Source organism: Ursus arctos, unplaced genomic scaffold (genome assembly GCF_023065955.2).
Source record: "Ursus arctos isolate Adak ecotype North America unplaced genomic scaffold, UrsArc2.0 scaffold_24, whole genome shotgun sequence".
NCBI classification, from domain to species: domain Eukaryota; kingdom Metazoa; phylum Chordata; class Mammalia; order Carnivora; family Ursidae; genus Ursus; species Ursus arctos.
This window is the reverse complement of record NW_026622919.1, coordinates 35929419-36214817: the sequence shown is the minus strand read 5'-3', so window position 1 is coordinate 36214817 and position 285399 is coordinate 35929419. Positions and strand designations below refer to the sequence as shown.

The 285399-nt window shown below is 43.7% G+C and overlaps 9 protein-coding genes and 1 non-coding gene across 18 annotated transcripts in view; 5 read left to right on the top strand and 5 right to left on the bottom strand.

The window, feature by feature from the left end:
- LOC113268965 (schlafen family member 5-like) overlaps window positions 1-3489 on the top strand; it is a 19010-nt gene extending 15521 nt beyond the window's left edge. For both annotated transcript variants that reach the window (XM_026517602.4, XM_057318130.1), the window contains exons 4-5: window positions 1195-1915; window positions 2269-3489. In XM_026517602.4, coding sequence (XP_026373387.1) covers window positions 1195-1915; window positions 2269-3079 — 1532 coding nt within the window. In that variant the 3' untranslated portion in view covers window positions 3080-3489. The remainder of the gene's footprint in view (window positions 1-1194; window positions 1916-2268) is intronic.
- An 18922-nt stretch (window positions 3490-22411) lies between these two features.
- On the bottom strand, window positions 22412-45888 carry SLFN12 (schlafen family member 12). The gene is made up of 4 exons (XM_057317961.1): window positions 45838-45888; window positions 32689-33752; window positions 29695-29805; window positions 22412-25406 (listed from the first exon to the last, which is right to left on the bottom strand). The coding sequence occupies exons 2-4, from the start codon at window positions 33725-33727 to the stop codon at window positions 24916-24918; spliced, it is 1641 nt and encodes a 546-aa protein (XP_057173944.1). The 5' UTR covers window positions 33728-33752; window positions 45838-45888; the 3' UTR covers window positions 22412-24915.
- A 25633-nt stretch (window positions 45889-71521) lies between these two features.
- On the bottom strand, window positions 71522-79389 carry SLFN14 (schlafen family member 14). Its single transcript, XM_026517600.3, has 4 exons — window positions 78330-79389; window positions 76518-76646; window positions 73840-74554; window positions 71522-72356 (listed from the first exon to the last, which is right to left on the bottom strand). Exons 1-4 carry the CDS (start codon window positions 79387-79389, stop codon window positions 71522-71524), a joined length of 2739 nt encoding a protein of 912 aa, XP_026373385.2.
- Window positions 79390-89368: 9979 nt separating this feature from the next.
- On the top strand, window positions 89369-89465 carry LOC113269220 (Z30 small nucleolar RNA). The gene has a single exon (XR_003321378.1). It is a non-coding gene; the product is annotated as a Z30 small nucleolar RNA (small nucleolar RNA).
- A 723-nt stretch (window positions 89466-90188) lies between these two features.
- On the bottom strand, window positions 90189-94457 carry PEX12 (peroxisomal biogenesis factor 12). Its single transcript, XM_026517599.4, has 3 exons — window positions 93688-94457; window positions 92836-93389; window positions 90189-92019 (listed from the first exon to the last, which is right to left on the bottom strand). The coding sequence occupies exons 1-3, from the start codon at window positions 93811-93813 to the stop codon at window positions 91620-91622; spliced, it is 1080 nt and encodes a 359-aa protein (XP_026373384.1). The 5' UTR covers window positions 93814-94457; the 3' UTR covers window positions 90189-91619.
- A 24-nt stretch (window positions 94458-94481) lies between these two features.
- Window positions 94482-219793, top strand: AP2B1 (adaptor related protein complex 2 subunit beta 1). Of its 5 annotated transcripts, none has more exons than XM_057318289.1 (22): window positions 94482-94687; window positions 106456-106515; window positions 112007-112112; window positions 117587-117722; window positions 119883-120128; window positions 135008-135198; window positions 137249-137470; window positions 137963-138083; window positions 138213-138308; window positions 144547-144662; window positions 147363-147528; window positions 148676-148774; window positions 156237-156496; window positions 163467-163659; window positions 175482-175523; window positions 176373-176519; window positions 178953-179098; window positions 184322-184451; window positions 205511-205595; window positions 206539-206625; window positions 212621-212775; window positions 219331-219793. In XM_057318289.1, the coding sequence occupies exons 2-22, from the start codon at window positions 106479-106481 to the stop codon at window positions 219403-219405; spliced, it is 2856 nt and encodes a 951-aa protein (XP_057174272.1). In that variant the 5' UTR covers window positions 94482-94687; window positions 106456-106478; the 3' UTR covers window positions 219406-219793. The 5 variants fall into 5 exon arrangements, 4 of the variants coding, with proteins under 4 accessions (XP_057174272.1, XP_057174273.1, XP_026373381.1 ...); XM_026517596.4 differs by lacking the exon at window positions 94482-94687 and adding an exon at window positions 98635-100205; XM_057318290.1 differs by lacking the exon at window positions 175482-175523 and having other exon boundaries at window positions 94490-94687.
- Window positions 219794-227326: 7533 nt separating this feature from the next.
- Window positions 227327-238498, top strand: RASL10B (RAS like family 10 member B). The gene is made up of 5 exons (XM_026517594.4): window positions 227327-227560; window positions 228311-228370; window positions 230432-230794; window positions 234996-235120; window positions 235629-238498. Exons 3-5 carry the CDS (start codon window positions 230579-230581, stop codon window positions 235897-235899), a joined length of 612 nt encoding a protein of 203 aa, XP_026373379.1. The 5' UTR covers window positions 227327-227560; window positions 228311-228370; window positions 230432-230578; the 3' UTR covers window positions 235900-238498.
- A 311-nt stretch (window positions 238499-238809) lies between these two features.
- Window positions 238810-246078, bottom strand: GAS2L2 (growth arrest specific 2 like 2). The gene is made up of 6 exons (XM_026517595.4): window positions 245565-246078; window positions 243741-243982; window positions 242706-242813; window positions 242130-242226; window positions 241212-241464; window positions 238810-240655 (listed from the first exon to the last, which is right to left on the bottom strand). The coding sequence occupies exons 1-6, from the start codon at window positions 245947-245949 to the stop codon at window positions 239104-239106; spliced, it is 2637 nt and encodes an 878-aa protein (XP_026373380.2). The 5' UTR covers window positions 245950-246078; the 3' UTR covers window positions 238810-239103.
- A 6164-nt stretch (window positions 246079-252242) lies between these two features.
- On the top strand, window positions 252243-254570 carry CUNH17orf50 (chromosome unknown C17orf50 homolog). Its single transcript, XM_026517387.2, has 3 exons — window positions 252243-252270; window positions 253931-254267; window positions 254360-254570. Exons 1-3 carry the CDS (start codon window positions 252243-252245, stop codon window positions 254568-254570), a joined length of 576 nt encoding a protein of 191 aa, XP_026373172.2.
- A 1225-nt stretch (window positions 254571-255795) lies between these two features.
- On the bottom strand, window positions 255796-279107 carry MMP28 (matrix metallopeptidase 28). 4 transcript variants are annotated; one of them, XM_044390754.3, is made up of 9 exons: window positions 278722-278808; window positions 274599-274853; window positions 267256-267335; window positions 266847-267034; window positions 261669-261893; window positions 259423-259668; window positions 258099-258248; window positions 257619-257786; window positions 255796-256791 (listed from the first exon to the last, which is right to left on the bottom strand). In XM_044390754.3, the coding sequence occupies exons 4-9, from the start codon at window positions 266995-266997 to the stop codon at window positions 256397-256399; spliced, it is 1335 nt and encodes a 444-aa protein (XP_044246689.1). In that variant the 5' UTR covers window positions 266998-267034; window positions 267256-267335; window positions 274599-274853; window positions 278722-278808; the 3' UTR covers window positions 255796-256396. The 4 variants fall into 4 exon arrangements, with proteins under 4 accessions (XP_044246689.1, XP_026373377.1, XP_026373376.1 ...); XM_026517592.4 differs by having other exon boundaries at window positions 274666-274853; XM_026517591.4 differs by lacking the exon at window positions 274599-274853 and having other exon boundaries at window positions 278722-279106.
- Window positions 279108-285399: the final 6292 nt, after the last annotated feature.

Here is a 285399-nt window from a genome sequence, read left to right as displayed (position 1 = left end):
TGTTTTCCATGCTTATCATTTTGCTTTTCACAGAACGTCACATAGGACATATCCTATAGTTTATAACCCTTACTAGGCTTTTTCCCAGATTTATGGGGATATAACTGACATTTAACATCATGTATAAGGTGTACAGCGTGATTTTTTTTTTCTTTTTAAAGACTTTATTTTTTTAAGTAATCTCTACAACCAATGTGGGTTTCGAACTTGTAACCCCAAAATCAAGACTTGCATGCTCCACCAACGCAGCCAGCCAGGCACCCCAGCATGATTTTTTTCATACATGTATACATTGCAAAATGATGATCACAATAAGGTTAATTAACATATCCATCACTTCACATAATAACCGAGGATGTGTGTGTGTGGTGAGAACATTTACATTCTCTCTTAGCAACCTACAGATATATAACACAGTATTATTAACACTAGTCAGCGTTGCCAGGTGTTAGGATGACACTATAATGACTTTGTCCCCATCCTCATTTCCTCCTTTGTGTTTTTCACTTTATTTTTTATTTTTTTTAAAGATTTTATTTATTTATTCGACAGAGATAGAGACAGCCAGCGAGAGAGGGAACACAAGCAGGGGGAGTGGGAGAGGAAGAAGCAGGCTCATAGCGGAGGAGCCTGATGTGGGGCTCGATCCCGTAACGCCAGGATCACGCCCTGAGCCGAAGGCAGACGCTTAACCGCTGTGCCACCCAGGCGCCCCTGTGTTTTTCACTTTAGATATCACAACACATATCACCCTTGGAGGTGCCTGCATGGACCTTGCTGTTTCTTGTCTCCGTGCTTTACTCATGAGTCCCCTTTTGCTTGTGTCTCTATTCTCCCATCCTTCAGAGGGCTAATTCACAGCCATCCCTTAAGAAGCAGCTTGGGTGTCTCTTTCTTCATAAAGACTTTCGTATTTTCTTTTTCCCAAGGTGTACCTCTCATAGGTGATTGCATAATGCTCTGTGCACTTCTTTCCCATTGCATTTACCACTTTGCATAATTATTGTTTGTTTCTGTTATGCCAGTCAATTATCAGCTCCATCAGACTGGGAATTGCTTGATCTTTTCATTAGTGATGCATCCTAGTTCTGATACATGGTTGGGCCCAAATATGGATTGAATCTATTACATATAATGATGATTACTAGCTTGTCTGGAGATTCTCTAATTTATTCCAATTCTTTTCCTGTTTAGTAATATCAGACAGAGTGGTGTATACTCCAGAAAACCTCTACAAGGAACTGTTCTCAAAACATAAAGGACTCAGAGACTTAATAAATAAGGAAATGCGCCCTTTCTCTCAAGGAATATTGATTTTTTCTCGAAGCTGGGCTGTGGACTTGGGTCTGCCAGAGAAGAAGGGGGTAATCTGTGATGCTCTTCTGCTTTCCCGGAACAACATCCCGCTCCTTTACACCATCCTCAGTGAGTGCGACGCAAGCTGGAAGGACAATTCTGTGATAGTCGCCCGCACCTTAAAGCAGAAGCTGGTGAACACAGGTGGCTACACTGGGAAATTGTGCATCACTCCCTTGGTCTTCCTGCTGAATCCTGATAGAACAGCAGAGATTCTTCATGGTTCAGATTTGCAAATTTACCCCGAGTCCTATAACCTTAAAACCACCCAGGACATGGAAGCTCTGTTACAGTCCCTTGTGATAGTCTTGCTTGGGTTCCGATCTTTCTTAAGTGAAGAGCTGGGCTCTGAGGTTTTGAACATACTCACAGATAAACAGTATGAGTTGCTGTCAAAGAACATTCGCGTAACCAGAGAGCTGTTTGTTCATGGCTTACCTGGATCAGGGAAGACCATCGTGGCTCTTAGGATAATGGAGAAGATCAGGAATGTGTTTCACTGTCAACCAAGTGACATTCTTTACATCTGTGAAAATCAGCCCCTGAGGAAGTTTGTGAGGTATGCAGTCTAACTACATCCATTTTCTTTTTTTGGAGTAACTTTGACTGGTTTGGCTTTAAGTTCACGTGCTAAAATTCATATTGTATTTACTATGTCCTGAAGAGTTTAAGAGTAGAATTGATGGGTGCCTGGGTGGCTCAGTTGGTTAAGCCTCTGACTCTTGATTTCAGCTCAGGTCATGATCTCAGGGTCATGAGATGGGCCCTACATTGGGTTCTGCACCGGATGTGAAGTCTGCTTAAGATTCTTGCTCTCTCTCTGCCCCTTACCCCTCTTTAAAAAAAGAAAAGAGTAGAATTGGCTTCCTTTGTTTGAGTGGGGAAACTTGACTGTGTTTCTTACATTTTCAGCAAGAAAAACATCTGCCAGGCAGTGACCCGGAAAACCTTCATGAAAAATGACTTTCAAAAGATTCAGCACATCATCATTGACGAAGCTCAGAATTTCCGCACTGAAGACGGAGACTGGTATGAGAAGGCAAAAGACATCACTCAGAGAGAAAATGGTTGCCTGGGAATTCTCTGGATCTTTCTGGACTACTTTCAGACCAGCCACTTGAGCCACAATGGCCTCCCTGACCTTGCAGCCCAATACCCAAGAGAAGAGCTCACCAGAGTGGTCCGCAATGCAGATCCAATAGCCAACTACCTACAAGAAGTAATGCATGAGGTCGAAGAAAATCCTCCACCTAACATCCCCCTGGGGTCCCTGGAGATGGTTCATAAAGCTAAATGGGCTCAGGGCATTCCAGGCAACTTCGAGATTATGGAGTACTCGGACTTGGAAGAGATGGTGGTCCAAGTAGCAGAGAAATGTCAGTTTCTCTTTAGGAATGGTTATTCTCCCAAGGACATTGCTGTGCTTTTCAGCAAAGCAAGTGAAGTGGAAAAATACAAAGATAAGCTTCTGAGAGCAATGAGGAAAAGAAAAATATCTCAGCTCAGTGAGGAATCTGATCTGTTAGTACAGATCAAGGATGCATCAGATATCACGGCCAATCACATTGTGTTGGATAGTGTCCGACGATTTTCAGGCCTGGAAAGAAACATCGTGTTTGGGTTCAATCCAACAGCTGCTGAGCCAGCTGTTTTCCACAATCTTCTGCTCTGTCTGGCTTCCAGGGCAAAGAAACATCTCTATATTCTAAAGGTTTCTATTTGACAGGAAGATCCCAGTCTAAGAAACAATTAGGTAGCTCTCATCTGTAGTTAACCATGAAACTATGTGACATACAAGCAGAGAAAGACAATTATCATATGATTTCTCTCATCTATGGAACATAAGAACTAGGATGATTGGTAGGGGAAGAAAGGGATAAAGAAGGGGGGGTAATCAGAAGGGGGAATGAAACATGAGAGACTATGGACTCTGGGGAAACAAACTGAGGGTTTTGGAGGGGAAGGGGTGGGGGAATGGGATAGGCTGGTGATGGGTAGTAAGGAGGGCACGTATTGCATGCTGCACTGGGTGTTATACGCAAGTAATGAATCATCGAGCCTTACATCGGAAACCGGGGATGTACTGTATGGTGACTAACATAATATAATAAAAAATCATTAAAAAAAAAGAAACTATGTGACATAAACATTTAATCATCAAATATTTAATGAGAACTCACTCTGAGCCACATATTCTTCTAGGTGCGGGGGGTGGTGGGTTAGGGATAGGGTAGCAAATAAGATAGACAAGATTCCTTCTTTGGGGCAGAGGCAAGTCACAGACAAGTAAACCAATACAAGTACAAGAATTTCAGAGAGTTAAGGGGCGCCTGGGTGGCACAGCGGTTAAGCGTCTGCCTTCGGCTCAAGGCGTGGTCCCGGCATTATGGGATCGAGCCCCACATCGGGCTCTTCTGCTATGAGCCTGCTTCTTCCTCTCCCACTCCCCCTGCTTGTGTTCCCTCTCTCGCTGGCTGTCTCTATCTCTGTCGAATGAATAAATAAAATCTTTAAAAAAAAAAAAGAATTTCAGAGAGTTAAAAGGGACATCAGAGTAGTAATCAGAGGGGCCTGAGATACAGAGACTGTGTGTGTGTGTGTGTGTGTGTGTGTGTGTGTGTTGGTTATTCACGGTGGTTGGGGAAGTGCTTAGTGAGGGAAGAAGTCATGAGAGGATCTTTGAGCCATATGTGCCAGGCAGACTGATATTTTCACTATTTTTTCAACATTTTCACTCTTTTTAATACAGTACTGCACAGAAATCTTGAGTATGATGTGCTGGGAGAGTATGAAGGGTGGAGAGGGGTCATGTGTCTTTCCTTTTACGAGCCAGGAATGGTTGTACGATATTTCAAAATGTAAGATCACAAGGTACAACTTGTAATTCCTTCCAGAACCATATTTAATTATTCTTTTCCATTTTATGGTGTTAGTAATTCTGATCGCTATCTTTTAAAATACTTTATGCATGTCTTTTGGTTATCTGGAATCTCAGCTCTTTAGGTCTGCTTTAGTATTATTCCTATGGAGAATCTTGGTCATGGCATGAAGGTAAGATTTCCACAATTCCCCAGGGAGACACGTCGTGTTTTATTTATTAAGTTTTTTTTAAAGGGTCCCTAAGAAGAGAAATGTACTGGAATCAAAAGTTACATTTTGCTTTTCATTTAATTTAATAGCCAATGAAATGATAAAGTAAATCAATCATCTTTGTTCCGCTGAGCCTTTAGGATTTTAGCTAGTTTCTCAAAGGCTATTGCTATAGAAGAATTTGGGAAGTCCATAAATTTAATAAAACCAGAGTTGAAAGATAAAACGACAAAGCAGCCAAAAGAGATGAAGTGGGAACTTGCTAAGGAAACAGATTGTGGGGATGCCTGGGTGGCTTAGTTGGTTAAGCATCTGCCTTTGGCTCAGGTCATGATCCCAGGGTCCTGGGATGGAGCCCCACATCAGGCTCCCTGCCAAGTGGGGAGTCTGCTTGTCCCTCTGTCTCTGCCCCTCACCCTGCTTCTTCTCTCCCTCACTCACTATCTCTTTCTTTCAAATAAACAAAATCTTTTTTTAAAAAAAGGAAACAGATTGTGAAACGTTACAGAAGAAAAATAAATTACAAGCAACAAGAAATTGAACACCCAGTTCCTGACATAGAGGAAGACTTGAGATAATCACATAAATGGAGAGAAATAAGACAAATACTAACGGATATGTCTAGAGTACAATGATCTGCTAAGAATGGATATAGAGTAGAGAATCAATAAATGAAACAGTAAAAATGTTTAAGATTTAATATGGGAAATTTTTCCTAAAATAAATCCTCAGATTGAAAGAATTCCTAACAATCAAAGCAGAAAAATTCAATTGTCTGTGTGAATGATCATCCTGGCTTCTGATTTCTCTGTAGCAATATTCAAAGCAACAAGACAATGGGTAAACTGTATTTTTGTTTTCATTCAGTTGCTTTTTAATAAAATCTGACAACCTCTACCTTTTCATTGAGTGTTTAAATTAATTTTTTTAAACTTTTAAAAACTTTTAAAAATGCTTTATTTTCAAATACTTAGAGATTTATAAAAAGTTGCAAAGGAAGTACAGAGTAGTACAGAAGACTCCCCTGTATCCTTCACCTACTTTTTAGACTATTTTAAATGTGATTATTGTTATGTTTGGGTTTAATCTACCCCACTGCTATTTTTTTCCATTTTCTCATCTATTCTTTGTTCCCTTTTCCCTATATTTCTGCATCCTTTTGACTTAATTTTGCATTTTTATTTTTAAAAATTTAATTTTAATTCCAGTGTAGTTAAAAACAGTGTTTCATTAGTTGCAGGTGTACAATATAGTGATTCAACAATTCCATACATCACCTGGTGCTTATCACAACAGGTGAACTCCTTAATCCCCATCACCTATTTCACCCATCCCCCTACCCACCGCCTCTCTGATAACCATCAGTTCTCTATAGTTAAGAGTCTGTTTCTTGCTTTGTCTCTTTCTCTTTTTCCTTTGCTCATTTCTTTTATTTCTTAAATTCTACATATATGAGTGAAATCATATGGTACTTGTCTTTCTCTGACTGACTTATTCTGCTTAGTATTATGCTGTCTAGCTCCATCCATGTTGTTGCAAATGGCAAGATTTCATTCTCCTCCTCCTCTTCCTCCTCTTCCTTCTTCTTTATGGCTGAATGATATTCCATTACATATATCTATCTATCTATCTATCTATCTATCTATCTATCTATCTATATATATAGATATATATATATAGATAGATAGATAGATAGATAGATATATAGATATTTACACACACACATACACACACACACACAACACACACCTCATCTTCTTTATCCATTCATCTGTTGATAGACACTTGGGCTGCTTCCATCATTTAGCTATTGTAAATAATGCTGCTATAAACATAGGGGCATGTATCCTTTTGACTTAGTGTTTTTGTATTCTTTGGGTAAATACCCGGTAGTCTGATTACTGGATTGTAGAGCAGTTATATTTTTAACTTCTTGAGGCACCCCATACTGTTTTCCACAGTGGCTGTACCAGTTTACATTCCCACCAAGAATGCATGAGTGTTCCTCTTCCTCCACATCCTCACCAGCACTTGTTATTCTTTGTCTTCTTGATTTTAGCCATTCTGACAGGTGTGGGTAACATCTCATTGTGGTTTTGATTTGCATTTCCCTGATGATGAGTGACGTTGAGCATCTTTTCATATGTCTATTGGCCAATTGGATGTCTTCTTTAGAGGAATGTCTGTTCACGTTTCCTGCCCATTTTAAAATTGGATTATTTGGGGGTGTCTGGGTGGCTCAGTCGGTTAAGTGTCTGCCTTCGGCTCAGGTCATGATCCTGGGGTCCTGGGATCGAGCCCCCATCCATCAGTAGAGAGTCTGTTTCTCCCCCTCCCTCTAATGCTCCCCCTGCTTGTGTGCTCTCTCTCTCCCTGTCAAGTAAATACATAAAATATTTTTAAAAAATAAAATAGGATTTTTTGTTTTTTTGGGTGTTGAGTTGTATAAGTTCTTTATATATTTTGGATACTAACCCTTTATCAGGTACGTCATTTGCAAATATCTAGTCCTGTTTAGTAAGAAACCTTTAAGTCTTGTTGATTGTTTCCTTTGCTGTGCAGAAGCTTTTTATTTTGATGTAATCCTATTAGTGTATTTTTGCTTTTATTTCTCTTGCCTCAGGAGATCTATCTAGAAAAATGTTGGTATAGCTGATATCAGAGACATTACTGCCTGTGCTCTTTTCTAGGATTTTTATGGTTTCAGGTCTGACATTTAGGTCTTTAATCCCATTTTGAGTTTATTTTTGTGTATGGTGTAAAAAAGTGGTCCAGTTTCATTCTTTTCCACGTAGCTGACAGTTTTCCCAACACCATGTGTCAAAGAGACTCTTTTTCCCATTGGATATTATTTCCTGCTTAATTGTGTATTTTTTTAAAGATTTTATTTATTTATTTGACAGAGATAGAGACAGCCAGCGAGAGAGGGAACACAAGCAGGGGGAGAGGGAGAGGAAGAAGCAGGCTCCCAGCAGAGGAGCCTGATGTGGGGCTCGATCCCATACTGCCGGATCACGCCCTGAGCCAAAGGCAGACGCTTAACCGCTGTGCCACCCAGGCGCCCCTTAATTGTGTATTTTTAAACAATTAACATCTTGTCTCCTTTATTGGCTTATTAGTTATAACTCCTTGTTTTGTTATTTTAGTGGCACGTTTGGGGTTTACAGTATGTATCTTTAACTTATTACAGTCTTCCTTCAAGTGATATTACACCATTTCGTGTATCGTATAAGAAGTTTACAACAGGATACTTCCATTTCTCCTTCCCAGGCTTTGTGCTTTATTGCCATACACTGTAAATACCACAATATGTTGATGTTATTTTTGCTTTAAACAGCCACTTGTGTTTTAAAGAGTGTTAAATAATGGGGAAAAATCCTTTATACTTAACCTATACAGTTACCATTTCTGATGGTTATCATTCCTTTGTGTGAATCCAGATTTCTATCTTGCATCATTTTCATACTCAAAGAAATTTCTTTAACATTTTTATAGAGTAGATCTGCTGCTGATGAATTCGTTCAGATTTCATATGTACGGAAAAAAGCATTTCACCTGTGTTTTTGAAAGATAGCTTTGTTGGGTGGAGGCCTAGGTTGATAGTCTTGTTTTTCAGTTATTTAAATATATTCCTTCATCGTCTTTTATCTTGCATCATTTCCAGCAATAAATCCGCTGTCATCCTCATCTTTGTTGCTCTGTACACAAAGTATCATTTTCTGACTGCTTTTAAGATTTTCTCTTTATTATTGGTTTAGGCAATTTAATTATAATGACCTTTGTTAGTTAAAAAAATTTCTTGTGCTTGATATTTGTTGAGAACTCCTTGGGTTTGTGGGTTGATAGTTTTCACTGACTTTGGAAAATTTTCAGTTATTCTCTCAATTCTTTCTCTCTCTCTCTCTACATGATTTATCTTTTATTGGGGTAAGCTTATTTTATTTAAAAAGATCCGTCATCAATTATCTCTTGCAATATATTTTCTATACCCCTTCTTCTCCTCAGATACTTCAGTTATATGTAAATCAGGCTGCTTGACTATGTTCCACAACTCGATGATGCTCTGTGCTTTAAATTTTTTCTCTTTGTTTTATATCAGCTTATTTCTGTTGCTGTCTTCAAGTTCACTATTTTTTTCTTCTGTGTACAATGTTTAATATGCCACGAATACCATTCAGTGTATTTTTCATCTTAAACATTGTTTCATCTTCTAGTCCTTTTCTAGAAGCTTAATTTGGATCCTTTTAAAAATATTTTTCTTGTTTCTATTTAATATGTTCAATCTTTCTTCCATTTCTTGAGCATATGGAATAGTTATAATGTCTATTTCAACCTTACAGTCTATTAATTATATTGGCTTGTTAATTCTGAGGGAATTTCAAATGATTTTTTCCTCCCTATGATTGGTAGTTTCCAGCTTCTTTGCATACACAGTAATTTTTTATTCAATGTCAGACATTGTGAGTTTTACTGTGTTGGATGCTGAATGGTTTTGTATTCTTACAAGTACTCTTGAGCTTTGTTCTGAGACATGGTTAAGTTATTTGGAATTAGTTTGATCTTTTTGGAGCCTGTTTTTAAGCTTTGTTATATAGGACCAGAGCAGCGTTAATCTAGGGTTAACTTTTTATAACCTACTGAGGCAAAACTCTTCTGAGTACTCTCTACCTAATGTCTTGTGAATTTTGATGTTTTTCACTCTAGTTGGTGGGAACAGGCACTATTTCTGACCCATGTGAGCTCCAAGGATTGTTCCCTCTAATACTTTTGAGTGGGTCTTTCTTCATCCTCAAGCATTTCCTCACAGACACAAGCTGGTAAGTACTCAGCTGAATACTCAAAGGGGATGCTTTGCAGGTTTTAGAACTTTCTCTCTGTGAAGCACTCTCTTCTTTGGTATTCTGCCCCACAAACTCTAGTTTCCTTGGCCTCCCTAAAGTGCCAACTCTGTCTATTCACTGCACAGAGATTGCCAAACTGTACCTAAGTTTTCCCCTTTCTGAACTGCAGCCTAGAAACTTTCTACAGACAGTAAGCAGGGGCAGTGATAGAGATCACCTCATTAATTTTCCATATCTCAGGGATCAGTCCTTCACTGAACCCTGTCGTTTCATATATTTTGTCTGATTTTGCAGTTGTTCCAAAAGTGAGGGTAAATATGATCCCTGTTACTCCATCTTGATGAGAATCGGCTAAGACAATGAAGCAATATGTATAAAGGTCTTGGGGAAAGAAATTTTGACCTAAAAATATTAAATCTAGCCAAAATATCATTCTAGTTCAAAGGAAGTTCATAGATATTTTTGTACATGAAAGAATTCTATAAATACATAACTCATTAATCATTCTTGAAGAAAGATGACTCAGTGAAGAAATCTAGCTGAGGCAGGCAATATGTGAAAATAAAGGATAATGGTAATTGGACTTGAAGTCCATTCACATGTATATAACTAAGATATATGTGATTACAGAAAAGACTGTTATAAACCTTGACAAAGTAAAAACATTTTTATATCAGATAGATTTCTTTTTTTAAAGATTTTTCGTTTATTTATTTGACAGAGATAGAGACAGCCAGCGAGAGAGGGAACACAAGCAGGGGGAGTGGGAGAGGAAGAAGCAGGCTCATAGCGGAGGAGCCTGATGTGGGGCTCGATCCCATAATGCCGGGATCACGCCCTGAGCCAAAGGCAGACGCTCAACCGCTGTGCCACCCAGGCGCCCCTCGGATAGATTTTTTTTGTTTCAATGAACAAAAGCAGGCTCTGGACAATTTAAACAAATAAACAAACAAAAAGAATTTATTGGACTCATGAGGGAGTACCATTCACAGAATCAAAGACAAGCTTACCCAATAGACCTTAGAGAAGATTAGTCCCTGGGAAGCTCCAAGGATCTAGATGGCAGGTAGGAATTGACCCCAGTAATTTTCTTTACTTTGGCTTATGAAGGTCAAATTACAGTGAAAGACTTGTATTTGCTTAGTGTGGATACTGCACTCAACTCTTAGCTACCTTAGCAAAGGCCCCTTGGTTGAAATCTCCAAAAGGCCTGATGTAACATGGAAAGACTATCCGTTACTAATGTAGGATGAGAGGATGTTCTGTAGGTTGAAACAACTGATGTCCATTATGGTAATCAACAAAAGTTAGGGAGTGAGGAAGGGGAGTGAAGAAATCTAAGTGCTAACATCATCTTTCATGGCAAGGAATTGATTAATACTAATACAGATTCTGAAGTACTTTAAAAATGATTCCAAGCATTTTAATTGCTTTTTGCAATTTAATTATTTTAATGCTGGATCTTTCGGTAGCTAAAAGTTCTTGGATTAAAGAAATATATTCTGTAGTTCAGCTCTTCAATTTTATTAGTTGCTTTTTCTTCCATTCAGTTCAAGTATAATAAATATGAAAATGATTTTTAAATAGTATGTATAATATCTTTCCATGTAATATAATTACTTTTTTCTAGCTGTTCTTATATGTTATCTGATATATTAAAAAAACAGCTTTCTGGTATATTGTTAACCTTGAATGTTTCTGATTGCTAGGATTATGGGTGATTTGTGGCTTCTTTTTTTCTTTCAATATTGCTAGAATTAATTTTACTGACTTTGTACCCGTATAAAGACCTCAAAGGTCACATGTTGAAATCTCTCTCTCTCTCAAAACAGAATTCATAGAAATAACAGAAAAGATATCTTAAAACATTACTATATAGTCATGCTCTAAAATAAGAAAAGCACCTCTCTGTGGACCAAAAACTATGAGGCATTTGCAGAAGGAGGGAAGAGTGGGTAAACTATGGTAATAAACAGAGGTTGGCCCTACCACAAGCCCAGAACAGCAACTCTACTGCAAAGTCAGGATTGAATCATCCAGCTAGAAACTATTGCTGTGAGACTGAGCCCAATTCCATTTGCCCCCCATGTGGCCAGACCTAGGCCTCACACTAAAATACCCATACCTCAGGCTTTCTCACTGTTGGCATTATGGGTAGTTTGGGCTGGATAATTCTTTGTTGGGGGTGGGGGGCTTTCTTGGGTATTATAGGATGTTTAGCAGCAACCCCCTACTCCCAGTTACAACAAGCAAAAATGTCTCTAGACATTGCCAAGTGTCCCCCAAGGGGCAAAAGCACCACCACCATACCTCCTTAGACTAAAATAGCTTCCAGAATAGCGGGCAAAATAGATAAGTCCAACATGTAACATACTACCATCAAGAACATTAAAGATCTTTTTAATCCCAAAGAGAAAAAGGTTCAGATAATTTACAAAAAGAAGAATGGTTTTGACAGTAACTATTTCATTAGCAAGACTGGATGCAAGAATATGGGCAGTAGATTCAAACTGCTGTGGAAAAACAACTTTGAACCCAGACTTCTTTCCCCCAACTATCATTCAAGGTTGAAGGCAAAATAAATACATCTTCAGGCTTGCAACAACTTGGGATTCTTTTTTTTTTTATCGGTCATGGCCCATATCTGAAAGCCGCACTGAATAATGTACCCAGCACAAGAAAAATGAACTGAGAAGGAAGTTGTGGTTTTTAAGAAAGAAGGGTGAACAAATAAATCAGTAAAACATAAAGTTAATCTATATGTATTATTTTCTAACTGCCAAATAATTCAATAGCCTTTATATATGCAAACTACACCACTTAGAATTTATAATGAAAGAAAAAAAGTCCTGTAGTAATTTTTTAAAAAGATAAATTAAGGGGCGCCTGGGTGGCACAGCGGTTAAGCGTCTGCCTTCGGCTCAGGGCATGATCCCGGCATTATGGGATCGAGCCCCACATCAGGCTCCTCTGCTAGGAGCCTGCTTCTTCCTCTCCCACTCCCCCTGCTTGTGTTCCCTCTCTCGCTGGCTGTCTCTATCTCTGTCAAATAAATAAATAAAAATCTTAAAAAAAAAGATAAATTAAGAATAACTGTAAGAAGAAATGTACGTCTTTATGTGAATAAAGCTACACAATGAAACTGAAGAACCCAAGAGAGAACTGGAACTGATAAAAAGCAGACTGTTTTTGGATAAGAAGACCTCAAATCATAAATATACCTGCTTTCACTGAGTAACCTATAAATTCAATGTTATTCCAATGAAAATACAAACAGATCTTTCCTTGAGCATCAAAATGGGTTTAGTTATTGAAAGATAAAAAGCAAGAATACCAGGAAAAATCTAAAAAGGAAGAAATCTGAGGGTAATTAGCATTACCAAATATTAAATCATGTTATAAAGCTACAGTGATTAAAACAATGTGGTTCTGCTGTGTGGCAGGTCAATGGAACAGACTAGAATGTCCAAAAATAAATTCAACCATGTGTGTGAATGTAGCATATGTTAATGCTGGTGTTCAGATTAGTTGGGAAAAAAATGGGTTATTCAATAAATGATGCGAAATGACTTGGGGACCTATCTGAAAAAATTTAAGCTTGTGTCATGCATCACACTTGACACCAAATAAATTCCAGGTGGACCCAATACTGATGTGTAAAAATAAGGCAATCACAGAAGTACATGGAGAAAAAGTGGGACATTTATTTTTATGATCTTAGTATAGGCAAGGACTAAACAGGGCTCTCAATCAAAAAGCAAGAAACAGCGACTATTTTTTTAAAAAAATATTGACTATTTTATTTTATTATTAATTTTTAGAGATTCTATTTATCTATTTGAGAGAGTGAGTGGGAGGGAGAGGGAGAGAGAATCTGAAGCAGACTCCGAGCTGAGGGCAGAACCTAATACGGGGCTCAGTCCCACAACTGCAAGATCATGACCTGGGCAGAATCCAAGAGTCAGACGCTTAACTGACTGAGCCACCCAGGCGTCCCCAACTGTGAAAACTTTAAATGCACATATCCCTGATGCACCTGCACGTGCGTGTTGGAGTCTTGCTTTTGGTGCAGGTCATGGTGTTGTGGCCACGGGATCCAGCCCTGCATTGGGCTCCACGCTCGGTGGGGAGTCTGCTTTTCTCCCTCTCCCTCTGTCCCTCCCCCAGCTCATGCTCTCTCACTCTCCCTCTCAAATAAATAAATAGATCTTAAAAAAATAAATGCACATATCCCTTTATCTAGCTATTCCTCACGTAAGAATTTATTCTACATAAATGTTCAAACATGTATGAAATGACTTCTGTACAGTTAATGGAGTTTCGCTTTATTTCCAACAGCAGAACCCTGCAAAATAGTAGATATCCACTGTGAAGGGTCAACTTGATTAACTTAGGGCATATCAACACACTGCAACACTACGAAGCTATACAGAACAAGAGATCTCTATGTGTCGATGGGAGACCATTTCTACACTGTAAATAGAAAAAAGCAATATGTGGGAAAATGCCCATCTTTTGCTTATACAATTGATACAGGTATGTGCTTGTAAATGATTAAATATCTTTTGAAGCATGCCAAAAAATTGGTAATAGTGTTTGGCTCTAGGGAAGGACAAGTGAGCATCAGGAGAACACAGATGAGTAAAAGACAGCTTTTGCTTTTTATGACTTCTGGATTTTATATAATGTAATGATTTTGAGTATTTACTGATATGATTTTTGCCGTGTCTGTGTGTGTGTGTGTGTGTGTGTGTGTGTGTGTGTGTGTGTATTTTTGATGTGACACTTTTATGACTTACTTTCTTAGTTTTGTATGGGGAACAGGGAGGGATAAATTTTGAAAAATATAAAAAGTTAAAAAATAATATTATAAACCTTTGCCAACTAGGATTTGTAAGTATTAACATTTTTTTCATATTTGCTTCTAGCTTTCTTTCTTTTTTTTTTTTTAAGATTTTATTTATCCATTTGACAGAGAGAGAGACAGCCAGCGAGAGAGGGAACACAGGCAAGGGGAATGGGAGAGGAAGAAGCAGGCTCCCAGCAGAGGAGCCTGATGCGGGGCTTGATCCCAGGACTCTGGGATAACAACCTGAGCTGAAGGCAGACACTTAACGACTGAGCCACCCAGGCGCCCCAGCTGCTTCTAGCTTTCTTTTAAAATAAAAGAAATAAAATGCCTTAGCAAAATTTGAATTCCTCTTTACTCTCTTTCCCATCCAACTTCTCTCCCCTCTCCCCAGCAGCAAAAACCATCATGATACGGGTGGGTGCCCTTTCAAGCTATAGGTTAATAGTTTTACATATGCACGTGGCGGCATCATTATCCTCAGGAGTGGCAGAGAATGAAGTGAAGGTGAGAGCAATGCTCTGGGAAATCATGTGACTGTGGCATTTAATTTCTATGGTAACAATAATAATTATAGGGACACCTGGGTGGCTCAGTGGGTTAAGAGTCTGCCTTTGGCTTAGGTCTTGATGCCAGGGGCTTGGGATCGAGTGTCACATTGGGCTCCTTGCTCAGTGGGGAGCCTGCTTCTCCCTCTGCCTGCTCTGTGTGCCGCTCCCCCTGCTTGTGTTCTCTCTCTCTCTCTCTCTCTGACAAATAAATAAATAAATAAAAATCTTTAAAAAATAATAATTATAAAAATTGAAGAGTAAACTGGCTTTTTTCTGATAGCTCCAGGAAGTAGGAACAGTGAAAAAATCGACATTGAGAGCAAAACTATCCAGCTGAGAAGATCCACAGAAAACCCCAAAGCCTTCACAGTTTGGGAAGAGTCCTCATGCCCTGGAGTTGCCGGGCAGCCATGGCTCAGCACCAAGGGCCTGAGTGTTCAATGCCAATTAAATCTGCAACCACACCATGTCTCTTACACTATGGGAAGGGCACTGTGTGGAAGATACTGAGTGAGAATGTTGGGTGCCCAAATATCTTTTGACAGGTTAGCCACACTCTGACTAGGGGAATCCGCCTTCCCACACAAAAAAGCCTTTCTAGAACTGAAGGACTGCACTTAGGCTAGCTGCCTCACAATCTGATGCTGATTTTCCTCAGAAGAAACCCAGCTCATGGTAAGCTAGATCCCAACGTAGTCCAGATGCAGAAGTGAAGGCCTATTGTAGGAGGAGACGGCCTGGACACAAAGTTCCAGCACCTCATCAGTGTATGTTGGCAGAGCCTGGGGAGCAAGTTTGGGAGAGTTTACTAAGGATGTTCAATGAAGGAGGGTGGACTAGAAAGCTTGATCTGGCTGAAATCATTGACACTTAGCTGGGATTGAAGACACTGGCTTGGGAGTGGGGGGTATCTGAAAGGGAAGAAGTGGGAAAATTAGAAAATCCTCAAAGAAGGTGACAATCATCATTATATATAATAATTCAATCAATATTAGAGGGCTTATCCTATACCAGTTCCTGGGCTTGGTGCTGATAACATAAATAGAACACAGTTCCTGGTTTTAAAGAGATCATAATCTACTGGCATAATCAGAGACAAAAAGATAATTATGATTCTATGAAGTGAAATGAGAGAACAAATGCTTGGGCCATATGGAGACACCAAGAAGAGGTATTTTTGAAGTCGATGAGGATTGAATTTATTCCTAAATGAGGTGGCACCTGAATTGAGTCTTATTACTAATTTTTACTTCGAAATAATCTCCAATTTACAGAAAAGTTGCAAGTATAGTACAAATAACTTTTTTTTCTATTTGAGAGTAAGTTGCCAACATTATGCCCATCATCCCATAGTACTTGAGTATGTGTTACCTACCGACAAGGACATTCTCCTAAAAAATCAAAATACGACCATCAAAATCAGAACATTAATATTTATACATGATTACCATCTAACCCTTAGATGCCATTAAAATTATGTTGATTGTCCCAGAATGTCCTTTATAACAAAATATCCAGCTCAGAATCATTATTTAAATTTAAATTTTTACATCTCTAGTCTCCTTAAACACAGAAGAGAGGGAGAAAAACAGCTCAGTAGGGTATTTTTTTGGGGGGTACCTATGGTACATTAAGATGGCTAGCAAGCAATTGTACACAATAAAAATATTTTGAGCTCTGATAAAAATTACAGTTCTTTTCTACTAAAATGTAAGCAAATGAGTGTGTTGGTTATCGCTACTAAAATTAAGAAATTTTTTGAAACATTGCACTAAAGAGGTAAGAGAAAAGGAGGTATAGAGCTTCACTTGCGGCAAGCTAACATTTCCACTGGGAAGAACAGCTAGATGAGGCAGTTATAATATACAAGGCATTAGAAGCTGAGGCAACTAGCTTTGCTTTGCGTTGCTTTAAACAAATCAGAGATTTGCAAAGACAAATTGGATAGCTCAAAGTGTCAAATTTATCCTTGGGTCAGCTAAGTCTCTAATTGGATTAAGATAATCAACTACTATTATATCCGCCTTGCAAAGGAAAGTGTGAATTCTTTTGAGAAGACAGTATCATCTAGATCTGTACCAGTTTTTTCATACAGCAGCTGGCATTTAATTGAAAATAACCTGGCATACCAAAATACAGGGCACAAGACCTAGAGGGAGAAAAATATAATATAAATAGACCAAAGGTAATCCAAATGTTAGAATTATCACCAAGGGCTGGGGAAAAAAGCTATTACTTATATGCTTAAGAAAACAGAGCAAAAGTGGAAGAAAATAAATGAAAAGACGAAGAAAACCGTCAACGAATTAAATCTGTACAAAGATGCCAATGAGAATTATTAAAGTAAGTAATATGATAACTGAAATTAAACACATGGTAGATAAATTTAATAGAAAATTAGATACAACAAGGGAGAGAATTCGTGAACTAGAAGACTGATGAAAATATTTAGATTGAAGCATACAGAGGGAAAAAGAAGAACAAAAATTCACATAAAAGAGTAACCTTCACGTGAGACACGGTGAAAAGGTCAAGTGTAGATTCATCTGGGATCCTCCAGTCAAGTGAGAATTTAAGGGAGATATTTTCTTTAAGAGATGATGCTTGAAAAATTCCAAAACCAACAACACGAAGAAAAAGCCCCAGATTTATGACATTCTGTGAATCCCGAGCAGGATAAATGCAACAACTATACACAGGCACATCATATTAAACTGCTAAACACCAAAGACAAAGAAAAAAAAATCTTAAAATAACTCCAAGGGAAAAAAAGACATATTACCTAAAAAAAATTAGGTATAATTGACATATAACATTATACTGGGGTCAGCTATACAACATAATGGTTTGATATTTGTATCTATTGTAAAATGATCCCCACACTAAGTCCAATTAACATCAATCACCATATGCTGTAATAGAGTTTTTTCTCATGATGAAAACTCCTAAGATTTACTCTCTCAGCACATTTCGAATTTACAACAGGGGCACTGGAGTGGCTCAGTCGGTTCAGCGCCTGCCTTCGCCTTGGGTCATGATCCCAGAGTCCTGGGATCAATCCAGGTGTCGGGCTCTCTGCTCAGTGGGGAGTCTGTTTCTCCCTTTCCCTTTGCCCCTCCCCCCACTTGTGCATGCTCTTTCTCTCTCAAATAAATAAAATCTTAAAAAATATATACAAAAAGTATTATTAACTAGATTTATCATGCTGTGCATTATATCCTGTGACTTATGTATTTTATAGCTAGAGGTTTGTACTTTTTAATCTCCTTCACACATTTCACTGACCACCCCTGACCCCCACCAATCAATTCTCTATATCCACGAGCTTGTTTTTTGTTTGTTTTAGATTCCACTCTAAGTAAGATCATACAGTATTTGTCTTTCTCTGCTTGACTTATTTACAACTTTATGAGCTTCCTGGATATGGCTCCCTGTTTCTCTAGATTAGGATGTTTCAGCCATTATTTCTTTGAATAAGCTTTCTGCCCCTTTCTCTCTTCTCTGGGACTCCTATATGAATATTGCTCTGCTTGACGTTGTCCCATAAATCCCGTAAGCTACCTTCACTCTTTTCCATTCTTTTTTCTTCTAGCTACTCAGCCCTATCTTTGAGTTTGCCGATCATTTTTTCTGCCTGATCAAGTGTGTTGTAAATCTTCTCTTGAAATTTTCAGCTCGGTTACTGTATTTTTCAGTTCTGTGATTTCTGTTTGATACTTTCATATATTTTCTATCTCTTTATTGAAATGTTCCCTTTGTTCATGTATTGTTCTCCTGACCTTGGTGAGTATCTTTATTTTTAATTGTCTATCAGCAAATCACATCTATTTCATTAAGGTCGTTTCTGGAGTTTTGTTCTGTTTGGTACATATTCCTCTGTTTCTCCATTTTCCTTGACTCTCTGTATTGGTTTCTGTGCATTAGATAAGACAACTACTTCTTGGGCGCCTGGGTGGCTCAGTCGGTTAAGTGTCTGCCTTTGGCTGGGGTCATGATCTCAAGGTCCTGGAATAGAGCCCCACATCGAACTCTCTGCTCAGCGGGAAGTCTGCTTCTCCCTCTCCCTCTATGCTCTCATTCTCTCTCTCAAATAAATAAATCTTTAAAAAATTTTTTAAAAACCCAACTATCTCTTCCAGTCTTTGTCTCACGTAAGAAATGAACCTTACTATTCAGGCGTGGCCCAAGCTCTTGATTGTCTCTCAAACGTTATGGTTGTCCACACTACTTTCTTTGTTCTCTGTGGCTCACAGTAGTTGAGGGTGTTCCAAGACCTGTCAGTACTCCAGAAGAGAGGATCTCAGTCAGCTCCTAGATGCAGGCTGATTGGGAGCTGCACCCTCAGGCAGCAGCTTTTAAAGATCTTATAAAGATCTCTTTCTGGAAAAGACAGGGAGATGGCCTTTTCTGTCTGCTCCCTCTGCACTGAACCCTGGGTGGAGAGCTGGCTAAGAATGGTTTCTTTATTTGCTACAGTCCTGTGGGACCTGCAAATTCCAGCCTTGCCGCCACCAGAGTCACGCAATGAAGACACACATCCCCTGGGGAGCAGCCACAAAAACCAGGGCACCAGACACGTGCACAAGCTCCTTTCAGGGAGACACTGGCAAGCTTGAATGAGCCAGAGGAAGAACGTGGGGATGGTGCTCACTGGTCTCACCAGTCTCCAGGAAGATAGGCCAACTCCTAGATTTGTGTTAAATTAGAAGCCTGACTCTCAGGCAGCAGCTTTTAAAGTGTGCAAATAGGACTCTTTCAGGGATAGAGTAGGAGATGGGCATTTCCGTCTGGTCCCCCTGTGTTGAGCCCTGGAGGAAAGAGCCACAGTGAGTCATTGTGAGCCTGTTAAAAACTGTTTATTTATTTGCCACAGTCTTGTGGGTGTTTCGAAGGCAAGCCCGATTGGCATTCAGGGCTAGGTGTTTTGGGGCCCCATCCTTCTGGCAGACATCTTGAAAGTTTGCGCATTAGATGTTGGGCACGAACCCTTCGCTCTTCAGGGACATGCTGGGAGCTGCAAGTTCCCTTCCAATTGTACGCTGCTGTGCTAGATGTGGGGTTTATGGTGAGAGTGTGTCTCAGCGTTTTCTACTCCTATTGATGCATTTTCTCATTTGCCAGATACATAGAAGTTACTCAGCTAGTTTCTAGACTTCTTTCAAAGGAAAGTGTTCCATGTGTAGCTGTAGATTTAGTGTGTCCTGGGAGGAGGTGAGCTCAGGGGCTTCCTATGTTGCCATTAGACTGGAATGCTATTTTTAAAAAAAAATGGGTATTTACTCCCATTCTTTTATTTTTACTGATAAAAGTATCTAACGGCTATGAATTGTTCTCAGATCACTACTTTAAATATATCCATTGCTTCCATTATCCATTAAGTCCTTAAGTTATTGTCTGTACTCTGATCTACCATGATACTTTTTAAAAGTATTTTCAGACTTAGAGTTCACTAAGTCTTTTTGGTGATGGTTTTAGATCAACATTTTGTCTGTCATTGGCTGCCTTCTTCTCTCTTCTCTGCAGTTTTTTCTCAGTCTGCCTTTGCTTTGGAAAGACTTGAATGGGGGCAAGAATGGGGTAGGAGCATAAGGGATCACACTCTGGTTTTTGGTATTTTTGTCTCCTACTTATGGTATTTTGAATGTGTCTACTGAGGTCATAGAGGCCAAGGCTTAAACTGCACCCGATCTGAATCTTGACAGAATGCTTCGTGGTCCTTTGAGAGCACAGGAGGGTGGGAGGTATTGCTAGAAGGCCATGTCCCACTTGCCCCTGTCTCCCCTGGGAGGCTGTCACAGGGACAGTTTCTCTTTAGCTCACAAGTTTTTTGTTTTGTTTTTTAGCATGTCTGCATGTGAGAGAGAGAGAGTGCGGGGCAGGGGGAGGGGACGGGGAGGAAGGGCAGAGGAAGAGGGTGCGGGAGAATCTTACGCAGGCTCTGCTAGGTGCAGAGCCCAACACGGGGCTCTATTCCACAACCCTGAGATCACCACCTGAGCTGAAACCGAGAGTTGGACGCTTAACCAACTGAGCCACCCAGGTGCCCTTAGCTCACAAGTTTTGATGATCTATATGGCTTGCTGCCCTAACCCCTCAGCTGCAGACTATAAAACCACTTAGCTATCCTCTAGAATAGGCTCCTGAGCAACCACATACCCTACAACTCACACTTGAGATCACCAGACTTTTTTGCTTCAGTATTTTTGCTGGTGTTTGGAACAAGGACCATCAATCCCTTACTTCAGAGGTGCTCAAAATATAAATCAAAATCGTCTGTGGCTCTACATATACTAAAGACACAATATGAGATCTTGCCAGAACACTCTTATTCTCTTCTGAGTTATAGACTTCACCGGTAATAAGCAATGCCCACATTTCACTTGGCAAAATTCAGAATGCTGGGCAAAATACAGAACTGTCATGTTTCTAGGAGGTCCAAAGAGCCTGTTTAACTGAGAAACAATGGCCTCCTCAAATATTTCCTTTTAAATTTCCAGTCCAATAAATGGACCTCTAAATGTGTCTTTACCTTGCCCCAGGCCTCAACCTATTTTTATAAATTTTCAATCTTGCCCCATCCCATAGAGGCTGAAGGCCAAATTGACGACGCACATTCTCCTGGAACCAATTAACATTGATTGTCCCATGGACAGGCAGTTGCTCACCTGCACTGGCACTCATTTGAGCCCAAAATTCCACCACAAAATAGGGGCGCCTGGGTGACTCAGTCAGTTAAGCGTCCAACTCTTGGTTTCGGCTCAGGTCATGATCTTGCGTTCAGGGAATCGAGCCCCATGGCCAGCTCTGTGCTCAGTACGGAATGTGTTTCAGATTCTCTCTCCCTCTCCCTCCTGCTCATTCTCTCTCTCAAATAAATAAATAAATAAATAAATAAATAAATAAGATCTTTTAAAAAATTCCACTACAAGATAAACAGGCAAATAAAACAAAAAACCCTATCAAGTGGAGCTGCCTGCCTGCACACCTGATATCTGTTGATCTTATGGCCATGGATTGGGTGCTTTCATTGCTTTACAATCCAGAGGCCCAAACCTGCCAAGCAAGCCATTGTTTCAAGCAAATATAGTAAATGCTGAGACCTACAGCAACCCAAGTATGTATCCACTTAAAAAAAAAAAAAAAAAAAGCCTAATTCCCATTTCCTAGATGACACTGTCCTGGCCAAGAACTCATGGTTGGAGATGACTCTGCCTCAGACAACATCACCCCAGCCCGAGACCTTGCTGTGGGAGATAATTTCACCTCCTGTGCTGGAGAACAACTTCAGCCCTAAACACTAAAACCTCTGCCTTAGCAACATCCATGGACTGTATCATCTAAGGAACAAATTGAACACAAGACATTTTTGCTTTTTCTTCTTTTGATATTAGAGATTCTATTATGTTTCTGAGCACACTGTCTGCCTAGCCCATGATCCTGGTACACTGCTTGCTTTCTGCCAAATTGTATACCCCTATTTCCCCAGGAGACATCTACCTCATATTAGTCAACCCCGTGATCACCTGGGGAAAGGACAACTCACTTGCAATGCCCTCTCCTATTAATCCTTCCAGTTGTCCACCATGACCTCCTGCCTTGCATCGCCGACCATGACTGCTCATTCCCCTTGGTCACATACAAATACTACCAGTGTGTGCATGTGTGTGTGTGTGTGCATTCAAGCCTTCTTTTCATGACAATTTACTTCTTTTCCATTTCGACTTTTTATTAGGTATAACATACATATTTAAACATGCATATCACAAGTGTATGGCTCAATACATTTTATATAAAGTAAACATTACTTGTGTTACTATCAATAAAAACAAGACATTAAAATACATTAACAGCCCTCCCCTTATGCTTTCTAGACAAGGCATTTCCTTGTTACCTCCATAAATTAAAATAAATTAAAATCCTGAGTATATTTTAATAGGTTTCTCCAGATATCTGGAGGCTTTAGCAGTGTTTACAGTTTCCTTGCGGATGTTTCAAATCATCCTATAATATCATGTACCATGAACTTGTCCATTGTTCATCAGAACATTCTTCCCATGGTCATATTTTTTGGCCAGCAGAAGCACTGAAACTGGCTTGCCATTGGTTAACTTTTTTTTTTTTTTGCCCCTGGTTAACTTTGAATCCAAACTGGTTTTTTTTTAATAATTTTTTTTGTTATATTAGTCACCATACGGTACATCCCCAGTTTTTGATGCAATGTTCATGATTCATTATTTGCATATAACACCCAGTGCTCCATGCAGAATCCAAACTGATTTTTTTCCAATTTGCCTCTGTTTCAGATATGGTTGCCTACTGATATCGAAGACAAGCAGTTCATAGATTTCAGGTCATAGATCCACATCTTTCCAATGTGCCAGGTGTACCAAGGTCTGCAGGTTCCAGTGGAGAACGCTGAGTTCCAAGTCCATGCCAACGGTGGCTTGGTAGTGCGAGGAATTTCGGTGCACGTAGTGCTTGACGATGCTGGTCTTACCTATCCCCACATCACTGAATACTAGCAGCTTGTGTAAGTGCTCCTTTGCAAGGTCTATACCCTGCAGTTGGCCTGTTGTGCTGGGCAAGGCTGGGGAAACACAGCTGGCATCTGGCACTTAAGACACTTAGGGAATAAATGTGTGCTTACTTTTTTTTTTTTTTTGGGCATTCTCTATTTTGGTTCATACGTTTATCAGCTGGACTTCACTACAAAGTAGTTTTTCAAGAAGGTATTAGAGAACTATGTTCCCTAGGTTCTTTGATAAGAGTGCTTACTGGGGCACCTGGGTGGCTCAGTCAGTTAAGTGTCTGCCTTCAGCTCACGTCATGATCTCAGGGTCCTGGGATCCAGCCCCATGTCAGGCTCTCTGCTCAGTGGGGAGCCTGCTTCTCCCTCTCCCTCTAATTTTCTTCCTTTTCCCCCCTCCCCCCTTGCTCATGCCCACACTCTCTCTCAAATAAATAAATAAAATCTTTAAAAAGAAGTGTTTGTTTATTTACTTTATAGTCAAATGACATCTTGGTTTCGTAAGATATGCCTATGTAAAACTTAATGTTCCCCAGAATTCTGGAGGCATTGCTTTACTTCTGGCATTGAACACAGTGATAGAGAAGCCTGAAGCCTTGCTGGTGAACCTGGGTTCTGTTCTCTGTTTCAAGATCCTGATAAATTCATCCTGAGTGTCTTAGACATGGATTCACAGCACCCAAAGTTGCACCCAGCTCTGTTGAGCTTGATCTTAGTCTCCCAGCTTATCTTAGATGACTGGAAAATGTCAAACTCTCGTGTTCCTACCCCTTCTTGATGAAAACAGTCATTGTCTGAAAGGGTTTCTACTAATGCTCTGGCTGCTTTCCTCCAAAACAATGTTAAAGAGAATTTTCTGGATTTTTAAATATTCACCTTCTTATTAATAAATGCTTATAGAAAAATAAAGTGACCATTCTGGTGAGTTCTTAGGATGCTAGCTGAACAGTCAGAAAAGCTGGAATTCCTCCAATTGTAAAGTGTAAAAGTAGTTGATGAAGATCAAGAGATTTTGAGGGAAGGGATAATAAATTTTGCCTTCTTCATTTTCATTTTGGAAATTACGAGCATCATCAATGATGATCTTTTCTTTTCCTTTCCTTTCCTTTTCCTTTTCCTTTTAATTTTTTAAAGTAAGCTCTAGGCCCAATGTGGGCTTAAACTCATGACCCTGAGATCAAGAGTTGCATGCTCTACCAACTGAGCCAGCCAGGTATCCCAATCTTTTCTAAGTAATAAAGGTTTTCTGGCTACATCCTGGGAAATTTCCATTGTTGTTCTTGTTGTTAAAAATAGAAGTATTGCCATTTTCCCAATTTAAAAATGGAAGAACATCTATCCATGAACTATGCACAGAGTAAATAACGAACTGTGCACAGAGTGATTAACAAATTAATATTCCTAAATAACCCTTAAGTAACATCTATGAAGATCATTTAGGAAGCAGTAACTTGATTTTCTAACATCTCAACAAGTTTCTTACCTTGCAAAGTTTTTCAAAGGCATATTTTTACAGAATTAAAGATATCATTGATTATACAATGAAAAATATCTTTGTAGCCTGGTCTAGTTGCCATGATTCAGGTGAGACTTGGACAAGATTTAAACATCCTTGTGTCATTCCTCTGAAAATGTTTCATACTGGTTACCTAAGAGGTGTTGACAAATCTCAGAAGTAAACTGGCCACTCAAAAAATGTCATCAGGCCTTATAAAGCACCTCATTCAAGTATCCTACTGTTTGGGTGGTTTCAAGATTGTAGGATTCAGGATAAAATATCTGGGCGCTTATATCATGAAAAGAGCTGGCATTGTCTTCAGTCAATGTGGAAGGGTCTTCACTCAAGTAGAAGGTCTTTGGCACGACACACACTTTCCCAGTGTAACCACCCATTTTTACCAGTTCATGCTTTAAAGTGAAGGCAGCTTGCAAAGAGTAGCCTGTTAACTCCTTATTCAGTACCCTGAAGAATGTATATAGGACTAGTGGATGGCCCTGGGCAATTAGAAGAGCATCACAGATTACATTCTGGTTCTCCTGCAAGCCCAGAAGCAAAGACCAGCTCCTAGAAAAGATCACGGTACCTGGACCAACAGAGCCCATTTCTTTACATATTAACTGTGCGAGTCCTTTGTGTTGTGAGAACAGTTCCTCGCAGAGGGCTTCTGGAACATATCTCTTCCCTTGTGGCACTAGATATGAAAATAATTAGAATAAATTTTAAATCACTGGACAACTTCCAATTCCAACCATGACAACGTAGCTTGTGCCAGACCAATCCTCCCACCAAAACAACTATGAAAGCTCTACAAAATAAGTAAGAGTGATTTGAAGACCAGGGGAACAAGCAATACAAGCATGACTTAAAAGTCTACAATCTTTGATAGACAGGAATGTGGAGAAGTTGCTCCACATTCACCCCAGTTTTTGGCCTAAGGATATTTTCTATATCGTGTTATGGGTGAATAGAGCCCAAGCAGGAATCAGCAGTCTTACTAGGCTGAGGAAAAAGAGGTTGGAATTCACAGCTGCCAGATACTTACTCGAAAGACTTGAATCTTACAGAGTACATTATTTGATCACAATAGAATTAAATTAGAAATCAGTAACCATAAGATGTCTAAGAAAACCCCCAAGTATTTGAAAATTGAACAGGAAAATTCTAAATAACCCATCCATCAAAGAAGAATTCATAAGGAAAATTAGAAAAACTTTCAAACTGAATAAGTAAAATTCAACATACAAAAATTTGTGGAATGCAAATAAAGAAGTGCTTAGAGAGAAACATAAAGCTTGTGTTAAAAAAGGAAAAGCCTTAAAATTAAATTATCTGTTTCCACTTTAACAAATCCAAAGTAAGTAGAAGAAAGAAGTTATAATCGCAGAGAGAAATCAATGAAAACAAACAACAGATAAAAATGCCAAATCCATAAGTTGGTTCTTTGAAAATTAAATTAAATTGATAAAACCTTTACAAGAGTCATCGCAAAAAAGAGAAAAAATATAGATGAACAACAGAAATAAAAATACTGCATCAGTACAGATCTACACACATTAAAAAGACTAAAAGACAATGCTATGGGGTGCTTGGGTGGCTCAGTCGGTTAAGCATCCGAATCTTGATTTTGGCTCAGGTTGGTGTTCTCAGGGTTGTGAGATTGAGCCCCATGTCAGGCTCTGTGTTAAGCATGGAGCCTGCTTAAGATTCTCTCTCCTTCTCCCTCTGTCCCTCCCCACTCCTGCTCTCTCTCACTCTAAAAAAGGAGAGAGAGAGTGCTATAAACAATTTATAAACATTTTTTGCCAATATATTTGACAAATTAGATGAAATGGACAATATCTATGAAAATAAAACACAAAAATTGACATGAAAAAAAACAGAAAATCTGAACAGGTCTTTATCTATTCAAGAAATTTTGTTCATTACCAAAATCTTCCCATTAGGAAAACTTCAGGGAGTTTCAACAGTGATTTTTTATAAAATATATAAGGAAGAAGTATCACCACTCTTACTCAAACTCTTTCAGAAAAAGGAACAATGAACATTTCTCAGCGCAGCCTATAAGACTAGAATAATTTTTTTAAAGATTTTATTTATTTATTTGACAGAGAGAGAGACAGCCAGCGAGAGAGGGAACACAAGCAGGGGGAGTGGGAGAGGAAGAAGCAGGCTCCCAGTGGAGGAGCCTGATGTGGGGCTCAATCCCAGAATGCCAGGATCACTCCCTGAGCCGAAGGCAGACGCTTAACCGCTGTGCCACCCAGGCGCCCCCCCTAGAATAATTTTGATTCCAAATCCTGACAATGCAAGAAAAGAAAGCTACGGACCAATAAACCTCACGAACACAGACAAAAAGAATTTTTCAGCAAAATAGTAGCAAACAGAATCTAGAAATATATATATATAGCATAATAAAACATGACTAAATGGGGTTTCTTTTGGAATGCAGGGTATGTTTAATACCAACCAATATAATTCACCGTATTAACAGAAAAAGGGAAGGGGATATGGTCATCTCAATAGATCCAGAAAAAGTATTTGATAAAATTATTTCCCTAGTACTCTCAGAAAATGAGGAATAAAAGGAACTTTATCAATCTGATAAAGTGCACCTAAGAAAAGAAATACAGAACAGTTTCTCCTTAAGATTGAGAAGGAAATTTTTCTACTTTCAGTTCTTCTATTCAGCATTTTCCTGAGGTCTTAATCCTAGCCAGTGTAATAAGGCAAAGAAATAAGGATTATTAAAATTAGAAAGGAAATACTGAAACTTTTTCTATTTGCAGAAAACAGGGTTGTTCACATAGAAAACCCATTTTATACTGATGAAAGAGTCAAGTCAAAGGAAAATACAACACATTTGTATGTACCTGACAAATGGGTTCAAAATATAGAAGGCAAATTTGAACAAACTAGAAGGAGATACAGACAGTTTTAGCTGACTATTTTAACAGACTTCTCTCACTAACTGACAGATAAAATCTTCAGGTGCGAACAACAAAAATCAGTAAGGACACAGTAGATTTGAACAACACAGTTAATAAACTTAGCGTAAGTGACATATAAAAACAGTACAACCGCCAAACCCAAAGTAAGTGGAAGAAAGGAAATTACAATAGCAGAGCGGAAATACACTGCAAAATACACATGATCTTCAAAAGCACAAGAAACATTTACCAAAATATACAACATGACGGGACATAAAGCAAGTCTCTGCAAATTTCAAAGGCTTGAAATCACATCAACTATGTTCTCTGACCAGAGTGGAATTATGCTAGAAATTGATCATGATAACCAGTCTCCATATTCTTTTTTTTTTTTTAAAGATTTTATTTATTTATTCGACAGAGATAGAGACAGCCAGCGAGAGAGGGAACACAGGCAGGGGGAGTGGGAGAGGAAGAAGCAGGCTCATAGCAGAAGAGCCCGATGTGGGGCTCGATCCCATAACGCCGGGATCACGCCCTGAGCCGAAGGCAGGCGCTTAATCGCGGTGCCACCCAGGCGCCCCCAGTCTCCATATTCTTGATAATCTTCACTTCTTGGTATAAATACCTGTGTCTGTCCCTTTCCACATTTACCAGAATTCGGCCAAAAGTATATAGCAGAAGTGAGAGTGTGTCACTTCTAAGACTAGGTTATGAAAGACTAGAGAACATATTTCTTCACCTCCCCACCCCAATCGCTCACTCTGGGGGAAGCTGCTATTCCATGAGGATACTCAAGCAACTCATGAATAGATTCATGTAGGGAGGAACCAAAGTATCTGACCAACAGCCAAAGAGGAACTGAGGACGGCCAACAACCTTGGTTGCTGGCTTGGGAATAGATTCTCCCCTCTGAGCCTTTAAATGAGACGGGGCCCACAGATTGACTGCAGTGTAGGGAGAGACTTGAAGCCAGAAGCACCCAGCTAAGCCACTCCCAGATTCCTGACGCACTGACACAGTGACATAATAAACGTTTCTTGGTAATTTAAGCTGATACATTTTGGGGTAGTTTATTACACGGCAATAGGTAACACATCAGAAAAGCAGAAAGATCAATACAAATCTCCAATGTTTGAAAACTAAGCAACATATTTTCAAACCACCTGTAAGTTAAAATAGAAAGCACAACGGAAATAAAAAAATAGTTTGAGCTAGATGAAAATGAAAACACAACATATTAAAACCTTTGGGGGTATAGTTAAAGCAATTCTGGGTGGGGAGGAATCAATGGCTCTAAAATAAATTTCTTGGAAAAGAAAAGACTTAAGATCGGTTACCTAGGTTTTCAGCCTCATGGTTGGTTAAGAACAGCAACTACACACACACACAAAAGTAAAAAGGAAAAAAATAAGGGTAAGAGGAGATATCATGGCAATTGAAAGAAAAAATACAATAGAGGAGCACCTGGCTGGATCAGTTGGTGGAATATGTGACTCTTGATCTCAGGGTTGCGAGTTCAAGCCCCATGCTGGGTGTAGAGATTACTTAAAAATAAAATCTTAGGGGCGCCTGGGTGGCTCAGTCGGTTAAGCGTCTGCCTTCAGCTCAGGTCATGATCCGGGAGTCCCAGGATCGAGCCCCACATCAGGGTCCCTGATCAGTAGGGAGTCTGCTTCTCCCTCTGACCTTCCCCCATCTTGTGCTCTCTCTCTCTTACTCTCTCAAATAAATAAAATCTTTAAAAAAAAATCTTTAAAAAATAACAATAGAGAAAATCAGCAGCGTGAAGTTGGTTCCTTTTTTAATTTTTTTTAAAGATTTATTTATTTGAGAGAAAGAAAGCACAAGTAGGGGGAGGGGCAGAGGGAGAAAGAGAAACCTGAAGCAGACTCCCTGCAAAGCACAGAGCCCAACATGGTACTAGACGTGGAGCTTGATCCCAGGACTCTGAGATCATGACCTCTACCTCAGAAACCAATAATACGTTATACGTTAGTTAATTGAATTTAAGTTAAAAAAATGAAAACAAACAAGCCAGAATTAAACTACCTGGAAAGTGATGTCTCAGCTGTTCATTTTCCAAATTCGAAACAGATCTACTATAGGGAATAGGAGATGATATCCGTTGTTGGAAGATCGTCTTTTCTGACCCAGAAAAATCTAAAAACAAAACAAAACACATTCCTAATTTGCCATGAGAGACCCTCTCCCATCTAACTAATGCATAGTATATAAAAAGTCTGCTTAGAATTAACCCCTTTCCCAATAGAAATACTGTTAGATATTGTGGTTAGATTCCTAGGTCAGACACAAATTGCAATTTTATTTATTTATTTTTTAAGATTTTATTTGTTTACTTGACAGACAGACAGCCAGTGAGAGAGGCAACACAAGCAGGGGGAGTGGGAGAGGAGGAAGCAGGCTCCCAGCGGAGCAGGGAGCCCGATGTGGGGCTATATCCCAGGACTCTGGGATCACACCCTGGACCGAAGGCAGACGCTTAACGACTGAGCCACCCAGGCACCCCTGCAATTTTATTTTTTATTTAAGATTTTTTTGGGGGGAGGAAGGGCAGAGGGAGACAGAGAATCCCAAGCAGGCTCCATGCCCAGCACAGGGCCTGATGTGGGGCTTGATCACCTTACCCTGAGACCATGGCCTGAGCTGAAGTCAAGAGCTAATAGCTTAATTGACTGAGCTACCCAAGAGCCCCTAAGATTTTATTTTTAAGTAAATTCTACACCCAGCATGGAGCTTGAACTCACAAACCCATGATCAAGAGTCACAGGCTCTGGGGCACCTGGGTGGTTCCGTCAGTTAAGCATCCAACTCTTGATTTTGGCTCAGGTCATGATCTCAGGTATGTGGGATCCAGTCCCGCATCAGGCTCCAGGCTGCCTGTTTGAGACTCTCTCTCTCCCTCTCCTCTGTCCCTCCCCCCGCTCTCTAAATAAATAAATAAATAAATAAATAAATAAATAATAAAATCTTTAAAAAAAAATTGTCACATGCTCTACCAACTGAGCCAGGCAGGTGCCCCACAAATTGCAATTTTAATACCTTTTTTCAACATCTTTTTTTTTTTTATTTGAGAGAGAGGGAGAGAGAGCACAGGGAAGGGAGTATGGGAAAGGAAGAGAGAGAGAGTGAGATTCTTAAGCAGGCTCCGTGCCCAGCATGGATCCAGAGGTGGGGCTCCATCTCATGACTCCAAGATCATGACCTAAGCTGAAATCAAGAGTTGGATGCTTAATTGACTGAGCCACCCAGGCGCCCCACAAATGGCAATTTTAATCCATTTTAATCCTTGATACTGCTGGAACATACTGTACCTGGAATGAAAATTAATAGGAAAAACGCATTAATAGTCATCAAATACATTGCCATGTAATTGGGTTCATTTTAAAGGCAATTAAAATTTGATGATGAGCTAGCTAGTGAAGGACTGCTGAGTTTTGTGCGGATTCTAAGGAAGAACCTTGCATTTTCAGAGATTTTAAAGTTGCTAGTGCCGTCTAACTTCATTCGAGGCTTTCCTTTTCCAAAATCAGATAAAATACCAGCATCATTCTTTTTCTTAATCACTCCAATTTAGGAGTGATTTGAGCCCCCAAATGGAAAGAAGTGTAAGAGCGAAGGGGGTGCCTGGGTGGCTCAGTCAGTTAAGTGTCTGCCTTCACAAAAATAGACAAGGCAAGAAACAACAATTGCTGGAGAGGAGGTGGAGAAAGGGGATCCCTCCTACATCGTTGGTGGGAATGCAAGTTGGTACAGCCACTCTGGAAAACAGTGTGGAGGTCCCTTAAAAAGTTAAAAATTGAGCTACCCTATGATCCAGCCATTGCATTACTGGGTGTTTACCCCAAAGATACAGACGTAGTGAAGAGAAGGGCCATATGCACCCCAATGTTCCTAGCAGCATTGTCCACAATAGCTAAATCGTGGAAGGAGCCGAGATGCCCTTCAACAGATGACTGGATTAAGAAGCTGTGGTCCATATATACAATGGAATATTACTCAGCTATCAGAAAGAACGAGTTCTCAACATTTGCTGCAACATGGACGGCACTGGAGGAGATAATGCTTAGTGAAATAAGTCAAGCAGAGAAAGACAATTATCATATGATTTCTCTCATCTATGGAACATAAGAACTAGGATGATCGGTAGGGGAAGAAAGGGATAAAGAAAGGGGGGTAATCAGAAGGGGGAATGAAGCATGAGAGACTATGGACTATGAGAAACAAACTGAGGGCCTCAGAGGGGAGGGGGGTGGGGGAATGGGATAGACCGGTGATGGGTAGTAAGGAGGGCACGTATTGCATGGTGCACTGGGTATTATACACAACTAATGAATCATCGAACTTTACATCGGAAACCGGGGATATATTGTATGGTGACTAACATAATATAATAAAAAAACATTAAAAAAAAAAAGTGTCTGCCTTCAGCTCAGGTCATGATCCTGGGAGTCCCAGGATCGAGCCCCACATTGGGCTCCCTGCTCAGCATGGAGTCTGCTTCTCCCTCTACCCCTCACCCCACTCGTGTTCTCTCTCTTTCACTCTCTCTGTCTGTCTCTCAAATAAATAAATAAATGAAATCTTTAAAAAAAAAAAAGAGGAAGAGGGAGGAGGTTTTAAGGGAAATAAATAGAAAGGTGTAAAGACAGATGAAGGAAAGGTAAATAAAAGAGGCAAGTGGTCCTGACAGAAAGAAATGGTCAGTTACTGAAACTGAGCTCAGAAAGAAAAAGGATTCAACAGGCTTTTGCACTGGAAGTGAGTAAAGAGGTAGTAGGGAAGAAAAATAGGATTAATTGGATCTTTGTACCAGCTTGTGCTACTGACAGAAGGTAACGTGGTATGGAATAGCTATCTTCTAAGTGGGTAGCAGAAAATAAGACAGTGAACGATTGATTGTATCCACCAGACGGTACTACATTAGGTGCTGAAATGTGAAGACTGTGATGTCACCCCAAATCCCAAATGAAAACCTACCTGTCGTCCTAGCCCCGTGGAGCCTCCTTCCTAATCTTTCCTCACCTGGGTTAGCAGGCAGCATGTTGGAAATCCATTCGTCCGTGGTAAACTGTTGCACATGCTTGTCTTCCACATGCCAGGATTCCGGCTTTTTAGCAAACACTACACAGCAGAATGGCTCTATTTTGAGGGCACAGACATATCCACAAAGATGTCCTTCATCATATACTTCGAGGAATTTGCATGAGTAGTTTATCTCCTTCTTCTCCTTACAGAAGTGATAGACAGGCAACTTTTTAATGGATTTTTCTATTTCTGAAGCTAACTTGTTCAGATCATTCCCTTTTCTTTTAAAGCCAATTACTTCATCCCCATTTAAACCAATAAACAAATATCCCCCGTCAGTATTTGAAAACGCAGAAACATATTGAGGGAGACTCTCTTTAATGCGTTGCAACAACTTTTCTGTTGAGAAGGCTTTCATTTCGACATGTGTGGATTCAGTAAAGCGGAGTTTTTCTCTGTACCTAAGTTGTGTCCTGTTAAAAAAGTCATCAGCCAAGGCCTCCACGTTACTCTCTTCTTGTACATCCTGCTTTGGAGGTAACTTAAGTCTATACGATCTCCCCTTACTTTTGTTCTTGTCTGCGAGGAACTCCAGTGTAGCAGTGGCATCCATGATATTCGTACATGTTACATCCCTTTTGTACAAATTGGACCTCAAGGTGACAATCCGTAAACCGGAGGTTTCTGAGCTCCACGATTTGACAAAAATTAGAAAATATTTACCTTGCTGCATAAAGTCTAGGTATTTACAAACAGATGGGAGAATATTTCCAATAGAACTTTCCAAATCTAATCCTATTCCATCTTTTGGGTAACTATAGTTTTCATTTTCAACTTCAGCCTTGATCACTCCCCCTCCAGAATTCAGCAAAGCAATCATAGCTTGTAAGATGTTTTCATTCTGCTTTTTTCGCAGTTGACAATCTTTCATTTTTTTCCTATTCTCCTCCCCAAGAGTGACTCTTCCCACATCTAAAACCAACTCAGCATAGTTAGTTTTCTGATCAATACGAATCTTCATTTCCTGAGTAGCCATTCAATTTCCAAGCAGAAATCCTTCCCTGTAGGGGGGAAAAAAAAAAAAAAGACAGAGCCATGAGTATAGAAATAGAACCGGAGCAGGAGACAGCAAATTCCGTATTGTGAGGCAAACCCAGCAAAATCTTTTGCTGTATATAGTCCACTGGATGTTACAGAAAGGATACAGGGTAAAGTCTTTTTGTGTGTTTGGACAGATTTTGAGCGAAGACTATAATAATTTCTACTCCTGTGAAGTTTTCAATTTTTTCCTAAAGATTCCACTTTTTCCCAAAGTAATCTCTATACCCAAGGTGGGGCTCAAACTCACAACCCGGAGATCGAGGGTTGCACACTCCCCCAACCGAGCCAGCCAGGTGCCCCTCAATTTATTTAATTTTTTTAAATTTTTACGTAACCTCTACACCCAACGTGGGGCTTGAACTCACAACCCAAGATCAAAAGTCGCATGCTCTATCAAATGAGCCAGTCAGGTGCCCTGAAGTTTTCAATTTTTTTTTTGAAATTTTCAATTTTTTTCCATAGTTTTATATGATCCTTTTCTAATTGTTTTAATCTCATCTTTATCAGTGTTTATATCCCCTTTCTAATCCCTAATACTGTATAGCTTATTTTCTTTCTCCTTCCCTTAAATAAGCCCCTCTGGGAAGCTTATCTATGTTTTTGATCTTCTCAGTGAACCAAATTTTATATATTACTTATACTGTTATTTCATTTTATTTTTATTTTTTTATTTTTATTTATTTTTTTTAAAGATTTTTTTTTTTTTATTTATTCAACAGAGATAGAGACAGCCAGCGAGAGAGGGAACACAAGCAGGGGGAGTGGGAGAGGAAGAAGCAGGCACATAGCAGAAGAGCCTGATGTGGGGCTCGATCCCAGATCGCCGGGATCACGCCCTGAGCCGAAGGCAGACGCTTAACCGCTGTGCCACCCAGGCGCCCCAATTTCATTTTATTTTTAAAGAGATTTTATTTATTTGAGAAAGAGAGAGAGAACACAAGCAGAGAGGAGCAGAGGGAGAAGCAGGCTCCCCTCTAAGCAGGGAGCTGGACACAGGGCTAGATCCCAGGACCCCGAGATCATGACCTGAGCCAAAGGCATACACTTAACCAACTGAGCCACCCAGGTGCCCCTTATACTTTATTTTTAATAATTCCAACTTTTACCTTAATTTCCTCCTTTTATTGGGGAGTTCTTCAGGAAAATTCTCAGTTGGGGGTCTAAAGACATCCAGCAATATGCCATGTTAATAATTTTTCCCTCTTGCAAGGATGAATTAGATTCACAAATTTTGGTCAACTGATCTTAAGCAAGGTGGGCCAAATTACTGCACCCTCTTCCCATCAAATATCCATATTTTCAGTGAGGTAAAATTCTTATATACGAGCTGTCTGCTTTAGTATAACTATCCCTAATCCATTATTTCTGTCCCTTTTCTGTGTTTGAGGATCACAGCTGAGCTACAGATGGCCTAAAGACAATTGAGAGAAGAGTCCATCACAGGTAGTAATCACTATACTAGACTATGAAAGGTTCAAAGGGGTCAAAATATTCTTGTCTACTGCTGCTGGACCTTCTGATCATTCTTGAACAACTGTTATGAACTGAACGTTTGAGTCCCTCCAAAATTCATCTCATCCTAATTAAGACCCCCCTATTATTGTAGAGCTGTCTATTTCTCATAGAATGCTATCAAATGTTTGGTTTATACAATTAGGAGCTCTGCTGTTTGATGCCCACATGTTTACAGTTACTACAACTTCTTGGTGAACTCATTCTTTTATCATTATATAATGTCTTTGTCCCTTATAACCACTTTTGATTTAAAGTCTGATTTGTCTGGGGCACCTGGGTGGCACAGCGGTTAAGCGTCTGCCTTCGGCTCAGGGTGTGATCGTGGCGTTATGGGATCGAGCCCCACATCAGGCTCCTCTGCTAGGAGCCTGCTTCTTCCTCTCCCACTCCCCCTGCTTGTGTTCCCTCTCTCGCTGGCTGTCTCTATCTCTGTTGAATAAATAAATAAAAATCTTTAAAAAAAATAAAGTCTGATTTGTCTGATATTAGTGTAGCCACCTCTGTTCGTTTGGTTACTATTTGCATAGAATAACTTTTCCATCTTCCACTTTCACCTTATGCATGTCTTTATATCTAAATGTTGGAGAGGATGTGGAGAAAGGGGATCCCTCTTACACTACTGGTGGGACTGCAAGTTGGTACAGCCACTTTGGAAAACAGTGTGGAGGTCCCTCAAAAAGTTAAAAATAGAGCTACCCTATGACCCAGTAATTGCACTACTGGGTATTTACCCCAAAGATACAGATGTAGTGAAGAGAAGGGCCATATGCACCCCAATGTTCATAACAGCATTGTCCACAATAGCTAAATTGTGGAAGAGCCGAGATGCCCTTCAACAGACAAATGGATAAAGAAGATGTGGTCCATATATACAATGGAATATTAGCCATCAGAAAGAATGATCACCCAACATTTGCATTAACATGGACGGGACTGGAGGAGATCATACTAAGTGAAATAAGTCAAGCAGAGAAAGACAATTATCATATGGTTTCACTCATTTGTGGAACATAAGGAATAGCAGGGAGATTGGTAGAAGAAGGAAGGGAAAAATGAAGGGGGGGTAAACAGAGAGGGAAATGAACCACGAGAGACTATGGACTCTGGGAAACAGAGGGGAGGGGGGTGGGCTACCCCGGTGATGGGTATTAAGGAGGGGACATATTACATGGAGTACTTGGTGTTATATGCAAACAATGAATCATGGAACACTACATCAAAAACTAACGATGTACTGTATGGTCACTAACATATCATAATAAATGTTTTTAAAAAGTGAGTCTTTGATACAGATGGCCAATGGTCACACAAAAAACTGCTCAACATCACTCATCATTGGGAAAATGCAAATCAAAACCACGATGAGGTCTCATGACCCTGAGATCATGACCTGAGCTGAAACCAAGAGTTGGACGCTTAACCAACTGAGCCACCCAGGTGGCCCGTCATTCATTTTAAATACATTCATTTTAAATACATTCGTTTTTAATACATTTAAATACTTCATTTTATTTTTTAATAATATTTTTTATTATATTATGTTAGTCACCATACAGTACATCCCTAGTTTTTGATGTAAAGTTCCATAATTGATTACTTGCGTATAACACCCGGTGCACCACGCAATACGTGCCCTCCTTAATACCCATCACCAGCCTATCCCATTCCCCCACCCCCCTCCCCTCTGAAGCCCTGTTTATTTCCCAGAGTCCATAGTCTCTCATGGTTTGTTCCCCCTTCTGTTTACCCCCTTTCTTCTTCCCTTTCTTCTCCTACTGATCTTCCTACTTCTTTTGTTCCATAAATGAGTGAGACCATATGATAATTGTCTTTCTCTGCTTGACTTATTTCACTTAGTATGTGACACTGTGGAAAAGGCAAAACTATGAGGACAGTAAAAAATCAATAGTTGTCAGGGATTGGGGGTTGGGACAAGATGAATAGGCAGGGCACAGATGATATTTACAGCAGTGATAACACTCCGTAGATAATGGTGGGTATGCATTACTATACATTTGTCCAAACCCATAGAAAGTACAACACTAAGAATGAACCCTAAGGTAAACTATGAGGAAAAATTAGTTAAACACGAAGGCAGTAAGGGGGGAAATGAGGAACAAGGAAACTATAACACCTACAGAAAACATACAACAGAATGGCAATATTGTAAGTCCTTTCCTATCAGTGATGACTTTCAATGTAAATGGATTACCCTCTGCAAGCAAAAGACATAGATTAGTAGAACAGATTTTAAAAACCAGGATCCATCTATATGCTGTTTACAAAAGATTCACTTTATTTATATTATATATTTTTAAAAGATTTATTATTTATTTGAGAGAGAGAGTGTGAGCAGGGGGAGGGATGGAGGGAGAGGGAGAGAATCCCCAAGCAGACTCCCCACTGAGTGCAGAGCCCAACACAGGGCTTGATCCCAGGACCCTGAGATCATAACCTGAGCTGAAATCAAGAGTTGGACACAACCAACTGAGACATCTAGGTGCCCCTGTTTTATATTATTTTATTTAAAAATTTTTTATTTGAGGGTAGTTGACATACATGTTATATTAGTTTCAGGTTTCCAAATAGTGATTTGACAAGTTTCTATATTATGCTATGCTCACAAGTGTAGCTACCATCTGTCACTATACGATCTATTAAAATATCATTGACTGTATTCCTTATGCTGTGCTGTTTATCCCCATGACTTACTCATTTCATAACTGGAAGCCTGTATCTCCCACTCCCCTTCACCCGTTTTACCAATTCCCCCCATCACTGTCCCTCTGGCAACCATCAGTTTTCTGTATTACAAGTCTGATTCTGCTTTTTGTTTCTTTCTTTCTTTTAGATTCCACATATGAATGAAATAATATAGTATTTTTCTTTCTCAGTCTGACTTATTTCACTTAGTGTAAAACCCTCTAGGTCCATCCATGTTATCGCAAATGACTTAATCTCATCCTTTTTTTATGGTTGCGTAATATTACAGTGTGTGTGTGTGTGTGTGTGTGTGTGTGTACCACATTTCCTTACCTTTTGTCTATTGATGGACACTTAGGTTGTGTCCATATTTTGGCTATTATAAATAATGCTGCAATAAACATTGGGGTGCATATATCTTTTCATTTGTGTTTTTGTTTTCTTTGGGTAAATGCCCAGTAGTGGAGTTACTGTGTCATATGGTATTTTCATTTTTAACTTTTTGAGAAACTTCTATACTCTTTTCCACAGTGGCTGCACCAATTTACATTCCACCAACAGTGCACCAAGGGTCCCTTTTTCTCCACATCCTTGTCAACACTTGTTATTTCTGGTCTTTTTTATTTTAGCCATTCTGACAGATGTGTGGTACTATCCCAGTCTATGCCTCGTTTTCTCACTCTATTCACATTGCCTTTGCCAGAGCAGAAATTTTTAATTTTAATGGAGTCAAGCTTCTCAATTCTTTATTTAATGGAGTATGCCCTTGGTGTTGTATCTAAAAAGTCATTACCATACCCAAGATCATCTAAGTTTTCTCCTCCATTATTTTCTACGAGTTTCATAGCTTTGAATTTCATTTAGTTCTGTGATCCATTTTGAGTTAATTTTTATGAAGTGTATAAGGACTGTGTCTAGATTCATTTTTTTTTTGCATGTGGATATCCAGTAGTTCTAGCATCATTTGTTGAAAAGATTATCTTTGCTCCATTGTATCGCCAAAGATCAGTTGACCGTATTTATATGCGTCTGTTTCCAGGTTCTCCATTCATTCCACTGATTTATTTCTTTTCTTTTACCACTGCCATGCTGCCTTGACAACTGTAACTTTACTAAAGCTACATTACTTTCTTGAAGTCAGGTAATGTCAGTCCTCCACCTTTGTTCTTCCCTGTCAATATCGTGTTGGCTATTCTGGGTCATCTGCCTCTCCATATGAACTTTAGAATCAGTTTGTTGATATCCACAAAATGCTTTTCTGGGATTTTGATTGGGATTGCACTGAATCTACAGATCAAGTTGGGAAGAATTGAGATTTTGATAATATTGAGTCTTTCTATCCATGAACATGAAATAGCTCTCCTTTTTCTTTTTTTTCCAGCTCTTCTTTGATTCTTTCATCAGAGTTTTGTGATCTCCTTCATATAGATCTTTTATATATTTTGTTAGATTTATACCTAAATATTTCATTTTGGGGAGGTGCTAATGTAAATGGTATTATATTCTGAATTTCAAATTCCACTTGCTCATTGCTGGTATATAGGAAAGTGAATGACTTTTGCATATTAACTTTGTATCCTACAACCTTCCTATAATTGCTTATTAGTTCCAGGAGTTTTGTTTTTTGTTTTATTGTCAATTCATCTGGATTTTCTATATAGGTGATTGTGTTGTCTGTAAACAAAGACAACTTTATTTCTTCCTTTCTAATGTGTATACCTTTTGTCCTCTTTGCTTGTTCTGTTGTATTATCAAGGAATTCCCATACAATATTGAAAAGAACTAGTGAGAGGGGACATCTTTGCCTCATACTTGATCTAAGTGGAAAAGTTTCAAGTTTCTCACCATTAAGTATGATGTTAGTTGTAGGCTTTTTGTAGCTATTTCTTATCAAGCTGAGGAAGGCCCCACTCTTCCTAGTTTACTAACAGTTTTTAATCACGAATAGGTGTTGGATTTTGTCAAAAGTTTTTTCTGGATCTATTGATAATGCTTATGTGATTTTTCTTCTTTAGCCTGTTATGTAATGGATTACATGATCAATTAAATTATTGGATCTTGGTCTGTACATTTCTCTTCTTGTAATGTCATTTTCTGGTTTTGACATTAGGGTAATGCTGGTTTCACAGAAAATTCAGAAAATATTCTCTCTGTTTCTATCCATTGTAATCCAAGAGATGATAGAAAATTCGTACCATTTCTTCCTTAAATGTTTGGTAGAATTCATCAATGAACCCATCCGGGTCTGTCTGTTGATTAAATTTCTTTAATAGATATATAATTAGATTGTCTATTTCTTTTGTGTGAGTTTTGACAGATTGAGTCTTTCAAGGAGTCGGTCTATTTCATTTAGGTTATCAAATTTATTGGTTTAGAGTTGTTCATAGTATTCCTTGATTATCTTTGTAATGTCCATGGAATCTATAGTAATGTCTCCTCTTTCATTTCTGATATTCATAACTTGTGTCCTCTTTTTTTCCCTCAGCCTGGCTAGAGGCTTATCCATTATATTGAGCTTTTCAAAGAACCAGCTTTTGGTTTTGTTGGTTTTGTCTATTGATTTGCTGTTTTCAATTTCATTGATTTCAGCTCTAATTCTTATTATTTCTTTTATTCTGCTTACTTTGGATACAATTTGACCTTTTTCTAGCTTCCTACAGTGAAAACTAAGATGATTGACTTTAGATCTTTATTCTTTTCTTACATTAAATGCTTTAAATTTACCTCTAAGCATTGCTTTCATTGCATCCCACAAATTTTGGTAAGTTGTATTTTCATTTTCATTTACTTCAAAATAATTTTTAATTTATTTTGAGATATCTTCTTTGACCCACGTTAACTTTGAAGTATTCTCATTAATCTCCACATATTTGGGGATTTTCCAATTATACTTCTGTTATTTCTAGTTTAATTCCACTATAGCCTGAAAGCAGACATCGTATGATTTCTCTTCTTTTAGGTTTGTTAAGATGTGCCTTATGGCCCAGAATATGGTCTTTCTTGGTGAACTGATTTTTGTAGTTAGATGCTTCAGTTCCCTTCTCATTTCATTTTCTGTATCTTCTATAGGTGTGTGTGTGTGGTCACCATAGGAATTACATATTAACCTGTCTTAAACTGACACCAATTTCAATTGCACAGAAAAACTACTCCTTGACAACTCATCCCTCACTTTACGTTACTGATGTCACAAACTGTATCTTTATATACTATGTACCACTAACACAGATTTATAATTTCTTATGCATGTCTTTTAAATCCTGTAGAAAATTTAAAAATGGAGCTACAAACCAAAATTACAATAATACTTTGAAAAAATATTTGTCCACGTATTTCCTTTACCAAAGACTTATATTTTCATGGCTTAGAATGATTGCCAAACATCCTTTCATTTCAAACTGAAGACTTCCCTTTAGCATTTCTTGTAGGGCAGATCTAGTGATAATGAACTCCCTCAACTTTTGCTTGGGAATATCTTAATTTCTTTATTTTTGAAAGACGGTTTTGCCAAATATAGAATTCTCAGTTGACAATTTTTTCTTTTAGCACTTTAGATATATCATCCCACTGCCTTCTGGCCTCTGATGTTTCTGCTGAAAAACAGTTAATCTTATTGAAGATCCCTTGCACATGACGAGTTGCTTCTCTCTTGCTGCTTTCAAGATGTAAATTGGCTTTGGCTTTTGACAGTTTGATTGTAATGTCTTGATGTGGGTCTCTTTAGGTTTATTATACTTGGAATTTATTGAGCTCTCTGATCTGTAGATTCACGTATTTCATCAAATTTGGAAAGCCTTCAGCCATTATTTCTTCAAATAATCTCTCTGTTCCTTTCTCACTTCTGGACTCCCATAATGGGTATAGTGGTGCATTTGGTAGTATCCCACAAGTCTCCAAGTCTTTGTTTGCTTTATTCTTTTCTTTCACCTCTTCAACCTTGATAATTTCAGTTGTCCTGTCCTAAAGTTCACTGACTTTTCTCTTATGTCTTCTCAAATCTGCTGTTGAACACTTCTAGTAATTTTTTTCAATTCAGCTATTGTATTTTTCAGCTCCAAAATTTCTTCCTTTTTATAATTTCTATTATTTTTTATATTCTCATTTTGTTCATATACTATTTTCCTGATTGCTTTAGTTCTTTGTCGATTTTTCCCCCTTTAGAGTTTACTTAAGAGTTTTCCTAAAGCCTTGATCTAGTATGTCTAATGTCCAGGTTTCTCAGGGACAGGTTTTGCCATTTTACAGTCTTCTTTTGCATCGGCCACATTTCCTGTTTCTTTTTATGTCTTGTGAGTTTTTGTTGAAAACCAGTCATCTGAAAAAAACAGCCACCTCTTCCAGTCTCTGTAGACTGGTTCTATGCCAGGGAAGTCCTTCACTGATTAGCTGGGCATGCTCTGAGCATAGGGAATCAACCTCACATGGAAGTCTAAGGTCTTCTCAGGTCTTTTCTGAACATGAGTCTTGTTTGTGCCTTATTCAATTCCTCCATATACAATAGCTGCTTTTGAATTTCTTCATTTCCCAAAGAATCTCAACCCAGCTCCTCCTCCAGGCTTTACATCGTTATGGTATGTCTCCAGCTGTAATCTTTTTTTCTAGGTATCTGCAAATCTGTAGTCTCTTTGAAGCCTCCATGAGCAGTGAAGACTTTTCCCCACCTGAGATCTGAGTTAGGCAATACAGAGACCAATGCCTTGGCACCCAGACAGATTAGAACACTAAAAATAAGGTCTGTTCTGCCACCTCCAGTTCAAGGGAGGGAACTGGGAACTGAGCTGCTACCTCTTCCAGACCAAATCCTTGCCACACTGGGGAGGGACTGAAATAAAGGCGAGTAAAAAAGTCATATAGACTTATTTTTGTTAAATAATGATTAGCTATTCTTCAAAAACCTGAACTGCTGCTTAATTTCATATACATCATTAATATACCATTACTTAACTATTCCCCTACAGCTGGGAATTGAAGTTGCTTTCAATCATTCATTTTAACTATACTAGAGTCTTAGACCACTTATAGTGAGGCTTGGATTTACTAATCACATCTTCTAACTTGCACTGAGTGTAAGAGTCCTCTGGCAAAGTACTTCAGCTTTGTATACAGATATGGTTCAAATATATGTAAAGAACTTTCAAGATGGGGAATGGAAGGCCAAAACAAGCCAAGTTGCGACTTGGCTTCTCTTCTGTAGGAAGGGACCCCTATACGGGAAAAATCATATTGGGAAGAGAGTCTGGTTCTGTGGTAATAAAGGCTGAGGCTAAAACATGACGTAATCCTTGATCTTAGATACATAAATAAGCTGAAGTTATATAGGCAGATAAAGCGTATATAAGTACATAAAGCATATACACACACAGAGGTTTCTAAAAAGTTGGATTATTGGATCAAGAGATGAAATATTTAAAGATCTTGATACATATTGTCAAATGGTTTCCTGAAGAATTGCATCTCTAGTAACTTTATCATGGGAAGGATTACAGGGCTCTGCCTTGTATCTTTTGGGGATAGGAGGCTATGGTTCCAAGTATATTAGAAGGCAGCACCATTTCCTCGGAGTTGCCTGAAAACTCAGAGCTAAGCCAGAAGGAGCTGCCTTCTTAAGAGATCTGGTGACCCAGTCATTCGATCAAATAGGCCCCCTGGGCTTGGGCCCTAGAAGAAAACTTTTTTTTTTAAATATATTATGTTAGTCACCATACAGTACATCCCTGGTTTTTGATGTAAAGTTCGATTCATTAGTTGCGTATAACACCCAGTGCACCATGCAATACGTGCCCTCCTTACTACCCATAACCGGGCCTATCCCATTCCCCCACCCCCCTCCCCTCTGAAGCCCTCAGTTTGTTTCTCAGAGTCCATAGTCTCTCATGCTTCATTCCCCCTCCTAGAAGAAAACTTTTGAACATGATCCTGAGGGGTCCTCCAGGATCTAACTAACAGAAGAAGTCTCTACTCCTGGCTGATGAACAACAATGAAGCCAGGTGAGAACAGTTATTTAAATTTAAAACTTAATAATAGTGTTAATGTGGCATAGTTATGAAAAAAAAAACAAAACAGGAGATCTATGTACCTGCCATGCTATGCTTTGTCCACAATATTATAGCAATTAATGTTCTTTAGATTCAATTTCTTAATATTTCTTACACGTTTGAGGGCTGCCCCAAACATCAGTCTGTTTTTCCTGCTGATCTGAGAGAAGGGACTCCCCATCTTCATCCCAAAAGGCTGCAGGGAAATCAGTTCCATTTATGCCCAGCCACACAGCCCCAGATCTACTGTCTTCTGGTAATATAAGCCCTGCCAAGCAGCCCCTGCTCCCCATTTTTTCTTGCAGCCTCTGTAACTACGTTCTTCCCCCCTCTCCTCCCATGCCTAACTTCCAGCACCCTCCACATCAGGCCCCACCATAGGTGAACCTTTCTGGTTCACCCATCACATGCACATCTCACCCCCAAAGTGCTTAAAGAGGATGCCCTCCCAAACTGCTGGGAAACTTGGAACCCAAAGGAGCCCTAGTTGAGCCACCTTATAGAGGACTCAGAACTTGTGGGTTTGCATGGGATTCTGGCCATTTCAGTTCAATACCTACCAAGGTAAAACTTCCTAAACCACTCCCTTCAGACATACATCTGAAACACAATCCTTAAAAAATATTCGGGGAACTGGAGTCTACCAAATCTTTGACCTTACCTTGAATCTTGGATCTAGGTTTACAGGTTAGTTGTTTCCTCCGAAATCTTTTATGCTTTTGACTGTGAGGAAAATTTTACAAACCAGGATTCAGGATTTAGGCTGTGCTGTTAGCTATTTTTAATGAGAAAAGGGATGGTATCCACACCTCTTTAAGAATTAGGCGCGAATGCAGCTTGGTGGGAACTGCCTAGAAAGGTTGGGCAGAAGTGACAAGAACTACCTCCTGGGAAACAAAATCAGGGTGTATTCTCTGCATGTCCTCCTACGCACTTCCTATTTAGTTTAGGAGGCCAGTCTTCCCCTGCCCCCCCCCCCTTCTACGTTTATAAACATCAGCAAAGCAGTACCGGGCACGGTGTCTCCCCTTTCTGGATCTAGAAGAGAGCTCATCAGTGACTGGTCAGCTACATTTTACCTACAGAATCTATTCCCAAACTCCCCTCATTTCAGGACCCCAGGAGTGCAGGCACCCTCAAGGAGCTCTGGAGACCTGCACTTGCCAGACCTGTTGTCCCTACAGCTCTCCGCTCTTCCCGCTTCACTAGTCCCCGCTGCGACAGGAAACCGCAGAACCTTGGCTTCTCTTGCCCAAAGCTCTTCCCCGCCTCCACCCAGCCCCTCTTTAAGGCGTTTCCCAGCCCTTGCAGGGACAGTCTGCCCCGACCACAACAAGCTCCCAAGAGCTCGGTTCCCCCTTTTTTTTCTTTAAGATTTTATGTATTTATTTGACAGAGATAGAGACAGCCAGCGAGAGAGGGAACACAAGCAGGGGGAGTGGGAGAGGAAGAAGCAGGCTCATAGAAGAGGAGCCTGATGTGGGGCTCGATCCCAGAACTCCGGGATCACGCCCTGAGCCGAAGGCAGACGCTTAACCGCTGTGCCACCCAGGCGCCCCACGGTTCCCCAATTCTTAAGGGCCGGCAGTTTTTAGAAGAAGCTCCTGCCAAGATGGGAGCCAAGATTCCCAGGCGGGAGAAAAACCAGCCGGGAAGCTCCTGGGGAGGTGGCGGGGTGGGGGACGGGTTTGTGCTGGTTGCGTCCCACCTTTCCGGTAGCCAGCAGACTAGACCCCAGGGGAATGACAAGTTGAGGTTTGACTACTTGACCGTGGAGGGGAGCGAACTTACCGGCTGCCGCGGCTCAGGTGCTGCCAGTCTCTTCACGAATAGGAGAGCCCGCCAGACTGAAAGAGCGAGAGGCCCGGCGCGCGCTTTAAGGCGGCGCACCCAGCCAATCGCAGCGTCGCTCCGCCTCCGCAAAGTGCGCGCTAGTTGCTAGGACTTCGGAAGATCTTGTGGCTGAACCATGCTGTAGGTAGCTGGCTCGGTCCGAGGAACACGTGACTCTCGATAGCGGGCTCGTACATTCAAGCCCCACTTGGGGTGTAGAGATTACTTAAAAAAAAAAAAAAAAGATGTCCGTAACTATCTCGCAGAAGAGACAGATTTCTCCTTTCCGATTTGCTTATCTGTATTTTCTATATTCTGTATGGTAAGAATAAAGGCCAGTTAAAAACACAGAAAGACGTTAGAGAGGCCCGCGCTGTCGTCCTTGTCTTTGGTCACTTGCTGGCTGGGCCGGGTCAGGGCGCGCATTCGCGTGGAGCGCCGGATTCGTTCCAGTCCTTGGCGCCGCGGCCCGGAAATTTGCAGAGTCTGCAGTCTGTTAGCCAATCAACGTAACAGGTTTGCTCGCGCGCGCGCGCGCGCGCGCGCGAAGTGAGCGAGCCTGAGCCTGAACGCGAGGGTTATTTTTATCCTCTTCCTGGAGGGGTGACTGTACTGGGATTTTTATCCGCCTCCTGGAGGGATGACTGTACTGGGATTTTTATCCGCCTCCTGGAGGCGTGACTTTACTGGGACCTTTGATTTTATCCGCCTCCTGGAGGGGTGACTTTGCTGGGACCTTTCCAGCTCTACTCGCATACCCGGAGCCCCAAATACTGTCCCCTCGCCTAAAAGCGCAGTTGACGCGGACTAGAGCTGGAGTTAATGCGCAGAGGGGACGAAGGGGCGAAGAGCTCGTTGCTCCGCGGGAGACGTGTTCCGGCACACACATTTCTAGAGGTGTGAGGAGCACCGCGGGGCTGTCGGCGATGATTAGTCCAAACCCGGCTCCAAGGGCTTCTCTGAGGAGATACAGCCCTCCCGCCACTTTGCTTTTCTTAGGTCCCCTTTTTATGGTAATTATGGCAATACATGTTTCCCCAGCTCAACACATCCAAGACCTGTCGCCAGAACCCACAGCTTTTGAAATGCACTGGAAGCCAGTTTTTAAAACAAGAGCGGCGAGACAGAAATGGGGAGAGGGATGGGGGGCGGGGAAAGGGTAGACAGCGAGAGAGGCTGGAGGAATCTTCAGCTGCTGCAATCTCCCTACCCTCAACCGCAGACATGGGAGAGAACTCCAGAGGATGCCAATGCCAAACTTCAAGCCTCCCCCAGCTGAAAGTGAATGAAGAAGCATAAATCAGCCTCCCCCACTGTGCCCTACCCGCATTCCGAACCCTCAGGACCCATGAGTATAATGAACATTTGTTAACTCAACTTGAATTTCGGGATAATTGTTACGCATCTATAGGAATTGGGACGATACCTTGCCTGTTCTTCTTGGACCTCTTTTTGGGGCTCACTTTTCCCGTCAACATTATGTTCCTGAGATTCAGACTCCTCAGTAGGAAGGGCTAGCTAAGGTTTTGAACCCAAGTGTCATCTCCCAGATCCAATTATGCCACAGAGCTCTCCTTCTCTAAGTACTTCCCAAATTTGGTATTTTTACACTTTTAGATTTTTTCGATCTTTATAGTTTTTACAGTTTTTTGGTTACCTGTGCTGCAAATATCTATGGATCAGTTTGGAGACAATGGCATCTCTATGAGATTACAATGATTTCCAATCCATGAACATACTATATCTCCATATTTATTTATATTTTCTTCAACAGCTTGTTATATACAATTTTCTGTAAAGATCTTGTAATCGTTTGCTAGATAGTCCTATAGCCTTAATTTTTGAGGCAGTTTTAAATGGTGCCTTTAAAAAAATATTTTTTTCTACCTGTTCGATAATATAAATACAACTGTTTTCCATTCATAGATCTCTGGATCCAACAAACTGACACATTTTCTCATTGTTCTAATGGTTTTTCTGCACTTTTTATTTAACATAACCAACCAGATCGCCTTCCTTTCAAAACCTTATGCACTTAAAAAAAAATTTTTTTTTCACAGATGGATTAGCTAAGACCTCTAGGACATCACTAAATAGAAGTGATGACAGTAGTCACTTTAATTATGTTCTTTACCTTAAGGGGACTTCTCTGGTTTTTAAATTTTTTTAACTATGAAAAATGTTTGCTGTATGTTTTTGTTGTAAATCCTCTTTGTCAATTTCCAAAAGTTTGTTAATATTTCTAATTTGCTAAGAGTTTTTATCATGAATGAATATCAAACTATTTTTTCAGTGAAATCGCCTTTATTTTTATTTTCCACATCAATAACTTCACGTCAGCTACAAAAATCATGAAATGAAGAACTGATTATGAAACTACAAACTCAAAATCACTGGAGTGATAAGCAGTTTTCCCCTGGAGGACTGTTAGAACAAATAACCAGAATACCATGGATTCATATTTAAGTAGTAAAAATGGCACATATTTAAAAATAATAAGAATAGAACAGCAGTAGAGATACTATAGCATAGACTTATGAAATATATGTGTGTATATATATATATATATATATATATATATATTTAAGACACATGAAATTTCTAGGCAGTTTTAGGCATTAACGAGGACCCAGAGGCATAGGTTAGTGTTCACTGCTCTGTACCAAAATTTAATCTGAATAAATTACATTGCTAGCCATACTATTAGACATCGCTTACCAGTCAGTTCATTGCATATTTAATAATACACAGGTAAATGCTAATCCGTATATCATTTATATTTCACATAGGTCTCTCCATATTTGTCTTTAAATATTACATGTTGAACTTAAAAAAGGCTAAATAGTTGCACAAGAAATCCAAATAACTAGCCCTGCTGAGTACTTCATGCTCTATTTGTGTATGTATATATATCTCTCTCTCAGATAAACAGTGGGTTTATAGTTAAAATTTTTGCTTGCAAGAAAACATCAAGCAAACCTAAAGCTGCAAAGACATAACGTTAATGTAGGTGATGATATGATGTGATGAGTGACGATAATCTACGGCCAACTCCAATTCCAGTTGGCTGGAGCAGTAATGGGATAACCTCAATCCCCCCACCTCCAGTTTGGACAGGGGAAGAATGGGAAGGACAGAATAGTCACTGGTCCACAGAAATTCTCAAATCCTTCTGGGCAGACATTGTGAAGACTTCTTACCTGGGGTAGGGAGTGTTCCCTGATCAATTTTACTCAGTAAGTGGTTCCTCCATCCATTATTCCCTATGGTTCTTGATTTTACCCTCATGGAGGTCCTCCTTTCCCATCATCTTCTTCAACCACATTTAAAGAGGGAATTGGTAACTATGCCCTCCTTGGATGCTGAGCAACTTTCTCAACACACCACTTACCCACAGAATGGGTCTAATGGGTTGATTTAAGTCACAAAGAGTCAGAATTTTTTATTATGGCTCTTTGGCTATTTGCCTTTATCAAAAACGTGTTTGTTGTTGTTGTTTGAATCTGTTTGGCTCCAATTTACTACATGTGCCAATACCCATAATTCTTTTTGAGTTACACTCTTTCTGTATATTTAATTACATGTACCTTGAGCTTAACAGCCTTCCATAGGAGACCCATGCATTCAGGCTCTTTTCTCGAGCTATTTTGTCCACTGTAAGGATTTATTGGCTGCAAACTTAATTGATTCAGAGGTTTCCATGAGAGGCTTAAGGGCCACTTCATTAACTGCATCTTTGCCAAGAGGCTGAATTTGAATTGGTCTTTCTTAGATTTCTTTTATTAGTGGGAGATCAAACATATTTGCAACTTTCTACCCTAAAAAGTTCAAAAGTGTCTATACTCTATTATCTTTCCTTCTTACTTGCAAACAAGTAAATGCTTTTCTAAACACATTAGGTTTTTTTTTCCCCTTCTGTATTATCTTATTAAATAGCAACCAAGGTGAATTACTAACACCTGTTTCCTGATCTCTTACTCAAAATCCACAGGCTCCCTTAACACATCATCTTCATTCCAAGGTATTAAAGGTGATTGTTTTGTGAAATCTTTCACTACTACATAACATAGGTTGCCATCTACCGAGCATCCAGTGATACTTTTTCTATTGCACACTGGTTGGCCCTGGAAACAAAGCCACGTATTTTAGTGTTTTGTTGTTGTTTTGCAGTGCTCCCCCTAAGCACCGATTTCTGTATCACTTAGAGCAGGCCAGGTTTTGCTGTAGTTATCCCAAAAGTCTGTTACTTAGAGTAACAAATGTTAATTTGGCTCTATAGTCCCTCTTCTTCTTCCTCTTCTTCTTCTTCTTCTTCTTCTTCTTCTTCTTCTTCTTCTTCTTCTTCTTCTTCTTCTTCTTCTTCTCCTCCTCCCCCTCCTCTTTCTCTTCCCCCTCCTCCCCCTCCTCCCCTTCTCCGGCTCCCTCTCCGTCTCCGTCTCAGTCTTCCTTCTTCCTTCTTTCTTCTTATTCTTATTCTTTTTTCATTTCAGAACCCAGGCTGAATCTGGAATATTGCCCATTTTATGTCAGAAGAAAAAGAACATGACAGAACCACTCAATGACTCTTAAGAATTCTCCTTAGAGCTAATACACATTTTGTCTGCTCATTATTTCATTGCTCAAAACAAATCACGTTGCCAGCCCTGACACCAGTGGGGCAGAGAATATGATCTACTTCTGGATAGGGACACCAACCTTGTTGAAATATTACAATTAACCACGCTGTGCCCTAATACGCCTGCCCAGCTTCTGGTGTCTTGTCCACAGTTCAGCTAGTAGAAAAGAGAGAAGGCAGAGTCACATTTTCTTTTTTAGGGCACGATACAAAAATCGCACACATAATTTCTAATCACATCCCACTGGCTAGATTTTGGGAACAAGCCATATTTAATGGCTCAGCAGCACAGCAATGTAGTTTTTAGCTGGGTGTCCATGTAGTTGTTTTTTATTCGGTCCAATAATGTTTGTCTTTTACTTGGAGAATTTACTCTGAACACTATTCAAGAGATCACACCAATCTTACACAAACTCTTTGGAGAATAGAATAGAGAACACTTTCTAGCTCTTTTTACAAGACCAGTTAACCTTGATTTCAAAACTTGATAGGGATGTTAAAAGAAATGAAAATTACAGACTAACCTCTCTCATAAACATAAACTTTTTAGAATGTTAATCAAATGTAAGGAAAATGAATAGAGCTATATATAAAAAGTATACTACATCAAGACAAATAGAGGTTTACTGTAGGTATCCAAGCGTGATTTATATCTGAAGACCAATCAGCCTATTCACTACATTAATAAAAAAAAGAACACCATACGGTAACCTCAATAGATGCAGAAAAATCATCTTAAACTTCTGTTTAGAAATAATACACATTACATCTCTTATTTCATTGGTCAAAACAAGTCACATTGCCCATCCTAACACCAATGGGTCAGAGAACTATAGTCTACTTCTGGAGAGGGGTACCAATCTTGCTGAACAATATTACACTTCACCCCAGTATCTCAGGCTCCAAAGTGGAACAAAGATTCAACAGATTTTTTTAAAGATTTTATTTTATTTTATTTTATTTTATTTTATTTTATTTTATTTTATTTTATTTGACAGAGATAGAGACAGCCAGCGAGAGAGGGAACACAAGCAGGGGGAGTGGGAGAGGAAGAAGCAGGCTCCTAGCGGAGGAGCCTGATGTGGGGCTCGATCCCATAACGCTGGGATCACGCCCTGAGCCGAAGGCAGACGCTCAACCGCTGTGCCACCCAGGCGCCCCTCAACAGATTTTTTTAAAGAATTGTTAGCAAATTAGGAAGAAAAAGAAATTTCCTTAATCTGATAAAGATGACTTACAAAACAAAAGCGATTAAAAATCACACCCACTGAGGAAATATTGAAAACTCTCCTCTAGAGTTTTGGAATAAGACAAGGGTGATCTCTGTTTTTACTTGATTCAACATTGTACTAGAGACCTCAGGGCGGTAAGTCAAGAACAGCCAAACAATCTTGAAGAACAATAAAGCTCTAATATTAAGACACTGTGACATGCAGAAGACCCACAGATCAAGGAGACAGGAGAATCCAGAAGCCGACAATTCATAGTCACCTGATTTAGGACACGGAAAGAGAGAGAGGTGGAAGAGGGAGAGAACTGATAGAGACCCAGGACTAGGGTGGAGGGAGTGGGGCAGCCATGTGCAATTCCAGGGTTGGATCCTGTATCTAAAGTTTTAATATTATGGGGCCCCTGGCTCAGTCTGTTAAGCATCTGTCTTTGGCTCAGGTCATGATCCCAGGATCCTGGGATTGAGCCCGCATCTCCACCCTGCTCAGTGGGGAGCCTGCTTCTCCCTCTCCCTCTCCCTCTGGCTGCTGTTCCCCTTGCTTGTGCTCTCTCTCTGTCACGTAAATTAAAAAAATCTTTAAAAAAAATAAAGTTTTGATATTTTGTTCACTGGGTTTGTGCATTAATTTTGATTTTTAAAAGTGTTTATCTTTTTAAAAAAAGATTTTATTTATTCATTTGAGAGAGAGAGAAACAGCACAAACAGGGGAAGAGGCAGAGCGAGAAGGAGAAGCAGACTCCCCTGAGTCTGCTCATGACCTGAGCACAAGGCAGACGCTTAACCATCTGAGCCACCCAGGCGCCTTAAAGTAGCGTTTGTCTTGATTACTGAGAGGTTTTCGGGGGAGGGAGGGATCATGGAGAGAAGTGTGTGTCCTTAAATGTTATCCCGGAGAGGACTGCCTCAGTCTCCTTCCGCTAGCCAGCTCTGATATGTTCCTTGTCTTAAATGTTTCAAGGGTTTAAACATATGTCAAAATTCATCAGACTGTATGCTTTAAACATGTGCAGTTTAATGTATGTTAATTATACTTCAAAACAGCTGTTTTTATTTTTTTTAATTCTTTTTCAAGACACCTGTTTTTAAAAAGCAAACATGTTAAGAAATAGACTGTAGGCTCGTTGTGGGCGAACTCTCACTGAAGGTGCGGTCTTCCCGCTCAGATTGGCGCACCCAGAACCCCGAAAGGCAAGTCAACCCCCCATCCCCACCCAACTCACCGTCCTTGGTGCCGGGGGCTTGAAAGTCCCGGCGCGCGCAAGTTCCCTCCCCGCGCCCAGAGTGACTCCACCCGGGGCTGGGCTGCGGGCGCAGGAGCCGCACCCCTGCGGGCTGCCCGCGCCCGCGTGACTCACCGGAGGCACGAGCTTCGTTCCGCAGCCCCGCTGCAGAGTTTGATGCCCGCTCACCTTTTTCGGGGTGATGGGAACTGTCCCGAAACGCGAGTGCATTTCGATTCCCAGCAGAGACACGGAGGCCCGTCCTGGGGCCCCAGCTCTCCGCAGGAGGCATAGGTCGCCCCACCCCCGGAGCGGCCGTCACCGCGGGAAAGGGGGGCAGCGGGGCCAACTGTAGGCCAGTCCAGTTCCCCGAAAGAGACCGAGCGATACCATGTGTGGCCACCCCTGGAGGGGCGGAATGAAGTTAAGAATGATTCGTTACGTTTTTATCAGGAAATATTTCAGCGTACAAAAAGGCACACAACCACCCGCGTATCTACTTCCCACCCTAGTAAATGAAATATTCCTACAACTGAAGAATCCTGTGTATTCCCTCCCCGCCTTATTTCCTCCCTCCCCTCATCTTCTATTTTCCCTCTCCCCTCATCTCCCTCCTTTGTCCATTCACAAACCATCTCTTTTATTTAGCAGGAGAAATACACTCATCTGACCTGGTAACCAAGTGTCGTTATTTTGGAAATTCTGAAGCAATCCAAAAGGCTTGGAAATGACTTCTTTGCTTCTTTAGTTCACACCATGGAAAATCAAGGAGTGGATATATGATCCTTTTGTATACCTTGAATTCAGAAACAATTTTAACAAAGGGGATACCTTAATTAAAAGCATTAAATTTAATTCTCTTGTATTCATTTTACCAAATAATATTAAAGCCCTCGAAGTCTCCACTAAAAGCATTAATAAGACAGAGTTGGAGGGTTCGGATAAAAATGGTTGAATATTTAGCTTCGATATGCGGGACCGAGAAGGACAAATCCGGGCCTGCCGGCACCCGGGGCCGGTGCTCCTGGTTTCGCAACAAACCGACTGCAACTTGTACCGGAATCCACCGAACGCAGCCCAAACCGCACACGGACCGCATTGCACGTGGGCAGCGTGAAGGTGCAGGAACACTACGGTGACTCATTCAAGGTGTTCGGGGAGCTGCAGATAAAGTACGGAGAGCCTGAAGAGATGAATGTGTGCGACAGCCTCGTGGGCAACGTCTCTGTCAAGTTTCAGCGCAGGAGCGTGCAGGGCAAGCCGTGGCTGAAATCAATGAGCGCCGGTTCAACTGGCGGGCTGTGAGTCCTGGTGAGCTGCGAGCTGCGTCCTGTCGTCGACTTCCCGGAGGCGCGCTGTTTGGCAGTATGAGGTGGGCGAACGGGCCCGCGGTGGTTTCTGCAACTTCGTACATCTGGGGCCCATTTTCTGGAACCTCTGACATCAGCCGTATGGCAAGCCCCCAGACGCAGACGAGACCTGAACACTATCCCAAGACCAACGCTTAACTCCAAATCCAAATCAGAACTCCAAATCCCCAAACCCAAGACCAGTCTGGATCTCCAGTGCGGAGATCAGTCTTTGTGCACCTGTCCTGATGCCACTCTAGTCACCCCCGCAGTCCCATATCGGCCCCTGTGCCCGAAAAGGAAACCAACGACTTTCCCCAGACCACCGGCATGGCCGCTTCTGAGACCCTGGTTCCTTTGACCTCCACCCCTGACAGGTCCAACTGTTCCTGGCCACCACCCCTCCTAAAAGCTCCCTTAACTTCCCAGCGCCAACCTCTCCAGGTTCCGGGGCTCCGCGATGTAATCTGTTCAACACAGAGAAATAAAATCTTACTACTAACCCTCCCCTAATAAAGTTCTGTATAGAGGGTTAAAAGAAAAAGTATTAGTAAAGAAGGATTCTTAAATTTTTAAAGTACTACTAATTTCTGGCTTAAAGTTAATTTCAATATATTGTTTCTTTATCAGCAATAAGATCATACTTCAGAAGTCAGATTTTCCTATTTTTCAATTCAAAAGTTTTTAGAGAGAGAAATGGTTTATATTAGAAAGATAGAATATTGTTTATTTATTTCTGCATTAATTTTCATGCTTATTCTCAAGTGTAGTATTTACCTTTAAGTATTTTGTTTCTCAATTTTAACTTTTTTCAAGTGGAAAACATGAAATTCAGGCTTCTGGAAATTAAATTTGTTAATGTGTTTAATGTATTTGTGCAAGTTTCAAAGAATCGTGTTTATAGGGTGACCACTGAGCTTATATTCTTTTTTTTCCTCCATGCATGGAGAGTGTTTCTTAAAGGGTTGATAGATTTAAAGGATTAGGGGTTTTGGCATAATTTCTTATTTTTTTCCCTGGGAATCTGAGCGAGTTCCCTCTATTGGATTCATATGAGCTCTTACTTGTATGTTGAAGCTGATCAATACAACCATAGGATTTGAGAGACATTCATGCCTTTCTGTTCTTTTCTTTAAAAAAAAAAAAGATTTTATTTATTTATTTGAGGGAGAGCGCGAGAGCATTAGCGGGGTGGAGAGAGAGAAGCAGGCTCCCCACTGAGCAGGGAGCCCTACAACAACTAGGGACTCAATCCCAGGACTCTGGGATCATGACCCAAGGGGAAGGCAGACACTCAACTGACTGAGCCATCCAGGTGCTCTCATGCCTTTATTTTCTAATATCTTCTGAAGATGTGTTATTTTTCAAAAGCAACTACTTCCCTTAGTTATCCTTAGCATATCCTCACCATCTCACAAAGGAGCAAACAGCTTTTTGAACTATATTACTTCAGCATCAGAAATATTGGGGTCCCCAAATATCTCTTCTAGACCTCTGTTTTTCTCCACCCCCTTGGGGATGCCAATGATGGTTTCTCTCATCTATGGAACATAAGAACTAGGAAGATCGGTAGGAGAAGAAAGGGATAAAGAAAGGGGGAGGTAATCAGAAGGGCGAATGAAGCATGAGAGACTGTGGACTCTGAGAGACAAACTGAGGGCTTCAGAGGGGAGGGGGAGTGGGGGAATGGGATAGGCTGGTGGTGGGTAGTAAGGAGGGCACGTATTGCATGGTGCACACGGTGTTATATGCAGCTGATGAATCATCGAACTTTACATCAAAAACCAGGGATGTACAGTATGGTGACTAACATAATATAATAAAAAATATTATTACAAAAAAAAAAGAAATATTGGGGTCCCAACTGGGGCATGGACTTCCCCCGGATTCCTCATTGCATTAATCGGTTCCCTAGCAGTATAGGAAAGCTCAGTCCCTCAGGTCTCAATTATCTTAAAGCAAGACACTCCCTCACTTTGATCTGATTAAACGTGGAAACACTTAAAGGGATAGAAATACACTCTGGGAAAGCTACATACTGTGTGATTCCAACTATGTGACATTCTGGAAAAGGCAAAATGATGGAGGCAGTAAAAAGATCAGTGGTTGTCCGCAGTTCGGAAGGAGGGAATGCAGTAGGGAAGACTAGATTGGGCACAGGGATTTTGAAGACAGTGCCACTGTTCTGCGTGATACTGTAATGGTAGATACATATCACTATACATTTGTCAAAAACCCACAGAATGTACCAAAGAATGGACCCTAATGTAAACTACAGACGTTAATGAATAAAAATAAATCGATATTGGCTCATCAATTATGACAAATTCCACACTAAGGCAAGATATTTTGATAAGAGGGGAAATTGGAAGGGGAATAAAGAAGTATACGGGAACTCTTTGTACTTTCTGCCCAATTTTCCTGTAAACCTAGAACTACTTTGAAAAATAAAGTATTAATTTTTGAAAATCCAATTAGAAATGAACAAGACACGCGAAGAGACATTTCATCAAAGAAGATATACATGGCAAGTAAGCACATGAAAAAACATTCAACATCCCTAGCCATTGGGAAATGCAAATTAAGACCATGGTTAGATGTCACTATACACCTATAAGAATGGCTAAAATAAACAGCAACAGGGGCGCCTGGGTGACTCAGTCGTTAAGCGTCTGCCTTCAGCTCAGGGCTCGATCCCAGAGTCCTGGAATCGATCCCCACACCAGGCTCCTCCACTGAGAGCCTGCTTCTTCCTCTCCTGCTCCCCCTTCCTGTGTTCCCTCTCTCACTGTCAAATAAATAAATAAATAAATAAATAAATAAATAAAGTAAACAGCAACAACACCAAATGCTAGTGAAGATGATGACAAACTGGATCTCTCATAGATTGCTCATGAGAATGTGAAATGGTACAGCCACTCTGGGAAAGTTTCTTAAAAAAGGACCTATGACTCAGCAATTGCACTCCCAGGCATTTATTCCAGAGAAACGAAAATCTAGGCCCACCCAAAACCTGTACCTAATTATTTATAGCAGTTTTATTTGTAGTAGCTCCAAACTGGAAACATCCAAAGTGTCCCTCGATGATAATTCAGCAAACAGGTACAGCCATACCAGGAAATACCACTCAGAAATAAAAAGGAACAAACTATTGATAGACACATCAACTGGATAGATCATGAAGGCATTGCACTGAGTGAGGTGAGCCAATTTCAAAAAGTCACATACATTGTGATTCCATTTATATAACGTTCTTGAAATTAGAAAATTATACAGATAGAAAAAAGGATTAGTGGTTGCCAGGGGTTAGGGATGGTGGTGGAGGGAGATACATGTATATAACTGAAAAGGAGTAGCAAAAGGGAGATCTCTGTGATGGAATTGTTCTCGATTAGGGTGACAGGTACATATATCTATGATAAAACTGTACCCTTGTACCAATGTCAATTTCCTGGTTTTGATATTGTACAATAATTACATAAGATATAACTATTGGGTGAAATTAAAAGGACACAGACCTCTCTCCAATATCTTTGAAACGTCCTGTGACTATATAATTATTTCAAAATAAAAAGAAGTTTTTTGTTTTTGTTTTGTTTTGTTTGGAGAGAGAGCTCATGATTGCATATGAGTGGGGGTGGAGTTCAGAGGGAGGTGAGAGAATCTCAAGCGGGCTCCACTCTTGGCAGGAGCCCAACATGCGGCTCAATCCCAGGACCCTGAGGTCATGACCTGAGCCAAAATCAAGAGTCAACTGAGCCACCCAGGCACCCCAAAATAAAAAGTTTTTTTTTAAAAGACAAGTATGGGGCACCTGGGTGGCTTAGTCGTTAAGCATCTGCCTTCAGCTCAGGGTGTGATCCCAAGTCCTGGGATCGAGCCCTGCCTCGGGCCCCCTGCTCCACTGGGAGCCTGCTTCTTCCTCTTCTACTCCCCCTGCTTATGTTCCCTCTCTCGCTGGCTGTCTCTCTCCCTGTCAAATAAATAAATAAAATCTTAAAAAAAAAAAAAAAAGACAAGTATAGGCTGGAAGGATATATATGCAATAAATAAATGACGGTATTAGCATCGGAATATCCAAAGAATGTCTACAAATAATAAAAAAAAAACAATCCAATAGGAACATGGGAAATAATTGAACAGAATTGAAGAAGAAACAAAACTGGCCAGTAAATATAAGAGAAGATGCTCAGCTTCAGAGTAATTGGAGAAACGTAAAGGAAGACTGAGAAGCTACCATTTCATTCCCTTCAGACCAGCAGACATCTGTAAACCTGACAACATGCAGTGTTGGCCAAGATGTAGGGAAAGATGGAACTCTGATTCATTATTGGCAGCAGGATAAAATGGTGCAACATTGTGGAGAAAATTTGGTAGCTTATAGTAAAACTGGAAATCCACATAACCTTGACCCATTAATTCCACATTCTGGTTTGTGCTTTAGTTAAAAAAAAAAAAAAAGAATCAATAATGTGTACAAGGAGACAAGAACAGTCATTTTACCACTTTTTGGAACACCAAATTTTGGAAGTAGCTTAACTGTTCATCAATAATGGAACGGGGAAATAAAATGTCCTAATATTTATTGGAAGGAATATTAGGAATAACTTTAAGAGAAAAAACTAAACATACACATTGACATAGATGTGAGAAAAAAAATTAGTTAAAAAATCAAGTTGCAGAGTATACATATAGAACTACACCATCTTAATCAGCTAAACACACACACAATGTTACAATTGTTCTTGGATAGGTGTGTATAAAACAGTGTGGATGAAAAAGATTGTAAAGACACTCAGTAAACTCAGAATATAGGTTATGTCTGAGAAAGGAGAGAAAAAGAAACTGGAGATAGAAGGTAAAAAGAGCCTCAAATTTATCTACAATATTTTATTTATTGAATTTTGAAAAGGCTTGAAGTAATAATGGCAAAATGCCAACAGCTGTCAATTTGGAGCAAGGTTTAACAAAAATCTGGGGTAATGAAAGAAGTGTTTGTCATATAGCTTCGTACTTATATAAGTTTATTTTCATCGCTATTATTAAACATACACCACACAAACCCAAATGGATCCCAGAATACAAGATTGTACAAGAAAACCATTAATTAATATAACATATCACAGGAACAATTCATAGAAAGTCAAAATGGCCTCTAATATAAAAATCTGTTTGATGATAGTCACAAAGTGTTCTAGGGAAGCATTATTTTAGAATAGTAACAGTAAGGTTTGTTTTTTCTTTTTAATTTGAAAATCACTTGAGACACCATCAGTCTCACACACATACACCCCTGGGCTCTGGTGGCAGTCAAAGAAGTGGGTTGAGGTATGGGAGCCAGACAAAGTGTCTGTGTGTCTGAATGAGTGCGTGCGTTTGGAAATGGTGATGTGAGGAGTGGTCTGTGGTGAGGGGAGGTGGGGTTATGAGGGACTCTGAGAAAATTGCAATCCGCAAAGAAACGAACAACAGATGCTGGATGGAGGAAACCCACATCTTTAGACCTGGAATCTTATATTTCGCAGATGAAGACTCAAGTCAGAAACGTTATGGTGTGCTCAGAATTACAAGCACTATTAGATGACCTCCTCTGATTTCTTTCTTTCCCCCACCTCAATGCTCTAATTATGGTCTCCAGCGTTTGTTGTTCACACACATATTGAAACAGTTCATTTAATTTGGGTCTGAAAATCATCTTACATTCATGGCTGAAGTAAGAAAAGCCTATTTGTGTTGTAAAAATGAGTATGTTGATTCATGTCTAGAGAAAACACCCCAGAACACATGTGGGTGTTGCCTGCCTCTAGCAGAATAAGTATCTGTTCCGGATGATTGTGTTCCTGTCACAGAGGAAATATTTTACTCTCCACCTGCTGAATTATTCGTAATTATATATTCATTTGCAATTATACATTGATCTCCAAAAGAATTTAAAGAAAGAACTTGTTAAAGAGTTGAACAAGTTCACTTTCCAGTGTGTTTAATTAATGTTGGGGAACAAAATAGCCAAATGTATTTTTGACACACTTGCAAAAAAGACCTGGAAAATGCCCCGAGGTCAGAGTCTCCCAGGTCAGTATGACTTAAGTGTCTCCTGAAAGTGAAACAGTGTATACATTAGGAAAAACAAGGAAACCTTTCCTACGGAGATCAGCTAGGTAACTGACAAGAATCTTAACACCCTTCCCTTCCCGCCAGTGCACTAGCTCCGCCCCCCTCCCGGTCCCACCAGAGAGTTTGTACTCCAGATCTTTGATCAGTCTGCTCTCTCACCCTCTACACCACTGTCTGCCTCAGACCTCTGCCAGATTCTCTGGGCTGGAATCCTTGATCCTGCACCCCTGGCCTCAGCTGAAAGGTGAGTCCCAGTTCTCCTCACTGTTTTAGTCATTCAGGAAAAGTGTGGCTGTAACATGCCCGCGGCAGCCTCTCTTGCCTACAGTGGATATATCTGGATCTTTTCTTTTCTTTTCTTTTCTTTTCTTTTCTTTTCTTTTCTTTTCTTTTCTTTTCTTTTCTTTTCTCTCTTCTTTCTTTCTTTCTTTCTTTTCTTTCTCTTTCCTTCCTTCCTTCCTTCCTCCCTCCCTCCCTCCCTCCCTCCCTTCCTTCCTTCCTTCCTTCCTTCCTTCCTTCCTTCTTTTTAAGGAGGGAGTGCGAGCAGTGTCAGGGCGGCAGGGGGTAGGAAGCAGAGGGAGAGTGAGAAAGAAAATCTTAAACGGGCTCCAAGATCAGTATAGGGGCCGAAGAGGGGCTCCATCTCACAACCCTGAGATCACGAACAGAGCCAAAATCAAGAGTTCGTTACTTAACTGACTGAGCCACCCAGGTGCCCCTGGATTTTCATCTTAGAATTTTGTGGTCCTTTTCAGTGACCATTCCAAGCTGTGGAAAAGGCACGGCTCTGGTCTCTCCAGGCAGGTCTCTCCAGGCAGTCTGTACTTACCTCAGTAATAAGATTCCTCGGAGTCGGGGTGTTGAAGAGAAAGCTTCTGGGCCTCTGATCTGTTTGGGTGTCTGCAGCTTGACAACGGAGAAGAGAAGAAATGGGTAGTAAACCTGAGCCCCAAGACAAAAGTAAGTCCAGGAGGAGTGCCCAGTTTTGATTTTCTGGAAAACCAAACTGGAATATTGCCTCCTTTTTAAGTTTCGATTTCTTGGAAAACTAGGCTAGACATGCTCCTGTCTTTTAGGTTTCGATTTCCCAGAAAATTAAATCGAATGTCCTTACCTCTTAATGCCTGCCTTCCCCATCTCAAGAAAAAAAAGAAAATTAAGCTGTTTCCTGTTAGTAGAAATTCACCATTTAATAAGTAAGTGATAGAAAAGGTTAGCCAGTTCTGGTTTGCCTCTAAAGGAACTGTTTATCACAAGGAGACGATGCCACAGAAAAGCCTATTTGGTTTACAAACCAAATTGTTATTAAGGAGGAACCCCTGGGGAGTGGAATTGGAGAGGAAGAAGATAGAGAGGGAGAGAGGAATTATTATTTTGTAAAATAAGCCTGAGTTACTCAAGAAATGTTTCATGCAATCAAGAAAGGAATGCTAGAGCCAGGTAGAGAAGTAAACAGTGCATTTCATCGACTTTCTCACTTGATTTTTGTAGTAGCTTCTATAATTCCAATAGTTGTAGTTAAATCCCGTTTGAAATTTCTGCTGGATTTCCTTTTATTGATTTGGCTGCTAACATTGTTACAGTTGTTTTGATTAAATTTCTTCTACTTACAACTTCGATCTGCAACTTCCTTCCATAATCCATACAACTCACAGTTCCCTTGAGCTCTTGTTTGGTTTGCTTGGTTTCTTTTGGGGGTCCATCCTTAGAGATTGCAAGACTATTACAATATGGATTTAGCAATCATTTTTAACTATGAGAAAAAGTGTAGTGCACTAGAGGGAACTGAGTTTGAGATGTCATGAACCAGATCATGAATTCCCAATCTTGGCTCCTCGTCAGAACCTCTCACAACACTTTTTTAAAAATGCAGGTTTTAGGGCTCCTCCCCAGACATGTAGACTAAATAATGAACCAATAGTATTTTTAAAAGTGATTATATGGTCAGCCAGGTTGAGGAAGTACTAGACTCCCATTTCCTATCTCTTTATAGACTCCCATTTCCTATCTCTTTATTATCCCTGTCTGTTGGCTTACTATTCATGGTGGACAGTCCTAGCAATCACTGGTATTATAGATTGCCACCCAAATCCAATTTGTAACAAATCTGGCCAGGGTCATCACTTCATAACATTGCCTACATGTGGCAAGCAGAGCGGGTAATTATCTGACTGCAGAAAAGTATTCCAATCCACAAATTAGCTGAGAGACACAGCCTTTTAAAAAATCATATTTGAAAAGTGTCCATGGAGAAAAAGCCAGCAGAGTCCAGGGGATGTCTTATTAGCCGCTGTTCACAGAGGATTAGTGTTATACCAAACCCCACACTAATGAGCCTTTCACTACCTCCTTATCCCTGGGAAGGAACTAAGCTTCAGAAGGGTTAAGTAACATTGTTGATAAAACAGCTTCTCCTAATTAGAGTTTGACCATATGCTAAATTCTGAGAATTTAGTAGTGGTTTAATAGCTACTGTTTTCGACACTTGGGTTTGTGCCGAGCACCCCCCCTCAAAAAAAAAAGGAAAGAAAGAAAAGAAAAAAAACACTTAATCTTTAAAACAACCATCTGAGGATGTAATGTTATTTTTTCCATTTTATATTTAAAAAATCCGTTAACCTGCCTAGATTACATTTCGGTGTTTGAGTCCATTTGTGAACCTTGTCACATCCGACCCTGAAACCTATGCGAGTACATGCATGCCTCAAAGTTCAGCCCCACGGAGACTGTGGTCATTCCTGTGGAGCAGTCTTAGTGGCTGGGTGTTTTTCCTGTCATCCAAGCACTGGCCACATGCGGTTCGACATTCGATACAAGGCTTCCCAAACGGTCTCCCAAGTACAGCTGCTCAGGCACTTGCCCTAGAGCTGAGGGGGGCACAGGGGTGGAGCCCAAGGAATCGGGAATTTTCCCAATCACACCAGGTGATTCTTGTCAGGCAGATTTGGAAAGCGCCGTTTCAGCACCTCTGGACAAGCAGAGTTTGGTTTTATAGACCTCCTGAGCGCTGCGCCGGCACCTGCCGCTCTTCGGGGCGCGCACAGCCCCCCATGCCAGCTTCCCACGGGGACCTGTACTCAAGGAAGAAGAACGCTTCCGTCCTCACGGTGTCACTCCGTGGCGGAGTTCCCGCAAACGCCTGCGCTTCACCCCCGCCCCAGTATCTTGTGGAGTTTGCTGAAGAGCTTTAGCATTTTATACTGGTCCGTCGTCATCTTCCTCTCTGTGGACGGAGGTTCAGGTGGACGGGGCCAAGACACCCGCAGGGACACCAGACAGTCTCTGGTGCGCTGACAGTCGCCCCTTCCTCGGCGGCAACGTGGAAAACGGCGCCCTCACTGTGTGGGAGACGCAGAGCGAGGGTGTGCGGAGCAATCAAGCCAAACAGGATGCCAAGTGGGGTGTGCGCGGCGATTACAGCTCTGCTACGATGTGTCTGCCGACCACCGACACTGGAAGTGAATAAGCAGAAACGAGAACAGCTGCGCGACACGGTGGCAGGAATGGGGAGGAGTTTTCTTTTGTCCCTCTCTGCTTTGAATCTATCTGTAATGTCGCTATACAGACCTAGTAATGAAAGGTATAGTTTTGAAGTTTCTTAGTGTGGAAGATGCTTTTCTCTAAACTTGACCGTTATGTAAGTTATTTTAGGTATCATATTGATTTTGTAGAAAAATTTTAGAAGAATCACCCTTGGGGCGCCTGGGTGGCTCAGTGGCTCAGTCGTTAAGCGTCTGCCTTCGGCTCAGGGCGTGATCCCAGCGTTCTGGGATCGAGTCCCACATCAGGCTCCTCGGCTGCCAGCCTGCTTCTTCCCCTCCCACTCCCCCTGCTTGTGTTCCCTCTCTCGCTGGCTGTCTCTCTCTCTGTCAAATAAATAAATAAAATCTAAAAAAAAAAAAAAAAAAGAATCACCCTGTTGCTTAATATCACAAATATTCTAAATATACCCAAGCCTAGTCTCAGTATCAAATCAAATTCCTGTCAGTATGGAGACTCATGCCTTTGGCTTTGGTGTACAGGAAAGCAGAAGGGCATAGAGGCTAAAATAGACTTTGGAGTCAGGCAGACATGGGTTCAGATCTTGGGTTCAGAACCTGCTAGGTCTGTGATCTTGGGCAAGATATTTACCTTTAAGTCACAGCTTCCTCGGCTAAATTAAATCTAATCAGGGCCAATATGTATCAAGAGCTTTCCACCCACTGGTCACATTTATATAAATGTATTATTTATTTCAATCCTCATCTTTATCTAAGGCACAGGTCTGAATTTCATCTTTGTTTTACAGACAGGAAAGTGGAGTCTTAAAGGGGAAAATTAACTTGCCTGAGGTCACCTAGCCAATTTAGATTTGGGACACAAAGCCAGAGTCAGGCTGACTCTTAGGACTCATGTCACGAAAGCCACCTTATCCTACTTTACACGGGGCTGCTATATATAATTCAACAGTGGCTGGGAGGATAAAAGATATAATTTTAAAACATTTTGCACAGTGTCTGACACATAGTACTTATTATAGGTTTGCTATAATCTGATACATTAGAAGATACAGGAATGGAGCTGTAGAGGTATTTTTGATGGACTAGCCATTGACTGATAGTGTGTATTTGTCATATCAAGCTGTTTTGGAAGCAAGATCCTGGATCCCTCACTGCCCTGCCCCGCCCCTGCCCAACACAGGCTTCTCCCAAGCTGTATAATTGGGCCAAGAAAATAGCCTTCCCTGATTAAAGCAGGGGTCAAGGTGGATTTTAAATATTTTATTTATTTATTTTTAGAGAGAGAAGAGAGAACACGAGCGAGCTGGGCTTGGGGGCAGAGGGAGAATCTTTTTTTTTTTTTTTTTTTTTAAAGATTTTATTTATTTATTTGACAGAGATAGAGACAGCCAGCGAGAGAGGGAACACAAGCAGGGGGAGTGGGAGAGGAAGAAGCAGGCTCATAGCAGAGGAGCCTGATGTGGGGCTCGATCCCATAACTCCAGGATCACGCCCTGAGCCGAAGGCAGACGCCTAACCGCTGTGCCACCCAGGCGCCCCAAGAGGGAGAATCTTAAGCAGGCTCCATGCCCACCTCGGAGCCCAATCCTGCGACCCTGAGATCATGACATGAGCCAAAATCAAGAGTCAGACGCTTAACTGGCTGAGCCACCCAGGAGCCCCTGAAGGTGGATTTTATTTTATTTTATTTTTTTAAAGATTTATTTATTTATTTGACAGAGAGAGAGAGAGTGAGAGAGAAAACGTGCACAAGCAGGGGGAGCAGCAGGCAGAGGGAGAGGGAGAGGGAGAAGCAGCCTCCCCGAAGAGCAGGGAGCCCGACGTGGGGCTCAACATGGGGCTCAATCCCGGGACCCTGGGATCATAACCTGAGCCGAAGGCAGACGCTTAACCGACTGAGCCAGCCAGGTGCCCCCAAGTAAAGGTGGTTTTTAAATGCAGATAGCCTGAGATAATTCTGAAGCCGTAAACAAGAAGAGAAAGCACATAGTAGCTATGTCCTAATTCCTCATTCTTCACTTCTATTTTAGGTGGAGATGAAAGAAGGAACAAAATTGAAAACTTATTTCTTTGAAGCTTATTTATTGAAAATTTATTTCAAAATCACGTTGCCTCTGTCAACTGAAGACCTTGATGGGGCAGCTCAAGGCTCCTCTTCCCTTTATGGGGGAGGTAGATTCAGAGGGAAAACATTGTCCCTGGAACTTTTGAAATGCCCATTTCATTTGATCACCAACAAGTTCTACTCTTATAGATAGATAGATAGATAGATAGATAGATAGACAGATAGATAGACAGATAGATAGGGGTATAAATATATTCTAAGGGGTTTTAAAGGAAGAAGGAAGGTGGAGACTTTGCATTCTAAATCACTTCCAATGTCCCAGTAGGAGAAGTCAAGATTCAGCAGCAGTTCCTGTTAGGAGTGCCTGACCTTGGACGCATCAGGAATATGACCTGAATCTAATCCTGAGCTTTATAGAAGAAGAAATTCAGATTTTTCTAGAATGGTCAGGAGTCTCTGGGAGAAGTGACAGATGTTAAATACAGGAAACAGTATAGACTAGTCAGCTATTTCCCTTACGATGGAGGCCAATGCTTTCTGGAGATGAGAGCTTGATAGAGGATCCTGATAACAAACATGAGTCTTTTTTTGCCTCTGGAGAGTATTTTCAGAGTATTTATACGTCCTCACAGTTAAGACCACCATATCAAAGAGTCCACTTATTTACCCAGCTTGGGCACTTACCAGACGTGTACCTTTGAGAAAGTTAAATTTTCCGTGCCTCAGTTTTATCATCTCTAAAATGGAGACAATATGTATCTATCCTGCAGAGATGTGCGAATGTAGGCAAAGCATTAGCAACCAGCATTAGTAGCTGGTTGTAGTAATAGCTCGATAAATAGTAACATACAGTTATCTTAAATTTTGTACTTATTTCAAATTGAAGCTTCTCGAAAACAATTTAATGTTCAGTCTCCCCAAAACTTTGGGGAAACTGGGGCAGCTCGCCTTCTTAGGAAATCTAGTTTACTTCTCCGCTTCCTCCTCTTTCCCTCAATGGGGCTTTTCATGCTACAGATTCTCTTCAGAAAAAAGTCCCATTGATGGTCAGAGACATCTATCTTGCCTTTTCTTTGAGATAGTACCCTACATCGGTTTCAAGTGACCAGAATATTTTTTCCATATAATGTTAAGGTCATACAAGGTTCCCATCTGTAATCTTCCAAGTTAAGATCTTCCTCTTGGGGAGCGCCTGGGTGGCACAGTGGTTAAGCATCTGCCTTCGGCTCAGGGCGTGATCCCGGCGTTATGGGATCGAGCCCCACATCAGGCTCCTCTGCTATGAGCCTGCTTCTTCCTCTCCCACTCCCTCTGCTTGTGTTCCCTCTCTCACTGGCTGTCTCTATCTCTGTCAAATAAATAAATAAAATCTTTAAAAAAAAAAAAAAAGATCTTCCTCTTGGGTCCTGGACTAGGGTGATGAGCCATGGTTTTCTTCTCCATGCACCTGTTTCTGAGACACCAGTGTCTCAGTCATCAAATCTGACATCAGCATCTTGTTTTCTTGTTTAAGGCAATACATCGGCATGGTCAGGTACAGTCCTTGGGCTTTTCCTATCCACTTCCCATCAGAACCCTACATAAATGAGGTGAATCTTTGATCTAGGCCACCTTCTTGACCCGGAAATCTCATCTCTGGGGATTTATAAATATACCAAAGAAAGAAAAGGCTGCATCCCTATGTGCCTGGCTTAATTTTAATAGTGTAAAATTATTACAGTCTGCTGGAATATTACACTGCCAGAACCTTGAAATCTCAGACAGAGATAATAAGCATGTATTTCTCACAAATGCATTTGTAGGTCAGCTGGGTTTCAGTTAACCTAGTCGGGATCAGTCGAACCTGGCTCCAGGCACTGAGCTGAGCGCAAGCCCACTTCACATCTGTCACTCCTCAGTGACCGGTGGGGTGCCTGAGACCTAGTCTTTGCATGACCGGAGCAGAAGCCCAAGAGAACAAGCCTACTACTGAAATGGTAACGCCTCTGTGCACATCACAACGATTGATATTTCTTTGGCCAGATAGTCACGTGGCCATGCCCACATCAAGAGGGCGGGAAATACCCTCTTGCTGTAATGTTAGGAGCTAAAAAGAGTATAGCAGGGAGAGTGATGAAGTATTGGGAACAATAATGCAATCTACAACAATGCTTCACAAAAAGGTTCAATGGAGAAAATGCACACAGGATATAAAATTGATTGTACAACTTGATCGTGATATACTATTTTTGTATATCAATGAAGACTGGAAATAAATAAGCAAAAATGGGAAAAAAAGTATGCTTGGATAACAAGATGATAAGAACCTTTTATTTTGTCTTTGTCCATTTCTCAAACCTACATAATGGAATTATATCACCCTTCTTTTTTAAAGTAAGTTTTAGATGCTTATAACAGGTAAGTTATTTTATCAAATTGTTGTATGCAGTATATTAAGAGTCTGTAGAAAAGTTTAGATTTCTAAGTCAATTACTCTTAGTCCCCATCAGTTCCAAATCTCAAACTCAAATCTAATGAACTTCCAGCAACATGGACCTTTAATTTTTGCCTCTTGCCTAAAAACAGTTTCAGTGTTGATTATTCTCCACACTGCCCTCTTTGAAGGCTCCAGAATTAGATAGCCATTTCAGTGAATAGAGGTATTGTCCCTAGCAGATCTGATTTTCTGAAAGCAGCAAGTCCGTTCAACAAATAATCACTGAGCACCTGCCATGTCTGAGGCAGTGCACTAGTGGCATTTGGGGGATAAAGATGTGTAAGTGACCATCCTTACTCTCAAGGAGCTCACAGTCTGATGGGAAGAGAAAGGTGTGTATACATCTATTTGGGGACAGAAAGAACAGACTTGAGTTCAATAGTTCTCAACCTGGTGGTATATTAGAATCATCTGGATGACTTTTAATAAATGCAGATGCTCAAGCCCAGGCCTGGAGATGCTTATCTAATTGGTTGAGTGTTTGGCCTGATCACTGGTTGTTTTTTTGTTTGTTTGTTTGTTTTAAGTAGGCTACACGTCCAGGGTGGAGCCCAAAGTGGGGCTTGAACTCATGACCCTGAGATCAAGACCGGAGCTGAAATCAAAAGTCAGGTGCTCAAGTGACTGCACCATCTGCACCACCCATATACCCCAGGTCACAGGTATTTTTTAAAGCCCTTGTTCCCCCCCCCCCCCCCCCGCAGATGTTTTAATGAGTAGCCAGGGTTGAGAACCACTGAGTTAGGCTTTCTACTTTAAGCCAGACTGAGCCGTTGGAGTAGACTAAGAACTGATAGACTCTCCAATTTAATATATAAAACAATTATTTTAAAAACAAATGATTTTATCAAAGTATATAATATATACATATTGTTTTAAAAAGTGGGATGGTACTGAGGCTTATGACTAAAATATAGCAGTTCCCTGTTTTTTTCTATTCCCCTAATCCCTCTCCACTTTTGACTCTTTAAATTATTTTTAGAGAATTCACACATCTCCCATTATCCAAATGTTCATGCACTGGTATCTTTTGCTTCATCAGAAGCTAATTAATTGTTGAACTTTATTTCTCCCACCCAAAGTACCCCCAAAACCCCAAGGAAAGGTAAAAAGGAGAAAATGTCAAGTAATGAAGCAGCAAGAGGCAGGGGAGAAGTTCTTCTGTTCAATCCATTCGCCAAGACTTAGCTGACCATTAGGTTCAGACTGACCCATCTGGTGGCCTGAGCAATTTAGAAAGGGCACTGTGAATGCTTTTCCAAGCCCTGTCTGCTTTTCCACCTCTCGGAAAGCTGATGGTTTTTATCTGAAATTATAGCCAGAGGACTATTTCCACACATTCTTTTGCATTCCTGCCTCCCCAGCATCAGTAAGTTTGTCCTAAGCCTTTCCAGAAATTAAAAACAATCTGGAAATAGGAATATCTCCAATGCAACGTAAAAATCCTTAGAACAGCAAGATTGCATCAAAGAGCACAGCATTGGCTTCGCTATTTTGGGAGCTGAGTAAAGAAAGGGAACTTTGATTTTTATTTCTATTTCACATACATTGGAAAGGAGATGTGGTAGGAAGGTATTGCAAAGATCTCACGATGCCCACAGCTACTTCTCTGGCACAGTTTAGGATGAGTTTGGTACTATCATCAAAAGCCTTTTAAGTCACAGAGTGGCTCCAAAAGGAGAGACCAAATCTAAGGTAGGGGGATGGTGAACGTTGACTTGAGGAGTTGGGCATGTGAACAAGGACTTGACTGTCAAGTTAGGATTTCAGCAGGTAGAGGGGCAGGCGAGGGTTTGAAGGCTGAGAAGAGAGCATCGCCAGGAGCCAGGAGTGTGTCCTGGGGTATAAGTGGCAGATTTGCCATCCAGGCTCCATGGAAACTCAGAGTTAGATTAAAATTAACACCAAACCATAACAGAAGAGCTCAGGGATGTGCAAAGGCCTCTTAGAGACACACCACTTCCCAGGCCAGAAGCAGAGTATAAGCAGTTTTGAGCCTAGGTGAATGTATCCACGCGTGGAGAATGAATGGGAGAAAGTGTGTGTGTGTGTGTGTGTGTGTGTGTGTGTGTGTGTGTGTGTTGGGAGGAATGGGGGGGAAGGTTGGTGGTCAACCTGGAAACTTTAGAAACCAGGAGAGAAGCGAAATTTCATCTGAGGCAGAGGATAAGGAATACCTAGCCACCCTTAGCATTCTAAATTTGCTTTATTTTGTAAACCTGACCTGTCTAGTCCTTGTGGTGGAAATAACCCTATTTTAAAGATGATCACAATGGTGTAACATTTGAATGATTGCTGCAAAGCTATGCTTACATATTTTGGCCTCCTGCGTTACTATTGAATATACTGATTAGCAAAAGCATCTGGCCCACTTATTACTACAATCCTCACTGTGAATTGGCAGAATGAGATCTTCTGTGCATTGGTCTTTCGTGAGCTTGATTAGCATAAAGCCATCCCCAAGAGACTAATCCATACTTAGTGCAAAGAGGAAATCAAGTTCTGGGCCCATAAAGCTTGAGACCCATAGCCAGTAGTAGGAGGGGCTAACCGAGGTGCTGCCCTCGAGATACCCAGTCAAAGTTAGTAGCCGGGAGGGCATCCTACCTCCCACTCCCAACATAGGCCAGCGAGGCTGGGATGCCGTAGACATATTGGGAGAGGAGATAGAACAAAGGATGTGTTAGGAGCATGGAAAGCCTTGGAAATTGGTTTGGCTTGAAGACTTCAGGGACTCACTGCAGATACATTGGCCGGGGATGTCACACACTCTGTTCTCTATTTGAGGAGAACCTCTGGTCCCTGAAAGATGGACCGGACTAGGAAAACCAGCGGCAGGGACCAATCATCAGTCTGCTATGACTGTACAGGGAGGAGGTGAAGTGGAAGGGGAAGGGGACGGTGACAGCACATAAAAGGGAAGGGTCACTCCCGAGAAACATTTCTGTGGCTCCGCGCCATACTTACTGTGCCTTGATTTCCTCACTGATAATACGTGAGAAGGAGTTGCTGCCACCTGCCTGGGAGAAGGGACTCTGCTCTTTCCGGCTGCCTGCACTGTTAAAATGATTTTCAGAAAGCTGCCCTCTTTTCATAGAGCAGGTAGAGGTGTTTAATGGCTCGTGAGGCAAAGCAGAGCTTATGAGCTTCTTCTGACAGGGTGCACTCTGGACTAAGCCCAAATACAATATTTCTCTCCAGGCCCGAAAACTGCTGGATACTGTCTAAAATGATGTGACTGCCCCAAACACCGGAGGCCTGGCTGAACACAACCTTTGTTGCTCCATGGGTTTCACATAATTCCATTGCTTTTAGCAGTGCAAGCTCGTAGCGTCCTCTGTCCTCCCCTTTCCTGCACAGAATTGCAATGTCTTTGGGCTGATAGCCACATTGGAACAGGTCGTGACACCTTTCTGCTACCCGTTTCACAACCTGTTCCATAGTCAGGTTAGTCTCCGTCTCACACACCCCAGGCAGAGCCTGGGCACGCACTGCCTCCTCGTAGGCAGCTTCCCTGAACAGTGACAGTGTGTCTGGGGACATGCTGGGGGGCGGGTTGCCTTTGATCCTCTTCATTTCTTCTTTCATGACCATGGCTATTTCTCGAGCACGGTGGATCCCGTTGGTGATTGTTTTTCGAGGAAACTGAGCAGATGGAGGGGGAAGGCCATTAATTTCTGCATGACGGATTTGGAAAGGGTCCAGAAAAATCCAGAGAATCCCACGATGAAGGTTTTCACTTCCAGCTCCCCTCACCTTTGGGTGGGTGATACTCCTGGCCTTCAAGTACCAGTCTCCATATTTGCTGCAGAAATTCTCAGTCTCATCCATCACTATGTGCTTAATCTTTAGGAACTCCCCTTGTAAGAAGGTCTTCCGGGTCACAGCTTGGCAGGTGGTTTGTTGGCTGTGAGGATGCAAAAGAGAATAAGGTTTCAGGCATATAAACAAAGGCAACCCCATGTATTCATTACTCTGTGGATTGGAATCAGAGGCTAGTTCTCATCTAGAGGCTGATTCACAGATTCAGTGGTATCCTGAACACGACAAAACTGCTCTACTCACAAGTGACCTCATAGACAGAATAATACATAATTGCACACCCTACTCTTTGGGGTTATCTAACTAAATCTGCATGCAAAACTTTTTAAAATGAACCCAGGTAGGAGATTTTATTTCTATTACGAGTCTGTTTCTGTTGCTTGGCAATCTCTGAAGACAAGCTCATTGCATGTAAAGGAAATCTTGAAAGTAATTTATGCCTGTTACTACCATGACTTAACTTTCTGTCCTTTTTAGAGCTGGAGAACAGGTCCTTAGAGACATAATTTTATGTGCAAAAGAGGTATGAGCTAGTACAAATTCCTCTAAAGCAAGTCCTATTTCCCTCACTTACTTGTGGTACAAAACCAAAGCCTCTCTAGATTCCGGTAAGGAAAACATCAGGAGATCGCGGAGTTCTGTGACATGTCAGGTAGGGTAACAAATCTATAGGGCTGTGCCTCTCTACTAACACTAAACGTATACATTCCTAGCATATAAGTGGTGACCAAAAAGGATTTATTGAATAAATAAGTAAACCAAACCAAAAATTAAAATGAGTTTGCCCTCAGTTTTTGGATTGCATAACAACCAATTTCTTTTACTAAGTTGAAAGGTGAAGATTTAAATCAGAGGCAGATTTGCATGTTTTCTGAAATTGTTGGTTCAGAAGAAGTCAAACAAATGAAAATATTTTACAAACAAAATCAAACGGTATTTAAATTCAAGTTCCTGTTAGGTATCATGTCTAATGAACTGAAATACTCTGACTTTAGAGCATTGGCTATCAAGCAAAAAGTATATATAAAGCAAGATAAGTTGATTTCTTCTTTTCTTAAAGTTAAGGCCAGAGATTGTAGGGGGGAACATGTTTCTAGCTAGAGAAAGGTAAAGCAAGGTATAGTTGGCTAATTTGTAATGAGATGTTTAAGCCTGAGCATTGCAAAGTATCCATTTGTACTATGGACTCTGAGAAACAGACTGAGGGCCTCAGAGGGGCGGGGGGTGGGGGAATGGGATAGGCTGGTGATGGGTAGTAAGGAGGGCACGCATTGCATGGTGCACTGGGTGTTATACGCAACTGATGAATCATCGAACTTTACATCGGAAACCAGGGATGTACTGTATGGTGACTAACATAATATAATAAAAAAACATTTAAAAAAAAGTATCCATTTGTAGCTCAACTACCTGATCATTTGGAAATGTGTATACAGTTCGGGCTCTCACAGTTATGCAACTAAGGCACTGCAAAGTCTTAAAACTAAAAACACAAAATAAACTTTTGTTGATACTGTGGAAAGCATTGACTAAAAATGTTTATTGCGTTGAGTTAGTAGCACTCTTACGTCACATAATCCTTTAAGGAGTCACTTTCACAAACATAAAGGATCTCTTTGGGTTTGCACTGGAACAAATCCTTAATTTTCTCCATGATCTTTATGGCCAGGGCTGTCTTCCTGGTTCCTGGAAAGCAGTGGATGAACAATTCTCGTGTCTCCTGAAGGCTCTCTGAAAGCAACTCACACTGCTCCTCTATGAGCAAGCTGAAAAATTCACAGCCCAGCTGGTCACTCAGAAGAGATCTAGAATACAGTGACACTACGGTAAGGGCCTGCAACAAGTCTTCCATTTCCTCCTTGGTGGTAAGCCTGTAGCATTGGGGGTAGTGTATGAGGATTTCACCAGGGCTATGCTGTATGCTGGGCAGGGACATCAGCCTCGGAATAACACACACTTTCCCTGTGTAACCACCAACAGTTCCCAGTTTCTGCTTTAGCTGATGAGCAGTATTTCGGGCATACTCAAGCCCTCCATCCCAACTGGGGTTTACTAAGATTGTATAGAGTACCAGGGGACTGTTTCCCGCTATTAGGAGAGCATCACAGAGGACATCCTGCTCTTTCCTTAAGCCAATATCACTAGCCCAGCTTCTAGAAAATATCACAATCCCCTGAGAACAAGGATATATCTGTGTCTTCATTAATTCCTTGAGTCCTTTATGATCTGAGAAGAGCTTCTTACAGAGGGATTCTGGTTTAAACTGTATCTCTTCCTGCGTCACTGAAAATGCAAGAAATAGAAGTTACTAACTAAAATTTACAAAAGCATATTGTAAGTATTCCTGCAACATCATAGGAAGAAATGAATCTAGCCATGGAACTATGAGTTTCCTTGGGTGCAAAGAAAGCACCTCCTCTTTTTTTTTTTTTTTTTGATGTAGTCCTAATAATTTGTTTTTGCTTTTGTTTCCCTTGCCTCAGGAGACCTATCTAGAAAGATCCAGTAATCACAAAACTGGGCATTTACCTGAATACAAAAACGCTAATAGGAAGGAATATAGGCACCCCTATGTTTATTGCAGCATGACTTACAAGAGCCAAACTATGGAAGCACCCCAAGTGTCCATCTATAGATGAATGGATAAAGAAGATGTGGTATATACATACAATGGAATATTATTCAGCCATAAAAAAGAATGAAACCTTGCCATTTGCAATGACATGGATGCATCTAGAGGGTATAATGCTAAGTGAGATAAGTCAATCCGAGAAAGACAAATACCATATGATTTCACTCACATGTGGAGTTTAAGAAACAAAACAAATGAACAAAGTGGGGGGGAGACACAAACCAAAAAGTGGACTCTTAACTATAGAGAACAATCAGATGGTTATCAGAGAGGAGGCGGGGGGGGGGGGGTGGAGGGATAGATAAATCAGGTGAAAGGGTTTAGAGGACACTTATCTTGATGAGCACTGAGTAATATACAGAACCGCTGAAGCACTGTATTGTACACCTGAAACTAATGTAACATTGTATGTTAACTACACTGGAATTAAAATTAAAAACTAATATTTTTTAAAAAGAAAGCACCCCCTCTTCACAGGCCAGGACTCTGAAGTTCCTCCCATTTCTGGCAGCTCTTGTACAGGGGAAGGCAACAGGGAGGAGTCTTCACAGAAGAGCCTACTGGCATCCCCTCCTCAGCCGGAAGTGGCCCACTCCTGCTAGGAAGGTATTCTTTCCTGCTAAGGGTTTTTCTGTGTGTGTGTGTGTGTGTGTGTGTGTGTGTGTGTGTGTGTACGTACACGTACCTGATGCTTTAGGGAAGTAAGAACTCTGCCTTCAGAACATTGATTCTTTTTTTTTTTTTTTAAAGATTTTATTTATTTATTTGACAGAGAGACAGCCAGCGAGAGAGGGAACACAAGCAGGGGGAGTGGGAGAGGAAGAAGCAGGCTCATAGCGGAGGAGCCTGATGTGGGGCTCGATCCCATAACGCTGGGATCACGCCCTGAGCCGAAGGCAGACGCTTAACTGCTGTGCCACCCAGGCGCCCCCAGAACATTGATTCTTAACCTGTGGCAATTTCGCCCCCTGGGGGACATTTGGCAATGGCAATGTCTGGAATATTTTTTTGTCAGAGCTGGAGAGGTGCTATGGGCATCTATAATGGGTAGAGGGCAGGGATACTGCTAAACAACTGACAGTTCACGGGGCAGCCCCTCTCAACGAAGAATTACCCAGCTCGAATGTCAATAGTGCCCAAATTGAGAAGCCCTGCTTTCGGAAGGGTCTGGGTAACCCCATGGCTCCCCTCCTTCTCATTGGAAAGCCAGGGGGGCAGTTCTCTTGTGGTATAGCCTTAAGGAATTTAAATTCTCTCAAATTGGGAGACCAAAAGCCATATGTGATTAGAAACCCCAAAGCACACAAAAATGTAGTGTGGATACAACTGAGAAGCAAGGGTCACCATATTTATTATTTAAGGACCATTGTGTCTGCTAAATCCTACATTTGACCTCCTCTAAGGAGAAATCCTTGGACTGATTGCTACCAAGTCCTCCCAGCTTAGTTTTTTTGTGGTTTTGTTTTTGTTTTTTAGTCAACTCTATGCCCAGCATAGGGCTCAAACTCACAACCCGAAGATCCCGTCACACGCTGTATTGACACAGCCAGTCAGGCGCCCTCCCCAACTTAATTTTAGAAAACAGTCTTTTCAGCTGAAATCAAGAAGGAATACCTGGAAACAGACGTTGTTGTAGAGGCCCCTTCAATTCCAGGACTTTCATGGGAGATGATGGGCTTCCCAGTGCTGATGGAGCCGGTGCACGCAGGGGCAAGCTGGCGTTGGTGGTCAAACTGGGAGTTGCTAAACAAATACATGGCAAGTTGTTTCAGACGAGAAAGAAAATTCGTGTTTTTTTTTTAAGAGGGGGAGAAAGTTGGGGGGCAGAGGGGGAGGAAAGAGAGAATCTTAAGCAGGCTCCACGCCCAGCACCAAAGCCCAACATGGGGCTCAACCTCATGACCCTGAGATCATGACCTGAGCCGAAATCAAGAGTCAGACGCTTAACCGACTCCACCCAGGCACCCCAGAAAACTCCTTCTATTGCTTTTACTACTGCTGACATGTCATGTGCTCCGTGCCTGAGCCACTCTCACACTTTCTATGCCTCAAACAGTTCATATATGTTAGGAGAGGAAGCCTAGGGACTCCAGAGGGGTCACCCATCTTCTAAGTCACTGCGTGACTCATCTTGGGCCAGTCATTCTTCCTCTCTCCCGTGCAAAACTGAGCTAGTGACCCCTACATTCCCTTCTAACTCTGATATTCTGATTCCGGATCATCCCTAAGAGGAAAGACTTAGAGTGGGGGGAATCAGAAAAAGTTAAGCACAGTATTTTTTTATATTGTTTGTTTAAGCCCCCCATTCAAGATTTAGATGGAACAGAAAGTGGCAGGATCTCTCCTTTAGGGTCTGTGTATATGAGAAAAGTAAACTCCAATTTAGGGCAGGAGAAGGATCCAGCAAAATCACTCAAGTTTTGATCCCAGCTTCTTTTATCAAATTTGAAACATACTGATGGTGAGGGCAAACTGATAAGCTCTGTTCAGCCTGGAAGTCCTTTACGGATTGATTAGAAATCACCAGGGCTGATTCAGAGCCAAACTGTAAGGCAAGTGAAACCTCGAGGAGTCAACCTCCCCAACCCTCGCCCCTGCCCAGCACCTTGCATTGTTTTTTTCCCCCACTTGGTGGTGCCCCAAGCCTGCTGTTTAAGGTGTTAGCTCCTAATGTTACAGGAACCATTCAAGTTTGTCAACAAACTTCCCTTGAAAGAATTAGCGGAGTCATCCTTAAACAGTGTTTCTCTCAAATACCATCTTTAGAGTGATATTGTTGGTGCACGCTTTTGACTAGGGATATAGCCTGCAAAATTCTTTCAACGGGCAGTCACCGAGCCTAAAAGAGAACTTTCACTAATTCATGGCTGACGGGATAACTTTCCCAAAATGGACTAACATCCAAGCATTTCTTGATCTCAAAGAGTTCATATTCTGAGTCTTTGGAACTGAAAATATATATTTTTTTAAAGCTTTTATTTTAATGTAATCTTTACACCCAATGTGGGGCTCGAACTCACGACCCTGAGATTAAGTATTGCATGTGCCCCGGAACTGAAAATATTTTTTTAAAAAACCCTATCATGGGAGAATATTTGTAAGCAAAATAGCTTTCTTCGCTTCAACTAAAATACCTGACAGAACAGCCACAGAGGACGCAGAAGGGGCTCCTCCCTGCAAACAGGATTATGACTTCCCTTCTGTGTTTTTTTTTTTTTTTTTTAAGATTTTATTTATTTATTTGACAGAGAGAGAAGACAGCCAGCGAGAGAGGGAACACAAGCAGGGGGAGTGGGAGAGGAAGAAGCAGGCTCCCAGCGCCCAATGCAGGGCTCGATCCCAGGACCCTGGGATCACACCCCCGAGCCGAAGGCAGACGCCTACCAACCAAGCCACCCACGTGCCCTGACTTCCCTTCTGTTTTACCTGACTGAACACCCAGCATCATGGCCACCCAGTGCTCCACCGTCAGCCTTGTGACAGAATTGTCCCTCATGATCCAGGAATCCGGGGTCTCTGAGAATAGGACACAGCAGAAGGGCTCTACTTGAACCGCACAGACGTAGCCGTAAAGGACATCTTTCTGGTACACGTTCAAGATTTTGGTAGTGAAATTCACCTGCGGCTTCTCACAGCAGAAGTGGAACGCTGGCAACTTTTCTACACAGTTTTCTATCTCTTTTTTTAGTAAGTCAGGGTTCACTTTTTCTTTTTTACATCCAAACACTTCTTTGGTCTTATCATCTACACCAAAAATGAGGTATCCCCCGAGGGTGTTGGCAAACGCAGAAACATAATGAGGCAGCATTTCTTTAATCCGGGGGACGATCTTTTTGGTGGTGAACCTTTTAAACTCAACATGGGTTGACTCGGTAAAATTGAGTTTCTCCTTATACATGAGCTTGTCCTTTTGAAACAACTCTGAGGCAGACATTCTCATGTCTTCTTCTTCCTGAATGTCTCCATCGGGAACTTTCTGAGAACTCAGCTCCTTCACCCCCGATCTCCCTCTTTGGGCTCTAGACTGCTTCTCTCGGAGAAGCTCCAGGGCACTGCCGGCATTCAGGTTGACCGTGGAGGTCACAGCTCTCTGGTAGAGATTGGAGCGCAAGCTGCAAATTCGGAGGGGGAGGCTGAAAACATCTGGGCTCCAGGACTTCACAAAAATCAGGAGGGTGTGCCCCTGCTGCATGTAGTCAAGGTATTTCTGTGAACCGGAAGGAAGGAGCTTTTGGAAAGAAGTTTCCAGATCCTGTCCCAGCCCGTGGCATCGGTAACTGTAGGTTTTATCATCAGTCTCTGCTTTGATCACACCCCCTCCAGAGTTTAACAGGGCACACGTGGCCTGGATGATTTTCTTATTCTCGGCTTTTTTCAGAGAGCGATTGGTCATCTTCTTCCTGTTCTCTTCTCCAAAAGTCACCCTGCCCATGTGTACGACTGTCTCGGGGTAGAGCATTTCCATGTCGGTCTGGAGGCCGGCCATCCCAGCAGCCCCTCTATGCTCCAAACGGTAACAGAAGGAGGTTCCAGTAAATAACCTGGACAGAAACGTGGTTTCTACATTAACAAGAATCTCAGAGATTACAATATTTTCTTTGAAGTCATAAATTATTGGAGATACATTTTAATATTGGAAAAAATCTTTGATAGTACCGTTCTCTAACAACTTTGCCAAGATCCCGAGCCTTTCCAGCATGAAGAGGCATGGATGAAGATGAATGCTTACTATTTTGCCATCATGGGAAAATTACATTGCTGAAGTTTTTAATCGTTTTTTATTTAAAATCAGGAAGCGGCAACAGTGAGCCCAGATCTAAAGGGCCTGAGTTGGCATGGGAGCCAAAGCAATTATTCGAGAATATGCAGAAACAGGTTGAAACCAGAAGATGCTCCTATTTATAATTCAAAGGGGAAAGGAAGGAAGGCAACAGAGAACTAAGGGAGGATAGTCCTGGGGTATATGTGATGGAGAAGATCTTGTTATAAAAACAAACATAAAACTTGGTATTCTTTATGCCCTATTTTATACATTTAAAAAATTTTACTCCTGAAAGAATGTCTATTGATACCAAATGCAGAAATCAGTGTGGCTCCTCAAAGCTTCTTCTAAAAATACATCTCTTCAATACATTTCTTCATACACAGTGCTAGGTAGGGGCAGGAGTTTTCTTTCCCTCCTCAACAGTTCTGCCCTGTGCCGTGGGAACCTCTAATGCTTGGAAGAGAACTGAGCCCTTGGGACATAGTCAATAAACTGTGGTCAACCTCCTTTTTGCTTCACAGACCAGAGAACAGCCACCCAAATTGAAATGTGGGCTCTGCAGCAAATGTTTCAGAAACAACCCCCTGAGCTTTTGTTAATTGCAAAACAAAATATTTACTAACCCAAATCAAAATTCTTCCTCCAGGAGAAGAGAGCCATTTCTTCTGTGCAATCTTCGCCAAGCGGAGGCCATGTGGGTGTTGTTTACACCCACCAAGGGGGAAAAAAACAGGCATCCCACAGGATGGCTGCCCTCCTCTGCCATTAGTTTGCTATCGGTTGCCTTCTCACTTCCTCCAGGCAAACCAGAATCAACCTGATGAATTGTTTTTTCATACAGAAGCATCTTCTCTAGGTAAATGTAAAAGTATGGCTCTTTGAGAAATTTCTGATAACATTCTATTCATATAACAGAGTCACAGAAGTTGTTGGAAGGAACTTTAAAGATCTTCTGGCCTAACCATTTACCTGATTCTCTTTTTAAAAATTATTTAAAGTAATTTCTTTTTTTTAAAGATTTTTTATTTATTTATTCGACAGAGATAGAGACAGCCAGCGAGAGAGGGAACACAGGCAGGGGGAGTGGGAGAGGAAGAAGCAGGCTCACAGCGGAGGAGCCTGATGTGGGGCTCGATCCCACAACGCCGGGATCACGCCCTGAGCCGAAGGCAGACGCTTAACCGCTGTGCCACCCAGGCGCCCCTAAAGTAATTTCTGTACCCAACATGGGACTCGAACTCACGACCCCGAGATCAAGAGTCACACACTCCTCCAACTGAGCCAGCCAGGCGCCCCCATTTGTTTGATTTTTAAGTCCTCTCTATAATTTTCCCAACTCCCAACAAACTGCTTTCCAGGAAGTGCTTGAACACCTCCAGCAACCAGTAACTCACTACCTTTCAAATTAGACCCTCCTGTTTTCTGACAGCTGTGTTAGAAATGGCTTCCTGATTTTTCAACGATAATTTGTCTCCCTATAACTTCCACCAGCTGGGGCCCACAGCAAAATCTAATTGTTTTTGAACTAGCAGAACTATACCCTCTGGACCGCCAAGACTCACTGATGTTACTTGGATGCTGATAACGACTATGATAGATACAAAGTTTTCTGAGATTCTAGCTCCGTATGAAATCCTCTCTACACTCCCCAAATTTCTCACTCGCTGTCCTTTACCAGTTTACAAGTTAGCTACTCTTCGACTAAGTCCTTCATGTTCTCCGACATGAATTACCCCAAAGATGAGATGGATGAGATTAAAAAAAAAAAAATTCCTTTTTTACCTGATACTCTTGCTTTTTCCCTCTTGCTTTCAGTTCCCCATGTGGCTTTGGTCTGAATATTTGCCTTCTGTCACAGCTCCTGCTGCCCTTTGATATCAGCCTGGGAGGAGCAGAAACTCTGCCAGACTCCCCTAGTCTTCGTAACACTGACCCACTGAGGAAGGCTGATAAGGACTCCAGAAAAGCCTATGACAGGGCAGATTAGTAAGCCAGGCTCTGACCTCTGGGAGTGAATGAAGTGGTAATGGACACATTCGGGGGTTTTTGAGTGAGGGGCCAAAGCTAAACTTCCCACCTCTGAAGAACGGAGTGTCATATTCGCATATCCGCATACAGGCATCTCCTGCCCTAGGTAATGTCATTTCGTAGTTCAACGTTTATTTTAAATGAGGCTCCCCTGTACATATCCATTATGAGAATTGTCAGCCTATTCCATTACCCTCCAAATCATTTGTTCTATCCTATTTACCTTTATCTTCTTTTTCCTGCTCTTCCTTTTTTGTTGGGCATAAGACCCAGCCCAGAAAAATGCTCCTTGGTGAGGGGCTGGCTATTCCTATCTGAGAGGATTACACATGATTTTTTATCTAATTTCTTTTCTTTTCCTTTTTGTTTCTCTTAACTGGGTTGGTTTTTGTTTGTTTGTTTGTTTGGTTGGTTTTTTTTTTGGTCTTTCCTAAGTGTCTACACTGAACATCAATTGTTTTTATAATTAAAACAACCCAATTAAATGAAAAAAATAAACAGATGAGAGAGTTATCTCCTTTGGAGATGCTGGTTAAATTGGAGCAAGCTTCTGGGGCCCCTGGGTGGCTCAGTCTTGATTAAGCGTCTGCCTTCAGCTCAGGTCATGATCCCGGGGTCCTGTGATTGATCCCTGAGTCAGGCTCCCTGCTCGACAGGGAGTCTACTTCTCCTTCTCCTCCCAGCTTGTGCGCTCTCTCGTTATCTCTCTCTCAAATAAATAAATAAAAATCTTCAACAAGAAAATAAGATGTAAGAAAAAATTGCAGCAAGCTTCTTGTAGTAGGCTGAAAAACAGCCTCTGATGATTCTGATTATGAACCTGTAAATCTTAACTTACAAGGAAAAGAGGTCTTTGCAGATGTGATTAAGTAAGGATCTTGAGATGAGGGGATTATCCTTGATCATTTGGGTGGATCCTACATTCAGCCCAGTGTTCCCCTAAGACAGAGGCAGAGGGGATGTGATACACACAAAGGAAAGGCGGCAATGTGACCAAAGAGACAGTCCAGAGAGCGATGTGGCCACAGGAGAAGAAATGCCAGCAGCCACTGGAATCGGGGAGAGGCGCAAAGTGGATTCTCCGCTAGAGCCTCTGGGGGGAGCACAGCCCTGCCAGCACCTTGATTTCTGCCCAGTGAAACTGATGTCAAACTTCTGGCTGCGAGAGAATACATTTCTGTGGTTTTACGTAACCAAGTTTGGGGTGATTTGTTACAACAGACAAGGGAAACTTCTCTCCCTTGAAATCATACCATCAAATAACTGTGTGTCTGTTTCAGTTCGGTTATCGTGGTGGGGTATTCTCAAGTGGGTTTCGGGACGTCCGTAGTTTTTTTTTTTTAATTAGCTGAGGTTACTGTTCCCACCAAGTTCTGCTTTGCTGGCATTACTGTTTATACCTGTTTGGCTGAACAGAGTTTCCAGGATAGGAGACAGAACAGACGCTGTCATGAACTATCAGCACGGCAACATAATAAACTCCAAAGGTCTGCTTTTGGCTTTTTCACTCACTTCACCTCCAAATTCAGTCTCACCTTTAGTTCCGTCACGTGCCTTAGCTCTCAGCCTCACTCTCACACTGAAATCCTTCTGATATTACTTATGTGTAGAAAGAGAAAAATGACCGTCATTTACTGGGTATGTGCTTTGGGGTGCAAGGGGTCAAGCTGGGAGTGTGACATACCACCTGGAGACTGAGATTACACGGCCAGTAAGTGGAAGAGTGGGAGTTCAGAGCCAGGTCTGCCTACTACAAATGCTCCTATTCCTTCCACTGCCTTTCAAGTTTGGGATTTTGGATTGCTTAAGAGTCTTCAAAAGCAGTAATCTACCTAAACATCTCCTTTCTTTCTTCCCAGTGAACAGGAAGAACATTATTTGGGCAGGAAAACTAGGAACTGGATTGTTTCCTCCTCTCCCCCACCCCTTCCTTCTCCACCTCCTCTTCCTTCTCCTTCTTTTTCAGTGCACTTTGCAGAACCAAATTGCGAGGAGGGATAATATGAATGAGGAGCAGAGGGAGTTTCTCTTCCTTCTTTGAATTTCCTTAGTTAAGCCTCCTGGATATGAATGGTTAGGTTATCAGGCCAGAGAGGATCTCACATCCTGATTCTCATAACCTCAATGCAAATGTCCATGATACAAAACAACTTGAAATCAGTAGCTTGGACAGTGCTTCTGCTTAGTTCTTGGGGAAGCAATCCAGCCATGCTGTTGCCAATTGGCTAAACACTAGAGCCTCCAATTTATTTAAGATGTGTGTATTCACTAAGCACTTCAGTTTATCAACAGTGATATTTAGGGCACAGCCCTTGCACATACTAGACACAAATTGCCAAATACCAGCCTCCGTCTACTCTCAGTTCATTCATAGAGATGGTTCCAAGACTACAGAGAGCACGTTGACCAAGAGCGATGGTGCTGGCTCTCCTTCACCACTAACTGACTCTGAGTAAGGCTCTCAACTTTCATTCTCTCATTCAATCAGCTATTTTTTTTTTCTTTTTTTGAGGACCAAAGATGTTGAAATCCTTGCTCTGGCACTTACTAGCTTTGAGATCTTGGTTATGCAAAGCCAGGCCTCAGATGCCTTCTGTGTAAATTGGAGATAATGATGCCTTCTCTGTACAATTCTTTTTTTTTTTTTTTTTTTTTTTTTTTTTTTTTTTTTTAAAACTTTACTTCTTTTTTTTTTTTTTTTTTTTAAAGATTTTTTATTTATTTATTCGACAGAGAGAGAGACAGCCAGCGAGAGAGGGAACACAAGCAGGGGGAGTGGGAGAGGAAGAAGCAGGCTCATAGAGGAAGAGCCTGATGTGGGGCTCGATCCCAGAACTCCGGGATCACGCCCTGAGCCGAAGGCAGACACTTAACAGCTGTGCCACCCAGGCGCCCCTTCTCTGTACAATTCTTATGAGAATGAAAGGAGATGATGTACGTAAAGAGCTTAGCATGGTGCCTGGCACATAATGTCAATTTTTCATTTGATAAGCAATTATGAAACACTTCCTGTGTTCTGTACCTGGTGCTATGCTCTGGGGCTACACATCACAATAAAAACTGCCATTTAGTGACTGCCTTCTTTGGGCCAGATATGCAACTTTGACTGTCTCAAATTGTCCTCATAACTTGTAAGACATGCATTATTTTCACCATCTTATAAATGAAGAAACTGAATTCAGGGAAGTAAAGCTCAAGGCTACACACCTAATAAATAACAGAGCTGGGATTTAAACCCCTGTCAATCTAATTCCAAATCTCATTTACCATCACTCGGCCATGCAGCCTTACTGTTAGCCAAAATGAGGCACATGTCCTGCTCACAATCTGGAGGAAAAATATATATCAACTCATTGCAATGGGACATATAGAATAACATCAGGTGAGCACTCTGTGTGCTATGCATTCTCTATGTGCTCATTCAACTCTTAGAACGGCTTGCAAATGTGGTCCACATGCACAGCCACTATACCCTAGTGCCACTCTGGAGAGCTAACAATGGATGAACAATGTGCTCCGGGTACTCTGACGAGTGACAATAACTATGCTTGTGAGAATAAGATTTCATAAATGAGATGGCTATGTGGGCTGGAACCTGCAAGTAAGAATGTACCAGGTTGAGAGGGAGAGATGGGGAAGGAAGCAAAAACTAGGGAGAAAAAACAGCACATGCAAAGACCCATTATCTTCACTGTCCAACCTCCCCTGTCCCTAAAGTACAATGGAAATCCTTAATAGGTCTGGTACAGAAGACACTCCATTTTTCTCCATTCTTCCTTTTTATTTCTTCATGTCCTTTGTGAAAGAATTGCAATCTAAAATGGAACCGGAGGATATAAAATGAATCTCACACATGTGCCTGCAGGATAATAAAACTTAAGGGCTGAGACTCATTTCCCATAGATGCGTGGGTTACAGAAAACTGATATTGGAATTTTCTTCAATGATAGGGAGTTGCCTCATATCAACCTTAGGAAGTTTTGCTTGTGGTTTCCAGAGGTATGAACAAGAAATGACCCAGGTGGGGTCGGTCTTGCAAAATAAACTGGATTGAGTTTTGTTTGTATGACTGGACTGGTTTTGTCTGCTTGGTGAATTTTCAAAGCTGGTCTCCCTTTGTTTTTTATTTTAAGTCTCTAACTGAGCTCTCTCCTCCTTGCATTCCCTGCCCATAAATACAATCTACCCCAAACCCTCAAGGCACTCACTGTAGTTAGCTACAGTTTGCATGTCTTGAGCTGCAACTCCTCTGCTATTCCTGAATAAACTCATCTTTTTGACAATTTGAGCTTGCCTCAGTTTTCCTCTTTATTTAGGTTGACACCTTCTATCCTTCCCTATCTGACATCACATTCCTCACCTGCCATTCATAGGTCACCTCTCCATTTCTACTGCCACAATCCTAATTTAGGCTCTTGTTAGCTCTCACCTATACCATTATAATCACTTGCAATATCTCCTCTTCTTTTACTTTGCCTTCCTTTGATCTACTTAAAAACAGTTGCATATTGTTTTCTAAAGTACAGCTCTGATCATGGATCTCCTCTGACTGAAATCTTCAAATCTCCTACTTCCTCCAGAGTAGCGTAATCTACACAGCCAGCAAGCCACCGTCCTTGACAAAGTCTTGATTTGTCTTTCAAATCTCCCACCACCCCCTTTCTTTAACACTAATAGTGGTCCTCAAACTTCGGTGTGCATCAGAATCATCCCTGGGGCACCTCTTAAAAATACATCTGCCTGGGCTCCAATCCCAGAATACCTGATTCAGTATGTCTGGGTTGTGCCCCAGGCATTTTTGGGTTTTTGTTGTCTTTGTTGCTAGAGGACATATATATTAAGTTTTCTCCTGGGGTTCCTAACTCACCGAATTTTGAAACACACTTTTTCGACTTTCCCTAAAATTTTAAGTTCCCCCACGCTTTCTCATTTAAATCGGGTGTTAAAATATTCCTTCTCCCAGAATCTCCTAATTTTTAAAACCTATCCCTCTTTCAAGATTCAGATCAAATGCCACCTCTCCCAGGAAGTCTTTCCTGCGCGTTTCTTTGATATTTAGCTGCACTTTTCTTGCCGTACCTCCTGCTTATTTAGGAAGCGTCCAAGAGCCCGGCCAGCCAGAGTTCCCTGGACCGAGAGGGACATATACCTCCACCGTCCACCCTAACCCCTAGCCCTCCCGCGGAAATCGGACATGCGCAATAAATCCTGTTGGATCACTATCTGAATCGATAATTCCTCCCGGAAAGCCAAGGCACAACTCTCTCAGACGCCCTTTGCAGTTGTGAAGTAAGGCACCGGCAACGGGCAACAGACGTCCCAAAGCCCAAGGGAGGGAGTTGGGAGGAAAGCAGGAACCGCTCAAAGCCTGGAAACGCACTAGCCTCTGGACGAAAACCCTACGCGAAGAAGCAACACAAAAGGCGCTTGCGCTTTCCGGCCTGCTCCACCCCCTGACGCTTCCTCGCCCTCCGATTGGCTGCTCCTCTAACCTACGCAGACAGAGACTGTCGCCCACGTGATGCGCTGGCGGCCGTAGGATTGGTTGCTCCGTGAGGGCTTTCCTGGGCTGGGGACGCCGGCGGGGCAGCGAGGCTGAGGCCCGCGAGAAGCGGGAAGCGGAAAGCAGTACCGGGTCCGGTTGTAGCCAGGGACCAAAAGGCTGAGGGTCGTCTGCCATTAGTCTCTGCAGGCCTCCCGAGATAGGGCATAGGAGCTTGAGGAGTTAAGAAAGCGGGCTGCGGACTCCTGTCTGGGTCTTTGGTTTGAGCCCTGGCTTCGGCCTTACTCTTATTTCCCAGCAAGGACGGCTCCTCTCAGTCTTTGCTGAAGTTGGGGGTTGGACTTTATTATTATTTTGTTGAGGGTTCACTGTATGTAAGCACTGGCTGTCCTGCGCGGGGCGCCGTGCAGCAGCCATGAGGTAGAAGCTTGGGTGGGGGCTGGGGCTTAGAGATGCTTGAGGTATGTTCTTTACCCACCTGCAATGTTGGAGGTAAGTTGGCTTTGTTATTGTGCTGATGGTTTTATAATCGAGGAGCTTAAGGTTTAGGCGGGAGGGTCGCCCACTGACTGAATTAAACGTTCATTTATTGACCCTCGTCCCATGTACCAGGCACCGTTCTGAGTGTAATGGATGCAGAGGCCAGTAAGACACTGCCCTGGTTCTTTAGGAACTCAGAGTCGTGGCGCTGGTGGGGTAGACGGGATGTGGGGGATGTGCATGGGTGAATAAGTGACGTGCGATGCGTGCTGTGGTGGGGAGAAGTGCTGTGGGAGTCAGAAGAGAGGATGACTGAGGGTTAGAGACCACTTTACTGAGGTGACGTTTGAGTAAGGTTTTCAGACTATAATTAGGCGTTCTCCAGATTGCAAGCGTTGGGGGAGGCACTCCGGATGGAGCAAAGTGTACTGAGGAAGAGAACTAGGGATGTGTGCCTGCTGTGTATGGTGAGAGCACATTTGGACCTCTGCTCCCAAGTTTCATGCTTTTAGACAAAGTTCTCTCAGCCTCTGTTTTCCTAATTTTTAACATGTACTTCACCTCGTAGAGGATGTTGAGCTAAAGGCTCAAGCATAACCCCTGTAAAACGGGCACTTTGTTAGTTTCTTTTTATGGAGTTTAGTTTCTGCCGGCTGCCGGTTTTTAACTAAGGAGTATCGATCTATTAACATTTATGGATGGCTGAAGGAAGCATGTCCTGTCTCCAGAATGGTTAGATACTGACAATACCATGCTGATAGGCTGCGGAGGGTGACACTGTGATCCAAGTACTTTTCCATGTCAGTGATAGCATACCACCAGAAGGTGTCATTTAGAATAAATGAAATGCAGTCAGCTTTCTTATTCAGAAGTTGATTATCCAGGTTGTGAATTACCTAGACTTTGCATTGCCTTTTTTTTTTTTTTTTTTTAAGATATTATGTAATCTCCACACCCAATAGGGAGCTCCAACTCACAGCCCCAAGATCGGGAGTCCCATGCTCCATTGACTCAGCCACCCAGGCGCCCCTGCATTGCTTCTTTTATCTTGCCCATGGCCTGGAGAAAAATGAAATTAAACCTCATATTTAGCTGGTAGTGGAAACATGTAAATCTGGTAATCAGACCTTTGTTCTCTTTCCAGCTCTACTGTTAGTTAATTTGCTGTGGACCTTTGGCAATAATACATAGCCTCTCTGGGTCTAGCACTCTTAAGATAGAAGATTCCAGTATAAAAACTTTATGACTATGCTTTTTATTTTCGTTGGCAGAATTGTAAATCAAACTGTATATTAAATGAAAAGGAGTTTACTTTATAATGGAATTTAGTGGGAAATCTTTTCTAAAGCTTTTGCTTTAGAATTAGACTGTAATTGACAGACATCCTGGAATTTTATCATGCATGGTGTTTGGGCTCATTAAAAAAAGAAGTTTTTGAACCGTAAATGCTTCTCCACTCCTATATTTCAAAAACAAAAAAGCTCTTCCAAACCAAAAACCTGTTCAAGTTTGCATTTTTGTACAGCAGAGTTTTTAAAGCAAGCACAGTGGAAAATATTTATTGAAAGTCCATGGTCAAAACTTATCTATGTAGAAGCCTTTATTTTTTTCATAGGTTAACCTAAGTCTTCTTGGATGTGAAAATAACGTTAGGCTGCTCTTAGGTATATAAGGATGTGATATGCAATGATGCGATGATGAGTGAAGTATAGTCTGACCTGGTATTGCCATTGATTCAGTGTTGGCTTTGACCAGGGTATGATTCCTTAATCTTCTCTCTGAGCTGATTGTGGTTGTGGTTTTTCCGCATTGAAATGTTCTTATCTATTTGGGTACTGATTTTATTATGTATGAGTGTTTCTTTGATACTCTTTTGAATTGCTGATACTTTCATGTTTTCCTTCTTAGGTTAAGGTGAAAAATCTGGCTTTGATATCTTCGTGGAGGACTACATTATTTCCATCCTGAATCTGGTTCAGTTTTCTTATGGACTGATTACTGTATTAAAAATGTTTAATTAACTATGGTGTTTGTTTTGATAAAACCTTGCAATTTAACGAGAACTTTAACAAATATTCATTATTTCTTCTTATGGTACAGAAAAATGTTAATATTTTCAAATCCATAGGTTATTCCATTTCAAAATATAATTTTATCAACTTTGCACTATCAGAGAATGTTCTTTTTAATTGCTAAATGAGTCAAAATATTAGAAAACACCTCTCTCACCAGAGGCCCTTAAATTATTTTCATCCTTCCACTATCCATTTATTTTCACCAACCTGACAATCCCGTGGCATGAATTTTACTACATAAGCAACTTAAGTGTTTCTGTAGTATTTCTAATACAGGATCTTTCACACAAGCTGAATTCTTGCTGTTGGAATAGAGGTTTTTTCCCTCCAAGTATTGGATTAACAACAACAAAAAAAAAGCAAAATGTCGATACAAAAATACTTCAAAGTCAGAGGTGGTCTGAATGAAAATGTACTTTAAACACTTCAAGTAATTTTTTTTGAAGATTTATTTATTTATTTGAGAGGGAGAGAGCAAGCAGGGGGCGGGGCAGAGGGAGAGGGAGGGAGAGAATCCCAAGCAGACTCCACGCTGAGTGGCAGAGCCCACCAAGGGCTTGATCTCACGACCCTGAGATCATGACCTGAGCCAAAACCAAGAGTTGGAGGCGGCTTAACCAATTGAGCCACCCAGGCGTCCCCAGGTTACCTCAGGTAATCTTTAAGTTTCCATATAATCTTGACAACTTGGAATAACTCTTTGCCAAAAACATTTATTCTTAAAATTTACTTAAGCGTTTCATAGAAACTTAGAATAATTCGTGCCTGTTTAGCAAACTCTTAACAGCAAGAAGAGCTTATTAAAAGATTCTTTTGCACAATCATAGTTAAATCCGTATTTTATGTCATCTCTTGATTGCTTATTAGTTTTGCTTTCACACTGAAATCTTCAGACTGCTCTGTATATACCCTCAACCCCGATTTTTCTTTAACCAGTTTCCCAAGAAAAGATATGTATGGCTCATAAAGGAATCTTACTTAAAAGTTGATACACTATAGCAGATGCTACTTAACAAGTGGCTCACAGTATATGGAAGGTGCTTTGTTTTTCTAAACCGTTTCTAAGTATTTCTGTAAAGAGCAGATCCACATTTCACATTGTTTGCAAACTGATAAAATCTCTTCCTCATAGGCAGATAAATGCTTTCTTTTCTCAAGAAAAGGCCTGCTTCCCCATCACCCACTTTATGAGGTCTAACTTGGTTTTTTCCTGAGAGTTTCTATACCGCTTGTTCTTCAAGGAAAAGCTGCTTCTACTATCCTCTTTCATCTACTTCCTCTACGGTGACCTCCATGTCCCCTGTCAATCCTGATTCTCTTATTCTAACCAGCTTGTTAAACTCTAAGTAGGAGTCTAGAGAGCAGGTTAAAAGGTTTAAATCAATGGATATTTCCTTTTAAAGAATCCATATACAGTTGACCCTTGAACACAGATTTGAATTGTTTGGGTCCACTTGCATGTGGATTTTTTACAGTACAGTACTATAAATGTATTTTCTGTTAATGAGTTTCTTAATATTTTCTTTAGCTTACTTTACTGCAAGAATACAGTATATAATACATTTAACATACAGAATATGTGTTAATTGATTGTTTATGTTGGCGGTAAGGCTTCTGGTCAATAGTAGGCCATTAGTAGTTAAGTTTTGGGGGAGTCAAAAGTTACATGTGAATTTTCTACTGGGGGGGTGGTGTTGGCAACGTTAATGCACATGTCATTCAGAAGTCAACTCTAGTGATGTAAAGTTCATGTAATTATGAACTGAGGATGAGAAGAATCAAACAGTGCTAGGTACTGTGCTGAAAATCAGGTTCTCAGCCTTATAGTGCAATAATTTTGTCATGAGATAAAATGCTAATCCCTTTCAGTTCTCAGGGGAGTACAATTTAATTAGATGTTGTACTTCTGTTGGATAACCTGTTATGGGACAAGCTTGGTGACTCCTTACATAATTAAATACACAGCGATAACAAAACACATAGCCAGAGGTGGCAAGAACAGTATCATTCACCCGCGTTTTGCGACACAGTGGGCACACAGTCTTCATTTTGGGTAACAGAGGAGAATCGGAATTATAGTCTAGGTGTACAGGTGGTGGTGGAGTAGGCAGGGCAGTCAGTGATTTGATGGTTTCTTGATTTTCAGATGAGTACCACCACTCGAGGAACTGCAGAAAGAATACTCCCACAGAAAGGCCAGTAGAGAGGGATAAGGCAGCACCTCCCAAAGCTTTCTTCAGAACTGACTTTATCTTCTCACCAACACTGGCGGGAGAATAGAACAAGGAAGCAACAGGAGAAACTTTATTTAGGTATGATCGCAGAACGACTAATATAAATGTTCCACTTACACTTTTCATCAGAATCACTGATTCAGTTTGGAGATTAAGTAAATTGCTAGATTGGCACTGTCTCCTTTAGTATCTATTTGAAATGATTTCCGTTTTCTGACTTACAGTATTTTGGAAGTATAGGAGCTAAACTTTGTATTTAATGACTAGGGGTTTTGTTTTGTTTTGTTTTGAGAAAGAAATTAGTGAGACATTCATTATATAGATCTGTGTGTGTGTAAGATAGTATATCAAGAAAAAACTCACTTAACAAAAACGACTTAGCAATATTGAGGAATATATATTTGAATCTGTAGGAGAACACAAACACTAACTCTGTAGGAGAACACAAACACTAACAGTGGCATCGTGGTTAAGAGCACAGTTTTGAGAACTGCTGAATCTCAGTTCTGCCACCTAGCTATGTGGCCTTGGCAAGGTACTTAGCTATTAGGTCTTAGTTTCCTCAGGTGTTAAACAAGGTAATGAATTTATTTCATTACGCTGTCAGGAGGATTGAGATAATGGACGTAAAGCAGACAGCACAGGGCCTGGCACACAGCAAGCATGCATAAAAATGTAGCTAGTATGATGAGGTTACCAGGATGGCAACTCTTGTTTTATGCACACAAAAATTTTTCTGTGATTTATGAAATACCTCAAAGTGGACTGAGGAAGGTTAGTTTCATAAAATTAGGTTAAGATCTTAGAATTCCTTCGTGAGAGATTTTGGGAAATGTTAGAGACTTACCTCCTGGCTGGTTGCTGCATCATGCGGGCTTCAGCTGCTCTGTGCTCCAGGGCTTGTATATCCTGAACTGTAAGTCGACCTAGCCGAACTCCCGCCAGCCTCAGCAATGGTGAGTGATGCTGAGCCCTTCCTAGGATGTAGCGAAGTTGTTGTACAAAAAACCAGCCTTCCCACGCCATGTTAACAAATGGGTAGGCTGCCAGGAAGGCTCTATAAAACTGTTTCCAGCGGGAAGAAGGGGGGTGGATTGAATATTCATCCTCTTCTCTCAGGCTAGAAACCAGCTTCTCCAGCTTCACTTTCAGGTAGGGAAGAAGAACCAGGAACATAACTGACTTCCAAAGCTGCTTCTTTGGGAGGCCAGCACTGGCCAATCTCTCAGGCTTGTGTGTGTCCCCCATTACAATGCGCTTTAAGCCATAAAAATTTTCAGAAAATGAGGCACTGGTTTTAGACAGAAAATGCTGCTGGAGCAGAAGATCTAGCAGGGCGAAGATTTCATCAAACCACCTCCAAAAGAAGCCATAATGGGCAGGATTTGATTCTGCAAGAACCTGAAACAAAGTAAATTAATAAAAGAATTTAATTCCATTTCACAATTACTATGCATTGTATTCACATTTCCTTTTTCTCCTCTGAATTCTAATACTTCGGGCTTAAGTCACTTCCTGAAGTGCTGGGTATTCAGTACAGGGCTCTACACATAACAGGGACTCAATAACCCTGAAATCATAGGATGTGAATTATGCGCTAACTGGCAATTTCAAAACCTAGGCAACCAAATAAACCCAAATTATTGGTTTGGTTTATACCCAGTTGTCTCCAAAACCTTTCAGAGAATTCATACCTTACCTTAACCACATGCTGAAGAGCAGGTCTCACTGCTGTCATTAAACTGTCCTGTGCTACCACCTCAAAGATGGACGGCTGGTCATCCACCACAGAAGCAGTTGTGATGTGAGCCCCGTGCTCAGCCATAGTTTCCTATGTGCACTGCGTTTCGCTTTGCCCACAAACTCTTTAGTAAGCATGAACTTGTTTTACTTATCAAACAGATGTTCAGTCTTAAAGGTAATCTTTCTGCAAGAGACCCAAAACTCCTCTTTTACAGAACTGGGGGGAAAAAAAAGACCTCTTCTGGAAGCAGGAGGGGGAGGGGTCTCAAATTAAGGAGGTTAAGAACGAAATTAAGGCAGACGTGGCAGAAATTAAGGTGGAAGTGGTAACGTGGGGTAGGGATGTCAAATGCTGCACCTCACAGGGCAGAGCATGCCTATGGGGCACAGGTATGGGCGAAGGAGTGCTCTCTTCTGGAGCTGCAGTCCTGGAGGCTGCGAATCAGGGACTCAATCGTGAAGCCTTAAAAGTCGGCCAACTCTGAGGGATCAGAGGTGCCAGGGCGGTCCCGGTACGCGAGGACTGGCTCCAGCTGTTGGCTGCGAAGTGCCCGCGCCTATCCTCGCGCGCAGACCCCCGGCGAGGCGCGAAGGACCCACGACACCACGTTTGAAGAGAGAGGCCTCGGCTTTACGACAGAAGCCGCACCCGGAAATCGAAGCAACGGGGGATTCGGACGGCCGACGGAGGGGAGGCGCTCTAGCCGCGAACGTGGCCCGGGAACCGGAACTAGCCCACTCTATGACCCCACCGGGACTTCCGTTTCCGCTCCCGCCGAAATTAAAGAAGTCCATGGGGCCTGAGTTGGAGTGTAATTTTGTGCTCGTTTGTTTTACTTTTCTTAGCTGGTTTTGCTTCGCATCCTCGGGGGGAAGCCACAGCTCTGAATCTCCATCTGCAGAGCTCTTTTTGGCAAGGTGTTTGGGGGCGCCGCACCGACGTCTGGCACCCGGAGGCAAGAACTGGGGCCTGCTGCTGAGGCCTTTGTTCCCTTGGGCGATTTAGTTAGGGGTGGGGGGACAAAAGGGAATATGGATGTGCGGAAGTTCTCTCAGCGTGCGGCGGCGTGGTGGTTAATTTATATTCTGCCGGCTTCCGGGAAGAATTTGGAACGACGGAGCTAGGGATAGAAGCCTTTAGCTTTGTTGCCAATTATTATGTTAAAAAATGGTGAGAAGAGAAGGGTTCCTGCAGTTCGTTAGAACTGGGAACGATTAACTTTCCATTCTAGCTGGTACATTAACTGTCTCCTAGGTGTAGTTATGGTCAAGCATAACTAGGCATTTGCCACACTTGATGCAAATGGTTCCTGCCCTCGTACACGTTTGGATGTATCACAGAGATGTGAATACAGTGCTAAGGGATCCTGATGAGTTCTAACTAGAATGAACTGGGGGCGCTTGGGAGATGGTACTTTTCACTGTTTGTATTGCAGAATTAACGTAATTTACCTTACGGTTTGCAAAATGTTTTTACATCGTGTGCAACTTTGCCTCGTTTGAGTTGCTTATACAGGTTTATTGAATTTCGATGAGTGAAAGTTCAACCATTCCTTTATCTCCAACCCCTCCCCACTTCTGTGCTAAATGGATAGGAATAGAAGGTATTATTCACTGCCTTACAGGATCTTATGGTATAAAGACCATTGGTTTTTGCATAATGAGAACCCTCAAAAATAAGGTTTGGGTTTAATTGCTTCAATAAAATCTTACAAGTTAATCTTACAGTTCTTTTTTTTTTTTTTTTAAAGATTTTATTTATTTATTCGACAGAGATAGAGACAGCCAGCGAGAGAGGGAACACAAGTAGGGGGAGTGGGAGAGGAAGAAGCAGGCTCACAGCGGAGGAGCCTGATGTGGGGCTTGATCCCATAACGCTGGATCACGCCCTGAGCCGAAGGCAGACGCTTAACCGCTGTGCCACCCAGGTGCCCCTAATCTTACAGTTCTAAACATGTTTTTTTACTCTACCAAATAACCTGCCAGCGAAAATCACGTTGATAGCAGACTTCTACCTTACAGAATTTCAAGGACTAGAGATAATGTATCTATATAAAGCACCTGACAAGTATTAGGTGCTCTAATAATGATAGCTATTGTCTGCAGGCTTTTCTTAATTGAACTACAAAAGGACGAAGTTGAGACTTAGCATCAACTACAAGTGGGAAGTTAAACGTTTGTATCAGTTAGGGTTCTTTGTTTACAAGCAAAAGAAACAAGCTAATATTTAAACTAAAATTTTTTTTGGAAATATATGGAGTAGGTAACAAAACGAGGAAAGCCATCTCTAAAAAGTTCAGGAACTACAGTTGTATTGGCTGTCTCCAGCAAGAATTAGTAGTCTCACCCAGGCAGTGTTGTTGCATGAATGAGCTTCAACAAATTTCTGTCACTGTACTTACTCAAATCCCTATTGCCCTACCTTGGTTCAGATTTCCTCTCCACTCTCACTCTTAGAAGAGGGCAAGACTGGGGTTCCTGCTGGCTCAGTCAGTTAGGTGTCCAACTCTGTTTTTTCAGCTCAGGTCATGATCTCAGGGTTATGAGATCCGCCGGTGTCTAGCTCTGTGCTCATCTCGGAGTCTGCTTGGGATTGTTTTTCTCCCCCCCACCTCTGCCTTCCCCTTCTCCCCCCTGCACTTGCTTACTCTCTCTCTAAAGTAAACAAATCTTAAGGGAAAAAAAGGGCAAGACACCTTGATTAATACCCCAAGAGTAAATTGAAATTGCAAGAGAAAAAGGAAAGGCAGTAAAAAATAACTGTCAATTATTTTTTAAAAAAATTTTTAAAAAGATTTTATTTATTTATTTGACAGAGACAGCCAGCGAGAGAGGGAACACAAGCAGGGGGAGTGGGAGAGGAAGAAGCAGGCCCCTAGCAGAGAAGCCTGATGTGGGACTCGATCCCAGAACACCGGGATCACGCCCTGAGCTGAAGGCAGACGCTTAACGACTGCGCCACCCAGGTGCCCCTAACTGTCAATTATTTTTTAAAAAGATTTTATTTATTTTAGATAGCATGTGAGCTGGAGGAGGGGGAGAGGGAGAGGGAAAGAGAGAATCTCAAGCAGAGTCCTCACTGAATGCAGAGCCCCCTGCGGGGCTCCATCTCACCACCCCGATCGTGACCTGAGCCGAAATTAAGAGTCGAATGCTTAACTGACAGCCACCCAGGTGCCCCCAATTAATGCCACTGATTACAGCCAACAAATAATAACCACCTCATCATAAATCCCACTCTCAGGTTTATATTGTAATAGATCAGACACATAAAAAGTGTACTTACGTGAAGAGGTATTCAGAGCCATCAGATAGGTTAGTCTGATGTGTTAGTAGGAAGAGATAACTATCAGCTGGGAGAAATAAGGCACTACAAACCAGCTTAAATAGAAGGCCTATACTGGCCTACATAACCAAATCGAAAAACGTTGTTTCTTTTCTCATATTTTATCTCAGCTTCTCTTTGTCAGTTGCTTTCTAATATAGTGATGTAACCTGGTACCTTCTGTACCTTATACCATAACATATCCATTGAGAAAGTTTTGTGAATTAGGTGGATCTCAAAAGAGGAGTACATTTGGGGCAAGTCATTGTAGTGGTAGGGCTTTCTAGGCTAAGGGAGCAGCATGGAGTGTATGTGGAGCAAATTGTTTAGTTTACTTTAACTGTGGAGCTACAGAAAGGAATAGTAGAGAGTATGTTGAATATAGATTTAGGTGGATTATGGAAGGTCTTAAATGCTACTTTTAGTATTTTGCCTGTGGACATTCATTTAATATTGAGTAACTTTATATGTCAGGCATTATGCTGGGTGCTGAGTATGAAGTAGTAAAAACAGACATGGGATTTATAGTCTAGTTGGGGACGGAGATAATAAGTAAATAAACATTCATAATTTACAAATGGAATAAGGGCTGGGATGGCGTGGCAGTGTGGGCTAGGAGGGCAGAACATTTTAGATTGGGCAAACAGAGTGTCTTTTTTGAGAAGATTACAGTTAAACTGAGACCAATGTGAGCATTTGGAGGATGATGGAGGTGATTATTAGTCAGGAAGAGCAGTATTTGTGAAGGCCCTGGGATGGGAAAGAGTGTGGCATATATGAGGGCTGCAATAGCAAAAGAGGACATGTAGAGTAAGGCATAAAATGGTGTTAGAGAGGTAGGGGTCAAATCTTGCAAGGACTCTGGCCATGGGAAAGAGACTGGATTTTAGTTCAAGTGCAGTGGGAATTCCTTGAAGGATTTATACACCAGAGTCATGATGAGGTTTGTATTTTTAAGGTGACCCTGTAATGTTGTTATGTTTACTTTGTGAAAATTCATCCAAAGTTTACATTTATGATGTGTGCACTTTTTAAAAATGTTTGTTATACTTCAGAATAAGCTAAATAACCTGGCTGCTGTATGGATAATGGTTGGGAGAAAAGTTGAGGTTTCTGGTAGCCCAGGCAATAGGTGGTAGTGGCTTAGATTAATGAGGTGGAATAGAGGGGATTGGATGAATTAAAGATTTATTTTGAAGGTAGATTGACAACTTGGAGATGGTTTGGTTGTGACCATTAAGGGAGAGAGAAATTAAGAATGACTCTCCGGGTTTCTGGCTTAAGCAATTCAGTGTAATTTACTGAGATAATTACACTTGTAGCAAATGCTACATAGTCATACTATGTGCAGTCATAGTTCCAAGTGCTTTACATAGATTAATTCCCTTTATAAAACTTAAAACAGTTTTATGATTGGATATTACTATTTCCCCATTTTACAGATGAGAAAACTAAAGAGCATAGAGATGGGAGAAACTGAGGGAAGGATAGGTTTGGACTTACTAGGCATTGAGGAGCTGTTAAAAGGTTTTGAAGATATGAATCAAAGTCCTTTGATAAAGATTTTTCTGGTGGCTTTTTTTTTTTTTTTTTTTTTTTTTTTTAACAAAATCCATCTCTGATTTCTGGGAGTTGTGACTGGAACCAGGTTTTCAACACCCATTCCTCATCTCATGATTTGTTTGATTTGGGTGGGCCATAAATCTAGAACTTCCCAGTGTGTGGTTAGCAGTTTGGTAGTGAAGCTGGGAATAGGTCAAGGCTAGAGATAAAGATTTAGGAGTCCTATGGGTAGGAACAATCATTGAATTCATGGTATTGCTAAAGAGATAGTGTAAAGAAAATGTATGATTATAGAACTTAAAAACAATCCTATTTTCTCTCTCAAACATCCTATATACTCTTTTCAGTCATATTTTCTTGTGGTGTTATTCAAAACTCCTGCTTTCATTTCCTCACCTCCCATTCATCCTCAAACTTCTGCAGCATGGCTTTTGCCTTCATATCTCTACTGATGGTCCCAGCAATGACATCAAAGACTATTTATTTACTTATTTATTCAGGGGGAGGGGGAGTGAGAATCTTAAGCAGGCTCCATGCCCCCTGCAGAGCATGCGGGGCTTGATCTCAACAACCCTCATACATTTATGCATTCAACAAATTTTGGGGAGGGGAGCTAGGTCTCAGGGGAGTGAACAGATTGATACAGTTCCTACTTTCATAGAACTCTAAAAATGTGCTAAAACATTATAACCACCTGCTTTTCCTTCTCGCTTTCTACTTTGCAGTCCCCTTTGCATTTTGGTTTCCTCAACTTCTGCCCCAGACTCTCACTCTTCACGTTTTTTTGTTTTTGTTTGTTTTTAAATTAAAGACTTAGTATTTTCAGAGCAGTTTTAGGTTTACAGCAAAATTGAGGGAGAGGTACAGAGATTTCTAGGTCTTGGTTTCCAAAAATAACTAACTTTTGTGTAAGCCAGGTGCTTTATCTACATTATCCCATTCAAAATTCACGAGCCAGGGAAAGTTAGATCGTTGGCTTCATTTCACAGACAAAGGTTAAGGAGATGTTAAGTGATTTCCCAGTCATATTCAAGGCAGGGATTTGGACTCAGATCTGATGCCGTCTCACCCTGTTTTCCTTGCACCACTTTCTTCTGGTCCCACTGCTCATGGATAGTCCTGGGCTGGATCACCATTGTCCACAGTCCTGAACTGGCCTGAAAAATTAGCTGAGCTTTTAAATTTTTTTAAATAAAAGGAACAGGATATTTCATCCTCTCTATGTGAGAGTTTTTAGAGAAGTCCTATGCGAGGAAACAAATCCAGAGAACATCAGTTTGTTTAATATATCCCTCTGCATAGCCACTGAACCTCCTCTCGGGTCCAGTCTCCAGTTTCCCAGCAAAAACCTGTCCGTCTCCAAAGCGACAGAGCTCGCCGCCTTTCTTGTTCTCCCGCGCGCGGGGATGACGGTACGCGGCGAGGCTCTCTGACGTCAGAGTTTCCTGTCCACCATCTTTGTCCCTGGCAAAGTGGGTTTTGCGCAGTGGCTTAGACCTGGAGGAGTCGTGACGTGCAGGAAACCATTACAACACCACTCGGGCCGTGCTCTCTGGCTGCCGCCGCCACCCCCGCCCTTGCCTCCGGTGAGTTCAGGGCGGCTAACTTCGGGGTGTGTCCCTCATTGATGGGTTGGGGGACCCCAGGTTGAGTTGGAGGCTGGTGGAGGGGAAGAAGAAATCCTCGGAGCGTGACCGTTGAGGGTGAAGCGAGCCGTCGGGTGTGACCGTTGTGAGGAAGAGGGTTGGAGAAAGGGAGTCCACCGCTCTGGCGTGGCAAGGGAGTTCTCGGGTGTGGCAGCTGGGAATTGGGGCAAGGGGGACACCGGAGGGAAGATATGTTCGAGGTCGGGGGCTGGGGCCAGAGGCCAGGGGTGTGGCCAGTAGAGGCTGGAGGCCGAACGGGAGAACCTTCCGTCTTCCCCGCTTGGCGTCGTTCACTCAGAGGCTGGGACGTGTTCAGCTAAGCAGAAGGGGAAAGGGATTCCCTCTCAGGTTTGTCCATTGATGGACAAAACTCGCCCGTCTCCCGTAATTCGGGGTTAAGCGACACCTCTCTCCCACCTCATAATGGAGGAATGTATCCCTAGAATCTTGACCACCTGGGGCAGAGGCGGAATTCCTGACACTTGGGGGAAGGGAAGAGAAACCTTCAGACCCGAAGTGAGAGAGGGGGAAGGAAGCACGTAGGGGTAAATCTTGGCACCGAATTTTTTCTTTCTGGGCATAGCAGGAATGATCTGGTTTGAGAACGGCTGTAGACTAAGCCAGAGGTAAAGAAACTGGAATGTCCTGTTATTTCCATATTCTTTGAATCCAAAGAATTAATTCATGCTGTTTGTTTTCAGAGCAGTCTTCTACCTGGGGGGAGGCTTTTATTGAATTCATCTGGCTGTTTCATTATGAAGCAGTGTGCATAAAGTGTTGAGGCTTCATTAAGCTTTGATTTTTTAAAAAGATTTTATTTATTTATTTGACAGACAGCCAGCGAGAGAGGGAACACAAGCAGGGGAAGTGGGAGAGGAAGAAGCAGGCTCCTAGCAGAGGAGCCTGATGTGGGGCTCGATCCCAGAGCACCAAGATCACGCCCTGAGCCTAAGGCAGACGCTTAACGCCTGTGCCACCAAGGCGCCCCTAAACTTTGATTTTTAAAAGTGTGTTTTAAATGCAAGATACTGTTATAATAATCATTCTGGTTAAAAAGGTAAAGAAAACGCGGTAAGTTTAGGAAAGGTGGAATGACCAAGAAAGTGGTCTGAATGAGGAACAATTTAAATGATTAATTACCTTTCTGGTATGCCTGTATTGCTTAGCCTCAGGGTACACTTACAAAGTAATAATAGAAAGCAGCAGATGAAGGAGATGCAGCTGTACAAGAAAACGTGTAACACATTCCAGTGATGACTAAGCGTCGTGGTAAGGTGAGAACTGTTTGCAGGTACCTTAACAGTTTAAACTCCCAATGAAGCAGAAAGGATAGTGTGTTCTGCAAACAGCCTCAATGAAAATTGAGTGGTCAAATTAACACAAAGCTAACATTCTGTGAGTTAAGAGACTCCAGAAAGCCCAGTTCATCTTTTTCCCCCCTTAAACATCCATATTTAAAAATACTACATTTTATGTACAGGTTTGACCTAAGCCGAGCAAGCAGTGAATTAGATACGATACCGTCTCCTTTTTTCCTTCTTCTAGGCTTAAGTTTTCCAGAGTTTTGCTATTTCAGTTAAGAATTGGATGTAAGGGGCGCCTGGGTGGCTCAGTCGATTAAGCGTCTGCCTTTGGCTCTGGTCATGATCCCAGGGTCCTGGGATGGAGCCTTGCATTGGGTTCCCTGCGCAGAGGGGAGTTTGTCTCTCCCTCTCCCTTTGCCTCTCCCCCTGCTTGTGCTCTATCTCTCAAATGAATAAATAAAACTTAAAAAAAAAATTGGGTGTAAAACTTGGGACACCTGGATGGTTCAGTGGGTTGGGTGTCTGACTTCGTCTCAGGTCATGGTCTCAGGGTCCTGGGATCAAGCCCCATGTCTGGCTCCGTGCTCAGTGGGGAGTTTGCTTGTTCCTCTACCCCTGCTCGTTCTCTCTCTCTCTCTTAAATAAAATCTTTTTAAAAAATCGGATGTAAAACTTTTGAACTTCTTTCTTACTGTATAATATTAACAAATTTGTAATCTGACATAGATAAATAGAAATCACAGGTGTGGGGTCGCCTGGGTGGCTCAGTCGTTTGAGCCTCCAACTCTTGATTTCTGCTCAGATCATGATCTCAGGGTCATGGGACTGAGCCCCATGTCAGGCTCTGAGCTCAGCACAGTGTCTGCTTGTCCCTCTCCCTCTGCTCCTCCCTGCCACACACTCTCTCTAAAATAAATAAAATCTTAAAAAAAAAAAAAATCATAGGTGTGTGTGTTATAATTAGGTGTCTTGTAATTTCTTTTGAACTAAATGATAATGGAAGACACTATTATCTTTGCATTGAAATATCTAATTATTGAAATATTTGAGGGGCGCCTGGGTGGCTTGGTTAAACATCTGCTTTTGGCTCAGGTCATGATCTCAGGGTCCTGGGAGCGAGCCCCGTGTGGGGCTCCCTCCTCAGCGGGGAGCCTCCTTCTCCTGCTCCCCCTGCTTGTGCGTGCTCTCTCTGTCAAATAAATATAATCTTAAAAATATTTGAAATCTCAACGCCTCTCACCCTTGTAATAAAAGATGTCTGAATGGCCTTTCTGCTCTGTAATTGTGTTAACTCCAGCCAGTTTTTCGCTACGGGCACCAAACTGTAAAGCCAACTTTGTGTGAAAAGAAGGGATTTAGTGGCCTCACCAAGTCTCATTTAGATGCCATTTCCCCGAGAGCCATTTGAAATTGAGACCCTATTAATTTTTTTCTGGCCTTATTTTCTTTAGGGGCACTGTAAGGAGGGAGGAATAGAAGAGAAGGGTCTTTCGCAACCTATATTTGGTAGAAACTAGGTTATGTTCAATCCAGATATATCATCTGTGTAGGGAGGGAGGCTTTCCCTTAAAATGCAGTGACATCACACGCTGCTAGGACAAGTAAGAGTGAGTGTGTGCTTTCCCTGTGGCACCTTCGTCGTTTAGCAGTATTCCGAGGCCATACACAACAGTCAGTGACTTGTCTTGTTTGATCCGGTGGAAAGGTGGTGTGAGTTCAAACTCCATGATGGCTTTACGTTTTCCTGGGGTTCTCCTGTAGGAGCAAAAAAGAATTTTTTCCAGGTGGACCTTGGTTTTTGAGGCTCTTCAGCGAATATTGACTTTTTATTTTTTTCAGCTCTATCTTGGCTGCTTTTCTTTTGGCTTCTAATGCAGGCCACAGTTTTCACCATCCTGTACTTTGGAGAATCTGGTTATGTTCATCTTTGGCATGTGATTATCTCATTAAAAAAATGCATATGTAATTTTTTTTGTTTAAAGATTTATTTGAGAGAGAAAGAGAGTGAGTGAGCACGGAGAGGGAGAAACAGACTCCCCACTGAGCAGCGAGCCTGATGCAGGGCTCAGTCCTAGAACCCTGGGATCATGACCTGAGCCAAAGGCAGACACTTAACAGACTGAGCCACCCAGGTGCCCCATATGTAATTTTTTGAAGTGTAATTCATATAACATAAAATTAACCATTTTAAAGTGAACAGTTCAGTGACATTTAGTACATTGACAGTGTTGTACAGCTACCACCTCTTCCCACTTGTTTTTGTTTAGACTATTTTCATTTTTCTTGGAGTTTTCTTTTGGCTTAAGGCAGGAACTGACTTAATACAGTGTTTCCCTGTCAATACGGGTAAGGGATACTTCATTACTGTTGTTAACAACAGTGGAAGCTAAGAGTGATAGGTTTCTCCCTTTCTTTAAGAGCAGGGATTCTTATTTTAGGAGCTAAGATTACTTGTCTCTCTTCCCTGAAATTTTGTGGGTGGGTACATTATTCTTTAGTTAAGAACACAGTGCTCACAATGACTAGGACAGAAATATATTCCTTGACAATGAAATTTAATGGAGGTAGTGAAATGTGTGGGTCACTAATAAAGGTAGAATTTAAGACTAGGTTAATTTTATATTTAACAGACTGTGGTTAAGACTCCCGTTAAGAGGGGCGCCTGGGTGGCACAGCGGTTAAGCGTCTGCCTTCGGCTCAGGGCGTGATCCCGGCGTTGTGGGATCGAGCCCCACATCAGGCTCCTATGCTATGGGCCTGCTTCTTCCTCTCCCACTCCCCCTGCTTGTGTTCCCTCTCTCGCTGGCTGTCTCTATCTCTGTCAAATAAATAAATAAATAAAATCTTAAAAAAAAAAGACTCCCGTTAAGAATTTAATATGTGCATATGTGTATGAGATCTTTAGAAAACAACAGTTTTTGTGCCCTTTTTCAAAGAAACCGGGTGAAAACTTCCAAGCATATTTTGTTTTTAAATCTTAAGTAAGTTTTAAGTTTTGAGGATTCTATTGTACTTAAAATGGCATAGTAACATCCTAGACAGACCAGCCTGGCCTTGAGCTACAGCTCTTCTGTCAGGTTCTGGTAATCATTTCTGTGTACCGGTTTCTCTCTTTGTATGTGTAAGTTCTTACGTGATAACTTCAGATTCATTCCAGATCTTATACGTGAAGGACTCCTTTCTTCAGTTTGCGCCTTCAGCGTACATTGTGAATGGATTAAATGATTATAACATTCTTTGAATTTTTGCTAGAAAGGCATTATGAAAATATTGCGTAAGGCAAACCCCCTGTCACAGGCTAATTTTTAATTATAACAACTATCAAAGCGGGAATTTCTGTGTTCTATAGTATTTGTGGGTTCTAGCTCACATCTTTTAAGAGGGCAATCAGGGAAATTCTGGTACAACCTAAAGCACTTTTGCGTAAGGATCAGGACTGTAAATAGTAGCTACTTGGAAAGATCTCAGTTGAGGCTAATTTCCCTTAGGCTATCCAAGTAACACATTGTAGAGATCAGATTTAAGCCAGGCTCTTTTCATTATTTCATGTTTATTTGGCTCTTTTTCCTTTTCCTTAATTACATTGATTTGTTTATTGCTTAGATCTTTTCTCTCTGATCCATATTTACTGTTGTTTGCCAAATGTATTATCACTCATGTTGTTTTGGCCTGACAGTAATGAGCAGGTGCCAGGCATCAGTCCTAAATTTGGTAATAAGTATTGTTAATGAGGAAGGTAAGGAAGAAGATACACGTTTTTGAGTGCAGAAGGAATATTATTAAATGAAAATGTTTGAGTTTAAAGGTATCATGTACCTTGGACAAAGTCTTAAGAGTTTTTTTAAATCAGAAAATATTGTCTCATTTGGGGAGAAATGTGACCAGTCCATGTCATTTTTGTTTCACTAGTGGAACCATGTGTCGATTGGATTAATTCTTCCGGGAATTGGAACAGAAGCATTAATTGAGGCTAGGATCCATGATCTTTCAAGTTTTAACACCAGTTCTGATTCTCTTTTGTATGCAATGTGACTGAATAAATATCTTTTTTTTCCTTGTTTTTATCTGTAAAGGGATATTATTTATTCTTTGGGAATAGTTTTTGGCTAAGTAATTGAGGCTAGGATCCATGATCTTTCAAGTTTTAACACCAGTTCTGATTCTCTTTTGTATGCAATGTGACTGAATAAATATCTTTTTTTTCCTTGTTTTTATCTGTAAAGGGATATTATTTATTCTTTGGGAATAGTTTTTGGCTAAGTATAGATTGTTGGAAATAAGAAAGCTATAATTAAAAAATCCATGTGCAAGGCATGTTTGCCTCTAGATGTTTGTTGTGGAAGAATATTGTCCTTTTAATGTAGGCTTTTTATTCTGAGAGATTCCTTTTTTTCAGGAGTTTCATGTAATGGTGAATAGGTTGGCGCAGTTGTTTTCTCTTTCAGCCTTACCATTGCTTCAGGATACATGCTTTGGAATGACTCCATCTTGAGGTAGGGAGTAAATCAGATTTTCCTGAGTGGAAAGTAATGGGGAGATCTTTCAAAACAAACTTTCTTATCTTAAATATTTGAGGGCCTAATTGAAGATGTATGTGCTTTGAGGTTTTGGAGGCTTTGAGGAGGTAATTATGGATAAAATCGCAAGGCCATAATAGATTATCAGTTCATTCCATTTAGCCTATGGATTTTGCCCAGTTAGTTCCTTGAGGCAAGAGTTAACATTCTTAATTATCTTTGCATCTCTTGAATCAACAATAATGGTGGTAAGGAAGAAAATACTCATTTTTGAGTATAGAAATTCATATAAATGTTCTTAAAATTAATCAAATGCCTTGTCGGACATCAGTAATTTGGATAAAGGAATTTTTTTTTCTCTTGTTGTAGGTGCACATTAAAGATCCAAAACCATGACTGACTCCAAGTACTTCACAACCAATAAAAAAGGTAAGTACGAAAACTTGATCAGAGAACTTTTGAGTTCTTGTGAGTTTCTTCAAAGTTGTGGTCTAAGATCGTTCCATCCAGAATGTTCCTGACCTCTTCAGACGTGCATATTATGGACTGTCTCGATGGAGATCTATTATTTGTACAGAAAAGGGTGTTTGAATAAATTATTAAAGGACGGGTTTGTAAAGATAGGGTTGTGATGCACATCATTTTGAGTTGAAGGTTCTGTTAATGGTAAGAGGATGAAATCCAACTTTGATCCATTGAAGATTGGTAGATGTGAGGAAGGCAGAAGAGGAAGAAGCACATTCATTCTCTTTTTTTTTTTAACTTGGAAATATTTTATAACAGTACTAGTAAAGTAATAGAGATCACATAAAAAAGTAAAAATGCAAGTTCTGTTTCTCCTTATTCTGGTTCCTGAGGTGAACTCAGGGTGTATCCTTAGTCTTTTTCTATGCATATAAGTGCAAGTATTAATCCATACGATTAAACAGTTTTTTATCTTTAACAAAAAGAGGTCATGCAACAGTGCATAGAAACTTGATATTTTTATATCCCTCCATATGGATCTACCTCATTCTTTGGGTGTTGTCTAAAAACATTCTTTGTGCTTAAAACAGGGAACCTCTAGAGTCAGTTCCATGATTTTTAGGTCACAGACTGTGGATTACTTGAAAAAAGCTTTGAATTTATTAACCTCATTGTCTTTGTAATCAGAAATATAATAACTGCTTTACGGGGTGCCTGAGTGGCTCGGTCAGTTGAGTGTCTGACTCTTGATTTTGGCTCCGGTCATGATCTTGGGGTCATGAAATCGAGCCCAGCATCAGGCTCTGCACTCAGCATGGAGTCAGCTTGAGGATTCTCTCCCTCTCCCCCTTCCTGGTGTGCACACGCATGTGTACTCTTGCTCTCAAAATAAATAAAATCTTAAAAAAAAAAAATACAGTATTGTTTTTTACATATGGCTGTGGGTCTGGGAACTAAGGATTCTTCTTGGGAAAGCCCAACCTCCTCATCTTTTATAAAATTGTTCCTAAATAACGGCTCATTTCTAGTGCTGTAGATGGCCCTCCTTTCAAAAACAGACCAGTTTTGCTCTTCTCAGCCTGTTGTGTCCTCAGCTGAGATTTATTTATTTCCAGGATTAGAATTCTGTGCTTTGTATTTAGCAGTCTTATACTTACTGAGGTATTCTGGGATGACACCAACTATCATTCCTCTTATTCTCCAACAACTTTCCTTCTCAGATGGATCCTTTCTTCTCTCTTCCAGTGGCTGAAATAGGACACCTTCTCTGCCCCAGAATTTATCTTTAGTGTTTCTTTGCAATGTAGTTTACTGGCCTCAGCCTCCTGTTTCCAAATTTAATGAAGTTTGGTCTTGAAGAACACAGAGTCCTTCTTCCTCGACTTATTCATTCCACTTTTTTGTTCAGAAAATGTTTATTGAGTGTCTACTGTGTGTGAGTCATGCTTTCTCAACATTCTAACAGAGTTTCTGATTAAATATCCTAATTTCCTTCAAGTCAGAATAGATGCAAAGGACACCTAATACCCTTTGGTTTCTAAGTATCGTTTTCCACTAAAAGGAAGCAGGTCTCTTTGGAGAAATAACTGATTCCAGGGTGGGTCAAGGGAAAGTACAAGATGAACATGAATATCTTATGCCAGGAAGCAAGAGATGCTAAACAACAAAAAAAAAGGTGGGACATGCAGGGAGCAGCATAGTTCGAAAGGGCTTCCTGTCACTAAATTTGAGATAATTTGAGCTGTAAAAAAAGTGATCATAGTAGTGGATTATAACCCATTGAATAATATGTATATACATACAAATCATAGTTATCATTGATTCGGGCAGGAGTCAGCAGTGAATGCTAAAACGACTAGCAGGTGAAAGTTTGATGAGGAACAAGACGTTTAAATAGTCTCAAAGTTTCCTTTCACAAATTACTAATTATAAAGGAAAAAATAGTAACTTTACAGTGTTTAAGGTGGTATTTATCACCTTAACCAAATATTTGATCTTAACATCACCAGTAATGGGACACATTTTTTGTCTCTCTGTGTCATGCACTGAGAAGAACATAACATCCCCTAAGAATTTGCCTGTCAGAATGCATAACCTCAGTGTAATCCTGAAGGAACCTCTGTGATAAACCCAAGCTGAGGACACTCTATCAAGTAACTGGCCTATACCTTTAAAAAATGTGAGCATCCTGAAAGACAAAGGCTGAAGAACTGTTGCAGATTAAAGAAGACTAAAGTGGCATGATAATAAATGTAACATATGATCCTGGATGATCCTGGATTGGATCCTGGCCTGAAGGGGATGGTGGTAAAATTGCTATGGAGGATATTATCAAAACTTGAATAAAGCCCATAGATTAGATGCTAATGATGCGTCAGTGTTAAATTTCCTGACTTTAATCATTGCATTATAGTTAGTAAGATAATCGTGCTTAGAAATTATGCAGTGACATATTTAGAACTGAAGTGACATGACTGCAGTTTACTGATTCAGGAAAAAACATGTAAATATATAGAAAGTATCATCAGACAGATGTGGCAGTGTTAACAATTGGGGAATCTTGCAACTTTTTTTTTTTTTTTAAGATTTTTATTTATTTGAGAGAGAGAGGGCAGGGGGAGGGGCAAAGGAAAAGGAAGAGAACCCTCACTGAGCGCCGAGCCCAACTCAGGCTCCATAGCAGGATCCTGAGATCATGACCTGAGCTGAAATCAAGAGTCAGACATTTAACCAACTGAGCCCAAAGGTGCCTTTGTTTTGCAACTTTTAAGATACGATTTAAAAAAAAATTTTTTTTTTTAACCTGGGTGGCTCAGTCAGTGGAGCGTGTGACTCTTGATCTTGGGGTCGTGAGTTTGAGGCCCACGTTAAGCGTAGACACTACTCAAACTCTTAAAAAAAAATAAAAAAAAAAAAAAATAGAAGAGGGCACCCTGTGGTGTCCTGGAGGGAACAAAGAGCAGCAAAACATTTTCTAGAAAGTGTAAGTGTATCTGTCCGTTCTGGTCATTTGGAATTAAATAAGGGTAAAGGAGCTCTTCTATAACAATAGGGAGAACTCCATAGTGAGTTTCTTAATTTTATCAACTACTGGTCAGTGGCTTTCAACCTTGCCTACACACTGGAATCACCCAAGGAAATTTAAAACAATACTAATGTCCAGGTCCCTCCACCTGAGGTACCCTGAGGTCTGGAATATGGCCTGGGTGTGCAGATTTTTTAAAGCTCCCCACATTTCTCTGATGTGCAGCCAAGATTGAGAACCATTACTAGGTACTGGCATTGCTTGGTAGATTTTATTAGGGGGAGAAGGAAAAAATGTAAGAATTTAATAAAGTTGTATGTATGAGATACCATGTTTCACTTCCTGCCCTCCTTGGCTCCCGCTCAACAACTTCTCTGTTTATTGTTTATACTTCACGAAAACCATTAACTCCACTTGTCCCTCATTTTCAGCTTTTTTTCTGACTCTCTGAAATGGTATTTATTTTTTCTGTTAACGTTTTATATGCTTTGATCACCAAGATATTGTCTATTGACCTAAAAAGATGTCATTTAAAAACTCACCTAACTTGGGGCCCTGGATGGCACAGTTGGTTAAGTGTCTGACTCTTGGTTTCGGCTCAGGTCATGGTCTCAGGGTCCTGCGATTGAGCTCTGTGTCAGGCTCCACCCTCAGCAGGCTGTCTGCTGGAGATTTTCTTCTCCCTCTTCTCTCTCTCCCTCTGAAATAAATTAATCTTTAATTAAAAAAAAAAAAGAAACCTCAGGTAACTCTTCAAACATTCTCTTGTAATGAGTCCTGGTAACCTTTTTTATTCAGGGATTTGTAAAAGTTTAAGACCTACAGATTGAATCACGGCTGGGTAAATATCACATTTTAAAAAATGGATAGACTGTGTTCCTTTTACTTCCTGTAACACCCACCAGAACTGCCTTGGGAACATATTCTTTAAGTTTATGCTAGAACTGGAATAGTTTCAGTTACATCCTGTTTTGATTCTTCAGCTCCTGCTGCTATTCACAGTGCAGACTTTTGAAACCCTGCTGCTTGTCCTTTACTGTTCCTAGAAGTAAATGATGGCAACCCTAAGAGCTGGATTTGGCAGGAGATGACTTGGTGGAAAGGAGAATGACTCTAAAGGGGCCAGCTTTTCTGCAATTTTTGCAATTGTTGATTAAAACCAGTTTTTGTAACTTCAATTTGTTTGCCTTGCTGGCGCTGGATATTGACGTAACAAGCTTTTTTAGTGCTGAACTTCTGTGTTCCTTACGAGTTTCATCCTTCCCATCTGAAGGCTTTAGCAGATCACATAGTTTGCTGTCCCCGCTGTTTCCATACTGGTGAATGATGTCTGGTTAAAATGAATATCAAGCACAGTCGTAAACATGGCGGAAAGTGAGGCGGTATTGTAGAAGAGTTTAAGGGTTTAGATGGAGGGTTGAACTGGGAGTAGCCAACTTCTTTTTTGTAGGCTTAGTGGTGTATTTTTTTTTTCCTTTTAAAACCAGTTGAGGATTATTACCGTCTTTTCTTTCAGCTCCAGCTTTCTGAAGGTAGGTGAGCCTTGTCCTTAAAATAGTGATGACAGCCCTGGCATTTCACAGTGCAGGGCCTGAGTGCTCATTCAAGATTGTGCCTTTAGAAATGACTCTGATTTGTACCATTCTTGAAGCTTTGAGATTATCATTTCCGTTAGATCAATTGAATAGGATGGGGTCTTGAAGCCCATCAGCTTCTCAAAGTACTAATTAGAGCAGGGATTGTCAACCCTGGTTGTGCATTAGAATAATTTGGAGGAACTTTAAAAAATATGAGTGTGAGAGTTCTCCTTGACATGCTGATTTATTTGGTCCAGAGCAGAGCTTGAGTGTTGTTATTTCTAAATACCTCGCAGGTAATATTAGTGTGTGGCCAAGGTTGGAAACCTCTGGATTCAACAGTCGGGAGACACAGTTCTAAGAGCAGCTCTGTCACTCATTCACTCTGTGATCTTTGAGCTTCAGTTCTTTATTGGTAAAGTTGAGAGGGGGTGAATGAGCTGATATCTGGAGTCTCTTTGGTTTGAAAACAGATTTGTGAACCTGTTTTGTGCCTATGTTTATTTTTTCTTTGGGGCCTTGAAATTCTGATGGAAGATCATCATCACTCAGATGCTATTTTCTCCCTATAGTAGTAAGATATCGTGAGATTTGTTTTTTTTTTTCCCCACTCCTACACTTCTAAGATCTGGATTGCACCTTCTTCTCTAGCTATAACCTCAAAGATGGTATCGTTATCAGTGGGTCAATTAATATTCTATGGATTTAAATTGTACTTGTCCTGTAATTTTTAAATTTTCTTCAGTTGCTGCCCTGCCTCTGGTCACCTGTCATGTTATTTATTACAGAGTGTAGTATTCTGCTCTAGTTTTCTGGTCCTGGGATCTCACCAATTTGGTCTCTTCTTTTGTAGGAGAAATCTTTGAATTAAAGGCTGAACTCAACAACGAAAAGAAAGAAAAGAGGAAGGAGGCTGTGAAGAAAGTGATTGCTGCCATGACTGTGGGGAAGGACGTTAGGTAAGGGTAATCACTCCTGCTGTTGGTCACTTTAGACCCATACCCTATTTTATGGCTTTTACTGCTTTTCATTTAACTGTTGTCATCATAGAATCTATAAGAATGAGTTTGTCTCACTGAAAGATCATGAGGAAGTATAGTTGCTTTTAGTTTAACTCTGTGACTTAAGTTTTTTTGAAGAATGAAACCAGTTTGATCTTTTTGCGTAGAGATCTAGTCTGAAACCTCCTGAGAGCTGGCACAGTTACAGACCTGTTGTTGAAGTAGTCTTAGAAGATACTAGAAGCGTACTGAGAAGCAGAAGCTCATACGTTCTTTAATTGGCTCAAACTAATGTCCTTAACTCTACCACTGTATATTCAGTTGCTGAATTCAAGATGAAAATCAATGTTAACAAAGTCCGTGTTGTCTTTTTCTCCCCCTATAATTCAGACAGACCATTTGGAGATAGGTACGGATTATCCACAGGCCCTTGAGGATTTGCAAGATCCTTTCTGGGAGATTTGTGAGGTCAAAGCTATCCTTATAATAATACTTGGGTATTATTTGCCTTTTTTTACTGTGTTGACATTTGCACTGCTGATGCCTTAATGTAAATCAAGGTAGCAGTGCCAAACTGTAACTGTAGTCATTGTATTTGTCACCACTACATACTTGCAGGAAAAAGGGTAGTTTCACTTAGGACTGTTCTTCATGAAGCATTAAAAATTTATTTTATTAAGCTTCGAACCTTGAGTATAGGTCATTTTAATATTCCATGTGATAAAGTAGGAATTATGCATAAAGCACTTCTGCTGCATAGCAAAGTGTGATGGTTGACTTGGAGAAAAGCCCTTGCACAACTGTTTGAATGGGAATCGCATTTTTAAGTGAAAGAATGACAGACAAATTATAGTTAATCAGACTTCAGTACTCAGAAGACATTTTATCAAAAATGAACAAGGTGAACCTGTCACTTCTAGAGAAAAAATTTGACAGTAGATGTATTTCGAGCTTTGAAGTAAAAATTAAATTGTTGGAAAACTTGTATCTTGCAACATGAGCTTGACAGCTTCCCAATACTTACAGACTTTTCTAATGAGCTTGGTGGTGAAATTAATGAATGTATTATTTACTGTTATGTGATGAAATTTGTCATCATTGGGAAGATCTGCATAACTCAACTAATATTTTCCAAATGACCAGTGCCTGTGTCACAAAACTATGCATGGGTAAAAGATCCAGTCAAAATAAGTGATAAATGAATGGATTTTAATGCAATCAAGTATTAAAAGCTTGATATGGTTTCAGATTCCACATTGCAACGAACTTTTTTTTTTAAGATTTATTTATTTATTTTAGAGAGAGGGAGAGAGCACATACGTGCAAGTGGGGAAGGGGCAGAGGGAGAGAATCTCAAGCAGACTCCACACTGAGCACAGAGCCTGATGAGGGTCTCGATTCCATGACGCTGAGATCATGACCTGAGCTGAAGCCAAGAGTCGGACACTTAACCCATTGAGTTACCCAGGTGCCCCTCCAACTAACTTTTAGGGAACTACCATTTGTGGACTGAAAAAAGAAAAAGAAAAACAAAGCATTTGTCTATCTTTAATGAATCAAGAATATCTAGTTAATCTGAAAAAGCTGTTAAAATACTGCTCCCTTTTCCCATTAATATATGTGCATGATTTTCTTCTTATACTTCAATCAAAACAGTATTCTACAACAGGTTGAATGCAGGAGCAAATATGAAGATCCAGCTGTCTTTGCTTAAACTAGACATTAAAGAGATTTACAAAAATTTAAAACAATGTCATCTTAATTTTTAGAAAATACAAAATTTTTGCTTTAAAATATTTGTTAATATGAAATACAGTTATTATTTTAAATGGATCAGTGTCTTAAAATATTTGTTTTAATTCCTGATACCGTAAAATATCAGTAGGTATAACCCACATGAACAAAAACTCTCTGGGGAATCTCAGTTTTCAGAGTGTGAAGGGTTTCCTGAGACCAGGAGTGTGAGAGCGGTTCCCCTAACCAGATGAGGGGCCCAGGTGGAAACGGTGGCAATGAATGACTCAGATACCTTCCTGTGCTTCAGGTGCTGCTGCTCTGAGGTGCCTTTTGTTATTGGAGTTTTATTTGTTAAAATATAAGAATTTGGTTCTTAACTTGCTGTTCTGTTGCTATCTATCTCAGAGGTTGGTACACTTCTTCTGGGAGGGCAAGAAAGTAAATACTTTAGGCTTAGCATGCTAAGAGGCAAAAAAAAAAACCTGAAGATATTATATAGGTAATTATATAACAAGAAAGAGACCAATTTTCCACAATTTGTTGATGAAACTTAAGTATAATATTTTTGTACTACAGATCTAATGAGAAGATTAGAATTCTTTTTTGGGGCATAACATTTTGTTTAATTGGGGTCTAAAGTTAATATTCTCTATCAAATCACTTTTAAATGTTCGTCTAAAAAACACTTTTAGCTTATAGCTCATACAAAAGTAGTGGCGGGCTGTATTTGGTGCATGGGCTATAGTTTTCCTACCCAGGATCGATCTAGTCACTGATGGGCTATTTTTGCCAAGGAATAATCTAGATTGAGAGCATCAGTACTGATGAGCTGGTAAAAGTCAACATATTTCATTAGTGGGGCTTTTGTGTTCTCACCCAGGTTATTTCTGTATCCTAGAAAAGTTAAACCTCTTTGAGTTTCCTATTGTATGCTTGGTAAATACTACTTGTTAATCTATTAGTTGCTGATGATTTATCTTGTGCTTATGCTATTCCACACATCACAATTTAAAAAGGATAGTAGATGTCTCTTAGCCTTCATTGCACTTACTGTCTAGTTGAAGAGACCCAAAATTTGAAAAATTAGGGAATAGTAAAATATAGTTTTGTAATTAGGTACTAGAATGTATATATTAAAGGCAATAAGAGTTCTACAAAAGAGAGATCCATGTAAATAGGAACAGTTGAAGAACACTTCTTGGAGGAGATGGGGTTTGTACTGTGCCTAGATAGCTCAGAGAAGCAGAATAAATAGAGATTAGGTATTCGTAGGTTATCATATTTCAGTCTCCCCTGCAAGTAACTTCAAGTTCAGTGCCGTTTGATAGCAATAAGCCACATATATAATTTTAAGTTTTCTGATAGCCAAATTAAAAAGTAAAATATAGATGAAATTAATTTTAATATATTTTACTTAATGCAGTATACTCAAAGTACCATTTCAGCATTAAATCAATATAAAAATTATCAATGAGATGTTTTACACTATATTTTTCTTTTTTTAGAAAAAGATATTTATTTGACAGAGAGAGCGCACAAGCAGGGGGAGCTGCAGACGGAGAGGAAGCAGGCTCCCTGTTGAGCAAGGAGCCTGACTGAGGGCTCGATCCCAGGACCTTGAAATTATGACCTGAGCTGAAGGCAGACGCTCAACCGACTGAGCCACCCAGGCACCCCACATTATATTTTTCGTACTAAGTCTTCAGGATCCAATCACATCTTAGTTCAGACTAGCCACATGGCCAGTGAGTAGCTACATATGACTCGTGACTACCATATTGGAATGCTCAGGTTTCTAGCTTTATAGGTTGGTACTTAACAGTTTTTACCTCTAGAACTTGTTTTTGATCAAGATCTTCCTGATCTTGTGCAGGTTGTTGGAATTAAATTACTCAGGATCTTAAATTTACTGTTGGTTAATATGTCACATTTATTTTCTGGTTTTACAGTTGTTTTGCCCATGAGTTACTCTAGGAAATGGAAAGAACATTCATTTTTGGGGAGTGTTAATTAGTGTTTATTGAATATCTACATGTGCATGAAACTACAGTAGGTATGTACATTCAGGTTAAATGACTTTCAAAGCAGAATCATTGGTTCATTGGAGATAAGGTGGATTCTTTGGCTTTGCAATCCATCTCCCTTTTTGTGAACAACTTTCTGCTTAATGTGTGTGTGTATAGGAGCTATACCATGTGACTAGTTATTTCAGTCATCTCTTTCCTATAAAAATAGACTGACATTTGCTTTTTCTGTACTTGTAGTAAGATGTTAAGTATTTAAAATTTAGGAAATTTAGGGGTGCCCGGGTGGCATGGTTGGTTAAGGATCTGACTCTTGATTTCAGCTCAGGTCATGATTTCAGGGTTGTGAGATCAAGCCCCACATAGGGCTCCACACTCGGCATGGAGTCTGCTTGGGATTCTCTCTCCTTCTCTCTGCCCCTCCCACTCATGCTCTCTCTCTCTCTCTAAAATAAATTTTTGAAAAAAGTATATAAAATTTATATAGTACTCTCATAAAGCCTTAGGGGAAAGGTTAATTACCAATCTCTCATAAAATTATAGTTAACCTGTACTTAAAAAATACAGCTTTAAAATCAGATAAGCTATCCTTCCAAACTAATGGTTTGGAAGCCATTCCAAACTAAAGCCACTCTCCTTGGGCTTTATAAGAGAGTAGTAAATCATGAAATGACTTGAACTGGGAAAAGTGTAAGCTCCTTTTATATTTGAGGACACTCAAATTTTCATTTGTCTGAGTTTGTAACATTAAGAATAAAGAAACAAATTCTAGAAGGGAATCAGGACTTCTTAGAAAAATGGCTGGTTTCAGTTGTGAGATTAGAAATGTGCCAAGTAATCCTGTATGGAGCATCATGTCTTACCAGAAAGTGAGGAAACTGGTGAAAACGCAAGATTGCATCACAGGGACTCAGAAGGTGGCTGAGTAAGTTCCTACTGGCCAATGATAGAAGAATATGAACATTAAAACATTGAAACATATGAACATTAAAACACGAACATTATAGCAACCATAGTGCTTTGAACCTGGAATGAATTGATATGTAGAATTACTGTTAATTTTTGTGCGTGATAAAGATTGTGCTTTTTAAAACAGGATTCCTAAAGATATGCCCTAAAATATATATGAAATTATATAATGTCTAGGATTTAGCTAAAAAATAATCCAGAGCAGGGGCTCCTGGGTGGCTCAGTCAGTTAAGTGTCCAGTTCTTGATTTCAGCTCAGGTCTTGATCTCAGGGTCGTGAGTTCAAGCCCCATGTTGGACTCCATGCGGGGCGTGGAGCCTACTTAAAAAAAAAAATCCAGAGCAATTAGATGGAATAGGGATGGGAGAAGAGAGAATGGATTGAGGATATGTATGAAACAAGATTGGATGTGTATTAATGATTCTTTGCAGCTGGGTGATGGATACATTGGGTTCGTTATACTACTCTACTTTTGTTCGTTAGAAAATGTTTGTAATGAAAAGTTTCTTAAATCTATTTTTAGAGACCTTCTTGGAACCAGGACTATAGTTTCTTTAGAAATTCATTTCAGTGTTAATTGTTACCACTGTGGGGATATATTTCCTTGCATCAGATCACTTTGTAAAATAAGGCCATTCATGTTCAGTCCAGTATCTTGGCACCAACATCTATTCATTTTCCTTTTCTCTTTTCTCTTCTCAGTTCGCTCTTTCCAGATGTAGTGAACTGTATGCAAACCGACAACCTAGAATTAAAGAAGCTTGTTTATCTCTATTTGATGAACTACGCCAAGAGTCAGCCAGACATGGCCATCATGGCTGTCAACAGCTTTGTGAAGGTAACATTCCCCCTCCAGGAACTCAAGACCAGTCTCATCTGCCCCAACTAACCTGATTTTCAGAAGTGTTTCTTGATATAGTTAATGTCTGCATTGCAAATAAGCAACCTCTGTTCTAAAAGAGGACCTCTAGAGAAGTACTGGCAGTAACTAGGAGTGTTCATGTTTTTAAGCATTCTTTATGCCAGCATTCGTCATCCAGTTCAAACCATATGGAGAGCCTTCTGTTAGCTGGTCTTGGTGAATCCTTGCCAGATGGGAAAAAAAAGCCAGGTGAAGAAACCTCAGTGTTTTACCTTCCCAGTCTGACAAAGGTTAGGCGTATCATTGCAGTTTCAGTAACCTGGGCTTTATCTGTTTTATCTTTGGAGAAACTATGCTTATGGGTCAGAAATAGTGGAAACTGCAGGAGTGACTACTTCTATTTTGTTTTACTTAATAGTTCTTAACACTCAATTTTTTTTTATTATGGAAACTTCCAAACATATTCAAGTAGAGGAAATAGTATTATAAATTCCTAAATCGCTATCTTGTAGTTTCAGTAGTTACCAACCCATGACCAGTCTTGTTTAATTTATTCTCCCCATATATGCTTTCCTAACTCCCACTTCTTACTGGATAATTTTAAAGCAAATCCCATACATCATAAAGATGAAAAATCATTTCATCCTTATATTTGTCAGAATAAGGTCTCTTTTTTAAAATTTCTTTATGGTGAGAGAGAGTGTGGGTGCATGTGCGGGTGGGGGGTGGGAGTCAGGGGGGTTGGAGGTCAGAGAGAGAGTCTTAAGCAGACTCCGCTCTGAGCACAGAGCCAGACTCGGGGCTCGATCTCACAACCCTGAGATCATGACCTGAGCTGAAGCCAAGAGTCTGACACTCAACCAACTACACCACCCAGGCGCCCCAAGATCTCTTAAACATAGCTACGGTACCATTGTCACATCATAAAAAAATTGACCATTAAAAAATTTCTTATTATTAAACATGCAGTCAGATTTTTCCCATCATTAGATTTGATGGACATAATAATGAGGTTGTTCCTATTAATGTATATCATATGTATCTTTTTTTTTTTTTTTTACTGGTGTTTTTTTCTCTGTCAGAAATTTAGTCTCTATTAAAAAAAATTTTTTTTAAATTAGCTTCTATTAGACTATTTTGAAAAATAAACAGTGTGCTTTCTTCCTTCTCATGGAATTTTTGTTCTTTTCCTGTGTTTAGCTATATCGTCCAGAATTAGAGAGAACATGACATTTCATTCTTTCTGTCTGGTGTTTCATAGATGGACTACATCATTGGAAAGATAACTTAGTTTACGTTTTTTGGAAGTTAGCATGTACATAGGTTTATAATGTTTAAATAAATTTTTTAATGTAGGGCAATTTAAGGAGTTTTCTCTTTATGCTGTATTTGGATTGCTAATAAAGAAGAATTGGGCGCCTGGCTGGCTTAGTTGGTAGAGCATGCGACTCTCGATCTTGGGGTAATGACTTTGAGCCCCATGTTGGATGTGGGGATTGTTTTTAAATAAATAAATAAATAAATAAATAAATAAACAAACAAACCCCTCATTAAAAAAAAGGGAGTGGGGGAGAATGTACCTCAGAGGGCCCTCTCTGCTCCTTAACTCCAGGAACTTAGGTCAGGCCTAAACCAGTTTCTGTTTTCCTTTGCTTTCTTGGCTGTAGGCCTCAGAAAGTCCAGCCCTCTTTTGTTTCTGCTTGATATTTGCAGGCTGACTCTGGAGTGGGACACATCTTTCCAATTCCTCTTTTTTTCCCTGTTGTTAAGGCATGTCCACTAATGGCCATGGGGATGGTAATGCCAGCTCACTAAGCTGCTGCCTAGCCCTGGAATGAAACCTACTGGGCATTTCTTCATTGTGTGTGTAAAACAGTTAAATGAATTCCTAACCTAAGCTCTTAAATAGGCACATAAGATTTGTACTTAAGAAACAATAGCATGGGAGATTAGTGTTCTGATGTAGAATATAACTGGAAGCTTACATCAAGTAAATATTCTTTTGTGGCTTGTAGAAACTAGACTGTTTACTTTTAGTCACCATGTACGCCTATAGTTGTCAATGATTTTCTTTTCTCTTTTCTTTTCTTTTCTTTTCTTTTCTTTTCTTTTTTTTCTTTCTTTTCTTTTTTTAAGGACTGTGAAGATCCCAATCCTCTGATTCGAGCCTTGGCAGTCAGGACCATGGGGTGCATCCGGGTGGACAAGATTACAGAATATCTCTGTGAGCCTCTCCGCAAGTGCTTGAAGGATGAAGATCCCTATGTTCGGAAAACAGCAGCAGTCTGTGTGGCAAAACTCCATGATATCAATGCCCAAATGGTAGAAGATCAGGGATTTCTGGATTCTCTGCGGGATCTCATAGCAGATTCAAATCCAATGGTAATAAGCTTCTGCCTTTATAAAGAGAGCAGTACTTAAAATGGGTTCCTTTTAAAAGCATGTTTAAAACAAATCTTTGGGGCATTGAAACATAGGTTAGCTATGAGAAACATGAATTCTGTGTGTCCCTCAGATTATGTCTCACACGGTAGGTGTTTTCTGAAATGAAAACCAAGTACTAAAATACAAGGGTCTTAAAGCAAACCTTTGTATCATACTACCCCTGTATTTGCTCAGAAACCAGTTCTTTCATCATTTTTTAAGAGGGCTTTACCTTAAATTTATATCAGTTTTTAAAAGATTATTTCTTCAGATGTTTGTGGTCTTTTCTGGTAGTGTGGGAATAGAAACAAAGTTATATTTATTGCCTGATTATTGTAATGCATTCTTCTACAGGAAAATTCTAGGATAAAATTCTTTTTGCCAACTTATGTTCTAAATGTTTGGCAGCTAGAACATAATACCTTAGAGTTTGGGGACCTTTTATTTCTCTTATTAATATTTTTAACTTTGTCTATATAATGAAGGGGAGAAAGTCCCAAGTGGTATGTTAACTCTGCTGGTAACGAGCTCATTTGAATGGAGTGATTGATCACTAGGTACCATTATTGAGAAGATGGAGGAATATGGCCACTTTTTCTCCCCTTTTTGCCCAATGCAGTATTTACTTGGAGGTGATTAACTTTGAGTTAACCAGTGGATCACCTCTGAATACTTTCTTTATTGAACTTTCTGGAACTTGCCTTGAGTTGGGATTTGCCTTGAAATAGACATTGTCTCTCACTTGCAAATCATGTGCTCATATCTCTGTTTTGATATTTCATTTGGCTCATCTTATTCTTTGAGTAACCTTGGCTTCTGTTTATTATCTTTCAAGTTTAGTATCAAGGTCAAAGGATGAAGCAAACCACATTTTTTTTAAGGTACTGTGGTACTAACTACCATCAGGAACCTTCTAGCCAGTTTCTAGGCACAGAAGCTGGTGTGGGTGTGTATGTGCTTAAACCATGACTTCTGATAGGTAATCATCACCAGTATTAGAAGATTCAGCCTTTCCTTTTTTTCCTCAAGTAGAACCACGTGGCACTTTTTATTTTTAATTCCGTAAAGAAAGAAATTTATAAGGCATTAGTATCTATTTTATAGAATGTTCAGCTGGTCCCAAGTTGTGTTTTGGTGTTGCTTTTGAGTCACTGTTACCCTGAGCAACTGTCTTTGAAATTTTCTACTTGAGGACAAATGAGAAGATAAGGGTTTGGGCTCCTTGCTCCAAGTTTCAGGCTTCCAGGTAAATGAGATATCATGCACTCAAATACTCAGTGGAGCTGAGAATGTGGAATGGCGCGAGGTGAAAGTGAGTCCTAACTCATAGATAATTCCAGTTTGGGGAGAAAAAGGCATTTTTTTTACACCAATGTAAATTCTTCAAAATAGAACCTGTGAAATTAGATGGTCAGAGATAGGGGCTAACTGATGGTTTGGTAAAGAGTCGTTTTGTTTTGTTTGTCGTACCCAAGCACTTAGATTTTTATCCAGATGAGTTGAGAGGATGGAACGATTCCAGAACAAGCCTACTTACTTTAAGTTTTCATTGTGGAGGAAGGGCTGGTTTTTGTCCAGCCTATCATACTCTCAAGTAATATACATATTTATACATATATTTATTTATACTTTTTATTATGGGAATTTTCAAACATATTCAAAATTAGAGTGACTAAATGAAAACAATAGGTGAATAAAATGAACCCATTTACCATCATCAGATTCAATCGTTATCAACACATGCCAGTCTTGTTTTTAGCTCTTTTCTCCCATGGCATACCAACATATATGGAATTTAAACAGGCAACATCAGTGGGTCTCTTTGAATGTAATATAACATTATAGTGAACTATAATCCTCTAAAATTTCTTAACCTGGTTTTACTACAACAGATCAGAAGGTGATTTGGATTTTCACAATTACCTTTGAGAAAACTTTTAGAGAAAATTTAAGGTTACTTGATAGATTTTGAGAAACTGTTTCAGGGAATGACTTTTGTTTTACTGTCTTTATTGCCAGTTTCCCTAGAGCAGGTATCAGCATTAATTATCATTGGACCTGTTGCCCTCTAAATAGAAAATCTTTCTGATTCTCGTCAGATTTCTGAGTAGCAGAACTTTTCCCTGATACTGTTCAACTGCGTACTAGCAAGGCACACACGGTGCAAAATTTAAGGTGATCCTCACATTCAGGTCTTTGTTAGGTGTCAACTCTCTACCCGCTCAAGCCTGAAAGTGGGGTGCCTCCTTAAGTTTGTGCCTTGCTTGCCCTACTCTTTTCCTGGCCTTACTCATATTCAAATCATTTTTTGAACTCTTCATGCTTGTTGTAGTGAAGAACTAAAAAGCGTGGATTAAGATAGCCAACAGACATACACGCCTACTTTTGATCTTGAACCCATACTTTTCTTTTTTTTTTTTTTTTTTTTTTTTTTTTTTTTTTTTTTTAAAGATTTTATTTATTTATGTGACAGACAGCCAGCGAGAGAGGGAACACAAGCAGGGGGAGTGGAAGAGGAAGAAGCAGGCTCCCAGAAGAGGAGCCCGATGTGGGACTCGATCCCAGAACACCGGGATCACGCCCTGAGCTGAAGGCAGACGCTTAACGACTGAGCCACCCAGGCGCCCCTTGAACCCATACTTTTCATATCCAAATGCGTGTCCTGCTTTTTACCAAAAAGTGTTACAACTGACATTTGGACCACTGATTTTCCTTTTTTGTCAGCTGGGTCAAATACTGTTGATAGGAAACAGATGCGTGCATGAATGTAAAATGTAGTGGCTCAAACACCTGAGAAGTTCCTAAGGCTTATGATGACCATGTGTCATTAGGAAAAAGGGAGTTTGAATTTAATTGCATTCTATGCCAGATAGATGCTTTTAGCTATATTACTTAGTTCTCATATCTTCCCAGTGAAGTAGAGGTTATCCTATATTCAAGATCAAGAAATGACCACTCAGGCAGTTTTCCCAAAGTCAGACAGCTAGTGGTAATGTAGCCAGGATTCTAACCTAGTTCTGAGTCCCAGTACCCATTACTGGTCACTGCCTTCATGGATGTATGTATACGATAGGATTTAAGTGTGTATGTTCACACATACACATTTAGAACTGTTTTATTTTCTCAAAATGGTTAAATTTTTGAACATATGAAGGCGTTTAATCTGTTTTCCTGTGGAAATCCTCTCAATCCTCTTACTCTGATAATGGGTAGGAGTCCTCTTTTATTGCTCTTGAGGGGTAGTTCTGTTCCACTTTTTCAGAAGTTGTTCCACATGGTGGCAGCACTGCACCAACAAATTTTAGAATCTCTTGCAAAGCAAATGAACGTTTCCAGGGGGTTCTGCTTTAGTAATTTTCTTACAGCTCACTTCAGAAGGGCATCCTAGATGTAAGAGCACCAGAACACATGCAGAAGTGACTGAAATCGGAGAGGAAAATGTTGATCAGGATCTGAATACTTTTGGGGTTATGTGGATCTCCAGGCTGATTCCTGGGGGTAGTGTACCTTGCTGCAAGTAAGAGAACTTTAGTGTGTTTTCATTCCCTTTCTGGGGGGGAATCACACCTCATTTTCCTGCAGTTATGTCGTTTATACCAGTTAGAGCAGTCTTTCAGTGAAATACTATTTGTTGAAAGAGAAAAGATAGACTTTGAAGTAAAAAAATTCTCTCTTAAATTCTGGCTCAACTTCCCTGAGTTGTTTCCTCTTCTGTTGAATGAGGGGAGCCATTGTAGAAAGGTCTTGGGAGTATTTACTGAGCTGTTGCATAAAAAAGCACATATTCGGCTTATGGGAGCTCACGAGGGTGATGGCTGCTGCTCCTGTCGTCATGAGGTAGACGTTAGCCAAAGCTTAACGTTATCGCTACAATATTAAATGAAAGTGTCCTGATTCCTTTGATAGCTGTACAAACTCATATAGTACAATCTTTTCTGAGAGAATTAGAGCCAAACTTATTTTCAGATGCAGATTTTGTTATTCGTTATTTTGAAAGTAAACCTGTATTCAGAATGAGGAACCACTTTGAAGCTACAGGAAAATAGCTCCGATGATTTCTTCACAGATATCAGAATTTTTAAAATTTCCACTACGTGTATATTTATAAGAAAAAAAACGCGCTTTTGAGCGATGGTGACTATTCTGTAGCTTTTTGCCCGCACATGACGATTTTCCCTCCTTACCATATTTTTTTTTTCCCCTCCAAGGCTTTTGAGGTATTCTTTTTTTTTTTTTAAGATTTTATTTATTTATTCGACAGAGATAGAGACAGCCAGCGAGAGAGGGAACACAAGCAGGGGGAGTGGGAGAGGAAGAAGCAGGCTCATAGCGGAGGAGCCTGATGCGGGGCTCGATCCCATAATGCCGGGATCACGCCCTGAGCCGAAGGCAGACGCTTAACCGCTGTGCCACCCAGGCGCCCCTGAGGTATTCTGACTTCAGTTAACATGTTCATGCCAGAGCCTGCCACTCTGGAGACTCTCTCAACAGCCCCCACTGAGCAGTGTTGGCTTTTGTGAACTCCATTCTCCTGAGTCCCGTTGGCCTAGGGACTTTGCCCCTTTGCTCTCTGTCTTCCAAGTCTTCTCAGTTCTGCTTCCAATCACTCTTGAGAGCTGCTTGCAGGAAGCCCTCTTGCACTGCTCTGCACCTGTCTGCCAAAGCACAAAGTACTAAATAAGTAAAAAAGCCTGTTTGTGTTTGGAGTGTTCTGGACAAGTAATATGTTCTCAGAATTGCCTCAGCTTCACCCACAATAGCCTTTAGCAGAGGTTCTAGTTAAAACCGCCAGCTTCTTTTGATTGGAACTTATTCTAGAAAGCTGTTTTATGGAAAATAACCTCTCAGAAAAAATGTGTACTTTAAATGTGGGCTGGCCAGCTGTTGGTTTGTAACCCTCCTGGGAGCTTCCCTGGTGCAATCTGAAACCAGCCTCCTTTAAGTGGAGGGCAGAGAGAGACCAAAGAAAGAGGCAGGCTACTCCAGATTGGTAGGTGACAGTTCTAATAAGCAAAAAGAGCTTACATACCCTGCCTTGGGCAGTAGCAGTGCAGCATGGATCCCCGCACCTGCTTGCCAAATCTTTAAAAGTTTATAAAGAGGCCTGAACTGGGTTCAGTCACATACACCATGTAGGTGAAAGGCAAGCAGAACCCCCATTTCAAGGACAGGCATAGGATGAGAAGCCTCCGAGGCAAGGGTTGGGTTCCAGCTCACAGGTCATTTGGCGGTCACATCTTTTCGGTGACCATCCCCAACCCCAGCATGTAGAAGCAGCATGGTATTATGGCAGTGGTTCGCAGTGGGGAGCAATCCCCAGGGGACATTCGACAATATATGGGAACACTTTTGGTTGTCAAAACTAATGGGAGAGGTGCTACTGGCATCTGATAGGTAGAGTCGAGAGATACTTTAAACATCCTACAGTGTATAGAACAGCCCCTTACAGCAAACAGTTATCCATCCCCAAATCCAGTAGTGCTAAGTTGCAAAAAATTTGGATTATGGAAATAGCATATGGCCTGCAGGGCCAGAGTGGTTGCTGTTTTGAGTCCTGGTGTGGCTGCTCACTAGAAACATTGCCTTGAGCAAGTTATTTAAAATCAACTTCAGGTTCCTCATCTGTAAAATGAATCTAATAATGCCTATTTTACTCGATTATTTCAAATATGAAGAGTAATATAAAAATTTATGCCTGATACTTGGTAAATGCTTAGTAAACTGTAGCTATTGAGGAACAATACTTTCTTTTTTTTTTTTCTTCCTTAGGATTTAATAACATTTTTTCTAGTTTACTTTATTGTAAGAATACAGTATAGAATACATATACAAAATATGTGTTAATCAACTATTTGTGTTGTCAGTAAGGCTTCTGGTCTACAAACAGTAGGTAGTTAAGTTTTGGGAGAGTCAAAAGTTATACATGGATTTTCAACTGTGCAGCGGAGTTGGTGCCCTTAACCCTGCATTGTTCAAGGACCAACTGTATATCCTTTTCTTTTTTTTTTTCTATTTTTTAATTTAATTTTATTTTTTTAATGATTTTTTATTATGTTAGTCACCATACAGTACATCCCCGGTTTCTGATGTAAAGTTCATTGATTCATTAGTTGCATATAACACCCAGTGCACCATGCAATACGTGCCCGCCTTACTACCCATCACCAGTCTATCCCATTCCCCCACCCCCCCTCCCCTCTAAGGCCCTCAGTTTGTTTCTCATAGTCCATAGTCTCTCATGTTTCATTCCCCGTTCTGATTACCCCCCCCTTTCTTTATCCCTTTCTTCCCCTACCGATCATCCTAGAGGAACAATACTTTCTGATCATTGTAGTTTTTATTTAGGCCTTAGAAAGTTGTGTTGTGGTTTGTCATCAATCTGAGATGATGATATTGAAAAACTCAAGTCTCTAGATCACTTTGTAAATGCAGAGATTTTTATCAGAATATAAATGATGTCCTTGTGGGCTATGTTAAATTTTCTATTAAAGATAAGCCTATAGAAAAACATAATGACCTCACTTAATTTAGTACTTTATATGATTTCTCTTACCCCTAAATGTATATTAGTAAGTAGGAGAGTTTTAAAGTAAAATTTCATACATAAGTGAAATTAGAAATGAATAATGCTCTTCATGCCAGAAGTCCATAAAGGAGTTCTAGAGCTGGTAGAATTTTGGGCGTGTGCAAGAGCGTCAGTATGTGGTGGGCACTTAATAACAGCAATGTGGGAGGTAATATATTCAGTCTGTCTGGGTTCCCCCAAGTGAGTAATGTTATATTTGGTACTAAAAGAGGATCCACCGTTAATTTCTGCAGGAATGGAGTAAGTAGAATCATTGGAGGCTGCTTTGATATAAGGCTGACTGCCCAGCTCTTGAATTTCCCACAGGTTGATCTGAATTCTTTTCTGTCTCTGCTTACAGGAGAAGCAGGCGTTTTTATTTTCCTTTATATTAAACTCCGGAAATCTTTCTGTGATTCTCACTTCTTTTAAAAAATTCGTTATCAGTTTTTTATCTGTTATTACCAACTTACAGGTTTTTTTTTTTTATATGCTCATTTGGGGGGAATAATTCTAGATTTACAGAAAAGTTGCACAGATAGTACAAAAAGTTCTCATATATTCTTTGCTCAGTTTCATTTAACGTTAACATCTTATATAACCATGGCACATTTGTCAAAACTAAGAAATTAGCACTGCTACATTAACTAAAGTACAGATTTTATTTGAATTTCACCTGTTTCAACACAAATGGCCTTTTGCTATTCTAGGATTCAATCCAAAATACCAAATTGCATTTAATCATTTCTTTTTATAAAGAGTTGACTCACCCTGTATGAAAAGTATCTTAAAAACAGAAAAATGCTTTGTAATTATAAAATGTTATACCCCCCCCCCCCAACACTATATAGCATAGTGGTTAAAACTCAGACTCTGGAGCCAAAAAGACTTGGGTTTGTGTCCTGGTTCTATCATTTCTTGGCTCCCTAAACTTAGTATCCTCATCTACAAAATGGAAGTAATAAATAAGACTCTATCATAGGATCGTTGTGAACATTGAAGGATAGAGGGCTTGCAAAGCACTTAAATCTTGAACCTGGTATAGAAGAAGCCCTTCATAAGATAACTACCATTTATGGTCTGTATTTCATAGTCATTGTGGAGTTGGATATTAATAATTTTAGAAGGGTTAATCTTTCAATTGCAAATTTATTTTTAAAAGATTTAATTTTTTTTGTATATGTTATTTAAAGCCAGACATTGTTTTTTAGGGTAATTCTGAGAGCAGCTTACCCACAAATGAAGCTAGGTGTATTTACAGTGTTACTACATCATTGCAGAATTGGTTTTAAAAGGTAATTATTCAAGGATATACCTTTTTTTTTTTTTTTTAAGATTTTATTTATTTATTTGACAGAGAGAGAGCCAGAGGGCACAAGCAGGGGGAATGGCAGAGTGAAAAGGAGAAACAGGCTCCCTAGAGCCTGATGCGGGGCTCGATCCCAGGACCTTGGGACCATGACCAGAGCTGAAGGCAGATGCTTAACAGACAGAGCCACCCAGGTGCCCCTCAAGGATAAACCTTTAAAGCAGTTTTCATCAGCAACTTCTGGAAAACTGGATCTGTTGTACATAGTGCCCCAAAAGATCACAGCTCATTCCTTTCTTAGTGTCCCCTTTAAGATGATCTCAAGGCTCTTACTGTGGCAGGGATTACATTGCTCTCAAAAGGGAGATAATAAGTGGTGTGATAATAAATTTTTTGTTTTGTTCATGTCGCAGCTTGCTCTGGTGTAATTTTAAAGTCTGTGGGCGAAGTAACTCTGGTTGTTAGGAGTGCCTTTTGTCTACTTGTTGATACCTACTTGCAGTGTTTTGGCTTTGAGAATATTTGTATTTTGTCAGACCATATCTTTTTTTTAAAAATAATATTTTTTATTATGTTATGTTAGTCACCATACACTACATCCTTAGTTTTTGATGTAGTGTTCCATGATTCATTATTTGCGTATAACAGCCAGTGCTCCATGCAGTATGTGCCCTCCTCAATACCCATCACTGGCCTATCCCACCTCCCCACCCCCCACCCCCTCTGAAGCCCTCAGTTTGTTTCCCAGAGCCCATAGTCTCTCATGGTTCATTCCCCCTTCTGTTTACCCCCACTTCATTCTTCCCTTCCTTCTCCTACCAATCTTCCTGCTATTTCTTATGTTCCGTAAATGAGTGAAACCATATGATAATTGTTGTCAGACCATATCTTAAGCCACTTTAAGTAATGAACTTTACTGAGTCTTATTTGTCAATCTTGTTACCATGTATTCAGAGCTTCTTGTCATAATGAGCCATGTTGACTCAACTTCCTTATTCCTGGGAAGATGAGGGGAAAAGATGGCACATTATAGAATGTAATATAGTTGGCATATTATCTGCTGGCATTCTGGATGTGTGTTGGATTCAAGTATGAGCTCCAAGTTTTACTTACTTCAGGGGAAAAAATTAACGGGTACCACACAGTCATTGTGTGCTTAGGGAGCCGATAATGACTGAAACATGCTCAGAACAACTACACGTTGCCATGTGCTTTAATGCCTCATTTGGGGCAGCTCCGTGAAGGAGAAAGCAAGATTCCTAATGGTGCTGATTTTTAGGAGGATAAAAATATATACTACCTGTATATTTCAGCATAAATAGTTTTGGTCAATTATTCCGCTTTCACAGATTTAATTAAGTCTTTAGGGGCACCAGCCCAAAGGATTGTGAATTGAACAGGAAAACTGAAGTATAAATCTGTTCAGAGTGTGTGACCTTGAAGGTCATTGCTGGAAATGCAAGTCCTCTAAGTAGTAATTTCTTAATAGGGGGAAGTCACTACTGGAAAGTGATCTCTGTCTTGGGTTCTGAGGGTATGGAAATGAAGGTGCAGGTTGAAAGTTATTCGAAGGGACTGGGAAATGAGTGAGAGATTTCTCGTAAAGGAACTTCTGTCTGTGACATTCCAGCCCTGTAGATCTAGATTTCCCGTCTCGAGTTCTTTTTTTCAGGGTCATTTTTATTTTAACCATATCTGCAGCTCTAGCTTGCTCCTTTTTTTAAAAAAGTGAGATAAAATTTATGTCCTTAAAATTGATGCATATCAGATAGGGGTAGCTTATAAATCAGATTTTATGGCTGTATAGTCAGTCTTGCCTCTTTAAGTGCTGTCAGGATATGATTATCTCTGGAATATATAAAGTAGAAGAATACATTTTTTTCCTTGTATAAATCTGCATGTCACCTTTGCCTCTAAATAATGTTTTGATTATATTATCCTCCCCCAACTCTGATTTTTCCTTCCCTTTCTTCCAGCTAAAGTTCACAGCTCTTGGCAGCTTGGCTCTGCTAGAGGCAGAGTGATTAGTACTCAGGAACTGGAATCAGACACAAACCTTGGGTTCATATTCAAGCACTATCCCTTTCTAGCTGTTTACTAAGCAAGTCACTGACTTCTCTGAACTGATTTATAAATCCATTTTTAAAGCCTGTTTCCATGGGGTGACTGGGTGGCTCATTCAGTTAAAGGTCTGGCTCTTGATTTTGGCTCATGATCTCAGGATCCTGGGATTGAGTCCTGCATAGGGCTCTGCACTCAGCAGGGAGTCTGCTTGAGATTCCCCCCCCCACCCCATGCATGCTGTCTCTCAAATAAATAAGTAAACAAACCTTAAAAAAACAAAACACCTGTTTCCTTATCTGTAATAGGTGGATTTTGATAGCAACCACCTCAGTTGCTGTGAGGATTAATGGCACATAGTAAGTGTTCAATATGTTCTAGCAGTTACTGTCTTTTATCTTTTTGTGCAGCCTTCTCTATTAGGTATAGTATAAGTAAATCACAAATTGCTTACCTTAAAAAAAGCTCAGCAGACTGCAAGGGTCCTTAAGGAACTGTCACATTGAAGAGAAGTCTGTAGTTAAGGTAGAGAAAGATTTGTCTAGTAGGGAATGTGATTTTATATACATCTATATATGTATGCTTTTGTACATAAGTATGTGTATGGATGTTTGTGTCTAATATCTGTATAAAGTATACATATTAGGTCTGTGGTGGTGGGGTAGGAAGAGGAATGTTTAGTTGCAGTCTCTCCAAGAAACACCATAATTGGGAGGCAAGATGAATAAAAAAAATTTTTTTATGGTATATATGTTTTCCTTTGTAACCTAGATGGCCAACTTTTTATAAATCAACTAATGTATTGAGAAAACTCATTTAAGAAACCCAATTTATAAATCCATTTTTAAGCAAAACTTCTTTAGAAACTCCTTTCTGGGGTGCCTGAGTGGCTCAGTCAGTGGAGCATGCTACACTGGATCTCAGGGTTGTGAGTTCGAGCCCCATGTTGGGTGTAGGGATTACTTAAAAATAAAATCTTAAAAAAAAAAAAAGAGACTTTTTATTGAGAACTGTAGTTTTTTTTGCGATTATAGTTAAAAGGCTCTTGATCTCTTTCTGGCAGTGTTTCCTAAGAGAAATGCCAGTTTTCTAGGGGAGAAATGTTATGCATGTGAGTCTTAGTTCAAATTCAAAGTGATGGTTCAAGTGAAAGAGACATAACCTTTGTTTTAATACACGGGTATATCAAGATAGTTACCGCAGGGGTTAGATTTGTTCTTTGTGACATTGAATTATTGTTTGGATAAGTCTTTCTGGAAAGAGGAAGTAAATCTTAAGTTTCAATCTATTGTTTTTAAAGCTTATTTTTAGAAATAGACAATATTTGTGCTATGTACATAATACAAAATTCCAAAGAAACAGCATAAACATCGATAAGTGAGTTGTCCTGTATACCCTAACCACCCAGTTGCTGTCTTGAAGTCAGTCTTTTCTCTCTACTTTAGATTCGGTATGACTAGCTTGTTTTAAGTTTCCATTAGGGTGAGACCAGGAGAACGTTAAGCAGTCCCTATGGGCCCACCTTGGTATGTTTCTGAAATCATAACAGCCTGTGAGGATTAGGAGATGAAAGTGGAAAGGTAGAAAAGAAGGAACATGAAGTTTTAGAGGAACAGTAGAATTTTGTTATTGGGGGTGCATTTTTCTCTAGTTGGCCATTGGCTCAGTAACTGTTTGGCAGTAATCTCTTTCCTCAATGCAGGCTTTTCTAAATGTAATCCTATAATCTGGTCTCTCTGGATCTTTTAATTAGATTTACTTTTCCCTATTTCCTTTTTTGTTTTAATGTGATAATGAGTGGAAATTGCCTATTTTGCCACCAGAACATATACTTCATTAGCTGCATTATACACTTGGTTTAATTTCCAATTGCCTATGATAATGACAGAGGAATTCTAATTGTTCATTCTGTTCAGTATCCTTCTGTTCTCTTTCCTCCACATTGCTTTTTTTAATTCCCTCAATTCTGACCTTTTCTTTTTCTACATTTCCTATTAACAGACTTTATATTTAACATGTAATTTTTTTTTTAACACTGAAATGATTTAACTGGCAGAAATGGTAAGTTGTGGTAGAACATTTTATCTTGGACAGCCAGTAACTAAGATTGGGCATATGTTGGCAGTAATAGTTGAAAACAGTCATTCGATCTTCCAATATGACATTTTGATCCTTTATACCATAATCAGATCTATCAAGTGTGTAGGACATGGGAAATCTCTTTCCCTGCTTGTAAAGCACCTGAGATGATGGAGGGAATTAGTAATTCACTCTTTATGCTTTTTGTTTGTCACTAAATCCCATGCTTGTTGATAGCAAACAAAAATGAAGTCAGAAAGGAAGTTTATACATGGTACCTTGTGGTAGGTGGACTAGATAATTCTTACTGATTTTTTTTTTTTAAGGTTTTATTTATTTATTTGATAGAGAGAGAGACAGCCAGCGAGAGAGGGAACACAAGCAGGGGTAGTGGGAGAGGAAGAAGCAGGCTCCCAGCGGAGCAGGGAGCCCAATGCAGGGCTCGATCCCAGGACTCTGAGATCATGACCTGAGCTGAAGGCAGACGCTTAACAACTGAGCCACCCAGGTGCCCCTGATTTTTCTTAATAACAGTAAAATCATATCATATTTATAATCATACTTACAAGGGAGCCTTTGATTTTTCAACTTGGAATTTTGTGATCACTAAAATATAGCTGACGATGATTCTATTCGTATCATCATACTTTTTTTTTAAGATTTATTTATTTATTTGAGAGAAAGAGAGAGAGCATGAGCATGTGAGTGGGGAGAGTGAGAGGGAGAATCCCAAGCAGACTCTGTACTGAGCGAGGAGCCTGACTTAGGCCTCAATCCCACAACCCTGAGATCATGACCTGAGCTGAAACCAGGAGTTGGTTGCTTAATTGACTGAGCCACCCAGGGGCCCCGTGACATCTACCTTTTATGAAAGAATGAATACTGTCGTTAAGTGTATTATGTGATTAAAAAATCATATTCTCTAGACATTTATCTTCTAGGATAAATGCTGGGATAATCTGCAGACTACTCAGATAAGGTGGCTACTAAAATCAGTAGCTGAATTGTAGCTATTATGTTTTTTCACTTGCTGCCAAAAGGATAATTATACAACTCTTAGTTTCTCAAGCCTTTAGCAAGGGACTTTAGTAAGAACTAAGCATGAGTTGACGTTTTTGAGAACATTTTAATATGTATACTTACTGAAGCTGCTCTCTCTTATCACATCTCATTGATACTTAGAGAATATTTATGTTTAGCCTTACTTTGCTAGTCTTTAGTAACATCTGGGAACTTCACTGCAAAGTGTGGTTTTCGGGGTGCCTGCCTGGCTCAGTTGGTAGAGCATGTGATTCTTGATCTTGGGGTTGAGTTTGAGCCCCACATTGTTCATAGAGATTATTTTTTTTTAATGTGGCTTTAAATTCACTTGTATAGGGCCATAGTATAGGTTTTTTTGTGTGTTTTTTTTATTTTGGGGTGTTTTTGCAATTTTTAAATTACTTTAAACATCATCAACTGTAAATGTATTAGTTATATCAGAAATACTCTGTAATTTTGATAAAGAGTATTCACTTTTTTTCTTGCAACTAATGTGGATTCCCAGATCTGTAAGTCAGGATTCAGGTGTACCTTTTTTTTTTGAGAGAGAGTGCACGCATGTGGGGATGCGAGGGGGAGAGAGACTCTTAAGCAGGCTCCGTGCTCAGCGTGGAGCCCGACAGAGGGCTTGGTCTCACAACCATGAGATCATGCCCTGAGCTGAAATCAAGAATCAGTTGCTGAACTGACTGAACCACCCAGGCACCCCACAAGTGTACTTTTTTATATTCGGTAGCAATTTTTCATATATGGTACTGCCTGAACAGTTACATTTGATGTACCGTATTTCATTGATTTGAGATGGCATTGATTATAAGATGCATTATTGTTTTCTGTATTACTTGGAAAGAAATGTGCTTCCTATTAAACTGACATACTTTTTTTTTTTTAAGATTTATTTGAGAGAGCGCTCATGTGAGCATGCGGTGGGGGAGGGGCAGAGGAAGAGGGAAAGAGTGTCTTAAACAGACTCCGCGATGAGTGTGGAGCCCCACACGGACTCAGTCTCATGACCCTGAGATCACCACCTGAGGCAAAACCGAGAGTCGGAAGCTTAACTGACTGAGCCATCCAGGCACCCCCAACTGACAGGCCTTTGTTATAAAATGCATCTCCGTTTCAGAGATGTTAATGTGAAAAACTCTTGATGAGTTAGGGTAATAGTACCACCTAAAATTTGCCTAAGGCTTTATAGAAAGCACTTATACATGTGTAATCTGATTTGATCCTTAAACTAAAACTGATCTGTGAGGTAGATTAAATTGTCCCCAGTTTTCAGATGAGGAACATCTCCCAGCATGTCATTCAGTAGTGAACTAAGGTTTCAAGCTCACATTTTCTTACTGTGAGACTCACGACATGATTGACAGTATCACCCCCCCCATACACGTATACCCATACAGCTCTAAAATTTTTCGTCCTTTGCCTGCCTAATGTACATGTTTAAACTTCTTTGATCTTTAAACTGTTCATGTATTTTTATTCTAATGATAGGGTTGAATACTATTAAAATTATTAATGTTTTAATAATAAGTTATGTGTGACTATCTGCTAATAAATGAATTGTTTTGATTCTGGGTGCCTGACCACAAGAAAACTATATATGCCATCATTGGTGGTTTAATACATGTTTTGAAAGCAGTTCATGTTTCTAGCTGACTAGGTAAAATGTTCAGGAATGATTAGGAGTTGAGATCTGTGAAGTGATCCGGAGAAGATTAAGTATTTGTTTATCATCGTACTGTTCTTGGTAAATCAAGGTCATGTCTGTTTCTTTCCTAGGTGGTGGCTAATGCTGTAGCAGCATTATCTGAAATCAGTGAGTCTCACCCAAACAGCAACCTACTCGATCTGAACCCACAGAACATTAACAAGCTGCTGACAGCCCTGAATGAGTGCACTGAATGGGGCCAGATTTTCATCTTGGACTGCCTGTCTAATTACAACCCTAAAGATGACCGGGAGGCTCAGAGGTCAGTTGTGTTTCCCTGGATAGCATCTGGGAGACTTGCCTGTTTGAATAAGTTCTACTGTCTGTATTAGAATAGGGTTTCTTATGTTGGCAAAAATCAGTGGCTTGTGGGGTAGATACTGCTATCTCTGTGGTATTTTCTCACCGGATTTAGGAACATATTTAGGTGGTGGAGTGAACCAGGCAAAAATAGCTCTTCTTAAAAGATGTGTATTTTTCATTTCTTGTTTGAATATTGCAGTTACCTTCTGCTAAAATCTCCCTCATCATGGTCCCACATCTCTCATATAGCAGTTTCTGGCCATTTGGCACACAAGGTTTTTGAGTGTCTCACTGTAGAGACAAACTTTTCGTTCTATTAGATGCATAGTAAGTGGCCTGATACTAGTTACTGAGTTGAACTATGTCTATAATTCAGTAGTAGAGAAAATGTATTGAAGCCTGCAAGACATATGGTGTCTTTCATTAGATACAGAAATCACGTCAGTCTGAATTTGGAAAAGATTTTGAAAGGTGCACCTGGGTTGTTCTGCTCAGCCCTTTACCAAGTTCACTGTTAGAAATTTTCTTTGACCATCACAAATTGACTATTAAATTTCATATATGCCTACACACATTTTAGTTTACAGAGTTGAAATTACCACCAATTTTTATTGAGTGTTCTGTATATATAGGCACTGTACTAGGTAAAGTACTTCGGAAGAAATGTTGGCTCTTCATTAAAGTTGACATATTTTAATTATGGTAGATAAGAACCTTCCTAGCCTGGCTGAAGCTCAAGCTACCATAACGTAAGTTCTCTTCACTTGTCTGGGAAATTGTTCCTCAGGACCTTAACTAAACTCTCCTCGATTATTTCTTTCCATTATCAAAAGTACGAGTATCTTTAAAAAAAAAATTACAAGTATCTTATGGAAGGAACTTTTTATAGAATTTGATTTTTTGTTGGTCCTCGTCATCTCACACTTATTTGTGCATTCACTTAGCAAATGTTTATTGAGTCTATGCTGCATGCCAGGCATTGTTCTGGGCCCTGAGGATACTCTCAACAGAATTGTAGCCCTCACGGAACACTTATGCTGAGGAATGGGGCAGAAGTATATATAATACAATGTATAATATGTCAGAGGATGATAAGCACTAACGGGAAAGATAAAGTAGAGAGGAGCTCTAAGAAATACTGGACGTTTGGGGATGAGGAATTGTTTTTTGTAAAAGGGTAGTCAGGGAAGGCCTTGCTGAGAAGATGGCATTTGTATGAAGACCTGAGGGAGGTCAGGGCATCAGCCAGTTAGATACTGGAGGAAGGGAGAGAAACCCCCTTACTTATCATAAATCCTTAACTGAATATAATCACCCAGACTCTCATGTTGCCCAAGAGCTATCAAAATCAGGTTAATTTCTGAAGAACCCTCAACAGATAATTACATACTCAAGATTTAGGGAGGCCTTTAAGTGTAGGTGGCAGGGGCTAGGAGAACAGGGGAAGGGCTTGGGAGAATATTGCAGTGGTGGTCTGTTACTTAAAAACCCTTTTGGAGATTTTCTTATTATCGTGAAGGCAAGGAGTGGTGTTGTTTTCCTGCTCAACTCACCTCCTGCATCTTTTGAAACCTTCAGTCACGGTTTATATCTCTCACTATGAAGTAACTCTCAGAACTTAATTTGACATCCTATAGGTTGAGGAGAAATAGGTTGTGAGGCAAGGAGCCCTTACGTAATATGGGGAGATGGAGAAGACTGTAAAACACGAGGGTAAATAGTGTGTGCCTCAGGTATTTTTGGGTATTGCCTAGTTTTCTTCCAGTTTGGCATCCCTTATTGCTGATTTCCTGAATCTTCTGATGTCCCTCCTCTGTCTGTAGTTTGCTGGGAATGAAGCTTTTGCAAGTGCAGGATCCCAGTTTTGTTTCCACATGGAGCTTTGACTTTCCTAACCGTTTCTCTAGTTTCTTGATAGTTGATCCGTGGGACTCTGACACAGTACGCTGTGGGCTCTGGATTGAGCAAAGAAATAATTCAGGTTGTTAATTTTCCTTTTCTGCCCTCAGCATCTGTGAGCGTGTAACTCCCCGGCTATCTCATGCCAACTCAGCAGTGGTGCTTTCAGCGGTAAAAGTCCTAATGAAGTTTCTAGAGTTGTTACCCAAGGACTCTGACTACTACAATATGCTGCTGAAGAAGTTGGCCCCTCCGCTTGTCACTTTGCTGTCTGGGGAGCCAGAGGTGCAGTACGTCGCCCTGAGGAATATCAATCTAATTGTCCAGAAAAGGTTGGGAAACAATGAATTGGTGATTAAAGTGCTTATTATTTTGAATTAAGCTTAACAATATCAGTATTACAGAGGCCAGTGTGAATATGTGGAAAGGAAAATGTTGTATGGCAGAGCAGCTTGCCCAGCATCGGGAGGCTAACAGTTGCTTTTGGAATGTTCCTGCGATAAACACTTGGTGTTGTTCTACAGCTTTGTTTGTTTCCTGATGGGCCTCCTAGTAATGTACCAGCTAGTGCCAGCTTTTATGGCTTAGGCCATAGTTTAGAGCCAGATTGTTGTTCTTCCAGCAGTTCTTAGCAATATGTACCCTAGCCCTTAAAAATTGTCTGCCGGGTGGGAATCTGGTTAGAGGGGTATAAAGGAAATTTGTGAGGTTTGGTGGATGGGGTGGAGTGGCTGGAGCACAGATTAGATATTCATACAGACTTTGAAGGCTATGTCAGTACATGTCTCGCCTTCCTTAGATAAATGTGTTTCTGTGTACCACAGGCCTGAAATCTTGAAGCAGGAAATCAAAGTCTTCTTTGTGAAGTACAATGATCCCATCTATGTGAAACTAGAGAAATTGGACATCATGATTCGTTTAGCATCCCAAGCCAACATTGCTCAGGTCAGACTTAAAGCAGATTCAAATTTATAAATCACTTAGATCTTCAGGTCTGGCTTTCAGAAGCAGCTAGGCCATGAAATCGCTGTTTGAGAATCCTTAATGATTGTGTACCTTCTGGATTTGTAACAGGTTCTGGCGGAATTAAAGGAATATGCCACAGAAGTGGATGTGGACTTTGTTCGCAAGGCTGTGAGGGCCATTGGACGGTGTGCCATCAAAGTGGAGGCAAGTGCCTGATGGTAGTTGTGGTCACATTATGGGATTCAGAGTGTTGTCTTCACTCCTTTTTTTTAAAATGCGTTTTTTTTAATTTATTAAAATAATAAAGCACATAGTTAAAATTCCTAGAGGGAATCATTTTTAACTCCTTCTAGTTTCAGTTACTTTGCTGCTTCCATATTTCTAAATAATATGGTATTTATTGATTTAACCAATTGTAGATATTATCTTTTTAACTTTGTGCTGTGACTTAAGTAACAGTTTATGTACGCCACCATTCCTACTTGATATTCTCCGATAGTTAGGTCATGAGGTTTTTTCTTCCTATGTTGATTATCTTTGTAAATTTAGATAATGTGCCTTAATTTATTGTTCTGTCAACTAAAGCCTTGCAAAACTTTCTATGCATATTATGACCAAATATGTAGAGCCAGTAGAATACAAATGATTATATTTTCTTTCTTACAGAGTCTTTTGTTTTTTCTGGAGTTTCTATAATGGCCTTTCTTTTTTTTTTCTTGCATTGTGTATCTTCATAACATCTCTTTCTTCCAGCTTTTCAAGCATAGTATCGAACCTGTAAACCTTTTGTCGTGGACCCTTTTGTCTTCCGGTCCTCTGTCCTCTCACTTGCTGCAGTCTGGTTTATTGCTTGTTTGGCCTCTGCACAGCCATCATTCCATGGAGCCTATCTTCATAGCTCTTTCTTGTTAGTGGTACTTCTCACACAGCATTCCTTTTTGTGTGATTGAGATAGCTTCTTGAGTCTCTGGGGATATGAATTACAGTGTTTTGTGTCTGCAGTTTAAATTTAATTATCTGGAGTATCGTGTGCTGACTCTTGCATGTCTATATATAATTTTTTAATTGAGGCATATAGCACACATATAATAAATTGCAACCCATTTGTATTTAAGAATGAGATAACAGAAAAGTCGATCAGGACTTCTGTGAGCTTAGGCAGGGCTGCTGACTAACAGGTTTCTGCTTTAGGGCAGGGAGTTGATCTTTACTTCGATGTCCTCTGAAAGAGCCTCTCTGTGAGCAGGCTGATTTTTTAGCTTGGTTGCAGCCTTCCAGTAGGTGTTATGGGCTACAACTTAAACTTCCCTGCTCCATCAGTCTCCAGTCCTCCATTTGTTCATTACTCAGAAATGTATTGGAATTTGCTATGATGTTGTGGATTCAGAGCTCCATATGTGTTCTTGCTACTTGACAGCAGTTCTGCTTAGAGTCAGAGGATTGGACCATATGATTTCTCAAGGATACTAAAATAATTTGGACAGTCTGTCCAGTACTCCATGGGAACAGAAGGAAACAGATGCTGTGTCAGAGAAGCATCTATGAAAGCCAAGTTCCTGATTGGCCTTCCTTGTTTTTATTTGAGACAGGGCTGCTTCATGGAGTTACCATTGATAAATAATTCAGCAGCCTAGTTGTTGGAGCTAGATGTTAATTCATCCTGGTTTCTCCTCCTGGTTGTCATAGCTTAGTTGCTTCAGGTATTTAATACACTTTGTTGCTTCATTGAGAAATGGGGATATCTGATTATTGGATCTTAATATATTACATCTTTTTTTAATCACCACTCTTTACATTCTTATCTTTTCTTTCTTTTTCTTTTCTTATTCCTTTTCTTACCCACTTAATTTTCAGAGAAATTTTGGTAGCATAAAGAGTAATTTTCTGCTATTCATTGCCAGGTTGTCATTGTCTTACTGAGTCCTTTGGCAAAGCTCTAAAGAGTCCTGTAAAATTGTATCATTCTGAAGTTAAAAGAGTTGCCAGATTGTCATTGTCTTACTGACTTCTTTGGCAAAGCTCTAAAGAGTCCTATAAAATTGTATCATTCTGAAGTTAAAAGAGATTTTCTATCCCTGGAATTACTAGAGAGCATTCTCCATCTGGATTCCTAGAGGCTGTTAATGCCATGTATTGTGACTAATGGAAAAATAGTCCATAATCTTCTGGAAGGGTTAAAGTTCTGATGGCTTTCACTTTTTCCTTTGACTCGGGGTGCCGTGGTGGGAATATTAGAGTGTGTGAGAGATGAACTTTGTTTGGAAGTGAGTGAGATCAGCCTTCAAGGCTCCGGCCTTCTAGCTACTAGTGCTCTCTTAGGTTGCTTGCATTTGCTGGACGCTTTTCCTAGACCTGCTTCAGTCATGAAGGCTATCAGTTGGAAAGAGTTGCCTGGCCCAAACACAATCAGTGGGGCAGGAGAGGTGATGATTCCTGTTTCTAATTAAGCATTCGTGGGAAAGGAGAAGATTGTAGGAGATTTTCTGGGTAACCTCTAAACCAAGCTGCTGCATTCTTTCAGGGCATCTTATTCTTTTTACGACAGATGAGAAAAAAATGAATTTTAATTTCATGCTTAGCTGTGAGAGCAGGGCTTGTTGGAAAGTTTATGTGTCTTAAGAGTTTGAGTTGTATTTTTATCATAACTGAAAATATAGGTGTTTCTATGTTGCTATAAGTATCCTGAGGTGAAAAAAATATATAATTTAATTTTGTTCCAGTTGTCTAGGTTAAAGATTAAGCAGTAAGCTGCTCAGTCCATATATAGCACTGGAAAGGTTATCCCATAGTATTGTTTTTTCAGTAACTTTTGCCTATTTGTTTTTTGTCTGGTTTTTTTTTTTGTAGATTTTACTCCCCCTTACCCTCAGCTTTATTGAGGTATGATTGACAAAACTGTATATATTTACAGTGTATACCTTTTTCTTTAAGGAGGAGATAAACCCCTGGTCCTTCTTAGTCTTCCAAATAAAATCAAATGATTTTATTTCTTTAAGAGGGATTAAGGCAGTAAGTTCTTACTTCCTAGTCTTCTGCTCTCTGGTGTTTACTATTTCTAATTTTTATAAGTCAAGATAAGGTACTGCTATGTGTCTCATCCCTTTATGTATGTATGTATTTTTTAAATTGTGTTCAGTTAGCCACCATATTCATCCTTTAATTTAAAAATAAAGACGGTGGGGCGCCTGGGTGGCGCAGTCGTTAAGCATCTGCCTTCAGCTCAGGGCGTGACCCCAGTGTTCTGGGATCGAGCCCCATATCAGGCTTCTCTGCTGGGAGCCTGCTTCTTCCTCTCCAACTCCCCTGCTTGTGTTCCCTCTCTTGCTGGCTGTCTCTCTCTGTCAAATAAATAAATAAAATCTTAAAAAAAAAAAAAAAAAAAAGATGGTATTTTTCCTGTTAGGAAAGCCATATGTATTTACTAAATAAAATTGGAAAATAACACAAATTAAACAAAAATGGAACACTCTGTTTTCTCCTACCTATTCCATCCTCCCAGAGATGATGTAGCCGTGATTTTCAGTCTTCATCTGTGTAGTCCGTCATACACAGCTGTACTTCTTACAAAAATGAGATCATCCTAAAAATGCTATTTATTTCTGTAGTCTGCCTTTTTCATTGAATTATACATGGACATTTTCCATGTTAGTTAATATTTGACATAATTTTTAGTGGATTATAGACATAATGTTTGATGGCTTCATAATTTATTTAACCTTCCTCTTATTGTAGGACCTTAAAGTTCCTGCTCTTTTTCCAAATAATGGTATAAAGTGGACTTTGTAGCCAAATCTTTGATCTCTAGCGAAGGCGAGCATTTTTTCATTTGTTAGCCTTTTGGAATTGCTTGTTCACTTCCTGTGCACCTTTTTCCAATGGGCTTTTCCACATCGATTTAAAAAAAAAATCCTTTATAATTAAAGATATTAACCCCTCATTTTGTTAGCAGTTGTTTTCCCAATTTGTTTTCCTTTTGATTTCATTTGCTGTTTTGATGCACAGAAGTTTGCATTTTCTGATGTGGTGAGTTGTTTTCTCTGTAGCTCTTTAGTGGCACATCTAGAAGATTGTGCTTCACCTCAGACTAAAACTCATCATTATTGTCTACTTCTATGGCAGAGGTTCTGTTTTTTTACATTTAAAGATATTTTTAATAATTAAAACAATTAGAATTTTGGTGAAAAATATGAGGGTGAGGATCAAACACTAGAACAAATCATACTTTCCTCACTGTTAAAAATGTTATCTCATACTAAATTTTATAAGTGTGTATATATTTCTCTGTTTCTGGACTTTTTTGTCTGAACAGTGATTGGATGTTTACTCTTGCCTCTCTGCCATACTGCTGTAATAATGGTAGGCTTTTTTTTTGCTTTAATAAAAAAGCAGTATGGTTGAGATGACAAATTGCTCGAATATTACTGTCCCAGACTTAAATATTTTTCAAGTATTGATGCATCGTGGGAAATGGCCTTTTGTCTTTATTATAATAATGATAGGAAGGGCTCACTAAATGTGAGCTTTATATCAAGCCCTGTGTTAACCACTGTATCTGTATTATTTAATTTATGATAATTTAAATCTTACATAACCTATATTCTATATACTTTATAATTTATCACAATTTATATATTTAAAATTTTCCAATTATTTTGCTGTTGCAGTGACTGCACAGGAACTACTAGCTAAAAATGAATAAAATAGAATCCAGAAATGGAAAAAATACATAAAAGATGGCAGAATCATTCTGTGGTGCAACAGAGTCATCATGAATAACCTCAAGATGCAATTTTATTTTGCATTTTAGCTTGGAGTGGTTTAACTTAGTACCTTTAAAAGGTTTTATTACCAAGGTTGTCAGGCATACACTAAAGTTGATAATGAGCTCTCATGTACACATCACCCATTTTGAACAAAATATCAACATGTTGCTGCTTTTATCTTTTTCCTCCTAGCGGAGTGCTGTTGGATTTTAATGCAGATCCCAGATAGGATCTTACTAGAGTAGTCCAGTGTGTGTATCTAATAGAGAACATCCTGAAAAAAATACATTGTCACAATACCATTATTGTACCCAACAATTAACAATAATTCTTAATCTCATTGAAGACCCGGTCCATGTTCAATTTTCCCTAATTGTGTCTCAGGGTCTTTTTATAGGGGGCTTGTTCAAATAAAAATCTAAAGAAGATCCACACGTTGCATTTGGTTACTGTCTCTTAAGTCTTTAGTTACTTACTTTTGCTGCCATTTATTAAAGGGACTAGGTCATCAGGTTTGTACAATTTTCCAGAGTCTGGATTTGGATGGTTGTATTTTAGTGATACTGTTTTTCTCATTCTGGCATCCCCTTTACATAATTAAATCTAGAGGTTTGGTAATGTTCATGTTCAGTGTTAGGCAGAAATACCTCTTAGCCGATACTGGGTACTTTCTATTGCATCTTATCAGGAGGTAGGTAATGGAGTGACACATCCAAGCACATTATGATATATAATAAATCAGTTCTTGATTTTTAGGATCTCTTGTCTGAAACCCTTCTTCTTTTAAAAACTATGACTTATACAGGGTGCCTGGGTGGCTCAGTTGGTTAAGCAACTGCCTTCAGCTCAGGTCTTGATTCCAGGGTCCTGGGATCGGGCCCCACATCAGGCTCCCTGCTCAGTGGGGAACCTGCTTCTCCTTCTCCCTCTGCCACTCCTCCTGCTTGTGCTTTCCTGCTCTTTCTCTATCAAATAAATAAATAAAATCTTTAAAAAAAAAACCCAACAACTATGACTTATAGTTTCAGCATATTAGTTTTATCACTTGTAGTCTCCCATAGTCCCTTCATTAATAAAAGATTAATAGATTAAATTTTATAGATGAACTATAAGCTGGGGAAAATTGCAGTTTATCTAAGGCCATAGACTTTCAGTTATATAGTTCAGAAGATGGCAAATTTTCCTTAGAGTTTCTTGAGTCACAGATAACTTTGAAAATATAATGAAAGCCATGGGTCCTCTCCCTGGAAAATATACTTGTGTGCACATATGCAATTTGGCAATTTCATTTCAAGAGGTTTAAAGATGCCTTCTGCTGTCTCCACTCATCCATGAACTCTAGGAAAAGACCTACCTTGGTTTATTCTTTCATTCTTCTTTCCCCCTACCTTCACTCGTTCTTTCTTCTCATTTCTGTTCTCCATGGCTATCCAAGATGATTAGTTTTGTTTGAATCGACTTATCTGTCAATATATTTTGCAATGAATAAGATTTGGACTATAACTGGAACTTCTGTGTATCTCCGTCAAAAAGCCTAGCCTCTAGTATAGCTTGGTCAATTAAGTGTCTGATCTTTTAGTCTAGTTTCGTTGGTGCACCTGTTCAAAGTTATTTTTATTTTGAGGTTGCATTATTGGAGAGATCATCTGACTTGTCATTTATTATGTTCTTCTTTGTAGCAATCTGCAGAGCGCTGTGTGAGCACATTGCTTGATCTCATCCAGACCAAAGTAAATTATGTGGTCCAAGAGGCAATTGTTGTCATCAGGGACATCTTTCGCAAGTACCCCAACAAGTATGTCCAAATACTTCTACCTTTTTCCTCAAACCATTTAGGAAATGTTTAAATAAGGCACTTTGAAATTGGCTAGGTGAGAATTATTCTTTGTAATGTAACTGGTCATAATAGGATACTTTGTTAAAAATCCTGTTAAAATAGGATACTTTATTATGAAAAATAATTTTTAAATTAAAATAATTAAAGGGCGCCTGGGTGGCTCAGATAGTTGAGTGTCTGCCTTTGGCTCAGGTCATGATCTCCAGATCCTGAGACCAAGTCCCACATCAAGGCTCCTGGCTGGCTCAGCGGGGAGCCTGCTTCTCCCTTTCCCTCTCCCTCTGCCCCTGCTTGTGTGCTCTCTCTCTCTCAAATGAATAAATAAAATCTTAAAAAAAAATAATTAAAAACATAAAAGAGTGTTATAAATGTTTAAAAAAAAAAGTAGAAGGTGGTTAGTACAGGGATCAAAACCTGATTTTTCATCCCGCTTTAGTACATAGAGAGGAATAGAAGCTGAATGACAGTCAACTGGCATACATTGAAGTTGACCAGATTCTTTTTTTTTTTTTTTAAGATTTTATTTATTTATTTATTTATTTATTTATTTATTTATTTATTTATTTGACAGAGATAGAGACAGCCAGCGAGAGAGGGAACACAAGCAGGGGGAGTGGGAGAGGAAGAAGCAGGCTCCCAGCGGAGGAGCTGATGTGGGGCTCAATCCCATAATGCCGGGATCATGCCCTGAGCCAAAGGCAGACGCTTAACGACTGAGCCACCCAGGTGCCCCAAAGTTGACCAGATTCTTTGTCAGTGATGTTGCTATTAAAGAGAAAGCCCATATATTACAGATTGTCCAGCCATATTTCAGTTTATGCCTGTTCCCAGGCGTAATTAATAGTTGTGTTTCTTTTCACTCTCAGAAATAAACGTTTCAGTTTGAATGATAAATTAATAGCCACATGATTGTAAAAGCCAGGAAGGTGACAGTTTATTGTTTACTTTGCATGTTACCTACTACTTTGTAGAAAATTATAGAACATGTAATGAATTATCAGAATCTCTGTCCCTTTCTGCAGTATTATAACTATTCCCATGAAAGTATGCAGAATCTACAGTTTCAGTCCACAGATTTTTCACATTGAACCCTCTTAGTTTATGAAGCAAAAATGCCTGATTAGGTTTGATTTTGAAGGCAAGTGATTAAAGGATCTGAAAGGGTGAAATAAAAGCAGGTCTTGTAAGCATCCTAAATCTCATTTTGCCTTATAATCAGAGAGATGTACTGTGCTGAAGATTCTGATTAGTCTTTAAAGATAGTGTTAAATGAAGCAACTTGCAGTAAGTTAGCTTAGTGGTGCACTCAGAATTGGCAGAAATACTTTATTTAGCAAGTTTGTGGTTTATTAAGCATTATATATATATTTTTTAATTTTAGAAGTGGTATTTTGGGGAAAAGGACCATGTGCTTTTGTCACTCTCCCAGAAAAGAGGAGAGTTGGGTTTCTAAGTTTAGAAAGATTAAGGGTGGAGATGTATATTTCATTGTGATTAGCAGAGAAATGTCTCCATTTCTGGTTTCTATTAATAAAGGTTTATGACAGTTTAATTTTAAGAAAGTACTATCAGGAACCTGGTTTAATCAGTGGAAGTAGGGCAAACAAACGTACTATTTGGTTGTCTACATGTTAATTTATTATACATTGTCATTTTTTAAAAGATTGATTTATTTTTGAGAGACCGAGCCAGTGAGGGGGGAGAACAGAGGGAGAAAAAAACTTAAACAGACTCTTCTGAGCACGGAGCCCGATATGGGATTCGATCCCATGGCCCCAAGATCACAACCTGAGCTGAAACCGGGAGTCAGACAATCAGCCAACCATGCCATCCAGGCGCCCCTACATTGTCGTTTTTATGTTTAAAACTATATTAGCCAAGGAGATGGATTCAGCATGATAAAAGTGAGAGCTCTATAGACCTGTACAAATAAAAATAAGTACTTGCATTTTTTGTTTCTTTGGAGAAACAAGTCATTAGTATGGGTGCCTTGGGAGGAAGGAACATAATGATCTCTGTAAAAAGCAGAGTTAGTGGATTAGTGGACAAAATTACTGTTTCTAGTCTGGATGCTGTTGTTGTCTAACTCTGTTTTCCTAAAAGTAAAGTGGAATTTCTGTTCCTCTACCATGAAGACAAAATGGAATAATACATAGGAAAATTCTCTGATCCAGTTATTAGAAAGATTGTTAGAAGTATAAGTTAGTGGTATTATCGTATACCACAGGTTAATTTTTCCTTGTGAAAAGACTATCTGGGGTGCCTGGGTGGCTCAGTCGGTTAAGCATCTGCCTTCAGCTCAGGTCATGATCTCAGGGTCCTGGAATCAGGTCCCACATGGGGTTCCCTGCTCATCAGGGAGTCTGCTTCTCCCTCTGCCCCTCCCTCCCATGCTCTCTCTCTCTATCTCTCAAATAAACAAAATCTTTGAAAACAAAAAAAGAAAAAGAAAAGAATACCTGATGAGCTTTTATAGCAGCTTATGGTCCAGTATGAAAACATAATTGAAGGGAAATTTAAGACATAATCTTCTGGCTTAAAACCTGTGCATTCTCTTGACCAAAAACCTTGATAGTGGTGGTTTTGTTTTTAGCCTTCATTGTTAAATACAATTCTCAATTGTGCCCAGTGTAACCATAGTTCATTTTGTTAAATCAGGTATGAAAGTATCATTGCCACTCTGTGTGAGAACTTAGACTCGCTGGATGAACCAGATGCTCGAGCAGCTATGATTTGGATTGTGGGAGAATATGCTGAGAGAATTGACAATGCAGATGAGTTATTAGAGAGCTTCCTGGAGGGTTTTCATGATGAAAGCACCCAGGTAAATTCTCATTTGTGTCCTGTGTCTGATCTTTTGGGGAATATTTCAGGGAAAGTAAAGGTTAAGCACTTTCCTGTGTGTGTGTATGTCTATGTGTGTGTGTGTGTGAGAGAGAGAGAGAGAGAGAGAGAGAGAGAGAGAGAGAATTTACATATATAGTATGTTCATTTTCTCCCCAAAGGGGTCATCTTTTCATTTGTGCTGATTTCTGGTGGGACAAATCTTCTTTAGACCAGTGGTTCTCAAACTTTAATGAACCTAGAGAGTTTGTTAAAACACAGGTTGCTGGGCCCCATCCTTAGTGTTTCTGACTCGTTGGGTCTGAGATGGGCTTAAGCATTTTCATTTCTTACTGGGTTCTGGGTGCTGCTGCTGCTAGTGGTCCAGAACCACACTTTAGCAACTACTGGCTGAAGCAGTAGTTACCACTTCTTAATTTTCTCTCACCAGAAGATGACCTATTCCTGTTCCTAATGGTTGTGGCTCATTACAGCAGGGGTTCTCTCCTGGGGCTGGGGTGAGGGCTGGCATGTGTCATTTGGAAAGATTCTCTGTGGGTGGTTGGACTTTCTCCCATCTTCTGTCTCTCCTCTACCGAAATGGAGAGACCTGACCTCGGAGCTACAGGCCCAGAGAAGCAGATAAATTATAAAACCCTTTTCCCCTGGCATTTGCACTCACTGCACAGTGAAGGTCATGTACGCAATTTGCCATAGTAACTTTGGGCCTTTACAAGGAGCCCATACAAGCCTGTGGCTTTCTGTATGGTTCAGCAGCCCACCCTTAATTAGCTGTGATCTGGTGCGATTTTACTATTTCCTGGCTCTTACTCTAGTATGACAGATAATTCCCTAATTCTCCCTAAGTTGTATCTTTTGGCGGAAGTAAATAATAAAGGATTTAATAAATAATAAAGCAATTTTTGATGCCAAAAATGCAGTTTAGGGATAAGAGGCCATTGAGTTAATTGATGAATACCTTTGACCTGCTATTTTTGATAATGGCTGAGTTTTAGCCTTTCTCTCTTAATCAAAATCAGAAAGCCCCCATAGTAATTCATAGATGGATAAGCACTACTTTGGAAATGGTGGTAGGGAATCATGTAAATGCCTTTCACTTTATCTGTTAAATCATGTCACGGCCTTAGGTGCAGCTCACTCTGCTTACTGCCATCGTGAAGCTGTTTCTCAAGAAACCATCAGAAACACAGGAGCTGGTACAGCAAGTCTTGAGTTTGGCAACACAGGTATGAAATCTAGAAGAAGCGTGGGTTTGATTTGTCTGGTTTTATATTTAGGAAATTAGGAAACTTTCTAAGAAGATTCATTTGGAGAGGTTTTAATTGGAAAGGGTGCAGTCTAGATCCTGTTAAAATGTAAAAACAGTGTCTTTTATACCACTGAATTACAGCTGGTTCTATGGATTTTAAGTGAATTGACTGCAGTTTTTATGATAGTTCATGAAAATTGAACTTAGGTTTTTTTTTACTGTCAATGAAGGACCTACTACTATGTGAAAATGACATTGAGTCTCACAATACTGGGTGACTCACTTGAATCTCGCTCCTTTTGGGGGACTTAATTTTAGCTTCAAATGAAAGTACCATATAATGCTGGTATATGCCTTGACAAAGGTCTCAGGTATTGTTCTACCTTCTCGAGTTGATTGCCTATCTCTTTAAATAATTTTAAAGTGCTTATGCTGCCTTTTTAATTATTGGATATTTTTGGTCCTCCCTAGGATGAGTTCTGATTTCAGGAATGTGGCAGCCAGCCATAGAGATCAGGTCACAGTTTTAGATGCACAGAGATCAAAATAATTATTTTATCTAGTGTAACTAGAGTAGTTACTTATGTTCTTAATTGAGTTTACGAACAGGCTGGCTGTAGCAGGCTGTCGGAAGTTCAGGTGTGTGTCTACATATGAATCTGATTCAGATACTCAGTTCACCATTTTTCTTATTCATATCTTTATAGTGGTATTTTATCAAAATTTAAAATCCTTTCACAGTGCTTTGCCTAGTTCTAACCTGTCATCTTTCCTATTACTAATTTTACATCTTTCAAAATTTATTTGTAAGAGTTCTTTGGAGTGTTTTTTTTTTTCTTAAACTTCCCTTTTAAATATCTTCCTTTGTCTGAAGCAAAGCAGTTTCTGTAACCGTCAAGGCAGTGGTTATTTAATAGCACCTGTGTTGAAGTGAGCATTCTAGACTTCCTCATGTAGACCCTTGATCACTCGTTTGGATCTCTGATAAGATGGATTTAAAACAAGTTTCTGAGAGAGTCTGGGCCTTGCTCTCTGCTCATCTCTAGATAGGGATAGTCTTATAATCAAGCAAGTGTATTTGGTAGGTTCCCCTTGTATTCCCAAGTTCTCAACCCTATCTCCATCTCCTATTTAAGGCTTATGGGTCTGTATTTAAAAGGCATCATAAGAGAGCTGTATTTTGGATTCTTGTCAGAGTTCAAACTCAGTCTTACCTCCTGGTATTTTTCAAAACTTCCCTTAGATAAAGTGTTTAGGGAGGATTGCCTAAAGAATACAAAGACTCTCTATTCTTACATATAATTGAAATTCAGCACTGAATCAAGCCAGATTATTAGAGGGCTGGGTATCTAGACTGCATTGTTTCTGACCCCTAATAGAATTTCATTTACGAAATTACATGGATACCATCATCTTGTAGCAAGGGTTGTCATGAGAAACTGGCCTCTTTGGGTCTGTTGTCAAAGTTATTTGTTATTCCATAATATGTCTTTTTCCTTATGAGGTCCCATTAGACAAATTCCTAACCAGTTTTGAATTCTCCTAAACCATTGGTATGTAGTTAACTGCCCATCTCAGTGGCTTACCCGACTAGGTGTCTTGAGCGTATCAGTTGGAAACCTTAGAATCAAATTTAAGGATCTCCTGTCAAAAACGTGTGGGTCATTGTGGTATGCATTTTTCTGTTTTTTAGTTTGAGTCAGGCTCTCTAGCCTTGGATGCCTTTTTGTAAGCTTTGCTAAGTCCTTTTCTAGGACAGGGCAGGGTATAAGTAAACCATCAGATATTCCTGATTCTAGACTTCTTGTACAAGGGCTAGTATAGAATCTTTAATAATAACCATTTGTATTGTGCTTACTATGTACCAGGCATTCTAGTAAGCACTTCACATATTAACTTAATCTCAATAAGGGTTGCTACTGTTGTATTATTCCTATTTTTTTAAAGATTTTATTTATTCATTTGAGACAGAGCGATACAGAGAGAGACCATGAGCAGGGGGAGAGACAGAGGGAGAAGGAGAAGTAGACTCCCTGCTGAGCTGGGAGCCCAACATTTGGCTCGATCCTAGGAGCCTGGGATCACAACCTGAGCTGAAGGCAGACACTTAACCATCTGAACCACCCAGGCACCCCGGTATTATTCCTATTTTATACATGAGGAAACTGGGACGTAGGCCCAGTTAGTATGGGGCAGAGCTAGGACTCAAACCCAGGAAGCCTGGCTTCAGTGTCTTTGCCCTTATCTACTGTGCTGTGCTGCTTCTCTAGTCTGAAGGGCAGGGATGACTTGGAGACTACACATTCTCTGCTTTCCCTGCTTGAAGCGCTATTGTGCATAAGCCATACGTATAAGTGAACTTAGTAGTTTTAAGATCATTGTAGATGATTATTTCATACTTGGCTATAAATAATTATTAAGCAGTTTCCCTAGCCCTGCCTTTTCAGTCCAGTTAATGAGATCTGAGGAGTTAGCATAAAAGAACAAGCACATTTATATATTGGGCATATATGTGTAATTATTATTGTGCATATATATATATATATATAGTAATATAAATTTCCACTGGAAGTTTTTTCTCTTTTTTTCCCCCCTCAAATTCGTGAAATAAGAATCTAATACTTTTTTTTTTCTGATGCAAAAAGGTGGTTTTATTAAAGCACAGGAACAAGACTTGTGGGCAGGAAGAGCTGCTGAACCTAATACTTTTGGCTGGTAGCAATTTAAATTGAGGGCAGTGTGATCTGCTAAGTTGTGTTAATTTGAATTGGGTGATGGGGTTCTGTTTCTGCCACATCCCTGTATCAGGACATGACTGAGCAGATTTCTTTTTATTACTGCTCCTCTCCCATCTTTACAGTGGAGTTAATTAATACTATTTTTTACCTGTGCTGAGATTTCAGTAAAGTACATGTGAAATATTTATGCTTCTAATTTTAAATAAAGTGATGGTATAATTAGAAATATTATTAGGGGATAACAAAATGAACCCTTGAATCCAAAGTTTTGTTTTAAAGATTTGTCTTCTTTGTTTTGGTAGTTAGAGAGGAATTAGTTAAGAATATACACAGAGGTGTCCAGACTTTAATAATTAACCCTGTGTAGAATATGAAAGAAAAATTAAGATGAAGACTTCTCTGGGAACTAGAAACCACCATCCTCAAGATCACCTGTGCTGCTTGTTGGAAGTATAAATTCCTGGGCCTGCTCCTGACATAATGAATGAAATCTATGCTGTGGCCCTGGAATCTGCCACAGAGTGGCTTTCCTGGTGTGTTATAATGTTGGTGCACCGTCCAGCTTAAGAATTACTGTTTTAGAGCTTGCCTGATAAGAATTGTTTTGATTCTTTTGGAAGCTCTCAGATTTTTAGAAATGTACTATTTTTCCAGATCCTGGCAAGGAACTGTGTGGGGCTAGCAGAAAAGCAGAACCAAAACCATGGGCCAGATTTCTTGTGGCCTACAGATGAATAGTGAGGTAGTGAAGGCCAGCTTGCAATAGGCCTAACAGATCAGCCCTCAGAACAGCAGTGTTCAAACAGTGGAGATTCTTTCCTGCTCTTAACTTTAGGTCTTGGAAAATTTGTAGTCATTTCTTACAGGACTATATTTTTAAAGTCTGTGTCTATTAAGATTTACAGTGTGTATACCCTTTATTATTTGTTTATTTTTTGAGAGAGAACATGTGGTAGAAGGGGGGCAGAGGGAAAGGGAGAGAGTATCGCAAGCAGGCTCCATGCCCAGCCCAGAGCCCAACATGAGACTCAATCTCACAATCCAGAGGTCATGACCTAAACCAAAATCAAGGGTCAGATTGAACTGGGGCGCCTGGGGGCTCAGTCTGTCAGGCGTCTGCCTTCAGCTCAGGTCATGATCTCGGGATCCTGGGATTGAGCCCATCATCGGGGTATCTGCTTCTCCCTTTGCCTCTCCCTCCACCCCCCACTCGGGCTCGCTCCCTCTCCCAAATAAATAAATAAAATCTCCCCCCCCCTTTTTTTTAAGATTTTATTTATTTATTTGACAGTGAGAGACAGCGAGAGAGGGAACACAAGCAAGGGGAGTATGAGAGGGAGAAGCAGGCTTCCCATTGAGCAGGGAGCACGATGCGAAGCTCGATCCCAGGACCGTGGGATCATGACCTGAGCCGAAGGCAGACGTTTAATGGCTGAGCCACCCAGGAGCCCCCAAATAAATAAAGTCTTTAAAAAAAGAAAAAATAGAGTCAGACTTAACTGACTGAGCCACCTAGGCACCCTCAGTGTGTATACCCTTTAATCCGGTGATTCTGTATGCAGCATTTTGCCCTATTGCAGTGTTTTGAATTTGTGGAGGGGACTAAAACTTTTTTTTATAGATGTACATAATTTTGTAAATCCCCACAGGAATTATTTTTTGCCATTTGGTTAAGTGTATGCATAATAGAAGAAATACATAATTTGAAGTAAAAAATATTTTAATCAGTATTATTAAATTGTATTACAAAGTTTAATACTTCAACAATATTACTAATTTGTAAAGGCAGAAGACCGAATTTTCCCAGTCAAGGGATGTGCAATGTGCATTTTAATTATATAATAAAAAGCATAATTAGTCTACAAATTTCAAATGGTGTGCAGGGGATTGAATATATAAATTAAGATTTAACTTTTGATTTATGTATCAACAAAAGCTGGGGTGGGGGGATTGCTTTCCTGACCTGTTATTTTGAGAAACTCATATTCTACTCTCTTAAAAAAATCAATTTATTTATGTTTTATGATGTTTAAACTTTGTTTCCAAATGAAAATCTAAGTGAGGAAGTTTCAGGCTGCTATTTATAAACAAAATTACCCAACCCCTCAAAAACAAAACAAAATCATGTAAATTGGATACTATCACTGTTTCCTTTTCTTAACCCTGGCATTTCAAATACTACAAACATTTTGATATGGTATGTAATGCATATATATATATATATATGCACTTCTGATCCAGTGATGCAACCTATGTATATGATAAAGATTATCTTAAGTTATGTACACCATTTTGATACTCTGTTAACTAACTTTCCGTACCTTGGTGTTCTTTATGCTTTTTTGTTTTTAACCAGTAATCCACTGTGGATGCAAATTAAATGATATACAGCTGAGCAAAACCATTTAAAACTATGCAGTCAAAACCATTGGGTTCACTGCTAGTATTAAGCTGAATGCTAAGTGCCTTACGTTGCTAGATCATGAACCAGTTCATCTGCCTGCTTAGAAACTCACATGGAAGCCCTCAGATTGGCCCAGTTTTGAAGAAAATATTTTTGTATGTGTGTTTTAAATACAGATAACTGGAACAGGGACTTACTGTTGTGGCAATGGAACAGCGTGGGCATACATGCCACCATGTCCACATACTCTGAGAGGTAGATACCAGGATACTTACTTCTACTCTGTAATGATCACATGAATGAATGGCAGGAAGAAGGGAGAAAGAGGGGGCGCCTGGGTAGCGCAGTCGTTAAAGCGTCTGCCTTCGGCTCAGGGCGTGATCCCGGCGTTCCGGGATCGAGTCCCACATCGGGCTCCTCCGCTGGGAGCCTGCTTCTTCCTCTCTCACTCGCCTGCTGTGTTCCCTCTCTCGCTGGCTGTCTCTCTGTCACATAAATAAATAAAATCTTTAAAAAAAAAAAAAAAAAAAAAGAAGGGAGAAAGAGGCAGGAATCTAAATATCCCTTGATAGGGCATTAGTCAGTAATGATGCAGTGCTATATATACAGGGGAAATTTGCAGGTGTGTATGCTAATGTGAAGAACACCTTGCAGCGCAGTATATGTAAAGTGAAACTGGTTTTGTATAAAATGAGTATATGTACACTTAGGAGCTTTCTGGAAGGATACATACCACACTGGAGAGTTAAAGTGGGGAAGGGTTGGATATTTGGGAAGACTTAAAATTTTTATTTATTTTTATTTTTAATTTATTTTTAAAAATATTTTATTTATTTATTAAACAGAGTGGGAGAGAGAGCAAGAGCAGGGGGAGGGGCAGAGGGAGAGGGAGAAGCAGGTTCCCTGCTGAGCAGAGAGCCTGACATGGGACTTGATCCCAGGACCCGGGGATTGTGACCTGAGACAAAGGCAGATGCTTAACTGACTGAACCACTCAGACATAACCTATTTTAAATTTTTTTTTTTAATTTTTTTTAAGATTTTAATTTTAAGTAATCTCTATACCCACTGTGGAGCTTGAACTCATGACCCCCAAGAACAAAAGTTGTTAACTCTACCAACTGAGCCAGCCAGGTTCCTCAGAGACTTGTTTTTATATTACAAACTTCTAATTGTGATGTGGCATTGATAAATTTTTTTTTCCAGCCATGAGTATGTATAAAATTATTTTAAAACTACCACACGAAAGACAGAAAAAATGTCACCTCTTTGCCAGGGGCGCTTGGGTGGCTCAGTTGGTTAAGTGTCTGACTTCAGCTTGGGTCATGATCCCAGGGTCCTGGGATTGAGCCCCGTGTCCGGCTCCCCACTCAATGGGGAGTCTGCTTGTTCCCCTCCCTCTGTCCCTCCTCCTGCTTGTGCTCTCTCTCAAATAATAAAATCTTTAACAACAACAAAAAAAGTTTCTCTCCCTCTCCTTCTGTCCCCGCTCCGCCCCAAAATGTCACCCCTTTGGAAAGCACTTAGTTCCATGTACTCTTTGACAGTTTTTATTAGTTTAGATAATAGTACCTCTCATACTATATTGTTATAATTAGTACTCTGGGCTTATTCAGTCAGACACTATGTGTTGTTATCCTTTATTTCCAAGGCCTAGCCAGTGTCTCCATAGGAGATACTTAATAAATATTTGAATGAAGAAAGAAGGTATGGGTGAAATATTTGGAAGGTGTATTTAATGAATTATCCCGCTAATATTTATAGCAGTTTAAAAACATTATTTTTATGTTCCAAGGCCATCTCAAGAAGTTAATTTTTACCAGATTAAACTTCTATTTTCCGTTTCCCAACTTTTCTTGAATTTCAGTCTTAGGACTAACCCATCTCAATTTATATTTAAATTCGTTGAAACATTGGAAATTATAGAATTATGACTGTGTTAAAACTATGTTGAGTTTAAATATGTTTTTTAAAAAAAAGATTTTATTTATTTGAGAGAGAGAGCTCGAACAGGTGAGCTGGGGTGGGGGAGGGGTGGCAAAGGGAGAGGGAGAAGCAGGCTTCCCAGCTGAGCAGAGAGCCCATTGCGGGGCTGGATCCCAGGACCCCGGGATCATGACTTAAACTGAAGGCAGACGCTTTAACCAACTGAGCCACCCAGGAACCTGAGTTTAAATATCTTAACAGCCAACTCTTTATAGATCACTATAGCATCTTCTTGATAATAAATCAAGCAGGCTGGGTTTCTGTATGGAGAAAAGTTCCATTTAAACCTTCTTGCCCTTGCCTTTCATTAGGATTCTGATAATCCTGACCTTCGAGACCGGGGCTATATTTATTGGCGCCTTCTCTCAACGGACCCTGTCACAGCCAAAGAAGTGGTCTTGTCTGAGAAGCCACTGATCTCCGAGGAGACAGATCTTATTGAGCCAACTCTGCTGGATGAGCTTATCTGCCACATTGGATCTCTGGCTTCAGTGTACCATAAGCCTCCCAATGCTTTTGTGGAAGGAAGTCATGGAATCCATCGTAAACACTTGCCAATACATCATGGCAGGTAAGCAGATGAACTAGGTTTTGAGTGAGAAGTAACTCTAGGCAGTTGGTCTTCCTCATGCTTTTATAGTCTAGAAAAGAACTTACTGTGCATTTTGCAAACCTGCTATACTGTCCTGGGGGCTCCATCTGAATACCAGTGGCCACAAACATAATAGGTAAAAGGCCCCTCTGTGTTCTAATCTGGGAGGAGGTAAGATAATGGCTTCAGAAAATGGAAAAGACCTGGGGCGCCTGGTTGGCACAGCGGTTAAACGTCTGCCTTCGGCTCAGGGCGTGATCCTGACGTTCTGGGATCGAGCCCCACATCAGGCTCCTCTGCTCTGAGCCTGCTTCTTCCTCTCCCACTCCCCCTGCTTGTGTTCCCTCTCTCGCTGGCTGTCTCTATCTCTGTCAAATAAATAAATAAAATCTTTAAAAAAAAAAAAAAAGAAAATGGAAAAGACCTAAACTGATAAAGTTTGAGAGTTGCTTAAGTCTGCAGATGAGGCTAGAAATCTTGTCAGGGCTGGAAATTTGGAAGAAAGCCTATATGTACCTTTAGCTTTTTTTTTTTTTTTTTTTTTAAAGATTTTATTTATTTATTAGAGAGCATGAGTGGCAGGGGGAGGGGAGTGGCAGCAAAGGGAGAAGCAGACTCCTTGCTGAGCAGGGAGCCCACTGTGGAGCTGGATCCCAGGACCCTGAGACCGTGACCTGAGCCAAAGGTAGCAGCTTAACCAACTAAGCCACCCAGGCGCCCCTACCTTTAGTCTAACTTTGGCTGAAGCTTATGGATAAAGTTAGCAGATACTCCTTTTGTGCTATAAAGCTGAAAATGAAATAATATTTGCAGGATTTTTTTTATAAAAGCAGCCTAGATTCCTTCCTTCTACTGGCTTTGGGCTTTGTTCTTTTTCTAGCTCCTTAAGGTATAAGGTTAGGTTTGAGATTTTTCTTGCTTCTTGAGGTGAGCCTGTATTGCTCCTACCTTCCTTCTTAGAATAGCTTTTGCTGCATCTCAAATATTTTGGACAGTTATATTTTCATTTTCATTTGTCTGCATGTATGTTTTGGTTTCCTCTTTGATTTCTTGGCTGACCCATTCATTGTTTAGGAGCGTGTTGTTCAGCCTCCATGTGTTGATGTTCTTCTCACAGAATTTTCCTTGTGGTTGATTTCTAGTTTCATACCATTGTGGTCAGAAAAGATGCATGATATGATTTCAGCCTTTTTTAATTTATAAGACTTGTTTTGTGACCTAAAACGTGATTTATTTTGGAGAATGTTCCATGTGCACTTGGAATACACACAAAAATATGTATTCCGTTGTTTTGGGATGAAATGTTCTGACTATATCTGTTAAAAAGCATCTGGTCCTATGTGTCATTCAAAGCCACTGCTTCCTTGTTGGTTTTCTGTGTGGATGATATATCCACTGATGTAAGTAGGATGTTGTCCCCTGCTGTTATTGAACTACTGTCATTTTCTTCCTTAATGTCTGTTAATAGTTGCTTTATGTATTTAGGTGCTTCTATGTTGGGTGCATAAGTACTTATAATTGTTATATTCTCTTGTTGTTTCCTTCGTTAGGTGGTGTCCTTTGTCTCTTGCTACAGTCTTTGTTTTAAAGTCTATTTTGTCCAGTATAAATATTACTACCCCATCTTTCTTTTTGCTTCCATTTGCATGGTAAATGTGTTTCCGTCCCTTCATTTTCAGTCTGCATGTGTCTTCAGGTCTCAAGTGAGTCTCTGGTGGGCAACATATAGGTGGCTCTTGCTTTTTTATCCATTCAGTCACCCTGTGTTTTGTGGTTAGAGCATTTAGACAGTTGGGATGCAGCAGTGCTGTTCCAAGAGGGAAAATTACAGCAGTACCTTCCTGAGCAACTCAGGAAGCAAGTAAAATCCCAACCTAATCTTACACCTAAAGGAACTAGAAAAAGAACAAAGCACAAAGCTGGTAGAAGGAAGGAAATAGTAAAGATCAGAGCAGAAATAAATGAAATAGAGACCAAAAAAATAATAGAACAGATTAAGGAAGCCAGGAGCTGGTTCTTTGAAAAGATCAATAAAATTGCTAAACCTTTAGTCAGACTCATCAAAAAAAGAAAGAGAAAGGACATATTTAAGCAGGAAAGGACAACATCCAAGCCAATGTTTATTGATATTCGTTAACCTTCACTTGAGTTGACTCTTTGATTTTAGGGCAGGTGCTGTGATCTTCATCCAAAGGAAGTGTGGCTTCATGAGGATTAGGCTTCATGTCGCATTTCTCCTGTAGGCAAGCATATTTAACCTTCTAGATGTGGCATTTGACTTCTAAGTACATCATCTCCCAGTCTGTTAAGTTTGGGTAATAAATAGTGATTTTCTTTTTAACCTGCCTGTGTAACCATATTTATATGCCATTTAGATTACTTGTCTCCTGATGAGTTTTGACTCTCAGAGGGGGGAAGTGAAACAAATCAACAAATAAAAATAACCCTTTCTAGAACACAAGAAGAGGACCAGTATTTAAACTATAAAAAGAAACAATTTTTTTTTTTTTTAGATTTATTTATTTATTTATTTGACAGAGATAGAGGCAGCCAGCGAGAGAGGGAACACAAGCAGGGGGAGTGGGAGAGGAAGAAGCAGGCTCACAGCAGAGGAGCCCGATGTGGGGCTCGATCCCACAATGCCGGGATCACGCCCTGAGCCGAAGGCAGACGCTTAACCGCTGTGCCACCCAGGCGCCCCAAGAAACAATTTCTTACATGAGGTCTTTATCTGATTAATAGTCTTTTTAATTTGTTACCTTCACAATCCCTTATGTGGTTCCTTTTTAGATCATCTTTTTTTTTTTTTTTTTTTTGGCCCATTTGTGCTTGTATTGTCTTTTTAAGGGAAACACAAATGCATAAAAATCCATTTTGAAATAAATAGGGATGATACATTGCTGCAAATGGCTTATCCATAATAGCACTGACATTACTTCGCTCTCTTCTGCAGCATTAAGAAGTGATATGCCTCTGACATGAAATACAGCTACACTGTAAAACCTTATTCTGCCTCTTCTAGAGAGCTGAAAATGCTTACTTAACTGAATCTTTTAAAATCACTTGGGAAAGGGAAAAGTGCTTTTTATTTGGCTATTGCTTACTAAAACTTGTCAGCTGCTCTGGGGCTAGGTGAGATGGTAAGTAGTTGTCTACTTTAGAAAAACCTCACCTTTTAAAAATACTGCTTTGGTGACAATTATGCAGTTATTTCCCAGGAGTTTACAGTGGGAAACATTTTTACGTTAATTTTCTAGTGTTGTCGTTTAGAAAGAATGCGTAACGATTTACCGTGTTCTTGTGGAAATCACAGGATCATTTACTTCTTTTCATCTAACTCACTTTATCTTCTCATGGAAAGAAAATATGTGCATTGTTACCTATTCTGCTTTCTATTTAGAGGTACTGATAAACAATATAACAGAACACTTCTTAAACAGCACATGTCATAAGGTGATAGAATTTCATGTACAGAGAATATCCTTTATAGAGATTTCATATATTTCTTGGCAGGCGTATATGAAATTGCTTCCCCCTTTTGACTTCTTTATTAATTTTTGGCTATATTTGCCCCTCTTCCTTCAATCTAGATACTTCTCATCTTGGCTTCCTTGACACTTTTTGCTCCTAAGTCACCTTTCTTAGGTTGTTCTTCTGTCTTTAATCTTTGCTGTCCTGTGTTCATTCTCTTTTCTGATCATTAATCCTGATTGTGTTGCAAGGCTCATTCTGAAGCTTCTCTTTCTGTGCTTCTCTTTGTGTTCCTTTCGGGAACTGATCTACTAAAAACAGCCACTGACCTCTTACAAGGCTTTACATGTTATACCATGTTTTCATTTCATCTTGTCTAAAATAGATCCCTGTGTTTTAGTGACATTGTTATCATTTTATTGATGAGGAATCTTTGTCTCAGAAAAGTTGTCGCTTGCCCAAGATCACACAGCCGGTGATTTTTGGAGCCAACACTTGATCTTTGTCTTCTTACTCTAGACCACCTCCTCTCACCGCCACACCTGTGGTGCTCTGCTGATTTCACTTGAGATGTGTGTTTGAATTTCTTCCCAATTTACTTCTCCAACCCTCACTGCGAGTCCCTTGTCCTTAGCTAGCTGTTGGACTTCTTCACTTGTTTTTCGTATTTGAAATTTAGCATTTGGAAACAACATTCATTTTTCCCATCATCCCTTCAGATTCCTCTGTCATTACGAAGACTGGTGTCATCACCAGTCTTTTGCTTCTTAGTTTTTGTTTGTTTATTCTTTGACTTTGATTATTCATTCTTCTCTCTTGTATGTTCAAGAAAATACTGTTAACGGAATTTTTACATTATTTTTTTTTCTTCGTATTATGTAAATCTTAGAAAACATGCAAGTTAGAGTGGGATACAAACTCCCATCCACTCATCACAGCTTCAACAGTTCTCACTATTTTGCCGAGCTTGTTTCATGTATCACCGCCACAATTTTTTATTTTTGAGGGAGGTAGAGTATTTTAAGTCAAATTCCAGACTTCCTGTCATTTCACCTTTACTTGGTATCTCTAATAGGACTTTTTAAAAAAAAAAATCACAATAAATTATACAGCCTAAGAAAATTAGAAATGATTATTTAATATTGCATACGCAGTCTTAACTATTTTCAGATTTTCTTAATTGTCATTCTCTGTTCTCTTAAAATTTATCTAAGATTGGTTTTACTTTGTTCTTAAATGTTTGGAAGAATTCACAGTGAAGCCATCTGAGACTGAATTTTCTTTGTAGGATTTTCCTCCCTCCCCCCCATTAAATTGGTATATCATTTATAATAATCTTAATAGTGCACTGACCTTTAGTGTATAGCTCAGTAGATTTTTACATATGTATACAATCATAACCACCACCCTCATCAGATATTTCCAGCACCCTAGAAGATTCTTCATGCCCCTTTGCTGTTAATTCCCACTCTCCAAAGATAACTATTGTTTTGACTTCCATCACTACAGTTTTGCTTATTATTGAAGATGATATAAATCAGTTATATGTCTCAGTTTATTGGTATATAGTATTCCATTGCCTGAATATACTATAGTTTACTTATATCTTCTGTTGATGTACCTTTGGATTGTTTCCAGTTTGGGGCTCTTACGGATAAAGCTGCTATGAATATTCTTGTGTATATCTTAGTAGACTTACATACTTACATCTCTTGTGTATACAACTAGGAATGGAATTGCTGGGTCATAGAATAGATGTCTGTTTGGCTACAGGAGACACTGCCAGTTTTCCCAAGAGATTGTACCAGTGTACGCTTCCAGCAGTGTATGAGTTCTCGGTGATCCACATCCTGACGAGCACTTGGCGTTGTCAGGCATGTTCATTTTTGCCATTCTGACAGAGTGATGGGACCTTGCTTTAGTTTTTATTTGCATTTTCCTGTTGAGTACAGATTGTTTAAGTCCCTCTTCATATGTATAGAGTACTAGTAATTTGTGACATGCCCGATCTCCTTATTTTTTTATTGAGTTCTCTTTTTCATTGTAGGAATTCTTTATATGATAATTGAATGATTTGTAAGTATCTTTTATGTGATTTTGGTACATATCTTGTCAGGTACATGCATTGCGAGCATCTTTCTGTAGTCTGCGGAATATACTTTCTCTCGTTCTCTCTAGATGGTGTTATTTGAAGAAAAGATGCTCTCAGTTTTGGTGGAGTCCAGATCATCTTTTTTTTTCTTTTGTACTTACTGTTCTCTGTAAAAACTTTGGTCTACTCCAAGGCCATCAAGGTATTCTCCTAGGTTTTCCCCTTCACATTTATGTTGGCTTTTCTCTTTAATTTTTATTTTGTGAGGTAGAAGAGTCAGGTCTCATTTTCTTCCTCACACAGCTATGCAGTCGACCCAACAACATCTGCTACCTCTTGGATCTCGCCACTTTTTATTTTTATGTATGATGGTTGTAGCAGTTTAGATTACTCGTTGCCGATCTCCACGCTCATTCTTCCAACTTCAGCCCATTTGACACACAGCTGCTAGGGTAATGTTTCTGTAATGTTACTTTTAGTTCTTTGTTCAACAAATCAAAGTGATTCTGCATTGCCTATCGTAAAAATTAACGTTCCAGGCTAGTTTTCAGTTTTATCTCCCACTTCTTCTCTTTCCCAAAATCTTAATCCCAGTTTCTGCTCCTGCCAATATAATTTTTTCACCACCCCTAACGTCAGATTGTTCATTTCTTTGCCTTTGCACAAACTATCCTTTCCTTTAGGGAAAGTCTCTCCCTGTTAGTTCCTCATAACTGTGCTGTTCCTCAAAATCTAGTCATAAAACCATTCTCAGAAGCTTTTAGAGTCAGCCCTACCTGGCTTGTTTTGTTTCTCAGCTATATCCTGCCATGTGCAGACACTCATACAGTGCTCATTTCTGCTGTTACACAGTGAATGTACTTTGCAGTCATTTTGTAAATGCTGCTTTTTGTTGTTATTTGAGGACAGGAAATATATTTCCTTTTTAAAAAATATGGCCCTAAGGTTCTCATTACGGTGCTCCATCATAGTGTAGGTGCTCAGTTAAAACTGACTGACTGCTGAGGTTATATAGTATACATTTATTTTCATTTGAGCAACTGTATTTTGATAAAAATAAGAATTGCTGTCATCTCTTCATGTGCATCAGCAAATGATTATGAAATAAGTTTTTCGGGGCACCTGGCTGGCTCAATTGGTAGAGCATGCAACTCTTGATCTTGGTGTTGTGAGTTTGAGCCCCACGTTGGGTGTAGAGATTATTTAAAAATAAAATCTTTTAAAAAAAATACTGCTAAAATAAATAAATAAATAAATAAGTTTTACTTTACTTTATTTAATTTTTTCCTTCTCCTGTGTTTTATAGATCTGACATTCAATTGTGCCTTGTTTTTATGTCCTGGGTGAAACTTTTCTCTTTTCCCCTCTTTGTGTGTGTGACTGCAGCACTGATGCAGGTGACAGCCCTGTTGGCACCACCACTGCCACAAACCTGGAACAGCCTCAGGTTATCCCCTCTCAAGGGGACCTTCTAGGAGACCTTTTAAACCTTGACCTTGGTCCCCCAGTCAATGTGCCACAGGTGTCCTCCATGCAGATGGGAGCAGTGGATCTCTTGGGAGGAGGACTAGATAGTCTGGTAAGTATCTTTCTTCCTTCTTTCTTTGGTTATTTTTAATTCTTGATATGCTAAAGAGCTTTAGATTATTCAGCTAGAACTAGACCTTTCCTTGATGAGCAGAGCAATGTCCTTTGATAAAGGACAGGATTTTTGTCTTCATAGAATTAACTGATGTTGTCAATTAATTAATTAATTGTTATGGGGCATGTTTTGCAACTGTGCGGGATTGTTTTGTTGTCCTGCCTCTAAATAGAACTTTTGATATTTAGCCGACCTCTTGTTCAGCAGTCTTAATATTGAGTACCCTTTCCAGAGCTGATTATTACTCCTGCTTCTTAACTCTGGATCGCCCCTGTAATTCCCTTTTCCCTGAACAGCATTTAAATGACCTCATAGAGATCATCCTATCTTGAGGCTTTCAAACCTTGGCCTTTTTTATATTTTATTGGCTTATGCCCCAATTCTGAAAAGTTTTGAGGCAGCCATTTGAGCCATTTGTGTAAAAAATGTACCTCTATTACAGTTGGCGAGTACTGCTTGATTGGTTCTTTTTGCCCCCCTTCTTCCTCCTACCCATACTTCCAATTTAATTAGCTTCCAGGATTCTACTAATAAAAGGCTCCAAAGTCCAGAGTATCTGTGAATATGTGCCACCAATGGGAACTAAAATTAGTTTTTGTTCCTGAACAAGATAAATGAGAAATATTAACGATGACCTTCCATCTGTATAGAGAAGGCCGGAAAAGTAACAGGTCACATCACATGGCTGTCTACAAACCAGGTTTTTAATTGTGGTGGAATTAGAGGGGCTCTTTTAGCTAGACACTTGTACATGATTATCTGTAAAGATGCCCAACAAACTTACTTCCCAACATCAGAAATTGGAAGACATGCCATAGATTTGAAAATGTATGTTCTCAGAGATTACATGAACTAAACAGCCTTACTTTCTGCTACACGCACCAGCATTTTCTCTTCTACCTTATGAGCGACATTATATCTGGGATTTATGCCAGCCAGTACAGGTACATTTAATTCTTGGCTGGCAGAGGGTCTAAGAAAATAGGGTTCTGGTCATATCTCTGTGGGTTGTGCATTTTACTAATGGAAAGTCACTGCTTTCAGAGTCTGTACACTGACCAAGCTCTAGATACCAGCTCACAGGGATGCAAGTAGCACTCCTTATTATCTTTCTTGGGAATGTAAGCATTTGCTTTTCATATTCATATCTTTAATGAGTGTATTTGACCATTTATATAAGAATAGTTTCCTCGTATGATCATTCTGCATGGCGACATGCCTCCCTGTAGACTCAGAAGGGTCTGTGGAGTCTCTCAGGAGACTAAAAAGTGAATACTGAAATAGCAACGGGTTCTCCCAGAAATTCCACATAACCTTTGAAATAACTGTTCCTGTTCTGTTGACACATCACCCACAGGTTAAGTGTTACATCCTGCTCAACTCAAGTTTGTGCCTTAACAACCCTATTTATGAATTTACCTGATGGCTGACAACATGATGGGCTCATTGAACCTAATGAGTGACAAAGAAATTAAGCTTGAAGGATGGAGGGAAGAAAGATGCCCTATATTTTAATGTTGTCTGTCCCAGGATTTTGTGCTCTTGCTTTTTGACCTGCTTTAGTGTGGAAGGAAAGGGACATGGTATTTCTGTGTGGTTTGTATTAGCAGTTGCTGGCTCTTAATGCCCATGAGTTTTCTCCTTTTCCTTTGCTTAGCTGTTCACTCACCTGTTAGAATTCGCACAAGTATTACTTCAAATAGGAAAAAAAAGTTACATTTTTAGGTTGTAGTAGCCAGAGTCACACATGGGCCTGCTCTTTCTTTCTTTCTTTGGATGTTCTTTTTGGGGTGGGGAGTACATTGTTTTTCCATTTGGATTTTTAAATATTATACAGCTTTTGCTATGGAGGCCAGTAATGTTCCTATGTAACTCTGTAAGTTTACCTCTTCCTGACTTCAGATTCAAAATGGTATACTTGGTGGTATAGCCCTAGAAAGTCATGCAGTTTTCAGCTTATTCTGTGATATAAATATATCTCAGAAATCAAAATGAGTAAAGGCCCTTTTTGCTTTGGATCTATGTGGGGTTAAATATATATTCACTCAGAGAACTAAGATCCTTTTAAGAGAACATCACAAGGAAGGCCTACATCTGGCTGCGTGGAAGGCGGGTTTCCAAGGCAGCTATAGAGTGTGCCATTTTAAAATGCTTTTATTGTTCCTTCGTAAATTGTCTGATTTAAAGAGGGAAATAACCCTTACAGTTATTACTTAATCTGTATACATAGTGCTGTTTCTTGAATGAATCTTGCCTTACAGCAGTGCTCCTCAAACTATAATGTAAATCTGTATAAATCCTATATATCTCCTGGAGATCTTGTATAAGGCAGATTCCGATTTAGTTGGTCTGACTTGAGACCGAGGAGTCTGCATTTCTAACAAGCTCCTGGCTCCATGGGCCATATTTTGCATAAAACCATAGAATTTCTGGGACCACTGTGAACCACTTCAGTTTGGTGCTTGTACCATAGCTGTTGGCAAACCTGGATGCCTTTTTCTCTTAACTTCAGCAGTAAACACACTCCTGGAAAGAGGGCTCCTCCTCTGCCCCAAATTGAGGGAGGGCAAGAAACTCCTGAAATTATTTTTGGATAATAATAAAAGAAGGAAAGGTCCTTCTTTTTACTCTCTAGGAAGAATAGTGTTGCTGGGAGTGGTAGCTTTCCACCCAGACCGCGATGTAAAATTTGGCCTTGGTTAGGGTTATGTGTTCACCTGGCAAGGAGCACTCAGGTTGCCTTAGTAACCTTCAGAAGGGCAGACAGCTAGGCATCCATATGCTTTCTGCTGCTTTTATCATTGCTGTCTAAGGGAACCCTACCCGTAGGGGTCAGTGGTGTGCTGCTAATGAAGTATGGCAGCTACAGACCTTTATTTAAGCTTTTGGGGTTCTCAGCTCCAGCTGCATAGTTAGTCCCACATTAGTACTATATTAAAAAAGAAAGAAAGAAAAAGAAAACTATCAGGGCACCTGGGTGACTTACTTGGTTAAGCATCTGACTCTTGGTTTCGGATCAGGTCGAGATCTCAGGGTCATGAGGTGGGCCCTCACGTCCGGGCTCCACACTCAGTGGGGAGTCGGCTTGAGATTCTCTCCCTCTCCCCCTGCCCCTTCGCTCTTGTGTACGCTCACTCTCTCTCTCTGTCTCTCTCTCTCTCAAATAAATAAATCTTAAAGAAAAACTATCAGTGTTTGGGCCCAATCCTAGAGCAGTTAAACAGAATTTCTGAGAGACAGGACCTAGACGTTGATATTTTGGAAAGGTACCCAGGTTATTTTAATTTTGCATGCAAGGTTCAGAACATTGAACCAAAGGAAGTTCCAAATGGAGTTAGGTAGAGATGTTAAAAATTGATCTCTAAGCCAAGACAGTGATTTCTACTGAAGAATTATACTCTGGGGAGCCTCTTCAGTACCTCCTCCAAAAACAGACCTCTCTGCGTTTACCTCTGTTCTTTCCCCTTCTCCCCAGGACATTTTTATTTTATTTTGCAGTTAGGTAGTCCAGCCTACCAGAAATGGGCCAGAAGTTGAATTTGACCAATTTAGATTTAGTTGCTCAGTCCCAGGGGTCTTTTTACCTTTGCTCACTTTGTATAATTGGAGACTGAAAATTGTTTTTGTATTTTAGATTGTCACCTGTTTTTCTGTTGTTGTTGTTTTTTTTAAGAGAGTATGCGCACTGGGTCGGGAGGAGGGGCAGAGGGAGAGGGAGGGAGAGATTCCCAAGCAGGTTCCATGCTCAGTGCGGAGCCCAGCGTGGGGCTCAATCTCACAATCCTGAAATCATGACCTGAGCCAAAATCAAAATCAAGAGTTGGACGCTTAACCGACTGAGGGATACCCAGGTATCCCTCTGTCCTTTTGTCTTAAAACTTACAAATTCACTAGAGAGTTATTCTTCTCTTTTCATATTCTGGTGATCCTTCCATTAGATCTTGTTTACCTTCTTTCATTGTAAAATTTTGAGATTTAGTGAATTGAAGCTTTTTCTAGAATTGTCATTAAGGAAGTACTTATCTATTTATTTATTTATCATTATTATTTGCCACAGTATACCTGAAGACTCCAGCCTTCTTCCATCAATAATAGTGTCTCATAACAGCTGTGATTTTTAAACCAAAAAAAGAGTGGGTGGGGATATTGCTGTGATGTAAAGAAAACACACACACATTCCATGCCTCCTAGTTGATTCTTATTTATTTATTTTGGATGCAGGCACCTTTGAAAATTATTGATTTAGGCAGAGCTTCAGATTTTAAAAATGGAATGCTTTTTCATCACAGGACTCAAATCAAAATGGATTTTCTCCATCTTTTTTCCAATCTCCTTACTGAAATATCCCCATTTTTAGTTTCTGCCTGCCTTAGCATATTCTCTTTTGCTTGAACTCTGCAGATAGTTTCCTCCTTCTGTTACTGTAAACTTAACTGTCACCTTGACGTGGATTGAATTGTAGTGAAACTTTTATGGTTGATGTGTTCTTCACATAAAGCAGGATAGTATACCATCTAAATGTAGGCTTACAAAAGCTGCTTGAGTCTTTTCGTTTCTTAGTTTCAGAAGTCTTGTATGGGTCTCTCGATGCCTCTGATATGGAATCTAAGAGAGTGCTCATTCGGGGTAGTATGACTTTCCTGACAGTGCAAATCCTGGTTTGGTGTAGTGTGGACGGTGACCTGAGGCCCATGTGTAGGACTCCTGCATACATGTTGCAAAGATACACCATTTGCTAGTAAGTCTGACATCTGTGAGATTCACTAAAGTAATAATTGAATCTGGTTTTGTTTTTTGTTTTTGTTTTTTTGTCATCTTTACTTTCAGGCTGTCAGCAGAGGCCTTGGCTAAATTATAGCCTTTTGCTCATCCAAGGTGCTGTGCATTATTCTATTTAGATAAATGGTGCTATTGTACCAAGGCCGGAAAGGAAGCATTATCCAGAGTGCCCTTTCTCTTTGCTGACAGAGGTTTTCCAGCCAGAGAAATGTCCTTTCAGTGTGCCCAGCTGGAATAGTGTGGGCTAGAGGAGAAACTGCCTTTTCCTAAATGCAGTGTATGTTTTTCAAATCCTCCCACTCTATTTGTGTTTTTTTCCCCAGTATAATTAACATACAGTGTTAATGTCAGGTATACAATATAGTGATCCAGCAATTCTCTACATTTCTCAGTGTTGATCATGATAAGTGCACCCTCCCACCCTGTTTCTTACACGTTCTTATTTTTAGTTTTGAGAAATTTTAAGTCAGGTACTATTTTAGGGATAATTTTAGTTTTTTTAGCCCACAGGACTAAACTACTACATACTCGTTTCGCATCTTCCTATTTCTTCCTCTGGAAAAGATTTGCAGTGATTAAAGAGCTCAAGTTTTAGAGTTGGTGGTGTTGTGGGGAACTCTTTGTGAATTAAAGCCCAGTTTTGCCTGGTAAATTCTTCAGTGTGATTTCTGTAACCGCTCTCTTTTTATCAGGCAGTTTGGGGGAATAATTACCCAATACTGAGTTTCTGTTGCCATTCCAGTTTCCTGTGCTTAGAACTTTTATAGTTTCTAATCCCCAAAATTCTGCAAGGAAATTACATTGGGCCCCATTTCACGGAAAACTGAAGGTGGCATAGCAAGTAAATCTCAGAGTCAAGATTTGAACCCAAGACTCTCCTGAGATTCCTCCAGTTTGTTTTGTGATTGTCATCTTCTAGAATAGAGTCCAGTCTCACTTAACTTTGGTCCTTCTCAGACGGGGGTACACAGTGTTTGGAGTACACAGCGGAGTGCAGGATGCGTTCGTAGCTGCAGGATAAATTTGGCTCATCCCTCTTGCAGTGTCACTCTTACCTGATGGTAAGGAGGGTAAGCACAGACTAAGCGCTGCCGTTCTAAGGCTGAGAATGTAAACGTGCGTGAACGCGTAAGCCAGGGCCCAAAGTTCGTTTGCCCTCTGCCTCTTCTCACTGTGCCTCTTCCTGTCCTCTGGCTATATGAGTTTGGGCCGGCTTGCCACTAGGAGGCATATGAACGTTTGAGAAAGACTAGAAGTGTATTCATTTGTGAAAAGAGGGACTGGTTAAGTTCGTACATCTATCTTGCAGCAAAAGGCACAAGATTGTTCCTCTTACCCTCTTGTAAGCAGAGCCATGAAATCTTTCCTTCTTATCTATTCGGCAGTGAGCTGTGATATAAACCACTAGTAAACCACTAGTGCTTGCAGAGCGATAAATAATGCCCAGGGCATTCTTCTGCTGAAAACTTGCTGTCAAAACTGTTCAGACAATAATACATTTCCTCTCTAGAAAAGACTTTGGCCTTGGGATGGGGGCTGGGTCCTTTTTTCCCCTAATTGGTTCTATTCCTGTGTGTTGGAAATGTTGATGCCAATAGGATGTCCTAGGCCAGTTGATGAAACAGTTTCGTCAGCCTTCTGTCCATTTTGTGATAATTTTTTTCCAATAAAATGATTCATTTCAAAATTGTCTCCCCAAGAAGTAATAGTGCCAATAGCCCTGCTTATATGGTTAATAGAACATTCATTCACTGAATCAATATTTGAGTGCTGGTCTGTATCGGACTTTATTCTATGTACTGGGAATATAGTGACTAGGCCTTATAAGCTTATGTCCTAGTGGGGGAAAGAGAGGTGACAACTATAGATTTGGGTAGTGAGTATTGCGACATAAAATGAAACAGGATGCAGAGCTTCTCCTGTGGATTTTTACTGTACTCATCCTGGGGTTCTGTTGGACCTAAGAGACCAGTAGTGACACATTCTTTCCCTGTCCCATCTCAGGAAGTATTCTATTACATCCCCCTACTTTTCTGTTGATATAAGCCTTTTTTGTTATCAGGCCAAGGATGGATGGATGACTTTATATGATCTCAACTCATGCTATTCCACATCGAGTCCATTCTTAGCCATCACTTTAAAAGCTTTTGCATGGTTACAGATTCTTTTCACCAATTTAATTAGTTATATCTTATGATGCTTTTCTGAAAAGCTTTTTGAAGAACAAATTAATGTTTGTAGCCAAACAGCTGAAAATTACACTTTTACCTAGAAGATGGTGTGTGCCTTCTAAAATCTAAAACCTTAATAGGAAAAACACAGACTGATGTTTTTGACCCCAGTAGGATTTTGGTCTGAACTTCATTGTTTGTGATGGGAATGGCTGTATACTATTTTTACATCATTCTATTTTGACTTCTGAATAATAGAGCTGTCAGTAAGCTATATGACGGGAAGCATTCCTTTAGACTCCCTTTAATTAAATCCATTCTGAAAAGCATCAAATGAAAAAGGTAGTAACTCTAGACAGAAGCAGAGAAATTTCTGAGCTTAAGATCTGCACCTCTAATTAAGAGAATGTCTTCAGATATTCTATTCACCATAGGTTTAGAAGAAGGTAGGTATATTTTGGACTGGTCAGAGGTACATACCTGAAAGGGGCTAACCAAGATCAGCCATTGTGATCATTTGTGAGATTTTTTTTTTTTCTTTTGGTCTACTTAGTGGCCATCTCATTTGATACTCTTTTTATAAAAGACTTTCTTTTCTTGGAGTCAGGTGGACTTGTTGCCTTATAGAACCTTACTCATGAGTTCTCCTCTGTATTTCTGCTATTGTAGTATCTTGCCATTGATTGGATGAGGCTATTTCCTTTTGGTATCTAGCTGAACTAGAGCTGTGGGCAGACTCACCTTAAACTTTGGGCTCTGCCTGGCTCTGTTGCAGTTACATGTTCAGCATGTAACTGTGCTGAAATCCCTTTAGCCCATAAGTCACAATAAGTCACCATGAAATCATTGCTTTCCATCCAGTTACTCGATTAACACGCAAGGACACATTACTGTGTGTTTCAGCCTGAACCGAGTCCAATTCAGCACCGCTTCAGGGATGGTAAAATGGCCACTCTTTGGCAATAGCCAAATGTTAGTATTATTCTCACTGCCATTTAATGACTACAACTACTATGATTTAGATTGGGGATTAGGGGAACCAAACCACTATGGCTTGCATACCACTAACCATGCCACCATTTAGACGTGGGTATTAGCTACACACCTTTAGGAAAATTCTGCTCAATTTTCAGCATTTGAAATATTCTTTTGCTGAAATTGGCACTTCGCCTTTCTTCGTCTTCCTCTATCCTGACATTATTTCCTTCATGGAGAAAATGGCAGCGTTAGTAAGGCAATCCTGGGAACAGTGGGAAGTGGATAGCTCCAGGAGACACTGAAAACATGGTAGCTAGACACCTAAGATGGAGATTAAAGCCATGCCCTGCACACCTAGCCCTTTTCACTTGGCTCCCACCAGCTCCCTGGATAACATATCACCGAATGTTTACAAGTCCTCGTTTGGCTGATTTTGTACCCTACCTGATAAGTACGACCAGGCAGATGAATCTTTTCTGACTCTAGATAATACCAGCAACTGAACTGACATGGTTAATGGCTAGTTCAGGCCAACGTGAGAACTTTTCTGTTTTATTCAGCCTTCCAGCTTGCTTCTTTTCTTTTTCTTGATTACTGTCTGCATTATCCTGCTGGTCACTGTGCACAGGAGAGGCCACTCCTTGGGTAACTGGCTCCCTTCCTTGCTGACATCTCTTTGTTAGTCACTCTTGCCCATCCCTGTGCTATCACCCTTGTCATATTTTCTGAGAGGAGGATGATAACGTCCCTCAGGAACTTCTTCAGTCAAAAGGAAAGATGCTGGATAAAGTCTAAATAAGTTTCAGTTTTGCTAGGTAGAAAACATATATTGAAGTTGTCCTTTCCCTTTGCTCTCTGGATAACAGCACAGTTAGGTGAACCTTTATATTTTTGGCTACATGTCTCTTAATACCCTTTGGATCCTGTCTCTTAAGATAGAGTTCTTGATTCCGTGTTGAAGCTGAGTTGTATCAGATATACTGAACATAAGCGTGAGACTATTGGGATTGCTTTTCAGTTTTTTTCATGTTTTTGAATAAAATTGACAAGCAGCATGGTGGGGAGAGTACATTGAGATCTTATCCAGCTAGGATAATGTTCATATAATACTCAAAGATAAGAAGAATTAAATCTAAGAAAATAAGGGCTATACATAGGCTTTATTTCCTTTGGAAATAAAACCACCAGTGAGTGCCTTTTCTCAATGCCTTTTATTGAATTTAGCATATTGGATAAAACCGCTGTTTCTCTTCCACTGTGTTTTTACTTTCTTGCCACTGAGTGCTAATCAGGTCCATACAGAATTCCATCTCTTTTAAGCTTAGGTTGTAAGCCTGGCCAGAAGGGAGTAGAATGGTTGAGGGGAAGAAGGGGTAAGTCCATTAGAAAGTCAAAGCAGATCAAAGCATCAGGACAAATGAGACATGGCGCATCCTCCCCTTCCTTATTAAGGATTTTTTTGTTTTTCTTCTTCTCCTCCTCAAGTTCTAGCTTTCTTTTTATTCAGGAGTTAGCTCCAAAGTCATTTTCAAACAGGTAAATCTTTTCTGATTCCAAACATTAGTTAATTACCTAAGGCATTGGTTTTCAACCTTGTCTATACATTAGAATCACTAGGAGAGCTTTTCAGAATTCTGATGCCCAGACTCCACCCCAGAACAATTAAATCACTACCTCTGGGGGTGAGACTCCGGCATCAGTATTTTTTTAAATGCTCCCCCCCCCCCGCAGTTTATACATACACAGGTGGTTGATTTAGTAGTGTATCTAAGGTTAAAAACCATAGTTGATAGAATACAACTGTAGTAGTTATTAGTACTGTTATTCTGTGAAACCTTCCAGGGTTTTATGAAGGAGAAATTAAAAAACTAAAGACCTCCCATAATCAGCCTGCCTTTGCAAACTTATTTTCTGTGACTTTTTTTTACACATATCTACCCTGTGCTCAGTCTAATTGGACTGTTCCTTCTTCTTGATCCTGCTTTTATTCATTTTTTTTATGGCATTTGTACATGCTGTTTGGGAAATAACCTCCCCCTTTTTGCTTGTATAATCCCACACTACCCCCTCTTTGAAGCTTTTCATTATTCCTCAGCCAAAAGGAGGCTCTTCCCTTCAATACTTCTCTCTTTTTTTTTGTTTTGTTTTGTTTTAGTATATTCTGTGTGGTTTTGCATTCATGTTGTAGTTCTCCTGCCAGTGTTTTTTATTCGTCTATGCATTCCCCTCATTGCCTGACCTCTTTACATTCCCCGTAGTGCCTTGCATCCAGTTGATGTTATATAAGTGTTCATTTGAATTAAAGGTGGTTTTCAGATGTCATGCTACAGCTGTGTGCTATTCCAGAACCAGACAGAAAGCAGATGTGTGATATCTTTTCTGTTTGCTTTCAGACTTTTCCAGTTGTTTGAATTCTTCGTCATGGTGACCTTTTATATTACGCATGTGATTTTTGGCTTATTTTCAACCATTAAGTAATCTTCAGGAACCAGGTTCTAGAAACAGCTCTTCAAGGTTTGATTGGAGTGCTCTGTAGCTTAGCGCAGAGAATGCTTATTAGTGCTAGTTATGAAAAACACCTGCCTGGCCCATTTTCTGTCATGGTGGGAACAGGATTTTGTCATAGGTCTCAGTGTTTTTCTGGGTAGATTATTTTTTAGATTTTGGCAACCCTGTTTCATGTATTTTTTCACTGAGAAGATAAATCCTCTTTCTCAAATTGTGAAAACCAGTACAATTTTGCTTTTTAACATAACCACGGCACAAAGATTTCCAAGTTTCTACCACTAAATGACAGATAATAACGGAAACAGTGTTTGTAGAGCAGACAAGGCATTTGGTGATTCAAAGAGGAATTTCAGATACACAGTGAGAACTAGGGAAGAGGCAAATGCGGAACTGTAGCCAAAAAAGGTGGTGTTTGCTTTTTATACAGCACTGTTAGTTGTGTGTATATTTTATGTTTCTTCATGCCAGCTGTTTTCAGCTTCAGTTCTTCTTTAATGCTTTTGTCGTGGAAGCCTGACTTCAGGATGAATTAGAGCACTGAGGGGGGAAAAGCCCAGGTTAAGAATCATGTGGAATGATTTTCCTGTCACCTAGCTAATTAAGTCCGTCTGATTCTCCAATAGATAGCATCCTTTTACATGATCTCCAGATAACCCACAGCCATTTCTCCTTAGTACTATCGACTGTGAAAGAGATTTGAAGCATTGCATGCCTTCCTGCTTCCTCCCCGGGTAGGGTATCTTGACCTGTCCCAGCTGTTTTCTTTCTTAGGAAAGTTCTAAATTCTCAAAATCATTCTTGTTCCACCTATAATTTTTGAAGCTTGAAATTGCTCCATACTGGTTTGGTTCCCACCTTCTCAGTGGGACAGCAGGTTTTGTAGATCAAGGCACATTTTAGTTTTTCTTTGCTTTTCTTTTTTTTTCTCCCTTAAATTTCTTTTTAGGGGAAAAATAAAACACTTTCAAGACATTACTGCTTGGAGGTAGAGCTTCTTGGAATATGTAAATTCTTTAAATCCGGCTTAGGTTTGTGCCTATGTACCCCAATAGGAAGATTGGATCTGAAACATCCCTGAGATGTCCCAGCTCCATCTTCTTTCCAAGTTTTCTCAGAACTCCCACACACACCATCAATACCACTACTCGGTTCCCCTAGGAGATATTTCTTGGCAATCTAGAATTTCTTTAGGCTTTGGGAGTCAAGTTGAACAGCATGTATTCCAGCAACTTGGTAGAGCAATTTACAGATTCTATATGGGCATCTAGTACCTAGCTAAATGAACTCTACCTCTCTCTCCTCTCTCTCCTTTCTCTCTTTCAGCTTGGCAGTGACCTTGGCGGGGGCATTGGAGGAAGTCCGGCAGTAAGTGCCATCCGTTTTTTTCACCATGGGATGCGCTGCCCCCTGTTTGATGCCTTTCCTATGCACACATTCTCAGACCAGCCACCGCTGCTGTCTAGCATTGTACTCCAAAACCTCTATAGCAGTATATGAAGAGTAGAAAGTAGCATAGGGTTACTTGGATTCTTCAGAGGCGTACACCACATGTGGTGTAGGGACATCTTTAGGGATTGGCGCTCTGGTGTCTGCAGAGATCTTTGTCTTCCTGACATTAAAGAGCTAAAGGAAATGGAACCTCCCATCTTGACTCGAGAATGCTCTTATTGTCTAGTGTCATCTACAAAGAACTTGAGAGAGTCGGCTGGACTCAGGGAGACTCTCCTCGTAAGTGACTGAGGTGGGGGGGTATGAATATCCATCCCCCGCCCCAGGAGAGTTTCCTACTGATATTTATGCCTAAGTGGGAAAGTAAAACTTGTCTGCACCCAAGTGGAAATAGAACTGCTTTCTAAGTTGGATGCTTCTTCTTTCTATAGAAACAGACTCCCCCTTCGTTAGGGTACCTGTAGGCCTTTTGCACAGAATCATGGAAGCTAAAATTGGAAACTAACAGAAAAGATCTTGGATCACTGTGTTCCTGGTCCTACTGATTACTCTCTGATAGAACTTCTAAAGAGTGTTTGTATATTATCAATGATGAAAAAATAACTGTGATGATTAAGAGGACAAAGAATATACTACTTCAACTCCAAGAGTATTGTAATTATGGTGTGTTCTTATTGTTTTATCAATACTACTAAAATATAGATCAACATGTTAAGGGCTATTAATCTGTTTTTCCTGGTTCCCCCCTTCCCTTTTTCCCTGCAGGTGGGACAATCCTTCATCCCCTCATCAGTGCCTGCAACCTTTGCTCCTTCACCTACTCCTGCTGTGGTCAGCAGTGGTCTGAATGACCTGTTTGAACTCTCCACGGGAATAGGCATGGCACCTGGTGGATATGTGGCTCCTAAGGCTGTAAGTAAAGTGATACTTTCTTAATGAACAATACCTGAATTACTTAACATTTTTTGTTACTTCCACTGATAATAAATCCAGGGTTTGTGCCCTTGTCCTAGATGATTTAAGAGGAAGATGAAAAGTAGCCTGAAATTCAGCAGTACAAAGCACCGTAGCATCCTCATTAACTATTTTTATAATTAGACTTAAAATTGGAAATATTAAACATTTGTGTTTTGTTCTTTTGCTTAGAAATATTGTCTGGTTTGTCAACACTGAAGTCAATCTAGTGTAAATCCAGCTAATGCAACAGTGAGAGGTGGGGTAGGGGACGGAGTATAGAGGAGTAACATTTTTACTTCTCTCTCCTTCCATTCCCCTTTTCGATTGGTATTACGTATGGATTCCAGAGTGCTGTTGTCCACATTTGGCTTTCATGGATTTTATTGTACCTTTTTAGAGTTCTGATTTAGGTTTCTGTCATTGGTGCTTTTCTAGTCTCAACCTTGCTTAATGTCCTGCTTAGACTGAATTTCAAAAGTGGAAACCGCTGTAAGTGAAGCTTATTTCAGCCTTTGGGAATAGTGCCATCTGGGTTAGGCCCAGTGTCTTAAAATTGTGCCTTTCTGGGGGACAAGATGCCTGTTTGTTTCCTGAATTCTCTGCCTGCCTATCTGACTCTAGAGGATCCGTACTACAGAGATGTAGACCAGCTGTCCATTCCAAGGGTCGTAACTTTGTCTACACAGCTGCTGAATAGAGTGACCAAAAATAAGATTTAAAACTGAGCCATAATATTTTGGCACAATACAGTAACTTGGTTGTTAGGTCTGTGTTGGATATTATCCCACAGACTTTTAACTATTGGTTAAAAGATTATCTAATGCATTTGTTTACTAACATTAAAGTAATACATACAAATGACAAATGTAAGTAATGTAGAAATGGCAGACAGAAAATTAAGTTTCCCTGTCCTCACTTTCCCATAGATAGCCACTATTAACTCTCTTGTGTGTCCTACCAGAAGAAAAGGATTATGCATATACTTATGTCTGTATTCTTTAACAGTACTAGGTCAGTGGAATATACTGCTTTGCATCTTTTTTTCCCTCTACTATATTATTTCGAATATCTGTATCCACTGTATTGATGTGCCACAACTTATTTAATCATTCTCCTATTGGTGGACATACAGGTTATTCTCTTGGTCCTACCACCCCCCCTTTTTTTGTTATTACAGTGTTGCCGTGAACATCTTTGCGTATGTATATCCTGGTATACGTACATTTTTTTTATCCTGATATATTTTTGTAAGTATAGTTATAGGGTAAACCTGCAGTGTGCTTGATCATTAAACATTTTAAAATAGACATTCTCCACTTACCTTCCAAAAGGTAACATCAGCAGCACGGTACAGAGTGCCAGATTGCTTAAATTCTCCGTTGAGTATTATTGACTTTTAGGATTTTTGACCCTCTGATAGATGAAAAATATCTTATGGTTGTTTGATTTCATTTTCTTCCTTCCTTTCCTTTTTTTCTTTAGTGTGGCTGAATATGTTTTCATGTTTGTGCAACCACCCGCTGATGCTTTGGTATTCTGTCTTAGATGGTCAGAACAGTTAATGAATTTCCTGATTTTTTTGTTTGTTTGTTTAAGATTTATTTATCTTTAGAGCAGGAGCAGGGGGAGGAGCAGAGGAGAGGGAGAGGATCTCAAGCAGACTCCCCGCTGAGTTCAGAGCCCAACTCAGGGCTCCATCTCATGACCCTGAGATCATGGACTGAGCCACCCAGGCACCCCCTGATTTTTTTTTTTAATTAACTCTTATGGTCCAGGATTATCACAGGTTCTAGGGTCAGGGATGGGTAATGGATTATGTAGAGAAGATAGGCATTCAAATTACTTAAGCCACATCTAAGTACTATTTAGCAGAAACTATAGCAAGAGTTAAAAATATACATAAGACGTGGTCCTTTCCCTTAAGATTACTGATAATGGTTTTAGTGATGATTAAAAAAAAAAGTCTTCAAAGATACAGACATGCTATTTTCATTAGTAGATTCAGTTTCTTCCCTTTTAAGCCTTTTACCAAATGGGCTAATAAAAAAAACACATTATACTCATTGCAATTTCTCTTTGCCTTGTATATACATTTGGTAGCAGTAGTCAAGCAGTAAAATGACCAAGTTGAACAGAAGATGGAGAACTAGCCAGGGTTATTCATAGACTGTTTTCATGTGGGTTTGGTTTGGTTTGGTTCTTCAATTGAGAACAATCTCAAAATTAGAGACTATCCAGAGCCTTTTGCATCTGACTTGATATTTATAGTATAAAAATCACCATAATTGCCTAAAGAAGCGAAATATTAATTTCATCTTTATATATTCAAAACAAATAGCATCGAGATCAATCTTCTGTGGTTCCATTGGGCTCTATACTGTCTTTTAGGTCTGGTTGCCTGCAGTAAAAGCTAAAGGCTTGGAGATTTCCGGAACTTTTACTCACCGCCAAGGGCACATCTATATGGAAATGAACTTCACCAACAAAGCTCTGCAGCACATGACAGACTTTGCAATCCAGTTTAACAAGAATAGGTAAGAAGTCTGAGTCCTTGGCTCGGTCATGAAACAACATTTTGCCTGTGTCCCAAAAAACCAATGTTCCATTTTTAGCAATACGTTAAAAACTCTCATGTTGACAGATGTTGGGTGTAGAGTGAGAGCTGGTCTTACATGTCTATTCACTTGTCAGCTTCCACTCTGGAGACCCTACAGAATTTTGATGGGAAACTCATTCATATGGAAAAAGGAAACCAGAATTTACTTATTGCCTTCTTAAAGGATTCTAGGACTAAAAAAGTTGTTAATAAACTATTTGCAAAAAAAATTTTTTTTTAAATTGAAACCCATTTATTTATTCAACAAACAATTGTGTAGCATCTATGTGTCAGACATTTCTAGGTACTGGGGCTAGAGTAGTGAATGAAACAAGTGAGTATCCAAAGCCCACGTTTTGGTGGGAAAAATGAACATACTTTGGTTGATGTAAAAAATTTGAAACATAAAAAAAAAAAAAATTTTTGAAACATAGTATACCTGTTAGCTGAATAATATAGGCAGACCGTGTGCTTTTATTTTTTTATTTTTTATTTATTTATTTTTAAAGATTTTATTTATTTATTCGACAGAGATAGAGACAGCCAGTGAGAGAGGGAACACAAGCAGGGGGAGTGGGAGAGGAAGAAGCAGGCTCCCAGCGGAGGAGCCTGATGTGGGGCTCGATCCCATAACGCCGGGATCACGCCCTGAGCCGAAGGCAGACGCTTAACGACTGAGCCACCCAGGCGCCCTGACAGTGTGCTTTTAGCAATGTATTCTCTGCCTTAATAAGGAAGAGAGCATGAAGATGTAAATATTGATTTTTTTATAGTTACGAAACATCACTGTTTTTTATTAAATATCGTGGTTTAGGAAACTGCTGAAGTTTGATGGCAGGTCCATTTGTTCATAAATACAAGATAATCAATTTGTTTCTAACAAAATAGTAATTGGACCCTTAAAGCAGATTTAATAAAATTTGTCAGTGACAGCTTTTATCAGTGATTGTCTTACTTATTTCTAAGCATTTGGGAATAACTTTTATACCCTAGATTGAAAGTTTGGCACATTAGAAATCACTTAAGTATCTAGAAAGTCTGTGTTTCCTTTTGTCAGACTATTTCTATTTCCAGCTATTTGCCAATTTTAGCCATTCTTATGAGTTTATAGTAACTTGCATTTTAATTTCTCATTTTAATTTGCATTTCCCTAATGACTAATGATATTGAGCAATTTTTTCATCAATGTATTGACCATTATATCTTTAGTGAATTATCTGCTCAATCTTTCTTTTTTTAGTTTTATTATCCAGTAATAACAGTTCTTCATATATTGTGGATACAAATCCTTTGTCAGATATATGTCTTGCAAATATTTTTTGTGACTTTATTTTCTTAACAGTTTCTTTCGAAAAGAAAAAGTTTTGTATTGCTTATGCTCTTTGTGTTCTAAGAAATCTTTGGTCCATGGATACAAAGATCTTTTTTTCTGTTGTTTTTTGTTTTTTTTTAACAGAAGTGGTATAGATTGAGCTCCTACATTAACTCATATAATCCATTTTGAGATAATTTTTAAATATGGTGTAAAGTAAGAGAGTCAAAGTAAACTTGTTTTTTCCATAGTAAGCCTTGAAATCAGATAGTACAAACTCTCCATCTTTGCTCTTTTTCAAAATTGTTTTGGTTATTCTAGGTCCTTTGCCTGCTGGGATTTTGACTTAGAATGTAGATCAGTTTGGGAGAAAATTGACATCAAACAATACTGAGTTCTAATCCATCAGCTTGCTTTATCATCTTTAACTTCTCTCTGCACCGTTTTATAATTTCTCATGTACAGATCTTGCATGTCTGTTGTCAAATTTAAGTATGTCATAGTTTTGATGGTATAGTAAATAGCATTCTTCTCATATTAATATTTGTTTCTTCCTGGTATATAGAAGTAGAATTGATTTTTGTATGTTGAACTAATATCGTGCAACTTTGTTAAATTCCCTTATTAGTTCTAGTAACTTTCTTGCAGATTCCTTAGTTTTCTACATAGATCAATCATTTTGTCTGTGAATAGAGACAGTTTTATCTTTTCCTTTTCAGTCTTAATGCCTTTTCTTTTCTTGCCTGACTATACTAGGATCTGCAGTAAATGTTGAGTGCATGTGGTAAGAAGGGACCTCTTTGTCATGTTCTAATTCTCTGGGGGAAAGCATTCAGTCTTTCACCATTATGTGCAGTGTTAACTGTAGGTTTTTCATGGAGGTTGAGGGAGTTCCCTTCTCTTCCTAGTTTGTTGAGTTTTACTGTGAGTGGGTATTAAATTATTAATTATTATTAATTTATTACAATTCATTTATTATTGATTTGTTATAATTTAATTTATTAATGTCAGATGCTGCATTTATTGATGTGATCATGTGATTCTTTTTTAGTTTATTTATATGATGGATTACAGTGATTGATTTTTTTGAATGCTACCCCAGTCTCATATTCTATGGATAAATCCTGTCTGGTCAGGATATATTGTCTATTTTTATGTATTGCTGAATTTGATTTGCTAAGATTTTGTTGAGTATTTTTTGCATCTATGTTCTTGATGTAGTTTTGAGCATTTCTGACATGGTTTATTCTTTTCTCTTATTTTTTTCCTGAGTTTTATTGACTGTCCTTTACCTTCTCCTCTTGTCTAGCCATCTCTTCCCCAAGTGCTTCCTTCACTGTTACGTGTTCTCCTTTGGTGACTGCAATTCCTTTATTAAGGGTATTTTTCCATTAACTTCTGTGTAAACGTTTCATTACTTCCTTTTTTTTTTTTTAAGATTTTATTTTTTTGAGAGAGACAGAGCATGTGAGCCACCCAGGCGCCCCCATAATTTCCATTGTTTTTATGGCAAATTATTTTCAAGTATGTTTTGTTTGTCAGTAAGCTTTGTACTGCTGTTTTTCCACCTTTTTGTAATAGTGTCTTTGAGTGTGTGCTGTGCTTATACCATTTTGATACTCCTATCTGAATGAGCTGGAATTTGCAGGACTGCTATTAGCAGGAGGCCCCTGTAGACGAGGAAGATAAGCCAGGGTCGCTTTGTTAGGCTTTGCTACTCAGGGACCCTCCGTCCTTTGCTGTGGTGTGGCCACAGCTCCTCTGCCTCTGAGAACCTGACTTTATTCAAGAAAACTGTATTTCAGTCCTGAGCTCTACAGATTCTCTTACTGGTTTCTGCCTCAGAGGAACACAGCCCTGTCTTCCAAGGTATCTGTTTCCCCTTAGAAGATGTTCTTGAGCTCTGTCACCTCCAGGCCCCCCTGGGGACTTTCCACCTTCTTTCTTCACCTGACCTGTTTGGTATTTGCCCTACTCAGTAGTGCTTGGCACCTGGAATGGGTTTCTCTTCTGAGAATGGATATTTATGGTCAGTATCTGAGGCCCGCTAGCACTGGTTGCCTCTGAACTCTCTGTGCCTCCCTACTGCACCTCCAGAGCTTCTCTCACCAGTTCTGCTGATCTCATGTGCTTCGGCCACACGTAAATAGAATTGGGAGCTTGTAGGTTTTCTCAGTCTTGTAGTTTTGCAGAAGGTGAAGTTGTAGATTAGTAAGGAATTTTTCCTTCTTTGTTTCTTCTGTATCATTTCTAAGAGGAGCAATTGGAAGATTAGGAGCTAAGCTGCTGCCCTGTTTCTATCCCAGCACTGCCTTCAGACAGAGACTGCTGACCATGAGAGCAAGATCAAAAGAGCAGAACGGTTGTTTGCTCTATGAATGTTATACCAAAATGAGTGATGTGTATTCTCAGGATCACTTTATTATTACATTTTGATATCCTAAAGCATAGTTTAGGAAAAAGAAAATGTTTTTCTGCCATCCTGTGACTCTTGAAAGATATTACCTGTATAAATTCCATAGTTACATATAATACGTTTATAAACTCTGTAGTTTATTTTATAAATATTATAGCCCCATCTGCCTTCCTGAGGCTAATTAGAACACAAATTCAGTATAAATTTATATCGTTCATTTGTGTATTTGTTAACCTGTAGGCCTACTTTTCCCTTTATACTCATTCTATTTGAAATTCTTTTATTTCTTGTACATAAGATATATCTGTCCTCTTGATTTCAGCTTAGGTCATGATCTCAGGGTCATGAGATTGAGCGCTATGCTGCGCGTGGAGCCTGCTTTTAAGATTCTGTCTCTCCCTCTGCCCCTCCCCTCCTCCCTGCTTGGGTATGTTCTCCCTTCCGCTGGTGCATGCCCACTCTCTCAAACAAACAAACAAACAAACAAAAAACAAAAGCAAAAACAAAACACGTCTGCTCTCATATGTATTTGTTATTTATGTAACTCCAGACTCAGGTTTTTCCCATCTCTTTACTATTCTTTTATTGTTATTAGACAGGCTTCTCCATGAAGTCAAAGTAGTGGGTACACACTCCTTGACTTAGGGCTGGAAAGTGACCAGCTTGGAATGTCTAAGCCAATCAATTTTGCTTCACTTTCACTGGCTCTTTTCCAGTGATTGTGTCTTACGTAGGTAAACAAAAAAGAAAATTAGAATTACCAGTAATCCATCTTCTGGATTGCTGAGGCAGGTCATCAAGCTAGTGAAATAATGTCAGTTTATTGTACTTTACAGGGTGTGTGTTCTTAAGTCTTCTTTCTCCCAGGGATTTTTTTTTTTTTTTTTTTTTTTTTTTTTTAAAGATTTTATTTATCTATGTGACAGAGAGACAGCCAGCGAGAGAGGGAACACAGCAGGGGGAGTGGGAGAGGAAGAAGCAGGCTCATAGCAGAGGAACCCGATGTGGGGCTCGATCCCGGTACGCCGGGATCATGCCCCGAGCCGAAGGCAGACGCTTTAACGACTGCGCTACCCAGGCGCCCAACTCCCAGGGATTTTCTAAGGAAAGATGTTTTTTTCAAAAAAAAAAAAAGAGAGAGAGAGAAAGAAACTTATTAAATCTGTCCCTCTAGTGGTGTGAGACATAAACTAGCAGAACAATTCTGTACTTACGAATGTTTTCTCCTTTCTCAAATCTATTTAATGCGAAACAGGTTATACTGAAATCAGTGTTACAGCAAATTAGAATTAAGCATCTTGGTTATATTGTTTCTTCCATTTAATTTTATTAAAAATTATGTTCAAGTGGAGTAAAGAGCCATTGAAACCCAAAGATGTGGCTAAATCTTGCCTCCTCATTAACCTTTGGAATTTTTTCATCCTCTTTCCTAGCTTTGGTGTCATCCCCAGCACTCCTCTGGCCATCCATACACCACTGATGCCAAACCAGAGCATTGATGTCTCGCTGCCTCTCAACACCTTGGGCCCAGTCATGAAGATGGAACCTCTGAATAACCTGCAGGTTAGAGTTTTACTTCACTCAGGGGGTGCAACTTGATACCTTTCCAATTTTATTTCGTTTATATATAAAATAACCTCTCTCTCTTCCTCATGTTAGATTTGGTCATGGAATATTCAGATTTGAAATAACTACGGAGAAGAGTTTGTTTATTTGTTTATTTAGAGAGCACAGGGGAGGGGCAGAGGGGGAGAGAGAATCTTAAGCAGGCTCCACACCCAGCAAGGAGCCCAACTCAGGGCTTGATATCCTAACCTAGCTTAGATCATGACCTTAGCTGAAATCAAGAGTCACTTGCTTAACTGACCGAGTCACACAGGTGCCCCTTATTTTATTTAAAAAAAAAAAAAAGAAGAAGAAGAAGTCATATTGGTGCCTGGCTGGCTCATTTGGTAGATCATGCGACTCTTGATCTTGGGGTCATTATTTCAAGCCTCACATTGGGTGTAGAGTTTAATTTAAAAATAAAAACAGATTGGGGTGTGTGGGTGGCTCAGTCCATTAAGCGCATCCCCCTCTTGGTCTCAGCTTGGGTCTTGATCTCACAGTCATGAGTTCGTACGCCATGCTGGGGGTGGAGCCTACTTTAAAAAAAAAAAAAAAGTCATACCTTTACATAGGAAGTTACTCATTCTTTTACTCAACAAACATTTAGAAACTTTTGTAAGATCTTATTTACAGACCTTTTCTCTAAAGACTTTTGTAGCGAATTTGTCATTTATATGAGAATAGATTTATGTAGAAGTTATATTTGAACACAACCACAAATATAGTTATTTGGATATAAAGGCCCCTATTAGCACATAACTATGATAAGTCGCAGCATCTTAGAGGAGCTCAGAACTTTATCAGGTCTACAAGAGCCTCTCGATCTTGAAAATACTGAATTTTTTAGAATGCTTAAGTACTAGCTGAGAGTTTCATTCAGTTTTCATCTGTTTTGAATTTCTCTTTGAAATATAAGCCTTCTGGGGTTCAAGCAACATGAAGGCGGACTAGTAAGCTTGTAAGCTCAAGTGTAGCGGTATCAAAGGGTTATTAATACAGATAAAAGCCCTAGATGTTGTGGATTTTTAAATGCTCACAAGGACAAGAAAGACAGCCCTGGGTCCACCTAAGATTGGGAACTGTAACTGATCTCTGCTCAGAGCTGATACCCTGGAAGGGTAACTCCCTCAGTGGAGGGGGAACTGGGAAGTGTTTCCAGGAAGGCAGGTGATGGAAAAGTTTCTCTCTGACCAGCGTTCTGGATGCCCTCTTATGAGAAATCCAGAGCCCAGTATTTTTCCATACATGGCATAATATATGGGCATATAGTCCAAATTTATACAAGATATGTAGGTACAGTGTTCTCCAAACCAATAAATTAATGTAAAATTGGTCCAGGACTGGTGAAATCCACGGTACCTGGCAGAAGCAATTGCAAAGCAGTCGTTTTGTAGCAGCTGTAAACTTTAGGGCCGTCAGGACTCCCACTTGAAAAGAAAATCTCTTTTGAAAATGAGCTCACAGAGGCACCTTGGTGGCTCAGTCAGTTGAGCATCTGCTTTCGGCTCGGGTCATGATCTCAGGGTCCTGGGATTGAGCCCCCCATTGGGCTCCCTGCTGAGCAGGGAGCCTGCTTCTCCCACTCCTTCTGCCCCTCCGCCTCACTTGTGCTTGCTCACTCTCTCTCAAATAAATAAAATCTTAAAAAAAAAAAAAAAAAGGAAAGCTCATAAATTGAACCATAAAAAGAGGGAAAGGTGTATAATGAAAGACAGAAGACACAGCAGACAGAGGATGAGTATTCCCCTTCCACCAAGAGCTTGAAATGAATAGTCTGAATGAGACTAAAAATACAAAATACGTTTAAAATGATTAAAGAAAAATATCAACCTTCCACTTTCAGTCAAGACAGGTGGGATACCATTGCTCAATCTTCTGGAAATACCAGTGTGAATCCTAGTACTAATGGTGAGACATCAACAGTACAATTACTTGGAGTTAAGATTAATGTTCTTCAGTAGTTTAAATACCAGCGCACCAAGCCTGTTCACCAGTTCACTACCTTGTTGCCACAGTTAGTGGATGCCTCTTTCTCTGCAAAGGGTATAATGATTTGGAGCAAAGATGAGTGAGTCATGAAAGAACTTGGCTCAGACTAGAAGAGCAAAACAAGGATTACTGTGCAGATGGAATTGGCTGCTACTATGATGAGAGCAGTGTGTTAAGGGGCTTTTCCAGCACAGAATCCTGAAGTAAGGAACTAACCCAAATCTACACCTGCTCCTTTTTCATTGAAATCTAACCTCCTGTTGGCCCGTAGAGCCTCCAGCACAGTATTTGAGGACAGTCAGCATGAATGCAAGAATGCTTTACTGTAGAAATAGGAAGGGGAATTTGGGTCACAGAAACCAGGGCAAATTTTTCTGCTTTTAAAACAAAAAGGAAACAATAAATAAATGAATGTCAATTTACCTTCCTATTTGCATTTCAGTTTCTCATTCAGTGAAATGAGCATACGGAATAAGGAACCCTCATAAGAGCAGTTGAATCTTAGTCCAAATCCTTCCCTCAAAAGTATTGATTGGGACCAGTATATTTTTTGTTTTTGCAAACCTGAAGTTATAAGAAATAGCCTTTTAAAAATTTTACATCTTCTTTCAAGGATATCATAATTATGGCTATTTTCTCATTAATTGACATTTCCCAGTTGAGAAGATAAGCAAAAACTTAAAAAAGAAACACTCCCCCCCCCCCCCCATGAGCAGCTCTATTTAATGTCTGCTGGTGCTAGTTGAAAGTAATGGCTAGGAGCGCCTGGGTGGCTCCGTTGTTAAGCGTCTGCCTTCAGCTCAGGGTGTGATCCCGGAGTCCTGGGATCAAGCCCGGCATTAGGCTCCCTGCTCCGCTGGGAGCCTGCTTCTTCCTCTCCCACTCCCCCCGCTTGTGTTCCCTCTCTCGCTGGCTGTCTCTCTCTCTCTGTCAAATAAATTTAAAAAAAAAAAAAAAAAAAAAAGGAAGAAAAAGAAAGAAAGAGTAAGTAATGGCTAGCTTAAGGTGTGTGGTTTACTTTAGATTTCAGCTTCCATTCTGCCCTTGTCCCAGTAGAAACAAAAAGAATCAAATATTAACTCCAACAAGCTTAAATCATAAAGATCCAGATAAAACTAGGTTAAGATTGATTGGCATTTAAACATATACTTGCATAGTGTTTAAATTCAAGAACTCATGGGAAAATTAGTTCTTTTCTACTTCAGACCATAGAATCAGGAAAGGAAAAAATGTTTGGAGTTTGAGGAAACAAAATTTTGAAGGCAGTGTGGGTTAAAGTGTTTTGGCTAATTTTATATCAATATATAGGACAAATAAACCCAGCCGCCAGAACGGTCATGTAGCACTTAGTACAAAAATGCTTCATTACAGTGCTCATCAAACAACTTACTGGCTTATAGTCCGTCTGAAACACTTGAAAGGTTACAAAGACACTGTTCTCTCTTAAAATGCAAAATAGATTCTACCTTAGAGACAAGAATTAAGTACCTAGTAGAGATGTGAGTTTAGAGAATATCTCTTGCTGTACCGATGTTAGTTGTTAAAGCCTTTGAGAATCCAGTTTATAAATAGTACACAAAATTAGCTTGCCTCTGGTGGGCTCTTCTCTTGAGTTTATTTATAGCATACAATTGTATCCTTTTAAAAGAATCGATTCCCTCTGTTTAAATAAAACAAAAACATTAACAAATGTCTAAATGAATTACTTCTAAATGAGTCTTCTCTGACTCTGATATCCTTGACTTTCATTGCATCTGTGTTAGTTGCTTAGAAACATTTTCCCAATATACTTCTTCAGACTTGACACCTGGCAAGTGACTGCTTCTTCAAGACAGTGTCTGCAAAAAGACAATAGACATATGACAGAACATGTGTTCATCCTGGGCTTTGCACAGATGCTGTAGAGTTCTCACAGCTGCTTGGCTTCCTTTCTCACTGGGCTATAAACCCTTATGAGATAATTGGTTTTAATTTTCTCCAGAGTTTTAAAAACAATTTTTTAAAAATATTTAATTTATTTATCAGAGAGAGCACAAGCAAGGGGAACAGCAGGCAGAGCAGGCAGAGGGAGAAGCAGGCTCCCCGCTGAGCAAGGAGCCCCATGTGGTAATCAATTCCAGGACCCCAGGATCATGACCTGAGCCAAAGGCAGATGCTTAACGACTGAGCCACCCAGGCGTCCCTAAAAGCAATTAAAAGAGTCAACTAGTTCTATAGTTAGTTCAGAAGAACCCAGTCCCCAGCCTTCTCTCCCCAACGTGGCCCCAGTTTTCTGTTTCCATAGTCAACCTCTCTTCTTGCAATTGACTTTTTGCATTTACCTCTCTCAGTAACATGCTTGTATTGTGACTTCTGGATTTTTCCATTTTAGGTGTTCCTTGACATCTTTCTGCACTCACTGATGTCCTCTTCATGCCTATGTCCTATCCTATTTTCCTGACAGAGCTAGCTCAGAATTTACTTTAATCAGAGTTCAATGTTTACATTATTTTTTAAAAAGATTTTATGTATTTATTCAAGGTGGGGGGAGCAGAGGGAGAGGGGCAAGCAGACTCCCCGTTGAGCAGGGAGCCCGACGTGGGGCTCGATCCCATGACCCTGAGATCATGACCCAAGCCAAAACCAAGAGTCAGACACTTAACAGACTGAGTCACCCAGGCACCCGCAGTGTTTACGGTATTAGGACTATACTTCAAAACTGAGCTATAAAGTGCAATTATTTTTTTCTCCATAAAACTTTTTGTAAGTAGTCAGATACTTACCTGTTAATACCTGTCTCTAATTCTTTGCTTAATTTTTTGTGTTCTTAACTATAATTCAGTCCCAACTACCCATGAGATCAGACCCTTCAGAAGGGTCTATCACTTTCATTTTCTTGAAGTCCCCTCTGGAGTCTTTTGATCTGCTCTCTTCTGGATTGGTTTTCTTATGTGTGAAAGATGGCTGTCATCCTGGGATCTCCCTTCATCATCATTTTGCGGTTCATTGCCTTCACCTCTCTTATGTTGGGTCTCCTAGTATATGGGTCTTTTCTTTGTTTACTTCCTCATTTTGATGAAAAACATCCTCTGGTAGCTTCCTGAGGATGGGTCTGTAGAGAATAAAGTTTTTGAAGTTTAACATGTTTTAAAATGTCTTCTTCACTTTTTGACAGCTTCTGTATATCTAGGTTAGAAATCATTTTCCTTCTAGTCTGATGCCATTCTGATTCTTGATTTTTTTCTGTACTGTGTTCTTTCTCGTTGGAAGCTTGTAAGATCCTTTCTTTAGCCCTCATATTCCGAAATTTCATAATGATGCCCTTCAAGAGGTATGAGTCCCTTTTCACCCATTGTACTAGGTACTCATTGGGCTCTTTCACAGTGGAAACTTGTAGCCCTCAGTTCTGGGAATTTTTTTTTTTTTTAACTTTTGTAAGTCTCCCTTTATTTTCTGTTTCTCTTATTAGAAGTCTTGTTGTTTGTATGTTGACTCTTCTGAGCCAATCCCTGTTTTTCCCTCTTTATTTTCTATCTCTTTCTTCGTTTTATTTTCTAAAAACATTCTATAGAAAATTCTTAACATTACAAAAGTAAACAGAAGAGTGTCATGAGTACCTGTATACCATACCCATCGTTGAGCTTCAGTGATTATCTGTAGTTAAGATTGTTTCATCTATACCCCTGTCCACAGCCCTACTCCATAATATTTTGAGGCAAATCTCAGACGTATCATTTCATCTGTAAAATTTCAATATATATCTTTAAAGCAGAAGGTTTCTTTTAAAAAATATAGCCACAATAACTGTTGTTCACACTAAAAAATTAACAAGAATTCCTTAACATGAAGTACCCAGTGTTGAGGTTTCCAGTTATCTCAGTACCTTAAGCTGTTTTGTTGGTTTTATTGTTACTGTTGTTTGAATCACTAAAGTGCACATGTTAGGATGGCTTGATAGCTCATAATTCTCTTTGGCTACACTGTTTATTGTGAGGGGCACTAGCCATATGTGGCTATATACATTGAAATTAGTTAAAATTAAATAAAATAGAAATCTCATTTCCTCAGTTGCGTTGGTCACACTTCAGATGCACATGTGGCGAGTAGTAACTAGGTTGGGCATTATGGAAGCAGAACATTTCCACCTTTGCAGAAAGTTTTCTTGGACAGTGCTGATCTGTGGGTTCCCTCTTTTTCTTTTATCTTTGGTTTTCAACAATTTAACATTATGTACCTAAGTGTTTTCTTTGTATTTATCTGGCTGAGGGTTCACTGACCTTCTTGGATCTATAAGTCAATAGTTTCTCCCAAATTTGGGGAAATTTTACAATTATTTCTTCAAATTTTTCCTGCCCAGTTCTCTCTCTCCTTCTGAAACTCCAGTTACACAAATGTAAGACCACTTGATATTGTCCCTCAGATCACTGAAACTGTTCTTTTTATCTTCTCTCTCTCTCTGTTTTTCATGTTGGATAATTCCTATTGATCTATCTTCAAGTATAACAACTCATTCTTCTGTAGGCTATAGCCTTCTGTTAAATTCATCCACTATAATTTTCATTTCACATGTTGTACTTTTCATTTCTAGGATTTTCATTTGGTTCTTTGCTAAAATTCCCCATTTGTCCACTCAGGAGTACAACTGGAGAACCCTGCTTCGCATCCTACTCTCCTTCATCCCATCTCTACCCTTTGGCCATCCCTTGGACCTAAGGGTATGCTTACTGACCTTCAGGAAAAATGATTAGAAGTATCTCAAGCAGGCCCTGGGTCTGTCTGCCAGGAGATTTTGTATGTTCTCTCTGGGCACATGTCTTTGGTCCTGATGGTTCTTCTGTCCGTGGGTTGCAGGGAGGCCAGAGGAAGATCAGAGTATAGTATGGCTTTCCAAACCATGAGACCCAGGACCAGAGCTACAGTTTACTCATCACTGAGGGCAGCTAGAATCCTCTATACTTTCACGTCTATCTTCTTGGGCTGGCTTACTTCTTCCAAAAATTATCTTTGACTCTCTTGTCTAGAATATAAAGGCTTTCTGCCAGCTTTCTGGCAGCTAAATTGGGAAAGATGGCTGGAGAGTCTCAGTATTCATTATGCATAAATTCACTGAATCCACCACCCCTCAGCCATGTCTGGCATCCCCTTCAAAGTACCATGTATTTTATCCTCTAAAAGAATTAATCTTTACTTTTTTGCTGAGGGGCTAAGGTAGGTTAGAGTGGTGGTGGGCATCTGGGACTCCAACAGCATCTTAATCCTCTTTCTTTCCCTTCCATACAGTTCCAGATGTGCTGCCAGTCCCGAGCCTTTGAGAATTGTGGTGGTGGTGCTAATCCATGTCTTTTGCAGTCACCAAGATTTTGTTGCTCTTGTATTTTTTTCCTTCCCTGTCTTTATAATTTATACCTTTAAATTTTTTTCTTTAATTATGTGATTTTATTATTTTTATTATTGTGATTTTCAGTCTACTATATTTACCTGAAAGTCTTGATAGCACCTTTATAAAAATTCTTCCTTCCTTCTATACCACTTTATAATTAGGAGCCTTAGAGGTAAACCCATGGATAAAGGATTGGGTTTTTCCTGTATATGGTGTTTGTTATTGATCTCTCGCCTTTAAACCCCACATAAGTATTGTTTGATAGGATGAATATTAGCGAAAATGTCTCTTAGTTTTTTTCTTTGAATGTCTCTTCTAAAACAACTTCTTTCATTTTAACCTTTGAATAATTAGGGCAGAAAGTGCTGAAGATCTCAGCTGCAGAGAACACAATCTTACAGTCCTATTTATGCATATCTTTAAGATCTTAGTCAACCAAAAGGGCTTTTTTTTTTTTTGCCAGTGTATGGCCTTGAAAAAATTCTGTCCCTTGTACTCCTACATTTGAGTCCCAGCCTGTGAGACAATCAGTTGCAGATGGTGCCTGTCCCTGATATTTCATGGCTTACATATGTCAGTTCACACTCAGAAAGCCCACAGCTGTAGCTATTATACCAGAAAAACTGATAAATGCTTCCAAATGGAAGACCTTTTCAGCAGCTTCCATCAGATGAAGCTAACCAGCTTGGCATTTGCTGAGTTTTCTTGACTGTTGTGCAAGCCAAACCAGTTCAGTGTTAAAAACCTCCTTTGGTCTTTCAGGATCCACAGTTGAGGACTGTGCACTCTGATTGCTTTTATGGGACTGCATGCTGCTTGAATAGCTGTAGAGTCCTTGAAGTGGTAGATTTTATGGGAACTATTAAGAGATTCCCAGGTCGGACAGATAGATCCAGTGCTGAAAATAACCCCTGTAGACAGGACAGAACCTGAAATATTCCATTAGCAATATGTAGGTCATGGAGGCTTGGTTATGAAGGATGAAAACATTTTACTACCGAAGAAAGAGAAAATTACTTTCTGTGATTGCTGCTTCAAATTTGATGTACTTTTCATGTCTCATCTGAGAAATTAGAGTATCTTATATACTAGATATTGCTTTTTTTTACTAGGTTATCCCTGTTGAGAATACTCCTTATCCTTTTTATTAAGGTAATCAAGATTCTAGGCAGTATCTTTTGTCTTTCTGTAACTGGCCCTCAACTACTGGCTTCTGAGACTCTATTTTAGAATATATATCTATTAATAGCAATTGCCCTGTTTGAATAACCACCCATAAGCAGTAGACAAGAATTCTGTATTCTGATAAGCAGAGATGGTCCAATGGATCATAAATCTGGCGTCAATGGCCGGACACAGTTGTTCCTGAAATCTAGAATTCAGTTCTCAAAACACCCAAGCTTGGGACCTAGTTCCTCATAAAAAAAGGGTCTCTGGGGGCTCCTGGGTGGCTCAGTCGTTAAGCGTCTGCCTTCGGCTCAGGGCGTGATCCCAGTGTTCTGGGATTGAGTCCCGTGTCAGGCTTCTCCACTGGGAGCCTGCTTCTTCCTCTCCCACTCCCCCTGCTTGTGTTCCCTCTCTCGCTGGCTGTCTCTCTCTCTGTCAAATAAACAAAATCTTAAAAAAAAAAAGGGGGGGAGGGTCTCTGAGATCAGATTACCCAAGTAACAGAGGCCCAAGCTGCAAATCCTGAGCAAATAATGAATTTCACACCGTAGTTCTAAAGTGGTAATAAAAGTGATTTGTGGGTTTTCATCTGTTAAAATCCCAGCCATCTTGATATCATGATGGTAAGTTAGGAGTCGATAATGAAAAATGGAATCAATTTTGTGGTTTTGATTTGATAAATAATTGGAAAGTAGATGTAACGTTGTGATCTTTATGTAGTAGGGGACTTTGAATTCTGAATAAAAAGTAGGTACCTCTTTCTAGTCCCTAAGATCTCATTATGGCTAATAATCTTTATGCAAAGCCTTAAAGCTTTACACTACATCATGACTTGGAATTAAGGAGAGCTCACTGGGATTTTTCTCAGCTGAATTGAAGCCCACTTGAGAGCCATGTCCTGCCCTCATTCATATTTACACTCTCATATTTTGCTGTAGCATCATGTTCATTGAGCTAAAATAATTTGCTTTATTCACAAATTTTATGTAGGAGTTATGCATAGGCTTCATGGTATTGAGGTCCATACACCTTGAAAATAAAACTTTCAAGTTCTATTTTTTTTTTAAGATTTATTTATTTGAGAGTGAGAGCAAGAGGGGGAAGAGGCAAAAGGAGAGGGAAAAAGAGACTCTCAAACAGACTCTGAGCTGAGCGGCGGAGCCCACCTAGGGCTCCATCTCACAATCCTGAGATCATGACCTGACCCGAAACCAAGAGTCATACGCTTAACCGACTGAGCCATCCAGCCCCAAGCCCTGTTTCTGATGGAGTTTACCCTGTATTAGCAGTCATAGCATCTCAACATCTACATGAATACTACTAGTGATTTACTACCCTAAGGTGGCCCGTTCATCTTAAAACTGTTAAATTATTTCTATTGAACTAAAATATGTTTTCCTCTAAATTCTATGTGTAGATCCTAGTTCTACAGCTTGCAGTTACAGAACAAGTTTCTTTCTGAATCAAGGTTCATAGGGCCTGAAAATTAGTTAGGTGGGCCTGTAATGAAAATATGTTCAGTCTGAATTCATTTTCCCTTTCAGTCCACTTCAGGAAAGCCTAAATTTATGGAAGGACATTTATTTGTGTGCACTGCAAATAGATGTCAGTTTTATTGTTCTAATTTTAAGTAGAAAAAGTGGTTAGAAATAGAGACACTGGTAAATGTACTTAGAATCAGTTCCAGTTTGGAGACCAAGGAAAATATTATTTAATCATCTTTGAGAAGTGTGTGAAGAAATGGTGGTCCTCGCTGTGGTAACAGCAGAAGCCATTGAAGGAGTTGGAAGGCTGAAAGCACAAAACTTCTCAATTCCATAGCTGGTGCTCCTGAGAATGATTTCTGCCCCTTCTATGTCTGATCTGTTGCCCCAGTAAAACTAGTCGGAGCCGACGTCTGCACGTGGTGGCCTGTTGGTGTGCCTAGGCACCTTGGAAGCTGTATGCCCTCCTTTTGTCCACGTTAAGGTTCGATAACACAGCACACCTGTGAACCCATTTGATTTCTGATTTGCTGCTAACTAATCTGAGACTGTATGTTGGTTACCTAGAACCTAGTTTAGATTCTAGATCACTTTTAGCCTAGGATCTAAAAATGAGTAATGTTAATTCTCTCTCATTACTGAGGTCTGTGAATTTCCATTGGGTCTTCTGTCTTACGACATAGCAGACTGGGGTGTGGATTATCTAGTCACTTTAAGTGGTAGTTTACTAGTCCTGTCTTCACCATTTTGTAATTCAGTACAGTTTGTATTAAATTTATTTTTACGTTTAACAGTAAGCCCTACATAGCAAACAGTTCATGCCGTCACAGCAAATAGTATTCTGAGAGGCGGCATCCGCAACCAAGGGCACATCAGCCAGCTTTCTCAAGGGAAAGAGAGAGGGAGAGTGGTGCCTTTAGGCTTAGAGCCTTTATCGATCTGGCAGAACCTGTTAAGATAAGTTTGGGGAACTGTCAGGCAGGCTGAAAGGCCTATGAAAATATTGCTGGCTGTTTTTAGCAACTGAAACTGGATAGAGTCATTCTGTTGTAGGCTGCTGGAGGAAGAGAGAATTTGGGGTTTGCAGTAGAGGTTTCTGGATAATAACCAGATTGGTCAGGATAGTATGGCAGTTGGTTCTATATTGGCAGAAAGAGGTCACATTTACATTTGCTGTAAGTTTCTGATTTATTCTGGGGCACCTGGGTGGCCCAATTGGTTAAGTGTCTGCCTTCGCCTCAGGTCATGATCCTGTAGTCCTGTGATCGAGTCCCGCATCGGACTCCTTACTCAGCAGGGAGTCTGCTTCTCCCTCTGCCTGCAGCTCCCCCTGCTTGTGCTCTTGCTCTCTCTCTTGCTCTTGCTCTCTCTCTAACAAATAAATAAATAAGAAATCTTAAAAAAAAGTTTCTGATTTATTTTGCCTGACATCTAAAACTTCTTAAAAATGTGGGAGCTACCTAAAGCCGGAGCAGATGCAGTGGATCTTAGCATTATTTGCCCTTGACCCAGGTACCTTATGAGGCACACAGCCGCCCTCTCCAATGACCCTGTCCACGTAGGCATAGTTCTGTCAGAGTTATGGTGACTGCTTAATTTTTGCTGTACCACTGCCCTGTTAGAGTCCTGCCAATCTGGAAGAACTTGCATTGATTTTTTTTTTCTAATTGGAAGAGCTAAAATCCCAGCAGTGGTCTCCAGGGCCCTTTGGATCTAGCCGTGCCTTTCCTCATTGATTGCATCTCGCCCGTCTTTCCGTACTCCACTGTGGCCACACTGGCTCCCTTGCTGACCCTCAGACAGGTACCCTGCCACCTCGGGGCCTTTGAATTTGCTGTTTCCCGTATCTGGAATGTTCCTTTTCCCAATCTGCATATGCATGGCTTACTTACCTCCTTCAGGCCTTTGCTAAAATAGTACATTTGAACAAGTATTCCTCTCTCTCCTCCCAGTACTCTGGACCCTCCCTTACCCTTATTTTTCCCCAGAGCACTGACCCATGTTAGATACTGCTTAATGTGCTTATTCGTTATCACCTCCACCTCCTCTCCCACTAGAATGCAAACTAAAAGGGCAGCAGTTTTTGTCTCTCTGGGTTTTTTCTTCACTGGTATTATCTCCCAGGCCCAGAACAATAACAATGCCTGGCACACAGTACTTCATAATTATTTGTTATTGAATGAACTTTTTGTTTTCATTTAAGGAAGTGTTTACAAATATTAGACGCATGTGGTTCTTGAACCAAACTCAGCAAGGCCATTTCCTCGTTCTCAGCAAGCAGAGTACCCCCAGACACTGTCCCTGCCTGTTGTTTCTCAGTGGCGTTATAGCCTACCCCCTGACTCTGAGTGGGCCTCAGTCCCATTTTTTTTTTTAAGATTTTATTTGTAAGTAATCTCTACACCCAACGTGGGGCTCGAATTTACAACCCCAAGATCAGGAGTCAGCATACTCCACTGACTGAGCCAGCCAGGTGCCCCTCAGACCCAGTTTTAATCCAAGGCCTACAAATTCAAATTCATTTTCTCTCAAGTGGACAGAGCAAACATTAGAATCTGTTGATTTACTCTGTTCATCAGTATTTGAAGGAGCAAGAGCACAGCACATTAATGGGCCCTAATTCCAAGATTGGAGATAACTAGGAAAATAGAATATGTTACTGTTCTAATATTTGGAGAACTTTTTCTGTTGCTAACCTATGTCTGTGTGCCACTTTAAATAAAACAAATTGCCACCATGCAACTATTTATTAAACTTCTACCCTAATTACCTAAGGCTATTTTGGATGATATTTTCAGAGTAAATTTGGAAGCTGAAGGGTGCTCTGTAAGTGTCTTAGAACCTCGGAGAAAACCAACATCATTTGGATGCCTGATAGGAATTAGAGCCGAACAATTCCCTTTTACTGTGAGACCAGGAAGAAGCCTTTTTCATAATCCTGATAGACACAAAGCTCCAGGGAGACAAATTTTAATAGGAAGAGCGAAAGTTGTTGTTTGCCAGTAGATATTTATTGTATCTCGTTGCTCCATCCTTTGCTAGAAAACAATTTTTTCAAATACTCAAAACAGTCTAACTTTCGCCTTTAAAGGGAAAGAGAACGGTAAAGAAATTTTTAAAAGTTGAAGGTCTGGCTCTTCCCAATTCCAGAATTTTTTGCACTTGCTATCAGAAGAGTTTGCTTTGGTGGGAATGGGTGTGATTGTTTATAAATTCAGAGGTAAGGAGTAAAAGGGTCGAGACCCCTCTAGGCTGAAATCCACTCTGGCGTGAGCTGTCACAAGGCTGGCGCCGTGCTTTCAGCCTGACCTGCGCTGCCTGTGGCTTGAGTGACCGCCACGGGTAGGCTGCTTTTTCTGCCCTCCACGCGGGTCATCTTGTGTGAACATTGTGACCTATCTACCTTGTTTCCAAATGGCTTTGAAGGAGAGGGGTTTCTTTTTTAAAGCAGTACTTGAGGGTCTGGTTCAAGTGTCAAAAGAATTACACAGTTTGATTCCAGTAGCTCTAACGCTGCTCCTGCGCCTTGGGCTTCTTTCAGTGGACACTCATCATTCTGATTTACTCCTGCCCAAACGGGAAGATTTTGACAGTTTAATCCAAGAGTCTTTTAAACCACCATCTAGCCGTACCACTTTACAATCTTCATCTTTGGTGTTCTCGAGATTTAAGTTGGACTGTGTTCTAATTTGTTCTAATTCATGGTGTAAACTCTTTGGAAGCTTTTTGAGCTTGAGATTAAGCAGATCTCCTGACCGGATGGGGACCACAGGAGGAGTCCTGGTTCTTCTGGTTTCCTTTCAAAACAGGGCCTACTAAGAGAGCTTGGCTCTTAGGATCTCATTGCTGTTCTAAAGCCCCGTAATTACATAAGCTACTAGAGGATTTACTGTTTAAGAGCTCATCTGGAGGTCTGTTCAGAGCTTTCCTTTCCCTTCTAAGAGCTGTCTGAGCACAGAACCTTTAGCCATGCTGAAGTGCATGTTGTTGCCCGAGAGAAAACTAGAAACATGGCGCCACTGCTTTTAGCAGGAGATGGGGAACCTGTCACGTTTTCCCTGTAACGAGTTCCACTGTCCTTGCACTTTTAACAATGAGAAAGTCCTAACCTTTTGAGAGTGAACAAGTATGGCTTTTATCTACAATACACACCAGGTTGTTACTGCTGTTGGAGGGCTGTTCAGGGCCAGGTAATCCCATCTGATTTGTTGGGTGGAGTAAGAAAGAATATATAGCTAGAGGGTTCTTGTTTGAATCTCCGTCTTGGAAGGAAACTGAAGAAAGATGCTGTTCAAGTTCAGATTTAATCAGAAGAAAAGTAAATTGACACTTTCTGTGGCAGGTTTCATGATTATTTCTGCTATATTTTTCACTGTAATTTCTTTTCTCCTTTCAACTTTAATTTCTGAGAATTCTCAGTTTATTGGTCAGTGGGGTTTGAAATGGAACACCATATTTATACTAAAGGTGGCATTGACCATGAACGCAGAACTACAGCTGGTAACTCCAGCAGCTAGCAGAAAGAGCTCCTTCTGCTTGAGTTTCAGATGACATACATCACACAGTTGTGTGCCATTAAAAACCTGTCACTCAGAGCCATTCCCCCAGGATCTGTGGACTAGGTGGTGTGGTGCTGAGAACACATCTGAATCATCATTCCTCAGAGAACTGGAGATGGTTGGCGTCACTGCCTGGTCCTAGCTTGGACCAGCCTGCAAATAATCTTTCCAAAAGCTAAATGGAGAGGAGGAATGAAAGAAAAAAATATTCTTCAGAGACTTGGAAAGGTCACGCGTGACGTCATGGAAGAGTAGATGATAACACTCTCAGAGGTGAGCTGTGTGCCACTCGCCTGGGTTTTTCCTGTGGCAGTGCCGCCTGCGGTTATCTCTGGCGAGAGGCCGCGTTTACCAGGGTTCAGACTGAGTTCATCTCGTACCTTTTTATAGTACTTGTGAGTACACTGGAACAAGGTTAGAATATTAATTTAGCCTGTTCGTCTCCAGCTGTGCACCATAAAGAGGCCGCAGCTACTGCAGCAGGCTTCCGATGCTATGGAAGGAAGCTAATTGCTGCTTACAGGCTGAAGTTGACAGGCTGCACTTTCCCCAGCAGCCACTGAAAGTAACTTTTAAAAATCATTATTATTATTAAGCATTTATAGCCCGCTCTTGTGTTTTCCAAGTGCCTCATAATCATTTCTGTTCGCTCCTCCTGTTGATGTCCCTGAGAGGCAAGTTCATGTTATGGCCACATGTTGCACGTGACAGAGCAAAGGAATAGAGGATTAGGTCATCTGCTCTTTGGTACCATCTGTGATCTGCTTTAGGCATCCTCCGAGCAGAAGCTGAGGTGTGCATTCTGTTCTTTTGCCGACTGAATCCATTTCCTCACGGCTTGCCCTTAACATGGTGTGTGTTACGGCTTTTATACTTTCTTGATGGAAACTCACAGGAAGAAATATATTTTACACGGTAAACACACACACATAATACGACACTGGAACAGTTTTGGGAAACATCACAACCCCTCATGAGATGCGCTATGATATTTTCCATTCTATTTTATTTTTTAGAAGATCTATTTACTTGAGAGCGAGAGACAGTCTTAAGCAGACTCCCCACTGAGCGTGGAGCCTGGCACAGGGCTCAATTTCACGACCCTGAGATCACAACCTGAGCTGACATCAGGAGTCAACGCTTAACCAACTGCACCAGCCGGTGCCCCTCTATTTTTTTTCTTATACCAGCTTCAACCCACTGTATTAATTTTAAGAAGCATCACTTGGTCATGAGCCACAGTTTTTCAACACACTGCTAGGAGGTACTTAAAGCAAAGAATACACACGGCACGTTTTGCCTGGAGCATCAGTTTTACTCAAAGGTAAAGGAATGGACGCATTTTCATATTAAAACATAAAGTTGCATTATGGAATAGCATGGAACTTCAAAGAAATTCTGTTCTTATGGTGGGCTACTTCATATTATACCCCTAATCCTGACCGTTCCTGCTACTTCCACCCCAGTATATATGTCCATACTTTCCTCTTCTGTTAAGGGAAGTACACTAGAAAAAACTTGAAGTACTGTCCTTTTGGAAACTTTAAATCGAGTTTATATGTTGTCTAAACCTGAATGGTTTTCAGGTACTTTGAGTAGTATATTTTATAATCAGTATTCTTACTGGATACTCTGTACCAGTTACTGTTCTAGAAACTGAGAGTAGTGAACAAGAGACAGAAACCCCTTCTCTCATAGCATTTATATTCTACTGGAGGGTGGGGTATGTGTGACACAGGGGCAGGCAGTAAACCAGCGAATGAGTAAAGTAGTATGTCAGATGAGGGCAATGGAGGACAAATAAAGCAGAGACTGGGATAGGCAGTCTTGGGGTTAGAGATTGGGTGGTGTGATTCTATAATTACGTTGGTCATGGAAGACCTATGTGGAAAGATAATACTTGATTAAGCAAAAACCTAAAGGAGGCCAGGAATGAGCCATGCAGATTTCTGGAGAGAGAATTGCAGACAGAAGGTACAGCAAACGCACAAAGCCACGAGATAGCAGAGTACCTGTTACATGCAAGGGAAAACAGCAGGCCCCCGTGGCTGCCATGGAGCTAGCAAGGAGAGAGTCACAGCATGTAACATCAGAGAGGTAATAGGCATCAGATTATAGGTGATTGTAACTTTGGTTTTTATTCTGAGTGAGCTGGGAAGTCATTGGAGGTTTGAGCAGAGAGGTATTTATGAACTGACCCACATTTTAAGATCCCTCTGGCTGCTGTGTTGAGAATAGAGTGGGGAAGCTAAGTGTTACCGGGGGTGAAGGAGGCAGGTGCAGAAGCAGGGGGACTATTAGAAGGCTTTGTCTTATTCTATTTACTGAGTTTGGAAAGACAGCAGGAGGTTCTGTTTAGGGATGAGAGGGGAGATCAAGAAATTGGTTTGGGACATGTTCATTTTGAGGTATTAGTTATCCAGGTGAAGATACTAAGGCAGTTGGTAGGTATATGTCATAATTGATTTCCCATAGGCAAGCTAGGCATTGATTTTAAAGCTCTCGGAAAATAACTCTCCAGCGTGTCTGGATTATGTCTTTCTATTCTGTACCTGTTGGGATGGCAAATTTCAAAATAAGAAAACTCTGAAGCAATCAATATTATACTCTTTAAGACTGACTCTTTAAGGTTCTATTTGAGAGAGCTGCCATCCAGATTGGAATTGAACTGGCTTCATACTGTGTTTTTCCCTTGATTCTTTTTGGCCTAAACTCCTAAGGAGTGATTGGCGTATCCTTGGAGAATCTAGTATTTGGGCTGTGATTTACTACCTATGTTATTCTTAGCATATAGATGTTATTTTAGCTCAGTGAGTTGAAATAAAAATAGCTTTTATCTATCATCCCAGCCTCGTTGAGTACCAATTTGCCTAACGAGAGATGTTAATGGGATTATGTTATGCATACAGATGACGATAGAGGTAGAAAAGGGTTTGGGAAACTAGTGTTTCATTCCATTTGCTCAACAACTTCCCCTTAATTTCATGCAAGAAATATTTATTAAGTTACTAGGATGCCAGGGAAAGTGAGAGCCCCTGCACTCAGAGCTCGTGATATTGTGAGTGAGGCAGATGTAAACAGTTATTTTATCTTGTGCTGGAAGTGTATGCACTGGGTGCTGTGGGGAGGGAATAGAGCTTTCCTGAGAAATCTTAAGCTTGAACTAAATCTTAAGATTAAATAGGTATTTTCAGACAGCTGAAGCTTCGGGAGAATATATTAAGCAGAAAGAACAACATGTAAGAAGGCACAGAGCTGTGAGTTTCAGTGTTTGGGGAACAAGAAGTAATTTTGATATGGCCGACCTTAAGGAACTAGGCTGGAGAGGTGGGCGGGGACCAGATGCAGGAGAACCATATATTCTGGAATGAAAGCAGTTCTAGCCAAGAGTAGAACTTTGAGAGCTACAAAACACAGAGTTTGAAAAGCTACTGTAAAAGAAGGGAACTGCCTCCCCCAGAGTGACCTGTGCTGTTGATCCTGTAAAGAGGTATTTTACGAAGGACACAATAGCAAGAAGAGTCATTAGCCAACAGTTTGCTAATAAGCTTTTTTTCCCTCTGGTCCGGTCCCTTTTTAGCATAGCGGTAGTACTACGTTTGAGCACGTGTAAGATTTCACTTACATCTAATATGGTTATCTTTTATTATGAAAAATTCTGAATAAATAGGTAAAAGAGATGGTGAAGGAGGGAATTTTTCTTTCACAAACACTTGTTCTATTACTTACTGTAAGCCAGGCACCATTCTCTGTGTTTTGCTGCAGATGTTCACTCACTCTTTTCCTAGCAGCCCGTGTGTTCGGTACTGTTGTCTCCATCTGCAGACAGGACCCTGAGCTGAGTACTGCTTGCACAAAGTCACATAGCTAGTAAGCGTGGCGGGGTCAGAATTTGAAATTAGGTGGTCTGGTCTGGTTCCCAAGCCGCTGTGTCTGCTGCCTCTGATTTGGGTGTCAAAGCTTCTCAGAATTATTCTAGAGCAGAAGTTCAGGGATAGTCTTCAGGATGTCCTGAAACCCCTGATTGTATGTTGAAATGTTGCATGAACATTTTTCAGGAAGAGGGGCCGTGACTTCTATTTGTCAAAAGGATCCCGGGGCGGGATGGTTTAGCACTACTGACATAGAGGAGTTTTTCATGTCTTCCCATTGTTAAAGAGCTCCAATTAGAAGGATTCCCTCAGAAGGACAAGATATTTACAAACCTATTCAGACTTCTTAGCTGACATTGTTCTAAGTTAATTGCTTATCTGGGTGATCTTTCTTGGGACTTTTACCAAAATACATACACCAGGTCCCAGATTTAGATTGTTAATTACATGGGATGAGGCCCCGGCATCTGTTTTGAAAAATCTCTTCAGATGATTCTAATATGTCTTTGTTAATAAGCACTAGAATAGGGGTGCCTGGGTGGCTCAGTCAGTTAAGTGTCTGCTTTCGGCATCATGATCCCAGGGTCCTGGGATTGAGCCCCGCAGCAGTATCCCCGCTCAGCGGGGAGTCTTTCTCTCTCTCCCTCTGCTCCTTCTCTCTCTCTCTCTCTCAAATAAATAAATACAATCTTAAAAAGAATCACTAGTATGATCCCTTGGAGGACAAAGATGATATTTTCTGTATTCTTCAGTGTATCTCAAATGCTCGGGACATAGTAAACCTTAATGAGCGTTTGAATGAATGGCACATTGTGAAATAGGACTGCTTTTTATTCAAAGATGATAGTAATGACAATCACTTGCATTTCACATGAGACCTTTCTATAACCCAGACAGGCTCACCTACACCGCCCAGTTTTCCCTTCTAAATGCCCTTTACAGAGCCTGGCACTACCTCAGGATCTTCTTGGTGCCCTTATTTGAAGTAAGAGTTCTTCTCTCATTGCTGAGTACCAGATGAATTAGAAAATACCTCTTTCCCAGCAGCCCACAACTGATATAAATCTTTCCAAGTGGTGCTCTGGTACATCTAAAAGGTTGTTTGAGGACCTCTTTCCAGGGCTTAGTTACTCTGCTTATATTTACTAGACTCGAGCTTTTTGAGAATCCTGCTGTCTCCGCATTTTGGGCATCAGATTATGGGACAGAGGCCAGAAACTGCTAGGGGATTGGTAATTGAAAAGCACAAGTTATGAAGAAAGTAATTTGATGGGCTCTTCTGGGAGAGAGAGAAGAGAAAGATGGTGTCAAGTAGACATAAGCACATTATGGAGAGAAAATAAAGGTACTATTGAAGCTGGGGGAGATGAGTTGATAATAAGCACAGAAGAACTGGAAGAACTTGAAAAAAAGGTATTTGGATCCCGTAGCCAAAGTTTTGATAAAGAGCTAGATATGCTGTTGAAGTGTGGACATTGGCCCCGAAGGGACGGGGGGGATAGCACTTTTTTACTCTATTTGCTTAGAGCAAAATGAAAGAGAAATAGGCATGGTTACCGATGATAGGATTTGCCCAGAGAAATGTTTTCCAGTGGTGCCAAGAGCATAGATGGGAGAGTCATTAGTGACAGATACCAGTGGGAAGTGGTGGTTTAGAGCAGTTCTCCTCCTCCTCCTCCTTTCCCTTCTTACAGTATGTGGTTTTTGTAATCTGGTGCAGTGGAACCTGCCTGTCTCTGAGTATATACACCAACCACTGTCACCCATGAATAAAAGTACTTAGTGTAGCTTTTTAGAACTACAAACAGCATGCTCTGGACTGAAGGGGCTGTGGTAGAATCGCAGCCTACCTAAATCAGAAGCTCATATTGTGAGGAGAAAACGCATGTCTTCGCTGCGGCTCTTCCTTCTTCTAGTCGTCAGATTTAACAGTGGTTGACCCAGCAAGCTTTTTCCAACCGTAGGACTTAAGAAATAAGATTTTATAAAAGAAACAACTTTAAAACTTGTATGTAGGAAAGCGGGGTTGGGGGGGCGCTCTATGGCACCATTTACTTTGGAAAGAGGAAGAAATAAAAGATTTAGAGTCAAATTTGCATTTGATCCTGTTTCTTCTGTGCACTAGCAATGTGACGCTGGTTGTTACTTAATCTTTCTGAACCTCCGTTCCTCGTCTACAAAATGAGAGAGGAGTGACACCTACCTTGGGATGGTAATAATGAGAATTAGAAGTAATACCATTAATAGTACTTAGTAAGTGGTAACAGGAGCTGCTATTAATAACCATAGAAACAAACAGTAACTGAATGGGTTATTCTGGGTGCAGAACTTGTGCTTTCAGTTTATCCTTCTGGGGGCTCCTCCCGGAAAGAAGTAGAGTTGCAGGTTCTCACAGTCCTCCGACAGTGGAATGAGTGACGATGTGCTTTGCAGCGCACGGGCTGGTAGGTCTTGATCTGGGAAGTCCTGCACTGTCTAAAAGAGGAAGGAAATAGAGTGATATATTTCTAGACACATACCGCTCTTTCCCTCCTACCTGGCTTCCTATGATGTCCTTATTTTTCCCTTGTTACTTTCCTGGCAGGTGGCTGTGAAAAACAATATTGATGTCTTTTACTTCAGCTGCCTCATCCCACTCAATGTGCTTTTTGTAGAAGATGGCAAAATGGGTAAGTACGGTCTCCTGTGCTTCTGCCAAATATACCTTTGCCCTTCCTCTGAATGTCAGGCGGAGCATAGCCCAGAAGTACAAGTTCTTTTGAAATTAATTTAAAAAAAGGGGGGGATAAGGCTGTTTTAAAGGTCTAATACTTGCTAATCATATTTATTCTCCTGAGTCACAGTTGATCTTGCCTTGCTGTTGGTCTCTATATCACATTGCCAGTTATCTGAATAATCCAGTCACTACAGCACAGAGTAAGTGGTTTGGTGACAAGGAGATGTGGATTTGAATCTCACATTGGCTGTGTATTCACTGTGTGATTGTGACAAGGTGCTTAACTTTTCTGAGTCTCCGCTTCCAAGTTTGCAAAGCAGAAATAGTTATTGTAAAAGCTGGATGAGCTAATATATGCAAATTGAGCACTGAGCCAGCCCTATATTAAGTTCTTACTGTCTCAAAATAAGAATTCAATAATTTGTAGTAAACATTAATACTCCCCATGTGATTGTTGACATTTCTCTCTTCCCTTACTTATGAAACCACCATCTAATAAAACTCACTTACACTGGTACATATTAAGTGTGTTGGCGCTTAATTGATTTGATTCTTATAGTGGCTCTTTGGGTAGGCAGGACAGACGTAATTATATATGATGAAATTAAGGATCAGAAAGATCGCAAGACTTTGCCAAAGTCATGAAATAGGAAAACAGTGGAGCCAAGACTAAACCTTAGATGTCAGCTTCTTCCGGTGTATCTTAGTGCTGCTGGTACGAGATTAATTGATGTGGAGTGTAGCACCTCTGCTTGGCTAAGAATTGGCTCCAGTTCCAGGCCGTTCCTGGGTGTATTGTAACAGCCAGCACTCCAAAAGAGAAATGGTGTAAGGCACCGGAAATCAGAATATCGACAGACTGCACACGCTTCTTTTCCCTCTGCTTCCCCATACAGAGCGCCAGGTCTTCCTCGCCACGTGGAAGGATATTCCCAATGAAAATGAACTTCAGTTTCAGATTAAGGAATGTCATTTAAATGCTGGTGAGTAATGACTGAATTTCATGTGCATCTTATTAGGTATTTGAAAATTTTGTCTTCTTTCCGCATCTGCCTGTTTCTGGTGGGTGTATGGTGGATATTTGATTTGTTAATTTCTCTTTAAAAACTTGAGGTGTTTTGATACAGGTACTAGATTACTTCCAAGCTAAAAGATCTCAGAAACCATCTAGAGTGGGTCCATCCACCCAGTTCTTCAGTAGTCAGGCCCGTGTTAGTGGTGTTGCGTGCACGTCCTCCTGTGCGCCTCAGGTGACGGAAGGGCCAGTTGAGGGTGTACACCCTCCCAGGAATTAAAAGGACTCTCCTTCTGTATCAACCGTGGTACTGAAGAAAGGTGACTCTCTGAGATCCTTAGGTAGAATCTTGTGTTTGTTACTAAACAAAAATACCTCATAGTTGATTAAATTAGCCTTTTTTTTTTTTTTTACTTGCCTAGTATCAGCTTTCATAGGATGATAACTAACCTCTTTAATCATCATTAAAAAGCCCCAGACCCTTCTGTAGTTCATTGTATTACTATAATAGAACGACAAAGCAGTAACCCAAGAGGAGAAAGAGTAGCTATCAATCCCTAGGGCTTGAGAGTGATAGGGCTTGTTTCACAAAGTTTTCTCAGGAATGGAAGGGGCCCTGAGCTCCACATTATGCTGCCTTGGTCCCAGTCGCTCTTTTTTGAGACTAGTGCAAGGCTTTCTGAGTTTGAATGAAAATGAGCCTTGGTGCTTAGTCAGTACTTTCTCTTTCTTTTATCTGTTTCCTCCTTGTGTGTTGGTGGGTTTTTGGCTTAGTGCTGTCCCAGTGTCGCTAGAGCATGACACTGGGAGGAAGAGGCAGTATGGGACTACTGAGAAGGGGGAGAAACTCACGGTCCTCTCATTCCAACCTTTTCTTTTTCACTTTCGTCCTTTGGGGGTCTGTGATGTATTCATCCTCTGTGTTCAGACAGATCTCTTACGGGGCTTCTCCTGAGCCTTTGGGGAGGTGTCTGAGGAGATAGTCTTCTATAATTTCCATTGTAATAACTAAGTTGATTCTCTTCAGAAACACCACGCATCTGCCTTCTTTCTAACATATTCTTGGTCTAGGTTTCTCACCCTGACTGGTTATGTTTATTAAACAAAACCTACGGTTTTGCTGCATTTTCGCCAAAAAATCATACTCAAATTGAGCTGCTTTCGGTGCCATATTCTCTGTAGATGACAGTGTTATCTGTCCTCTCTGAGGCTCACGGTCAGTTACCACAAACCTCATTTCACGAGTGTAGGAGCTTGGGTAGCCTTCCATGGTATAAGCTCTGCTTCGGGAAGCTGTCAGGTGCAGAATCCAGAGTGGCTCACGGTGGGAACCAGAGCAGATCCTGTTAGAGAGGCAGCTTCCGGACCCAGCTTGGAAGAGACTCTTCATTTTAGTCACTCTTGTGGTAGTCGGTCCTATGGCAATGTTTTGTGTATTGCTCTCCTGAGAACACTTGTCCCTCAGAGAATTAAAGGGGGTTCTGTGTCAGTTAAAGCTGGAAAATGCAGTGTGAGATGGGCCTCTGCTAGAAGTTGCCATTGCACGTGAGCGCACATAAAAGCTGAGGAGTCTGCCGAGGAAGTGCCTTCCCCGTTGAGGAAGCCTGTTGTACTCAATGTGAACTGAATTTATGGACCATGGAATTTAAAAATCACAAAATGCTTATTATTAACATCTTGTGGAACACCAGTGTTCCTTTTTTTATTAAGGTTTTCTTTTTAAATAATTCCTACACCCAACGTGGGGCTCAGACTCACAACCCCGAGATCAAGAGTCGCACGCTCCACTGACTGAGCCAGCCAGGCGCCCCAACACCACTGTTCCTTGAGCCTGATCTGGGAAACACTGACCTATACAGAACCAAAAAAAGGCCAGAATAATTGGAAAGAAGGTTTGGTTTCAGACTGCCCAGTATGAAAGGGAAATGCTTTTTCAAAAAGAAAAAGAAGGGAAAAAAATGTTTGGAAGACTGAGGGTTTTAGTCTGGCCTCCCAAAATAATAGAAAAGACCCCCTGCTTCCAGATTGGAGTTCTGAACCCTTATTGCACCTTGGTGTACACTTACGATCTTGCCAAAGAGGAGGTGTCTGGCCTTTCTCCCAGCAGGGCTGTGTCCTCTGCCATAGCCTGGCACAGTTTCTCAGAGCCAACTCAGTTTTGATCAGTTCTGCCATGGCTTCATGCCAGTGCCTCACTGTCTTGGGTGCTCCACATACCAGTGAACCAGTTTCTCAGTGACACACTGCTTTATGGCCATGCCACACATGGAGTGAAAGGGACAGCGGCACTTTTGTTTTCTCTGGGAGCCCAGGGCCATCATTTTCCCACACGAAATCACTGCTAATCTTGCAAGACCACTTCCTGCAACTCATCTTTTCTAGCTTTTCCTCTGCATCCATCCCAAGCTGTGGAGTGGCCTGGCCTTTCCATTTCCTTCCAGCCCTGAGGACTCTATTACAGTACATTTCCAGGTTTAGTGCCTTCTGATTCAACACCCTGGGTCTAGCTGGGAGCTAAAAATACCATCCTTTCCAGCTGATCTGCCCTAATCACAATAGCACCAGCACTTTAAATAGCTTTTCTGTGGCAGAGTAGACATTGACAGATGGAACTAGCACTCGGAGGGCTATAAGAAGTCACAGGCTCTAAGGACTTTACCAACCCAGCCTTCCACCTTTACGTTTGCTCTTCCATGTCTTTCTAGAGAAGAAACAGGAAGCCCTCTTCCCAAGCCTTAATAATTAATCAGATCTTAGTAGAAATCTATGTGTGATAGGGGTGCTTGTGGGACGACTAGTTGTGTAAATACTAGAAAATGTTAAATCCTGAAAGCACCAAAGTATGGGCCTCCCAGCTTCCTAGCACTTGTCATCTCTGTTGGTGTCAAGAGTTCTGCATGAATCTGTTTTGCAGCTCACCGTGATAGCTATGTTTGGGGTTGGTGTATGTCTTAATACAAGAACTAGTTGCAGCTCTAGAAAGAAATCTTTCTGGCAAGCAGTGTACAAGCCTGTTTTTATAAATTATTTATTCTGAAAAGCTTAGTGGTATGTTGTGTCTATAAGCACTAGTTAGGCACTACAGTGAGGGACAGATCTTTCTTCTGGTGTGGGGACTTAGGTAGGGGTGTGTTCTGTTTCTCTGTTTTGCTGCAGTCCTCCCTATCTTGTGGAACATTTCATAAATGAAATGCTTCACTGGCCAGCACTTAAATGTAGTTTGGTTGCTCAAGCAGTAAAAAGTGTTGTTTTCAGCAGTCATAGTAGTTTTGAACTTGTTTGGCCCCAAGTGCAAATTTCCCATTTCTGCCGTCTAATATGAATATCATCCTCCCTCTTACTGCTTCTGGAAGAAGTGTGACCTCAGCTAAAGTAGGAAGATGAAGACCACATCCACACCTCCTCAGAGTTTAGGCCCCAGACTCAAAGAGCCAACTTTGGGAAAGAAGACAAATGAACCAGAAGAAATCACATCTGGAAGCAAATATGAACCTATTTCACATCTTTTTTTTACTCTGTCCTTTGGGGCAGATCTCCGTGTCTTTACATTTCCTTCTCAGTCTCAGATTCTCACAGCGGTGGTAAGATTACGTCTGATTTCCCAGGAGTTCAGGCGTGTAAAAGGAAAAACTATGATATCTTGTCAAGAAGTGTATCCCAGTCAAGAGGGACTTGGCTGGCTCAGTCGGACGAGCATGTGATTCTTGATCTTAGGGTCGTGAGTTCGAGCCCCACATTGGGGCTCGATTACTAAAGATTACTAAAAAATAAATAAACTTAAAAAAGTGTATCCCAGTGTGGCTGGGAAGCCTCCTTACATCTGGTTCCCATCGCTGTTCTTAACAAGAACATTTAGCATGGTCTGATTACCCTTTCATCTCTGCATTCTCAAGCTCAAACCTAATATCTAAGATTTACAAAAATTGACTCACACATACTTATGTTCTAGAGCCCTCCCTTCATTTAGTCTTCTGGTAGGAATCCTGTACAGCCATTCAGTAGGAGCAGAGCCAGGTCTCTGGCCAGAATGTTTCCTAAATGTATTAAAGTTTACCTTCATTCAGCTTGTTTATTCTGCCTGCTGTTTGCCACGTTTTCTAATTTTGGAAGGCTGGGTGTGTGTGTGCTTCCATTTCTTAGCCTGTAAGTGGTGAAACAAGGAGAAGTCTGTAGGAACCTGGGCTTCGCTATATACACCATCTAGAATGTGTCTGTGCAACAAGGTGGCTCTTCAGTAAAGGCTCCCGTGTGTGTGTTCTGTGTCCTCGGAAATGGGCAAGAGTCTTGAAAGTTAGGAATGGCTTTTACAACTTAAAACAATCCCCCCATGTCTTAAAACAAGACATTCCTGTCAAAACGCATTAGCCAAGCTCCAGCTGGTGGCGTTGCCTAGCAACTCCGGCAAGCTGCAAGAGCCCTTCATTCTGGGAACCAGGGTGGCAGAACTGCCGAACCCCTGAGAAGGGCTTAAAAAGCACGTGGAGGCCCCCTCCTCCAACAGTACTGCCTGTGAGGACCCTGAGATAGACTTTAGCTCCTCAGAGGCAGCCGGTTCTTCGGCTACAGCTGCTCTGCTTGGTGTTAGTGAAAACCTGGGAGGGAGAAGGGGAAGAGTCAGCTAACGACTAGATGTGGTGCAGATGTTTAGTGACTGGGCTTTCGTGCCTCCTCCCCTGAGCTCTCATTGGTTTGAACAGACAGGAGAGCAAGAACTGCTTGTAAGATGGCCCGCACGCCGGCACATGGTTTCCAGTGCCTGTGGCAGCGCACCTCCCTCGGTGGCTCCAGCGCCGGAGTCTGAGGCTTCTTCACGGGCGTTGGTGGCCAGTACCCCTTGTGTCCCAGCTCCCGTGGGAAGCAGAGAGATGAAAAACTCCAGGATCCTGGGCTCAGAGAGCTTCTTCTCTAGGAGAGCAGTGAGGCCAGCCATCGTTGTGGCCTTTTCCTAGAGAACATGACAGAATAGGACGGATTTTTATGTGGAGAATTCCTGAAGTCAGCAGGAGTAATTTAGAATTCTCATCAGAAATGAGCATCCTAAACTATCGACAAAGAAGCAGGGTTTATCGGCTCTATTCTTCAAGTTTCTTTCTCTGATGCTTCGGCATCTCTCCTCTTAGCAGTGAGAGAACAAGGAGAGCGAAATGAGCTTTCATTCCAGACTTTCATGTCTCTTTAATGTGGTAGTCACAGGGAGGACCCCAGACACCAACCTGTTCTCAGCTGGGTTGGTGACTCCGGAGGCCTCTGCTGTGACTAGCAGCCCCAGCTCGGGGTGTATAGAGCCTGGGGGCAGTCATGTGAACACAACTTCAGTCTTTCTCAGAGTCTTTGGTTGGACTTTTCTTTATTCACTGGAGTCATGGTATTCCCTAGGCTTAAGAAACCATTTACCTGCTTAAAAAAAAAATTCTTAAGCATCCAGGTTAATACATTTGACTTGCAGGATTTCTGCAACTCTTTGCCCTTTTCTGATCCTGGCAGTTGAGGTCAGGCCGGCTCACGGTGAAGTAGTAGCGACTTGGGGAGTAAGTGCGGATTTCACCATCAGTCTGTGTGTGCCTGTAGCTCTGGGATCAGGGTCCCAGAGATGAATAGCAACATGGCAGTCACCAGCACCACCCATACACGCATTGCTGTCTTTGTCCTCTTCGGAGCATTTTATCTGTCTAGCACCTAGTTTAAGATTACCAACTCTGCTGATCCACCATAATCTCCACAGGTAATGTTTACACTAGTGTTTAGTTGCACCTTATTCTGTTTTCTGTCCTGGGATCTGTTAGGCACTTCAAGAGCCTCTTCCTCACCCTGTGCTACTGTGGGAGAAGGGCTTTCTGGAATGTGCACATTCTGTGACGGTACTTCTCAGGAGACTGTGTACACGTGGCTCCTAAGGATGTCAGAAAAGTGTGTTTGTTAGACTTTTTAACTGAAGGTGTTGAATTCTGAATCTGTATTCCTAGACACTGTTTCCAGCAAATTGCAAAACAACAATGTTTATACGATTGCCAAGAGGAATGTGGAAGGGCAGGACATGCTGTACCAGTCCCTGAAGCTCACGAATGGTATTTGGATTTTGGCTGAGCTACGTATCCAGCCAGGAAACCCAAATTATACGGTGAGTCCTTTCTCCAGATAGATGAGATGGGTTCGAGGAGGGAGGTAAGAGCCCTTTCATTTTTTCTTAGCACCATGGAAAGACCTGGAGGAGGCGCTTCAGACCCCAGATAGCCAAAACAAGCAGTCGGTAAAGAAGTGCCGGTTACCTCCTTGGAAGAGCTTCTGTAAGGAGCGCTGCGGACTTCCCCGGGTGTGTGCTGCCTGACTCACGGTGCTTATCTCGCATTTCTGTGCGGGTGGTGCTCTAACAAGCTGCTGAGGGTTGTCTCTACAGCCCATTTCAAGAAGGCCGCCTTTCCTGCTTGTAGAGTTCATGACCTAAGGCTCTCAGAGTCCTAGACACACGAGCCATTCTTTTTAGCAACATTGTATGCCCCGAAGACCCTGCTGAGAAAGGTGAGGCAAAACTGGGGCACACCTTTGGAAGACTGCAAGGGGACTGTAGTTTGGAAAACTCCTTCAGGACCATACCGGACTAAAATTAAAATCCTGGCACTATTTTTAGAGCAGGAGTGATTGCCTTGAACAACAAAGACTACACCGCAGGCACCGGACATGTGTTTGCTGTTGCGAAGTGTGATCTCCCAATAGGATGCCGCCTGTCATCACCTGCTGTAAAATAAAAGCCCTTGGGACGGGGACAATATCTTATTCTTCTGTTATCTTTGAAGCTTCTGTAGGCTGTTTTGAAGGGACGGAAGAGAATACCATTCAATATTGAATAACTCTGAGGAAGCTGAACAGGAGACTTAAGGGGGCATTTCAGCCGTTTAGCTGAGAAAAGCCTGTGACTGCATTCCTTGATTTTAACAGCCAAGTCTGTTTTCATTAGCATACATCAAGGGAATAGTACCACCCGGAACTGAGAATTCTTGGTGTTTTCCCCACTAGTTCCCTCCCTTGAAGCAGCTGGGGGAGAGAGAGAGAGAGAGAGAGAGAGAGAGAGTGTGTGTGTGTGTGTGTGTGTGTGTGTACATGTGCGCACGTGCACTTGGTCCTATCAAGCTAGATTTTTGTGAGTGGGAAACTTCAGGCTTCCTCCATGAAGTAGACACTTCTCCCACCCACCTTCTCCTCCAACAGTCTTGTCTTTTTTGGAAAGAAACTACCCCATCATTTACTTCGAGTTCCCCAAGAAAGGAAAAAGCCCTTCTGTGCTGTTCCTAGAAGGGCAGGTCTTCACTGTAAAATCAGGGTCTTGTAAAATAACTCCCATTTTCTTCCTTAGCAATGTGCTCAGAGAGAGAGAGTGTGCGTGTTTTGTTTCTTTTATCATCCATTTTATTGTATACAGTCTTTCATCTCAGCTAAGTTAAAGAAGCATGATTACTATTCCTAGTTTGCAGATGAGGAAGCCCAAAGTTGAGAATGATGAGCGCCTTGGAGCACCTGGGTGGCTCAGGTAGTTCAAGTGTCCAACTCTTGATTTCAGCTCAGGTCATGATGTCAGGGTTGTGAGATTGAGCGCCATGTTGGGCTCCGTGCTGGGCATGGAGCCTACTTGAGATTCTCTCCCTCTCCCCCTAACCACCCTTCTCTTAAAAAAAAAAATGATTAGGAGTGTATTCAAGATCCTGTAATTTGTTGGTAGGTGTGTTATGCTTAGAATTCAGGTTATCTCTTGACCCTTCCTACCATATTCATTATAAAGATAGTGAGAATTTTGACAATGTCCTCTTAATGTCACTGTCTTAAACATAATTTGTTTAAAATTTTTTTAACTTTTTATTTTGAAATAATTTGAGACCCACAAAAAAAAATTTTTTTTTTAAAGATTTTTATTTTTATTTTTACTTATTCAACAGAGATAGAGACAGCCAGCGAAAGAGGGAACACAAGCAGGGGGAGTGGGAGAGGAAGAAGCAGGCTCACGGTGGAGGAGCCTGATGTGGGGCTCGATCCCATAACGCCGGGATCACACCCTGAGCCGAAGGCAGACGCTTAACCGCTGTGCCACCCAGGCGCCCCGAGACCCACAAAAAATTTTTAAAACGGTTCCCAGTTCCAGTGTATCTTTCACCCAGTTTTCCCCATTGATAACATCTTACACACCCATAGTACATTTTCTTCTTTCTTTTTCTTTAAGTAGGCTCCATGTCTGACATGGAGCTCAAACTCATAACCTGGAGATTGAGCGTTGCACACTCTACTAACTGAGCCAGCCAGGTGCCCCCCCATAGTACAGTTTCAAACGGGATGGATGTTGGCACAACACTATTAACTAAACTATAGACCTTACTCAGATTTTTCCAAGTTGTAAATTACCGTTTGTTGTTGCTGATGGTGGTGGTTGGGGAGAGTACAGCACTGTGCAGTCTCATCACATGTGTGTAGACTCGTGTAACCACCACCACCGGCAGGACATAGAACTGTTCCATCACCACAGACAAATTCTGTTCTTGCTCTCCCTTTATAGACTGTCACCCAGCCCTAAACCACTGATGTTTTCTCCATTACTATAATTTTGTCATTTTGAGAGTGTTACATAAATTTATATTCTTACAGTGTGAAACCTTTTTTGAGACTTTTTTTTCCCATTTAGCACCATACCCTTGACATTCATCCAGGTTGTTAAGGTGTCTCTGTAGTTCTTTCATTCACCTGTTGAAGGATATTTCTTCCCCTTATATATATTTTTTTTTCATTTTAACAGTTTTTATTTAAAGTTGTATGTAAGATTACTTTATTCCTGCTTCTCAATTGTTTCTTCTTTAGATTTGCCCTTTGCCTTTCCTACTTGGTGAGATTTGGCTTTCTGTTTGAGGATCTTTTTGCAGTCTTTGTACACTTAGAGTCCAGTGCGAGCCACGTTGCCAGCGTGAGTGCCCACGTGGACAGTCGTGCCATCGCCTTCTCTTGCTGTGCTCGTTCAGTGCAGATGACGTATTTCTTCCTGTAAACCTGGACGACTTTGACAATTCGCTGACCTCTGTAAAGTGTCCTCACACAACCTGCACTTCATCATCCTTTCGGATGGGCGTGGATTGCACACTGTACTTCTGTCTTGGCTCTTTGGAACGAGGGGGGACATAGTCTTCCTGCAAATGTGGGAGGGTGCATTGAAATGCCTTTTACGGTTCCTGCTCCAGTCGGAAGTCACAAAGGAATTGAACGTCATTTTGGCTGCTGGTGCTTCAGTGAGGGCTGCGGAAGGAAAGGGCTCCCTCTGTATTTTTTTAAATTTTTATTTTGAGATGATTATAGATTTATGTGCAATTGTAAGAAATAATCCAGTGGGATTTTTGTCCTCATGGTGCCTTTTTTTTTTTTAAGATTTATTTATTTATTTGAGAGAGAGTAGGAGGAGGGGGAGAGAGAGAGAGAATTTTTTTTTTTTTTTTAAGATTTTATTTATTTATTTGACAGAGAGACAGCCAGCGAGAGAGGGAACACAAGCAGGGGGAGTGGGAGAGGAAGAAGCAGGCTCCCAGCAGAGGAGCCTGATGCAGGGCTCAATCCCAGAACGCTGGGATCACGCCCTGAGCCAAAGGCAGACACCTAACGACTGAGCCACCCAGACGCCCCGAGAGAGAGAGAATCTTAAGCAGACTCCCCGCTGAGCATGGAGCCCAATGCGGGGCTTGATCTTACAACCCTGAGGTCATGACCTTAGTCAAAATCAGGAGTTGGATGCTTAACCCACTGAGCCACCCAGGTGCCCTGACTTATGGTGCGTTTTTATAGCCACACCCACCTCCCTTCTTTCCTTATATTTATAAATTTGTTTATACTTCCTTGCCCTCTTTCCTGTTTTCCATCCATGTGGTGACTAGGTTCCTTCTGCCCACAGAACAATCCAAATTTTCCATCACAACATCTGACATAGACCTAATCCATTCCTCTAAATGGTGCTGCAGACTTCAGAAGCCCTCGGTCCATTCCCTTCTCTCCATCCCCCTGAACGCCCATTACAATATTGATCTGTCTCCACTAGGTATTAAGGAGGAAGGAAATCTGATTGAGCCAGTACTAATGCATGAGGATTGATGGTCCCTTAGCCTCCTAAGAGGTTGAGGTTGATAAATCACTCCCCCCCACCCCCCACCCAGTCCTTACTGTATTGAAATATTTATCCTGTAAGGATGAGGCCCCATCACTCCAAGTAACTACATCTTATTTGGAAAGATAACTTGTCTCTGGTGGGAAAGTGTATGTTCCAGACCATAAACCGGAAGTGGATGTGTTAAGTCCTTGGCTTCCTTATCCGGGAGAGGTGACTCTTTCCTTGATGGGTCTAGATGGGTGACATTCCTAAGTGGTTGGTATTAAAGTCATGTCACGTAAGCAGGCCAGCAGTGCAAAAGTTAAACCCCAAGGTCTCTCTTCCCTTAGGAGCCATAAAAAATGACACCCAGAGTCCTAGCTTTCTTTTAGAAGTCAAATTATTTAGCTGCTTTGTTCTTTATGTATGTTTCCCTTGTACTTTCTTCAGGATTTAGCAAAACCTTTTTCTTTTCTTTTCTTTTTTTTAATTCACTCTAGCTTGTCTTGGCTGTACTAGTTGGAAAGCAAAGGATGAGTTTTAAGTCTAAACCTGACCCTTTGTTAAAGGTTGGCATGGCTTGGCGGGTGGCGGGGGGGTGGTAGTATGATATAAGGGGAGAGAGAGGGAGAGATTGATTCTTCCTCATCACTACCCCCCACAACCCCTTCCAAAGAGCAGCAGAAACTGAGTCCAGGCCTGATCAGTCCATGACCCCCTCCTCCCCCCCAGTGCTAGCTTTGGCAGATTGGGCTCTTGTAGAGCCCCCCAAAAAATTTCCTTATCAGTCATGAACCCAAAAAAAAAAAAAAAAGTCTCCCAACTGGTAGATCTTCAAGTATTATTACAAAGATGTGGAAAAAATATTTTGAGGGAGAGGAACCACGCCTCTTTAGTCTGAGAGTTAACTCCCATAGGCTGTTCTTACTCTTTTTAGCTTCGTCTCCTCCTCCTCTTCTGAACCCACTTACTCTCCCACAAGAATTTTCCACAAACTGACAGTAGAGGCTGTGGAGGAGGAGGTACGGAATTGCCCTGTACGGAGCTCGAAAGTCGGGGACGAGCCTGTAGCTGCAGCTTTGACCAAAGTAGGGGCTGTTCTCTATGCATAGTTATACTCTGAAAGTAGTTGGGCGTTTTTTGTTTGTTTGTTTGGGAGTGTGTGTGTGTGTGTGTGTGTGTGTGTGTTTACATTTGTCAGAATTGTCTTCCTGATTAATGTCAAGCAGCAACTTTGGAAGTGTCTTAGAGACTGAATATTTTTAAAGCTGTAAATAAATAGAGCCTCTTTTGATGTTCTTTTGTTTGGTTGGTTTTGTTTTGTTTTTTGCCTTTCTTTTTCTTCTCTCTCTCTTTTTTTTTTTTTTTAAGTAATCTCTATGCCCAAGGTGGAGCTGGAACTCACAACCCTGAGATCAAGAGTCACATGCTCTACCAGCTGAGCCAGCCAGGCACCCCTGTTCTTTGCATTTTTTTAAATTTGACTTTAAGTTTTGACGATGTGAGTTTTTTCAAAAAATTGAGGGCTGACCAGTATCTTGATATTTTTGCCAAAAATATTTTCACCTTTTGTGTACTGTGTGAAATCATCTGGTGCCTCTGAGAATAAACAGGTAAAATAATCTAAAATCTCCTAGTGCTGTGTCGTGAAAGACAGCTTCTGCCTGTCTACCTAATAGACGAGGACAATGGTGTCAGTAATGCAGAAAGCAAACTAAATTTTCTGGTTCTAAATGCAGTTTTCAGGCTTCTACTGTTATGGTCAATATTTTTCCTAATCTGATACAAAGATTTCAAATCTGGGTTTAAGGTTTGTGCTCATTGACCCACAGAGTGAAAACTTCAGTGTTCAGCACTGCAGTCGTTTTCAGTGTTTTCACGTTGATTTGGTAGTCGTGAGACTGGAAGAAGCGAGGTGGCAGAGGACGGGCATCAGGAGTGTGTGGTTTGCTTGTTCGAGGAAGCAGCAAGTACATGAGGACGCCGTTGCCATGACTTGCTGTCTGCTTATACTAAGTCTCTCTGCGTTCTTGTCTTCCTTCCCTAATGGCATGTTTGCTGTCCTCAGTGTAGTACAGAAAGGACTAGTTCCTTGAATGTACTTCACGTTTATTTCACTTCGTTGTACATCCTCCTGAACTGGGCCTGACCTCGTCATCCTTGGGAGACAGAGGCAGGCAGCGCAAGTGACCCCCAGCAAGTTAGGGTTTAGCCCTTGCCTTCTCGTTTGGTAATAACCCCTGTGACTCTTGGCAAAGCTTTGGGGCAGCTATTCCCCTACAGTCAGGGGGTTTGATGTGTTTAGTATTAGTATTGGTATTTAGTATTAGTATTCCTAACCTCATGGACCCACAGAGAATGTAGGTGGAAACACAACACAACTTGACATTGATTAAATTGAACATTCAAAACCCAGAGAACTTCTTAAAGGAATCTCCTGGTTTGGCTTCTCAGTGATAGAAGCTCCTCTCTCTCTGAATCAGAAAGAGATTTTCTTGAACTGAGTCTTGGATACTTTTTGAGCTCATGCCAGCCTCTATACTAATCTTCTTCTCCTTTTCCTCCTCACAGCTGTCGCTGAAGTGTAGAGCTCCTGAAGTCTCTCAGTACATCTATCAGGTCTACGACAGCATTTTGAAAAACTAATAGACTGGTCGGGGCCCTCCGGCCACCCTGTGATTGGTGCAAGCCAAGAACTCTTAACTGGAAGAAACTGTATTGCCGTGTAGAATACGAACCCAAACACAACTGAGGCCGCCTGCCAAGGTAGTGACTAGTCTAACCTGTGCTAACATTAGGGCACAACCTGTTGGATAGTTTTAGCTTCCTGTGAACGTTTGTAACCACTGCTTCGATCACTTCCCACCTCTTGCCACCTGCTGCTGCGAGCTGTCCTGACTCGTGAGCTTCTTCATAGTGTGCCAGTGGCTGGCATTTTTGAGTGTAGCTTGATATTTTGTAATTGAGAGCTCATTTCAAAAGCAGAAAAAGACAAAAAATATTAAAGCAAGGAAAAGTGTCACTGAAACATAAACTGCACTTTATTGTTTTCTATTTTTGTACATACGAGAAGTGGAGGGCGTAGCATACCCGGTAGAAGGTGTTAGAACAGCTGACCGCCGTGGACCGCACGGTCCCGGAGGAAGAGATGCCGTTCTTTGCCATCCTGGTAGGGGTTCTCTTACCTGTGGCAACCTTGTCCCTGGGCACGTGGGTTTTCACTTTTTATCTCTCCCCAAACTCCCTTTCCTTGTGGTTCCGCCTACCCCGTGTTGCCGTCTCATTTGCTAGCTCTGCAGTCGGGAATGGGGGTCTTCCTTGAAGGGTGCTTCAGGGGGCAGGAAATAGGTCCTGTCAGCAATAAAGCGGAAAGAAATTGGAACTTACTACATTCCTTTCCCTCGATCTAACCCACAGATCACACTGATCAAGAAATTTTCGTAGAGATGGGGAACAGGAACCAAAACGTGCTTCCCCCCACTCCCTGCCCTGGATTTAATTCTCAGGTCCAGTTCAGATCTAAAATCATGGTTTTAGAGTTGAAACAGACTTTAAGTAATAACTTATTCAGCCCTATTTTTCCTAAAATGGAAAAAGACAAAAGGCAAAACAGATGTTAACTGCCTGAGGCCTTTTAGCTGTTGAGTAGCTGAGCGCAGGGGCGGGGACTGGGTCTCCTAAATCCCCACCAATTTGTTTTCACCGTAGGAGTGTCTCACTAATTTCCCTATCTTCAATGCCTTTCTCTTGCCCTCTCTGTGCCTGCTTCTCTGTGGCTCTTCTCATACTCCACACTGATTTTGGCACTCCGTTCATTGGCTTGGGTGGCAGCAGAGTCTGTCTCCTCAATTACTGGAAGGTAAACCCCGATGCCAGAATGAGAGAGTAACTAAACGTTTCCCTACATGCTCCTAGAGCCACAGTTCTTGAGGCCAGCAGGGCGGGTGCAGAGACGAAGTGAGACGGAGTGAGCTTAGAGAGGTCACAGACTCACTTGATCCCTTTAGCTCTCTGATCTGCCCTGTCACGCCCCCCACAGCAGTTGAGACCATCTCGGAGGGTCAGGCAGTCTTGTCCTCTCTCAGCAGGTGGGGGGAGGTGTGAAATCCCCTTCCTTAACACTTCCGGTGTGTTTTGTCAAAGGATGCTTTGTGCCCAAAGCACCAACTGTTCAGCAGTGTTCACACCGCTATGTGTCTGGGCACTTGTCCCACTGCCTGGTACCCAGTATTCAGGATCCATGAACACGACCGCTGTTCTCAGCTGCCCCACACAAGTCCGAGGCGCTTTGGGGCCCAAAGGGCTCACGTTGAACTCAGACCTCAAAGTGAGTCCAAGAGGAGGAATCCTAGAAAACAAGAGCAGAAGCCACCCCACCGCCCGGTCATGTCTGAAATAACCCTGATTCATACCAGTTACAGAGCTTGGGGGGAGTGGGTCCCCCAAAGCAGTTTCCTAAACCTTGAGACTCCACAAGAAGAATGACTGGGGCAGGGGTACGGGGAAGAGGTGAGGAACTCGCGTCCTGCACTCCCCACCCCTGAGGCACATGGGGAATAGGAAGTCGCCCAAGGAGTACATGTGGGGGGTGGGTAGGTTGGTTGTGTGTCGGGTGGAAAAGCAGGTTGATGGTTTCCTTGTTAGGAAATCATTCGTGTAGTCGGATGGACACAGGCGGTGAAGAAGGTTCACACTACAAATACCGTGTTCTCAGCTCAGAGCAAACGAGTTCCACGAGGAAGTGTATGTGCAGCTAAGCAGACAGAACACAGTTTTGTACCAGAGCATGTCCCTCTGCCCCCGAAACGAGGCTTCTCAACCTCCCAGCAGCCATGGGTAACAGCTGCTGTTCTCAGCTCACCTGACTGAGCCAGTCCGGAAATTGTTCGCGCCTTGGGGAGACTGCCTCCCACTGCACCCCTGAGCGGTTAGGGAGGGATTCTGTGCGGTGGAAGAGGACCTCTCTCCTGAAGAGACAGCGCCTGTTGCCTCCACTGCAGCTTCCCTTTTGGCCCATGTCAAGCTCGGCCGAAGTGGGGAGACGGAGTGGAGATTGCCCTCCATTCTCTCCTCTGCCTCAGTATGTCTTTGTGACGTTGGCTGGTGTCATACAAAGGGCAGGGAAGCACACACACACCCAGAACTCTTGCTGGTCAGAGATTCCCTGAGTGTCTGTCCTCGCCCGAGCCTGTTTCGTGTGTCTGTGTTGTGAAGCTTGGGGCTCTGGAGAGAAATCGGGAGGGGGGGGTAAATGTTGCCCTAAGAATGCTTATCATTCTTTGGTTGTTTGTATCTGTTCTTGGGGAGGGTGGGGGGGGGGAAGCTTGACCTTGTGTCTTCGTCAATAAACTCATTTACACAAAATGAAGTTTGTGGTACGTGCTGTGTTCCCAGAACTGACACTCTAGGACACAACACTGCTGCCTGGGAGAGGGATGGGGCATTAAGAACCACACTGCTAGAAACTTTTCTTTGGGCTGCCCCAACCCCCCCAGGGATTTAGCCAGATGAAATTAAGATTGACCTGAGGAAGAATCCTGTGCCTTTTGCAGGGGCTCCTGTTAACCAAGCCCCATATCCCCACCGTCGGCACCACCGGCACGAAATGCTCACAGGAGCCAGGCTGTATTCCCTGGCAGGTCTCCCGCTAGGGCCCCAGGCACATGGTCCCAGGGGCAGAAGCCGCACAGCAGAGCTCCTCACCAGCTTCCTGTTACCCAGGATGATTCACCTCAAAATGTATAAAAGCTGCTGGGACCTGAACTCGGGGCTCGTGTGTTCCCAAGTGAAAAGAATTAATGCTTGAAAGCAAGCTTCCCCAGGAGTTCAAGTCTAGTCACCTGCGTCGTCAAAGGAGCTCAGGACCCAGGTGCTGTCAAGATAGAGGCCCCACCCTAGGTTCTGATGAGCGACAGCCTCTGAAGTCTCACAACCCGGAGTGGGGGAAGGAGGCTGGGGGATCCAACACCAGGATGCCCGTAGACCAGTCCCTGAGCCTGTCACCGCTGGAGAGAATATGTGTAAGCTGCTTTTATTACTTGGGGTCCAAATCCCATGAACAGTCTTTGGCAGCCAGCAACTTTTTGCTTGTCACCATGTTGCTGGGTTGCAGTTAGCTCAAGCTGTGACAGGAATGACGGGAAGTAGTGGGGCCAGGGTGGTCTCCCTTGAGGCTCAAAGTCAAAGAAATGAAGAGAGGTGGGCCTTCCTGAAATCTTATCTGGATTCCCAAACTAAGAATGACGTCAGGTTGGGCAAACTCTTGGGACAGAGGCTCTAGTTTGTTGTGTTTTTTTTGTTTTTTTTTTAAGATTTTAAGTAATTTGCACCCAACGCGGGGCTACGAACTGACAACCCTAAGATCAGGAGTGGCGTGCTCCACTGACTGAGCCAGCAAGGCGGCCCCCAGAGGCTCTCAACTCTTGGGTGCCCGTTAATACCACATCTCAGTTTTCAAAAACATGATTTCTGCTCAGCCAGGCTGGGATGGGGCCTGGGGGAAATCTGCATTTAAAAAACTCCCAGTGTTCTGTGCAGCTGGGGTTGGAAATCAACTGCCTGAGAAAGACACACCTGTGTGCCTACTGTAAAGGATCGCAGGTGTTCCTGTAGCAGGTGAAGAAAGCTAAAGCACTGGGACCGCGGGGGGGGGGGGGGGGGGGGCGGGGATCAGCGGAAATGGGGGAAGGGCATTAAGAGGTGCAAACTTCTGGTTATAAAATAAGTCACAGGGTGAACAGCATGGGGAATACAGTCAGTAATGGGAAAGTTTTGCATGGTGACAGATGGTAACCACACATTGTGGTGAAGATTTTATAATGTATGTAATTGTTGGATCACTGTGTTGTACACCTGAAACGAATATATTGTCTGTCAGCTATACTTCAGTTTTTAAAAATCACACACACACACGCACAAAAAAAAAGTTGCCAAATAAAATGCCAGTTGCCCGGAACCATACTGAAAGAAAAAAAAGGAAAAATGGTAAAGTACTTTTCATGCACGTGCTACCTGCCTACCCCATGAATCTGGCATTATCCCCATTTTTCAGGTGAGGTGTGGCAGACCCACATCTCTCGACTTCCTGTGTGTGTCCTTACCCCAAGACACCCCAGATTGCCCTTCAAGCTCCACTGAAAGTTTGGTAATAGGCCATCCCCTCCCTCTGCTCAGCCACCAGGACAATGGCCACCATGCTAAGCCCCCGAGTTACCAGTATGTAGAACTAAGCAGGCCACGCTGGCCCCAGACTTTGACCTTCCATTGCACCATCTTTCTCAGCCCCCAGAATGGCAGCTAGGAAATACTGAGATCTCAGGTACGTTGTTTCTGAAGCCCGAAAACAGTTGAGGACTCCCGGGTTTGAGCCTTCCTACTCCCACCTCATGCATTGATGCTTTTTCTGATTTTGCTTGGACCCAGATTTCTTTTCCCTACCACCCCCAGCTCCAGGAGGCAAGAGCCTGTTTATTTTAATACCTGGTGTGGCACTTGGGAAAGATCACACCTCCCCCGTTGTTACCCGTTTCTATCTCCTGAGCACTAATCCTAGAATCCCAACCAGCCCCCAGACATGTTATTAGCAACAAGGATGTTTCTTGAAAAGTTTCCGAGTTGGCTGCAAACTTGCCATCTCAGTTTCTCATTTAGCTTTTGCCCTGCCATTCTTGACGCTGCCAACAAGGGGAAGGGTGATTTGGGGGTCGACTGGACCCAGATGGACTTCATCCCCCGAGGTATTGCTTTGAAACACGACTGGCCCGGCACTTGGGCTGAGAGGACCGCTCCCGGCTTCTTCCCGCCCTGTAGGTATTAAAGGAGGATGTTCACATGCAGCCTCTGGCTTTCCCTCCCTGGTTTCAGTCACTCTCCACTTCCAGTCTCAGGCTCCAAAATCCGGCCAAACAGCCTCCGAAAGCTCAGTGGTGGGGTGCGAGGGGTGGAGTGCGTGGTCTTTGTCTCTTCTGTCCCACTTGGGGGTCTGGGCCTCGGAAGCTGCAAGTGGATCCACACATCTGCTCTCCCCCAGAGTCTGGGCTTGCATCTCGGGCACCCGCAGCTGACGCAGAGCCACATGAGGCTCGAGGTCAGACAGACCCAAGGACTGGGCCTCTCAAACCTTTTCACCGAGGTAATTGTAATGGGAGGAGAGTGAGCGGCCCCTCTGGTGTAAGTACTTAGCCCCTAGTGACTCTCAAAAAACCCCAATGACTTAGCTGAATGTTAAATGCGGGCATATTTTGCATTTTATGTTAATACTATGGCTGCTTGTTTTTTATATAAAAATAATGTTTTAAATGACCTACCACTGAAGGCAAGGGTGAGATCCCATAATTAACCTATGGCTTTGTGTTCTCCTAGCAGGAGAAGCTTCTGAGAAGCCTGGCGCCAAGGTATGAGTGTGAGCATTGCACAATTTAGATTTCTAGTCCCCCGTGGGCTGAAATAGAACCAGAAAGGAGGATGATGGCCAGGGGAGTAGACATAAAGTCTGAGATCCTTGGGCAGAGTAAGCATTAACGATTTTGAGAATGGAGGATGGATGGTGCCCTGGACAATTTAGTCAAGTTAGGAAAAGCTCTCAGTGACCCCGTTGTGACCCCACAAGGGTCCATAAAATCTGATTTCTCCCTGCCAATTCTTCGAGGAGGAATATTTCTGGGAGGAAGCCACATCCTTCTCAGCCCTGTATTTGCTACTAGCTGCTTCCCTGGTCCTTCTCATACCCCAACCCAACTCCCTAGGAGCCCACCTAGATTAAAAGGAAACGCTTTCCCCGGGTGGTGTCCAACCTCCTGTGTAAAGGGCTTATGTCTTTTAAGAAGGCACGAAAAAATGAAGGCCACACATTGAGACTTGCTACAGGTCAGGCACCGCTGTTAAGAACTCTGTACTCCTGTGGCTGCTTTATGCCCTGAGGACACCTGATCACATCTCCACCTTACAAACCAGGCAATTGAGTTAGGATGGTTCAAGTTACGTGCCTTTCCTCTCCGTCAGGTAGTCAGCAAGAGGGCCAGGATTTAAATCCAGATCTGTCCGATTCTGAGGCCCAGGCTCATAACCACTGTGCTTTATGTCTGGATGGGAGAGGGAGGAGGAGCAATTGGGAACCTGCCCAAAATGCATGAGCCCAAAGGGAGGAGGAAACTGGCTGGGGGGGGGGGGGAATCCCGGAGCCCACAAGCAATGGAAAGTCTAGAAAGTCATAGTGGGGAATGCTGGGACCCAGGGATAAAATACGGGAGAGCGCTCTGAGCTTCCCCTTCCTTCTTCCTGCGCCGCAGGCAACTAAAATGCAACTATGGCCTGGTCGCCGCCCTGCTTCAAGACCCTTCACGGCCTCCCTCTCCCGCCCAGGGCTAGGTCCAAACTCCTTACCCAGAAATCACCGCCTTTGAGACCTCACCTCAACGCCCCTCTCAGCCTCCTCTCACCAAGCTCCCAGCCCCCTGGGCTCTCTGCTTCCTGGACTTGCTTTGCAAAGCTCTGTACCCGCTCCTACCTTCTCTGACCTGTAGCCCTCCTCTCCCACAACCTCCCTCTTACTCGCCAACTCCAAATCCATTTATTTGGAGGCTCCTTCCTTCAAAGCTGCCTCCTCTGTCACCTCCAGACTCCTCTAGTTGGTCCCCTCCTTCTGCCCTCCTCCAGATCCTTGGCTTTTCACGCAGCACAGAATTAGTGCTGCTTGGGTCTGCTTCTGCCCCTCGGGCTGGGGGGGGGGGGCTGCCCAAGTAGGGATCCCCGTCTTTGTAGTCCAAATTTTGCCCTTCAGTAAGACAAGTTACTCAGCCCCTCTCAGCCTCGGCTATCTCATCTGTACAATCAACCTCACAGGATTGTGAGGATTGAATTCGAGGACGCAGGCGAAGCTTGGAGCGCGGTGTGTGGCGCATAGTACATACTCGCGAAATGCTAGCTATCCATGGGATTGCCGCTGTCGCCGCTGGTTTTCGAATAAATATATAGGTGATTGCGCCTGCAACCCTGGCAAGCGCTGCTATGTCCCAGTCTGGAGAAGAGAGGGGAGCAGTCGGTTTAGGGAGTGGAGGTCATTCACTGGCAGGAGATAAGCTGGGCTCTGCGGCTAACCTGGTCTGCCTTTCTTGCACGGCTGCAGCGAAGGGCGAGAGTGACCACCCTGCGCTCCGTCCTCCAGCGGGGCGGCGGCGGAGAGGCGGGACGCTGTCGCCGGCGCGGAGTGCGGGGCACACAGGTGCGCCCGCCCTGCAGTGCACTGGCCTGGGAAGGGTGCGAGGGAGACTAGAGAGGGAAGCTAGGGTGGACGTGGTGGGCGGCGGGGTGAAGGGGGAAGGAATTGGAGTGAAGCAAGAGGCTTTAGGGCCTCTCCGGTGCCTTCCTCCCACCCCTCCAGGGGGGAGCTAAAAATCTGGCAGCGTGAGTCGGGAGGGGGTGCAAATCGAGGCTCGGGGTTCAAGAAGAATTCTTCCAGGGCCGCGCGAGCGAATCCGTCAGGCTCAGGGACCCAGCGGAACGCCAGCCCGACCCCCCCCCCCCACCCCCCCGCGCCCGGCCTCGCGCTCCCCTCCGCCTCCCTCCTACCGGCGCGAGCGGGCGGCGCGCTCCGGAGGGAGAGCTGGGCTGGAGGTTTCCTGCCCCCTCGGCGCCCGCACCTGCCCTCCGCGCCCGCCGCTGAACCCGCGCCGACTGGGCAGCCGGGGGCGCCCCCACCCCTCTCCCCCCGGGCCGGGGAGCCGAGGGGCAGCGCCGGAGCCCGGGGGGAGCGCGGCCCCGCCGGCCGGCCGGCCAGGGCCGGGGGCAGCTAGGACGGCCCCGGGTAAGCGGCGGGAGGAGGGGAGGCGGGCGGGGCAGGGCCTGGGCGGGGGGGTGGTGCGGGTGGGAGCCGGGCGGCCGGGCCTGGGGGCCAGGGCGAGGAGGGCGGAGGGGGCCGGCGGGCTGGCGGGGAAGCGGCGCGGGGCGGCCACGTGAGAGCGGGAGCTTTGGGGGGGGGGGGGGTGCCTGCAAGGTGCTGGAGGCGGAGAGCAGGCAGGGCTCCGGCATTCCCCCCCCCAGACTCCCACCAATCAGGTCATGGGGAGCCCAGCAGCCTCCGACGCCCCCACCCGCCCACTCCCACATGAACGTGTGGGGACAAACAGCGGGCAGACGTGTGACTCGGCCCATGGGACCGCAAAGCCGGGGCCATCAGTCTGGGGCAGGACTCGTGTGTCCAGGTCGAGGGGAGGGGACAAGAAGCAGGCTTTGGCCCCAGTGTGTGTCCCCGGTCTCTTGCCGGGGCGCTGTCTGCAGACTCACTGCAGAGCGCAGGCCTCGGGGAGAGAGCGCTCAGGGGGCTGGGCCCTGATTCTCGGGACAGCCCCCTTCAGTCCCCACCCAGGTAGGGACGTTGGGTTAATAGGCACTTAGACGCAGGACCCCTGCCTGAGAAGAGGGAGGGGGCACCGATCACCTCTGAGTCAGGGACAGGGCCACACTTGGGCCTGGTGAGTTCCAGGAGGCTGGCCAGCCTAGTGGCCTCCCTTGCATCCCCTCCCTGGCTCCAGCACTCTCTCCGTTTATTTCCCAGCTATTCTCCAGAAAGGGTTGATTTCTGCGCAGGGACTGTGGCGTCCAGGAGAATCTGCAGGTAGGACACATCCTAGGTACCTCTAAGTTGCCACACCCAGAGAGAGGTGGGGACTCTTCTTGCATTCCTTGCCCTCTCTTCCTCCCCCAGGATGCCCCCCTCTCCACCTGCTTGTGCTGGTTATGTAATTAACCCAGCTGAAGCTCTCTGCCAAGCCCACAGTGTCCAGGGAGGCCTGAGGGGCCCAGAGCCTGGAGGGATTTATGGGGAGGAGGGACCGGTCCTTACCCCAGTGGGAAGCCCAGGGAAGTGGATAAACACCTGTTGGGGAAAGGACACCACATGGGGCAGAAAGGAGATCAGGGTCCTAGTCTTAGTTGATAGCTCAGCGACTGTGTGGTCTCCACTTCCCTGAGTCTCTGGTTTTGGGTTTCGATTTTATCTTCAATAAAACGGGGAGAAGAGTCTCTCTCTCTCTCTGTCACACACACACACACACACACACACACACACACACATGTACAAGAACAACAGTGGATGGTGACCTTTCCTGCGACTGCTAGGAGTCCCGTTGAGATTTTAGAAAACCTCAGGTGGCTGAAGGATCCCTGTACCTCACAGTGGCCACTGTTCATTGAACACCTACTACTGTGGGCACTGGGCTTTACTTTTCATGACATTGCTTTCATGACATCACAACACCCGATGAAGTTTCTTGCCCAAGGCCACACTTTAGGCGGCAGAGCTGGGAATCAGACCTCGGTGGGGCTCACCGCAAATCCAGCCCAATGTTTTACTATGTTGTATGCACACAGACCCAGTGGACTGGATTTTCGGAGCCAGCCCAGACTGAGGTCCATTCAGCTGTGAACTGGGTATATATGAAAAGAACACACATCCACAGAGAAGACCCGCACAGATGCTGAAAAGCATGGCCCTGTGGGAATCCAGCATGCCCATCTGCCCTGGGCGCATGTAGCAGGCGCTGGTGTCACCCTCCTGCCAACAGTCCCTGGACGGGCGGTCTCAGGCTTGTACCCGCCTCGCTGGTCACCATCCCCAACAGAAGGAGAAGGCAGCTGGTTAGAGGTTGACTTGGATTATCTCAGAAATAGGGGCTATTAACCCCACTTCATATATGTGCAGAGCGTAGCTCGGATGGGGCAGGGGACCCGCCCTCTGACCACAGCTAGGAAATGTCATAGCTGGGGTTTAGACCTACGCTCTAGAGTCACCGAAACTGAGCAAGCAAGGAGCGAATGAACCCAGAGCAAGGTCCAAGCCTGTAGCAGCCCTTTCCTGGGCAGCTGCTGTGTGCCAAGCCCTCTGAGCCTGGGGGGGGGGGGGGTCCGGGAATGAGACCCGGCCCTTGGTCTGTAGGCGTGCACCAGCTGGAATCCCTGAACTTGGAGGTCGGTGGTACTGCGGTAGCTGCCATCGCCAGCTGTGTGCCCTTGGGCCCACTTCCCGCCCCCTCTTGAGTCTTCTCTAAAGTGGGAATGCCTCCTATCCCCAGGGGATACTGTCCTGCTGCGGGCTCACCGGTGGGGGTGCTAACGTGGTGGGCTCCAGAGCCAAAGTGCTCCTCGGGTCCAGGGCTCTCAACAGGGGACCTTTGGAAATAGGGGATGTTTCTGGCCAGCATGGCGACTGGAGTGGGCTGCTGGCAGGTACCTCCAGCAGGGCTGTAAGACGTCCTGCCCAATAAAGAACTCTCTCCACAAAAGGCTGGGCGCGCCTCCGTCGAGACACACTGGACTCGGCTCCCCCGGGGCTCTGTGGGAAAGCTCAGATCGGAGCCAGTCTAGTGTGCGCCCCACTCTGCTCTGCAGCTTGCCTTGGCTGGGGGTGGGGGCTGGGGGGGTCAGACCTGGCCAAGAGTCAGGTCATAATACGGGAAAGAGTGATTCCCACCGGTGGTGGGGCGGGTGGTGGTGGGGTTGGGGGGGGGGGACGGAGAAGGGAGGATGGAGAGACTCGGGATAGAGGCAGCTAGGTGTTGTGGGAAAGGGAAGGCATGCCAAGGGGCAGGAACAGCTGCAGCCGAGTCCCCAGGCAGGGGAAGTACGGGACAGATCCAGGGAAAAGCGGGCCCACCAAGCCCACTTCTTGTCCCCACAGTCCAGGTGGAGGCCGCAGAGGGCCCAGGGCAAGCAGGGGCAGCAATGGTGGGTCCTGACGGTGGCTGAGCCCCCAGCCCCTGGAATATGCAGCCCGGGGGAGCCCCAGGCAGCGGCGAGGACGCGGTGGCGGAGCGGGGCGGGAGGCATGGTCTCCACCTACCGGGTGGCCGTGCTGGGGGCGCGAGGCGTGGGCAAAAGTGCCATCGTGCGCCAGTTCCTGTACAACGAGTTCAGCGAGGCCTGCGTGCCCACCACCGCCCGCCGCCTCTACCTGCCTGCCGTCGTCATGAACGGCCACGTGCACGACCTCCAGATCCTCGACTTCCCGCCCATCAGCACCTTCCCTGTCAACACGCTGCAGGTACGAGGGCCCACTGGAGCGGCCAGCCGGGGGGTGGGGGGGTGGGGTAGGGAGCTGGACTCCCACCTTCTCCGGGCCCTGTCCCCCTCCGAGGGGTCGGAGGGCGCCGAGCCGCACCATGGGCCACCCCGCTTAGAGCCGTCATTTGTGTTGCACGTATATGTCATGAGCATGTAGTGTGTGGTGGGCGGGCACCAGGGCAGAATGGTGTGCAAAACAGACGTGCGGTGTGCTCTCGAGGGTCGGCCTGCCTAACTCGCAGCTAAGAGGACAGGCAGCAGTTACCTAGTACAGTGAGTGTGTGCTTGGCGGCCTGTGTCCGCTAAAGTGGGACTGGCCGGCGAAGGGGCAGCGTCAAGAAGGGCAGGAACACCAGATGCCTGTTCGTACTCCGGGCTCTGTCCACCGTGGCCTCAGACCTGTGGCATCTGTAGAAGGGACAGCAGAAGGGAAAGCCAGGGCCTGGGAAAGGTGGTCCTCGGAGACCGGAGGCCCCAAACAGTCTTTTACGCAAAGGCCTTTCTTTAAGTGATGCTCTGCCCCTTGACCTCCGGACTGGCCCACGGGGCACCCTTTCTGCAGGGGTTGGATTCCCGTGCCCCAGTGCCCTGGCTGACAGTGCTCCTTTCCGCAGCCTGCAGGGACCACGTCTTCCTTCCCTCTCTCTCTCTCTGTCTCTGGCTTGGCAGGAGATGGGGTGCAAGCAGGGGCTCAACTCTAAGACACATTTGCTTACCTAAGGAAGCCCCTGACCAGAGCGTTCAGAGGTTTCTCTGGAAGGACGGGCAGGGGCCACGGCTTGGCCTGTCGTGACCGCAAAGTCAGCCATCTCTGGGGCAGGGACTCAGGGTCAGCACCGTCTCTGCAACTCCGGGCAGGAGGACCGTGGCCCGAGTCCAGGGACACTCGGCTGTCCCGTCACAGGTGTGGGGGATCCACACCAAAGACAAAAGCCAGACCCACACATCTGCCCCTTGGAAACCACGAGGTCAGGGCTGTGTGTCCGGGGTCAGGGCCTTGTGCTTCTCCGCAGGAAACTTCAACAGCAGACCCCGTTCCAGTCCTGCTCACTGAGCTTTGCTTATTTTTCCACATTTTGTTGTAGATTTCATTTTAATTTAATTTGAATTTCGGAATAGGTAAGACACAGTTTAAAAATCCAATCTTTGTAAAAAAAAAAAAAGAAAGAAAGAAAGAAAGAAAAAGTAGAAGAAGAAAGAGGGAAAAAGGTCCCCACTGTAAAAAGGTACACCCAGAGAAATCCCAGTCCCACCCTGCCCTCTTCACCCTGATTCTCGCCCCACTCTCGCTGGCCATCCTCACTGGTTTTTTATTCACACTTCCAGTTTCTTTAGACAAATAAGAAAATATGTTCTTATTCCACTCCCTTTCTTACAGGAAAAAAAAATTTTTTTTTTTGTTCTCCACCTGGTCTTTTTGCTTTCTGCTATAACCTGGAGATCTTCCCCGAGTGCTGGTATCTGAATGTCGGTAGCATGGCTGCGCTGAACCCCCTGGAGAGATGGACCCTGGAGTCCCCTCTTGTTGGACGAGTGGGCTGTTGCCAGTCTGCCACACCGAGAGCCTTGTTCATAGTCTCTCTGCACACAGGGAGGCGTATCTGTGGAATCAAGCCCCCGCAATGGCATTGCTAGGTCAAAGGATGAATGCAGCTGGATTTGGAAAGGGAGGTTTCCCTCCCCTTCTAGGAAATTTCGTGTTTTGTGACCCTGTGTGAGTGCTGGTTTCCCTACAGCCTTGCCATCAGAACGTACTGTCCAACTTTGGGGGCTTCAACAGTCTGATAGATGAGATGTGATATTCTCAGTGCAGTTTCGGCTTGTATCTCTGAGGATGACTGAAGCTGAGCATCTTTTCACAGGCTTAAGGGCTTTTGCATTTCTTTTTCTCACAACTATTAAGGCCTTTGTCCATCTTTTCTGCTGGGTTGCTGCCCTTTTTCTTCCTGATTGATCCTGAGTTTTAGACTCTCCTGGATGCCCTGGAGCACAAGAAAGGGACTTTGAGCAGAGAAATGCTGAGAAGGGACCTTGCGTCCCCAAAGATCAAATATAAAAGCTAAGAATCTCACCGGCCACTGTCTGAAAAGAGAAATACATTCTTCCCCAAGACCAGCTGAGAGGCCAGGAGAGTGGTCTGAGCCTCAGCTGTTCCCCGACAGCCCCTCTCCTATCAGAGGGTGAACCTGAGGTTAGAGAAACGAGCAACAAATGCAGGGTCAGCACCCAGGTGGCCAAGCCTCCCTCAGCTCCCGGGTCCTTAGAACTGGATTCAGTTTCCACGGCTCCTCCTCTGTCTTGACATGGCCCCAAGATGGTCGCTTACAGTCTGGAACCCTGCACAGCACGAGCTGGAAGGAAAGCTGAGCTTTCCTGCTCCCTTCCTTCAATTCGGGGTGAAGGCACAAGGCAGACAATCAGGAGCCTTCCTTCCCTCCCTCTTAGGAGCCCCCAGAGAGCAGTGGGCGGGAAGGCAGCCTGGAGGCCCCCTCGAGGAGGAGCGAGGAGCGTGTGGGGGGAGAGGTGGGGCTGTCACCCTCAGAGGCTGGCAGCTGTTCCCTCTCCCCAGCCCAGAGCTGGAAGGTGGGAGCCTCTGTGCCTGTTTCCCCATCGCTCCAGCTTCCTGCTGCTCTCCACTCCTTGAGGGGGTGAGGGGAGGAACCCCAAGCCCCTGGGGGTCCCACGCTCTCAGAGTCCACCGTCCAGTGGCTGGAGTGCAGTCTTCCCTGCTTCCCTGGCCTAAGAAGCCAACCCCCGGTTCCCGGAGGCTTTAGATCTGTCCCCAACATCTTCCCCCTGCAGCAAAGTTAAAACTCAGCACAAAGAAAAGATGCCACATCATCTCCCAGGGGAAATCCACTGCTGCAGCTTCTAAGCCTTTCAGTCTGGGAGTGCTTTTCTGGAGCTGGACTGAACTCTCCACCACGGCCCGCCGGCCACCGGCATCTTTCCTCCTTCACTCCTGCTCTGAGGTGGAGAGCCAGCCGTAGTCCTCCAAGCCTGGCCCCTGCCCAAGGCAGCTCAGAAGCTGGCGGGGCACATGCCTGCTCCTCCTCCGGCGCTTTTGCCTGGGCCCTCAAGGGAGACGACCCTGGTTCCCTCTGTCCTTGGAGGCCTGCCCCTCCCCCAACTTCAGAGACACCCCCCCCCCCCCCCCGCCTTCTTTCCACACACCAGCTGCCCTCGGCTGATCTTGCGTTTGCCATCTGCTGGAAGGTTAATCAGCTAATTAATCTCTTAGGGAACCTCTTTAGTACACTCAGCCTTTCCAGGGGCCTCTTCCTCCGGAGCTGCAGCCCTTTCCTCAGAATTTGCCTTGAGCATTCAGGAAGCTCTGTTTCTCTGGAGCTGCCCTTGGGCCCTGGTCTCTGTGAGCCCCCACTATGCAGCCAGTCTCAGTCTTTTTCTCCTTAGGGGCCTTCTCCTTCTCAGCCCCGAGGGCAACGTAGAGCAAACAGAAGGGGCAATTCCGGGTAACAATCTAAGGGCATTGCTATAGGCAGGAGTTGCATTGATCCTGCATGGAACAGGTGGGGTTCAAGGCCACAGAGAGCTCACCAGCCTCGGTAGTGCGATTAAAGAGCCTGCTAAGAGTCAACACAAAAACGAGGAAGGCCTGGCTCTGGCCCTCTCAGGAGCTCACAATGGAACTAGGGAACGGGGGATGGAAACAACTCTAACCAAGGTAGAATCAGGGTATTCTTAGAACACAGGAAATGAAGGGAGTAGTCCCCTGCTTGCAGGAAGACTTCCTGGGGGAGGAGGAAACATTTAAACTGGAAGACGGGATTTCAACAGATCCAACAACTAGCCCAGAGGCCTTGGTTCTTAGAGGCAGGCACTTAGTATGTGTACTTGAACAAAGGACCGAGTGGATGGATGAATGGGTTGGGCGATAAAATGGCACAAGGCAGATCTCAGCTCCAGATGTGCACAGGACAGTGAGTGCCGCTGCAGAGGTCAGGCAGCATGACCTGCCCTATCCTGGCTTGGAGGTGGGGGAGCCACTGTACTGAGCTCCTCCGGTCTGCTCTGGGCCAGGCCTCCTGGGGATGGGGGCTGTGGGAGGCCTGGGGTGCAGTGGCAGGTGGGGATGCTGTCAGTCTAGGGCTGGAGGCGGCTGGGGGCAAGGGGAGCCCTCGGGGTTGCTCTGACCTCGGCACTGGCTGGGGCTGTTGCAGGAGTGGGCAGACGCCTGTTGCAGGGGCCTCCGGAGCGTCCACGCGTACATCCTGGTCTACGACATTTGCTGCTTTGACAGCTTTGAGTACGTCAAGACCATCCGCCAACAGATCCTAGAGACGAGGTGAGGGGCCAGGATATAGTCCATTACCACCTCATTGGGCGCCCCAGTTGCCCTGGAAATGGTGCAAGGGGGGGAGGGTGGGGCACTGGTGAGGTACCCTCTGATTCCTGCACATACATTCAAACACGCACACGCAGTTTACTGTCCCATTCCTAAAAACTCACTTTGGGATTCTCACCATGGGGTGGCTGGCTAGTCTAATGCAGTGGTTAAGAGCAGGGGCTCTGGGAACAAAATTGCCAGGGCCACTCACCTGCATCACTTTAAGCCAGTTAACAGATAAGCCTCAGGTTCCATATCTGTAAAATGGGGATAACAATAGTACCCACCTTTTAGATCAGTTGTTCCGATTAGAGAATATAAGACACCCCGAAGGCTGAGCGCTGCCCCTGGAACAGAGGTATGGTAGTTCCAGTATTGACCAGGCAGTATTGACCTGCCCTTCTTGAAGTCCAGGGGTTGTGAGACCCGAGTGTGGAGTTCTGAGATCCGCCCCCACACCCCGCAGGGTGATCGGCACCTCGGAGACGCCCATCATCATCGTGGGCAACAAGCGGGACCTGCAGCGCGGGCGCGTGATCCCGCGCTGGAACGTGTCACACCTGGTGCGCAAGACCTGGAAGTGCGGCTACGTGGAGTGCTCGGCCAAGTACAACTGGCACATCCTGCTGCTCTTCAGCGAGCTGCTCAAGAGCGTCGGCTGCGCCCGCTGCAAGCACGTGCACGCCGCCCTGCGCTTCCAGGGCGCGCTGCGCCGCAACCGCTGCGCCATCATGTGACGCCGCGCGCGCCCGCCCGCCCGCGGCCGCACCCCCCAGCGGCTGGGCTGGGGGCCTTCCCCGGGACTGCGGGGCTCGGGCGGGGAGCGCCCGGGGAAGGACTCTGACGGCCCCGGCCTGGCACGCCCCCGCAGCCGCGCGCCTCGCGGGGAGCCGCAGAGGCCGAGAGGGCGCCTCCTGCAACTGCCCGGTCCGCCCCTCTCCGCATCGGTCTTCCGGGCCCGCCGCCTTTACTGCTGTAGCTAGCGCCGTGCCCGGCCGGGCCCCAAGGGGCGCCTTGGCCTTTTGGGATCGGGAGGGGGAGCGCGGGGCGTGGGGGTGGGGAGGTGCTGTCTTGGCCGGGGCCCCCACCCGTCTTCTCCAGAGAGTGTGTCTGTCATTGCCCTGCGTCTCTTTCCCCATGTCTGTCTGCCCAAGCGTCTGTTGGTCCTGAGCTGTCTTACCCACCCTCCGGTCCACCTTCCTGCCCCCAGCTCCGTTTACAGGGCTCTCATTTCGTTCATCCCCTTGTCGCAGATCCTGGCAGCTTCTCTGTGAGGCCAGCCTTTGGACCGTCAGCACCACCGGCACAGGGCAGAGAGATGCGGGTGGCCCAAGGACCGTAATCGGGGTCCGAGGGTTGAGGTCCCAGGTCAGTCAGGAGAAGGCTGAGCTCTCCCCCTTCCAGGGAGATCTCCCCGCCCAGCAGCCCCCAGAGACACAACAACCTACCTTCCAGCCTTAACTAGATGGTCCATCCCTGCTGGGTGCCCCTCATCCCCTTCCTGACCCCAAAGCCAGATCACCCCGTGGGCTGAAACTTTTTTTTTTTTCTTGACGGAGTGTGGAGAGGGAATCCCCCAAAGGATAAATTTATTTCCATGATGCCAGGTTCCAGCCCGCTATTCCCTCCTGCGATGGGTGGTCTGCAAGATCGGGGGATGTTGGTTTTGCGGGGCTGGTGGTGGGCAAGGTGGTGTCCCGAGGTTGGGGGGGGGTTAGGTTGTGCTAGTGAAGACTTATCTCCCCATCCCACTCCAATCTGCTGCCCCAGACCCTGCCTGCCTTGAATCTCAGATTTCTCTGATAAATCTGGGGAGGGGCAGAGCCAGGAAAAGAATTATGGGGACCCCTGTGCTTGGGGGGAGATATTCCCACACCCACACCCTAGATAGAGGCCCTCAGGATCTGATGCCCCCTTGTCCCAACACCACTTGGCCCTATGCCCTGACTTACTCCACCCCATTTTCTCCGGCTGCCTGGCCGGTTTCTACCTCTCGTCACCGGAGCTGATCACTGTCAGTTTTGTACCGATTTAGAAATAACAAAATTCATGAAGATACTAGGAGCAGCCTGAGGGATTACTGGGGTACTTGGAGGGTGGGAGCAATGGTGCGTGTCCCCTGCCCCTGGCTGAGTACTCCTTGAGGCTGAGTCCTGAGCCCTGTTGTGGTGGGAGGATAGGAAAGTCCCTCGTTAGAAGAGGGGCAGATAGATCAACCCAGCCTCAGTGTAGCCAAGCTGCAGTGTGTAGACCAGAAAATCAGGTAGCCCAGAGTGGTGATGGAGCAGAATCTGGGGGAGGGGTCATGGGTAGGGAATTTATCCAGATCCAGTATGAAAGGGAATCTAATTCTCCCTTCCACTTCCCCAGCTGATACTCCCTCCACCCGTGGGGTGTAGCACAGCCCTGCAGTGACTGCCCTGACCTTGGGATCTAGTCCCTGCTGTGCTGCATGACTTTGGGCAAGTGACCCGCCCTCTCTGAGCCTCCCTCTGAAACAGAGGAGGCGGCTCCCCTTCCCCACACCTTGGAGTGGCTGGGAGGGTAAGGAAGAGGGCCTGCCCCCTTTTACCCCCTGCATCCCTGCCCCCTGGTTCACCAGGGGGATGGGGTGAGGGATGGCAGCATCTCACCTGCCCCATCACTGTCACCCCCAGCTGAGGCACCTGAGGTGGACATGGGGGACCCAGGCCTCTGGCTGCCCCTTATGGGAGCCACTGGAATGTATCGCCTGGCGGGCCCCCCTCAGCCCCTCCACTGCACTCCAGGTATTTGATTTTGATTCCCTCCACCCCCATTCTGAGTCTCTGTCCTCCCCCCACCCCCAGGGTTTCCCACCACAGGGTCTGGAAGTGTGTATGATGCCCATTGCGCTGTGATTGGAAGTCAGATTAAAAATCAGGGAGTGTTTTCCCTTGTTTCTGTACAAGGTGTTGGCTCAGTTCCTGCCCTGGAAGGGAAAGGGCTCTCCTACAGGGCCTGCCTGCTGAGCTCTGCTGTGGAAGGACCGTCAGGGTGATGAGGTTGCTCTGAGTCCCAGAGCCTGGGGCAAACAGGAGAACTAAGAAGAGTTTGGGACTCCCCCCTCCACTTAGCCTCTGAGCCCTCCCACGCTGATCAAAACCATCCTGAGGGGAAGTGAAAGATCTCCCCCCACCACTTCGGGAAAACTTTCATAACTGGACTCGATCTCAGCTCCTGCTGCTGTGTCTTTGTTCCCACTTGTGGCTGAGCCTCTGCAGCCCCTTCGTGGCTGTAGATGTGACAAGAACACTCTCCGCCATCTCTCTTGACTCCGAATGATCTCAGTTCCCAAAACCCAGAGCAAAGCTTTGAAGTCGGAAAGGCTTGTGTGTGTCCCTGTCCTTGGTGCTGACACGCTACCGGCTTCCAGGAGGGGAGGTCTGGCAAGGTTGGCTGAGCCTCAAGAGAGGAAGCCTCTCTCACCCCTGCCCCCTGTCCCTCAACGCCTTCCACGCCAGTGGGTAATGCTTGAAGCTATACCTTTCTGCACCTGGGAAAACGCTTGAAACCGTGCCTTTCTGCACCACCACAATCCTCCAGTGAGGGACTCAAGAAGCTTGGGGCTAAGGAACACACCCACAAGTGTTTAATAACTTAAAAGAGTTGTGGAAATGGTGGCCATGGCCAGAGGCCAGGAGTCTGGGGTGCTGTTCTGGAGGAAGGCAAGAAGACATAGGGTGGCCCTGGTGCCCCTGGAGTTGGAATGGGAGTGAGGGGTTGCCCCTTGGCCCAACAAGCAGATTGAACCTATATTTGTCCTCTGACCCCACCCACACCCTCTCTCCTGCCAAGGCCCTGGATGGAGGGGAGGGACCTTCCACTCTGTTCCTGCAGCCTGGAGTCCAGTGGATACATGGCATCCTTTTCACTTCCCTTCTCCCCCAGTCTCATAGGCTCAGGGCTGTGAAGGCTCCTCCTCAGACCCAGGACTCCTCCTCAGGTGGGAGTGGGGCTTGATCAAGCTGCTGGAGACCCACGCCCTCCAAAGGCTGGGAGCTGCTATTCAGTGGGGCAGCTGTTTCTTCCCTCTTCTTTCCTTCCTCCTCCTCCCCTGCTGAGGCTCCATGCACTGGGGTCGCCCCCACTGCCTTGCTGCCCAGTGCTGCTCTCACCAGCCTGCCCCTGGGGGGTGCCCTGGCTGAACTCAGGTGGAGGTAGGCCAGTGGCCTGGGGATGCGTGAAGGCTGCTTCCCAGGCCTGTGGTCTCTCCGGGGCCGGATTCTGGGCCTCAGCTTCAGCTTGTAGATGGATGGGACTCTCTGGGGCTTCCGGAGTGTTCTCTTGCCCTTGCCTGGACATGCCTGGGTTTTGTCAGAAGTGGGGTCTGAGGCTGAAGGTGTGGGGGCTTCCAGGCTGGCAGACACAGTGGGGTCTGAGCAGTCCTGCCTTCCTGGAGCTGGTACCTTCTTCATCCCGGTGCCCTTGGCACTCAGGCTTACCTTTACCTTTGGCCCACTCTCTCTGGCTCCCAGTTTCCCTTTAGGGGTTCCTGGGCCTGTGGGAACAGCTAGCTGAGGGGACACTGTGGAGGATGCCTTCCAGGCTCCCAGGTCCACTTTAAGGAGGAGTGGGGGGCCCTGAGCCAGTTCTTGGATGACTTTGTCATAAGGACCCCCAGGCTCAGACCACCGCCCACCTAAGCTGGGGACGTAGACCCCACTTCGTGGGATGACTCCAGACCCTGTGCCCTGAGGGCAGGCACTCCCCACTTCTAGCAGCTGCATGTTGGCCAAAAGCTCCTCCTCTAGACTGTGGTAGATAGCTTGATCCTTGGTTGCACCCGGGGGCAGGGGAGGATATCGCTCTTCCCACTCCCGTGGACCCAGGCCCCAGGGCTCCCCAGCTTTTGCTGTCACCTGGATGTCCGGCTTCTGGTCCCCTTGTCTCGCATCCACAGAGAAGTCCCCATGTTTGCACCCAGCCAGGTCCCCAATGACAGCCTTTGGGATGGGGCCACTCCCCAGTTCTGTCATGGGACCTCCACCTGCAATACCTGGAAAGCTGCTTCCTGGAGTGGGGGAGCGGGTGAGGGGCAGTCGGACAGGGATCTTGGTGGGCCCTTTAACAGGGGACAGAGAGCGGACAGCTGCTGGCTCCCTGAGCTGGGAGGAAGCACCCTCAGCCTCACCCCTGGGTGGTGGCCTGAGGCCCATGGGCTTGGCTGGGCTGGAGGAACGAGGCAGTGGAGATAGTCCTTTTGCTGGTGTCCTTTTGGCGGTGGCTTCGGGGACTTGGAATCTCTGGGAGGTGGGGGCCCTGGCGTGAACTCCCTGGCTGTCTGTCTCCTCATGAATCCAAGACGTGGGAGTCCTTCCTCTGGAATGTTCAGAGGAGTAGCTCTCCTCCCTCTTCCCCGAGGAGGCGCACCGTGGGTCTTGGCGCCTAGGGGGGGATGAGAACTGGGGGCTGGGTGGACTGTCCCCCACCGGCAGCTGCCTCCAAGACGGGGTGGGTGACTTCTCTTGGCGCCTGAAAGGGAGAATCATGAGACTGGCAGGATCATCTAGTCCAGTCCCCTGGGTCCCGGAAGGGATGACCTTTCCCCAGCCTGAACACCAAGGGGGCCAGACTTCATGTTGAATGAAACAGACGCTCTCTGTCCCTCTGGGCCTGCCCGAGTCTTCCTTATGACAGCTACCGTTCAAGTTTATTCTCCCTCATTCCCCTGTGTAGCAGATGGAAGCCTGGTTTGGACCCTGGGTTACTTCAGGTCCCACAACTACAGCTCACCAGTCTTGGGGGAGGGGACGTCTGAGTATCTGTTCTACTGTGAAATGGCAGAAGGTCCTTGGGAAATATCTATGGGCCTTTATGGGCCTCAGCCTCTTCAGCTGTGAAATGGGAGAGCATATGAAAGCGCTAAAGGATCCCAATGGTACTGACCAGGTGCCTTTTGGTTCTGAATACCTGGGGTAGGGGCACCGCCAGGAGACCTGCTTCCCTTAATTGGCGGGGGAGGGGTCGGCCTCTGAGGCTGTGGACTCCAAAGAAGAAAGAGACCCTGCTCTGCCCCTCTCCCTTGTACCTCAGGAATGGTGCTGTCTCTTTGGGGACTCCCGCCTCTGCTCCCCGTTTACTGTGGGCTCTAGGGGAGGAGGAGGCGGGGGGCCTCAGCTTCCGGCCTGAAGAGGTATATGTCTTCCAGTCCACAGGGGGCAGCGGGCTCTGGGACCGGCGGATAGTCATCGTAGGTTGGGGCTGCGAGGGCCCGTCCTGCACCCGCACGTCATGCTGCACCGGTGGGGTAGGGGACTTCTGGAAACTGCCCGTCTTGTGTGCTACCAACACAGCCCCCAAGAGAGAGAAGAGGAGGAAGGGGTTAAATTCCTGCTGATGGGGCCCACTGCTCTCCCCTAGCTGTCCCATGCCCCAAAGCCACATTAGAGACAGTAGGACCTACAGGGGCAGTGCCAGAACTTCCTTATAGGGGTTCAAGCGACGAAATCAGGTCAGAGGGCCCAGCTCGGGGACTTGTTGAAAGCTGCATTTGTATTGCAAGTTCACATGTTTCACTTAGATTGCGTGCTTATTTGGGGTGGCTTGAAGGGCAAATAGAGATTATGGGAGGACTAAAGACCCCTCCAAGTCATACTTGGTGCCACCACAGTGGACGTCAGAGCCAGACCTCAGCCCTGCCAAGAGGCACCCTGACCAAGGCTGATTCTGTGTGTTTGCTGCCATCTTGTGGCTATGATTGGTATTGCACTACAGCTGCCCTGCTTCCTTCCTACGGCTGAGGGCATCGGACCAGTACCTTCTTTAATTTCCTTCCTTCCTCCCTCTCTTTTTTCCTTCCTTTCTTTCTTAACACCAGTACCTTTTATAGTATTTTCCTTTCTCCATCCCCACATACTTCTTGCCCCTGGAGATCAGACCTACCTCCTACCTCTGCTTCTGGCTTCCCGACCCAGAGCCACAGGGAAGGGACCCTCAGGGGACTCACAGAGGGAGGTGCACCGGCAGGGGTCATGTTTGTCCAGATAATGGCCAAGAGTGTCCCAGCCGCCCCCCACACGCACCATCACGTGGTTCCGGAGGATCTGTAGGGGACAAGGATGACGTTGGGGGTGGGATAGAGGGCGTCCTCTCTCCCTGGACCAGCCTGCGGTTTTCCAGCATGCACCCCTCTGCAGGGGTGCCAAGCCAGGCGTGTGAAGCGTGGACTAGGGGCCCGGGTGGCTGGGCTGTGCACTGAACACAAACTTGGGGTTTCAGGCCCCTTGCTCTGACCAAGCATGTGGATGGAGTGGAGGCAAAGCACACCCCTCTGCACTAGGCTAACATGGAGCAGATGGGGGCAGGGTTCTGGCTGCCCTCATGGGAGGAGGGGCTAGGACTGCCAACTTTGCCAAAGATCTTCTGGCAATTCCGCAAGGAAGAGAAAGAAAGCCCCAAGACCTGATAGGTTGGGGTGAATGGTGCCTTCCTGTCCTTGCCCTCAGTCCTGGGCAAGGTCCCATGAAAGGCAACCCTATTCTGCTAATCCTGGGGACACCCCTACTCTGGTCCCCAGACTTACCCGGATGAAGATGAGGGTGTTGGAGTCCCCCACGCGGTACTTCCCCTCAGACACTTTGACCATGGAGAACTGAACTGGGCATGTGCAGCGGCTCACGAGGCTCTGAACCTGTGGGCAGTGACAAGGGGCTCAGCCCTCCCTCTACACAGGTGCCCAAGCTCCCTGGGTCAAGCCCAGTGAGGGGGGGCCTGCCGTGTCACCTCTTCCCACCCCACCCTGGGTCAAGCCCAGTGAGGGGGGGCCTGCCTGCCCCCAGAGCCAGCCTCCAGGCTTCTGCCGAGGTCAGGGCTGGAGGCTGAGAAGTAAGTGCTTTTAATGATCCAGTGAGATCGAGACCTCGAGTGGTCACCTATAGTCCAAGTGCCCTTGTGGGTCAGGTGACGGAGGCAGTGGAGTGTAATGATGGAGAAGGTGGACCTTGGAATCTGCCAGGCTTTGGCCGGAGTCCTGCCTGCACCGCACCACAGGCCTTGGGCAAGTTCAGAAAGCTCCCTGAGCTCTGTTCCTGAGTTAATCCCAGTAATCTATGAAGCACCCCCACCCCGTGCCAGACACTGTTCCGCGCATTTCATATGCGCTGGCTTATTTAATATTACAGCAGCCAAAGAAGGTAGGTCCTATTACACCTCCACGCTACGGATAAGGGAACTGAGGCACAGAGAGGTTAAATATTTGCCCCAAGTCACACAGCCGCGGAGCAGTGGAACTAAGACTTGAACCGAGGTGTCGGAGACGGTGCCAGGGGCTGTGTTCTCAAAAGCCGTCCGGCGGGTCCTCGGTGAGAGAGGTCTAGGGCGCGGGGTTGTAATAAACACGTAATAAGCAGCCTAGCTGGGACGATATGTGATGCGGCTTGAGGCTCCGAGTGGAACACGACTTAATCAAAGCCGCACCGAGAATTCAGTCGGGGCTGGCGGGTGCTGGGGCTCGGGAAGGAGGAAGCTCCGAGCGGCGGGCGCCAGCTGGGGAGGGGAGAGGAGGGGGCGGGGCGAAGGGGCGGGGGCGGGGCCTGGGGGCGTGTCCAGAGCCCCTCACCAGCTGGTCCAGGTGGCGGAAGTGGCAGGGCAGCCTCGCGGGCTGCTCGGGCGGCGGCGGGTCCGGCGGGGGCAGGGCCAGCTCCTGCCGCAGCTCCTCGTCGATCTCCTGCTCCAGCCGCACCAGGGTGGGCGCCGCCACGCCGAAGCGCCAGGCTCGGCGGCCCAGCTCCAGCAGGCACAGCACCACGTTCTTCACGTTCTTGCGTAGCACCAGGTCCTCGGTCTCGAACATCACCACCTCTGGCGGGCGGAGGTGGGGGAGGGGGGCAGGCAGCCTGAGCCGCCTGCGGACCTCCGCCCAGCCGAGCCGCTGGGAGAGCCCTGGGGCAGTCCCCGGCCCCGGGTGGAGGCGCGGCGGAGGGATGGGGGGCGTGGGGTGGGGGACTGGGATCGTCGGATCTTGGAGTCAGGCCGGCCCCTGGGAGAGGTCTGAGCAGAATTGTTCAGGCACTCAGGGCAGAGTAGGTTGCCCGTCTGACAAGACATTTTGGGGTGGGAAGAGGTGACACGGCCAAACAGAGAGGCCCGGAGCCCGGCTGCGGGTTAGCGCCACCTTGCCCTTCTCCCTACTCCGTTCGGCAGCCTGGGTCTAGGAGTAAGAAGCAGTTTGTTCTGCTCACCTTCCAGATCCAGCAGACATCTGGAACTCAACCCTCAGCCCACTTATAACCAGGCAAGGTTGAGTCCAGGCTCTGGGGCCTGACTGCCCGAGTTGGAGTCCCGGTTCTCCCACCCAGCAGCTGTGTGTCCTTGGGCTAGTCCCCCAGCCTCAGTCTCCTCCTCTGTAAAGTGGGATGTAGACTATTTCACAGGGTTGCTGTGAAGACAGCTGTTAGGTGTCTGCGGACAAGATCTGGCTGCATGGGACGTGCTCAGTAAGACACTAGCTTTTCTTAGCCTCCCAGTCCTGCTCCACACTGCCTTGCCACCGGCCCGCAGCTGGGCCTGACTGTTCCTTCTGCCTCACCCCACACCCGCCTTGGCCTGGAGGATGGCACAACGTCCAGCTTCATCCCACCAGGCCTAGGAGATGGGGGGCCCTGGTTGGGGCAGGGGGCGGGGCCAGCTCCCGCCACAGCTCCTCCTCATTTTTCTCCTCCTCCAGCCACACCAGGGTGGATGCCAGGCTCGGTGGCCTAGGAGATGAGGGATCCTAGCCTGTCACTCGCCTGTGCCTCACAAGCCTCAGCACAACTGGCCCCTCCCTAATGTCCACTTGCTTGCCTCTCTGTCCTCCCCTCCCCCACCCTAGCCTGTGCCCTCACCCTCCCTGGCTTCTCCCAGTCGTCTAAACACAGCACCTTCTCTGTGCCTTTGCTCGTGCTGTTCCCTGCTTAGAATTCCCTTTCCCCCAAACTTCTATTTGTTCCCCAAGACTTGGTTCAAACCCTCCTCCTCTGAGAGGCCTTTCTGGGCCCCCACTATCCACCTGTTTCCTCCCCTGGCTTCCCAACACATACACTTCCATTTGGGGCTTTTAGCACATTGGGCTATAATTTGTGTATGTATTCATCTGTCTCTTTTCCTAGACCATGAACTCTTTGGACACTGGATCTCAGTCCTCTTGGTCCTTTGTGCTGGGCCTGAGATAGGGACTAAATGTATGTTTGTTGAATGAATGAATGAATCATTCAATCAACACATTTATGTATTGAAGATTTACTATGGGATGGGGAAACTGAGGCACGAAAAAGGCTGAGCTGGCCCAAAGCCAATGAGGAAAGAGAACCCTGGCTCCTGACTTCCAGTGCAGCCCGAGCCTTAGAGAGGAGGTGGATTCCGGCAGGATAAGGGCCTGGGGAGGCGGGTGCAGGGTGGTTACCTTGGATGCCCATCTCCTTTCGACACCACTGGATGAAGTTGGAGATGTTGTCCCGGGCCTGGAAGGTGCCCGGCTGGGCGGCCTCATTGCAGGAAACTCCAGTCCGAGGCAGGGGAATCCTTTGGGCTCGGGCAGGTGCCTCAGCCAGGAAGGCCAGGGCGGCCTCAGTGACGGCATTGGCGTGCCGGCACAGCACCAAGCCTGTCTCCAGGACCTGCAGGAAGTTGGCCACGTTGATGTCCAGCCCGTAGAGATCCCGAAGCCACTCGGCCAGGTCCTCTGTCATGGCCTCCAGGTACTGCTCACTGGACTTGAAGGGCCGGATGCTATGCACCGGTGGCCGCAGGGTCCCAGGCCTCCTCCCACGTCCCCCAGGCCGGGGCATGGTTGGACCCTCAGCAGGGAGGAGGTGGGTGCCTCCTCTCTCTCACTGCTGTGTCGTCACTCCTACTACCTGCTGGGCCTTGGCTGGTTCTCCCTGACTCAGGGGTTCCCCTTCAACCCTAGGCGAGCCCAGGACTTCCGGCTCTGCTCCTTGCTGCTGGCTTCAGCCCGGCCCCCGCCCCCCCACATTCCTCAGTGCCTGCCGGAACTTTCCCTACTTGGTGGCCCTGCAGTGACCTCACTCTGGGGCTGCCCAGTTCGCCCAGAGTTCGCCACCTCCCAGGACAGATGGAGGTGAGAACACTGCTCTCTCTCCCCCAGGACTAGGCTGCTCCTGCTGGCTGCCTCCCACCCCCCAGCTGCTGGCAGTGGAGCCCGCGTCAGCCTCTCCACTCTGCTTTTCCCCTCCTCTCCTTGGAGACAGCGCTGCTACAAACACTCCTCCTTAACCCTTCGAGGCAGCCAGCCAAGGACTGCCCCGCACAGCCTGCCTGGGACCCATGGAGCAGGGAGGGCAGGCTGGGGCTGGCTTCTCCCCCTGGGTTGAAGGGTGGGGCTTCTGGGGAGTGGGGGAGAAAAACAGGGCCAGGGGTTGCCGAGCCCCTTGGTGTTTAGTGAGCACTGTAAGGCAGGGATTAAAGAGACACAGTGCTAGAGTCCGATGACTTCAGCCCTGGCCCCTTCCCGGTATCCCTCTGTGACCTTCATAGGGTACCTTGCCTCTCTGTGCCTCAGTTTCCGCAACTGTAAAATGGGAATAATGTCTACCTGTGGGATGCTGTGAGGAGTAAAGGAATGATGGTTTTGGAAAGTTGCAGGGCACATGCACACTCAGGACTGGGTGGGTCCCAGCTCTCCCTGATTCTCCCAGTGGCCCTGTTTAGGCCCCACGATCCCCGCTTTCTCTGAGAACCTGCTCCATCCCCCACTCTAACCACAGGATTCCTCCAGAGCGGGCTGTGGGCTGTCCAAAGAGACCTCAGTACCTCATCCTGGCCCCAGCAATGCATTCCCTCAATCAGTATCCGTGAGTACCTCACCTCCTATGTGCCAGGCACTATTATAGGCCCGAAGAGAGGGCAATAGTTGAGGTGCCGGACATCATGGAGGCTACATACATGTTAGTGGGGGATGGGTGACAGATGGCAAACACATAAAGCCACAGTAAGTCCCATGGTGATAAATACCAGGGAGAAAAATAACGCACTAAGAGAGACAGGGCAGTGTGTGGCATTTTATATGAGGTGGTCAAAGGAAGGCCTCACTGATATGGTGATATTTGAACAGAGGCATGAGAGAAATGAGGAAGTGAGCCCTGCAGGTATCCGGGGGAAGGGTACGCAGGCAGAGGGAACAGCCAGTGCAAAACCTCCAGGCAGGAGGCCTCACTTCCTCCCGCTCCGGACCTCTCCACAGGGTTCATTGGGTGTCCTGGCGAAGTGGCAGCTGGTCTTACCCAGGGTGAGAGAGCAAGACAGAAGCCACAGTGTCTTCATCACCCAGCCTGGAAAGTCACACTGTCATTTCCACAATATCCTATCGGTCACCCGGGGCCGCCTTATTTCATGTGGGAGGGCACTACGTAAGAACACAAGACCAGGAGACGGCTCACGGGGAGCCTTCCTAGAGGCTGGTTATCCGCATACACAACAGTCAGTTCTTTCTTGCGTGCTAATACGATCCTATTATGTTCGGGTAGTCGGTGGAGCTGCCTTGAAATCCGGGAAGGTGGGCCCAGCCCCAGAAGAGGAACCGTGGTAGGTTCCAGCCAATCATGGCAGAGCTAAGATCGATGTTTCTGCGAGGCTCCGAGACGCAGTAGACGCAGCAAACCCAAAAAGGAGTAAGACTAGGCAGACTTTGTCATGGTATTATCCAGAAGCGGTCACTTGACGCTCAGATCTCTGTCCCACTCAAGTACGTCAAGAGCTGGGTTGTCGCAGGGCAGGAGAGGATTTACAGAGAACCGCGGCTGTGCCGCGTGCCTCGTGGGGGACCACATGATGGCCCCCGGAGAGAGCTGCGTCCTAATGCCCAAAGGGACTGTGCGGATATGGTTACGGATCTCGAGATGGGGACATAAGCCTTAAATGGGATCACAAGTGTGAGGCAGACGGAGTCTGACTACAGAAGTAGATGTGCCCGTCGAGGCAGAGACTGAGGGGGCCAGGCACGCCGCAGCCTCTAGAAGTTGGAAGAAGCAAGGAGCAGATTCTCTGGTGGAGCCCCAGAAGGAACCGGCCCTGCCAACACCTCAATTTTATTCCTGTAAGACTCCTTTCAGACTTCTGACCTTCAGAACTGCAAAAGAATAACTGTTTTTTAAAAAAGATTTTACTTATTTATTTGACAGAGAGGGAGAGAGAGAGAGCACAAGCAGGGGGAGCAGCAGAGGGAAAGAGAGAAGCAGACTCCCCGCTGAGCAGAGAGCCCAACGTGGGGCTCGATCCCAGGACCCCGGGATCATGACCTGAGCTGAAGGCAGATGCTCAACTGACTGAGCCTCCCAGGCGCCCTAACAGTGTTGTTTGAAGCCGCTACATGGGTGGTAATTTGTTGCAGCCTCAATAGGAAACTAATGCCTATCACCATCTCCCCCCCCCAAACAAGGGGAGAAGCAGAGAGAGGGGCTTCAATGGGACCAAAGAACTGGATGTTTATCCCCAGTAACTAGGGAGACTCAAAGAACTGGAGTCTGTCTGACTCCTGTGTGGGAACTCGACAGTGCGAACTCTGGGCTGGCTAGCTGCTCCAGGCTGGGGACCAAGGAGAGGGCTGTGCTGGGATCAGCAGTCTCTCATAGCTGGAACAGAGGATGGGTGAGTGCTTCCTGTGTGCCAATCGGCCAGGGAAGGGGTCAGCAGAGGGGAAGCTGGCAGTGGACCAGCAGATTCCCAGGGGTGCAGGGGGGGGGATGAGTGACCCCAGAATCCAGTGTATCCTCCTGGATGCAAGAGACTGCCTGGATTGGGGCAGGAAAGGCTAACACCAGGGGCTGGTGAGCTGAGAAGGAAGAGAAACAGAGCAAGAGGGTGGAAGGACCTGTCACTCCATCACATTGCGGCCACCGGTCATGGCAGGCCCCAGCTGGGGGGAGATGTAACATTATATCAACTTTCAGTGACCACAGTGGCTGCTTTTCCATGGCCTGAGAGTTCTCTGAACAAGTCATCAGACCTGGGTGAATTGTCCTCCAGGGACACAGGAAGGAAGCTTTCTGCCCCTTGAGCAGGTTTAAAGGGACTATAGGAGGTAAAAAAAAAAAAAAAAAAAAAAAAAAAAGATTATTTTATAACTATACTCCCGCGTCCTACTTGATCAAAGGTACCAATTACAACCAGGCCAGGTCGATCTTGGCCATCCCATTTCTTTTCTCAAACGGTTGGTTTAGGATGGGTGCGTGCCTCAGTTCTGGCCAAATGAGGCTCAAAGAGAAGCCTTCTGGAGGGTTTCTGAGAAGCCCCGGCCCTGCAGAGCCTTTCTTTCTGCTTTGGTCATGATTGCTCCAGGCCAGGATGCTTGGAGCTGCAGCAGCCATTTTGCAACCAAGAAGAGAGGCAAACAAGGCGGAGGGGAAAGATGAAAAGATGCCTGGGTCCCTCACAACCTCATCATGCCACTGAACCAATCACGGAGCTCCCCCATTTCTGACTTCTTAAGTGAACTAATACATTTTATAAGACTTAAGCCATTATTAGTCGGACACTCTGACATCCCACCAACTAAATACATCCTAACTGACATGATGTTCAAAAGGGAAGAGTCTTGTACGTATATACAAAGTCTTGCTATACATATTCCCACTTGGGTGGCCCTTACATGCCACCTTATTGGATAGTTCTTCTTGTAACTTATCTTTATTGCTCAACTAAAATGCTTACAGCATCTCTGTTACACGTGTTTATTACAAGTTAATGAGCTATACGTACTATTAATTTACATGTTAAAATCTAAAAAAGAACAAAAATTACAGCTTTAGGGGCATCTGGGTGGCTCAGTCAGTTAAGCATCTGACTCTTGATCTCAGCTCAAGGCTTGATCTCAGTGTCATGAGTTCAAGTCCACCCTGGTCATGGAGCCTGCTTTCAAATTATATATATATCACTTTACTTTGACAATTGATCTCATTTTGTTCTCTCGATTTCTGTGAATGGCAGGAAATAATGCTTGTGCTAGCCAATAAAATGTAGCTCGTTCTCTTCTGGTTTTAAGCAGTTTCTTTTGGATAGAGCTCCAGGCAGGTTTGAACTCATCCTCATTATCAGCACAATCTCTCCCCTTTCGAGGGGTCTTCCAAGGTGGCCTCTGAGAACAGGAGGTACGCTTCCGTGCCTGGTGTACTGGGATTACCTGCTCTTGTGCTTTCACTGCAGACCGTATTTCTACTCTGTGATCAATTTCCAATGTGGCTTTATGTTGGAATTGTTCGTGATGACAACCCAACATTTTATGAAGGTCCCACAAAACCCAAAACATCCCTGAGAAGAGTGAATGGAAAAAACAACAACAGTGAATAAACTCCCTAAGGATGACAAAGGGCTTCTGGACAGATCGAAGTGGAAGAGGCAGGAGGCGATGAATGACCAGAGCCGAGGAACGCCCTTCGGTGGTTCTTGGTGGGATGCCCCCTAAAAGCCACAGCACAGGCTCAGTGGTTTGGATGTGCCTGGCCAGGGACATTAAATCTTAGGTAGTGACGCAAGAAGGTCGTTCCTGGTGCCAGTAACCAGGGGTGACCGCCCCCAGTGGGTTCTCAACTGGATCGTTCCTGTGGTGTGATCTTGGCTGTGTTTACAACCCGTCTATAGTTCCTGTCCAATTGCTAAGTCTCCTGGCCATTCTGCGAGCTCCCACTATTCTTTCTTTTTAGCCAGAGCGAGCTTTAGAATTTTGCCATCCAGAGCCACAGTGGCTCTCAGCTTTTTAAGTAAATGTAAGGAGAATGGGTTTACTGGGAGACAATGCTCCACGGGCCTTTTGAAGTTCTGCTTGTCTCACAAATAGAGGCACCCACCTTTCAAGGGTATTTAATGGACTGAGCGCCTCGGAGTGATTGCACCTCTTTCTGGAGCAAAGAGCAAGTTTGTTGGCTGCCCATTATAAAAGATTTGTGTTCCTAAGCTCAGAGCTTCTCTGGTAATGCAGACCCCCGCACGTGCAGGCACTCACGGGCCCACCCCCATGGCCCCCAGGGGACAAGGGGCAGGCGGTGCTGTCAGAAATAGGCTGCTGCTGCTGTGCGACGAGGAATCCAGGCCTTTGTCTCTGACCCAGGAGTCTCATGTTTTTTGGCACACCCATGATGCCCCGGCAAGCGAGCTTGCTAGCATGCAAGAAGAGGAAAGCTTCAGACCCTCCCCAGTTCTTGACAGGGTGGCCCCTGTGTGACTAGGAAATTCCCGAGAGCTGTTTTTGCTCCTTGTTCTATATCCCACACACCAGCCTCCACCAAACTGGGAGATGCCCGAGGAAGAGACCCCACTCCCCTCCTCCCTCAGACTTGGGTGGAAACCAAGTGATTTCTCCCTGTCAGACTGAGGCTCTCCAGAGCTGGGTTTGAATCCTCTGACCCCTCTGCCTGCTCCTATCACACACGCCACTGTTGAGGTGAGGGAAATAAGGAGTTTTCCCAAGGCACCATGATTTTATTCTCTCCGCCAGCCCCAAGTCTCACACACACACACACACACACACACACACACACACACACACCCCATTTGGGAGCTACACCCAGCTGTTGCCTGGGCTCTGCTTCCTACTAGACTTGGAGGCATTTCCTCGGCTTCTTGGAGCTAAGGCAATGAGCTGGAAGTAAGTGGAGTGGGGAGCCAGGGCGGGGGAGGATAGAGAGAAGACGGAAAGGGGAGGAAAGACTATAATGATATAAGTAAACATAATGCTTGGAGTGCTTTCTGTAGGCCAGGTGAAGTCTGGTACTGTGTGACTATCTCTAATTTACAGATGAAGAGCCTGAGGGTCAGACAATATGCTGAAGTCACATAGCTCTTACACTGATGTGGCAAAGCTAGGATTTGAACGCAGTCTACTGGTGGCCAAAGCCACCCCCTTCTCTCCTTTAACGCCTTGCCAAGAGGGAAGGTGGGGGGACACCTGGGTTTTAAGTGCTCTTGGAGGCTCTAGAAAAGGCAGCTCTTCCTGGGTGGAACCCTAAGAGCAGGTGAAGTTCTAGCCCCACCCCTTGTGATCCAACAGAAGCCCTGGAGATCAGATAAAGCTCCATGCGTTCTGGGAACGCTGTCTCATCCCAGTCCCCGATCAGGGGAAGAGGACAGCATGGCCTTGGGAAGAACGGATAAGCATGGTGAGTGGGGCTGGAGCCAGGATGGGGACTGAGGACAGGATCACTGACTCCTTTCAAGTGTGGATACAAACCCAGTGTGGGCCAGCTCACCCATCACCATGGCGACCACAGAGAAGTCCAGCCTTTTCTCAGTTACTTATACAAGCCCTCTCCTCTCTCTTTCCTGAATATTCTTGACGTCTGCTCCCTCATCTTCACCTGCTGCTGTTTGGACCTTTGTCTTCTCTGGCCGGGACCGCTGTGATGATGCCTAAGTGGGTCTCCCTCTGTCCTGCAGAGAGACCATCCTAAAACACAGCTCTGAGCATGTCCTTCCATCAGAACATTCGGTGGCGCCCCACTCCTGAAGGACGAAGTCCAAACTCCATAGCCTGGCACCCAAAGTCCCAACCTTCCTTTCTAACCTTGTTTCCTATTCCCATTTCTCTCAGAGACTTCCAGCACCCCTTTCTGGCTGTGCACAAAGTCTGGCCTTTCACAACCAAAATGCTCCTTAGTGTGTTTTCTAACGAAAAGTGCAGCGGACCCAGGTTTTCTAGCTTCAGCAACATCGAGAACTGGCAGAATCTTCCAAACAACTTTTTTGGAAAGGTTTCAGAAGCTTTGGATGAAATTCAGAGGCCCCTCGGTTACCTCCCTCACCCCTACCCAAGGTGGTTGTGAAGATGAAGGGGCCCAATGTGTGAGGAATTTAGTGCAGCGACTGCATACAGTTGGTGCTCAATACATGTGAGCTAGAACACTAATTGTATCATTCTCTTTTGTCCCCAACCTTTTTAAACAGGTTGGGCAGGGACCAATAGGAATTCTCTTGACCTTTTCAGGGCAAACCACAGAGGTGTCTTCCCAGCCCTCATCCCCCTGCTTTTCCGAGGAAGTCTAGCTCCCCAGATGGAGCAGAGAGCAGGACAGACACATGGTGGTGCCAGCGGGGGAGGCAGGGAGGTTGCTGAACGGTGGACTCCTACTAGGAGAGGCCAGGTTACTTCCCATGGCAGCCCGGAACGTCTGGCCTGCCAGGGTTACCGTTATGAGTCATGGAGCTTGTGAACTCCAGAAAGGCACCAGCCTGAGGGACCCTGGTGGCTGAAATCCAGCCGGCAATTGGGGTCAAGCCTGGAAGGAAGAAGAAACACCTTTTCCTAACTGGCTCACTTCTAGGGCAGCCTTTTCCTAACTGGTGTGTGCGTGGTGGTGGTGGTGGTGGTGGTGGTGGTGGTGGTGGTGTGTGTTTGCTCGTGGGAGGTGCTGCCACGGCTGGGCTTCCTCAAGGCAAGCCCTGGGCTGGGCACTTGCCATAGACGCGAACTGCTACCTGCCTCACAATCACCCTGGAGATGAGCACTACTTTTTACAGATGGGGACGCGGAGCTCGACAGAAGCGACGTGACTTGCCCCGAATCCTCAGCGAGGAAGAGTAGGAACCTGGGAAATGGGGGGCAGCCCGGCCGGCCCTGTCTCGCCCGGGAAATCCTGCACACTCTGTAACCGTCGCTTTGGAATCCTGCTAGCCTCGTGCATCCCGTGCACACTGTCCTTCAGGCGCCTGCCCTTTGTGTGTGTGGGGGGGGGGGGGCTCGGGTTGTGGACAGCAGTCAGGGTACCCGCTCTTCCCCGGGGACAGCGGGCCTGCGCTGACCTGCCCCCGTCCGCCCCGCAGGAGTGAAGACCCCCTTGTGGAAGAAGGAACTGGCGGAGCCGCCGGCCAGCGAGGCGGAGGCGGCCGCAGAGGAGGGGTCAGAGGAAGAGGAGGACGAGGAGGAGGATGAGGAGGAGGCGGCGGCGAGGCCGCAGGAGCAGAGCAGGGCGGAGGGCGAGGCGCCGAGCCGGGGGGCGGAGGGCGGCGAGGGCCGCGAGCGGGGCTCGGTGTCCTACTGCCCGCTGCGCCAGGAGTCCAGCACCCAGCAGGTGGCGCTGCTGCGGCGCGCGGACAGCGGCTTCTGGGGCTGGCTCGGCCCGCTCGCGCTGCTCGGCGGCCTGGCGGCTCCCGCGGACAGGTGAGGGCGCGCCCGGGCCGGGGCGGGCGGGCGGCGCGGGCCGGGGCGGGAGGGGACCGTGCGGGGCGCTGAGCGTGCCGGGCCCCGCGCAGGAAGCGGTGCCTCCCGGAGCCGCCGTGCGTGCTGGAGACGCGGCGCCGGCCGCCGCGCGCCGGGGGCTGTGCGCGCTGCGAGATTCTTTTCTGCAAGAAGTGCAGGAACCTGCACAGCCACCCGGCCTACGTGGCGCACTGCATTCTGGAGCACGCGGATCCGCGTAAGGCGCGGGCTTCGGGGGGCGCGGGGGCCGCCGAGTGCCCCTGAGCGCCCCCGCGGCCAGCCCTCGTGCCCTCCGTCCTCGCCTGACCCCAGCCTCCCCGCCACCACCTTCTGTCTGACGCGGAGCGCTCTCCGGCACTTGTCGCCAACTGCCCCTTCCCAGAGCGCCGCCTCCAAGCCCGCCAGCCGGCCCACGGTCGCCGTGGCCGTTCCCACCTGTCGCCGAGCGCCCGCCCAAGGCTGAGCCCCACATCACCCGGAGCTCCATGCCTCCATTAGCGCCTCCCGAGGGCTCCCGGCCCGGCGGCACCTGGTGCCTCTCGACCCCCCCCCCCCCCCTCGGCACAGCCTCACATTCACCTCCCGGGTAGTTCAGGTGCTCTGGCCCGTGGGCCGAGGCATCCCCTAGAGAAACTAACGCCTGGGTTCCCTCTACGCTGAGAATCCTACCCATGCCCCTCCAATCACTCATTAAAGCCTCTAATCAAAATGTCAGAGCCTTGAGGTCGGGACCAGGTGGCTCCGCTGAGGGGGATAAAGCCCCTCCTCGCCTTCCCCGGGGTTCAAGACAGAGGGAAAAGGGCAGGCGGAGCGCCTCCTCCCTCCGTCTCCCCCAGGACAGGGTGGAACAAAGCACTTGCATCCAAGGGCAGTCAAAGGCCACCCCTCTCCCCGCCCCCCGCAACTGCACAGAGGAAAATGAAGGCGGAGGGCCAGGAATGCCCCTGGGGAGCTGAGGGCTGAATCTTGCCAGATCATTCTCCCCTTCCGCTGGAAGCCTGGTCTTGCTAGGGTCAGTGTTTGTGCAAATGAGGCACTGGCAGGTGTGGAGCGGGGAGGACAAGAGAACCAGATGCTGAAACCCTGAGACTGGCTGAGGCAGAAGACAGAGAGGCTGGAGAGCTGGTTCCTTCTCCAGGAATCCCAGCTATTCTTGGCCAGCCAGCCAGCTCCTGGAACGCTGCGTGTGTGGCCTGAAGAATGGGGCCATTGTGAGCACCAGGCCTCCCCCAGCCTGCAGGGACCCCAGAGCCTGCAGCAGCACAGCCCTCCAGAGAGGCCCCCATCCTTTCCCTGCCACCCATGGCTCTCCAGCTAGCCTGGGGGTGAGGGAGGGCAGGGACATTTTGCTTTTTCAGGCCACGTCTCCCCATCACGACTCACACACGGTCTGTGGTCTTAGCTTGGACGGGAAAGAACATGTTCCCAGCCTCCCCAGCATCCGTGCCCCACCTGCTCTCACTGGAAACCATTCCAGGGCAGCCTCATGCCCGCCTCTAGGCCCACCAGCAGGGGGCACCACTTTATTCCAGCCCCTCCCTCCCCCCAAAGTGGGGGCGCAGCAGGCCTGCATCAGTCTCCCTCTTGCTCTGGGTCCTGATCCCCCACCCCGACCCCCACGGCTCTCTGAGGTTGGAAATCCTCGTATCCAACGAGGAGGTGAGGCTTCTCATTTAAAACGACACAATTCTCCGAAAACTGAGCCAGGAGGTCCTGAGGGATAGGAGACAGTCTTTCAAAGTGGTCCCAACCTCTCCATTGAGTTTTGCCTCCTCCCTGGCCGCCCAGTGCTGTTGCGTCATGGACAGAAAGTGCACCTTTATCAGAAGAAACAAAATCCCCAAGGCTTAGGGAGGAGAGTTCTTTGGGGAAGGGCTATGGGGTTTGAGACCCCTCTTGGCTTCTCCTTGGATTGATTGCACAAAGATGTCTTAAGAGCACAAAGCCATTCTGCAGGGAACAAACACAAACTTTCCTGCCTGGTCTTCTGTGGGGAGGCTTGGAGGCTTCCAAAACAGGTCCTGCTCCTGGGGCAGGGGACACACGTTGGTCATGAGGGCACCAACAGTTCACTAAGGGGTGGAGTGTGTTCAGAACAGGGCGCCCCCTGAGTTGGCGTGCCAGCAGCCCATCCAGGGCAGCTCTGCGGCCCAGCGGCCTGAGGCGGTCGCCCGCAGTTTGGCTTGGTCAAGGCGCCAGTAGCGGTCATCTCTGAAGAAGATGATGGAGCCGTCTGGCCGTGGCAGGGCGCCGCTGACCTCCTCGGGGACACCGCCCCAGTCCTGCAGGCCTCGGGGGTAGTAGGGCTCCACCTGCAGTCCGTCTCGGGCCAGCACGTAGTAGCGGGCACCCTTGAAGAGGATGAGTCGGCCCAGAGGAGGGAAGAAGAGGGCCGCATCAGGGTGGCGGGGCAGGCCCCCTGCCCGGCACAGCTGTGGTGAACCCCACACTGGCTTGGAGCCCCGGAACCTCCAGCATCGGCTCCCTGTAGGGCACCGGGACAGCCAGGGTGAGCTGGTGGCTCTCACCCTTTGGTCCTCCACCTCCTCTCTGTCCCCCCAGACCCCTGCTCCCCCTCATGTTGGAGCCCAAGGTGGTTAGTATTTGTGATTGTCAAAATGGATCACACAGTACTAATAATTCGTTATACCCAGTAAGGAGGGACTGTTGTGGCCTAGGGTTCCAGCAGGTGTCAGCAGAGGGCAGACAGCCACAGGAGCCCGTCCAGGGGGGGTGGGAAGCAGGCCCCCTCCCTGAATGGTCAGTGGACCACAAAGAAGGCCTGTCACCACCATTTCTACATAGTTCTATGAGGGCAGGGATTTTTGTTTTGTTCACTACTGTATCCCAACGCCTCCAGCCGTGTCTAATGCATACAAGGCACTCAATATTTGTTGGATGAATGAAGAGAACTGTTTACTCAATACACTGCACGCTCCTCAGGACATGTTGTTTTAACCCTCCTTCCCCAACACACCTGAGGGATTATTTTCCCCATTCGAGAAATTCAAGTCCAAGTGACAGGCCCAACCTCACACAGCCAGGATTCCAAGGAAGTAGGACTTTTCCGCTGGACTGCAGAGCTCAGGAGTGATCCTCTGCTTCCTGCAGCTTCTCTGCAGCTCTCCCACCCTCCCTCTGTGGGACAACCTTAACGCCCATGCCCCGCAATCCTTCACTGAAGGAACCTCCTGGTAGCATTCCCTGGGGCCACAGGTTCAGAGTGGAATTGAGACTCCTCCCCACTTTTGACCTTGAAGAGAACACCTCCCTTCTTGGCCTCAATTTTCTCATCTACCCCAGGGCTGGTACCTTTGAAGAAGTAGAAGTCCCCACTGTCCAATGACACTGCAGCAGCCTCAATGTGGGGGGGCAGTCCGGCCCATCTTGCCTGTAGTGGGCGTGGCTCTGAGACATTACCATCCGCCGCCACCTCCCAGAACTGGCTTCCTTGGAAAATGTACAGTCGCTGTTGCCCATCTGTCCGGAGACAAGAGAGTTTGGGAGTGATCATCAGTCTCTCGCCCTCCTTCCAGGGAAGATGCTTTCCTAGAACCAGCTTCCCAGACGGAGGAGAGAGGATGTAGCGTGCACAGCTGGGGCAAAGGGAAGGCGTGCAGGAGGGAGCAGTATTTTGCTTGGCGTGGGCTTGCTACCCCTGCAGAATGCTTGTGGCTTGGTATTTCTGGATTTTGTTATTCATAACCCCACCTCATATTCCAGCTCTGGAGAGCCCTGGAGATGTGCAGGAGGAAGGAAAAAGGAAGTGAGGCACAGGTGGGACCATCTTACCTACAGTGATGGCATCGAAGGAAGAGTGGCAATATTTAGGACCCTGGATTTCAGGACGCCTTCCCTGGGGTCTGCGGGGGTCCCAGGCCTCAAAGTCAGTGAACAGCTTTCCTGGGAGCTGGATGGCCACAGAGCCCCCCTGGGGCTTCCCTTTATGGGGAAGGAGAGAAGAGGGAGAGAACACACACTGATTGTGGCATGTGTAGAGGGCTCAAGACCTCCCTTCTGGTTCCTTCTGTCATGATCTGGTATGAGAGGCAGGGAAGGACAGTGCAGGGTGGGAGGCTAAGAGTTGTCCTTGGTGGTTGGTATTATTAACCATAGCACTAAATTTAAAAGTCCTCTCTCCTACCGAACAGTCTGGGAAAGAGGACCCTACTGAGCTAAAACTGGAGTGGGGGACCACACAAGAGTTGGGCACTAAGAAGAGCAGAAGCTTCCCTTCCCTGAGTCCTGGGCAACACAGATGGCACGAGGGCAGAGTTCAGGGGCCCGGGCTGCGATGGTTACAGCAATCATAATAATTACATCACTATACTTGACTTATGATAGTGAGGCAGAGTCCAACAAGCTTAGAATTTGGCACCAGCTCCTGCATCCTGGTCTACAGTTCTTGAGCTGTGTGACCTTGGACAAGTTATCTAACCTCTCTGAGCTCTGTTCTCGCATCTGTGGACAAAAAGATACCTCGTGAGCGTGTTAAGTGCCTGGCCGATAGTATACACTCATGAAATAGCAGCTGTTCGCGTCGGTTTCTTAGGCTACAGAGAAGTTCACACCCACTAGTGCAACAGCCCTGCGAGGTAAGCAGGGCCTCAGTGATTATCCCCTTTCTCAGAAGGTAAAACTGAGAGCTCTCACCGGGGAAATGCTTTGCCCAAGAGCAACTGCTTAGCAGGAATGGCACAGTGACTTGAACCCAGGGCTCTGGCCCTGCCTACGCCCCGGGCCCTCTGAGGGAGCCAGCCGTGGCTGGCTGGGCGGTCGCACTGGCCGGTTCATTCTGGGGGTGTGGGGGGAGACCTCGGCTGCGTCTACCTCCAGGCAGAGGCCCAGGCTTGGAGGGAAGCGGGCGCCAGCGTCAGCGAGGGGGAAGGCTGGGGGAGAGCCAGCGGAGCAGGAACGAGGGCTGGGACGGGGGAAGAGGACTGGGGGCTGGGGCAGCGAGGGGAGAGGAACTGCCCAGGCCAGGGTTGGGCAGCCCTGGGGAACCGGAGCACCAGCGAGGGCGGTGCGCGGGACCTGGGTGGGATGGAGAGGCCAGGCACGGGGGGGGGGGGGGTGCTCTTTGGGATGTGACAGCGGGCCGGGGGGCGGGGCTCACCATACAGGCCCTGCACCGCCAGCACGTCGTCCCAGCTGAGCAGCGCGTCGCGGCCCAGCCTCTTGTAGTAGGGCGCCATGAGCGCGCGCGGCGCCGGCGAGTGCGGCAGGCCGAGCGTGTGGCCGATCTCGTGCGCCAGCACCACGAACAGGTTGCGCCCGCGGCGGCGGCTCAGCGTCCAGCGCTCGTCGCGGTCGAAGTGCGCTTCGCCCCGACGGGGCAGGAAGGCGTGCGCCAGGGCGCCCCCTGCAGGCGGCGCGGAGGGTCAGGGGGAGCCACCGCCCGCCAAGTCCGTCCCCGCGTCCCCACCTTACAGCGCGCAGCCCCAGGGCTGGGTGTGGTTGTTTTCTGCGGCACAGTGTCCCTCCTAATGACTTCTGGCAGAGGCTGAAGGGGGGAGCGCTGATCTGAAGACTAGGCTGTGGGGTGTGGACGCTTAAGAGGCAGCGTGGTGTCCATACAGCATGGGGCCTAACTGCCGGGGTTTCAATCCCGGTTTTGCTATTAGCTGTGTGACCTTGGGCAAGTAGCGCCCCCTCTGATCTGAAATGGGAATGATGACAATGAGCTGCTTCTTCCCCACGGGGTTGCTCTGGGGATTACAGAGGGGTGCGTGTATATAAATGGGTTACAATTAATATTTAGTGCCTAGCCCATAATGAAACCTGCATAGGAATTATTTTCACAAAGATCTAGGAATAGGTATAGTGGTTACCCCAGAGGTGGGCACCATGGGACCTTCTGGATGTTGGTAATGCCGATTCTTGATCTGGGTGCTGGGTGTGTTTTTGGGTATGTATAGTCTCTTTAATAAAAAGAGACATCTATTTTTGCGTTCTAGCCTTCCTCTGCCTTTGTGGGTCTCTACCTCCTGTAGTAGGAGTGAGAAGAGGGAATGAACTGGATTAATGACGTTCGAGCTTGTGGCATGCCCCAGAGGGAGCTTATCGGTTAATGGAGTTCCAAGGACCCCACGCTTTATGATTCACTTTCTGCAGGGGCAGGGGTCAGCAAACGGCTGGGTGATAATGTTGGCCTAGAAGCCTACTGAAGGCGCTTCCAGCATTGCCTTCTTGGAGCCCAGGCCAATGGGGATTGACTGCCGTTAAAGGAGAGCCACCTGGGGTGTGAAGCATGGGCCATGTGTAGGAGGAATACATGCCTTCTCTTTCGAATATGCCTCGAGCTGTCCGAGCAATGTCGGCCCTTAACGTTCACTTCTCACACTAATCCTGGGAGACAGATGGCAGGTTTCAGAGAGAAAACACCTAAACTCAAAAAGACAAACACCTGCTCCGAATGAGAGAGCTTTCTCCCAGTCCGGTGCTGCCTTAGCCGCCGGACTCCAGGGGGGGTATGGGCACAAAAATCTCAAGTAGATAGCAGGGGTGAAGTGAGTTACATGCAAAAACACATATGTATTACATGTGAATTCTTGAAAAGCTTAGATTTCTCCCGGACCTACCCTGGGTCCCAGCAACAGGGCCTGGACGTGGGCTTTGCTCAGAGTGGGCTTGATGCAAAGCAGAGGAGCGCAAGGGCATTGAGGGCCCAAATTCCCAGGCCATGCAAGGGCTCGGGTCCCCACCGTGAAGGCGTCCAATCAGGGCTCTTTCCCTCATTAGGGCAGGGGTGGGGTGGGGTGGGAGCCATGCGAAAGTAGCCTGCAGCCAGGTTCTAAAGGCCAGTGTTGGTCAGAATGGGAGGAGAGCAATTGAAATTGCTGCCATAAGCCTATAGGTTGGGGGCAAACAGGAGACCCGTCTGGGATGTGGGAATGCGAAGCACTTCTGTGGCAGGTAGGGGATAGAATGCCTCTTGCCCTGTGGCAGTGACTGTGGTAGTGGGTGTGGGGAGGGTAGGAGAGGGGTAGTGGTGGCCTCTGGATGTTTTTAGGGTGGCGGTCAGGAGAACATCCGCTCTTGGAGAACAGGAGAGGCACAGGCCTGTCTAGAGGCAGAGGATGGATGGCAGGGACCTCAGAAGCATTTCCCAGAAAATTCTCTGGAATTTGCAAAGCACTTTCCATGCAGAACTTCATCTGGCCCTCCCTTCAGCCATGTGGCATGTAATCGGGCAGAAACCGTTGTTCTCATTCTACAGAGGAGGAGACTGAGTGTTCTTGGAAGGGGGATCCAGTTTGGCCAAGGCCAAAGGGAGAGCAAAGGCCCCATTGCCCTCCCCAGACTGCCTCTCCCAGTTGGGTTCCCCTCCTGCCACCTGAGAGAGAGCCTCTGTGTCAGCACCTGGGCCATCAAAGGCGTTGCCCAGCCCGTCGTTGTGGTCCCCTTGGAAGAAGGTGAGGCGGATGTCAGCAGGGACTGTGGCTGGGGCCTCCCAGAATTCCAGCGCCGAGACATTGCTCCACAGTTGGAAGGCGGCACGCACGGCCCCACGAACTGCCGGCTCTGGTAGGTGCTGTGGCCAGTTCACCAGGCGGTAGGAGAGGTGCTGCTTATACCACTTGCTGCCTGCCAGCCGGAAAGGCCGCGTCAGTCATACTGACCTGCGGGACCTGGGGCTGGTCCCCAAGGACCCGTATGATGCGGAGATAGGCCCTCCTCCGGGGAGTCCCGGATTTGAAGGGGAAAGACCCAGCCCTTGTCCTGGGAAGAGCCCATCTGGCTGGGGAGACACTGCTCTCGAGCTGACAGGACTACCCTTGTCCCGGAGTGACCCCAGTCTAGTGGCTTGGTCTGGGGAGGTCCCTGGGAGAGATGTGACCTCTGCCCAGGAAAAGCCCCCAACCTGAAGGACTCTCTCGTCTGGGACTTCTTCCCCACAGCCTGGGCTGAGGCTGAAAACCGCTCTGCATCTCTTGCTGGCAGCAAATCCCTACCTCTGCCTACTGTGTCAGGGGGTGGAGGAGAGATGGGGCCACTGGGCCCACAGCTGCGACCCCTCTCACCCCTTCCTCCTCTCCACCCCTCACACCCGCCTGCCCCTCCCGTTCCATGCCGCAGGCCTGCTGCCGACAAGCTACCAAGACCCGTTTATTAGAGGTCTTTTCCTGACCCCTGGCCCTCCCCCTCACTTCCTCAGGGACTCTGGAGAGCTCCGAGGTGAAAACAAATAAGAACAAAGGGTGTGTTTTGTCACTCACTGAGACGGAGAGAAATTTTTCCATCTCCACTTAGTTACGAGTTTCTATTCCTTTGCCCAGAACTGCAATTCCTCCCTTGGACCTAAGACTCTGGCCTCTTGCCCAAGCCTCAGGTCAACTGAGTCGCCCTGCAGCTCACCACACACCCAGGGCCAGGGTGCTTAAAAGGTCCAGATCCCGAGTTTTTCATGGGCTATTTCTGAGCCTTGCAAGCTCAGGGGCTGAGACTGTGACCCCGGCTGGAAGGCTCACCGCTCAGAGGCAGGTCTCGTGGGCCCAGGGAGTGCATAGGTATCATGTGATCTTTGGGACTCAGTTTCCCAAATGGACCAGAATTCCCGAGGGATGGGTGACAAGTGGGCAGGCCAGGCCAGTGGGCACAGCCCTCTCTGTCCTTGGAGGTACAACCGAAGTTTCAGACATCCTGCCCTTTTGTCTCAGGGAAGTCCTTGCCTGAACCAGGGAGGAGGGCTGAAGTCATGGAAGGTTGGCCATCTCCTTATCCAAACTCTCTGCTCTGTTCTGGGGAAATTGAGACCCGGGGGAAGAGACCTGCCCAGGATCAGAGAATGAGTGAGTAGCCGAGCTAAGCCCTGAGCCCAGGCCTTGACATATTATCCAGTGTACTTTCTACTACACCACACAGGTAAGCAGGCATATTTACTAAGACTCAAGGTTTATAAATTTGCCTGAACATGGCTCCTTTGGGTCAATGCAGGGGCTCTGCATGAGCTGAAATTCTCCAGATGGAAGGGAGGGTGGTAGAGAGCAGACTGCCCTTTCCCTCCCCTATCCCCCATGGAAGTGGGGGAGGGGAATGTCTTTTCTCCCACCCTGAGCCAAGCTCCATTCAAGGCAATGCTGCCTTCCCAGGCCTGTTTGGCCTGGCAGCCACCCAACCCCTCCCAGCCAGTGACCAACCCTCAGGGAGGGAAGAGGGAAGGATTCTTAGGAAGGGAGGGAGACAAGGAAGGCGGAGGGAAGGCCTGGGGTCCAGAGGTGACTCGGAGGGCTCTGGACTGGCTGGCGCTGGGCGCTTCCACACCCTGCTGGGGCTGACTGACCCCCAGACCCTCCCCGCCTGGCTTCAAGCAGCTAGAAATTTGAGGCAGCTCCTTCTGCCTCTTTGCATTAGAGGGAGGCTTCACTCAACGGGCAAGAAAGGGAGAGGGTAGGCAATTCTCTCACTCTAGCTAGGGAAGGTGACAGCTTGCAGGATAAAAATCCTCTGTGAATGTGTGTGTGCGTGCACACGGGTGTTTGTGTGTCTTTGGGGAAGGACAGGGAGGACAAATAGGTACAGGACTGAGAGAAATGGTAAATTTTCCTTGGGAGAGGTCGTTGGTGTGCCTGTCAAGAAGGAGGACCCTGCCTCCACCCATCACCTACCCCCACCAGCAGCCTGAGCCCTCTCTCCATCCCTTCCAGATGGAGGTCCTTAGAACAGGCCGGCCACCGCAGGCCCCATCCTGAACTCTGGCCCAGGCAAGGCTGGATTCTGCTATGACCTCTAGGCCACAGAAGCACCTGGCAGTGTACCCCCCCCCTTGTCCTTGCCCCAAAATCCAAAAGGGAAGAGAGAAGGAAAAGGACATGAGGAGGACTGGAGATCTAGACACCTTGCTTGGGGAGGACCGTGGAGTCCTGACTCCCAACAGGCAACGGATACAGTGGAAAGAAGTCTGGTTGGAATTCCCACACTTCTACTCGCAACCTTACATAGCAAATTATGGAATCTCTCCAAACCTTCGTTTCCTTATTTGCAAAGTGTGGTTGGTAAGACTTAACTTGTGGTAAAAATGAGACGGCAAATGAACTAGCAACGTATAGCTGTTGGGCCTGTGGTGGGTGCTCAGTAAATGCCTATTCCCTTCTCCGTCCTTTTCCACCCGCGATTCACCCCTGGACCCGCTACCCGCCACCCCCCACAGCTCCGTGGGGGACCGAGGAGGATTGAAAATCTCCCCCGCAGGCACAGAGGGGACCAGACACTTGGAATGAGGTTGCCAGATTTAGCAAATAAAAACATGGAACACTTGGTTAAATTTGAATGTCAGATAAATAACAATTTTTTTTGTATAAAAGTGAGCACAAAACAATGATTTGTTTTTCATCCAACATTCAGATTTAACTGGACGTCTTATATTTTATCTGGCAACCTTACCCTGGAACCCGACTTCATTAGTATAGCATTTGCCCGCAGAGTAGACAGTCACTGGCCTAGAAATCCATATCATTTTTAAAGCACCCACCCGTGTTCTGGGACTTTTCACATGTGGAATCTCACTTTGTCCTCCCAGTGACAAGAAGGCTTGTCCACACTCTGGCTATGTGGCCCTGGGGGAGTTTCCTAAGCTCTTTGTCCCTTAGTTTGCCTCTCTGTAAAATGAGGATAATGATGGTCCCTATCTCCGAGGGTTGTTATGGGATTATATGACTTCGCCCATTTAGAACCACACTTGGCACATCATCAATGCTCAGGAAGGGCCAACTGTTAAATAATACCTTTTCCAAAGGAAGGCGTAGGAAGTGTTCAAGTGCCTGCCAAGCACACAGCTCCTTTCTAGGGAAGGTCTTCTCACCCAGGGAGTAAAGGAAGTCAAGGTACTGTGGTTTAGGTTATGAACAAGAGGGAGAGTCTCCATCTAACCTGAGCCACTGCTGTCTGCACCGGGGGCCAGTGTCAGACAGTGACGTGGGGCTAGGCTGGTAGGGCAAGGCTACCTGTCTGGGAGATGCCTTAGCTTGAATCTCTGTTCCAACTTGATGCTCCAGATTGAACAACGCCAAATGGGTTCCATCAGCTACTCCCTGGAGAAGGCATGAGAAGATGCTGCCGGAAGGAGGGATCTCTGGAGGGCAGGTTGTGCCCTGGATGCCCAGGAGACATCATCTCAATTCTCTGGGACACCGCCGATAATCTGGAAATGCCACTGCTGAGACCGCGTCTGGGGCTGCCCCACCTTCCACGGCAAGCCCCTTCCCCTTGGTGATCAGGGCCCATCTCTACTTTGCAACTGGAAAGGGCTTACGTCTGCTGAACCCAGAGCCCCAGCTTCAGGAATGCTGTCCCAGCTCATGCTGCGCCTCTGTTCCACTCTGCGGTCCAGGAACACAGTGGGAGGAAGAATATGTTGGCACCGAGGACTTGCCACCCTAAGGTCCGGACCCATCACTGCCATCCTCTGATAGCTGGGCAGAACCGCCCACAACTTCCTTATGGATTAGCGCAGAAACAAAAATGACCTATGAACCTTGTGTTCTGTTCACAATGGATATTGTCGCTGCAAGTAGTTAATGCAAATTAAAAGAGGCAACGGCCCAAAGGGCTCGCAGTTAAACTTAATTATAGGTGAAAACCTGACTCAACAAGCCCATCTTGTTAGAAATCCTAAGAACTGCAAAAATCGGTCAGAGAAAATTAGACTTAGTACAAAGATGTTAAAACTACACACAGTAAAACTCGTTATTGATGAAGAATTGACGGAAGAATCAATTTTCAGAAATCTTAGGTCTGTAACATTTGGTCCTGGAAGATTGGATCTGGACAAAAAAGGAGGAAGAGGAGGAGAAGGAAAGATAAAACCAAAACTGCAGAAGGAGAATCAGGACAGCAGAAATTGTGATGTATAAAATGAGCAGTGATGAAACGTCCAGAATAGGCAAATCCGTAGAAACAGAAAGCAGATGGGTGGTTGTCAGGGGCTGGGGGGAGGGGCAGGGAGGAGGAGGGGGGGCGGGGAATGACCGCTAAGGAGCATGGGGTTTCTTTGGGAGGTGATGAACACATCCTGGAATTAGATTATGGTGATGGCCTCGCAATTCTGCGAACATACCAAAAACCACTGAGTACTACACTTCCAACGGGTCAATGTTACAGCATGTGCATTCAACTCCAATAAGGCTGTTAAAAGCGTGCTATAGACAAACTGAAACTGATCGGTAAATCACATCTTTGTTGAATAAGTCTTACGAAAAAAGAATCGATTCCGATGAAAACGACTTTGGGAAAACATAAAGCAAAACGTTGGCAACAGTTTAACTGCCCTGCCTAACAAACTGATCAAGGAATTAGGTGGGCTTGACGGGGTTGCTCTGGAACACATCGGCATAACGAAAATCCACCCATGTAGGTGTAATTCTGATTCTGTGTTCACAAACACGGCCCTCCACGTGAGGGGTCCTGTTCGCCCACTGCTCTCCCCTCTCTCACCCTAGGGAAGAGGCAACTGACAAAACCAAGGCTGGCCTGGTTTTTCCTCTGGCCACGGGGCTTCAGGTATCGGGAATCCCAGCTTAGCTAGATTTCAACAGGGCTCACCTTGCTTTGCAAAGCGTTTCTTACGCCTCATTTTGGCTCGGCGTCCAGCAAACAGGGCACTGACCCTCTCAGTCCAGGCCGCCTGACTGTCTGTGTCAGCCACCCCACAGCGGGGCCGCGTCATCTGGCGCAGGGTCGCGGGGTCTAGCATGCCGCTGATGGGCAGTTGAGATACCCACTGGAACTCCCTGTCAGGAGGAATTGAGATAAAGGACCACAGCAGGAGGGTGGGTGGTGGTGGCGAGGGCAAGGAGCTTCCCTGGAGACAGCAGGAGGCTGGCGGCAGCAGTGGTAGGGGGAGGGAGCAATGGAGCATGTCCCTTGGACACAGGTGGGAGGCCAGCCTTCCAGGAGGAGGGAGGAGGCAACCCAAGCTTTGCCCTCTAGCACCCCCAAGTCCCCCACATACCTGATGGCATTGCTGAATCTTGTCGCAGTGAGGTCTTTGGGGGCTTGTTCATTGAGATATCCATATTTCTCCAGGAATGCCTGGGGGAGAGAGGAGCGTCAGCTTTCCCACGGTGTGGCATCCTTTCCCCTCCCTTGGTCTCCGAGGGTCCGTGGCACATGCATCATGCCCTGTCTCACCCTTGTCCCTATGAGGTCCCTGAGCTATAGGAGAAGGAGACCTGGGACCAAAGCCAGAAGGACATAGACTCTGTGCCGGGCCACCACTGACTAACTTGATGGTCTTTGGCCAGTCACTCACTACTTCTAAACCTTAGGTTCCTTAATTCTCAAACTGGCCGAGGAGTCCCTACCCAGAATACTTGATGGCACGGTCAGGGATGGAGCAGGGCATGCTGGACAAGAAGAGTTGGGGGCTCTGGAATCACGCCGGCCTGGGTTTAAATCCCAGTTAGCAAGCTCTTTCTCTAAACCCCAGGTTTCTTATCTGTAAAAGGGGCTTAGAAATAGTATATAACTTACAGGGGTTTTTTGGTGAGGCTTGATAATAGTGACTACAAAGCACTTAACACAGTGCCTGTCACCTCGGAGGGGCTCCATACAGAGCAGCTTTTACAAATGTAAATGTGCACTGTTCATACGCCTCAGCTCTGCTCCCGAAACATCTCACTGTCTAGGGAGCTGCCCTGTATTGATCAGAAGTGGGACTGCTCGCCTGCAGGCTCTGCCATGCCTGGCCCGGGAATTAATTCTCTCTCTGATCTGGCTTCTTCCTAAACAATTCACCTCCCCCAAATACAGATATATTTAAGGCCTTATGAACAACAACTGCACTTGCCCTCAACTCTCTGGTTTGTATAAAAACTTGGCTCCTTAGAAACATAGTTTTTTTGGGGGGGGGAACGCCTGGGTGGCTCAGTTGGTTAAGCGTCTGCCTTCAGCTCAGGTCATGATCTCAGGGTCCAGGGATGGAGCCCCCTTCAGGTTCCCTGCTCAGCGGGGAGTCTGTTTCTTCCTCTCGCTCTGCTCCCGCCCCACTCGTGCTCGCTCTCTCTCTGTCTCAGATAAGTAAATAAAATCTTTAAAAAAATAGTGTTAAAAGTAGTTTTGGGGGGCACCTGGCTGGCTCAGTTGGAGGAGCACATGGCTCTTGATCTCAGGGTCGTGAGTGTGAGGTCCACGTCAGGTGTAGAGATTATTTAAATAACTAAATAAATAAGTCTTTAAAAAATATAGTAATTTTTGAATTAGAAACGTGCAACTTCGTCTCTTCATTCACTCGTTTGTTAATTCTTACAATGTACTAGGTACACTGTCAGGTGCAATGACGAACAAGCCTTGCGGATAGAGACAGACAATAGAAACACAGATAACAAGTGAAGGAGGCAGTTTGGGTGCTGTAAAGAACAGAAACTGGGTGATGTGACTGAGAATGAGTTAATGAGAAACTTTCCATCAGGGAGGTCAGGGAAGGACCCTCTGAAGAGCTGATATTTGATGTGAGTCGGGAAGAATGAGAAGTAGCTGGCCAGGCAGTGAGGTGGAAAAGGGTGCTCCAGGCAGGGGAGCATCGAACGCAGAGCCCTGAGCTAGGAATGATGGCCACGTGTCTAAGGAGCAGAAGGAAGGCTAGCACAGTGAGTGCGAAGAAGCAGGACATGAGATGAAGTCGCAGGGAGAGAGGCAGGACGGTCACCCAGGGTAGGAAATGGGAGTTTTCGTTTAGTCCTGATTCAAGTGGGTTAATTGTAAGGACTGAAAGAAAGAGGGAATTCCAGGATGGCTCCTCAATGTTTGCCTTGGATGGTGAAGCTAGAGACTGCATGAGGGGAACAGACAGGGGTGGATGCGAATAAGATACACACTGTGATACAAGTGACATTAGTTGTAGGATCCCGGAGCTCAAGGAAGAAGCCAGAATCTTCCAGCATGTGGATGATGTGATGGCGGTGGACCTGGATGCGATCCCCTGAGGAAGTTAGTATAACTGGAGAACATCTCACGGCCCAAATGCCTTTTCACCACCGCCTGCCCTCACACACCTGAAAGCTGATGACCACGTGGCGAGAAGGGCATGACTCATCCTCCTTACCGATCACCAGCCCTACCCTTCGGGGAGACGATGCGCTTGGCTCCCTGCTTGCCCTTGTCCCTGAGAAAGCCTCATCGACGGATAAAAGAAATGTCACCTTGGCTGCTTAATTCTTATACAGACACACATCATCTCTCTATGTTTAGCCCTCCTGGCTGTGTTACCTCTACGGAAATAATTTTCTGTCTTCCTTGTTCTCTTACTCACTTTTCTTTGCTGAATTTCTTGAATCAACTCCAGTTGCAGCTGCTGTCTTGAGGAAAAGTGCAAATCAAGAACAAAAACTAAACACTAAAAGCCAGGATGGGCCTAAGCCTTTGCAAGTAGCCAGCCTCAGCTTTGTGAATTCCGTTAATAGCCTCCCTCAGCGACCTCCACATCCTTTTCTCAATAATGCCACTTTCCATAAGGAACCCTTATTCTAGACAACAGAGCACTTCCCAAGTCCATTTCGTTATTTTTCCGCACTAATTTATTCGTATTTCAGTACTATTTTCTTTTTTCCCTTTCCAAATGTGCACTATTTTGGGATGCATAATGGATTAAAGGAGTTCTAGTGGCTTAATCTGGAAGACCATTTATTGCCCAAAATAGTGTGGCATCATGGAATAGCCACAGGGCTTGGAATCAAGAATCTGTTCCCAGCCCTGACTCTGGGTGGCCAGGGACAAATTACTTAGCATCTCTGAGCCTTCCGTTTCTTCACCCACAATGTGAAAACAAGAATAACCCCACGGGATTCTCAGAAGGATTTTTATTTATTTATTTTTAAAGATTTTATTTATTTATTTGTCAGAGAGAGAACAAGCAGGGGGAGAGGCAGAGGGAGAAGCAGGCTCCCTGCTGCGGGGAGCCTGATGCAGGACTCCATCCCAGAACCCTGGGATCATGACCCGAGCCAAAGGCAGACGCTTAACTGACTGAGCCACCCAGGCGTCCTGATTCTCAGAAGGATTAAGTAAAGCAATGCCTATCTAGCATAAACAGTTGATCTAGTTGATTTACCTTAGTAGAAAAATTAACAGACGTTTGGAACGCAACCCGTCTATAAGATGGGAACTGCTCTGAGCAAGGCAGTTACAGCTCTGTTCTCTGTTCAGGTGCTCTATCTTAGACTTGCCCTGCCCCAGCCTAGTGCCTGATTGTCTTTCCTGGCCTCCTCCCCTTCCCTTGGTGAGGATGGATAGAGTAGCTTTCTAAAGGAAGTTGGAAAATCAATGTCCCCTTTGAAGCGGATTTGCTGAGTGACTTGGGAGAGACCGGGTCACAGGCTAACAGGCTGGCACTCCCTGTGCTCCTCCCCCCAAACCCACCCAGCCCTTATCAGAAAGTTGGCTCTGGTTCTGGAACTATGAAGCTTGGACAGAGCAGAAGGGAGGGGATATTGACTAGCGGCGTCTCCTGTTTCCTGGCTGGGCTGCGGTGCATGGTACTTTGGCAGACAAGGTGGAGTGGAGGGCAGGATGAGGGTGGAGGCTTTTTTTCGGGGTCCCTCAGAGGGGAAATCCTGGGCCTCTCTTCCTGACTGGTCTCTAGCACCCTGTGGGTTGCAAGGCAGAGCTGAGTTCCCAGGAGGCAGTGTGAGCACGAGACCAAGCCAAGAATGAGAAAAATAAATTTTAAGCATTTGACATTTTATATTTCCATAAAAGCACTGAAGTATTTTTTTAAGATTTTATTTGAATAAATAAATAAATGAATATTTTAGAGAGAGAGAGAGCGCAAGGTGAGGGAGAGTAAGAGGCAGAGAGAAAGGAACAAGCAGACTCCCCACTGAGCAGGGATCCTGACCCTGGGCTCCATCCCAGGACCACGGGATCATGACCTGAGCTGAAGGCAGACGCTTAACCAACTGAGCCACTCAGGTGCCCTGCACTGAAGTATTATAATGGCAATTATCAGAACTTAAGGATTCCCTTACCTTTATTTTATTCTTAATATGAACGTTCATATTTTTAATATGAACATTTTAAAATTACATATAGGAAGGGGGCCCCTCATGTCCTCGGTGCTGAGTGCTCTTAAGTTCCTTTGAGTGGAGGCAGAGCCACACCCCTGGGCAAGGAGGAGGCACGGTTGGGACACCCTCTGCCCCTGCAGCTGTCCCTAACCCTCTTCTGTGAGCCCATTTGCCAAGCCTCAGTTTTCCCCTGCAAAGGTGACCAAAGTGCCCTGTCTGCATGGGAGAAAGAGCAAGGGTGGGGGGCAGGTGACAGCGTGGTAAAGGGATCCCAGAAAGACACAGGACTAGGAGGTGGCATTCCCGTTCTCATTCCAGCTCGACCACTAACACCTTTGAGGAGTCATTTCCCTTCCTGGCTGGAGCTTCCCTAGGGCTTGTCCTGTGTTCTCTTAGGGATCCCTTGAGTTCCACCTGGGGTCACCCCCATCCCCCTGCGGGGAGGCCGTGTCCTGGCTTCTCTAAACACCAGGTTTTCTCTTTGCCCTGTTCTCTACCCATTCTCTCTCCTGTGGAACCCAAGGCTTAAGCTGAGTGGAGAGGAAGCTGGAGGACCATGCCCCTTCTGTGATTCACCCTGCTCAGGCCTAAAAGCTTGTGACAACCTGCCTCACCCACTTGGTCAGGGCTGGAGCCACTTCCCTGGGGAGTCACCTCTGAAAAGTCCTGGGTGTGGCTGTGGTGTGTGAGTAAAATGAAAATGGCTCTCCCTGGGACCCAGAAAGCTGAGTGGATCCAGAACTTGGGGGTTCTAGTCCTACGGCTGTCCTGACTTGCCATAGGAGGGTACGTAGAGCCCAGCCCATTTAGTGCCCGAGGAATGGGGGAATTCTGGCCATTTCTGAGCGGGGCAAGACTAGCAATGAGGTGTAGCAATATAAATTGAGGCCTGAGTCAAGAACACTGAGTCACTGGGCTGGCAGGGCAAGAGCCCTGGGCTGTGTCTTGAGTTTTATTCCTGTACTACCAAGAACTGTGTGTCCTTAGGCAAGTTCAGTGCCTCTCTGAGCCTCTTTCTTTCTTTCTTTCTTTCTTTCTTTCTTTCTTTCTTTCTTTTTTTAAGATTTTACTTATTTATTTGTGAGAGAGGGTGAGCATGAGCGAGGGGAGGGGCAGAAAGAGGAGAAGCAGACTCCCCATTGAGCAGGGAGCCTGACGCGGGGCTCTATACCAGAACCCTGAGATCATGAGTGGAGCTGAAGGCAGATGCTTAACCGACGGAGCCCCTGAGGCGCACCTGGGCCTCCATTTCTTCTTCCGTAAAACGAGAGGGTTGGATTAGAGCTAAAATGTACTCCAGCTTCATCTATTATCATGGCCTTGCCTCTGCAACTGATTAGCTGTGTCAGCTATGGCAAAGTTACTTAACCTCTCTGTGCCTCAAAGTGTGACATACAGGTGAGAATGCTTTAGCTTTCTCACAGGAGTGTCGTGAAAATCCAGTGAGAAGGTAAGATGCCCTGGGAAAGCTTTATGACAGTTGCCCCATTAAAAACGCTGTTTTCCCGCTCTAGTCACAGAGCTTTATTGCCGGAAAGGAACTTGGTTAGGTGAGTCTGGGAAGGGCAGCGTTCAGTCTTATGTCTGCAGAGTGGCTGTCACACCCTCCATATCAAAGAACTGCAGGAGCAAAACTGAGAGAGAAAATCTCCAGCAGACTCGTCGAGGAGCTGAGCGTGGAGCCCGACACGGGGCTCGATCTCACCACTCTGAGATCATGACGCGAGCCGAAATAGTCGGATGCATAACCTACTGAGCTACCCACGCACCCTGAGACCAAGAATTTTTAAATTGCAAAATGGCAATAACATGCAGAAACCATGTTGCTTTACCTATGGCTTATTCCATCTCACATTACAGTTCATTATGATTTTAATCTTTCCATAGTGACTCTATGTGATTGTCTTTGCCATTCAATAGAGCTTGAGCGCTATCAGCCAAGTCAAGATGCAAGGCTTGATAGTTGGTCTTCTGCCTTAGTGTGTTCTATATAGAAAAGTATTTTTCTGGGGCGCCTGGGTGGCACAGCGGTTAATCGTTTGCCTTCGGCTCAGGGCGTGATCCCGGTGTTACGGGATCGAGTCCCACATCAGGCTCTTCAGCTATGAGCCTGCTTCTTCCTCTCCCGCTCCCCCTGCTTGTGTTCCCTCTCTCGCTGGCTGTCTCCCTCTGTCGAATAAATAAATAAAATCTTTAAAAAAAAAGAGAGAAGTATTTTTCTGGTAATCGGGAACACAGTGAGTCCTTGACTAGTATACAGCTTTCAAGAGTTTTGCACCTTTGAACTTCACAATCACCTTGCAAGAACATAGGCAGGACAGGTGTTGCTAATCCCATGTTAAAGATGAGGAAAGTAAGTCTCAGGGGAGCAGGCAGCGCCTTTTGCTAAAGGATCCCAAGTGAGCAATAGAACGAGCACTGGAGTTCAGATCCTCTGACACCTATCCCAGGATGTCTTCTTTTACATTCAAACAAGTGACTTGGAGGCTTTAAAACGGAAGGCCTGGGGGCCAGCTTGCTCTTGCTACTGGGGAGAAAATTCTCAATTGAGAAAAAGGTAAAACTGGGGATGTTTCTAGCTGGATTCTTTCTGTCTCCTCTGCAAGCAGGTACAGGGCCAGAGCAGAGGAAAGAAGCTACTTAGGTGGTAGACTCTGGCTTTCAATATAGGCTGGGATCACATCTCCTATCACACCCCAAACAGGTCATCTGACGAACCACAGGTATTCCACAAGACTCAAGCATGTTCCTTTTGCTCTCTGGCTCCTGGGATCTAATGAAGGCCCCAGGGCTGTGGAACCAGCTTGGACCCTTTCCCTTTATTGGGGGCAGATGCTCCCCTTCCCTCTGTCTGACTCCCTTTATCTTCTCCTCCTTTCCCTGTTCCTACTCTCTTATTCACAAAGTTCTGTCTGGGTGTAGCCTAGATACCTCTTGCTGTAATCCCCCCTCCTTTCATTTCTTGTCCTTAAGGAAGTCAGAAAAGATTAGCTGGTCAGTCTCCAACCAGACCCCTCTTGTACTTTTTTCTAATGCCAAATAGTCGTACTGTATGGAGTACAGTCCACGGTCCTCACTACGCTTGCAGGGCTACATTCAGGGCACAAAATAATGCCCTAACCAAGGCTGGATTTAGTTGTCCTCCCATCTCCCCACTATGTTCCTGCTCCCACCCCCCCCAGCTTTTGCTAGATCCCTTGGTTTTCAAACTGGTTTGACAACTGCTTTTCCACCAGCTCATGGTCCTCTGGGACCCTCCAGAACCTCTTCTGCACTTCTATTCACCCCGCACCTGTGAGTCACTGCGCTCAGCTCTTGGGAATGGCTTCCACACCCGGGCTTCTGGGTTTCTGACTCACAAAAAGTCAAATGAATGGCTCTGGGGTATGAGAAACAGACACTGCATCTGGGGGTGGTTACTTCACAGAAGCTGCAATGTTTCCCTGGAGAGACGAACTGGCCGGCTTCTTGTTGTCCTGGCGTACTGGGAGCAGCTAGGCAGCTCTGCGGAGAACACCGAATGGAAGGTAGGTCCTGGACGTACCACCTGGGTGTTTAAGGAGGTCCAGGGGAAGCACAGTAAGTAGATCCCTTGGGACAGTCCATGTCACCCAAGCACAGGATAGGGCCTGATTGTGAATGGGAGGGGGGCCAAGGTGATGATGTCATTCATTAACTCTCAATCTTGCAACTCAGCAGCGGAGGCCCTTCCTACTCACTAGCGTTGCGAGCAGCCCTAGCTTTCCCAAGTGGGCAACAATGAACTTGTTCATAATGCAGCTTTGTAAGCGGTCAGTCTCCTCTCCAGCAAAGAAAACCCTCAACTTTATTATTTTGTATGCATACAAGGGACACACACAGGCAGGCACACAGGGCACAGGGATACACACAGAGACCTGGGAACACAGACACATGCAGACAGACACGGACACACAGGCAGATGATATGTACGCACACACACAGGTGCCGGCAGACAAACACACCGAAGCCAAAGAATGTTCGTGTGAAGAGAGTCATTTAAGAAGCTTGACTCCCTTACTTTACAGAGGAGGAAACTGTCGCCTGCATCAGTGAGGGGACTGGCTTAAAATCACACAGCTTGTTTTTATGATTTCTTTCCTTCTCTGTCCTGAACTCTGAACTGTGCCCACGAGCTCAGCAGGAGTGCTGTGCTTTGCTTGGGGTCTAGCTCTCTGCATCGCAATCAGGGAATTAGACCTGAGCAAAGAGCCAGGGCTCACTTTGTGTGGTTCCCTTCTGTGGATGGCTGTATTTCCCCAAATGACCACAATAATACCTCCCATTCCCATGCTCTTCTTACAGTGACTTCAACACAGCTGCCACCAACTGTGGGGTCTGTGTTCCCTCCCCTCGACCTGGAGCTTGGGACTGCTCCAGCCAATGGGGGACAACAGAAGTGATGCTACGTCTCAGTCATAGAGAGGATATGACTTCTGCTTGCCCTCGCTCTCGCCCCATCTCTCTCAGAATCCTCATCCTGGAGACTGAACCTCCACATTTGTGCCCAAACTAGCCCACCTGGAGAAACCATGTGGCTAGGTCCACAGGAGAGAACGGTGGCCCCCAGCTGACAGCCAGATAGGTGAGTAAAGAGCCTTCAGATGTTTCCATCCCTGGACATTGTAGAGCAGAGACAAGCTCTCACGTGCCCTGTTTGAAATTCTGACCCACAGTATCTATGAACATGTTTGTTTTACTTCACTAAGTTTTGGGGTAATTTATAATGTCGCCATAGTAACTGCAACACCATCTCTTAGGAATGATAGCTCTATGCTGCCTGTTGTCCAATGCTGAAAATAGTTGCCTTACATATTTTGTCCTGTGTTATTGTTCTAGGAGAGCTAGTCACTGAGCCAGTACTTTATTATTTTTTTTACAGATTTTTATTTATTTATTTGAGAGAGAGAGAGAGAGCATGAGTGGGGAGAGGTGCAGAGAGACAAGCAGACTCCCCACTGAACAGGCTCGATCCCACGAGATCATGACCTGAGCCGAAGTCAGACGTTTAACTGAGCCACCCAGTTGCCCTGACCAAGCCAGGACTTGCATCTAAAGCTCTGTTCTCTAGGGGCGCCTGGGTGGCTCAGTCGTTAAGCCTTTGGCTCAGGGCGTGATCCCAGCATTCTGGGATCGAGCCCCACATCAGGCTCCTCCACTGGAAGCCTGCTTCTTCCTCTCCCACTCCCCCTGCTTGTGTTCCTTCTCTCCCTGGCTGTCTCTATCTCTGTCAAATGAATAAATAAAATCTTTTAAAAAAATAAAGCTCTGTTCTCTAAAATAATGATAAAGATAATAATAATAAGAATATTGAGAGTAACTTCCTTTCATAGACTGTTTTCTATGTACTAGGCACTGTGCTGAGCATTTTACATATATTATCTCAATGAAACACACAACAGTCTTATGAAATAGGCATTATTTACCTCCATTGTACAGAGAAGAAAACCGAGGTTCAGAGAGATTAAATTATTCACTTAAGGTTTGCACACACATCTGCCTGACACTGAAGCTCATGCAATTGACCAGATACAGAAGCACATACAGACATACTAACCACCCCAATTTGCATATATATATACATACATCTGTACATGCATAGGCATGTAGAGACACATACACATTTCCAGAGTTTTTTTATACTTTAAAAATATTTCTTGTTCTCGGAAGTAAAAATCCCCTTCCCCCAATTATGTTAAATAGACTGCAAGAGACTCAATCTGCTTGGTATTATGTTTCCCAAGCACACCCCAAGATAAAATTCTCTCCATCTGGGGCCACCACAGGCATGGGCGGCAGAGATATTGTCTCTGTTCTTCTGCCAAGGATTGACTGGGACCCGGACTTGGGGGGAGGTGGAGCGGGACTCTTAATAAGACTTGGCTTGGTAGATGGAAGCCTTCTCCTGGGGCTACGAGGACTGTGCACTTGATGTTGTAAGATTCTAAATTCAGTGAAACAGAGTGATTCCCAAATGTGCAAAAGCAGAGAGCACAAAACAAGAGACCAGTGCTTGGAAGGAGAGGGGGTGGACCCCATTGCTGAAATAGGGTCATTTTCAAGTATTCCAGAATAGTGATAGGAGCTGGCTGCTGGAAAGAAGAGCCAGTCAGTAGGGGCTTCTTCATTCCGGAGGTTTCTTAGATTCAGTATGCCTCTTCCAGGGAAGGGGAATGGGAGGGTACTGAGTTCTCTACGGGCAGTTTTAGAGCAGGAATGAAACTCTTAGGGAGCAAGAGTCTCAGGGCAGAGCACTGGGCTCAGGAATTTAGAACTCCTTAAAATAGTGAAGACCCCAGTGCTAATTTTGAGACTAGATGAGAACACAGAGATGCTTCTTTGGGAAAGAAAGAAGTGATACCGACATATTATTACAATCACCTTTGTCTGGAAAATAGATATCCCAAGTAGATCCCCACCCCTGCCTCCAAAGAGCTCCCCTTGTGCAACCTACAACAAGCAGGTGAGGTCCGAGGAGGAAAATGAACTGAGAAATGTTTAAGGTTCACCTCCACCTCTCTGCCCCCTTTCTCAAGTTCAGTCCTGAAGCACTGTTCCAAAGCTCCTTAGAAGCAGTTCTTGAGACTTTAATACTCTTACCCATTTTACAGGTTAAGAAACTAGTCTCGTGGGGCGCCTGGGTGGCTCTGTCGTTAAGCGTCTGCCTTCGGCCCAGGTCATGATCCCATAGTCCTGGGATTGAGCCCCACAACAGGCTCCCTGCTCAGCGGGAAGCCTGCTTCTCCCTCTCCCACTCCCCCTGCTTCTGTTCCCTCTCTCGCTGTGTCTCTCTCTGTCAAATAAATAAAATCTTGAAAGAAAGAAAGAAAGAAAGAAAGAAAGAAAGAAAGAAAGAAAGAAAGAAAAGAAAAAGAAAGAAAGAGAAAGAAACAAACTAGTCCCGAGCTTGGACGCTGCCTTGCTCAAACTGGTCAGTGGCAGCGCCAGCCAGTGCTGTCTCCTGTGTCCGGGCCAGTCAGTGGTACCCTCTCCACCTCACTAATCTAGGGGGCTCCGCAGCCTCTGGGAAGGCTCGGGGCATCCGATGAATGAACTGCCAAGTCTCCGTAGCCTAGGCGGTGAGGGACGGTAGGTCTGTGCCAAACTGGGGTGCGGGGGCTACCTCTCTCAGCTGTTTCTCGCCTGCCTCATCTTGTCGCTCCCTCCTTCCCCCCTCCTCCCCCCCACCCCCGTCCGGGAAAATCAATGTAGATCCGCGTGCCTGTGTGGTCCCAGCTCTGGCACCGGGAAGAATGCTCCCCAGGCTCTTTGTGTGCGGACAGAGAGAGGGTAACGCAGATTGCCAGCTCAGATGAGACGGCTGGGTGGCCTGACTGCGAAGTTCTGGAGGGTCTTCTAGCACGCGGCCCCCTCTCCGCCCCACACGCATCCTTTACCTCCGCCTCCCTGCGCAGCTCCTGGCCTCCGCGCTCGGAGAGCTGGGCGTCCAGGCCGCCCCACAGCAGCAGCGGCAGGGCGCGCAGCAGGAGGCCGACACGCGCCGCCATCTCGCCGCCGCTCCCGCCACCGGGCACGGGCGCGTGGGGAGCCCCTGAGCGCCGGGCTGCCAGAGGCAGTCAGCGGCTCCCGGAACCCCGCGGATGCTCCAGCTCTGCGCCGCCTCTCCGCGGAGCGGGAAGGGCCTGGGGGCTCGCGGGTGCCCCGGCTCCGTGCGCAGGGCCGCCCCTCTGGGCGCTTCGCCGGTAGCCGGCCCGAGGTGGTGCAGCTGCCGCAGTGCCTGCCCGTGGGTCGCCGGCCCCGGGACCGGGAAGGCCAAGGAGGAAGGGAGGGAGGAGGGGCGGGGGCCGGGCACTCCGGCCCCACCCACTCCGCTCCGCCGCTGGAACGCGCCGCTGTCCCGGAGCCTCTTCCGCAGGCTCCACAGCCTGGCCTGGTGCCCGCCGCCGCCCTGCCCACCGTTCTCTCGCTAGCTACCTCCAGCTGATCCGCATCTCACCGGGGAGGGCGGGGGAAGAAGGGTCTTCTGGAGATTGTAGCTACCTAAGACTTCGATCAAGGAGGGTCACATTATTTCAGCCAGGCTGGCAAGGGGCGAGGCCCGGGGCTATGAGAGGAGCCCTGGGCTGGGGTTAGCAGAACGGGGTTTGAGCTCTAGATCTGCTTCTTTGCTAGCCGTGTGAATCCTGCCTCTATTACCTGCTGGCTGTGTGGTCTTGGGCAAGTCACTCACCCTCTCTGAACGTATTTTTCCCATCAGTAAATGTCGATAATAAGAATATCAGTATCATGTGGTTGTAGCAAGCATTTAATGAGAGAGTAATATCTGTAAGTAACCGAGCACTGTACCTGACATCTACCTGACATCGTGCAGTATGCAATTAATAAGTGGTAGGCTGTGGCTTAGTGACTTCTGGCAAAGGATTTAACTACTTCGAGCGTCAGTTTCCTCATCAATAAAACGAGAGCAATAATATTTAGTTCCCAGAGTTGCATGGAGATTAAAAGGGAAACTGAGCGTAAAATGCTTGGCTTTCTGTATTCCACACAGTCCGTAGTAAAGGTGGAGTGAAACGATTTACGTGAGAGCCTTCGCTTAAGTCGCACCGAGCAAAAGTCAACTGTTTTCATTATCTGCCTTAGTCACTGCGAACAGGGTGCTGACTCTCTTCAGGTCTCAATTTGCTGATTTGTGAAATGCAAATAGCACAACGATACCGACCTCTGGGGGACGGTTGTGGGGATTCCATGAGTTGATACGTGTAAAGTAACTTGGAATGTCTAAAGTGCTAAGCAAATGTATTGCAGTGTTCTTTTCCTAAGGCTTAGAGCCTCAGTAGCACACAGGTTTTTGTGTTATTTCAAGGAAGGTGCCACTCTGGTGGAGGAATTTTTAAAAAGGCACCTCTTTTAGGTGGACTGACTTAGAGGCCGCCGGGGCGAGCTAATTGGCTCTAGGCCCCGCCCACCTCCAAGCCAACCAATGAAAAAGGGGCACTCCTCCTGGGCGAACCAATTAGAAACAGGCGCACCTCTGCGCAGGCCAGTGAATAAAGGGCGGCCTTCGCCATCGCGTCGCCTGGGCCCCTGCTGTGGGCATAGAGTTGTGATGGATTCATAAGCCCATCCATGCCCCTTCGCCGCCGCCCTGGTGCACATCCTTAAAGAGCGTCCTTGCCTGGGACGGAGGCCCAGAGATGGTGGCCAAGGCCTGGCCTTTCCCCTCAGAGAGCTTTCAGTCTAGCGGGGCCGACTGGAACGAAGGTTCTCAGCGAAGGACAGAACTGTGACATGGCTACCTGCGGTGAGCTTAGAGGAGGGAGATTCTGAAGGCGAGTGGGGTCGCGTTGCTAGATTTAGCAAATAAAAATACAGGATGTCCTGCTAAATCTGAGTTCCAGATTAAAGACAAATAATTTTTTAGTATAAGTATGTGCCAATGCAACATTTGGGACACACTTATCCTAAAAAATCATTCACCGTTAATCCGAAATTCAAGTTTAATTTGGCGGACTCTATTTTTATTTAGCAAGGGGGGGGGGAGAGAGAGAGAGAGAGAGAGAGAGAGAGAGAGAGTGAGTTGCCTGAAGGTTGTGGGTATGATGTGGTATATGCTGTCCTTGACCAATAGGTGGATTTTTTTAAGGTTTTTATTTAAATTCCAGTTAGTTGGGGCGCCTGGGTGGCACAGCGGTTAAGCGTCTGCCTTCGGCTCAGGGCGTGATCCCAACGTTATGGGATCGAGCCCCACATCAGGCTCCTCCGCTATGAGCCTGCTTCTTCCTCTCCCACTCCCCCTGCTTGTGTTCGCTCTCTCGCTGGCTGTTTCTATCTCTGTCGAATAAATAAATAAAATCTTAAAAAAAAAATAAATTCCAGTTAGTTAACATACAGTGTAATATTAGTTTCAGTGTACAATAGTGATTCAATACTTCCATACAACACCCGGTGTTCATCATAACAAGTGCACTTCTGAATCCCCATCACTTATGTCACCCATTCCCCCACCCACCTTCCCTCTGGTGACCATCAGTTTGTTCTCTACAGTTAAAAGTCTGTTTCTTGGTTTGCCTCTCTCTTTTTTCCCCTTTGCTTTTTCATTTTGTTTCTTAAATTCTACATGAGTGAAACCATATGGTATTAGTCTTTCTCTGACTGAGTTATTTTGCTTAGCATAATACTTTCTAGCTCCATCCATGTCATTACAAATGGCAAGATTTCATTTTTTATGGCTGAATAATATTCCTATATATATAGGAATATATGTATGTATATATATCATATGTATATCATCTTCTTTATCCATTCATCAATCAATGGGCACTTGGGCTGTTTCCATAATTTGGCTATTGTGGATAATGTTGCTGTAAGTGTTGGGGTTCCTGTATCCCTTTGACTGAGTATTGTATTCTTTGGGTAAATACCTAGTAGTGCAATTGCTGGATCATAGGATAGTTCTATTTTTAACTTTCTGAGGAACCTCCATACTGTTTTCCAGAGTGTCTGCAACAGTTTGCATTCCCACCAACAGTGCAAGAGGGTTCCCCTTTCTCCACATCAGTAGGTGGATTTTGAAAGGCCAGATACAACTCTGTATCTATCTAGGCAGGGAGCTCTGAGGAGCACCAGTTGGCAAGGACACTGTTGGCCAAGCTGGAGTCAATCCCAGATTCGCCAGTTCTCTCTCCAGGCAGAAATTCTCCATCCCTCTCTCCAGCATATGCCAGAGGGTGTCCATTTCAGCTGCACTGGGAGGAGAAGGGAGGGCAGGAAGCAGTGTTTCCCTCGAGGGCTGAGTGACTGGGAGGATTGAGCCACTCAGAGAGCTGACCCTGCCTTTCTCTGCATCCCACATTAGCTATGGCCCCTGGACCTGGAAAATTAGCACCACTTTTGTGTTTGAACATTGACTTCCTCTGTTTTCCTTTTGTGTTCTTGGTTAGATTATTTCATCCGATCCTTACCTGTCCCACTTCACCTCTGTTTGTGGTCACTTGGAGATACCAAGAATTTGCACTTGGAAGTGCCTGCAAGAATTTATGCAGAACAGAGCTTCCTTTGCCCACACATTCATCCTGGGCTTCAACCATGCTTTGGCACAGGATGTCTCCATTTCCCAGAAAGACAGCATGTCTCCATGGTTAGAACCTGGAAAGCAGGAGTTTCATTTCCCTTCTGCCTCCAGAGCTTATTCATAAGTCCCAGAGCACCAAATTCTGTGATCTTCTTGAGGAATCCAGGAGCCTCTGCAGCTCCACAATTGACTTGCTGTATGTTTTCACTTTTCCAGGACACATCCTGAGCCAAGTCACTTTGGATGGGGTGGGGGAGGATGGCCTGCCATCTGAGAGGGGCACTGAGGAAGGAAGGAAGATGAGAAAGGCAGGGTAGTTTACTGGAAGAAGCTCAGTCCACAGCAAGGGCATCGGAAGAATGATAGGTTTGGGGGGAGATTGGCTTTGGATCCCACATCCCAAACCATCCTGGATGACAAGTCCCCATGTTAATCCAATACCATTATTTCCTCCTGTGGTGGAAGTGGGGGTGGGAATGGGAATGAGGAGTTGGAACAAATAATAGTGGTTAATGCTTGCTGAGAAATTAACATGTGCTATGTATGTGCTGTGTGCTTTACAGAAATCATGTCATTGAATCTTCGCAGCTTCCCTACGAGAAAGCTACTATTATAAGCATCCTTATTTTAAAGACGAAGAAACTGAGGCACAGAGAGATTATATCATTTGTCCAAGGTCACAAATCTGGTAATGGGGCCAGATTTCAAACCCAGATAGTATAACTCCAGATCTTGAGCTCTTAAACTCTATGCTATCTCGGCTCAAGTCAAAAGATCCCTGGAACACCTGCACTGAATCACCTGGAAGCACTTAGAAAAGATTCAGATTCCTGAGCTCTACTCCAGACCTACTAAGTCACTAAATACTAGACACCAATGTTCAAGGGGAAGATAGGAGGGCTAGGTTTTCTAAGGGTCTGGCTCTCTCCTTCCCTCCCTCCCTATCTTGGCTGAGCAAGCTCCTGATCCAGCTAGGCTGGCAGTCCTCTCCATTACTCCTCTTCAAAAAGAGCTGCTTCCCCTCCCTCTCTCTCCGCACTGGGGCTCAGTTCGAATCCACAGTGCCTCCCAGCTCTCCCAGAGTGGACAGGGCTTGGGCACGTTGCATGCCCAGGGGAATGGCTGGCAGCTGCCTGGGCCATTCCTTCTTCTCTGACAGAAGGCGACAGCTGGTCAGTGAGTCGTCTTCCTGACCAGGACCCCTTGAATCAGGCAGGATGTATGGACCTGGACAAGGCCCTTTCTGGGCCTCAGTTTCTCTCTTCATAATATGAAAAACAATTAGCTTTGTCTCTGCCCCTTCCTCCTTCCAGGAAGTGTGCAGAGCACAAAGTAGATTTTATCAGAAGGAATTCTGGGCTCTGGAGAAAGGCACTAACAGAGTGACCAACCTCCCCAAAACACAATAATAGGAATAAGAAGAAGAATGAGGACATGGGATTAGCTTGGGAGCCCTGAAGAGGAGATGTTCCCCAGAGTTTCGAGGAGGTTAGCTGTGACAATTGGGGTTCGTTATTGACTATAACCTCTGCATTTTTAGCTGTGATTCATTTTTAGAAGCCCTGAGTCTTTAGCAACCACTTCTGCCTCTGGAAGAGAAATCTCCTCTCTCTAACACTTGGGTATGTGCTCTCATTAGACTGGGTCACCTTGCCAAGTCTACCTGCCCATCTGCCTCCCTGTATGTACACACATGCACATACTCATAGGGGACTGGAAAAGGCAAGAAATTTGGAGGGAGACAGACCTGGGTTTGAACCTGGATTTTTTCTAACTCTATTATCCCTTGCAAGTCCACTAACCTCTCTGAGTTTCTGCCACCTTAAAATAGGACAACAATAAGTCCTGCCTTTTCTGTTACCCCGATTTGCTATAGGGCGCCAGCTAGACAATTATCCACTGTTAAATCCTATCAAGTGCTAGATAGTGCACAGACACAAGCTTACATGCTTGTATTCTTTGTGCAGGTTCACACTGGGGGATGCTTATATCCAGACAACATACACAAGCCTGCCCTGGGACAATCACACGAGCACCTCCTTGCCAGGCAATAAATGCTCTCTGGCTCAGAGCAGCCACATCTCTCCTAATCCTCGTCACTATTTGCAGGGCGATAGCCTCTTCTGGTTTGTTTTTTACTCACAGCAGGACCCAGGGGACTTGCAAGGAGCACAATAAAAGCCTAGCCAATCTGGCACTGTGCCCCACTTCCCTTCCACATAAAGGCTGTCTAACCGCCAGGCATCTGGCTTGAAAGGCTGGCCAGGACCTGCTCAGCATCTGCTGCTTTGCTTAAAAGACCTGCTAACAGGAAAGTGTCTGGTTCCTTTCCACCCCAAACAGGAAGTGCCTGCCACTGTCCAGAGGATGGGGTAGCTGGTCATTTACAAGGAACAGACTCCTGCCTCACAGAGCCTCAGGGAAATCTTCGTGGGAGGCTTGCTCTCTAGGAAGGCTGGAGAAGCAGGGCTCTGGGGACACTTCCTGGGGTGGGGGTGGGAGGGTGGTGATGATGGCTAGGACTGCTTACCAGCCTGTGACACCTGGCACAGAGCAGGCTGTCAGTCTTTGAGCAATTCTCCTCGAACACTTACTCCGAGCCTTGTGGGAGATGTAGGAAAGTCCTAGAGAAGGTCTTTGAGCTTGAGAAGTTTACAGAAGTCATGCCATTTCCCCCCTTATTTATTCATTCATTAATTACAAGCTTCCCTCCCCTGCCCCTTTTTTAGTGCCTACTGTTTCTGGCACTATGTGAGGCACTGCAGAGTTCAGAGGGGGAACTAGACAACCCAACTAGAGAATAAATCAGCCTCTAATGGCTGGGGTCTGGTTTTGACTCTGGTGGGAGCAATAGCCTCCCTGCCGCCTATGGTCCATTCTCAAGACAGCAGCCAGAGCAACCCCAGTAATACAGGTCAGATCCTATCGTGGCTCTGCTAAGTGGCTCCCTCTCCCGGCTTCCCTTCTCACTCTAAGAAAGTTCACCGTCCTTCCAGGGCCCTACAAAGCCCTACACACCCGTGGTGGAAGGGTTGGGAAGCCA

Bases quoted from the DNA above. Each gene is read 5' to 3' on its own strand.
- CUNH17orf50 (XM_026517387.2), top strand. From the start codon at position 252,243: ATGGCCTTGGGAAGAACGGATAAGCATG. The intron at 252,271-253,930 runs GTGAGTGGGGCT...TCCGCCCCGCAG, and splicing joins GGGAAGAACGGATAAGCATG to GAGTGAAGACCCCCTTGTGG. The intron at 254,268-254,359 runs GTGAGGGCGCGC...GGCCCCGCGCAG, and splicing joins CTGGCGGCTCCCGCGGACAG to GAAGCGGTGCCTCCCGGAGC.
- PEX12 (XM_026517599.4), bottom strand. From the start codon at position 93,813: ATGGCTGAGCACGGGGCTCACATCACAACTGCTTCTGTGGTGGATGAC. The intron at 93,390-93,687 runs GTAAGGTATGAA...ACTTTGTTTCAG, and splicing joins CTCTTCAGCATGTGGTTAAG to GTTCTTGCAGAATCAAATCC. The intron at 92,020-92,835 runs GTAAGTCTCTAA...TTCTCCCGCCAG, and splicing joins ATGCAGCAACCAGCCAGGAG to TGTTGGTGAGAAGATAAAGT.
- GAS2L2 (XM_026517595.4), bottom strand. From the start codon at position 245,949: ATGCCCCGGCCTGGGGGACGTGGGAGGAGGCCTGGGACCCTGCGGCCA. The intron at 242,227-242,705 runs GTAAGTCTGGGG...TGTCCCCTACAG, and splicing joins ACACCCTCATCTTCATCCGG to ATCCTCCGGAACCACGTGAT. The intron at 240,656-241,211 runs GTACAAGGGAGA...TCTCCCTTTCAG, and splicing joins GAGACAGCACCATTCCTGAG to GCGCCAAGAGAAGTCACCCA.
- MMP28 (XM_026517591.4), bottom strand. From the start codon at position 278,832: ATGGCGGCGCGTGTCGGCCTCCTGCTGCGCGCCCTGCCGCTGCTGCTG. The intron at 261,894-266,846 runs GTGAGCCCTGTT...TCCGGCTGGCAG, and splicing joins GAAACGCTTTGCAAAGCAAG to GCAGCAAGTGGTATAAGCAG. The intron at 259,669-261,668 runs GTGCTGACACAG...CGCCGCCTGCAG, and splicing joins CAACGCCTTTGATGGCCCAG to GGGGCGCCCTGGCGCACGCC.
- RASL10B (XM_026517594.4), top strand. From the start codon at position 230,579: ATGGTCTCCACCTACCGGGTGGCCGTGCTGGGGGCGCGAGGCGTGGGC. The intron at 230,795-234,995 runs GTACGAGGGCCC...GGGCTGTTGCAG, and splicing joins TCCCTGTCAACACGCTGCAG to GAGTGGGCAGACGCCTGTTG. The intron at 235,121-235,628 runs GTGAGGGGCCAG...CACACCCCGCAG, and splicing joins CAACAGATCCTAGAGACGAG to GGTGATCGGCACCTCGGAGA.
- SLFN14 (XM_026517600.3), bottom strand. From the start codon at position 79,389: ATGGCCGGCCTCCAGACCGACATGGAAATGCTCTACCCCGAGACAGTC. The intron at 76,647-78,329 runs GTAAAACAGAAG...GTATTTGTTTAG, and splicing joins GATGCTGGGTGTTCAGTCAG to CAACTCCCAGTTTGACCACC. The intron at 72,357-73,839 runs GTAAGAGTGCTA...GCATCCTCACAG, and splicing joins TCCTTAAAGGATTATGTGAC to CCAACAAACCACCTGCCAAG.
- SLFN12 (XM_057317961.1), bottom strand. From the start codon at position 33,727: ATGGCTACTCAGGAAATGAAGATTCGTATTGATCAGAAAACTAACTAT. The intron at 29,806-32,688 runs GTGAGGAAAGAT...TTTTGTTTTTAG, and splicing joins CATGCTGCCTGCTAACCCAG to ATTTTTCTGGGTCAGAAAAG. The intron at 25,407-29,694 runs GTAGTTTAATTC...TTTCATATCTAG, and splicing joins GCTGAGACATCACTTTCCAG to TGCCACAAGGGAAGAGATAT.
- AP2B1 (XM_057318289.1), top strand. From the start codon at position 106,479: ATGACTGACTCCAAGTACTTCACAACCAATAAAAAAG. The intron at 135,199-137,248 runs GTCAGTTGTGTT...TTCTGCCCTCAG, and splicing joins GATGACCGGGAGGCTCAGAG to CATCTGTGAGCGTGTAACTC. The intron at 163,660-175,481 runs GTAAGTATCTTT...TCTCTCTTTCAG, and splicing joins GAGGAGGACTAGATAGTCTG to CTTGGCAGTGACCTTGGCGG.